Here is a 275103-nt window from a genome sequence, read left to right on the forward strand (position 1 = left end):
GCTCTTCCAGGACACCTGGGTGGCTCGGTCAGTTCTGTGTTTGACTCTCGATTTTGGGTCAGGTCATGATCTCAGGGTTGCAAGGTGGAGCCCTACATCAGGCTCCGCACTCAGTGGGGAGTCTGATTGAGATTCTCCTCTCTCTCTCTCCCAAATAAATAAATAAATAAATCTTTAAAAAAAATTTGTATTTTTTTTTCCTGCTAATCTTTGTCAGTATAATTCTCAGACTTGGCTAGGGATCCCCAAGACAGTTGAGGAAAACTTTTTCCTGTCCTACAGCCTCCCAGAAAAGAGGACAATTGAGGTTGGTCTGAAGGACAAGTTGATTAGGTAGGTTGAGTAGGGAAGGAAGGGAAAAGGTTGTTTCAGACAGTGAGAATGGTATGTGCACTTGGAAAAGCAGATGCCTTTAAGAAACTGCATATCCTACAGTTTGGCTGCAGCTAGGGTCAGAGGGTGGGTTGGAGTGGCAGGAAATAAGGCTGCCCGACAGGTGCAAGGGCTGAATTATTAAGTTTGTATTTCATCTAGAATCCAGATTTTTGCTTCAGGTCTGGACTTTTTGTTAAAGATCAGAGGTACATCCTCTTAAGTGTGTCCTAGCATGAAATGGTGAGGGTCACCTAGGTGGTTCAGTCCGTTAAGCATGGCACTCTTGATTTGGGTTCAGGTCATGATTTCAGGGTCCTGAAATCCAGCCCCGGGAGAGGGCTCTGCCCTGGGCCTGGAGCTGGCTGGGGATTCTCTCTCTCCCTCTCTTCCTCTCCCCCCAACCCCCCGCAAGCGTTTTCTCTCTCTCTAAAAAAATAATAACATGAAACGGTGAGACGCAGAAAAAAGAAAAATAACATAGGTACAATGATGCAATGATGGTTCCTCCAGCCCTCTCTGAGCCTCTGTAAGACAGTGGTGATACTATCCGCCTCAAGTGTTTGGTGAGGGTTAAAAGCAGCAACTTAGGGGAGGCCTGGGTAGCTCAGTCATTAAGGGTCTAGGGTTATGACTGAGCCCCGCATAGGACTCCCCGCTCGGCAAGAAACCTGCTTCTCCCTCTCCCACTCCCCCTGCTTGTGTTCCCTCTCTCTTGTCAAATAAACAAATAAAAATATTAAAAAAAAGAAAAAAGAAAAAGGGCACTCACTTAGGTTAAGTGCCCGATACGTGGCTTTACTCAATAAATGCTAGTTTTCCCTTCTCTTTTTCCTCTGGACCTCATCCGCAAACTGGGTGGAGGCCCAGGTGCTTTCCCGCGCCAACCCCGCGTCCAGGCTCACCCGGCCGGGAGTACCCAGCGGCGCCAGCGCAGCCCTCCGGTGCGTCGAGCTTCCGGTCAGCCGGGCGTGGGGGCACTCTAGGCTGCACCTGGAGCTCTATGGTCTTTTTAAATTCCCCCCCCCCCCCCTCCCTTCGCCCCGGAAGTGGTTCCGCGGCAGGGGTTGGTAAGGTCGGGCCATGGTGGGGCAGAGGTTGGGAAGATGGCGTGGCGAGGCTGGGCACAGAGAGGCTGGGGTTGTGGCCAGGTGTGGGCTCAGTCGGCGGCCGGCCGCAGCTGCGAGGAGCTCACTGCGGCCGTCGCTCCGCCGCGACTGCTCGGACGCAGGTAATGACCGCCGTTCCGGGCTTCTTTCCCCTCGGACCCTCAGCTTCGGCCGAGCATCCTCGGGGGCGCAGGCCACGCAGGCCTGTGGGGCTGCCTTGCCCTCACCCATCTCTTCCTCTCTGTCCCACTTTCCCCTCTCGCCTCGCCAGCCCCCGCTTCTCGCCGTGCCACCGTGCCACCATGCCCCCAGTCGGGGTGCCCAGTGACCGACCCCGGCGCAGCTTTCCGTGAGCCCGCGCTGTCTACCCCTTTCCCATCAGGAAGGACGTGAGGGGAAGGGGAAGTAGTCTCTGAGGGCTGCGTGCTACGCCTCATAATCCCGCGAAGAAGGTATTGGACCCATTTTTTAAGTGAAGCAGTTACACAGATGATACAATGGCAGAACCAGTTCTCTATCAGTCTTTATAAACCTGTGTTCTACTACAAGTTACTTTCTTCAGCGTTTAGAGAACTAAGGGAAGACGGAGTCAAAGGGCATTTGCCCTTCTCACAGTCATAAGAGAGGCTTTTCTGTTCCAGTGTGGAGAGCTTGGAATATTTAGTTTCAGATGATTCGGAAAGAAAACTGTAGTACTAGTTTTCCCAAGGAGAAGCTGTATGAAGAGTATGCTTCATCAGTATTTGCTGCTTCTAAGTCAGTTCTGAAGAGGAAGAAAGTCCCTCAGTTGTCCCAGAGTTTGATGTGTTTTTTTACTTGAAATTTGTTCCTATTCTTTAATCCAGAGTTGCAGCCTTCCCGGTTTTCTGAGTTGGTTCCAGATGCCTGAAATACCATCTGACTAATGGTAGCAAGTTAAGGTAGAGTGTTCAACAGAGGGGCTAGCCAGTGGCAAATAACTGAGGCTCCAATATGGTGGAGCTATTGCTTAATTTTAAGAATCACCCGGAGTGTTTGTAGACTATATTTCCCAGGTCCCAGCCTAGTTCTGTCAAGTCAGAAGTTGGGGGGGAAGGGTGCGGGAGTGGAAGAACCTGTAGTTCTTGCAAGCACTCCCAGGTGAATTGGATTAGGTATTTGTGAAAACTTGCATACATTGTAGCTTAACTTCATACACCTTAACTTGGAGCTTCAGGCGCTAATCTTAAACTCCTGGGGAGATGGAGAATGAGGAGGTCAGGTGGAAGTAGTGATAGAGTTCAGCTGTCCAGATTGCGGAATTTATTCCAAATCCCAGCCAAAATTGCATGGTTCGAGGGGGAGGAGGAATGAATATGGCTATCAGGAAGCAACAGGTGTGGTAATATTAAAACTATGTGTTAGGAGGGGAAAGCAAAGGAAATATAACTTGATTAATGAAGAGCCTCCAGTTTAAATTGGAGACCATTTGAAAAAAAAAACAAATGAAGGTGTGATGTTGACAATAAGCCCCCCCCTTTTTTTTACGTTTTCTGTTTATTTGTAAAGTTAGAAAATGACATTTTTGTGGTTGCATAGAAAAATATGCGTTTCAAGAGAATGTAGGTAAACCTGAAATAGAGTATGTACCTGCTCACCTTTGGAAATAAGCACTTAATAGGAAGGATGAGTTACCTTTATAAATGTAACTTTATTTGGTCTGCTTTGACTTCCTGTGGTTCTGAGATTAGTATACAGAAGAATGAAGTTAGAGATAAAAAGCAGAGTTAAAAAGCAGAGTTCTGGGCCCAGTCCTTGTGTTTCTGATGTCATAGGCCTAAAGCATGGCTGAGAATTTGCCATACGGGTAATGATATAAGAGTTCTGTAAACTGTGGCAGGGCCAGTGCAGCCCACCAGCTAAAAATGGTTTCTACGTTTTTAAAGGGGTGTAAAGCAAAACAGTATGTGACATATGTTTTCTTCATAAAAACTAAAATATTAACTATCTGTCCCTCTTCAGACAAAGGAAAAAATCTCAGGCTCTTCAGAAACTTTACCATTGTCAAATTTCTGGCAGCATTTCTTTTTTTTTTTTTTTTTTTTTTTTCAAAATTTTATTTATTTATTTATTTATTTGACAGAGATCACAAGCAGGCAGAGAGGCAGGCAGAGAGAGGGGTTGGGGGAAGCAAGCTCCCTGGCACACAGAGAGCCCGATGTGGGGCTCGATCCCAGGACACCGGGACCATGACCTGAGCCGAAGGCAGAGGCTCAACCCACTGAGCCACCCAGGCGCCCCTCTGGCAGCATTTCTAAGAAATGGTTTAAAAGGCTTGAAAGAAGCCTGCATAATTTCAGTTGTATGGAACTGAGAGTAGTTGGTGGTTCAGCTATTTTCCCTGTTTAATTTACCATTTATTGACTCCAGATGGGTTTTAAGAAAATTTTGTCATGCAAGTGTTTATGTAGAATTCCCCACTCCCCTAAATACATTTATTTTCTTTTAAAGTGGAATGAATCTATTGTGTGTATGCTTGGACATATGTTATCTCCATTTGAACAGTAGGCCATTTCTACTTTATAAAAATCTTTAGAAACATAGACATTAGTGCTGACTTGTTCATATATCTAAGTTTCACTGTTAAAAATCACAAAACTATGTTTTCACTCACCATTAAGCCTATTAATACATAGGTATGACTTTTTCTGTTTAAAAGTTAGGGGATCATGTTAAAAAACTGAACCATAGGGCGCCCGGGTGGCTCAGTAGGTTAAAGCCTCTGCCTTCGGCTCAGGTCATGGTCCTGGGATCAAGCCCCTCATCGGGCTCTCTGCTCAGTGGGGAGCCTGCTTCCTCCTCTCTCTCTACGTGCCTCTCTGCCTACTTGAGATCTCTGTCTGTCAAATAAATTAATAAAATCTTTAAAAAAAAACTGAACCATAACAATTATATGACTAGTAGTAAGTCAGGTATTGATGAGCTCTTCCCACTTAGAGCACATTAGATTGCTTTCACAAATGACTGGTTATTGGTGGAAGGACCAAAGCAGAGCTAAAAGGCAGGTCTGCCTTCATGAGTTGGTATATACCTCTAATGACCCTCTCCTCCCATTCCACTCTCTGTACCATCCATTTTATCATGTTGTTTCTCTTTGTTTTCTGAACTTATTTCAGGTAAGTGATTCATTACGTTTTGGTTTTTTTTTTTTTTAAAGATTTTTATGTATTTATTTGAGAGAAAGAGAGCGAGAGAGTGGGGTAAAGGGTAGAGGGAGAAGCAGACTGCTTGCTGAGCAGGGGCCTTACACGGGGCTTGATCCCAGGACTCCAGAATCGTGACCTGAGCTAAAAGCAGATACTTAACAGACCGAGCCATCCAAGTGCCCCTAAGTCATTTATTTTCCATCTTTTGTACCAATATGAATGAGTAGAGCTAAAGAGCCTAAGCTTGTAAGTATGGTCTCAAACATTTGGAATTAGAAACATTTATCATGCTTTTCCATTTTAAGAAATGTAAAACAAAAGCTCCATAAGGTCAGAATGTACCTTGTCATATAAGGTGTGATGAAGTACTTCATCTAAAAGCATTTTTGTAGTAACTGAAAACCCACCTCCAACCAAATTCCTAAGTAAATTAGGAAAATTTATTGGTTTATGCAGTTAAAAAGTCCAGAAGTCAGGGCACCTGGGTGGCTCAGTGGGTTAAAGCTTCTGCCTTCGGCTCAGGTCATGATCTCAGGGTCCTGGGATCAAGCCCCGCGTCGGGCTCTCTGCTCGGCGGGGAGCCTGCTTCCCCCTCTTTCTCTGCCTGCCTTTCTGCCTGCTTGTGATCTCTCTCTCTCTGTCAAATTAAAAAAAAAAAAAAAAAAAAAGTCCAGAAGTAGGACTGGCTTCTAATGAGTCAAGATTTGGTGTTTCAGATTGTCACCAGGATTCCATTTTTCTCTAGGGCTTGGCTCTGCTTCCTAAACGTTGGCTTTATTCTCTCAACATGCTCTCCTTGTTGTAAGATGGCTGTCAGAAGTTCTTGGGGCTCTATACTTCTGGGTTCACATCCAGCAGAAAACGTTTTCCAGTATTACAGACAAAATCTTGAAATTCACTGGACCTGATTGGGATACATGTCCATCCTTGAATCCTTTGAAACTGTCAGAGAGTGGAGGCTGTAGATTGGCTAAAGCCAGTCAGGAGCTTTGTGTGCCTCTCCCAACAAATGGCTGGAAATTCCAGTGTACTATTAGGAGAGGGGGAAAAGGACCTGGATGCTGGGAGTCGGTGAGAAACTCTCACTATTGTCCTCTATGATGAAACTTTTGTGTTCAAATTCTTTGTTACAGATCTGAATTCTTGTTAGTCCTGGTCAGATAGGATTACCCTGTAAATAACCATTTGAATTTAAGTAGAAATTTTGTTAGGGATTAGGTTCTTGCTCCTTGCTATTGAAAGTGGTTTGTGAACTAGCAGTTTAGGCATTACCTAGGACGGGAGTGGCAAACTTATTTTGTGAAAGGCCAGATAGAAAATGACAGGGCCACATATGGTCTCTGTCACATACTCTTTTACTTTATGTAACTCTTTAAAAATTCAAAAACCATTCGTAGCTGGCAGGCCCAAACCACCCTGCAGGCAGAAGTTTGTCAGTTTGTGAGTTTGTTTAGAAATGCAGAATCTCATATTTTCCCCACCCCAGACTTAGTGATTTAGAATCTGATATCAACAAGATCTGCAGGTGATTTGTATGTATACTAAAGTTTTCCCTAAACCTGAGGTAGATCAACCCTGGGTGATAGAGTCTGGGCCTCGAGAGGCCTTGCAGCTTCTACTTTTTTCCCTCTTGGAATACTACTCCCACTGCCATGATAGAAGCCCCTCCTAGCCTGTTGATCACTGAGAGGCCATTCTGGCTGACGACCAGTCCAAGCTCCCAGTATGGGAGTGAAGTCAGCTTCGACTGCCCATCTCCAGTTGAGCACCCAAATGACAGATTGCATGAGTGACTCTAGGGGAGATAGAAAGGACTGCCCATTTGAGGGTGGCTAACTTATAAAGTCTTGAGAAATAATTTTGGTCTCAGGACAGTTAAGTTTTGGGTGGTTTGCAATAATACATGAGACAGTTGGGGAGCTTCTGTCAAATCAGGATCTGCTGACCGGAGTAAGTACTATGCTGCCTTCACCATTATTTTCACTTGCAAATCAAATCGATGCATTATGTCTTGCCTTCTTACTAAACTCAATTCTGACTTCAAGTATTGAACCAGTGTAACAATGACCAAAAGGATACCTGGGAAATGAAGTTTTTAGCTTTCTGGCCCCTGTGGCATATGAATGTGTGCTAGTTAATAGAAATAGGTGTTTGGTGAACCAATACATTGTCCTTAGTTCTATCAAACAAGTTCTGTGTGTCCAGCCGTAATTCCCCAATACATGTATATATTCTTTTTTTATGTGTATATATTCTTAATATATGTATTCTGTGTCTGACCTTAACTCCAGGCTAATTTGTGTAATATATTCTCAGTGTCCTTGGCCCCACACGTATTTCTAAGGTAAATACTATTCTAGGCAAAAGGTCTGGCTTTGCTTCAAGTTTAGATTCCCAGATTGCTGGTGTGTTTATATAAGTTCCTTTTCAAACAATGCACTTCAGAATTTTAAATGAGGTGATGAACTGTAGAAGAAGTAATCTTTATTCAAGCCGAGTGAATACTTGTCTTCTATTATTACACTATTGGCAACATAAAATAGTCTCATCCTTCACATTTCTCGGTCTAATAAGAAAAGGAAAGCCAGAAAAGAACACTTAGTTACAAATTGTGATCTTTAAAGGGAACATATTCAGGATACCTGGGTGCTCAGTCCGTTCAACATCTGTCTTCAGCTTCGGTCATGGTCCCAGGGTCCACTTGTGTGGAGTCTGCTTTTCCCTCTCCCTCTGCCTGCTGCTCCCCCTGCTTGTGCGCTTGTACCCTCTCTCTGTCTCTGACAAATGAATAAAATCTTTAAAAAAATAAAGGGAACATATTCCTGTTACTTTGTGTCACACCTTTGTTTTTTGGCCCCAAAGTGGTGGTAGTACTTTATTTACTAACCCAGGTCTATGTTATCTTGAATTGTTTAATAAAAATTAAATCCCCCCAAAATAAATAAAAATTAAATCCAATTGTAAAGGATTAACATTTGCCACTTTAAAGGTGTTATCAGTGATGCATTTGGCTGTAAGTAAATTTACTGTTTAAGTAAGTGAGGGGGGATAGTTAGCATAATATTAGCATAATATGGTGGAGGTAAGTGGCTACTGTCTTTGCTCAGCTGAAAAATATCAAGATTAGTATTTGAATCCCTTAACCTTCCTCTTGGCATTCTGGGTAACTGCCTGAAGAAATCTAGGCATTACATTCCTTATTCAAGGCAAAAAGAAGGGGCAGAGGTATGACATTGCTGAGATGTCCATTTTTATAGATAAATCTTTCCCAGAGGTACATAAAAATTCTTAAGTCTCTCATTTTGTCAGAACTCTGTAATATGGCCACCCTATACCTTAAAGGAGGCTGGAAAAGTGAAGATACTTTCTAGCCTCTGCAGAAAAAGGCAAGAGAAAAAGAAATACAGATTTGGGATTAGCTGTTTAACTGTATTTGGCAAAGGATATTCATAATACTAGTAAGAGAGCCATGAAGGGAGTTCAGAGTTATTCAAAGCAACATTGGCTTTTTTGAATAAGTGCATCACTTTTCAAAATAGATTTACTTGAAAGGAATAGCACTTATTTGGAAGTATAAATTATGGATTATTAAAATTTCAAGGCAAATTACTTTATCGCCATAACCCATCCTCACCATGTGACTTCTGAGAAGTGGAACTGTGGAGTGGACTCAGTGTTGAAGAAAGAGCATACTAGGCAAGTAATAGTAATAATAGTCACTATGCCATTTTTCTGAGTTTCAGTTTTTTCCAGATGTCTACTAGACACCACCGGGTATCCTACAAATGCTAGCAATACTTTATTTTGTGTAAGTATTAAGTGCATAGCCACGGATTCTGATAAATGTATACACCTGTGGAACCACCACCTTAAGAGAAACATTGTTTTGCTCAACAGTTTTTTTGAGTTTCCTCCATGATGTGTGATCAGTAGTTTCTTTGCTGAGTAGTACTCCATTGTATGAATATACCACAGTTTGTCCTTTCCCCTTTTGACAGGAATTACAGTTCTGGTTTTTAGCTACTAGAAATAAGAGCTGCCATGACCACAAGCATTTGAATACTGCACAAGATGGAATTCTTCATGTCTTGTCTTAGAGTTTCCTGTTTCGGTGTTTCTGAGCTCCCTTGTCCTGGCGAATAGTACCACCTTCCTTTCAGTTACTCAAAATAGAACTAGCAGTCATTCTTGACCCCCTTCTTTTTTCTAACAGACAATTATTGATCTTTTCTTTATTAGGGGCTGGGCTTGGTGATAGAGATACAGTGAATACGAAAGTAATTTTCCAGTTGTGGTACAGGCAATAATAGACATAAGTCGAAAAGTCTATGCAGGATGCTTTGGAACTCTGCGAGTATAAAGGAGACACCCACCCTGGTTGATGAAGGCTTCCTGGGAGGAGAGAAATGAATTCTCAGGGGCACAAGAGTGTTAACAAAGGAATGTACCAAAACAAGGGAGTAGCATTGCTGAGTTGGTGGGAGGATGAAGAATCATTGTGGGGTTTAAAGCAAGGGAGTGATACTTCATTTGTGTCCAGTAGAATGTGGAGGATGAGTTGGAGTCGGGCAATATTGGAAGCAATGAAGATTGAGTTTAGGACTAAAGAAATTGACCATACTTCAAACAAAATAACAAAACCATTTTGTGCAGATTCAAACTGACAACTTGGAGTTCTCCAGCTTTTTACCAGAGTGCATACTGTGTATAGAGGAGTCATTCAAATGATTTTTCTGGTTGATACACAGTTAACAGCCCTAACAGGTTACCTTTAAAGTTCCCATAGTTTGTGTTTCTCCATCTCCTTTTCCAGAAGGGCACAGGTCTGTGTTTTGACTTAGAATCCTAGCTCAGAGTAGGCATGTTGGCTTCTTTGGGGCTACAGGGTGAGAATAAACTGAAATGTTGATGATGCAGGCCAAAAAGTGAGGCTTACAGAAGTTGATGTTCGCAAAATGCAGCTGTTGCTAATCTCTTATTTTCCCCTTAAAGGTTTAACTTTTTTATTCAGCAAAAATGTGGATTCAGAAAAGCACCCAGGAAGGTGGAACCTCGAAGATCAGACACAGGAACAAGTGGTGAAGCATACAAGAGAAGTGCTTTGATTCCTCCCGTAGAAGAAACAGTCTTTTATCCTTCTCCCTATCCTATAAGGACCCTTGTAAAGCCCTTGTTTTTTACTGTTGGGGTAAGTGCTTATATAACTAGGAGTTACCTACCTTGCTGCTGCTGTAGTAGTGAAATACTGTTTGTCTTATTTGGGCTCCGTCAAAGACAAGTAGAGGGGGACTTAAAGGATCCAGGTGGTGTCTGGGGTCATAAATGATGGGAGAACATGAATTTAATAATTGCTATTATTACTGTTGTTAGTTTTTGGAGAGAGTGCAAATGCGCTTGTTCGAGTTGGGGGTGTGTGGAGGGAGAGACTCTTAAGCAGCCTTCACACCGAGCATGGACCCAGTCACAGAGCTTGTGCTCACCATCCTGAGATCATGACTTGAGCGGAAATCAAGAATCAGAAGCTTAACCTATTGAGCCACCCAGGTGCCTCTAATAATTGCTGTTAGAATCTGGTTCACTTATGTATGCCCTGGAGAAGAAACTTATGGGCCTCTTATTTGAGATAACATTTCATGCAATATTTTGAATTTTATTTGAAATTTCTAGCTGTAAACAGGCCCCAGGGTATAGTAAAGTTAATAAACAGTTAAGTATTCTTTTCACCTAATAAGGTTTCACTGTGCCCGATGTTCCTGTTCCTTCTCTTGGTTTTGTAAGAAGAAATGAAAATGAAATACTGTCCTTGGAACTATGTGTTGATCTTTCTCTCTTGAATTTATTTTGTGATATATTAATTTTATATAGTTTACAGGCTGTGCATTTGGATCAGCTGCTATTTGGCAGTATGAATCACTGAAATCCAGGGTCCAGAGTTACTTTGATGGTATAAAAGCTGATTGGCTGGATAGCATAAGACCACAAAAGGAAGGAGACTTCAGAAAGGAGGTAAAGATAAACATGGCTTTCTTTGTTCTAGTTGAGCGCAAGTTTTGAAGTCTGGTTATTTGTGAAGTGTAAGTGATTGATAACATTTAGATCAGTAGATGTAAAGTTACTGAGCTTAATCTTCAGAGTCATTTCACTGAAGTGTGTATCCACGCTTTGTATGTCTGGCAGTATTGTACTTGACGGTGTTCTAGGAAGTTTGTCCCTCTACCCACATTTATCAAAAATCACTGTGGATAGTTGCTAAAAATGAATGTATTAGGGGTCTCAGCCATACTAAAGTTTAAGGGCTACTGTTCTGCATTACCTTGCTGGAATATTTTAGAGTATGTAGTAGAATCACAGGCAGTTTTTCAAAGCATCTGTGCCTTAGGTGTAGAGATATTATGTGGATTTTAAAAAGCCTCTCTGTGACATGTTTACATACCTCTGATGAATACCCACTGTGGAGTGTTTCTAACTGCCCAGGGAATGAGGATGCAAGAAAAAGGTACAAATACAGATTTTTCCATAATTTTACATGCAAGTTGGTGACCCTCTTTCAATTTCTTAACTGATTTTTTTTTTTTTTTTTACCAGCACTGCCTTTAAGATAAAACATATTTATTTCACTTGACAATACTTACTGAGCACTGAGGCCCTAAGTTAATATGTGGTTCATTTGGTTTTCATGCACTTTTGTTTTGGGTTTGTTTTTGTTTGTTTTGTTGCTCTTGTTTTTTGATGACACATAACCTCTGCACTTGAGAGAAAGTTGACCTCTTAATTTTCTCCTAATGATAATTCAAGTTTCTTCGAAGTATAAAGAAGTATTCATTCTTCGTTTCCCCCATAGACGTATGCAGAAAGCCTGAACCTTACCTGTTTTGGAGAGGCTTTGTGTCAGAAGGACAATGGGTATAATTATTTGCAGGTGAAAGCGACAATAGCTAACAGTGATTTATTCAGCATAGCGTGTTTGAGAAGATAGTAACACTGACCTGTTCCATAATCCTGGATTCCTTAGAAAGCTACTTTTTTGGGAAGATTTTATTTTGGAGAGCTTGAACGAGAGAGAGAGAGCGCGTGCATGTACAAGTGCAAGTACATACATGTGCTTGAGCAGGGGAGGGCAGGTGGAGAGGCAGAGAATCTCAAGCAGATTCCACCCTGAGTGTGGAGCTCAATCTCATCACCTTGAGACCATGACCTGAGCTGAAACCAAGAGTTGGATGTGTAACTAACGGAGGCACCCAGGTGCCCTATGTTATAGTTTTGATGGTCACATGGTTCCCTAGAACGGTGAAAAGTGATACAAGCAAAAGACATAATCTTTATTCCAAGATGGATTGGTTTATAGTGAAATAGTTTATAAAATATAAAATCCATGCCCGTTAAAGAAAATTAAAAACAATATCTAAATATAACATGAGAAGTGAAAGCCCTGAGAACCCCTGCCATACTGCTACATGTGTGGGGAGTAAGGTCTGAAAGCTCATACACAAACTATAAATATAAAAATGGCATGATTATATATGGGTCTATAACTTTTTTTTTAACTTGGATTTCTGTATTAGTATCCAAAGTGTGGTTTAATATCATAATTAGAATATATTTTTTATTTTAAAATTTTAATCATGGAGAAATTTCAAACAAATAAAAAACTAAAGAGAAAAAGTATAATGAATGCCTGTCATCCACCTTCAGTGATTATTGACACGGGGCCAACTTTGTTTCATTTAGTCCCCTTTGTTTCCTTTTCCGCCCTGCCACTGATTACTGTAAAGCAAATCCTAGGCATATTTCAGTGTGCATCTCTGAAAGATTAGGCTTCTCTCTTTTTCTGAACCTCAAGTTATTATTATACCTTAAAAGGTCATTTTAGAAAATATTTTTGGTTAGAATTTTAAAACTGGATTGGACCTGGTGAATAAATCATGTAAGCTTGATACCTGTATATCTCTGATAGTGTGCTGGGTGCTTTGTTATTAATATTCCTCACAACAATATTGCTCCGTATCTACTGTCTCCATTTTATAGATCAGAAAACTGAAGTTTAGAAGTAATTTGTCTGAGGTCACAGAGGTAAACAGTGACTCTGTGGAGAATATAGACTAACTATAAAGCCCATGTGTGTCCATTTTACCACATAGCTGTTAAGTCTGTGTACTGGTAATTTTTGCACATGAGAAATCTTTCTATGCACAAAGCATTTTCTCTCTGTCTTTTCATTTTCCTAGCCTGAAAGTGTTTTCCAATGGTGATAGGCAATTTTCCTTCTGTTTTAGATTAACAAGTGGTGGAATAACCTAAGTGATGGCCAGCGGACTGTGACAGGTTTGTGTTAGCTTACACGTTTTAGCCATTCAAGGGAAGAGAAATCAAACCAAAAGGTACAGTATGTCACAGTCAACGGCTTTTGTACCCTGCTCACCAGTGGTTTAGACGACAGTCTCTGTACCTTCAGGCTAATGTAGTATAAAAAGTATTGTGGCTTAAAGGTGTACATGATGCCGTGGGTCACTTATTTTCTGATTTCGTTCTAGTATGTTACTGATCAAATAATCTATCTTTGTTGTAGAATCCTAGCTTGTGAAACAGGTTGAGTAATTACTTATCCTATTAAAGAAATTAAAGGGGACATTGATTAAGTACCTTCTTTATGCAGAATGCTTTATACACATTCTCTCCCTACCTCACAGGGTTGCTTACCGGGTAGTTATCTCCCTTTTTACCAATAAGGAAACTGGCTTTCAGAGAAGGAACTTTTCAAAGGTCACACTGCTAGTAAGTAGTAGAGCTAAGTTTTGAAACCCAGGTCTGTCTCATTCTAAAGCTAATTTTCTCTTTACTGCACCATGCTGTTTTTAAAGTCTTCATTTATTAAATCAATGTAAGCATGCCATGCATGTCACCATGATAATTTAATTTTTGTTCTTTGTAAATTTTTTCAGAAAGATAAATCTGGCTCTTCAAGGTAACAGTTGTACGATATTTTATGGACTTAGTTATTTGAGAAATTTGGGGAAATGGATTTGAAAGTCTAACAGTTATGCAGATAGGAAAAAAATCTTCTAGAGAAATAATAGCAAAATACTGCTTTTTCTTAAATATGGTTAGACTTAATGGTACTCTTAATTTTCTTTACCTACCTAAGAGGAGAAAAGGTGCTTATCTTTTCTCCTTTGGGCTCTTTCCTTTGTCTGGAAGGTTTACTTTTTCTGTCTCCGTGTTGGAACCTGAACTGGTCTTCAAGCTTATGGTTTGGACATTGCTTCCTGCAGGAAGTGTAACCAGGCCAAAGTGAGCTTGTTCCTATGTGAGCAATAGGTAGAGACTACACCAGGTGGAGTTGCCTCACAGTTATCTTTATTTATACAAATAAGGATACCATGCGGAATAATTTCCAAATCCATGACTCCCTAAACAGGGGTAAACAGGCTCCTTTTATCAGGGCTTGGGATGAATATCCAGAAGGATAAAAGATTTTAATATTATAATGAAGCAGAGATAACAGGTGCTTGCTGATTCTTCTGCATGGTATTCCTCCTCAAATGTTTCTTTTTCTGTTAGAGCAGTTCATTAGTTTTTAAAAGATGAAAGTGACAGGCAGAAGCTTCTGGGAGTTTCCTGAGTTCAGTGGGTCAGGGGGTCTTGCCAGTAATAGAAGTGCTTTGATTTTTCTGAACTCATTGTACTTTGTGATCACTTATTTTTTATTTTTTAAGATATTTATTTTAGGGGCACCTGGATGTCTCTGTTGACTAAAAATCGTTCTTCATCTCAGGTCAGGGTCCTGGGATCCTGGGATCGGCCCACATTGGCTCTCTGCTCATTGGGGAGCCTGCTTCTCCCTTTGCCACTCTCCCTGCTTGTGCTCTCTCATTCTCTCACTCTCTCTCAAATAAAGAAATAAATAAAATCTTAAAGATTCTATTTGTTTTAGAGAGCACTGATGTGTGAGTTGAGGGAGGAGCAGAGGGAAAGGGAGAAAATCCTTAAAGCAGACTCTGGCTGAGTGCAGACACCCACCCCCACCCCCCAACCTCTGACCTGGGGCTTGATCCCAGGACCCCAAGATCATGACCTGAGCTGAAATCAAGAGTCAGACACTTAACCAACCAAACCCTCCAGGTGGCCCACACTTTTTAATCATTTATAATGCAATCTGCCTTATGTAATTATACATGCAGTGTCCTTGAGGACAATGAGAGTTTTCATTTTGTTATAGCAACTAGCACGTGTCTTGCTCACACTAAAGGCACTTGATTAAAATCTGTTAAGTAAATGATTATTGAATGGGCTCTTGAATCAAAGCATTGAGGTTTTTCAAACATATATTGCCATACTGTAGAATTTATTATCAGTAAGGTCTTAATAAATATGATGCCTTCAAAGATAGCTAGCACATCTGTTTTCACTGGGATTAACAGGGAGGTTTTGGTTTATTCGCTTGTTTTCTGAACATAACCAAAATTAACCTTAGGGTAGCCAATTTTTGATATTTTCAAAGTATCTCATAATTAGTTGATACCTAGTGTTCTTTGAAGATGGTGAAGATTTTATGGCATTAAATATTTGAAGAAACCTGGGATCAGAATTTAAAACATTTCTCATCCCAGTAAATAGCTTATTCAAAGAAGCTGGTATTTGGAGACCACTGAAAATCCGATTTCTTTCCCCTATCCTTTTGCTTTTCTCTTAGTCAAATCAGTTATTTGGCACAAAGGACATATCAGTAGGGAGAGACAGACATTTTGATCTAACTAGCAACTTGAGTGTAAAGTGCTTTGAACCACAGAAACATGAACAGTTATGCTAAATCCTTATTGTAAGATTATCTAAGTAATTTCTAAAGGCTGAGGAGTTGCTGCCCCTGGGAATCACTTTTTCACAGGTTCTAGAGAACTGGCCTTGATCTCCCCCAGCCCCCTTTGGTTGGTTTGGGATTTTTTTTTCCCCCTGGTATTAATCTTCATTATTACACAGAAATATCTCCCTAAGCTTAACATTGCTTTGAAAAAAATTTTTTATATATTCACTTGGTATTTGTGGGAGCATCCAGAAGCATTCTTCAAGTTAAAACTTACTTCTGGTGCTTTTACACTTCAGCTAGACTCCTGTTCTGTTGCCTTAGTCTGCAAGACTTTTAAGCCTACACGGAGGTCCCTGGGCAAGCCCTAAGGAGAGTATTTCCCTTACCTTTCAAGCTTTCAGATATGCCTGTGATATACCTGCAGGGTTTTCCTATTAGCTCAGCAGAATGCTGACTTTACTATTTTGGGATTCAGGTAAAACTGAAAGAGAAGAACCTGCCAAAATATTGTATCTGATGAAGGAGGGGATGGGAAGAGAAATTTAAGAAAACATTGCCCTGTTTTTCTCTACTAGTCCATATCTATTATCAGCTCCAAAGTTAGTCACCACTGCACCCTAGGGCCTTGCCCGTTCTCCCCCAACCTCTAAAGTTTATTTTTTATTTATTATTTCTTAAGATCTTATTTTTAAGTAGCCTCTACACTCCATGCAGGGCTTAAACTCACAACCCTGACATCAAGAGTTTCATAGTCTACCAACTGAACCTGCCCGGTGCCCCTAGTTTCAATTTTCTTTACCCTTCACCTTTCAAAGTTTTTGAGCTGTACCTACTGGATTAAGGTCTGCTTTCCTGTTTCTGGTAAGGCAGTGCTCACTGGATCTAGCTAACCTTAACCTTTTAATTTGCCACTGTTCTTGAAATTCTTGAGTTCTCAGGTCTCAGGATTTATTTCTGGGTAAAGAAAAACAAAACTAATGTTTGAGTGCCAGTTAAGGTTCAAGTACTAGGGTAGGTACTTTACATACATGTTATTATTCTTATTATTAATCTTAATTGTAAGAGCTCTGTTAGTGGTATTCTGATCAGATGGGGAAACTGAGGCTCAAAGAGGTTGAATAACTTGTTTGAGCTAACACAGCTAGAAAGAGTAGTGATGGGGAATAAACTTTTTCCCCAAACGCCATTCTTTTTTTTTTTTTTAATTTTTTTTTTTTTAAGATTTTATTTATTTATTTGACAGAGGGAGAGAGATCACAAGTAGGCAGAGCAGCAGGCAGAGAGAGGGGAAGTAGGCTGCCTGATGAGCAGAGAGCCTGACGCGGGGCTCGATCCCAGGACCCTGAGATCATGACCTGAGCTGAAGGCAGAGGCTTAACCCACTGAGCCATGCAGGCGCCCCCCAAACTCCATTCTTAATATACTTTTTGTTATATCTTTTCACTTTCTACTATAGCATATCACCATTAAATTACCTTTCTGGTGACCCACACTGCCTGCTCCCAGCCCACAGTATCTGGGTGTTTATATTGAAAGCCCAAATTGTAGTGACTTGTCCCAAGACAGCAGGCTGGCACTCAGGGATGAAAAGGAGCCCTTTTCGTCTACTTAGGTTAGTCTTTGTCATTGTAAAATGAATAAATGTGCATTGTAACAGGTTAAAATCGTGTTAAAGAATATAAACAGTGAAAAATCTCTGTAACTGGAGACTTCCAGTTCTGCAGTTCTTGTCCCTACTGCCTTTTTAGTTACACTTGTGTTCTTCCAAAGTGTTTGTATATAGCATTGATGCTTCTTTGCACCTGAATTTTTTTTGATTCTCTTAATATTTTAGAGGACATTATATCGATACAAGTAGATCTGTTCTGTTTTATTGAAGTATATTGCACATGTCAGATGTACAGTTTTCACAAACTGAACACATCCATGTAATTAGCACCAGAGCAAGCAATGGAAATTACCAGCACCCTGGGCTCAGAATATTCTTTTTGATAGCATTGTAGTAGTTCATGCCAATGAATACTATGTAGCAAATCTTCTCTTAATGGGTATTTAGGTTGGTTGTAGTCTTCTATAAATAATACTGGGGTGAATATGGTTATAGAGAGATATTTGCACCTTTTGCAAGAATATTTTTTAGGATGAGTTACTGGAAATAGACTTGTTGGGTCAAGGTATATACATTTAAAATTTTATGTGTTGTGAAGTCTTAAAATAAGTTCTATACCAATTTAAATATCCTTTAAGTATCAGTCATTTAAGTCATTTATTTCTAAAAGTTGCTTACACAGGAGGTTACATATTCTCTTCTACAGGGAAGATGCAGAGAAATAACCCCTTCTGTGGTTAGTTTGTAAAGGTCTTCATCTCCTTTATTGTGAATCCCCATTCTTTCCATCGGCCCTTATCATTTTCTAACTATCTGCATCCCAGTTGGAGGATTTAAAGTGGATGGTCTTTCTGGATTTCTTCTTGATTCCAGGAAGCTGTGGGACCAGTGCTTCACTAGTTTTGTTGATACTGCCCAGGAAAAGAAATTGTAGTCACTGTCTGAGGCCAGCCCTGTATGAGGGTGATCCTGTGCCTATAGTCCTGGTTCTCAGGGAACCTGAGGTAGGGGTCCACTTGAGCTCATTTCTTTGGTTTTCAGGTATGTATATACTGGTAAGTGTCTGGACTGGCCAGGTCTAGTTTCCTTCAGGTAGAAAAGCTGTGGGAGGGAGTGAGCTGGCCTACCGCATGAGCAGAGGGTATTCTGTACTTAGCTACTGGACTCCAGGTGGGATAGTGGGTCCTTTTTCAGAAAAAGAGAAAAAGAGGTGGTCTTACCTTCTTGGGCTAAGGAAAATAGACCGAGATTACTGAACCAAGCAGTGATTTCTAAATTGTGGTATATTTCTTTCAATCAAGATATTATTTACATATCTTAAAATTTGCCTTTTAAAAGTATGCAGTTCAGTGGTTTTTACTGAATCCATAGGGTTGTACAACTGTCATCATCTAATCCCAGAACATTTTCTTTATCGCAAAAGGAAACTCCATGCCTATTAACAGTCACTCCCCATTCCCGTCCTCACTTCAGCCCTAAGCAGCCTATTATCTGTTTTCTTTCTTTATGGATTTGCCTATTCTGGACATTTCATATAAATGAATCACCTATGTGGCCTTTTGTGTCCACTTCATTTACTTAGTGTCATGTTTTCAGGGTTGATCTATGTTGGGGCATGTGTCAGTACTTCATTTCTTTTTATGGTCAAATAATATTCCATTATGTGGATATATCCTGTTTTGTTTACTCATCTCTTGATGGACGTTTGAGTTATTTCCATTTTTTGGCTGTTAGGATAATGCAGTGGGCTTTTTAATGTACATTTTCATGTAGACATGTTTTCATTTCTTTTACTAATACATACCTCAGGTGGAATGATTGGGTCATGTGGTCTCATGTTTAACTTTTTAAAATTAAAATTTTAATTTTAAAAATGTAAAAGGTACCATGTTAGCCCTTTTTAAGTTTACAGTTTAGTAGTGTTAAGTATGTTTACATTGTTATGAAACATAGAAGTTTTTTGTCTTGTAAAACTGAAAGTCTTTTTTTACTTTTCCTCCTCCCCCTCAGCCTCTAGTAACCACCATGTGACTTTGTTTCTGTAAACTTGACTGTAAACCTGATATAAGTGGAATCAAACAGTACTTACCTTCTTTGACTGGCTTGTTTCACTTAGCATAATGTCCTCAAGGTTCATCCATGTTGTAGCTTGTGATAAGAGTTCCTTCCTTTTTGAGGCTAAATAATTTATTTCATTGTGTGTATATCCATATTTGTTCATGCATTCATTCATCGACAGACACATTTGAGTTGCTTCTATGTCTTGGCTGTTGTGAATAGTGCTGCTATGAACATGGATATGCAAATAGCTCTGAGGTCCTGCTTTCAGTTCTTTTGGATATACACCCAAAAGTGGGATTGCTGGATTATGTGGTAGTTCTATTTTTAATTTTGTGAGGAATTTCCAATACTGTTTTCCATAGCAGTTGTACCATTTTATTTTATTTTTAAAGAGTTTACTTTTAAGTAATCTCTATATCCGACATGGGGCTCGAACTTACAACCCCGACATCAAGAATCACATGCTCTGCTGACTGAGCCAGGCAGGCGGTTGCACATTTTATAGTCCCACCCCCAGCGCACAAGAACAAGAGTTCTAATTTCTCCACATCCTTGGCAGCAGCTGTTACTTGCTTGTCTGTTTTTTTGATAGTAGCCATCCTAATGGGTGTGTGGTGACACATTGTGGTTCTGATTTGCATTTCTCTGATGGTTAGTGATGTTGCACATCTCTTTATATGCTTGTTGGCCATTGACTGTTTTTAGATAAATGTTCCAGTCTTTTGCCTATTTTAATCACGTTATTTGACTTTTTTGTTGATTGTAGGAGTTTTTTTTTTTTTAATCTAGATATTAACCCTTTATCAGGTAAATGATTTGCACATATTTTCTCTCTGTAGATTGCCTTTTCACTGTGTTGATTGTGTACTTGGGACAAAAATTTGTTGTGGGTTTGGTTTTTCTTTTTGGTTTTTGATTTTTGATTAATTTTTTTTTTCCAGAGAAAGTGGGGCAGGGTGGGGGGAGTCGAGGGACAGAGGGAGGGGGAGAGAGAGAATCCCAAGCAGGCTGCATGTTCAGCGAGGAGCCCCACATGACCTGAGCCAAAATCAAGAGTTGGACACTCAATCAGCTGAGCCACTAAGGCGTCCCTGGACAAAAGTTTTTAGGTTTGATGTCCCATTTATCTATTTTTGCTTGTGTTGCCTATGCTTTTGATGTCATAGCAAAGAAATTGTTACCAAGTTCAGTGTTATGAGGCTTTTCCCCTATGTTTTCTTCTAGAAGTTTTAGAGCTTTTGCGTTCACATTTAGGTCTTTAATCCATTTTTAGTTAGTTTTTGTATATGGTGTAAGAGTCCCAAGTTCACTCTTTTGCACGTGGATATCTACTTTCCCCCATGTTTTCTTTTTGAAGAATTGCCAGATTGTTTTCTAAATTCACTACACTGTTTTACATTCCCCCAAGAACTACAGGAGGATTCCATTTATTGCCTGCCCCCTTTTTTTTTCTAATATTATCAGTGACTACATATTTTTTTGTATTTTATTGTGTTAAAATATACAAAACATGAAATTTATCATTTTAGCTGTTAAATGTACAATTTAGTGGCATGAAGTACATTCACAATGTTGTGCAGCCATTACCACCATCCATTTCCAAAATTTATTTCATCCCAAATAGAAACACTATACCCATTAAATAATTTCCTATTTCCCTTTCCCCTTAACCCCTGGTGACACTATTCTGTTTCTGTTTTTGAATTTGCCTATACCTCATATAAGTGGAATTATAAAATACATTTTTTGTGTTTGGCTTCTTTTGCTTAGCATACTGTTTTTAAGGTATTGTACATATTTTAGCATGTATTGGAATTTATTTTTTTAAGGCTTAATCATTTTGCATTATGTATGTACACATTTTGTTCATCTATCTGTCAGTGGGTATTTGGGTTGTTTCAATCTTTGGCTATTATAAATTATGCTCCTATGCACATTCATATACAAGTCTCTATTTTGAGTTCCTTCTTTCAGATCTTTGGGTATATAGTTAGAGGTGGAATTGTTGGATCAAACAATAATCTATGTTTAATTTTTGAGGAACTGCGAAACTGTTTTTTAGAGTGGCTGTACCATTTTACATTCTTACCAGCAAGGCACAAGAGTTTCAGTTTCTCCATCATATTCTTGCCAGTTCTGATTTCCTTTTTTTTTAAAGCTATCCTAATGTGTGTCAAGTAGTATATCATGGTTTTGACCTGCATTTCCTTAGTGACTAGAAATGCTAAGCATCTTTTTGTGTGCAATTGTCCATTCATTTATTTTTCAGAGAGCAGGAGGGGAGGTTGGAGGGAGGGAGAGAATCTTAAGCAGGCTCCATGGAGTCTGATGCGAGGCTCAGTTTCACAACCCTGAGATCATGACCTGAGCCAAAATCAAGAGTCTGGATGCTTAACTGACTGAGCTACCCAGGGATCCCTGTCCATTCATTCTTATTTTGGAGAAATACCTGTTTACATACTTTGCCTGTTTTTTGAGTTGTCTTTTTATTGAGTTGTAAGAGTTCTTTATATATTCTGGATCCTAGATCCTTATTAAATATATGATTTGCAATATTTTTTCTTATTCTCTGAGTTGTCTTATCACTTTGTTAATAGTGTTTTTTGAAGCACAATGTTTTTAAGTTTTATTTTTCTTTTTTTTTTTTAAAGATTTTATTTATTTATTTGACAGAGAGAGATCACAAGCAGGCAGAGAGGCAGGCAGAGAGAGAGGAGGAAGCAGGCTCCCTGCAGAGCAGAGAGCCCGATGCGGGGCTCGATCCCAGGACCCTGAGATCATGACCCAAGCCGAAGGCAGTGGCCTAATCCACTGAGCCACCCAGGCGCCCCAAGTTTTATTTATTTTTAATCAAAATATAGTTTGACACAGTATTACATTAGTTTTAGGTATACAACAGGCATTTGACAGCTTTATACTTTGTGCTATGACAAATGTTTTTAATGTTGATGACATCCATTTCATGTATTTTTTTATTTTGTGCTTTAACAATCATGTCAAAAAAATAGTGGTCTAATTCAGCATCACAAGAATTTTTACCTGAGTTTTCTTCAGAGCGTATTGTAGTTTTAGCTCTTAGGTTTAGGCCTTTGGTTCATTTTGAGTTAATGTTTGTAATTGGTTTGAGATAGGGATCCAAATTCATTCTTTTGTGGATGGGTATCCACTTGTCCCAGCACCATTTGTTGCGAAGACCATTCTTTCCCTAATTATTTGTCTTGGGACCACAGTAAAAAAACAGTTGACCATAAATGCATGGATGTACTCTGGATTCTCAGTTCTGTTCCATTGATCTGTATGTCTATTGTTATGCTAGACTGTCTTGATTTCCATAGCTTTGTGTTGTAAGTTTTCAGATTGGGAATAGTGAGTCTTCCAGTATGGAATATTACATTGGTTATATGTTGAACTGATTTTGCATTCTTGAGATAAGTTCCACTTGTTTATGATTTATAATCCTTTTTATGTGCTGGTAGGTTTGGTTTGTTAGTATTTCCTGAGGGCTTTCGATCTGTGTTCATAAGGGACTATTACAGTGACTGTCATGTGTTGAATCAGTTTTGCATTCTTGGGATAAATTGTACTTGGTCATGGTTTGTAGTCCTCTTTATATGCTGCTAGATTTGGTTTGCTGGTATTTTCTTTTCTTTTTTTTTAAAAGATTTTATTTTTATTTATTTGACAGACAGAGATCACAAGTAGGCAGAGAAGCAGGCAGAGAGAGAGGAGGAAGCAGGCTCCCCGCTGAGCAGAGAGCCTGATGCGGGGCTCGATCCCAGGACCCTGGGATCATGACCCGAGCCGAAGGCAGAGGCTTTAACCCACTGAGCCACCCAGGTGCCCCGGTTTGCTGGTATTTTCTTAGGAATTTTTCTATCCATGTTCATAAAAGGTATTGGTAGTTTTCTTGTGATGTCTTTGGTTTCAATATTAAGGTAATACTGACTGCATAGAATGAGTTGAGAAATGTTTTTTTCCTCTTCTCTTTTTTGGAAGCATTTGAAAAGGTTTGGTGTTCCCATTTATCTTTGCTAGAATTTGCCAGTTGTAATAAATTTAATAGTGTCCTCACAAAAATTCATGTCCACCCAGAAATTCAGTGTTACTTTATTTGAAATAGGATCTTTGCAGATTAACTAAGTTACATTGAGATCATAACATTGAGTTATAGTGAGATCATACTAAATTTAAGATGGACCCTAAATCCAATTATTTGTGTCCTTACAACAAGAGAAGACAAAAAAGACCTACAGAAAAGAAGGTCATGGGAAGAGATTGAGGCAGAGATTGGAGTGATGCAGCAATAAGCTTACATAATGGCCAAGAATAGCCAAGAGCCACCAGAAGCTAGGAAGAAGGAAGGAAGGAGTCTTCCTTAGAGTCTTTAGAAAGAAGCATGACCTAGCAACAACTTGATTTCAGACCTCAAGCCTCCAGAACTTTAAGAGAATACATTTCTGTGGTTTTAAGTCACCAAGTGTGGTAATTTATTATAGCAGCCCTAGGAAAGTAATAAACCAGTAAAACTGTCTAGTCCTGGGCTTTTCTTTGTGAGAAGGTTTTTGTTTTTTTTCATTATTATTACAAATTCAATCTCTATATCTTATAGGCCTATTCAGACTTTCTGTTTCTTGAGTCAGTTTCAGTAGTTTGTGTCTTTCTAGGAATTTGTCAATTTCATCTAAGTTCTCCTTTGTTGGTAGACATTTGTTCATAGTATTCCCTTATAATCCTTTTTGTTTCTGTAAAGGTCAGTAGTAACATTTCTGCTTTCATTCCTAGTTTTAGTAACTTGAGGAGTTTTTCTGGTCACTCCCTCTAAAGGTTTGTCAATTTTTTTTTTTAATTTTTTTTTTTCAGCATAACAGTATTCATTGTTTTTGCACAACACCCAGTGCTCCATGCAGTATGTGCCCTCCCTATTACCCACCACCTGTTTCCCCCAACCTCCCACCCCCGCCCCTTCAAAACCCTCAGGTTGTTTTTCAGAGTCCATAGTCTCTCATGATTCGCCTCCCCCTCCAATTTCCCTCAACTTCCTTCTCCTCTCCATCTCCCAATGTCCTCCATGTCATTTGTTATGCTCCACAAATAAGTGAAACCATATGATACTTGACTCTCTCTGCTTGACTTATTTCACTCAGCATAATCACTTCCAGTCCTGTCCATGTTGCTACAATAGTTGGGTATTCATCCTTTCTTTTTTTTTTTTTTTTAATAAACATATAATGTATTTTTATCCCCAGGGGTACAGGTCTGTGAATCACCAGGTTTACACACTTCACAGCACTCACCATAGCACATACCCTCCCCAATGTCCATAACCCCCTCCCCCCTCCCAACCCCACCTCCCCTCAGCAACCCCCAGTTTGTTTTGTGAGATTAAGAGTCATTTATGGTTTGTCTCCCTCCCAATCCCATCTTGTTTTATTTATTCTTCTCCTATCCCCCTAACCCCCCATGTTGCATCTCCACGTCCTCATATCAGGGAGATCATATGATAGTTGTCAATTTTGTTGGTCATTTCAAATAACCAACTTTTGGTTTCACTGATTTTTTTTTTCTATACATTTTTTTTTCCTATACCTTCACTCATCCAAACTTTCTGCTTGCTTTGCATTTGCCTTTTTTTTTTTTTTTTTAAGATTTGTATCTTTTAGAGTCTAAGTTTTCTCATCTATAATTGACCTTCAAAATAGGATATGCGTGGAGGAAAATAACTGCATTTTACTTTTGTAATTTCTTTTTAATTTGTGAGCATATTACAATGATTTGTGTGTGTAGTTTGGATATGTATATTTAGTTGTTCACTGATGGGATTCTTTTTTTTTTTTTTTTTTTTTTTTTTTTTTTTTTTTTTTAAGATTTTATTTATTTATTTGACAGACAGATCAGAAGTAGGCAGAGGCAGGCAGAGAGCGGAGGGGGAGAAGCAGGCTCTCCGCCAAGCAGAGAGCCCGATGCGGGACTCGATCCCAGGACCCTGGGATCATGACCTGAGCCGAAGGCAGTGGCCTAACCAACTGAGCCACCCAGCCACCCCACTGATGGGATTCTTAATCGTAGACCACAGGTTTATGAAGTGAGGGGTTTAACTACAATGTGTTCCAGTGCCAATATCCTGTATGTTTTACCAAAAAAGGCCTCTTACATTTGGGTTGAATGCAAGAGGTTGAATGCTTGGCTATGGTAACCCTTTGGTTACTGTTAACCTTGATATCTTTGGTTATCTTACCCTTTTGTAAGTCTTTTCCCTAGTTGTAATCTCTTCAGCCAAAGATACACTCTACTTCTGTGCAGTGCTGTGGTGCTTGCAGTTTCCAGAAGTGTGTACTGTCACTGGTTTCAGAAAGTAGCCTGCGGAACACATAGGGTAGTTGTTGCCATTTTCCAGGCTAGCAGGCAGGATCGGGAACCCCATCTTGCTTTCTTTGCATTGTACCACAATTGGAGCTAACTGTTTAGCCCTGATTATCTTTGTGATCATGGAAGCCTGGGGCCAGGCTTCTTTATGCCAAGATACCTGTCACTATGTATAGCAGCCTAGACCTCAGAGAATTCCCTGGGTAATAAAGATATGTAACTCTTCAGGCGCCTGGGTGGCTCAGTGGATTGAGCCGCTGCCTTCGGCTCAGGTCATGATCTCAGGGTCCTGGGATCGAGCCCCACATCGGGCTCTCTACTCCACAGGGAGCCTGCTTCCTCCTCTCTCTCTGCCTGCCTCTCTGCCTACTTGTGATCTCTCTCTGTCAAATAAATAAATAAAATCTTTAAAAAAAAAAAAAAAAAGATATGTAACTCTTCCACAAGAAACTAAGAAAACCCAGCAGCACTAATCACTGCTCACTTCCTTAGGATAAACCTTCTGAGGTCTGTTGCTCCATTTGAGGAGGCTCCACCCTTCCTTTGCCCACCCTGCCCAGGGTTTCAGGCTCCTCACTGGGAGGTATACATAGTCCTCTTACTTGCCTTGCTTGTGACCTCTTTTCTGCATCCTTTCATGAGTACTGTCCTCACAGTCTTTGAAAGTGTTGTGACGCACCACCAGTTGTAAGATGCATCCTGATTATAGATATTAAAATGGAAAGAATCTGTGAATCTGTGAAAAAAAGGTAGCTTCCTTTCCTACCTAATGGTCAAATGGGAGAGCAAAACCTCGAGAGACTAGTAATGCCGAGGTACAGCTGAGAGCCTTACAAAGTGAGCAAACACAGAAAGCCAAAGGTAACTCCAAGACGTAGCAGCCAGTGGGGATCATACAATGAATATCTTCTAAAATAAATCCTCTTACCAGGCTGTTACTGGAATCAGTGCTTACCATCACTGAAGAAGGGGAAAGAGCTAGCTGCCTTTTGCTGAAAGAAACTGGAGGAATGAGTAAATGTTTAAATTCCTTTAATTCAAGTAGATGAGTGCCTAGTACATGGGCAAGGAGTTGTGGTACCTTAAAATTCATGTCTTTTTTAAAGTTTGTAGTTTTTAAGAAAAACTTGATTTTTCACAAAAATGTAACTGAATAGTTAATCCTATCATTAAATAATAAACCTACTCAATTTAGTGGTAGTTCTAGCAACATTAGTTCTTGCAGAAAAACGAAATGGTCACCCAACTCCCACATGTAAACAGTTACAGTAGCAGTTGGAAAATTCTTCCAGATTATTCCTGAATTCTTATCTGACAGGTATTTTTCTCAGACAAGTGGATCTTCATTTACCCAGATGATACATAAATATTTCCATAAGTTTAAGAAGTATATTATTCCCTGTAGAAAAAGAAGCTTGTTATATAACATAGCTTTTCTGGTCCTGGCCGAAGAACCTAATTCTGTACATTACTTGTCTCTGGCTTGGCCATTTTCAAACAATAATTATAGATCTGATTGTTGTTTATTGAGAAGAGTAAACTGTTCTGTAGAAGTAAAAATGTAGATCTAAGTAAAGGAAGTCAGCTTCTAGGGCATTTGCAGTTTTCCTAGGAATTTTCCGACTGTACCAGTGCATATAGTTTGATACTTGAAAACATTGATTTCACTTACTTTCCTTAACTTGCCCTCCCTTAACCCCCACCAAGTATATAATATTCTTAAATAATTGTGGTAGAAAATCTTATTCAGGTGGACTTTCAGGCTTTCTTTGTTCCTATTTTTTTAAAGTCCCTAAATTATGTATCTTTATTTTGTAGGTATCATAGCAGCAAATGTTTTTGTATTCTGTTTATGGAGAGTACCTTGTCTTCAGCGGACAATGATCAGATATTTCACATCCAACCCAGCCTCAAGTAAGTCTCTCATGACTTTATTTTGAGGTAGAGGTAATATGAAAGAAATAGGTTTTATGTTAATTGAAATGCTGTAAAAAGGATGAGTTACTTGTCAACAATTATAAGCAAAACCCAGAAGATGGACTGTAAGCTCCTTGAGGAAAGGGACCTCATCTCTCTTAGTCTTATGTCCCAGGTACTTAAAATGAATCTTGTACCTAGTAGATATGTATTTTTTAATCACACAAGATCTGTGATTACTACAAGTTTCATCTTGGGAGGATATTACTATAAAACTTCATATCTGTAGTAGAAATAGCTTACTAATTCTTTTTCTAGGTAATTTTTGCCATAAGGAAAAGTTGCTTTCATTGAACTGAGAATTTTTATTGGGTACTTATTAAATAGAAGAAATTTAAGATAAGTTTTTACCACCTTGAAAAATAAGGTAAACCATCATATTTAAACTTTCTAATTGGCTCTATTTTTGTTTCCGATTTTGAGTTTTTCATAATAGTAATGAAAAAAAATCTAAAGCAGATCATTTTTAGATCATGGCTGTGTATCCTGTGATTACCAGACTTTTTTTTCCCTCTTATAGAGATCCTTTGTTCTCCAATGTTGCTGTCAACATTCAGTCATTTCTCCTTGTTTCACATGGCTGCAAATATGTATGTTTTGTGGAGCTTCTCCTCCAGCATAGTGAACATTCTGGGTCAAGAGCAGTTCATGGCAGTTTACTTATCTGCAGGTAAGAAGCTTTAATCTGGGGATCTTTCAGCGTATAAGCACTTTACCTACCTGGAGTAGGAAGGAAGGGAATGATTATAGCCATATTCTACACATGAAGGTTGTGTATAGAGAATTGTACAAACTATATAGAGAAGGATATCACAGACCAGCGGGGTTATCTTTTCTGCTTCTCATTTTGCTGTTTTCTTGATTATTTAGGTATGTTTAGTTTTAAGTCAGGATAAACAGGAGTTAAGGTTTAGTGTAGAATTTAAGAATATTATTTTATCTCATTAGGCCTTGGTTTCTTTCGCTCAGGTCCACTGATTTATAAATAGGTGCTTCCCAGACTCCCTCACTGTCTCAATCATCTGGATCTTTGTTAAATAACTTTAAGCTCATTTACCACAGTGTGTTCACTTTCCAGAAAGCTTTAGATCAGAACTTTGTAATAATTAAACTGTCAAAAATGAGTTTATTCTGTCTTTGCATCTTAGTTTGGAACCACTCCAGTCAGTCCTGGAGATAACATCATTTCCTTATTTCAATTAGGAAATGGTAGTACTGGATTCTAGGTTCCTAGATGCTACTAAACTGACAAGTGGTCAGTTGAATTTTATCTGTTTGCAAAATAACCTTAATTAAAAAACACACAGCATAAAAATTCATTTCTGAAATACCTTCATTTATTTTTTTAATTAAAAATAATTTAAGGTTTTTTTGGTTTGGTTTGGTTTTGTTTTTTTAATAATCTCTGTACCCAACATGGGGCTTGAACTCACAGCCCTGAGATCAAGAGTGATATGTTCTTCTGGCTGAGCCAACCAGGTACCCCTGAAGTCCATTCATTTAAAAACAGTATATTGGGGCATCTGGGTGGCTCAGTCTGTTAAGTGTCTGCCTTCAGCTTAGGTCATGATTCTGGAGTCTGCTTCCCTTGCCCGCTCTGCGCCTCTCCTCACCCCCATGCTGTCTCTCTCTCTCTCACAGAAAAATAAAATATTTTAAAAAATAAAAAGTTTAGGGGCGCCTGGGTGGCTCAGTGGGTTAAAGCCTCTGCCTTCGGCTCAGGTCATGATCTCAAGGTCCTGGGATCGAGCCCCGAATTGGGCTCTCTGCTCAGCAGGGAGCCTGCTCCCCGCCCTCCGCCTGCCTCTCTGCCTACTTATGATCTCTGTCAAATAAATAAAATATTTTAAATAAATAAATAAGTTTATCTGGGAATCATACTGTAGTGTGAAAAAAGCACTTGAGAGCTTGAGGTCAGAAGACCTAGTTTTATTAGATCCTATTTCTGCTACTTGCCATCTGATATTGCAGAAAAGACTATACACTCTCTGAGGATATTGATACTCTCATGACACGGGGTTGTGGAAAGGATTAAATAGAAGCATCTACCACAAGGCCCAGGATGGGTGGTTAATCAGTTTATTCAAATATCCATGCATCTGGTCCCTCAGTACTAGAAACTGAGCAACATCTTTGGCCTGTACTGAAGTGTATAGTTCTTTCCCCATGTACTAGTTGTATTGTTGTAGGTACAAACAGGTCTGTTTCAGGTGCTGCTAATTCCTGCTCTCTAGGAAGTTTTAAAAAATGAGCCACATTCATCTTACATGACATTGGAGCCAAAAGGACTTGTAAAAGATCATCTAGTCTAGATCTGCAGCGGAGTCATTTGGCAAGCCGAGTAAAATATAGATTCCCTGGTCCCACTCCAGAGAATCTGATTTAGTGTTTGGAGTGCAGCCCAGAGGATTCCCAGACAGTTGGTGGGTTTGGAACTAGTCTCTTTCATGTTATAGATGAGAAAAGTGAGAACTGAGAAGTAAAGTGAATGACCCTATGTCATTGAGTAAGTTGTGCAGTTGGTCAGACTTTTTTTTATAAATATCTGAAGTGATAGTGTAGGTATTTATGCTTGCACCTTGTACTGACCTAGGTAGAGATCCGTCACTTAGTCTCTGTGAGGTGGGCATTACAAATGGAAACTACTTTTCTACTTCACTAAAATTATCAAAATATGACTTATTTCCCAGGTGTTATTTCCAATTTTGTCAGTTATGTGTGTAAAGTTGCCACAGGAAGATATGGACCATCACTTGGTGCAGTAAGTATTTCTAATGTAAATTTTCTTAATTTAGTTTTTAACTTTATTTTGACATAATATTAGACTTACAGAAAAGTCGCATAATTATCACAATGACTTCTGTGTACCCTTTACCCTACTGTTAAGTACAGAACCACAGTACAATTATCAAAGCCAGGAAATTAACATTTGAAACAATACTTCTAACTAATCTGTATCTAATTTAGAATTCATACATTTGTAGAGCCTTGTAAACTTGAGGATATAGCTTTTGACTGTTGGTCATTTATATATACTTACTGGAAGAGTACAAATCAAGTAATCAGAACAGTGGGTGTCCAATCTCCAGAAACCAAAGAGCCTAATCTAGCACTGGAAAATTGAAAATAATTACAGATTTGATTCTGGTATTCTGTCCTTCTGTTTAGTCCCTATTTGAGTGTCTGCTACACAGATTAGATGTAGGCACTGTACTAGAGACTGGGGATACAGCCGGTGAGCAAGATGTTCGCAGTTCCTGTCTTTAGGAGTTATGTTCTGGATGCTTAAAAACAAAAATGCAAAAAATGCACAAATGTGTTTCCTTTTGAGTTTAATGGCAGATTTCTAGGCACATGGAAATCTTTGCATAACATTTCTCTAAAGACTACACATTCATTTTGTACATATTTAAATGCAAATCACTTAAATACATTCAAATAGGGGATTTCATATTTGAAGAAACTTCTTGAAGGTTCATTTTTAGAAAATTCTAATGTAATCATCCCATAATGTGTGTGTCCCTCAGATTTGTGTGTACTTAATTTCCTGAGGCCTATATCTTGTCCTATCACCTACTTGATTTCTTAAGCACCTCTTTTTGCCTTCATGGAATGTTTTATATATAAAATATGCCAGTACAGTTTATATATTTCATACCGTATCCTTTACCTCATTAACCAACTAAGCACCTGTTATATAAAGGCAATGAAGACCACTGGGATGAAACAGAAAAGGACTTTGACTTTAGTTGGAGAAAAAAACATTGTATACATACATAATACACACTAAAAAGGCCAAGTGTTCTTTTTTGTTGTTGTTGTTGTTGTTGTTCTTTAAAGATTTTGTTTATTTATTTGACAGAGATCACAAGTAGGGAGAGAGGTAAGCAGAGAGAGAGGAGAAAGCAGGCTCCCCGCTGAGCAGAGAGCCTGACTCGGGACTTGATTCCGGGACCCTGAGAAGCTTTAACCCACTGAGCCACCCAGGCACCCCCTGAGTGTTCTCTAGAGGACTTTGGGTGTCCTGGGAGTGCAGGGACATTTCTCATTAACTGAGGGGACTGGGAGGGCTTTTTGTTGTTGTTGTTTTTGTTTTTTAATATTATTTACTTTGGAAAGAGAGAAAGAGCAAGAGTGGGGGAGGGGAAGAGGGAAAGATAGAATCCTCAAGCAAACTTTGTATGAGTGCAGAGCCAGACTGGGGCTTGATCCCATGACCCCAAGACCATGACCTGAGCTGAAATCAAGAGTTGTGTGCCCAACTAACTCAGTCACCCAGGTGTCCCTGGGAGGGCATTTTGATGTGCCTTCAGACAGTGTTACTCTCATTTTACAGATAAACTGAAGTTCAAGATGAAAAGAGTTAGGCACATGCTATGGAATTAGACTGGGTTTGAATTCCAGCTCTGTCACTTACAAGTACCAGTCATTTCTTTTCTTTTTTGTTAAGATTTTTTCTTTATTTGTTTGACAGAGAGATAGCACAAGTAGGAAGAGCAGTAGGCAGAGACAGGGAGAAGTAGACTCTCTGTTACCGAGGGAGCCCAATGTGGGGCTTGATCCCAGGACCCTGGGATCATGACCTGAGCCAAAGGCAGCTGCTTAACCGACTGAGCCACCCAGGAGCCCCTTAGCTGTGATTTCTAGATCATATTACTGAACCTCTCTGAACTTCAGTTTCTGTATATAAAATGGGGATAACACCTCTTTTAGATCTGCAGTGCACGTGTGCTTAGAAAGCTTAGCATAATAAGGAGCATGTACTAGGAAATGTAGTGGGAGTTCCTGTTTAGTCATCAAAATTCTGTAGAGCCATGCCAGGATAAAATTATTGTCACCCATAATTAAAGAAAACAAAATCACCAGGAATAAAATACTATTGACAAAGTTGTGTTAGAAAGTAAGAAGTATTGGTGTTACTGGCTTCACCATAATCCTTTGTTAAAGGGTGAGGGGGACTATTGAAGAATACTTGTCAGTTAACAGTGGCACTAGGGAGCAAGAATATTGACTGGATTTTGGTAAGGGTTTTGTTTAGCTAGAGCTCTGTGTATTCTGAATCTCACTTAAAAATTGTTTTTTAATAGTTATTGGTAGGGAGCTTTTCTCTAGTCTGCTTTTCAGAAGTTTATTGTCTGTGAATGTAACCCTTAACCTTGAGATGGCAGAGATCAATACAATGTTTGTTGTAGGATGAGGCTGGTGGTGGGTATTAAGGAGGGCCTGTATTGCATGGAGCACTGCGTGTTGTACATAAACAATGATTCTTGGAACACTGCAAAAAAAAATAGTTAATTATAACAGGAAAAAAGTGTTTGTTGTAGGAAACAGCATTTGTTAAAATGTTAGAGAAATTTTTTTCACTTGATGTTGTAGTTTATTAATAGGCCAGATTTGCTCACCAACATTATAACTTACTATAGCTTCATTGATTTTAGTATCACTGATTTAGTCTGTACATAAAGTAAATTAGCTGCTAAATTAAGAAAGTATCTTTAGTCTCTTCCTACAGGATTGCAGGTAAAATGGTCACTAGAACTGATTCATTTGGAATTCATTTGGATTCATCTATAGTGTTTGGAGTGTATCTCTTTGTATGACTTTCTTAGTGGCTGCTTTGGGTATTGCAATATGTATATACATCACTTACCACAGTCCGTTGTGTGGTGGTTGAATGAAGTGAACCTTATCTCCATTTTCATTCCTGTATCTTCCTCAAATTATAATTATCTTAAATATTTCCTCTGCATACATTTAGAATATTGGCCACTATTATTATTATTATATGTGCTTCAGCCACTACGCATCATTTAGAAAATTCTAGCAAAGGAGAAAACTATTGTATTTATGCATAATTTTTACTTTTTCCATTGTTCTTCTGCCCTGATGTTTTAAGATTTCTTCCAGCTATTATTTTCTTTTTATTGAAGGAATTTTCTTTAGCCATTCTTTCAGTAGGTCTGCTAGTGATAAATTCTCTTAGGTTATTCTTTGAGAATGTCTGGCCCTTCCTTTCTGAAGGATATTTTCACTGGATAAAAAATTCCAGGCTGACATTTCTTTTGGCACCTGAAAAATGTTGTGCCACTTCTTTTTGGCCTCCATAGTCTCTGAAGAAAAATCCTGTGTTGTTCAAATAGCTTTTTGCCTATAGGGAAGGTGTGGTCTCTGAAGATTTTTTTCTTTTTCTTGAGTTTTCAGAAGTTTGACCCTGTCTTGTCATGGATATCTTTGTGTTGATCTTGTTTGAGGTTTGCTTAGCTTCTTGAATCTAGAGTTTATGGCTTTTGGGAAATTTTCAGCCATTACTACTTGAAATACTTTTTCAGCCTCACCCTTTCTCCCTCCTCTGGAACTCTGATAACCTGACATTAGATCACTTACGATCTCATGGGTCCCTGAAATTTTTTTTTTTTTTTTCTCAGTCTTGTCTTTCTGTTGTCCAGACTAGGTAACTGCTGTTCTATTTCAGATTTACTGATTATTTTCTTTGTCCTTTCCTTTCTGCCTTGGCCTATTTATTGAGTGTTTTAATTAGGGCACTGTATTTTTCAGTTCTAAAGTTTACATTGTTCATTGTGTCTTCTGTTTCTTTGAGCTTTTCTATTTCTGTGCTATTTTTCACTCGTTTCAAGCATGTTTATAATTGCTCATTAAAGCATTTTTATAATTGCTGTTTTAAAATGCCTGTCAGACAGGGCCCCAGTTGGCTCAGTCAGTTGGGCATCTGACTCTTCATTTTGGCTCAGGTCATGATCTCATGGGCCATGGGATGAAGCCTTGGGTGGACTCTGCGCTCAGTGGGGAGTCTTGCGATCCTCTCCCCCGTCCCTCCCTGCTGCTTGCATGCTCCCACGCTCTTCTCTCTCAAGTAAATAAAATCTTAAAAAAAAAAAAAAAGATAAATTGTTTGTCGGCCAATTTTAATATCCATCTTGTTGGGGTCTATTGTCCTTTCTCATTCAAGTTGAGATTTTTGTGGTTCTTGGTATGGTGAGTGATTTTTTTAAATGAAACCTGAATATTTTGGATATTATGAGACTTTGAATTTTATTTAAATCTACTGTTTATCAGGTTGCCCCCTGACACTGCTCTGATGAGGGGAAGGGGTATATTGACCATTATTGTCTGATCAACTGTGGAGGTCCAGGTTTCCTACTCAGCCTCCTTTGACACCTAGGAGACGAGGGCTCTTGTTATTAAAGGGCAGGCCTGGGAATTCAGCCTCCTTTGTACACCTCTCCCAGCTTGGAGGAACAGGGCTCCTTGTTACTGCCACGGGCTTGCAGTCTGCAGGGGTAGAAGTCTAGGATCTCTGCCCAGCCTTTGTTGATAGGGATTGGGCCATAGCTTGTTCTTTTGTATTTGGCTGGAGTAGAGTGGTTGTTATCTAAAAGTTGATTGTCTTGCTAGGCAACCTTTTTTTGATCCTTTGGCCACAGCATTTTAGGGTGTGGGGATGGATCCCTTTTGTCTGAGTTCTTTGGTGTTTCCAGGTGAAGAGCTTCTCGAGAGCCAAGTCTGAGTTACATGAGGCCAAAAGAAAACCCAGGGGACTCACCACTGTGTCATTCCTTAGGGTTCCAGCCAGGGTTCCTTTCCTCTCTCAGCCTTTCAGAGTCTTCTTACATTTGTTTCATATGTAATGCCAGGGTTTTTAGCTGTACTCATTAGCTTGTGGAAACACAAAGCCCCTTAGAGCAAATTCATTTAAAATTTATAGTGCGAAAAAATCACACATGTGAACAGTTATATGAAGATTATGTAAAGAATTATGAGGGGTGCCTGGGTGACTCAGTCGTTAAGTGTCTGCCTTTGGCTCAGGTCGGTCATGATACCAGCATCCTAGGATCAAGCCCTGCAGTGGGCTCCCTGCTCAGCAGGAAGCCTGCTTCTCCCTCTCCCACTCCCCCTGCTTTTGTTCCCTCTCTCGCTGTCTCTCTCTCTCTGTCAGATAAATAAAATCTTAAAGAATTATGAAAATTTACTTATGAAGCGAAAAATTATATGTACATATTGATTGCAAGTACATAACCAGTGTACATAAATTATTGGTGGAGAATAAGAGATCTTCATCTCTAACCGTGGATGTTTAGAGTCTACACGAATTGGATTTGACTCCCTGAAATTGCATCTAAGATATATATGAATGTGAAATTTTTCTGAGGAGAAAGGGTCCATTTTCATTATATTCTTAAAAGCCTCTGACTAGAAAAGGTAAAAATAAAGAATCTTTGCTTGGGGGTAGTCCCAAGCGTTTGTCAAAAAAGCAAGTTGAGATTTAGACACATAAATGTTTGTGTAGGTAAAGGTCACTTTGAGAAAGTTCTAGAAGGACAATGGAACTGCTCTCCATCTTTAAAATAACTTATAATAAGTACAATAAGATACAGTCAGAAACTGGCTTTACGTAGAAATGCCCAGTAATGAGAATTTTCTTTCATATTAAAATGTCTATAATGAGGACTTTAGATGGAGAACATAATCATCTGTGGAGAAGTAATCTAGAGCCACCTAACAATTTTAATGTTCTTTTATATCAGGTTATCAAATTCTCTTGGCCTCATTTGAAGAAATGTGTAATTTTATTGTTTTGTTTTTTTCCTCTGGGAAAATAAGGTTTCAATGATTTTGGGTTTTGTTGAGTTGATTTTTTTTTAAGTTTGTTTAAAAATAAACCTAACATACTAGAGTTGCTCATAGGTTGTAAAGCCTGGAAGGTGATGAGCCACTGTTTGCCCTAACTTTCCAGTACTTAGTGATATTAACATCTAGTCTGCTTAATACAGTATGTGCTTATAGATTTTGGAGGCAGATGTTGAAGTTCCAGGCAGAACGAATCTTTCAGAATAAATATAAATATGTCCAGCATAACATGTTACACCATGACCCAGCAAGTGTTGTGGGGAAATATGCCAACAGTCTTCTGCGGTGGTTCTGATATCCTTGGAATTTGCTGTGACCCATTTAGATCCTGGAGTAGAGAACCAGGGAAAAGCGAACAAATGATGGAGGCCAGTGTGTATGCATGTGTATATTTCTACACAACCAGTGATCTCCCTGTTAAGGGAAGTCAGGATTTTAGAAAAACCTTGTATGTTAGACTTGCGCAGAAGCCAGTTTGGTCAGTATTCAAGAGCAGAAAGTTGATCTTATATATGGAAGATAGAATTCGGACTCTTAACCTCTGCTGTGTAATTGCAGGCTCCACCAACACTCACCGGTGCCTTTAATAGGCGGTGGAGGTTTGTTTCCTTGTTGTTCGCATTTTTTCAGCCTAAGCACTGGGGATTTTTTTGCCCACTTAACTTCCACTTAGGTCTTTGGATCTCTTTCCAAGGGATATTCGTACTGTTCTTCCATCCTGCAGTTACTCCAGCCCATTCCTGGGAAGGCAGCTTGAGCTAGTTTCCCTGTTTGGGTCAGCTGGCAACTATGTATTAGAGAGTCGGGATTTCTGGGATACTGGGACTCCTAACACTTTAAAGTATTAATAATTACTGGAACGTCAAATAGTCTTATGTTTTGAAGTAGCCATTTTTAGAAGTGGTGGTTGAGAGAAGTAGATGCTATTTTTCAGAAATAGTGTTTTTAGTTTGAAAATGTAGGACCTGGAACACCTGGGTGGCTCAGTTGATTATGCATCTGCCTTTGGCTCAGGTCTTGATCCTAAATTCCCAGGATCAAGCCCGGAGTTGGGCTCCCAGCTCAGCGGGGAGTGTGCTTCTCCTTCTGACCCTCCCCACTCTTACACTCTTAAGTTTGCTTACTCACTCTCTCAAATAGTCTTTTTTTTTTTTTTTTTTTTTTTAGAAAATGTCCTTTTATTTATAGGGGTAATCAATTATAGTCAACTATAGAAGCATCTTTTATAAAAATCACTGTTAGTTGTCTTTTTTAAATATCTTATTTAGAAATTAAATCTTACAGAAAAGTGGCAGTACAAAGGACTCCTAAGTCTTTTAAAAAAAGAAAAAAAAGCAGCTTGGGTTTAATGAGATATAATTGATGTACAAAAGTCTGCACGTGTTTAAAGTTTATATATTGGTAAGCTCAGGCACATGGACACCCATGGAGCCAATGCCAGAATCAGGATAATGTACATATTCACCATCCCTGAAAGTTTCCTGGTGTTCCTTGGTAGCCCCTTCTTCTTCTCCCCCCATTGTTGGGCAATAATTCCTCTCCTGTCATGATAGTTCCATTTGTACTTATTTTCTACAGTTTAATATTCACAGAATCATCCAGCATGTACTCCTTTTTGTTACTGTTCTGGCTGCCATTACTCTGTGGTTATTTTGAAATTTATCCATGAAGTTCTGTGTATCAGTTTCTTCTTTGAATGGGTGGCAAATGTTCCGTTGTATGAATATGCCAGAATATGTATATCCATTCACATGGTGGACATTTGGGTTGTTCCTAGTTTTAGCTGTTGCAGAAATGCTGCTGTGAACCTTTGTGTGTAACTTCGTGTGGATGTGTGCTTTCATTTCCCTTGGGCTAATACCTAGGAGTGGAATGGCCAGATCACATGGCAAATAAGTATTTAACTTTTGAGGAACTTCCAAATAGTCTTCCAGAGTGGTTATAGTATTTTACTTTCCCACCAGCAGTCCAGCAGTGAGATATTTTCAGTTTCTTCATATCTTCACCAACCCTTGGTATGCTCAGTCTTTTTAATTTGTAATCAGTATATAGTGATATCTGTGTGGTTTTAATTTTTATTTCTTTAATGATTAATGATGTTGATCAGTTTTTCATGTGCTTATTTGCTATCCATATATCTTCTCTGAAGTGTTCAAATATTTTGCCTGATCTTTATATGTTTTGAATTCTGTATACAAGTCCTATATCAGATTTGAGATATACCAGTATTCTTTTAGCCTATATCTTGCCTTTTCTCCACAGTGTCATTTGAAGACTGTTATTTTTTAGTTTATGTGTAGTCTGATTTACTAATTTTTTTTTCTTAAGGATCATGCTTTTTGGTTTCCTAATAACTATGAAATGTTGGCTTAGCTTACAGTCACAGAGGTTTTCTCCTATGTTTTTTTTAAAGGTTTTTATCTTACATTTTACATTTAAGTTGTGTTTCACTTTGAAAGAACTACAAAAGACTCTTGAACCACAGTCACCAGCTTTTAATATTTTGCCACATTTCACTTACCATTTTCTCTATATATACATATTTTTTCTGAACTATTTGCAGGTAGGTTGCATATATCATGTCCTTTTACCCCTAAATACTTCAGTGTATATTTCTTTTTTTTTTTTAAGGTTTTATTTATTTATTTGACAGACAGAGATCACAAGCAGGCAAAGAAGCAGGGAGAGAGAGAGAGCAAGGGAAGCAGACTCCCTGTTGAGCAGAGAGCCCAATTAAGAGCTTCATCCCAGGACCCTGGGATCATGACCTGAGCTGAAAGCAGAAGCTTTAACCCACTGAGCTACCCAGGCGCCTCTTCAGTGTATATTTCTAAGAATATGAATATTCTTATATCTTTCCATAGTTTGATTATCAAATTCAGGAAATTTAATGTTGATACAATATACCTTCATTTATAGAACATATTCCAGTTTGTCCCAATAATGTCTTTTGTAGCTATTTTTCCCCCATGAGATCATGTACTACATTTAGTGGTTATGTCTCTATGGTCTCCTAAAAGTTGGAACATCTTCTGCAACTTTTTTTAACTGAGCTTTGGTTTCCATAACATACTAGATTTGGTGTACAGCATAATGATTTGACATTTGTATATGTATATATAAATATATATATATATATATATATTTTTTAAGGTTTTATTTATTTATTTGAAAGAGATCACAGGCAGGCAGAGAGAGAGGGGAAGCAGGCTCCCCGCTGAGCAGAGAGCCCAATGTGGGGCTCGATCCTAGGACCCTGAGATCATGACCTGAGCTGAAGGCAGAGGCTTAACCCACTGAACCACCCAGGCGCCCCTGACATTTGTATATATTGCCAAATGATCACCACAATAAGTCTAGTTAACATAGTTAAGCCTGTAACCAATTATTGTTGCACTTCTTTTTTTTTTCCTTATGATAAGAACTTTTAAGATCTATTCTCTGAGCAACTTTCAAATATGCTACACAGTATTAGTAACTGTGGTTGCTGTGTTGTACATTACATCCCCGTGACTTACCTATTTTATAATTGAAAGCTTATACCTTTTTTTTTTACCATGCAATAAAACTTTTATTAACATTTTGAACAGCTATTGAGAAAACCAGTAACTCAGTTATTACTGAAACTGGTATTTCTAAACTCAAATTGGGGCAAAATGGCTATAGTGCAGAGCAATGCCATCATTGGGCACTATGAATTCAAAACTGAAGAAGTAACAGCCACCCCTCAGATGGAGAACCAGGTGGAGAGTGGACTCTTTCTGGATGTTGCAATCAGAGAGACTGCGGCCATCTTCCAGCTGCTTGCCGGCAAAGATAAGCCTCTGCTGGTCAGGAAGGATGCCCTCCTTATCTTGGATCTTGGCCTTCACATTTTCGATGGTGTCACTAGGCTCCACCTCCAGAGTGATGGTCTTGCTGGTCAGGGTCTTCACAAAGATCTGCATGCCACCTCTCAGGCGCAGGACCAGGTGCAGAGTGGACTCTTTCTGGATGTTGTAGTCAGAAAGAGTGCGGCCATCTTCCAGCTGCTTGCCAGCAAAGATAAAAGCCTCTGCTGGTCCGGGGGGATGCCCTCCTTATCTTGGATCTTGGCCTTCACATTTTCGATGGTGTCACTGGGTTCCACCTCCAAGGTGATGATCTTGCCGGTCAGGGTCTTCACGAAGATCTGCATTTTGACCTGTTAGCGAGTGGAAGGCCACTGAATGCAATCACGTCGAGTCACTCAGACGCCAAGACACCCACACCCAACAATGCCAGCCGCTCCTGAACCGAAAGCTTATACCTTTTGACCTCCTTCACCCATTTTGGCCATCCCCATTCCTGACTCTGGCAGCCACCATTCTGTTCTCTCCATACATGGGCTTGTTTCTTATTTGTTTTTGTTATTGTTGTTTTTTAAAATTCTGTACATAAGTGAAATCATCCAGTATTTGCCTTTCTCTGGCTTATTTCACTTGGCATGCCCTTAAGGTCAATCCATGTTGTCACAAATGAAAAGATATCCTTCCTTCATTCATTCACTCATTCATTTAAGATTTTATTTATTATCTTAGAGTGTGCACAAGCTGGGGGGGGGAGGGGTGTGGGGTAGAGCAGAGGGAGAGGGAGAGAATCCCAGGCAGATTCCCTGCTGAGCCCAGAGCCCAGCATGGGGCTCAATCTTATAACCCTGAGATCATGACCCAAGCCAAAGTCATGAGTTAGATGCCCAACTGACTGAGCCACCCAGGCACCCCAATATTTCCTTCTAATTTTAATAGCTGAATAATACTTGTGTGTTTGTACACCACATTTTATCTGATCATCTATCAATAGACACAGGTTATTTCCCTATCTTAGCTGTTGTAGATAACTCTAGTATGAACATGGGGGTGCATATACCTTTTTGAGTTAGTGTCTTTGGATAAATACACAGAAGTGAAATTACTGGGTCATATGATAATTCTGTTTTTAATTTAAATTTTTTTTAAAGATTTAATTGAGAGAAAGAGTGCACAAGTGAGGGGAGGGGCAAAAGGAGAGGGAGAGAGAGAGCATCTTAGAGCAGACTGTGCTTAAGCAGGGAGCTTGATCTCCCAACCTGGAGATCATGCCCTGAGCAGAAATCAAGAGTCCAGTGCCCAACTGACTGAGCTACCCAGGTGCCCCTTTGGTTTTAATTTTTTTAGGAACTTCCATGCTGTTTTCCATAGTGGTTGTACCAGTTTACAGTCCCATCAGTGGTACATGAGGGTTCCTTCTTCTCCACATCCTTGCCAACACTTGTTTTCTTTTTTGATAATAGCCATTCTGACAGGTGTGATGTGATATCTCACTGATTTTGATTAGCATTTCCCTGATTAGTGATGTTGAGCACCTCTTCATGTGTCGACTGGCCATCTGAATGTCTCTTTTGGGAAAATGTCTGCAGATCTTCTGCCCGTTTTAAATTGGTTCATGTTTTTTTGCTATTGAGTTATATGAGTTCTTTATATATTTCAGAAATTAATCCCTTATCAGATACAGTTTGCACATATTTTCTCTACTCGGAAGGTTGTCTTTTTATTGATGGTTTCCTTTTGCTGTGCAGAAGCTTTTGGGTTTGATGTAGTTCTGCTTGTTGCTTTTGGGCAGCCCTTTTCCCATGTCATTAAGTTTTGAACAATGATGAGATGCTGATTGTGTGTTTTGGTTGGAATGCTACACAGGTGGTGTTATGTCCTCAGATAACCCCAAATGGAAGCACCTAATGCCCATTTGCCCCTTAATGTCCATTTGTTGACTGGTTGTTATCCTGCTTCTCTACTGTGAAGTTACTATTTTCCTTTACCTTTTAAAATCAATGTGTAATTTGTGAGAAGACGCTTTGGGATTTATGTAAGTATCAGGGTCTCGTTTGTCAACCTCCTCACCTCCCTGAAATATGAAGCATCCATTTATTATTCTGGCTTGAATCGGTTTTTGCCATGATGGTTGTAAAGGTGTATGTCTCAGTAGCTTTCCCTATGTTAGCATCTTCTATAACCATAACTTGCCAAACTAAAAAATTAATATTGGTAGAACATTGTTTAACTGCAGACCATAGTGGTGCCTGGATGGCCTCAGTCATTAAGCATCTGCCTTCAGCTCAGGTCATGATCCCAGAGTCCTGGGATCGAGTCCCACTTTGGTGGAGGCCCTGCTTGTTGGGAAGCCCAGAGTCCTGGGATCGAGCCCCACTTTGGTGGAGCCCCTGCTAGTTGGGAAGCCTGCTTCTCCCTCTCCCACTCCCCTTGCTTGTTGTTCCCTCTCTCGCTGTGTCTCTCTCTCTCAACTAAATAAATCTAAAACAAAAACCAAAAAAATCCCCTGCAGACTATATTTGGATTTCCAATTTTCCTATGATGTTCTTTTTTTTTTTTTCCAGGATACTACCTTGCATTTAATTATGGTGCCTTTTTAGTATCGTACCATCTGATGGTTTCTCAGTCTTTCCTTGTCTTTCATAACCTTGATACTTGGGAAGAATAGTGGGAATATGTTTTTGTAGAATGTCCCTCATGGAGGTTTTATTACATATATATATATATATATATATATATATATATACACATATATATATACACACACACACAAATAGATAACATAAATATATTTTTATTATATATATTATATATTATATTATATATTATATATATTATATATATTATATTTATAAAAATATATATATTTTATGTATATATACATAAAAATATATATATATATATATTTTTAGGATTTTTAAGTAATCTCTACATCCACTGTGGGGCTTGAACTCAACCCTAAGATTGAGTCACATGCTCTATCAACTGAGCCTGATAGATGCCTCAGACTTTTATTATTTTAATAAGTGACTAGAACTGAGAACTTTGGCAGAAGACAAATGAAGTTAAAGTTCTGGCTTCCCGTTGCCCTCCCCCTATGCTCCAGCTGTACTCAGCTTCTTTGCATTTCTCCCTCTCACCATACTTTCTGATCTCCAGCCTTGGTGCAAGCTGGTTTTCTGCCTGGAACACTCTTTTCATCTCCTCCCCTTCTAAAAGATGGGCCAGTGCCTGGTGATCCTTCCATGCAAAACTTGATGCCACTTACGACCCCTGAGCTTACATCAGCTGTCCCTTCCATGTGCTGCCGTAGTATGCCCTGCTTCCCCAGAATAGCTGATCATGTTTTGTTGTTTTTACTTCTGCCCTGCTGTAAGCTCCATTAAGGAAGGGACTGCTGGTTTTGTTCCCCTCTGTACTCCCACCATCTAGCATCGTGCCTGGCATAAAGTAGGCCTCAAGTATTTAGATGAATGATGATTATTGTGAGATTTAATGTGAACTAAGGATTATGATCTAATTTCTCAAGTATTCTACCAGTTAGAGGAAGTGGGAACATATCTAACATAGTTTAATTAGCATTATTTATCCAGGAGATACTTCACAGCCATTGTACATTTAAATTACAAAGGTTATGTGGCAACCTGGGAAAACACATGATTTTTAAAAATACAGCCATTATAATTTCAGATACAATAAGAATTTCAGCTATAACAAGAATTGGTTGACTTATGGATCATAAGGTTGTAACATTGAGAGTTTTGTTTTTTATTTTTTGTTGTTGTTTTCCAGTAAACTTTAGGCCCAACATGGGGTTTGAACTCACAACTCTGAGATCAAGAGTTGTGTGCTTTACCGACTGGGCCAGCCAGGCGCCCTGACATTTAGATTTTTATTCTCTAATATGAGGTCATTGGGAGAAGTGCTTCTTAGGCAGGCAGATAGGTGTGTGTCCCTGGGAGGAACTGTGATAGGTGGGTCATGCAGAACCATCGGACAGACATGGCACGCTTTCCTGAGGCAGAACATTTGTGCAGAGGTTTTAAAGAAAATGTTTAGTTTTATTATGAAGTAGGGTGCAAATTTCACGTGGTGTGTATTTGTTTTTTAGAAAAAGCATTATGGTGCCTCAGCGCAGTAGGCAGCGCATCAGTCTCCTAGAAAAAGCATTATATTTGGAAGAAATTCATGCATGTGGGTTTCTTTGGGCAAATTCATGTCACACTCTGGGTGAATTGGCTTTGTGGAAATTTGAGAATTTCTTTTTAGTCATTCAGTGAAATCCCTGAAGTTCATTAAGTGCTCACATGCTGGTTGTTACACATCTCATTCTTTCTAGGCAGTTACCGTGCAGTGGACTTGCAGCCCCTTTGCCTGATATTTTCTGTGTTAATAACTAAAAGCTTTTAAACTTTGTGCTCACCCTAGAAATGTGTGGCTTATAAATATAAATATAAATAATATATTTATATATAATATATATAATTTATATATAATTTTATATTTATATATTTGTATATATTATATATGAAACATAATTTATATACATATAAATTATATATTATATAAATATATTTATAAATATATTAAAATATATAAATATAAAATATAATTATAAATAATTATATATTATATATTTATAAATAATATAAATAATATAAAAATAAATTTAAAACAGTATTGCTACTTTAGATAATTATAGTCACTAAACAGTTGCACATTGAGATTCTCACATGTTCATGTGTGTTCATTTGCAGTCAGGTGCAATCATGACCGTCCTTGCTGCTGTCTGCACAAAGATCCCAGAAGGGAGGCTCGCCATTATCTTCCTTCCAATGTTCACATTCACAGCAGGGAATGTGAGTATTTTTATGAAGTGAAATGCTGGGGACAGTGGTGATATTTTTACATTGACTGAATTCTTGCCCTTAAATTAGAAATGTCAATGCTGGAGGAATCAAAGTTGTACTAGTTCTATTCTCTTTTGCTGGCTTTCAGGCCCTAAAAGCCATTATTGCCATGGATACAGCAGGAATGATCTTGGGATGGAAATTTTTTGATCATGCAGCACATCTTGGGGGAGCTCTCTTTGGAATGTAAGTATGGGTATAACTGATTGCTACACTGCCTTCGTGGGTCCTCTCCCCCCGCCCACCTTAGGAAGGCAGAGCAAGGCAGTTAACTCTGGGATGGAAGCAGGGGCAGGTGGGGGTGGGAGGGTGAGAAAACTTGCACACAGTTTGCTTTAGCCTTGCCTGACTTCACCACATGAGGTAGAAGGAGAAGAATTACAGTCTTGGCCCAGCCTCAGTTGTTGGTGGAGCTGTTGTGCCTTTGACCTACCCTTGATCTCCATTCACCCCAACTCGGAAGCTGTCAAGATTCCTAGCCCCTCTTGGGATTCTGTTCCCCACCCCGCAGTGTGCGCTGTTTTCTCCTTTCCTCACTCTTAGGCCTTCTCTCCTGCCACCGTGACTCACCTCCCTGTCACCAGTGCTGGGCAGACACAAAGTGGACACTGCCTGGGACAGATGTCCAGGTGTGTGGTGCTGTCTGAACAAGTAGAGGCTGGGGATCCTAAACCTGTGTTTACTGGGCATCTGTTAGGTGGCAGACTCTGAGCTAGTGGTTTCCATTCTACTCTTACTACTTTCATTTTACTGATGGGAAACAGACTCAAAAGTGATCTTCCCCAGGTCAGATAGCTAGGAGCAGAGCAAAGATTTAAACCCAGATCCAAAGTCCCTCCCACCTCCATCACACCATATCGAGTACAATAGCAGTGTTCACAAGATCTTCCATTTGGGTGTCACACGATGGAATTTTGCCTAAAACATAGTGGCGCTGGAGCGACTATCACAGAACTCAGGACTCCTGGACCCATCTGACCAGGAGAGTCCCTTCAGCAGAGTCATTGTCTATTGGATGTACTAGATCCCCTGATGGACTGTTTTTTTCCTGCATAAATATTGCTTTTTGTGGCATTTACTTGGTTTTTAATTTTTTTTTCATGACAATGGAAAACTTAAGCTTTTTAATTAAAAAAAAAGAAAGAAAGAAAAAATCTATTCTAAGTGGAGCAGTTTTGCCCAGTAGGCGGTGAAACTAAATGCCATTATGCCATTTATAATTTTCAGTGATGATTAAAGAATCGCATATGTGAGTTCTGGCTTTAACAGCAGCACATTATAAATAGTAGAAACTGACCTGATATTACAATGTGAGAAACATAAAGACTTAGGAAAAACGGTTCTGTTTTATGAACTCTAAATTTATCTCTCTGGATCCTCCCATTTATACTTAAAGGATCTTCTCCCCAGCAGGTTTTTATTCTTCTGAACTATAATTAGATGACCTTTTCCATTCTGAAAATAATTGGGTCAAATGTATTTTAAAGTACAGGATCTGAAAGGCAGAGGAGTCCCTTCTCTTTGCGGTTTCTAATTTCAGCTCCTTTCATTTACTAGATCTCAGTCATATCCAGAATTCATCTTTTCCAACATCTTTAATTCAGCTAGTAAAGCTAAATATTTAGAAATTCGTACTGATGGTAAAGATTCCTTTAGTATCCTCCTGCATATTTCCTTGACTCTGTGTCCCTCCCCTTGTACTTTCGCAATAATAAGCGCTAACATGTATTGAATATTTGCTGTGTGCCCAAGCTAAGGGCTGATTTAATACTCTTAAACCCTGTAGGGTATTCATTTTATGGGAAGGAACTGCTTTATTTTATTTAATTTTTTCAAAGATTTTATTTTTTTGAGAGAGTGTGAATGGGAAGGCAGGTCAGAGGAAGAAGAAACAGACTCCCCGCTGAGCAGGGAGCCCAACTTGGGGTTCGATCCCAGGACTCCGAGATCATGACCTGAGCTGAGAGCAGATGCTTAACTGCCTGAGCCAGCCACACAGGCATCCCAGAAACTGCTTTAAAGAAGGCAGCCGGTTCGAAGTCACACAGCTAGTCCTTGCAGAGCTGAGTTTCAGAGTGAGCACTGGGCTGTGCGGCTGTTGCTGAACAAACCCAAAACACCAAATCAAAACAGAGATTGATCATTTTAAAGTGTTTTCCTACTTTTAATTTAGCCAAATGACCAATTATATTTTAACTTCCAAGTATAATCAGAACAGTTTACCTGTAATATTCAAGTATTTGACTCTCCGCTTGAAATGAGAGGGTTACAGAGTGTCTTAGGAGGACCTTTATTAATGGAGAGCTCCTGACAAGTGATTCATTTCTTGCAGGAGTTTTACAATTGCATTTAATCTTAAGTGATCCTTTTTCTCTTGTTCTGAGTTCAGCATAAAATTTGACTAAGCCCAAAAGAATTTTGAGCATGGCTTTTAATTTGCATGTTTTTAAAAATGTCTTTCTCTAAATTTACTAATTACTTTATTTTTCAACATTTTATTTTTTATTTATTTTATTATTTTTTTTTAAATATTTATTTGACAGAGAGAAATCACAACTAGGCAGAGAGGCAGGCAGAGAGGAGGAAGCAGGCTCCCTGCGGAGCAGATAGCCCGATGCGGGGCTGGATCCCAGGACTCTGGGATCATGAACTGAGCCGAAGGCAGAGGCTTTAACCCACTGAGCCACCCAGGTGCCCCTCAACATTTTAATTATGACTATTTTTTAACTATATTTAGTGAATATTAAAATCAAGTACTTTAAAGAGATTTCAGTACTTTATAACAAACATTCAGAACATTAAAAAATTGAAACATTAAACTGATATTTTGATACAAACCTGAGCCATTTAAATAGAGAATTTTTTAAGTCAGGTGTCTGGGGAGATGCAGAGTAACAGTCTGGTCTCTGCCTCAGGGAACATGAAATCTGTTTGGGCAAACCAGAGCAAAAATAAAGGTGTCAGTCATGCAGCTTTCAGTAACAGCCATTCCAAATGAATCCCACCTCCTCCAGGAAGCCCTCACAGCCTTCTCCTAGCTCAGGAGAAGAGGAGGTAGGTGCCCCTGAGTTATGCTACAGCTGTGCCCCTCTCAGGTGGAGCTTCTGGTCTTGTAGTATATAAGACCTTTGGGCTTCTAAAGGCAGGCCCTGCTCACTGGCACTCAACTGTGTGTTCCTCAACTTCTAGTAGGTGCTCTCTAGATGCTGCAGTAGTGGTGGGGGCATAGCTTTCAGAGTCAGATGAGGTTCTAGTGTCCTTTCTGGTGATCCCTATTTGCGCAGCCCAGGCAGGGTAAATTACTAAACCTCTTGGTGCTTCAGCTTCCTCAGCTCATTGCTTCAGGCTGCTTTCAGGCAGTTTTAAATGGCAGAATGGGGATTGGAATTGTACTTTAAAAGATGGGGAGTTGGGGCGCCTGGGTGGTTCAGTGGGTTAAGCCTCTTCCTTCGGCTCAGGTCATGGTCTCAGGGTCCTGGGATCAAGGCCTGCATCAGGCTCTCTGCTCAGCGGGGAGCCTGCTTCCCCCTCTCTCTTTCTGCCTCTCTGCCTACTTGTGATCTCTCTCTCTGTCAAATAAATAAAATCTTAAAAAAAAAAAGATGGGGAGAATTTGGATCAACAGATGACCCTTTGTGTAGCCAGGTAGGAGGGGATGAGAAGCATTTAAACTGTTGCATCTGGCTAGCTCAGTCGGTTAAGGTCTGCCTTTGGCACAGATCCTGGGTCCTGAGTCCTGGGATGGAGCCCACCGCCCCCACCCCCACCCCTCCCAACCTGGCATGCTTAGCAGGGAGCCTGCTTCTCCCTCTGCCCACCCCCTACCTGCGCTCTTGAACTCTCTCAAGTAAATAAAATCTTAAAAAGCTATTGAAGCCATCATTAGTGACTTCGAATGCTGACATTTCTTATATTTAATGTAGTGACAGGAGACCAGGCTTAAAATCTGTCTGACCTTCAGGTGAGTTCTTGACCAACTGCTCAGAAGCTCTTAGCCCCTGAGCAAATTGCTTTCTCTGAGACTTGGTTTCCTCATGTCTTCATGGGGATTGATGCTTAATTGCAGTGGTGAATCAACAGTAGTATGTGTCATATGTGCCCGCTTTGGCCTTTCACATACTCCATATTAAAGGTGAGTCATTGCTCTACAGCAAATAAATTAATCAGCTATTTAATAAGCAAGATAGTAAATGACCATGGCATTCAGTTTTTTAAAATGTCAACTTGATATCATCATGGTACTTAACATTAGTATGTCATACTGTTTGAATGTTGAACTTGGTTTGTTTTTCTTTTCCCCAGATGGTATATCACTTACGGTCATGAACTCATTTGGAAGAACAGGGAGCCTTTAGTGAAAATTTGGCATGAAATGAGGACTAACAGCCCCAAGAAAGGAGGCGGCTCGAAGTAAAACTGGGATTGGATGAGACTGGTGTGTGTGTCCTGTGCTGCCCCAAGAGTCCCAGGACACATCGGCCCTGGAGTGACCACGTCTTTGCTCCTGCCTGGAAGATACCCAGCACTGAGCTTTCCCAGTATTTTAAACTCTATCCCCAGTACCTGTCTTATTAGAAAGTGAATTATGACGAAGTTGTGAAATAAAGGTTTCTATCTCTAGTTTGTAAACAGAGGGTGTGTGTCCCTTTTGAAGAGCACTGATACTGCCCTGGAATCGTGCTGTTAGTTGTTACATTTGATGTAGCGGGAGCCGTGAACTTGGTGGAACTGTACAGGGAAGTTCTGACAGAGACTCAGATGCTTGTTTTTGTACTTTGGCCTTCTTGCATCTCTGCTTACTCACCTACCCCTTTCCTTGGTTGGTTGGCAGGTTAAAAACAAACAAAAAAATCTTCTGTCTGTCATGACTGAAATAACAGAGGTAGTATTTTCTAAGTTTTCCTAAGGTAATGTTTTCTGGCAGTGAGTGCCATATACAAAAAGCTATTTAGGCTTCGTTTTCTAGATTAAAATTGTAGCTAATTTAAGCCTTAGAAGGAAATATCTTGGATAAGTTCAGACTTGAATCTGAGCCTAATTGCATCTTATATTTTAAAATGTACATTTGAATTGAGGCATCATACTAAAATAGCAGAGTGGCCATCAGAACAGCTTCCCTGTGGTTGAATTCGTGTTTGCCCTCATGATTGAAAATTATTTCTAGGAAATGCATTTTGAGAATTTAATAGTATTTGTTGAGCTGATTTATAGGAGAGTTTTCTGTCTTTGGTGGCCTCAGGAGGTAATACCAGTTCTTGCACCTGGAGGGAGTGCAGCCAGCTGTCATGGAGGGGGTCAGGCTTTATGGAAAGGAGTGAGTTGTGCCCACCTCACAGTGCTGAGCTGAAAGGTAGCGTATCCCCACACAGAGGCCTTGTGTAGGATTTGACAGTTCATATTCTTTTTTCCCCCCAGATTTTTCTCTAGAGAAATACCAGTTATTCTTACCAGGCAGAAAGGATTCTATCCTAATGTCACTTCCAGGAGAGAGAGAGGGAGAGTGAGTGAGTGAGTGAGTGTGTGTGTGTGTTTGTGTTTCTTTTGACCTAGCTCTCATTTTGCCAGTAAGGAACAGGGTAGTTGTGTGTGGGAACTGCTTGGGGTCACACTGCTGTGCTTTGACATTATGAACATACTACGCTAATACAGACGAGGCAAGAAGCATTTCCCAGAGATGGGATGGGAGGCTGAGATCACATGGACGTTTCGTACGGAGTCAAAAATGAAATTTATGTCTTGCTGTGGGTAGACTAGGGACGCGGACTGTGAAGACATGTTTTCCTGCTTTGTGATGGTTAGGGAGGGAGCGTTTAGAAGGTCAAGTCCCTAAATCACTTCTCTGTGCAGAACATCCCTCAGTGCTGGTGCCTTTTAAAAGGCAAATGCCGTTCTGTGAGAGGCCTTGTGAAAGGTGAGAGCCCAGCCCTGGAAGCATGAGTCTTACAGTCGAGAGCTTTGGCAGTTGTCCCTACTCTTTGCCTACTAGGGTGTTTTCTCACTGTAGCTTCTCTGCTGACACCTGAGCACCCAAAGGCCATGTTCTGCCTGGCTCATGTGCCTCTTGGGCTGTGCCTCCTGTACTGGCTTGTTAAGTGTGGTGTCCCCAGGAAAGCAGCTGTCTCGTCTCACTCGACCTCCCCTGGCTTCAGTTATCTTCATGAGGATGTCTTCTGAGCTCTGGGCCTGTGAACTATTTCCGTCCTTAGTACCTGCATCTACTTAGTACTGCATCATACCAGGTATGGTTTCAGGTGCTGGGATCCCACTGCATAGACACCTCAAGTACCACTCCTGGCTTAAGGAGTGATCTCACCAATTGGAAGCCAGAAACTTGGGAGCCATTCTAGATTTCTTCCCCTCCCATGTCTAGAATCCAGTGCCCCTCCCACTCCCAGTGCCTGTGCCTTAGTTCAGTCCCTTATCTCTAACCTGGACTGTTGAGAGTATTCTCCAGCTGGTCTCTAAAATTTCCTTGTCTGTCTTCATATGGCCACAGAGTGCTGAAAACACTTCAGTCATTCCCTATTGTCTTCCATGAAAAACTTGTGGCTCCCGAGGTTCTCTGATCCAGCCTCTGATGCCTTTGGCTAAACCTCCCAATCCCCTACCCTGCATTTCCAGCCTGAACAACTATCCTCCCTCATTACAGGTGGCGGGGCCAGCCGCCCTCCGCCACTTGCTTTATCCAGTTCTCTTGTCACCTACTACACTGAACCTCCTAGAGTCCCCCAGCATTATTCCAGGCACACAGTAAGTGCTCTTTGTTGCTTAATAAATGATGAAGAAATAAAAGGAAGAGCTATCACTTTTTTTTTTCTTTCTTCCTGCAGGATGGAGTATTGTATTCTCCAAAGTCCCAAGTGACTATCCCAGGGCCCTGGAGTACAGCGGTCACAGAAAGCTTGTCCAGCCCAGGGAGAGCAGGTGTGTAACTTTCCAGTGACATCCCAGTGTGCTCCTCTCCTGCTGCCTCCTGGGTCATGGCCTGGCCACCGCAGCTGTCACTTTACTGTGACTGGAAGCTGAGAGGGGGTGGTTTGGGGAAGAATCTGTGTCCTGACTGGTCAGGGCTCCACTGCAGTTTTCTGCTCTAAGATGCAGACTGGAGACTGTCCAAGTATGTGCTGGAGATGGAGCTCTGGCTAATTAATGCTGTTTCAGTCGTGTGATTAGTCAGTGGTCTGCAGTACACATTGAGGGCATGTGTCAGATACTCAGGAAGTCTTTTGAGTGTGGCCAGGGAGATGTTTCTGATGCCCTGTCCTGCATTAAACAGACTGACCTCTAGCCTAGAAGATTACCCAAACTTTGCAATAAAAAAAGTGCATGCACAGGAGGGAAGGGAATGTTTACAGCACAATGGGCAGAGATGGCAGCTTTATAACGCCAAGTCTTCTGTTGCCATGCTTTAAAATGAGGGATTTTAGAACTCAGGGAAAGGTCAGTTGAGGGCTAATACCAGTTCTCAATGAAAACTGGATTGGCTGTTACAAATTTAGCGTGGTAAAGTCAAATAGTGACTCACTGGCTGATTCAAGCACGTGTCCTCTGGAAGCATGCCCGCCCCACCCCCTCCCCCGTCTGCCCTGTGATCCCCAGCATCGGGGCACCTCTGCTCTGTGCACACCCTCCCACGAGTCCCCGCGGAGCAGCCTGGCACAAATGCGGCAGCCTTGGCTGCTCCGCAAGCCCCAACAGCCTGGCAGCAGCGGACTGCGCCCATGCCGGCCCAGGACCCTGCGACCGCGTTGTCGCCACCGGGCTCTCGGCTCTTGGCGAAACAGGTCCGATTTAGAAAATAGTATTAAAGGAACTTTGGATTAAAAGTTGAAACCTTCCAGCTAGACGCTAGTGAATGCCTGCAGGCATTTTTGGGTGCCCCCCCCCGCCCCCCGCCTTCCCATCCCCACCTCCCCGCCTCTGCTCCCACCGGTCAGTGCTCCTTGGCGGCGCGCACCCAGGCCCCACCGGGCTCTCCTCCCTCCACTGCCGGCCTCCCCCAGGCCAGGGGGCGGCGCTGCGGCGGCGCGGGGAGGGCCGCGGGGGCGGGGACGCTGGGCGGGGGCGGTGCGGCCAGGAGCGCCGGGAGCCGAGCGGAGGGCACCCGGGCCAGCATGGCGTGGCCCTGCATCAGCCGCTTATGCTGCCTGGCGCGGCGCTGGAACCAGCTGGACCGCTCCGACGTGGCAGTTCCGCTCACCCTGCACAGCTACTCGGACCTCGAGAGCGAGGAGCCCGGTGCAGGCGGCGCCGCTTCCCGCAGGGGCCCGTCTCCTGCAGGCACCCGGGACCCCGGCCGGGACGTGCCGCTCACTCAGTACCAGCGGGACTTTGGCGTGTGGACGGCCCCCACGGGGCCCAGGGATGCTCCACAGGGGCGTGGGTCGGGTGTGGGCAGCCGCAGGAACAAGCCCACCACGGCTCCTGGCCGGGGTGTCTACGTGCTCCCCATCGGCGACGCGGACTCGGCTGTGGTGACCACGTCGTACAGGTATTGGGGCTTGGGGCGGGGGTGGGGGGGGGTGGGGGGGAGCGCATTGAGTCTGGACCCCATGGTAGGAGGAAACGGAGGCTGTGAACCATGAGGACCACCTTGGTGGGGAGGGAGGAGGTACCTGGAGCCCCCATCCCACACCACTTGGAGAGCTGTAGGCGACCTCGGAGGTCATCCCCTTTGGTCCCAGATCCCAGTGCACTTCGAGGTATCATACCTCCGCTGCTCCCTAACAGTCCCCCACGCCAGTGAATGAGCGAGCACCTCTGCTGACAGGGAGCTCACTAACTTGCTCACACCTCACGTCTTTCCCTCCTCTCCCGCAGCCCTATCAGAGTTAAAATCTGCTTTAACTTCCACCAAGTGGGCCTCGCCATAGGCAGGGTATGTGCGGGTCAGCTGCCTGAGCTCCCTCTGCCCGGTGCCCTCTGTGGATGCGTTGCTGGTGAGGACCAGACAGGGCTCCCAGTAGGTGGCCCCCTAGGGAATCTCGCTGAGTGACTGAGATCTATGGGGCCACCCCGCCTCCACCTTAGCTCTGCCCCTGGACAACTCAGGGCATTCTTTGTCTTATTACAAAACTTGTAGTAGAAAACCAGGAAATTACAACAAATTCCTTTAACCCCACCCAAACTGGTAGTTCTTTCTAATCCTTATTTGAGTTCATACCCATTTGTAATTCTTCTGTGTTTAGGTACTGTACACATTTTCCCATCAATTTTGGATTTCTTCATGTTACTAGATTTTTTTTTTTTACAACAGGAATTTTAATAGACATGCAATGTTTTACCCAAAGGATTTACATTTGTCCATATATTGATATATGTTCCAATTATTAATCTGTCATCATTGAATATTTAGAATGTTTCTAATTTGAGACCATTAAAAACACTTCTTTTGATCCAGTACTTCATTTCCAGTTTTCCTTGCAAGTATCCTTGAATGTGGGGTGGGAACTAAGGAATCTAAGGTATGTTGCAACACTGTACTGCAGAAGATGGAAACAGTCCCCTGTGCTCCTGATGCAGCTGGCTAATTATGACTCCGCCATAGGATGGGCTACTGGGAGGCCCAGCATGTAGTGATAGTGGAAGGTCTGGAAGATCTTGGATGGGTGTATGTCAAAAAACCAAAATGCAGAACAGTGTGTCTGCTGTTTGTGTTTTTAAAAGGGGTATGATATACGTGTATCTGCTCAAATAAGTTATCTCTGGGTGGATGTGTGGAAACACAGGAACCTTTGGGGAGAGGAGGGGGAGCCGGGGAGGAAGGGATGCTGCCAGGGGCAGAAGAGCACTGACTGACTTCTCACCCTTTCAAGAACTGTTTTTTGTTTTGTTTTGTTTTTAAGCATGTACATGTGTTACCTTTAAAGAAACACATTTTTTAGAGAAAAAAATTGCTGTGATGAGCATCCTTAAAGCTAAATGTCTTTGCTCCTTTCAGTTTCTTTAGAAATTCTGACCTGTGGAATTAAAGGAGCAAAAGGGTATGAACTTTCCCCCTTGGTTTTATTATTTAAAAAATCAACCGTATTAAGGTGGGATTTCCACAGAGTAATTATTAAGACATGTAGAAGGTTCCATCTCCCCAGGGTTTCCTTCATGGGCATGCAGTTTTTCAGGAACCTAATGGGGAAAGGTAGTTGTGGGATGGGTCTTGTGCTCACTGACGCCTACTCACGCTGACTGCTGAAATGCACAGGGGAACGTCAGGGCAGGGCCAACACTGAGCCCAGATCAGGCCCTTGCCAGGCTGCAGAGGGTTCAGACTGCTGTGTGCTTGCAGTGAGCCAGCTGGACGGGCCTGAATGGTGAGAGGCCCGAGGGCCTGGGTGTGCAGCACCTTCAGATGACTGATGTTCCAGGCCAGGAGCAGGAGAAGGGGCAGAGCCTGTGGGGAGCCAGCTTCAGCTCAGGGAAGGAAGAGCTTTCTAATAATTCCAATAGACTGATGATGGAGTGACTGGCCTCCGGGGTGCTGAGCTCCTCCTCACTGGTAATGTTCGAGCGAAGGCGGGGCTTTTAGAAGTGGCCCCTCACTTGTGTTGAGCAGATGGTGAGTTTGAACATCTTGCTGGGTCCTCCCAGCTCCAGTGATACTAAAGGTACAAGTTGTTCCTCTCTGCTTACCAAGTACCAGAAACCAGGCTCAGGACTTGTCTCCCTAAGATCTCACCCCTGAGATGCTGCCATTTCTGCATCCCTTCGTTTCTTGAGCTGGGTCCTACAGTGGTGGAAAGCTACTGCCCGGAGTTGGGACTCACCAGAGCTCTTGTTTTCTGGGGTATAACTTGGTGGGTCACGTGGCCTCTCTGACACTTTTCTCTTCTGTAAAGAGGAAAGAGCTTGACTCCCGGGGTCCCCATACCCGCAAATCAGGCCTAGATCCAGGACCACTGCTGAACTTGGCTCCCCCAACAGCGTGCAGGCTGACCTCTGGAACCCCTCACCTCCCAGCTCTAGGACTTGATGTGGGAAACCATTCTGACTCCTTGTAAGACCCACATAATCTGAGTGGACTGTTTAAAGAAATTCACAAAGAAAATGAACAGATCAGGGAACCTGAGGGTACCGGAGTCCTCGTGGTCACTCACCAGCCCCTGCTCCTCTTGAGAAAACTGACCGGCCTCACTTGTTTGGCCAGATGGGCGCTGTGGATTTTACTCTTGCAGCCAGCCCTGGTCTCTCCCCTCTGGGATTTCCTAGGTGCCATTCAGCGCCTTTGGCCCAGGATCTAGTTCGACTCACTCTGGAAGACCTCCTTCCTCAGTCCTCTACCTCTTTCCTGGATAGGGCACAGGGCAGACCACTGAAGTGCCTGGCACCAAGGTTCATTATAGCCTCCTGCACGGAGATCAGTAGCCCTTTTCACGAGGAAGCTGAGGCTCAGAGAAAAGACATTTGAAACCTTGAGAACCTAAGGTGCTCGGCATTGCGACTGGTGGCCCCTGGCTCTTAGTGGGACTGCAGCCTTCAGGGTCCAGCTGAGGCCCAGAGCAGGTGGATGCTTGGTCAGGAGAGGCACCTGGTGTATGTGGTTTGTCTTGTTTTTATTATCCTCTTCACCAGGGCCATAAATCTGCTCTCCTCTCCCTGGCCGTCAACAGGTCCTGCTGCTTCTAGGCCTGAGGTTCCATCTCCATCCCCTCTGAGGTCTTCCCTCACTGGTCTCCGGCACCAGCCCCGCCCAGGAGCAGCCAGGGGGCATTGCTCTAGCTCTGGCTCTGATTCATTTCTGTGTTGGGACCTTTGCAGCCACCCTGGGGTGACAGGCTTGGGCTGCCAGGCCCAAGGCTCAGCTCAGTTTGGGGACAGAAGGGCGCATCTAGGGGAGGACCTGCTTCCTCAGGAGAAACAGAATGGCAGATGGCTCGGGCAGCTGGTCTTTGGAACCTTGCAGCTTCAGAAGCAAAAGTGATCTGATAGGGCCCAGGCCCAGCTCGCCTCCTGGCACCCCTGAGCGCTGACCACGGACAGACACAGCTGCTCCCTACCCCAGTGGCCGGCCTAGTGGTGCCCAGCTCTGCTGCTGCCAAGGACAAAGGCAGCATTGTTGACTTCTGGGCCTGAAACCCAGCCAGGGCTATGGGTGGGAGGAGATAAGACTGGATCCAGCCCGCATGTGGGTGCTGCCCCTGGCCAGCTGGACACTTTTCTACAGAACACTGTCTTGGCCTGGTGCTCCTAAGGACACAGCAGGTCTCTGCCTTCCAAGCTCCCTGTCTAGCACAGGAGTTGAGAGAATTTAAAATAGGTCTTAGTGCAAAGGAACCGAGGAATTAAATCTTTGTCAAAAAATATACTCTGAGGGGCGGCTGGGTGGCTCAGTCAGTTAAGTGTCCGACTCTTGATTTCAGTTCAGGTCATGATCTGGGGGTCATGAGATTGAGCCCTGCCCAGCAGGGAGTTTAGCTGGGAGTCTCCTTTACATTCTCTCTCCCTCTGCCCCCTCCCCCTCTAAAAAAGAAAATACGTGAACTAAAAAAAAAAAAAAATGTACTCCGAGAACATGAAGCTGGTTTGTGCCAGCCTTGTCACTTCTATCTATGGAGTCAGCCACCCCCAGGTCCTCCCCTTCTGCATCCAGGCAGAAGCGCCTGTGTACACGGTGTCCTGCAGCAGCCAGACCAGCTTGTGGTTGTTCGAGATAGTCACTACAATCTGTTCTGTTTTGTAGGAGTTAATAAGACCAGTTATTAAAAAGTAAACCTAATACTGAACTTATTTTTCCTTCTGTTGTAATCAGGTACAGAAGAACTTTGCTGTGCTGGGCACTGTCTGGGCCAGCACCTCCCTCCTGTGGATATAAGGGCCACCAGTGGCCTGGGTTGGAGGTGACCGACCTGCGCTGGTTCTGGGTGTCTCAGGCCTCTTAGAGTTGCCTGGAGACTAAAGAGGGAGCACTGAAGGAAGGGCTGGGACTTGGTTTCCGATGCCCAGCACATCCCAGGTGCTCACATCTGGATCCAATTTAGTAGTGGAGATTGGCCAGGACATTCCAAGCAGCACAGGAAAATGGCAGCGGCCCCCAAAGAGTCGGGAGGGCTGACTAATCCTGAGCCAGGTGGTAACCGTGTCCTCTATTCCAGACAGGAGTTCCAGGCCTGGACCGGAGTGAAGCCGCCAAGATCCACAAAGGCAAGACCCGCCACAGTCATCACAACCCACAGCTCCGGATGGGACAGCAGCCCCGGGGGTGGCTTCCAGGTCAGCCTGAAATGGGTGTGGCAGGGCAAAGGGCTGGGCTCCTGGCTGCAGATGGTGTGGGAACAGAGGCCCACTTTACAGGTTAGGGACTAGGAGTCGGATTTTGATGATGCAAAATGGCATTAGGGCCAAGGACAGTGTCTGAGCATCCAGTCATCCCTCAGCAGAGAGCCACAGTGGTCCTTTGTTGCTGGCCAAGGGGGGCATCTCCCTAGAGCAATTTCCTGGTGAGCAGGGTGTCCCTTTCCCTCCTAAATCCCAATCTTACCCTTGACCGCTGAGCAGTAACAATGAGCCTTCCACGTCCTTGGCATTTGTGTTAGAAGATGGGAGGTTGGGACTGTTCAGCTTCCTGATTCCACCCAAAGGAGGCTTCAGGGAGCAGAACAAAAGGTCCAGGTGCCATATTTGACCTAATGCAGTGACCTGCCCCGTGCATGTTTCCCACACAGACCCTTTAGGTCAGCAGTCTCAACTCTTGGGATGACAAGAGGCAGAAATTTTCTTCCTGGAGCTGGGATGGGACGTGGTGGGGAAGGGAAGTGGAGGGAAAGGCACACTGATATGGGGCCACATTTCATTTTTCAGGCTCCTGAGGGGAAGAAGAAGTTCACCCCTAACCCATCAGCCATCTTTCAGGCTTCAGCCCCCCGGATCCTCAATGTGTGACTGGCCACACTGGCACCAAGATGGGGCTGTCCTCGGCCACTCAGGGACTGGGTGAGATCCTGGGATGGCCCCTCTGCTGTGTGAGGGGAAGGCCCATATTTCTTTCTGTGGGCACCACTCCCTGGCTGCCACCAGGCTGTGGGCCTGGCACGGATGGACACGGCAGCACCCAGCTCAGCTTTGGGCCTCAGTCATCCTCTTTTTCCTTGAGAAGTATACAAAGGCTTCAGATCTTTCAATTGCCTCTTTTGGCCTCCCTTCAGTTTTTAAATCTGAAGAACTTAAGGATCAATTCTGTTTACAACAGAATTGGTCTGTGCAGGCTGAAGAACACAGTCATAACAGGTGCTTAAAATAATCAGTCCCCTTAGTTGTTTTCCCAGGCTGCATGAGAACTTTGGGACCTACGGTAACCCAAGGGGACTGTCCTTGGAGATGCCTACAAATGGCCACACATTCAGGTTGAAGAGATCTTGGGTTATTACCTGCATGTGACTCACCATGATGCTGAGTAACTAGGATGTCATTTCCCAAAGGAACAGAGTATCAATCACAGGGTTTCAATTTCAAAGACGTAATTTAGGGCCCAGATGACCCTTATGTTTTAACAAAAGGCTTCTTATGAGGAGTGCTTGAAGTGCTGAATGAATGTCCTTGACCTTGTAGGTTTCTGAGCCCCACATTTTATTACTAATTCCAGTTTTTTCCCTTACAGTTGACGACTAGAAGGGAACACCATATGTACTGGCAAAGAACTGAGAGGGTTTTTTTGGGACGAAGTGGCATTAGCCTCATTCTCTGAAAGACTTTAACATGTTATCTACACCTAGATGACTCCCACCCTGCTCTCTCACTTACAGTTGGGGGAGCTCACTGTGAGGAGGCAGCTGTCGGCTTTGGAAAGCTGCCTCCTTTGCCGGTAAGTCCCAGCCCACGTGGCCACACGGAGGGAGCCTGGCCTAGTTTGCACAGCCGGCGGTCAAACATTCAAAGGCATTTCTGTCCCCTCTTGGAAATTAGAGGCACAGGCTAAGGACAGTTCTTGGTAAGAAAACTCCAGGATTTCCCTGTGGCTCTTCCTCCCTCTCCAGCCCCCACGCGCTGCGTTTGGTGAGCATTTAGTTAAACCGCAGGCGCAGACCTCCCGTTTCCCAGCCCCTCGGACGACTTGGAGCAGGGCTGGTCCCTCAGAGGGAGGCCTGGCTCTGGCTGGCACAGCCTTCCTCTTACTGCAGCAAAGGAAATGCTCTGAATCATTTTAAAGGCAGAACCAAACCATATGCTTACACAAAGGATTCTATTATTTCCGACTTCATTGGTTTGCATGTTAGACGTTTCTAAAAGAGAGACTGCCTGCTGCTGTGCATTCTGTGGGAAATGAACAGATTAACCGTACAATCTCAGATTTTACTAAAATGCAAAAATGTACTGTTACAATTTCTTGTTAGCTTATTTAATTATAAACCTGGAGCGCCTTCTCATACGTCTTTATCTCCCTCTCGGACTTTGGCAGATTGTGGCTATTACTGGTTGCCCCTTGAAGGCTGACAAATCCCAAGTTCTCTCCCTTTGGACTGCCATCCACAGTGGTGTCTTACGCGGTATTCACAGGACACACCAACCTCCCCTCTTTCATGTGCACCACCCTCCGCACCCCCGAGGTTAGGGTGAAAAGACCCTCTTTGAAGCTGGTCTTGGGCTAACTCCTGACTTCTCTACTCACTGTGAGCAGCTTCAGCTTCCATTTCCTTATCTGCAGAGTAAGGAGAACACCCCTACCTTGCTAGTAGGAGTTTGTTTACGGGCAGCATGCTTATTAGTACAGCGAATGGCCAGCAAAGCACAAACATGACAATTGTGCAGACATGACAATTGTCCTTTCCTGCCCAGGCCCCCCTCCTTCTCAGGGAGCTGGCTCTATTCTCCCTTGCAGGTTTGGCCCATCTGAAGCCACTAACACAGTCCTTCTCCCTAGACCCTGCTTGTGTCCCCCTTCTCTCCCTGAGAGCCTGCAGATCAGACCGAAAGGCTATACCTCAGCCGGAGCCCACAGGCCTGCCTTTCCTGGCAGCCTTGGCACCACAGCAGCGGGAGCACCCCTGCCTCACGTGGCCTGCCTCTGAAGGCAGACTGCACGCCCAGGAACCTTTTTGGAATGCGCCAGGAGAGACAGCTTTTCACCAAATCCCCAACTCGATCATCCTCTTTACTAGGCATCATTATTAGAAGACTCGGGTTCTGAAGAAGGAACTTCCACCCATTCTAGGTCTTAGTAAGGCCTAACATCCCATTAGGCTTTCCAAAACAACTGAGACAGTAGTCTCGGGCATGTGGTACTGACCACATACTTCATACACATATATAAAACAGAGGAAAATGCAGTGAATACTAATGGTGGTTATCTTTGGGAAGGGGAATTATGGGTAACTAAATTTTTTACACCTTACTATATTTGCTAAAGTTCCTATATAATAATTTTGTATTAATTCTGTAAAGAGTAATGTTTTTAAAAATAAAAAGTTGAATCTGTCAGCTAATTTCAGCCAGAAGCAAGCGTTCAGTATCAGTGATTCCATAACCAGTGTTAGCACTGCCAGCAGCTGCCAGAACTTGCCCTGAGGATGCACCGTGACACCCACGCGGAGTGGTGCCCCTGAAGTCCTCCCCCACAGCCGCTGAGACCAAGGTCCTGCCTCTGTGCTCCATGGTGCTTCAAAACTCAGAAAAACCCAGTACGAGTGAGAATACTTTCATACCTGTACTTACACCAGGATTTTCAGCCAAACTCCTCAAAAGCAGCTTTTGAAAAACCTTGACCCTACAGCCCACCTAGGCAGATGGGGGAACGTCCCCTTTAGTGGGGTCAGGTCTGCCAGCGCTGTTCACACAGGCTTCTGTCAGTAAGAGGGAGTCCCCAGCTGACGAACTGCCTGGGACATGAATCTCCGTCCTGGGGCTCCAGTCAAAACCGTGGCTGAGATCAACATTCAGGAAAGGAGCCTACGCAACATCCCTATTCTCCTTCCTCTGGACACTTCGATTCCCTAAAGGCTGAGGCAAAGTCTGGTCCCAGGAAAGCTACAGATCTGGAATCCCAATGCTTCTGCCCTGTAGAACTTCCTGCCTTCGAAGAACCAAAGCTTTCAAAGCCCTTAGTCTTGTTAAGGGTGGATGTAAAAAGTGGTCATTTCTGAAATGTTTCTGCATTTTTGGTTTTGTTTTTTTTTTAGCCATTCTGCTAGCAGATGGTCACAGCCGGGCTGTGTCCCCAGAGTAACTTCTTCCAGACCTCAACAGAGACCAGTTCCAGCTTTCCAGACAGAGCAGTGTGCTTCTTCCTTAGACAACAGGAACGGTTTCCCTCCTTGCCTTGGCTTTGAGGAGGCGCCGAGGTCCATTAGGTAGTTTTCCTTTGCCCCAAGCTGTCAGAAATCCTTATTTCTGAGTCAGTGTGCATCTTCTAATTTTTTTTTTCAGACTTTTATGTAACTGTAATTATTTATCTTGTATAGCTGCAAATTCTTGGAAAGAAGTGGCAGGATTAATGTAAACACAAATACCTATACCTCTGCCCGATCGCAGCTCCTTCGGACCTCATGGAAGAACCACCTACCAAAGCGTAGTGCTTCGAACTCAGAAAAACCCAACACAAATACTGAAAGATTTATTGTAGATTTTGTTACACAATTATGTTACATGTTATGATACAAATACATCTGAAACATTAACACATATGGGAACTGTTAAATGATTTAATATTTCTTTTGCAAAAAGATAATTACTTTAGGCTTTCATACCTGTAATAAATCGATCTGTTCTCATTGGGATCAAATCCTCCATCCTGTAGAACTGTCACAGTCCGCTGCTGAATAAATTTATGCACCTGTCCACTGGCCTCGCTTGCAGTGGTTAATGTGTAGAGTATCTGAGCCTTGATGCACTAAACTTTTTTACTGAGCCCGGGCATGCCTGATGCCTTACTGGATAGGTTTCCTTGTGTACCTGCAATCCTCGGATGCTGAATAGAGAAGGGCAGATCTCTTGGTCACCTCCCTGCCTTCTGTTCCCGACCCAAACGTCTACACAACTCATGGAAACTTCAGTTATGTTGACTGGGTAAGTTTGATTCACAAACTTCAAATTTCCTTTGAGCAGATTCCTCAGAATAAATTCTCGCCTTTCCTTCGACACAGACTATGTTAGGACAAAGTATCTGTAATGGAACGGAGTATCACGCAGGCCCTGTGGACCCTCCTCCTCCTCCTGTTCACTTCTCCTGCCAAGAGGGCTCCGCATCTGGACACAATCTATTCTCACTGCTTCTGAGCACTGACATTCCTGTCTCATGGCTTTGGCAGTCATTTCTCTCTAAGGCACTCACAGTGTTTCCTTGAAACGCTTTTCTTTGGAAAAGCCGAGTGGAAAAGAACAGGGCACTAAGTCCACTGACAGGACTCACCATCCCAGCAGGCCTGGCCCAGGGGCTTCTCCCCACTGGTCCCTCAACATGGGGTGACCCACATACCCCGTGAACACTGTGGAACCAGCTCTGCCTGACACACAAAGCTGGTCCAGGTCAGCCAGGTGCCTGGGATTTGCAGGTGTTCTCTACTACTGACCTATGGAGAGCTGCTTGGTTACAGCCAGACCTTTCCCGAACACTTGCTGGGATCTGCCTACCCCTTGACGGTGCTGACCTTGGCTGCAGTAATGTCCCTGCGCTCCATGGAAACACTTCTGCACAGCGTGTGGGCTCCCAGGCTCTGCTGACTTCTGCAAGGTGTTATTGCCCCCTAAGGCTGATGGGGTCCCCCACGCCACAGCCACTGGATGAGGGCAGAAGCCCCACCTGGCTCCAGAGGTTACCAGCGTTAACTGCGGGAGCTGCCTGTAGCCCCAGAATAGGTGAACCACCAGCGTGGCCCAAGGTGCCCCTTGACACCCAGAGAAGGACCTGCTGCACATGGCCTGGCCCAGCTCGGAGACTCTGTCCCAAAGCTTTCCAGAGAGCAAGCAAATGCAAGCTGACAGAGCACACATCCCCTCAGAGCTTCATTCTAGACTCAGAAACTTCTGTCCTAAAGGATCTGATCTGGGACCGAATACTCCGGTGTTACAGTGATTTAGGTGGAGGCAATGGTTTGGTAGCCATAATATTTCGAGGCAAACACAATCACCTCCTTCCCCAAAGAGAAAAGTTGTCGCAGTTCGAAGCTTCGGATACATCTGCAAATCCTGCTTTTCTAAGGGCATTTTCATTCCATTCACTGGTCTTCATTCAATATCCCCATGTGTTTATTTGTGAGAAAGTCCAGAAAAGGAATGTTGCAAATGGCCTGGTGAATGTTACTCACTGTAATTTCTTTGGGAATCCTGTCAAAAAACAAAGCATATTAGGTGCAATTTTCTTAAGTATTTAATAATTTAATCAATCAATTTATCAAAAGGGCCTCCCCACCCTCCCAGAAGGGGGACAGAACTGAGGCACGATTTAGGGCCTCCTGGCACGGGGGAGGCCAGGTGCATGTTCTTGCTCGCTTTCCTTTCTCATTAATTTCTTTAGTTTTAGTAAAGACTGGCCTGCCCTCTTCACAGCCAGCCCAATCTAGGGCTCAAATCAGACTTCCCAGTCCCAGGCACTGGTTGAACAATGAAGAAAAAAGCCTCTGAGGATTGGGAAAAGAGGAAGGAAGTAAAGTGGACAACAAAACAGAATGATGTTTTCATCGTTCTGTCTGAGCTGAGCTGAGTTAAAGGGCTGCAGAACTGCGGGACCACGGTTCTGTCTGTGGGGGGCATGGGATACAGAGCCGAGCCAGGCCAGGGGGATAAATGTTTTTATCAAGAGCGTCCCAGCCACCCTAGCTCCACAGCTGGGATGACAGAGGGAGCAGAGCCAGAGAAAGCACTCAGCCCACACTCTTGGGCTTCACACACGACAAGGAACATTCCCAGAACTCCTGTTTCTCCTTCCTTCTTCCTTAAAGAGGTCTTCTGCACTGACCAATGTATTCTAATCCTGTGAAGTCTGAACTAATAGTCCTCTGATATAGGCCTTTTTATGTCCTCAGATGCTTTTGATACAGTTTTATAAATTTAGGACAGACTTGAAGGATACTGGGATAAAATACTTGTTTCCCTGGAAAGGAATGCCAGGATGTGGAACAACAAAAGGGCTGTCTGCCATGCTCTGGGGCCTAGGAAAAAGGCAAAACTCCGTGTCCCGACCAGTGATAATAAGGGGGCAGCAAAGCAGTGGTGAGCGGGTGAGCTTTAGAGCCAATAAAGCCCACCACGTAACTGCTGGGAAAGCCGGGGAACGGGAACATTCAGAGCCTGGTTTCCTGACTTCTAAAAAGGGGGTAGAATTCTCCCATGAAAAATCAGGTAGTGTATATGATGTCTGACCCCCACATCTAACACATCACAGTCAATATTATCTTTTCTTTACAAAGAACTGGCATTTGTTCCACCCAGTAGTGGAACAGAGTCCTAATGAACAGCCTGTCTGAAGGAGTGACTAGGAGGATACGTCCTCTGGGTAAAGCTGAGCTTTCACAATCACAAGAGTCTCGAAATGACCAAGCAGACCCCTGAGCCTGTCTGGTTCTGAGAGCGTCCTAAACACTGACACCTCCATTTCCAACTGGATGAAGTAGAAAACCTCTTCATGGGCAATTAAACTGTCAGGAAGTATCTGTAACCCTAGTACCACTGACGAAAGAGATCTTGGTACCTGTTGTGAGATGCTGTCCGGTATCCAACCGCCAAAGCCTGTCTCAGGATGTCGTTTACCAGCTGCTCCGTGGCCTATGACAGAAGATAGGATTACTCTTGAAAATGGCCATGTGCCTGCTGGTGAGGAGGGGCACATCTGACCTCATCCCATATAAAAAACTTTGCAAACAAACGTATCTAAGGATCAGAACTCCTTAAGGAAAAACTAAAGGTCCAAATAATAGACCAAAAATATTAGGTTATAAAAATAAAGCCCAAGCTTTTGAGAAATTATGAATGGGGGGAAACGTTCATTAATCAGACACTGTTTTTAAGGACAACAGGTTGAGGGGGGCACCAAGGTGGCTCAGTCAGCTGAGCATCTGCCTTCGGCTCAGGTCATGAGCCCAGGAACCTAGGCTCAAGCTGCTCTTGGGCTCCCTGCTCAGCACCCAGTTGCTTGTCCCTCTGCCCCTCCCCCAGCCTGCTTGTGCTCTCCCTTAAATACATAAAAGCTTAAAAAAAATCTGGGTTATTTCTATCTAAAAAAAAAAAAAGAAAGAAAGAAAAGAAAACCAGTGAGGGTTATTTGTGAGTTATCCCTGCTAGGAGAGGGGTCTGACCAGAAAAGTAGCTGTGGGGCTACATCAGGATGGGTAAGGAAGCTAGTCTGTCATCCTCTTCTTGCCCAGGGTTGGGACAATTGTGGCTGTTTCTGTGTTGTGACATGTGGAGAAAACCCAAGGCTTTGCTTCTGTCACGTCCTAAAGCAGCGAGAGCACTCATCTCAGACTGCTTCAGAAGGCACTAAAAAGTATCATTCGAGTGATGTCAGCACAGAAACTTGTAGATGCTTTCACACTCAGAAGACCCATTATTTAGTTCTTTTAAAAATCAGAAAACATGGGGGCACCTGGGTGGCTCAGTGTTAAGCCTCTGCCTTCTGCTCAGTTCATGGTCTCAGGGTCCTGGGATCAAGCCCCGCATCAGGCTCTCTGCTTGGCGGAGAGACTGCTTCTCCCTCTCTCTCTGCCTGCCTCTCTGCCTACTTGTGATCTCTGTCAAATAAATAAATAAAATCTTAAAAAAAAAATTAGGAAACATGAAGCCTGATTAAGATGAAAAATCCTACAACTTATGATCTCTGTTCCATTTCTGCCCCATCCCTTACTCAGAACAGCCCGGGACCCAGGCTATCCTGCCCACTGGCACCTTGGTGCCCCAGCCCCGGGCGGCAGCTGTTCATGGGCCTGCTGCAGCCGGCACCCACCTTTAAAATCATGTCCTCCACCACTGATGCGTACACATTCTTGTGAAGCGCCACGGGCTGCAGGGTGATCCCGATCTGGAAAAGCGGAAAAGCCGAAAAGCCGTTTGTTGCTATCTCTACACTGAAAACCACCTATCTCCAAACAAGCACACTTCTCAGATATCCAAAGAGCTGGCCGGCTGAAAGAGTAACTCTATGAGCACTCTGGACAAAACTCGGGGGAGTAACACAAAATTTAACACCTGGGAGAATACACGGTCCTCTCTGTTTCTGAGTGGTTATTAAACATGCTATTAGAGTCCTGCTTTTACCCCCAAATGGAGAACATAACCAGGATTTGCCAGGAATCCTGATAGTGGAATCAACCCACTGGGAAGCCCAGAATCAGACTTCAGGGGCTGTTTGCAAAAGGTGATGAAGACACAGGGGCACCTATGCTCACCTGATCTTGCATTTTCTTGTCTAAATGAAACAAACACCGCCTCCACTTGGGGTCTCAAGCAGCTGTACCGGGTACAGGTGGGCAGAGGCCACAGCACTGCTGAGCTCTGCTAGAGGCCAAGAGAGGATTCTCTCCTGCGCCACAGGGTAGAGTGTGTGCACACCCATACCACAGGCAGGGCCCCTGGGAGCTAGAAAAATGTCAGGGAAGGCTCGGCCTCTCAAGTATTAGGACATGTGCCTCAGGAAGGAGCGGTGCTTCCACGGAGGCAAATACCAAAGACAAAAGTAAAAAACTATCTATCCTGGGGCACCTGGGTGGCTCAGTGGGTTAAAGCCTCTGCCTTCGGCTCAGGTCCTAATCCCAGGGTCCTGGGATCAAGCCCCACATCGGGCTCTCTGCTCAGCAGGGAGCCTGCTTCCTCCTCTCTCTCTGCCTGCCTCTCTGCCTACTTGTGATCTCTGTCAAATAAATGAATAAAATCTTAAAAAAGCAAAACAAAACTATTTATCTCTAGCTGCCTCTGCTTCAATTCCATGGCCAGCAAGCAACCTCTTCACGTGGAGTTCGTGTTCTTGCTCTGATGTGGGGGGGGGGGGGGAGGGGGAGATGCCCAGAGAGCACACCCCAAGTTCACCAGGCAGAAGAAACTCACACCTTTACTTCACCAGGCATGTCTGGCGTCCGCGTGCAAGGCTGAAGGTCTGGCTCGTGACCAAGAAACAGCGGAGGCCACAACCCCTACCTTCTGGGTGATGTCACCAATAAATTCCGACCCCAGTGTTGGTGGTAGGTAGAACTTCATTTCTTCCTGCTTCTCTTCCTGTTCTTTTTTGATGCTGATCTTGAACGGCTCCGGGAGGCTGAGGATGTCCACCTCCTCTTCATTCTCTGGCTCTCTTTTCTGAAACTGCTGCAGGTCCTCCAGTTTCCGGCAGAGGTTGTCGGCAGAGGAGAATGACGACGGGCACTCTAAATGAGGGGGGATCAGTCTTAGGACAGCTCTGCTGGCCACAGGGAAGGACCTACCATCTCCGTAAGACCAACAGTCTGAGATCCAGAGAGGAAGGGTCACTATCAAGGGAGCTGACCTTCTTTCCAGTTCTTGAATGCTGTAGATCTGTAACCATGAGAACTAGGAATTTATGAGACAGACAGGCACAGAGACAGGTGACTCGTGTTACCTATATATGTGATGCGACTGCGATCTAAGACAAAACAGTACGTAACTTGGACTCAAACCACCAAAATCTAGGCCATGCCCTGAAGCCCCAGATACTAATGACTAACCCATTTTCATACTGTTTAAGTCTGGAAAATCTTCAAGTGCACAGTGAGGAAAGTAAGTATCACCCAGCTGAGCCCCTCTCACTGCTCAGAGGCTAGTACGTTAACACATAGTACACACTGAGCGTCGTCTTTAAGACGTTGATGTACACAACGTCTAACAGAGAGTACAAAGCCGGAGGGGACCTCAGAACCTTCCAGAGCATCCTTTCACCTTACGGATGAGGAAGTGAGGTCCACACCAGGTACAAGATGGGCTTAGGATACCCAGGCAGGCTGGTGGTGGGGCATCCAGCTCCTGGCTTCTTCTGTTTCACTGACTGGCCCTTACAAATTCACCAGTCACTGTGACAGAACGCCTGGTGTGTGTGACGTGCTGTGCTTCCCATATGCTGCGAGTGAAGTATGAAGATGACCAACATGCTTTCTGTCCTCCAAGAACTTAGATATTTATTTCTGACAAACCAGTAAGGTTCTGGAATTAGTGTTGCTGGATTTCAGAGAAAGGAGAGGTCATCCTGCATTAGGGCTCTCAGGAAAGCTTCATGGAGGAAATGGAACTTGTGCTAAGTCTTAAGAACCCCCCCTCCTTCACACACACACTCCCTGTGCTCCAGGCTCTCTCGAACTGGGAGGGAGAGCTCCTGCTTTTCTAGAAAAGTAGGGCTGGGAGGAGAAAACAACCCTTCTTATTCTTTAAGGTGGAACTCAAAAATATTCTCCCCACGTATCCTTTATGCCCTGCTCCCACCCCCCCATAGAGCACAACTGTTTGTTTGTTTACCATTAAACAATTCATCTCATCTGCAGTACTAATTAGTGGTTTCCATCTGTCTCCAGCACTGGGTATGTCCTAGCGAGGTCTGGAGATAAAGTAACACACAAGACAGCACCTACATCTTCGAGGAGATTGGGTAGACCTGTCTATGAGGGGTCAAAAGGTCACAAAGGAGGGAGAAGTCAGTTCCATCTGGAGGAAAGGAGGGGGATTAGCAAAGTCTTCAAAGAAGAAATAATGCTAAGGAGGGGGACCCTGGAACAAATAGTATGTGTCTGTCGTATGCCACAGGCTGGAATATTCCTGGCTGAGGCCCAATGCTGGGGACACTTGGGCACAAATAGTTCTGTAGGGGCTATACTGGGACGGGAGGGAGACAGAACACTCAGCTACAGGTGAGCCAAGGCCCCTGTTCCTCAAGTCCTCCAGGGCTGAAGCGGCCCAGCCCAAGAACCTTGGAAGCTGGAGATGAGTGCCTGTTCCATGAAAACACCTCTCGGGCTACTGACAGGTCCAGGGAGCCCCACTGAAGGCGTACCTGGCTCGCTGTCGATCTGGGTCAGCACGTCCTCAATAGAGTCACCGTCGCTCCTCAAGGTCTCGGGATCGGGCGGGGTGTAGCCGTGGCAGCGACACCAGTGAGCGATGTGCTTGGTTTTAAGGGGAGTCAGGTGGTGAAATCTTGGATTCTTCTCCAGGATTTCTTGCAAGACTTTTCGCATGGTCATTGCTCTTTGCCACTTAAAAACAAATTTTTTCTGAATCATAATCAATTTCAAACTTCACAGTGTGTTCAAATAAATCACCCACATGTAAATGACCATGGTAACTTAACTTGTTAGAATTGTTTTTTTTTTTAAATCTGATTGTGTTTTTTATTAAAAAGTTTTAAAAAGAAGCAAAGGAACTTCTACCTGATGTTCATGAAATAACACTGAAACTCCTGGGTGTGGCCTAAAAGGTTTTCCACCTGGTCTCCACCTTTGGTCTCCAGCTTCCCTCTCCCCACTGAACTTCTCCAAACCCATCACACTAACCTTCTCACAGCTTCCTAAGCATAAGTCTTCGGCTGTGCCACTTTCTCCTAGAGCCCCACCACCGGCCACAGTAGCAGCCATGCTGTAAGTACTCAACAAATACCTGGTTTCATTTTCATATAGTGAAAGAAAATCATAAAAGACGTTTAGAGATTTTTATCAATGCAGAAACAAGTAGACCTATCAAAGGCTAGCAGCTACAAGGGCTTGAAGACTGAGATTTTAAATGGAGGAAAAAATTCTACCATTAAATATTTAATGAAACGCGCTGTAAATGTTATCACTCTTCTGTCAGATGAGGTTTATGGAAGCAGCCAGAATGCACGTATGTTCTGGTTACCGTCTCCCCAGGCTGTGGGAAGCCCGCAGAGCAACTGGGATTACCTCAGCAGCTCTCCTTTTCCCAATGTTCCAGCCATAATACTGCTCCACAGACTTCGCAGAAAAACAGCTGGCGTCTTCACCTAGAACGCACATATCCAGCACACTCTGAATAAACTTACGGCTGCAGTCAAATCGTTTTCGCTAGAGGTATGTCCTGAAGTTTCTCTAGACCTGTTTATGGGACCTGTGTTCCTTACCGGCCAAGGTCTCCTGCAGCCGAACACAGAGGCCTTCTGCCTAAAAGGGAAGGCATCTTATTTATCCGTGTGTATGCAAACAACGGGGCCTCTGGGGAACCGGCTTCATGGCAGAAGCCTGCCTACCCCTCGGGCGCGGTGCACACGGCGTGCGCCAGCAGGAGATGTGAGATCCAGCCCTAACTCACTGAGTAGTGTCGGGCAACCCACGACACCTCTCTGGGCCTCAGTTTTCCAACCTGTAAAATGACTGTGGGGAAAGAAGGTTTCTGACCTTCCAGCTCTAATATTCTCTCTGTATCTAAAATTTTAAAACACAGATTTAAAAAATGTTTCCTGTGGGGCTAGGAAAATGTCCCTGAATATGTACTTTGAACTACATCAGAATCACCCCCAGGCTTCAAGAACCAAGGGAAAAGAGGTAATTTCTTTGCTGTTAGAAAAAAAATAAGCAGGGCAGTCTGTACTTGGCCTATTGGTTTCATAATCCCATGAATGTCATATTACATGAATGTCATATGATAATCTGCTTCCTCCCTTGCCTGTAAACGTCTGCAGTCATCTTGCTCGAGCGCACACACCTAAGTATCAACAGGCGACCTGCCCCCTACAGGAAGCTGGTTCTGTCAGGACAACTGGGGCTGAGAAGCAAGTGTTTCAGTCTTGCTGACAAGGGGCAGTGGCGGCAGACTTCACTGCTAGAAGTCTGCTTAACCGTGACTTCAACAAAGTAAGGGACAGTGGCTGACAGAAGATGAACGGCTCTGGAGTCCAACAGACCGAGGTTAGTATTCTTCCTCACCACCCACAGCTAGTGATCTTCAGCAAGTTACTTAACCTCACTTGTCCTCAGTTTTCTCATCTGTAAAAATGGGAGGTGATACCGCCTATCCCACGAGAGACAGTAAAAGTACGGAGCCTGCAGAGTCGGGCATCTTGGAGGCCAATGCTTATTTCTTTCCTTATTCATAAACATTAAAAACTAATGCAGTTTTAATTATATACACAACAGACTTATAATTTACATACAAGAAAAGACCAACTGGTTGACCAAGATATTGTGAATTCTAAGATCCTGCAAATGAACTATAGTTAGAACCCAAACCACCTAAGTAACTGCCACATCCGTATTACTTTATAATGTAAGATGATTCAAGGTGACTCAATATCCCAGTAGTTCACAGCTTTAAAAATGCATCCATATATTCAGATAATGGTCTTACTTTTTGCAGTGACTAAAGGGATCTTCTTTACTACTGCTGTTAAGAGTTGCTGGATAGTCTCTAAATGGTCTATCCTGAGAGGGATTAAAAAAAAAAAAAAAGAATAGTAAGGTAGAAAATACAACAGTTTCTAGACACACACACACATACACACACACACACACACACACACGAAGTCATGTATATATTCCCTTCTTTCCAAGGGAATTACAATTAACCAGTTATACTGGAGATGTCTTTCCTTCCACAGATAACATTCTAAACATAAACGAGATGAGACCCCAGAAATGCAAATTATACAAATATCATTTTATCTGTATTTTAAAATTAATTAGCCACATACCTTTTTGCAGCTGACTGCCACTAGGGCAGGACATTACTATATACAAATGCCTATTCTTAGGATTATTCCAGCTCATGCTGTCACCAATCATGTGAAAGTGGCTAAGTTTCCACCATCCCCAATAATCTGACTTACTTCAAAATACATGACCAGAGGTGGGTTCCCAATTTGGAAATTAGAAAACCTCATGAAGTATTTTTAGAAGAGTATGTGCAGCCCATGAAGAGGCAGCTGTTTATGATCAGGCGGGGGTGTGGATACTCAGGTGTAAAATGTACACACACCCAAGAATTACACCACGAGAAATTTCATGCCCAAGGATTCAGCAAAGAAAACACATGCTGTCAAGCTCCGCTGGAGGAGATCTGTCCCACCTGAGGCTTTGGAGGCAACACGTCCACAGCTGCCCCAAGGTGATAGGAGAGTTAAGTGAAGACTCCCCGGCCGTGCATCAAGAGCGAACACCTGCTCACTGCACGTGGGCAGGGGGCTTCCACCCTCTAAAGCGCTGACTTCTATACAGACACAACTCTACACCAACTCAGCTCTCGCAGGCATGGGTTTCAAAGAGTACCCGGTAAAACATCAAATGCACAACTCCATCAGAAAGGAATGAAATAATTACTTGATGACATAGTTTCCCAGCTCAGAACTTTCTTCTGTTTTCACAGCTGTCTGACCCTCCTGGGAGAGGCAGCCTGGCCCAGGCACTTCTGGTTCGGTCTTTACTACAAAGGAAGAGCAACAAAAAAGAGCTGTCAGCCTTCAGTGACGGAAAGACACGTGCAGGCAGAAACAAAAGCTCTTCCAAGGAGACTCAGTGAGGAAACTGCCACAGCAGCTGCTGTAGGGACACAGCCGGGGGACTGAGATGGCACCCAGCGTCACAGGATCAGCAGACAAGGGAAGAACTGTTACCGCGGGTCTCAGGGGGAGCGACTCCAGGCTCGTGACAAGGCAGGGCAATAAAGTGGCTTTTTATATATTTCTTCAAGGGCCAAGCACACGGCTACGCGACAGTCCCCTCACTAAGCCGCACACACACACTGCCACGTTAAAATACAATGCTGGCCCGTTCTAAGTTCTAGTATCCTTTTGGATATCATCTCTCCAGCTAAGTTCGTCAACTTTCAGCATTATCTTAGTGTTCTGACACATAAGACAGAAAGCAAAAATCAGATCTACTGTGCTTGGAAACAGCCAAGCCAAACACAGCAGGCTTGAATCTTACCAAATCTACTGATGGAAGATAGCAGTGTCTCAGGTGCACGTGCCTCCCTGTATTCCACAGTCTTCTGGGATCAAAAGAACATGACCACACACCTTCTACGTCTGCATCAGCTTCCCTGCCTTCGGTCTCTTCCCCTTAAAACTCACCTTGCACGTCAGCACATGACCTTTGTCATGTCCTTTCTGTACTCAACATTCTCAGTACTTTCCTACATAACAAGAGTCTACAAATGAGATACGCTCCATCTCGCCCCCTTTTTACTGATGCATAAACTTGCATAAATGCACAAATACCAAGTGTATGGCTCAACTGCCTAGGTACACGCCCATGGACACCATTCCAATCAAGATATAAAGTATTTTGGGGCACCTGGTTGGCTCAGTCAGAAGAGCATGGGACTCTGGATCTCGGGGTCATGCCACAAGGGTACAGAGCTTACTTAAACCTCAAAAAAAAAAAAAAAAAAAGATGGCGTATTCCTAGTCCTCAAGCAGGCTCCCTACACTGCTGGCGGTTCCTGCCTGCCAAAGACAACCACCTTTCATCCACTTTGAACTTCACATAACTGGAATCATACTGTACATAATCCTGTCCATCAGCATTTTTTAGCTATTAAAAATAACAATGCAATGGCCATTCTTGCGTATGTCTTTTGGTGGGTGGACGTACATGCGCACTTCCTGGAAGTGTACTTGCTGCAACCGAAGGCAGATGTACGTTTCGCTTTACTAGGCAATGCCAAACTGCTTTCCTAAGTGACTGTATCAATTTACAGGGCCACCAGCAGTGCAGGCGAGTTCCAGCTGCTTTGCATCCTTGCCAAAACTCGATATGGCCAGTGTTTCCAATTTTGGTGCTCTAACAGCATCATCTCACTATGCCTTTGATTTGCATTTCCTTGATAACTAACAAGTTTGTACAACTTTTCACATCTTTTTTTTTTTTTTTTAAAGATTTTATTTATTTATTTGACACAGAGAGATCACAAGTAGGCAGAGAGGCAGGCAGAGAGAGAGAGGAGGAAGCAGGGTCCCTGCGGAGCAGAGAGCCTGATGCGGGGCTCGATCCCAGGACCCTGAGATCATGACCTGAGCCGAAGGCAGCGGCTTAATCCACTGAGCCACCCAGGCGCCCCCAACTTTTCACATCTTTTTTTTTTTTTTTTTTTAAAAGATTTTATTTATTTGACAGAGATCACACGTAGGGAGAGAGGCAGGCACAGAGAGAGAGAGAGAGGAGGAAGCAGGCTCCCTGCCAAGCAGAGAGCCCGATGCGGGGCTCGATCCCAGGACCCCGGGACCATGACCTGAGCCGAAGGCAGAGGCTTTAACCCACTGAGCCACCCAGGCGCCCCAACTTTTCACATCTTTACGAGCTATCTGGATACCCTCTTCTGTGCAGGGTCTGTTCACATTTTTTGCTCTTTAAACATCTGTGCCCAAAGTCATGAAGACACTCTTATCTTCTCTTCTAGAAAGCTTTACTGTTTAACCTTTCACCTAAGTTCATAAACCAACTCAAATTAAATTTTTAAAAAATATTTTATTTATTCATTTGACAGAGACCACAAGCAGGCAGAGAGGCAGGCGAGAGAGAGAGGAGGAAGCAGGCTCCCCACTGAGCAGAGAGCCCGATGCAGGGCTCGATCCCAGGACCCTGAGATCATGACCTGAGCCAAAGGCAGAGGCTTAACCCACTGAGCCACCCAGGCGCCCCAACTCAAATTAATTTTTGCTTATGGTGTAAGGTTCATTGTTTTCCTAAATGGATATATCTAATTAACCCAGCACTACTTATGGAAATGGACACCGTTTCCCTACTGAACGTCACAAATCAAGTGACCATAAATGTGTGAGTCTATTTTGGGGCTTTCTTTTCTATTCCATTATTCTGTCTACTCTTGAATACAACACTATCTCAATACTCTAACATTATACTATGTGTATCTGGTGGTCTAAGTCCCCCATCTTTTTGTTCTTCAAAACTGCCTCAGCTATTCTGGGCCTTTGCATTTCCACATACATATTAGACTTAGCCTATTTCTACACACACACACACGCGCACACACACACACACACACACATCCCCAACACTGCAGGCATTTTGGCTGGGACTATATTGATTCTGCATGTCATTTTTGGGGGGAGAACTGATAATACATCAGGTCTTTCTGTAAATTAATATAATTTATCATATTTATAATAAATTACAGTTGAGCCTTAAACAACTTGGAGGGTTAGGGGTACCAAATCTCTGTAGTCGAAAACCCATCCATAACTTTTGACTCCCCAAAAACTTAACTATTAATAGTGTACTACTGATTGGAAGCCTTTATGATAACATAAATGGTTGATTAACACATATTTTGTATGTTATATGTAATATATACTATATTCTTACAATAAAGTTAGAGAAAAGAAAATATTAAGAAAATCATAAAGAAGAGAAAATATATTTTCTCTTAAGTACTGTACTGTATTGAAACAAATCTGTGTTAAGTGGACCTGCACAGTTCAAATCTGTGTTGTTTAAAGGGTCAACTGTATTTATAACAATAAGGAATATCCTGCCATTTATTTAGGTATTTTCACTTTCAGAACTGTTTAGTAGGTTGTTAGCATTTCATTTCTATATAAAAAATTAACTTTTTACATGTATCTATTGACCCTGCTAATTTCACTGTTAGCACTATATATTCCCTCAATCCCTAGTGATTCCAAGACTTCAAGAATCCGAAGGAAGTCCTTAGAAAAAGCTCACATACTCCAGTTCTATAGGTACAAGTACACTCACATTAATCTCGCCCTCAAACAACTACAGAATTATATAATTAGCATCTTCTGGTTGCCAGAGCTACTCGACTAGAGAATATGCTCCCACAGAATTGTACACACAGCCCCCAATTGGAAACAACCCTAAAGTCCACCAACAGGAAAAATGATAAACAAATTCTAGTGTATTCCCTGCAATGTGGAATACTATTCAGGTACAATAAGTATGAGTCTCCAAAACATTACAGTGAATAAATACAACCAGACATGCATGTGCTTCCACTCGTATAAAGTTAAAAAAACAGATGCAACTGCTCTGTTGTAAGGGAAATCAGAACAGCGGCTGCCTCTGGGGGTTGGGAACTGAAGGGGCACAAGGTAATGAAAATTTCTGTATCTTGAAATCGAAAATGGGTTACATGGGTTTATAACGAAGTTCATCAAATGGTATACTTAGTACCTCTGCATTTCAATACACAAGATTTTACCACAATCAAAATAAAAACAGAGATGCTCTGACCCCGGCCCAAAATCAACTGAATCCCAATCTGTATGAGGAAGGCCTACGAAACCTAACTGCTATTGAGGAGAAATGCTGGTCCAAGCTGATACCAGTTCTTTCGTCAGTATCTTCTGATCAGAGGTTGGCAAACTTTTCTTATAAAGGACCAATCAGTAAATATTTTAGGTTCTGTGGGTCCTATGGCCTTGACTGGAACTTATCAACTCAGCCATGAAAGAGCACCCACAGATCATATGTAAATAAACGGGAATGGCTGGGTGCCAACTAATTTTATTTTAAAAAAAGGCAGGAGACTGTAATCGGCAAATCCATTTTAGTTGCTCATGCCGTAAGTTACAAATCCACCTTTTCTCAAGACTACTGTGGAAGATCTAGCATGCCTGAAAAGCAGATGTACTTCAAAGTCTGACTGCACTGCTTTTTAACTTTCAAGGTTTGGGAAGTAGATATTTAATATCTCCAAACTTCAGCTTCCTCATCTGCAAAATGGGCCTACTAGCTATCTGGAAGTCCTGTGAGAATTAGTGATCTGTATAAAGCAGCTAGCGTGGTGCCTGGTACACCTGAGGCTCTTAGCACGTGGTAGCTCTTGGTATTCTAGATGTTACAGACCTAACCCACTGCACTAGCTCAGTCTCCTTAGTACTCAAAATGTCCCCCTGGCCAGCCTGCCAACACCTGCCCCTCTGAAGTTCCTTTACCACAACTATACCTCCCAGATGAGTCCCCCTAATTGGTTTACTTCCCCGAACAAGCCTTCTGAGTCTTTGTCTCTACTGCCTCTCCATATGGCATTCACTCTCCTGCTCCCTCACAGTGTTTCCCTCTTCTCAAATCCAGGCTGTCATCCATAGTCCATACTGCATATGAAGTCCTCCACCCTGCACCCCTCCCCCCCGCCCAGACGTCCTAGACTGAAATACCACAGCATTCACTTTCCAGATCACTTATCCTGCATTTATCAATCACTGCTTGCTGTCTACTACTACTCTCTTCAACCTGATTAGAAGTTCTTAAAGGGGAGATGATGCTCTGTCCGTCCCTGTTTCCCTTGGTGTCCAATCTACTATATAAACTAGAAATACTCGGTAAGTATTTCTGACGTGACTGATTCACAGGGGCTGAAATTCAAGGGACCCAGATTATAAAAATGTCTTAAACAAAACTTCCAGGTAAAAATACCGTGAGAAACTACCTACCTTTTGTAACAGCTGCTGAAGCAGAGCTGGGGATAATCGGAGTTGGGGCAGCTACAGGCAGAATGGCAGGGGATTTGTTGGCAGAAAATGACTGAACCACTAACAAGTTAAAAAAAAAAAGAGAGCGGCTGTAAGAAATATAAAAATCATTACTCCCAGGTGATGGCCTCATTTTAGACGAATGGCACAGAAACAGTTTCAGTATAATGTTAAAAAGGTCCTTACTGAATACAGTGATTTGACAAGGTCAGCTGTTTATTGACAACACAAGGGTAAGTGAGCTAGGATCTTCAACTGTGGAAATGGGGGCTTGTCACTAAGAAAATAAAAATCCAATTAGCCTGGAACGCTCATAAATCCTTAAAATATACCCCCCTCTACTGAACTTTAGAAATGGGGAGCTACTTAGAAACCAATGCATCATCTGGGGTTCACATTCAAGGCGAGAGTCGGTGCTCCAGAGTTCAAAATGCCAAGGAGAACAGATGGTCAAAGGGCAGGCTGCACGGGGAGGGGCCGCCGGCAGAATATGGTCCTCTGTCCCCCAGCCATGGAGACCAGCACACACTCAGGTGACGGACTTACCTTTATTCACAGGCATCAGGATAGTCTGTACCCCTCCGGATGTATTTACACTGAGTGGCTTGAGCTGGCTGGGGATCGTCAGGACAGCCTGCTGGGGATTGGATTGACTGGAGTGAATCTTTAGCAATCCTAAAACAAGTTGGAAGATAAGCCAAGCTGAAGATCAGATGCTTTCTTGAAATCCTGCCCTCTTGAGCATTCACATGTTCTCACAGGAGGAAGGTCTTAGGGCATTTACCCCTTCAACGAACAGAGAGCTGGGAGGATGAAGCATGGGCATGGCAGATTTCACAATGAAAAAAATGACGTGACAGTGAGGACTGAGTTTTGCCCCACAATCTCACTTATAGTCCCGCTGTGGAGACAGCAGCATTAACATTTTAAGATAGTTCTCTCCCATGTTTGTTTGTTTTCTGTAACAATTTCTTTGTTCTGTATACAGCTGTGACAGGTACAAAATGGATGTAAAATTTTATATACTGATTTGAAGAACTGTCATTTCCTACTTAAAAATCTTCTCTGGGGGTGCCTGGGTGGCTCAGTCAGTTGAGTGTCTGTCTTCTGCTCAGGTCATGATCCCAGGGTCCTGGGATTGAGCCCCACATCGGGTTCTCTGCTCGGCAGGGAGCCTGCTTCTCCCTCTCCCTCTGCCTGCTGCTCCCCTTGCCTGTCTCTCATTCTCTGTCTCTGTCAAATAAATAAATAAAATCTTTAAAAAACAAAAAACCTGGGGCACCTGGGTGGCTCAGTGGGTTAAGCCGCTGCCTTCGGCTCAGGTCATGATCTCAGGGTCCTGGGATCGAGTCCCGCGTCAGGCTCTCTGCTCAGCAGGGAGCCTGCTTCCCTCTCTCCCTCTCTGCCTGCCTCTCTGCCTACTTGTGGTCTCTCTCTGTCAAATAAATAAATAAAATCTTAAAAAAAAAAACAAAAACAAAACCTTTTCTGGCTCCTGGCTGCCTAGAGAATGTTTCCAAAATTAGGTCCAAAGTATTGAGAGTCCACTGTGCCCAGTTATCTGTGCCCAGTTATCTGTGTCCCCTTCACACCAGCTCTATAGATCGAATGCTCTGAAAATCTGTGTACTCACCATGTCCTCTAACTTCTACCTCTTTGCAGCTCTTACCTTCCAAACATCAGACATTCTTAATTTATCATTTTTTTAAAGCAAACTCTACCTACAATGTGGGGCTCAAACTCAAGACCCCAAGATCAAGAGTGGAATGCTCCACTGATCAAGTCAGCCAGGTGCTCCCCCACTTACCATTCTAGCAAGGGTCATCCTCTCCCACTTCCTTTAGGGGTAACTTCCATATTCTCATTTCCCTTACACAACTACTAGAGGCATTCAGAGGGCCAGTAAAAAATGACAAAGTGCTTTTATTATGAGACAGCACACAGAACAATACAGAGATGAATGCCGTCACATAAAACTTAAAAACAACATTCGAGGGGCACCTGGGTGGCTCAGTTGTTAAGTATCTGTCTTTGGGTTGGGTCATGATCCCAGGGTCCTGGGATCGAGCCCCACATCGGGCTCCCTGATCGGTGGGTAGCCTGCTTCTCCCTCTCCCACTCCCCCTGCTTGTATTATCTCTCTCGATGTGTTTCTCTTTGTCAAATAAATAAAATCTTTAAAAAAAAAAACAGCATTCAAGGGGCACCTGTGTGGCTCAGTCGGTTAAGTATTGGACTCTTGATTTTGGCTCGGTCATGATCTCAGGGTGGTGAGATCCAGCCCTGCGCCAGGCTCTGTGCTCAGTGGGGAGTCTGCTTAGGAACTGCCCCACGGCCCCCTCCCCAATCGCTCACATGTTCGCTTTCCCTTAAAAAGAAAAAAAAGAAAAACTACAGGATTCGAGGCTCAAGATACTTTAAGGCACTGGAAAGCAGTGGGTATGAGCAAAAGGAAAGGAAACTTAAATACTTTCTGAAACAAAGTCTTAAATAAAAAAGAGAATCTTTCTTTGGAATAGATGAATGTCAAATTGGTCTGGTGATAAGTTCTTACTGAGACGTGCCCTCAGAGAAGACAACTATGACCCGGTTTTTCATATTTTTAAAATCCTAATTTTTATAAAAATATTACAGGCTTATCAGTTGAAAATAAAGTGCTAAAAAGGCTTTGAATTAAATACAGTCATCCTTTCCTCCACCTCTCCCCGTCTTCATGTAGTTACTCAGCAGCATCCACTTTCAACCCTGTTGGCTCCTTCTTTCAATATTTATCTCAGTAACTTTAAAAGACTGTCTACTGTAGGCCTTCATTTTGATGGCACACACAGACTTGCTATCTGGGTAGACGCAGGCATCTTAAGGCACTTCCACCCCTCACCACCAGCAGTGTTCTCTACTGATCCAAAGAACACCACTACACCGAGATTCCATTTTGTTCTCTGGAGATAATATTTGCTCTTTTTTTAGTTCTTAGTTCTCCTTCAACTTCTTACCAAGTCTTCCCACTTTCTTCAAAACTGCTATAAACCACCTCCTCCCCCTTATATAATTCTCCGTATGGTCAGCTTTCCTAGGTAACTTCTAGTTCCACTCTTTCTAAGAGAGAACTTTCCCTAGCTCTCTGATCTGCTCCACTGGGTCTTCCCAGTGGCCATCCTGGGACATCCTTCACCATTACCCTGGGAATTCCTTTTGCCTTCCTTCTATACTGGATCTGATTTCTTCCTCTTTCTTGCTCTACACCTCTTCACTCTGGTAAAAAATACACATTTTAGTAAAGTCTTGAGACAGGGAGCATAGCAGAGAGTTAGAAAATACTTCTAACTTCATTCTCAGGAATGACCTGGCTGGCAACAGAATTCTCGGCTACAAGTCATTTTCCCCTAGAATTTTGAAGAGCAGGCTCACGGCTTCCAGCACTGCTGAGAAGCCCAATGATAATGTAATTTCTGAACTTTCCTGTCTCTTCTTGTGACGGCTTGTCAGATCCTCTCCTTGTCCCTGGTGTCTTGATTTCATGAACAAACGGTGCCTCCATGTGAGGCATCTTTCATTCACTGTGCCAGACACTGTGCCTTTTGGGCTTGGAAGTTTGTCCCTTCAATTCTGAGATAAACTGTTTCCTTTCTTGGATCATTTCCTTCCCACTATCTTCTGTTTTCTTTCTGATACTTCTTTTAGTTTGATATTGCCAGGACTCCCTGATACACCACCAAATTTTCTTGTTTAGTGTCCACTTCTTGGTTTGCTCTCTGCTTCTACCTCGTGCCCTTTAGAGTTCAGTCCAAACGCTACAGCCAGTGATTCTGTGGAAAGGTAAGGCAGATCATGTTATGCCTCTGTTTTAAATCTTCCAATGGCTTCCCTTGGAGTAAAAGTCAAAGTTCTTAACAGGACCTCCAAAGGCCCTATGTGATTTGGCCTCTATCACTCTGACTTTATGTCCCAGTACTCTTTCCCTTGCTCACTCTGCTCCAGTCACAACAGTGACCTTGTTCAAAATACTCCATAATGCACACACAAAAAATTAAATTTATTGCAGTAAAAACAGAGCTGACATATACACAAAAAAATTAATGGGCAGCAGAAAATAGTTTGGCTCTTCTGTGAAAACATTATATACAGAAAGTTTCATCAGCAGCATCTCAGGAAATGAGAACTTAAAGCCAGGAGACTTCATTTACTTCATGTTAAAAACTTAATTAGAAAAGGGAAAGGCGGGAGTGTCTGTGTGGTGCAGTTGGTTAAGCACCTGGATCTTGATTTTGGATCAGGTCATGATCTCAGGGTGGTGGGATTAAGCCTGCACCAGGCTCCATGCTCAGTCTGCAGGAGAATCTCTCTCTCCCTCTGCTTCTCGCCCTAACCCCCATTCGAGCTCTCTAAAAAAAGAAAAGGAGAGGGCATTTATTTCTCATAAAGTGATCCTCTATTTCTACAGTTTCTACTCCAGTCCCAACACAGTGCCTGCAAACATTCCGTTAGCAGAGAACAGCACTCCCCATACTAGAACTTGCTCAATGGTAACTAGGAGGTGGAAGTCATGGGAAAAACTACCAGCCTTTATCTCTGGTCTGGGGGCTTGGGGACACGTATGAAATGTAGTAATAATAGTAATAAGAATAACAATACTCACAACCTTTGATCCAAGGCACTAAGGTACTGGCGTGTGTGTGTGTTAACGTATGTTTTTGTGTGTCCATCAGTGCCAGCGGGTAAGCTGTTATCGATATGTAACAAGGTCACACAGAAGCTAAGAGTGTTCAGAAACATTTCTAACAGTGTGACGCTGCTGTGACATTTTTATTGTATTTTACAGGAGTAGCTGCCCTCAAGCACATTAGTATTTTTGTGGCAAAACACGAATATTCATAGTCAGTCATATAAACAGCCTGTCCAACAGAGGTCAGATTTCACACTAAAATTAGTTATGCAAGCAAAGAAACAAAAAAACACCTTTTGTCTGCACAGCTTCTTTGGATTTTAGGGTTCAAGGAAATGCAGACAAGGATACTAAACTCTTTAATGGCGGCGACTATTTATATAATGGCTACTACATGTCGGACAGCAGTCTAAGCACTTACATATGGATTCATTTAATCCTCTCAACCGTATGTCAGTATTATTATCAACCTTACTTTACAGCCAAAGAAACCGAAGCAACTTTTTCAACTAAGGCAGTTTGGCTCCAGGATTTGTGCTGTATGTTAACCAACGAAGTGAAAGGCACACTCTTCTGGGGCCATTTGGGGTGGACCCAAAGAGAGCAGCCATCTTGCCAGACCGCACACATGTCACTCTAACACTACCCAACATAACAACTAATGTTAAAAATCACAACTTGGAGTCATCAAGGCTAACTTATATTTTATATACTGTTTATGAAAGTATGTTTTATAATGTCTTCCATTCAAAACTGATGATAATAAAAAAGAAAATGATAATGTAAGGAGAGTAAATTTTCAGTTCTCCACAAAGTTACATGATGAAAGCAGTTAAAATACTCCACAGAGCTCTGGATGGCTAAAACCTTATTATATCATTTAAAAATTATTATTCCATCCACAAACCATTTTGGACTGAAGGATTTATGTGTAGATTTTAAGAATAAATTATCAAAAAAGCAGCTATATGGAAAATATTGCTGAATTAATTATTTTTAACAACTTACTATACAAAATATCATTGAAGACCTTCCAAAAATGTTCTAGCCCAAAGAAGGCAGAGAGCAAGAATGTTCTTATGATACAACTGACCTGACACGGTGGCCTTCCCGGAGCTGGGGTTTGGCGTGGGCACCAGGGATGTGGCGCTGATGACGGAGGGAGCTGCAGCCTTGCAGGTTGGCAAAGGGGCCTGGCTCAGACACACTGCTTGCTGCCCAGAAGTTTTCACTACAGAACCGATAGCAGATGATGAACTGGGAGTTGTTCCTTCTGACTGCTCACACACAGGGCCAAAAATAGTACAAATTAAGAAGAAAGCAGTGTAACTTACTTAGAACAATGACTGCCATGTAGTATATTCAAAAATATTATCTATTAGCTATTATTTTTAACTACCCATTAAATGCCATGTCATTTAATTAAATACCATTGCCTCTCTTGTTCGGTGTTTCCAACACTTTCAGAGTTCATGGACCAGAAAAGGTTTTAAATTTTTAATGGCTACCATATTAAAAACAACAAAAACCAAAAAACCCTCACCACCTATTACATCACTTTATAAAAGGATATTTCAACACCAAAAAGAGGACATAAACTCAGAATATAAAAGTGGAATAAAATGAGTTTTATTAAAAACTCACTATAATGTCTTAACATTTGTCTCATTCATGACATCAACATCCACTACATGGCAGGCATAATATTAAATGCTAGGGCCCAGGGGCGCCTGGGTGGCTCAGTGGGTTAAGCCCCTGCCTTCGGCTCGGGTCATGATCTCGGGGTCCTGGGATCGAGTCCCGTGTCGGGCTCTCTGCTCGGCGGGGAGCCTGCTTCCCCCTCCCTCTCTCTGCCTGCCTCTCTGCCTACTTGTGATCTCTGTCAAATGAATAAAGTTTAAAAAAAAATTTAATAAATGCTAATGCCCAGAGATAAAAGCCCTCAAGGAGGACAGGTTTACCAAACTATGATGAGTGCTATAGCAGGCACTGGTACAAGGTACTATTACAATGGAGAGGAAAATTACTGTTTCTGTCTAGGGATGGGAAGTGGAGAGTACTGGGAAAACTTCATGTACAAACATAGCGCTTTAGGGGAATCCTCAAAATTCAAGACAAGGAAAGGGGGCAAAAAGGAATGTTTTTTGGCAGAAGTTGGCAGAAGATAGTAGGAAGAAAGATAAGCATGAAAGAACACGGTATGTTCAAGGAACTACAAAGTAAGAGTGATATGACTAGGCATATGAAAGGTCTAGTAGGAGGAGATAAAGCCTGGAAAAAGAACTCGAGGTGCCAAGACAATTCAATGGGTAAATAGACTTCAGCTGTTGCTGGGCCAACTGGAATCTATATACAAAAGAATGAAGTTTGGCCCCTACCTCACACCATGTAAAAATTAACTCGAAATGATCAAAGACCTACATATAAGAGCTAAAACTATAAAACTCTTCGAAGAAAATACTGGCTTAAATTTTGTGACTTTGGATTAGGCAATGGCTTCTTAGCTATATCAACAGCATAAGCAATAAAAGGAAAATAAACTGGACTTCATCAAAATTTAAAAATTTTGTGGTTTTCAAAGAGTACCATCAAGAAAGTGAAAAGATGTCCCACAGAGTGGGAGAAAATTTTTGCAAATCTAATAAGAGACTCATATCTAGAATATCTAAGAACACTTAAAACTCAGTAATAAAAAAGAATAAATAATCCAACTAACTAACGAGCAGAGGATCTGAAGAGAATTTCTCCCAAGAAGATACAGAAATGGACAATAAGTACATGCAAAGATGCTCGATATCATTAGCTATCATGGAAATGCAAATCAAAACCACAATGAGATACCATTTCATGCCCACCAGAATGGCTGTAACAACAAGAAAAAATGGACAAGAACAAGCATCAGCAAGGATGTGGAAAAACTGGAGCCCTCATACATTGCTGGTAGGTGTCTAAAATGGTGCAGCTATTTGGAAAAACTGGCAGTTCCTCAAAATGATAAACAGCTTATGATATGACCAGGAATCCCTATGTATATAGCAAAAACCCCCCAAAACATATGATTATACAAAAACTTGAACATAAATGTTCACAGTAGCATTACTCATCATAGTCAAAAGGTAGAAACCATCCATATGTCCATCAACTAATAAATATATAAACAAAGAATGTAATATGGCCATAAAATTGGATATTGACTATTCAGGTATAAAGTAGTACTAATACATGTTACAACATGGATGAACCCTGAAAATTTGAGAAAGAAGCCAGACACAAGAAAGATCAGTGGTTGTCTAGTATTGGGCGTGGGGGGGGGGGGGCAGGGAGTGACGGCTACTGGATATGGAGTTCGCTTGAGGAGTGATTAAACGTTCTAAAACGGATAGTGATGACGACTGCACAACCTTGAAAATACAGTAAGAAACACAGAACTGCACACTTGAAAATGGAGAATGTCATGGCATGTGAACTGTATTTCAAGTTTTTAAAAAAGATAAATATGACCCACTGGTGTACCTGCTAAGTATCTTATGTTTTTACTACTTTGATGTTGCATTACGGTTTTCTCCTGTCATGCTAATCCTCACCGGCTGGGCAGGACCGTTTGCTGAGAGGGCCACAGCTGGGGAAGTGGCCGTTGTGATCACCCCTCCTGCCACTCTGAGCATGGTGGTTCCAGGCTTTGAGAGTTGCGAGGTGGCTGGCACAGACTTCAGTGTGCTATCAGATATTTTCATTAGCGATGCTTGTCCCCCAGGGGCTGCCTGCAGAAACAAAATGGGTGGAAGTAATAAAGTTGCCCTGGTTCACAGGCACAGTTTATTCCTTACCTAGGCAGGGCTCATGAATCAGAGCATATCCAAGTAGGTCTTGCTAATCACATATGAGGTGTTTGGGCACCTTTCCAGTAAGTTCTCAAGTTTGACTTTTCACGTGCAGACATTCCTTTACCCCTAATGCAGAGTAAGTAAAGGAATGCATTTGCAAGTCACTATTTGGCAGCAGTGACTGCAAAGATACCAGGTCATGTGTTATCAGAATTTGCTCTTAAACGTACACGTAACCTTTAAATATGAAAATCTAAACAAGATGGGCCAGATTTAAATGGGTACATTAAGTGCTCTAGGCTGGTTCAGGCTCAGATTTTTACTACCACTCAATGAATGTAGTATCATTCAATAAACTACAGTTTTAGTGGGTTAAATCAAGGCTCAGCAAGTTCTTCCTGTAAATGGCATAAGCGTGTAGAGCACTGCAGGCCATATGGTCTTTGTTTCAACTCCTCAGCTCTACTGTTACAGCATGAAACGAGTGTGGCTGTGTGCCAATAAATTATTTATAAAAACAGGAAGCCTTGGGCAGAGTATGCAGACCCCCTGGCCCAAATGACTGTTTAATGCCCAAATTAATACTCCACAAGCAGAGACCATTCTTCAGTCCTTGAGGAGCTACGTTGTGTCAGGAACGGCAGAAAGCATTTTTATGTACCTTACGTCATTCAACCTTGTCCTAAACTTCAGAGGGTAGGTTCTAGTCTCATTTTACAGATGAAGAGATTAAGGTCAGTAGCTTTACCAGGACCACACATTTAGTAACGGGAGGACCCATGACGAGAATCTAGAAGCAGTAGCCATGGCATAACTTATTTGCATTGCAGTCTGATGCAAATTAAAACCACAATGAGGTATCACTTCATACTCACAAAAATGGCTAAAAATGTAAAGGAAGGTCCTCTGTGTTGTTGAGGATATAGGACAACTGGAACTCTCTGAGGTTACTTATGGGAGAGTCAAATGGTACAACCACTTTGCAAACCATTTGTCAGTTTCTTATAAACTCTCTCTTTTTTTTTTAAAGATTTTATTTATTTGAGAGACAGACAGTGAGAGAGAGCATGAGAGGGGAGAAAGTCAGAGGGAGAAGCAGACTCTCCAAGGAGCAGGGAGCCCGATGCGGGACTCGATCCCAGGACTCTGGGATCATGACCTGAGCTGAAGGCAGTCGCTTAACCAACTGAGCCACCCAGGCGCCCCTCTTATAAACTCTCTTATACACATACACTTACCCTAGGACCTAGCTATTCTACTGCACAAAAGCTATACAAGGATGTTCGTAGCGGTATGGTTCATAATAAAATACCGGAAATAATCCAAGTGTCTGTCAACAGCAGAATAAAAGTCGTACAAGAAAATACTACTTAAGAATAAGAAAGAATAGGGTCGCCTGGGTGGCTCAGTGGGTTAAGCCTCTGCCTTCAGCTCAGGTCATGATCTCAGGGTCCTGGGATGGAGTTCCACATCAGGCTCTCTGCTTGGCAGGGAGCCTGCTTCCTCCTCTCTCTCTCTCTGCTTGCCTCTCTGCCTACTTGTGATCTCTGTCTGTCAAATAAATAAATAAAATCTTAAAAAAAAAAAAAAAGAATAAGAAAGAATAGGGGCGCCTGGGTGGCTCAGCGGGTTAAGCCTCTGCCTTCAGCTCAGGTCATGATCTCAGGGTCCTGGGATTGAGTCCTGCATCGGGCTCTCTGCTCAGCAGGAAGCCTGCTTCCCCCCGCCCCATCTCTCTCTGCCTGCCTCTCTGCCTACTTGTGATCTCTCTGTCAAATAAATAAATAAAATCTTAAAACAGAGTAAGAAAGAATAAACTACTGATACACATATGGATAAATCTCAAAAACATGTTAGAACAACAGAAAATGGACATGAAAGACTATATACTATATAGTTTTACTTACACGAAGTTCAGGAACAGACAGAGATTAGCTCATCTATGGTGACAGAAACAGAAAAATGAGACTGAAAGGGAAATGAGGGTACATTTTAGAGTGATGGAAATGTTCTGTATCTTGACTGGGATAGTGCTTGCATGAGTTTACACGTTGGTCAACACTCACTGAACAGTACACTTACAATCTGTGCACTGTTCTATGTAAATAATACTTATGAAAAAGCAACGATAATTGTTCTGCTGTAGCCAAACAGGGAGAATGTCACTACACTGGCTGCAAGCATAAGCAGGTAAGAAGAAATAAGCTAAGATTTTAAAGAACTGCCTGAAGAATTCTGGGACCTCGTATCTGTTTAAATACTAAGCACATCTGACCAGACGGAAATTAGTACTCAAAGATACCAAACACTAGGAATATGAAAAGATCAGTGATCAAGAAAAAAAGGGGAAGATGCACAACTATCATAATCAAGAATGAAAGGGAGGGGGCGCCTGGGTGGCTCGGTTGGTTATGCATCTGACTCTTGATTTCAGCTCAGGTCATGATATCAGGGTTGTGAGATTGAGCCCCCCCGCCCCTGCAGTGGGCCGGCCTCATGCTGGGTGTGGAGTCTGCTTAAGATGCTCTCTCTCCTTCTGTCTCTCCCTGCAACCCCCAATCCCCACTCGGGCACTCTTTTTTTTTTTTTTTTTTTTAAAGATTTTATTTATTTATTTGACAGAGAGAGATCACAAGTAGACAGAGAGGCAGGCAGAGAGAGAGAGAGGGAAGCAGGCTCCCTGCTGAGCAGAGAGCCCCCCACTCGGGCACTCTTGCTCTAAAAAGAAAAAAAAAGAAAAGAAAAGGATATAAAAAGGGGCCATCCAAATATTTTATAGACATTAAAAGGATAATAAAGGAAAATTATGAACGATTTTATTTTTTATTTATTTATTTTTTAAAGGGTGCTGGCCTTTTTTTTTCTTTTTTAAAGAATTTATTTATTTATTTGACAGACAGAGACCACAAGCAGGCAGAGAGGCAGGCAGAGAGAGGAAGCAGACTCCGCACGAGCAGAGAGCCTGAAGCGGGGCTTGATCCCAGAACCCTGGGATCACGACCCGAGCCAAAGGTAGAGGCTTTAAGCCGCTGAGCCACCCAGGCACCCCATGAATGATTTTATTCTAGTAAATTCAACCACTTAGATGAAATGGACACATTTCCTTGAAGCTATAACTTATCAAACCTCCCTTAAGATGAAACAACCTGAATAGTCCTGTATCTAGTAAATAAATTGAAATTGTAGTTTAAAACCTTCCCAATTAACAAGACTCCAGGCCATTATGGCTTCACTGGTGTACTCAAGACAGTCAAGAAACAATACCAAATCTACATAAAATCTTCACAAAAAAGTGAATAGGAGAGAAAAGTTCCTAACTCATTTTAGGAGGTCAGCATCACTCTACTTTCAAAACCAGACAAGAATTATGAAGAAAACCATGGACCAATAACCCTTACAGAAATTCTAAACAAAATTTATGAAATGAAATCCAACAATACCTTTAAACGAGATAACATGTCAAAACCAAGTAGGTTTTCAAGGGCTACAGGGCTAGTTAAACACTTTTTTTTTTATAAATATATTTTTTTAATATTTTATTTATTTTATTTGACAGAGAGAGAGGACACAAGTAGGCAGAGAGGTAGGCAGAGAGAGAAGGAGAAACAGGCTCCCCATTGAGCAGAGAGCCCGACGTGGGGCTCGATCCCAGGATCCTGAGATCATGACCTGAGCCGAAGGCAGAGGCTTAAACCACTGAGCCACCCAAGTGCCCCGAGTTTAACACTTTTTTAAAACTTTCATATTTTTTAAGTAATCTCTATGCCCAATGTAGGGCTCAAACTCATGACCCTGAGATCAAGAGTCACATGCTCCATGAGCTGAGTCAGACAGGCACCCCTTGGTTCAACATCTTAAAAATTAATGTAATTCACCATGTTAACAAAAAAAGAAAAACCATATGATCTTTTCAACAAACACAGAAAAAACATTTGATAAAAATCCAATATCCACATTCCAAGCTTTGAGAGCTACTGATTTAGACAGAGAGGAAATGCACTGTTTTTTTTGATAAATGGTATCTTACTGCCTACATCCTTCCATACCTTGTTTGCTTCATTTGGTAAATTTCTGAGATTTAGCTATAGATTCTCCGGCAGGTAATTATGACATACCTCACCCAGCTAAAATTCCCAGTCATTATTCTTTGGCTTATACTAAAATACTCTATAGAAACAGGTACCAAAATCCCTAGAGCATTTACTTTTTTTTTTTTTTTTAAGATTTTATTTATTTATTTGACAGAGAGAAATCACAAGTAGGCAGAGAGGCAGGCAGAGAGAGAGGGGGAAGCAGGCTCCCTGCTGAGCAGAGAGCCCAACACGGGGCTTGATCCCAGGACCTGAGATCATGACCTGAGCCAAAGGCAGAGGCTTTAACCCACTGAGCCAACCAGGTGCCCCCAGCATTTACTTTTTTTTACTGCTAGCCCTTGAACAACAGGGCTTTGAGCTACACATGTCCACTTATATGTGGGGGTTTTTAATTGTTTATTTTAAAAGGCTCCCTGCCCAACGTGGGACTTGAACTCACAGCCCTGATATCAACAGTCAGATACTCTACTGACTAAGCATGTCAGGTAAGTGCCCCTGTGGGTTTGTTTGTTTTAAGAAATACAGTATAGTTCTGTAAATATCCCTTCTTCCTTAGGATTTTTTAAAAAAATTATATTTATTTACTTGACAGAGAAAATGACAGCAAGAAAGGGAACACAGGCAGGGGGAGTGGGAGAGGGAGATGCAGGCTTCCCAACGAGCAGGGAGCCCGATGAGGGGCTCATCCCAGGACCCTGGGATCATGACCTGAGCCAAAGGCAGACGTTTAAAGACTAAGCCACCCAGGTGCTCCTTAAAAAAAATGACTTTTTAGTAACATTTTCTTTTCTCTAGCTTATTTGATTGTCAGAATAGAGTATATAATACATACAATGTACAAAATGTATATAAATCGACCATGTTTTCGGTAAGGCTCCCAGTCAACGGTAGGCTAATAACAGTGGGGGAAGTCCAGTTATACGTGAATTTTCCACTGCATGACAGGTTGGCGCCCCAACGCCCGCACTGAGCAAGGGTCAAGTGTATAAGGATATTGCGGCTGTCTTCACCTATTACACATTTAGAATCTCCTATATATGAAGTTCCCCCAGAGAAATTTTAGAATAAGGTATTAAGAAAATTTTATTTATTTATTTATTTTTTTAAAGATTTTATTTATTTATTTGACAGAGAGAGATCACAAGTAGGCAGAGAGGCAGGCAGAGAGAGTGAGAGGGAAGCAGGCTGCCTGCTGAGCAGAGAGCCCGATGCGGGGCTCGATCCCAGGACCCCGAGATCATGACCCGAGCCGAAGGCAGGGGCTTAAACCACTGAGCCACCCAGGCGCCCCAAGAAAATTTTATTTCTTTTAAGGAAATATTATGTAGGGTTTTTTTTTGCCTCTCTAGTGTGGATTTTATAACTGATCATGCTTTTGATTTGCTTTGGCAAATATTATACAGGACATAACTGTTTGCATATCTAAGAATCTCTGGCCTTATCTTCTCATTCTACTTAAATTTTCCCAAATCTCAAGATTTTATCCTTATTTTTCTATTCCATTTTATTGTTCATTTTCTCATGCAACCTTAATTTCTTTGTGGAAAGAGATAAGCTGTAAACATTTAAATAAATGCCATCACCAGCCTCCATTTGGGGTATACGAATATTTACCTGGGTAAACAAAGTGGTTTTTTGTCCAGAGATGACTTTTAATGTTTGTTGTCCTTGTGCAGAAGATGTGCTGACTCCCAGTGTTCCTTGGACCACTGACCCAGTAGTCAGCTGTTTTCCAGATGTCTGGGGTGACGGCTGACCAACTAAAAATGTACCCTAAGTTAGAAACAAATAAAGAACTACTCAGTAATTTATGAAGTTCAAGTGCCTTGCCCTCCTTAAATCACAAGGTCCCATGATACAAGCGACAATGCCCCCCTTCAATTCTGCAACTCAGCCAAAATAACTGAAAAGAACAGCTCTGTTCTCGATGTCACCAGCAATAGCTATCCCCACTTCTGAAACTTGGCACAGGAGCTACGGAGGAGGCTGTTGGAAACGCAAACTCTACAACCTAGTCCTTAAATCTGAATTATTCAGGCTGATAACTACCCATCCTTCTCAATACGAACACCTAGACCAAAACTCCACGACCTTCCTTAGAAAGGAGTCAAGACTAAAAGGAGCAAGTGGGAAAAAGGTAGAAATTTGTTCCTAATCATGAATCCAGCCTAACTCCAAATGCCAAAACTTGATAGTATCTTTTTGGTTACTCTTTTCCAACAGAAAATTTTCAACTGCCTATAACACTATTAATTACCTCACAGATTTAGGAGGCAACAATCCTTGAGTCAGAAAGCTCTAGGTTTAAGTCCAAATTCAAGGACTGGCTTAGCAGAGAGATCTTGTTACTTGTTACCTAAGTCTTTCTGAATCTCCATGTCCCCTTCTCTCAAAACGAAACAAGTCCCAAATAATACAGATCTATAATGTGACTAAAATATTAGTACTGACTCCTGATTCCAGAGATGTAAAGAAAAATCCACTATAATTAAAGCCCATTGTTAAACAACGAAATGATTTGAAAGATACAAGTCACAAATGTTCCGACCTGAGGAGTCTGCTTCAGGATGTAAGATGTGTAAGTCAGGTGCTGGGAGATCCCTCCTGGGCCAGCGGGGCTCTGGGTCCCTCCTGTTCCACCGCCACTGCCGCCGCCTCCCCCTCCACCGCCGCTACCCGCAGCCGAGCCAGACTGGAGGTCTGAAAATACAACAAAATGACAGCAACATCATAAGAAATAATAAGAGGCTTACCAGAAAAAACAGATGAGCGCAGAGAGACATTTCCTGTACAGCAAGATTCCTTCCCGTTCCTATTTTCTCCCAGCTTTTTGTGGTAATATACCTATTCTGTGAGAAGGGTAAGGAGGATGCCCTAGAATTAAGGACTGAAATGGATTTCCTTTCGACTGAAGGACAGCTGACTAGTTCAGCAATCCGTACAGTGAAGAACTTAGCTTTTAACAAGACTTCTGACTTTGTTGTGGGAGACAAGGAGAGTCTGATACTGACACTATCTAACCAAGTATAGACTATACATTCAGAAAAGTGCCTCTCAACATTCTGGCCTCTCATTCAATTTCAGTGACCCTGCTGGAATTTGTTGTAATTTCACAGTGCTCTCTTTTCTGCCTCTCTCTGTTCTAAAAAAACGTGTTTTCCTCATATTGGTAATGACTCCAGAGCCTCATCCCCACCTCCCTTTAAATTCCATTTTAAAGCCTTTGGATCCTCTTTATTTCCCTTTTGGTGACATAATGTATATTAACTAAAACCTAGGTGCCTCTCTGGGTGAACTACGGAATCCTCACATTGTCCTTTTCTTACACATCCCACTTTTATATACCACTGCTTAGGGAGGACGGAACAATTCCAGGGTGAGAGAAGAGAAATCACCCATTACAGTCAGTAAACAACATGGTGACTCGCTCACAGGCTACATTTGGCAATGGCAGCTCATTGCTAGTGAACCTAACTGCTAGTGAACCTAATTGCTATACCAATTATACTCTGATTCAGAGGGAACTAATTCCCTCTACTCTTTCCTTTCCAACACTATCCAAATTGTTTTTCTGTACAGGTCAAAGCAAGTTTGTTAAGTCTAGATGAACCACCTAATTTCCTTGGGGTTTTGAGGCTTATACACTAAGGCTGACCCTGCATTTCTCTTTCCATCTCCAAACCTGGCAAACTTAAGGTGCACATCTGAGTAACAGCAGGCAGAGACACTTATTTCCACTCCTACTCCTATCCCCTCCAAAATAAATGACATAGGCTTCGAGCTACCGTCTTCCTGGGTATCCCAGGTTTTTAGATACCACTGAAAAGAACTCTCTCGTTTACAGTTCACATGGACAGCTTTCTCCTAGCGCAGGCTCAGGAGCCATCCCACTCTCGTGCGATTTGTTCTGACCCCAGACTCTGAACCTAATTGCTATAATGGAAAATATAACAGTGTTGCCTCCTAGGACTATGATTACTTAGACCCACTTCTAGTTAAGTTATGTGTAAGTTCTAAATCCACGTGGGCAAATACTACCATCATACCACCACAGAGAGCTAGGGAAACACGTCCTGAAACAGGTAAGAGGTGCCCTCGGGTGGAAGAGATGAACATACCCAGAGACCCAAGAACCAAATGATTTAATGACGGACTGACTAGCATTGTTGGTAGCTCGCAGGATGGCTCCTTGAGGGATCAGCAGCAGTTTCCCTTTTCCTGAAGGGTTCTTGCTGTTCGTTGTAAGGTAGAGTTTAGTGCCAGGAGGCAAATTTGCCAAGTTGGCCAAATTAGTGGCTGGTAGCTGCAATGTTGCCATTACTAAAATGGTAAAGGGAAAAAAGAAAAAAAAAAAATTAAGAGGAAAAAACAGTAAGACAAATTAGAACTGAGGACTATGCTACTACTAAAATTAAAAATACAGAATAATAAAATACTTATTTAAAAAGCACAAATAGTAAACTGCACAGTTTTCCTAGATACATACTACTTAAAAGATATTCTTAAATATCTTGCTAATTAAAAAATAACTTATATAAGAAGAGCTTGCTATAAACTACAAAGGAATTTGAATTTGTACATAAATAGCACGACCATATGTCCCAGTTTGCCCAGAACAGTTCCAGTTTACACCTGTGTCCCATTTCCACACCTATGTCCTCATCATTATGAACAGTGACTCTTTTTACTCTCAAAAGTACTATGGCTTAGACAATCAAAGAAATAATAACCTCATTTGTGGATGAATACATATTTCCTCCTGAAATCTGTTTAATGCCCCTCTAATTAATTTTTAATAATGAATGAATCTACAGATTTGAAACAAGACTTCTAACCTCTCTCACTTTCTAAGAACTAAAAAAAACACCACAGTCAACAACTGGCACGTATACTATGAAATGATCATTCACCTTTTTAAAATCTCACTTACGTTGTTTATCTCTTAGAATTTACTTTTCATGCACACGGCTGTAAACCTCTAAATGTGACTCTTCAGTGAAAACGTACACATCCAAATTTCTGCAGCGACTCTGAATTCAAATCTCCATGAAACGAAGCCTACAGACTGACGTGAGTCACCGCAGGCAAAGAACTCTCAGAGCCCCCCCAGTCTGTGGCCCGAGTCCTCTTTCTCATGACCACTTTACAGCGTAAGCCTGTGGAAACAAGTGCCCTGGAAGCTGCCCCAGAACAGTAGGGAGTGACTAAAATCTGAGAGCCGGCCCTCTCCACTACTGCCACAACTCATCCCACCTCACACCACACTGTACAGTTGTACACTGTCCAGCAAACCTCTCTGGTCAGTCACCAGCACCCGGAGTCCAGCCCACACTGCTCTGCATTTAAGATCTGAACCCACCTCCTCAGCGCCTCTTCCTCCCCCACCCAGCTCTTTCACCGCGCCCCCAGGAATTCCTGCTCTGGTCACGACACCCTCTAGATCCTCGACCTCTTTGAACATTATTGCTTTTTGTGGTAATTAAACACTGAGTCCTCTGAAGACACAGGACTTCCCCAGCAGCCCCCTTAGCTTAACGCTGTTTTTTGAATCTCACCTCAGTGTCTGAGGGCCACGACTAGGGGAGGTGCCTTTGTGCTCTCCAGTGTGGCTTTCAGACCATCACCACCCCTCATTCCGGAAGAAAACCTGCTGGTTCCTGTGAGGCTCATGCCTGGCTCTACCACCTTACCTCACCCTTCTCTGTTCTCATTTACTGAACTCCCAGCAACTTCCCCTCACTTGCTGAGGACTGACTCCTGGCTCAGTCTTGCTCGAATGCCAACGATGGTCATCCTCAGTGAGAGCACGGTAAGCGACTTGTTTAATTCTCCCGCTTCTCGGGCACTTCATTTTCTAAACTCCAGAGATCACTTCTTCCAACCTATCTGAAGCACTCATTTTTAATGCCACGAGTGGACTCTGTCATCACCAATTCATCACCTCTGAAATCTTTTATTCTGGACATCCATTACCTTCGTTTTCTTTTTTCTTCTGAATCTATTTTTTTTATATATATATAAAGTTGATTCTCGTTATTCTTTCCATTTATTACTTGGTTTCTACATTTTCTTTTTAAACTTTTTTCAAGAATCATTAACAAATAGCATGAGTAGCAGGTGTACAAGATAATGACTCAGACATCCACTGCCTTCTGTCCTTCTGACTCACTGCAACAACTCTTTAGCTTCATCATGACCTTCAAAAATTGGTAACTGTACCTACTGTCTTAGGTATATTTTTTCATGCCCTCAGAGAAACAACACATCAAGGCTTCAAACACGTGCAAGGTGTTTAAACCTATTTAGTAGAGAATACATTAGTCAAGTATCTCAAAATGCTGCTGACAAATGATCACCCCAAGATTTTAAGTCTGAATACAATCCAAAGCAGAGATACAGTCAAATGAAAATTATCCTTCAGGCCTGAAATCAGTTAACAAGAAATACCCTCTATTTTCATTTCTCTTGCTAACACACACACACACACACACACACCCCTTAAAATAAACCACTTACAGACCTTTTTGTAAAATGTTACCTGAAAGAGGTTAACATGTTTCTATAGACTGGTTGTAGCATCAACCTAACAGGTTTTCTTAGAACTAAATAAACCACTAGCAAAGAACAGTCTAGAAACAGCTCCAGCTGAAAGGACCCCCGAAGAGCATCAGTTACCTGAACCCTGGGATCCAGTCTTCTGAGGGCCGGCAGCAGTGACCTGAGCCTTGGTTAAGGCCTGCACTGGCTGAGCAACAATGGTTCCTCCACCTCCGCTCACAATTGCTTTGGCAACTCCTTGTGTCACAACTTGCTTTGGACCAACTGCTTTGGCAACAGAAGAGCTGGCCTTGGCTACAAGGATTTGGCCACCACTGATTGCCACAGCCTGTTTCACTGTTGAAGGTAAAGAAGACCCAACTGGCACCCCAACAACCTGTTGAAGATAGAGAAGAATACACCAGTGCTTCTTCTCAGTTCTTTCAAGAGCTCTTAGACCAGAACACTCTGTTCTAGCAAAGATCAAAGCAAAGCCCTAGGTATAACATACAGAGTCTAATTTAATCGTCTAGGAATGCCAAGATAGATGTGAACAACGATATTTCTTACATTTTAGATACTATTACAGTAGACGGCTATAGTTTTTGTCTTAGCCCCAGCTACTATCTAGAACTTATTTTATATGTTTTTTTAAGTAAAAAACTTAGGAAGTGCAGAAATACAAAGATAAAAATTCTACTTATCCAGAAATAACCCCTTATTCTTTCATTTTATTTATTTATTTAAGTAAACTCTATCCCCAAGGTGGGGGCTTGAACTCATGACCCCAAGATCACGAGTCACATGCTCTACCCAACTGAGCTAACCAGGCACCTCCAGAAATAACTTCTTAATATTTTTAATATGTTTGCTTCCAATTTTTAATGTAGCTTTTAAAACACAGATTAGGATTACATGTACAGTTTTATAATTTTTAAATTTAACATCATATTACAAGCATTTTCCAAAGTTACTATTTTTCAGAAACATTTTTAGATGGCCAAATATATTAGAACGGATGTACCATAATCTATGCAAACATTCACTACTGTGTGGATATCCAGGTAATTTTAAACTTCACATTAAGAAAAACTACAATAGGGGTGCCTGGGTGGCTCAGTGGGTTAAGCCTCTGTCTTCGGCTCAGGTCATGATCTCAGGGTCCTGGGATCGAGCCCATGTAGGGTTCCCACTCAGCAGGGAGTTTGCTTCTCCCTCTCCCTCTGCCCCTCTCTGTTTATGCATGTTCTCTCCCAAATAGATAAATAAAATCTTAAAAAAAAAAAAAAAAGGGAAACTGTGCAATAAACATTTCCATATATGAACCAGAAACTCCCCTACTCACCATTCTTTTAAAGATCACCTCTTTCAGTAACCACTCCTGTATTACCCCATCTGAAACGCCTATTTCTTCATCTCTGGAAGTTCTAACGAATCACATCATTTATTAAATAGTATAATATGTGACACTTCTTCCAACCAATTTTTAAGAAAAATTATCTTTTTCTATATAATTCTAATATTTCCTTCCTTAAAAGTAAATATTTGGTTAAAAAAAGAAGTCTAGGAGTGCCTGGGTGGCTCAGTCAGTTAAGTGGCCAACTCCTGATTTTGGATGAGGTCATGATCTCAGGGTCATGGGTGCAGGCCACATGGGCTCTGTGCTTAGCTGGAAGTCTGCTTCTCTTCCTCTCCTTCTGCTCCTCCCCCACTAGGTGCATGTGCACGTGTGCTCTAAAATAATTCAATAAATCTTTTTAAAAAGGGGGGTAGGGGCACGCCTGGGTGGCTCAGTCGATTAAGTGTCTGCCTTTAGTTTGGGTCATGGTCCCGAGGTCCTGGGATCCAGCTCCACGTCAGGCTCCCTGCTCAGCAGGATGTCTGCTTCTCCCTCTGACCCTCTCATGCTCTCTCTATTAAATAAAATTTTTAAAAAGGAATCTTAAAAAAAAAAAAGATTCCAATACCCAAATTATGCAAGCTGGAAATATCTGGTTCTGAAGGTATTATAAAGAGAACACTTTCAAGTAAGAAAATACTATAGAACTCTTTTAAATGTCAATAGTAGGATGTTAAATTACAAGAAACAATTTGATTAATGGCAAACTGGGAAAGTGTTTCCCAATGCACTCAGTTTTATTTCATAAAAAGAACTTCTCATCAGAAACTAGATGAAAAGACTTTTATAAGATTACCAAAACTTTTATAAGACTTTTATAAGAATACCAAAAGATCTACCTTCTAAAAGTGAAAATGATAATGACTTTTCACCCATCAGATTAGAGAAAAAATTTAGAAGGCTGGTAACACCAAGAAATGGCTGGATGGTATGGGGAAACAGGAACATTTGTTTACTGCTAAAGAAAAGTAATCTGGGGGCACCTAGGTGGCTCAGTGGGTTAAAGCCTCTGCTTTCGGCTCAGGTCATGATCCCAGCATGCCCCGCATTGGGTTCTCTGCTCAGCAGGGAACCTACCTCACCCTCTCTCTCTCTGCCTGCCTCTCTGTCTACTTGTGATCTCTGTCTGTCAAATAAATAAATAAATAAAATCTTAAAAAAAAAAAAAAAAAGAAAAGAAAACTAATCTGTACAGCCACTCCAGAGAGGTACCACATATCTACTAACACTGAAAATTCACATATCCCATGTTGTAACAATTCCTCTTTTAGAAATGTGTTCTAGAGAAACCTGAGACATGTGCTCAAGGGAACATGTACAGAAGGCCCAAGGTAGCATTATTTATAATTACAGAAAACTGTCAGCAAACTTAATGCCTACAACATGGAACAACATGCTTAATGCCTACAGGTAGAGGAATGCATACACTGGTATAAGACCGTGGAGTAGCACACATTAGTAAAAATGAATGAACTAGAATTACATATATCAGCATCAACAAACTCTGACAGTACAAATACTGAAAGGGGAGCTGCAGGAAAATATGAGTATAAATATCTTTCATGTAAATCTTCAAAACACACAACATTACATGTTATTTATGGCTGTGGATTTATGCAATCAAAGTATGAATTGGAAAGCTACACATCCAAATTCATGATAGTGTTGCTTTTGTGAAGAACAAAGTGGACTTCAATTTTGTCGTGTTTTATTTGGGGAAAATATGAAATGAAATAAATACAGACATGTTAATTTTGGGTGGAAGATATATGGGCATTGATTACATTATTCTCTGTATTTTACTTTATAATATTTCTAAATTAAAAATAACAGGATTGGGGCACCTAGGTGGCTCAGTGGGTTAAGCCTCTGTCTTTGGCTCAGGTCATGATCTCAGGGTCCTGGGATCGAGCCATGCATTGGGCTCTCTGCTCAGCGGGGAGCCTGCTTCCCCCACTCTCTCTGCCTGCCTCTCTGCCTACTTGTGATTTCTCTCTGTCAAATAAATAAATAAAATCTTTAAAAAAATAACAGGATTAGCAATGATAATAATTATAATATGATTACCTAAGAAATAGAACAAAATGACAAAGCATATGCAACTGATGAATGGAACTTTTCAGTTAAATAACCACTAAATCATACATGACTTCTTTGCAAAGATGTAAATACAGTAAAACACATTTGCATGTACTTGGATGCTACAACTGATGTAAAAGAAATGGTCTCCTAATCAATTTTATAAACCACAGTGTAACAAAGAAGAAAGAGCACAGGATTTTGTAAGCAGTCAGACTTGATTTCCCAGTTTTGTTCCACTAGTTGGTAGCTGGATAAGTTATTTAATGTTTCTGAGCTTTAGCCTAAAACACCTCATCTATCAAATATGGATAATATTTATCTCATAAGATATGATGTACACAGTAAATGACAGCTGCTGCAGCCCAAGACACTTGTTATTATTAACCGAACAACAGTAATCCATGAGGTTACATGGAGACACAAAGGATAGAGAGCGCCAAATGGATCCACAGTTGGCTAGGGCAGAGGACCTTCATTCCTAGATTCATTTAGTCAAATAGAAATTAAAGTATGTAACATCCAGTATCTGCTTTAAAATATCCTAGGAAGAGAAGTAAGATTAGCAAAATGCTGATAATTACTGAAACCATGTAATGAGCATATAGGGTTCATTATATAGCCTCTTACTTTTACATAAGTTTAAGGAAGGAGAGAAAGAAAGAAAAAGACTCAAAGAAAAAATTGGGGGGAAAAAGAAAGTTAACTTAGAGTGGAAAAGAAATCCTCCCACTCTCTGGCTTGGTTAAAACAATCCTTTCGGATGATCCAAATCTATTTTGACTGTATGAGCCTTACTCCACAGGCAACACGGAGTGTTGCTGTGGCCACAAAGTGGCAGAGAAACTCTTACTAATCAAGAACTTTGCCCTGCATCAGGCTCTCTCCTGGGTGTGGAGCCTACTGAAGATTCTCTCTCTCCGTCTCCCCCTCCCCACCTCTCTGCTCTCTCTCTCTCTCTGTCAAAACAAACACTTTTCTATGTACTTATGGAAAAAACGTTTCTTAATGTAGAAAAACATTTTTGGGTAATGACAGAAAGTGCCAGTTGAACCCTGATACCCATTTGTTTTCTCTCTCACAGTAAGAGAGCCCCCAGTTTTCAAATAGGGACATGGCCACATAGAACTCTCTCAGCCTAGTGCTGGTCATCTCATTTCTGGCTAGAAGGATAGGAAGAGAAGTGATGAGTGCAACTTTTGGGTTATAACTCCCCACACCCCATTTTTCTCTTCCTGCTGGCCAGAAATGTGAACACGGTGGCATGAAATGAAATAGCTATCGTAGCCCATAAGCTAAGAACCAAATTTCGAGAATGGCAGAACAAGATGGAGTCTAGATTCTTTTTTTTAAAGATTTTATTTTTTATTTGTCAGAGAGGGAGAGAGAGAGAGAGGGAGAGAGGGATCACAGGCAGAGAGAGTGGCAGGTAGAGTCAGAGGGAGAAGCAGGCTCCCCGCTAAGCAAGGAGCCCGATGTGGGACTCGATCCCAGGACGCTGGGATCATGACCTGAGCCGAAGGCAGCTGCTTAACCAACTGAGCCACCCAGGCGTCCCTGGAGTCTAGATTCTTGATGACTGTGAAGCCAACATACTAGAACAGCCTACTGGTCTTTTATGTGTGAGAAGAAAAAAAAAAAACAAACTTAAGTTTTATGGGCTTTGGATTTCTCTTATAGTAGTCAAACTTTTTTCTGAGATAAGAGTCTTCACGTTTTCTAAATATATCAAACTTAATAATTCATTGCATAAGCTATATTATACAATTTATTTTCATGTTCCTAAGCCAACAAAGAAAGCAAAAAAATTCTTAAAGGAAAATACATATGGATTGGACCTATTTTCTTTTCTGAAATTCCATTCATCTTTTTTTTTTTTTTAAAGATTTTATTTATTTATTTGACACAGAGAGAGATCACAAGTAGGCAGAGAGGCAGGCAGAGAGGCAGGCAAAGAGAGAGAGGGGAAAGCAGGCTCCCTGCTGAGCAGAGAGCCTGATGTGGGGCTCGATCCCAGGACCCTGAAATTATGACCTGAGCCGAAGGCAGCTGCTTAACCAACTGAGCCACCCAGGCGTCCCTGGAGTCTAGATTCTTGATGACTGTGAAGCCAACATACTAGAACAGCCTACTGGTCTTTTATGTGTGAGAAGAAAAAAAAAAAACAAACTTAAGTTTTATGGGCTTTGGATTTCTCTTATAGTAGTCAAACTTTTTTCTGAGATAAGAGTCTTCACGTTTTCTAAATATATCAAACTTAATAATTCATTGCATAAGCTATATTATACAATTTATTTTCATGTTCCTAAGCCAACGAAGAAGCAAAAAAATTCTTAAAGGAAAATACATATGGATTGGACCTATTTTCTTTTCCGAAATTCCATTCATCTTAACTTGCTTTTCCTACCTTGTACCAAGCTCTATCCTCACTCACCTGCTTCAAAATTTCCAGAATATGACATATTTAATCTCTCCACAAGTTAAATAAAATATGGTATCCCAAACTGGCCACAGGAGGGCAGTTTTCATTAGCAGAGCTTATCCAGCACAGCATACCACTCACAAGAGTAACCCCACCCCGTCTGAAGAAAGGGAGGAGGAAGTCTGGCATCTACTGGGGAAAATCCTACGCACAGCTGTCCATGGACAGCATAAGGAAGGCTCTTAAGTAGGACACTACAATCCTAAATTAGTTTTTTTTTTTTTTTAATATTTTATTTATTTGACAGAAATCACAACTAGACAGAGAGGCAGGCAGAGAGAGAGGAGGAAGCAGGCTCCCTGCAGAGCAGAGAGCCCGATGTGGGGCCCGATCCCAGGACCCTGGGATCATGACCTGAGCCGAAGGCAGAGGCTTTAACCCACTGAGCCACCCAGGCGCCCCTAGTTTTTTTTTTCTTAACAAGACAATATTTTAGCCTAGAACCTGAACTCTTCCCATTCCACACCACCTCTCTCTGCATTCCTAATTTTCTTCTAGTTTCACAAAACAGACACCCTCTGTTCTCTATTGTTTTAAATACTTCCCTTTGACTCACGCTTTGATTCAGTGTTTTTGTTTGTGCCCTGTCCAGAATTTTGCAAGTCAAATTTACTTTAACAACCAGAAAGGGAGGAGTCTATGTGTGTAATTTTTCCTCCAGACACTGAAAAATTTAGCCAATTACAAATTAGTACTCAATGAGAACGATCATGGTACTCCTGTACACTTACACAGGACGTCCTTAGTCACATTTAGCTGCTATCACTTAGTGAGTGGCTCTATGCTAAGTCTTTCCCATACAATGATTTTTTTTTTTAAAGATTTTATTTACTCATTTAACAGAGAGAGAGAGAATGCGCACGCACAAGTAGGGGGAGGGGCAGAGGGAGAACCAGACTTCCTGCTAGGCAGGGAGCCTGATGTAAGACCATGTAGGATGCAGGACTCTTATCTCTGGAGGCTGGGATCACGACCTGAGCCGAAGGCAGGCTTACCCGACTGAGCCACCCAGGCGCCCCATACACAATGATTACTAATTCTACTGGTCTGAAAGACATAGGGTATTATTCCCTTTTACTAGATGGAAAAACACAAGGCTCAGAAATACAAACCCGCCCAGGTCGCACAAGTAATGAGTGGTTGAGATCTGTAACAAGCTCTCATTCCAAAGCTTGCACTCTTTTTACTATGCCACACTGCTTCCTTCCCATGAACCCACTAAATGCTCAGATATCCCGTTTTATGGCAAAAGCAGCAACCCTTTTTACTTTCAGGAAAAAAGGTAAGCCAAAGTTGAATGGAAGGTAAAACAGTATCGTTTTGTTCACCCTTCTTTTTCTGGCATAGTTTCTAGGAATGCACTTCGGCAATAACCAGGGACAGTCTGTACTTGCAGACAGCTCCTTATCTGGAGTCCAGAGTTTGTACTAAATTTCCTGGATAAACAGGGTATGTCTTTTCTCATGCTCTTCTGCTTCTGTACATTTCTTTCCCTCTCTTCTGTGGCTTTTCTTTTCAGGTGCCCTTAAGCTTTATTCAGACCCTTCCAGCACAAAATTATCCACTTTTTCTTAGTCCAATAATGCCATGAGGTAGGTAGCAATGTGACAAGAAAGCCAATACAGTTGTTCAGCATTACAGAGGGGTGGATTTGCAAAATGCAAAGTGTAAAAAAGTGAAACTAACTTATCCAGAGCTTCTGGGCATAAACAGCAATGTTATTTTGGCTCAAAAACATAAATGAGGGGCGCCTGGGTGGCTCAGTGGGTTAAGCCTCCTCTGCCTTCGGCTCAGGTCATGATCCCAGGGTCCTGGGATGGAGCCCCGCATCGGGCTCTCTGCTCAGCCAGGAGCCTGCTCCCTCCCCCCTTCTGCCTGCCTCTCTGCCTACTTGTGATCTCTGTCTCTCAAATAAATAAACAAAATCTTAAAAACACACACACACAAAAAAAAACCCTAAATGAGTGAGTCCATGTATCTTTGGTGAAGCAAAACAGATTCTGAAGAATCATGATGTGTCTGAGTAGGAAGTCTAGATAACAGTAACTGATTCATGAAAAAATTTGACAATGGCTTATTCCTAAGGCCCAAACAATACTGAGTGCATTAGGAAGCAGTTGGGGGTACCTGTTCTAGTGATTTGGGCTAGGGAAGCCCCAAAGTCAAATTTGATGCTATACCTTAGTGGTTCTTAAATTTGCCAAATCATACAAGTGAGTGAGAGAGCTTGATAAAAATCCAGATTCCCAAGGCCCCCAAGAAGATTCTGATTCAGAAAGTATGAGATGGGGTCTTAGTATCTATGTATTTTTAATCATCAGATGAGTCATGACCAGGTTAAGTCTGGGAAAGTGGTTAATGGATTCTTACAGATTTTAGAACCATTCAGACTTTAGAACTGTAACATACGCATTTTTGTTACAATCTATGTGTAGCTATCTAGCCTAAACCAAAATACCTAAAACCATTTTTCTATTTTAAAGTATTCCTCTGGGGGCGGGGGGACACCTGGGTGGCTCAGTGGGTTAAGCCTCTGCCTTCCACTTAGGTCATGATCCCAGGGTCCCGGGATCAAGCCCTGCATCAGGCTCTCTGCTCAGCGGGGAGCCTGCTTCCTCCTCTCTCTCTCTGCCTGCCCCTCTGTTTACTTGTGCTCTCTCTCTCTCTCTCTCCCTGATAAAGAAAGAAAGAAAGAAAGAAAGTAAGTAAGTCTTTAAAAAATAAAATAAATAAATAGAGTACTCCTCTCTAAGCAATTCATCTATCCCTAGACAGGCTGCCTTTCAAGTTGAAAAACAAATATTTTCCATAATATTCTTGATAGCTTTAGAATATACTTGCCCCTTAAAATGAGATAATTTAACTCTATATATTCTAAAAGCATGCTTAGGTTCCAGAAAACGGCTCACAAATTTTAATTAGCTCTACGATGGGAGATTTTGGAGTCAGAAGACCTGGGTTCAAATCCTGCGTCACTTATTAGTTCAAATGCTCTCAAGAAGTTGCCTGACCCCTCACAGGACAGTTTCCTCATTTGTAAAATGGGGTTGAGCGTATCATGAGGATTAGATAGCATGTAAATGAGAATGGGACACAGACAGGCACTCATAAGCACAACCAATGCAGGAAAACATGGGCCTATATGCCATTTTACAATTGTCTTGATACAGTAGTTCCCCACACTTTCAAATTATAAAGCAAATAAATTCTCTGAAGAGTCAAGAATCAGTAAACAGAGGCCACAGCCTGGACATCAGAGGTATAAACTAAGGCACTCACCTACCAGAAACAAGTAGAACAGCTGACCCCAGTCCTGTCAGCTACCCATTTTACACCTGCATCAACTGGAAGTTGTGTCCGTGAAGTCTACCATCTTCACTGCCAGAGAGATAACAGCGCATCCCTATGCCTCTTTGACTATTCGTGGGCCCTCCATAACACAGCTCCTGCTCTTGTCAATGCTTACTGCAAGAGCAGACGGGATTGACACTGACAACTTGCTTTTCCAACACAGCTTCCATCTACGGGATTTTCTGGGATCAGCAACCCTGTCATCTGAATTCTGTCAGCACCTGCCTGTTACTCAGGCAAATAACATTCACTGACATGTTATTAACCTCCGCAACCCTACCCAACACAAACCTTGGAGGGCTGAATCTTTGGTGACTGGGAAGTCCCTTCTCCAGCAGTAAGGACCTGTTTTTGAGGGGACACAGCAATCATGTGACCTCCTTTCACTGTCACATACTGAGGGAGTGGTGACTGGCTGGCAGCTCCTGTAGCAGGCACGTGAGAGGCTTCACCAGGTTCCTGTTTGATGATTACCTGGCAACAAACATGAAAATGATGCTGAATAACCATCCCATGAGAAAAGCCACTATTATCTGAAGCTATTTTGCTTGCAGGAATTAATGAATTAATGAAGCCTGGTCTATTAAAAAAAATGACTCCACCAGAAGGGTAGAAATACTGCTTAAATACAGCCCATAATAGCTATCAAAGGGACCAAAAGTAGGATCTGGATTTGATCTTGTGTTTCTGCAAACTTGACCTAGTCCATTTGTTCTAGATTTTGATGGCAAATGGCAGCAGAAAGACACACACACACAGTTTGTACTCTCAGGAGTTACCACCTTGCTGGAAACCAAGAGCTGCCCTGTGGACACGACTAAATAAATGGCAGCATGTGGCAGAAGTCTTAGAATCTGGTCTAAGGAAGAAGCTCAGTCGGTTAAGCACCTGCCTTCAGCTCAGGTCATGATCCCAGGGTCCCAGGATCAAGCCCCAAATCAGGCTCCCTGCTCAGTGGGAAGCCTGCTCCCTCTCCCACTCCCCATGCTTGAGTTCCCTCTCTCACTGTTTCTCTTTCTGTCAAATAAATAAAATCTTAAAAAAAAGAAAAAAAGAATCTGGTCTTAGAATTAGGACATACTAAAAAGTTACATGTTGTAGGGTAGCGTCAATCAACTCCAACATGTCACAAAAACAATTACGTAACAAAATCATACTGACTTGTGGGATAATGCCCTAATAAATACTCACTTTTGTGAAAGCTCCAAGTCCTCCAGTTAGAGGTTTAGGACTCTGAACCTTAGGGTGACTCCCAATAGGGCAAAGAGGTGGCATAGATGCAAACAAAGAATCCTCCTGCTGTGTATGGAAAAATACACATTGTATAATTAGGATAAAATAACTGACTTCAAATATTCTAGACCCTTGTGTTTAATATAAACCTGTGACATTCTCTAGAAACACACCTGAAAAATAAAACAAAACAAAAACTCCAAAAGCTCAAAACTCTTTGTGGACTTTTCCAAGCCCCGACCCTTGCATTTTAATTTTTGTTTTTAGAAACCAAATGCAAGGAAAGGCTATAACCTGACAAGAACCTACTCATCTGGGCCCCAGTGTATGCTGGAAAAACTATGATATACCTCTAGCATTTGGCTGGTTCATTGGTTTGCGTGTCCAGTCCCCTGCCTGATGGTAAGCCACTAAAGGCTTATTTTATTTATTTTCTATCCCGAGAGCCTAGGCACTAAATAAATAAATGAAAGAGCTACAGTGTTTCAGTATATACACCCTTTTTTCAGTAGTATTCACACAACTTGATTTGTTGTCTTTACTCCAAATAAATACCCAACACAGAGGGAAATTTTTCAATCGGGATTTAAAAAACAAAACAACAGAAAGAACTTAAACAATAAAGGCAAAACCAACAAAACAAAGGTAAACACTCAAAATTACTGATATTTGTCTCTAGTTCTCAAATACAAAATGTAAATCTCAGATGCAATTTACCATAAATTAGGGACAAGCAACAAAGTTAATACCGCTTAACCATGTAATGAAAAGATCAACGAACATTAAAAACTGACTGGCAGGGGCACCTGGGTGGCTCAGTGGGTTAAAGCCTCTGCCTTTGGCTCAGGTCATGATCCCAGGGTCCTGGGATCGAGTCCCGCACCGGGCTCTCTGCTCTGCAGAGAGCCTGCTTCCTCCTCTCTCTCTGCCTGCCTCCCTGCCTACTTGTGATCTCTGTCTGTCAAATAAATAAATAAAATCTTAAAAAAAAAAACACAAAAAACTGACTGGCAGAGAATGAAGACCTTCAAGGCAATTATTACAATTTAGGCATTCATATAACACAGTGCTCCCAGGCAGCATTGAACTCGGGAGAAAAACCTCACCGTAGAACAGAAAACTATTCAATATCATCACTGTTAAGTATCTATAAGTAAGAACGTGTTAACACTTGTCACGTAGGAGATGACCTCTGAATGCTCAGTTCTCACACACCAGTTTACACCTCAAAGGCTCTAGGGAGCCATGACAATGACAAGTAACTAACTAACCAAAATAGCAGGGACTGTCTCTGCCAAACAGTGAGCAGATACCTAGCACTCTTAGCTGAACAAGTCAGATCATATCTGAAGTTCTAATTTTACAGGTTTCCTTATCCTGAAGGGGGGGTGGAGAAAGAAAGAAAAAGAAGAGAGAAGTAATTATTTTCAAGTAACTACATGGCTGACAAATAGAAAAAAATGTGTATTTACTCCTTATTGGCACAAATTTAGGAAGCAAAGAATGCTGCTCAATGAATATTTTTATAAGGAAAGTCTTTAACAAAGCTGACCTCCCCCCTCATCATAGTAAATTTTCAAATAGATACTGACTGTCCAACTGATGGAAGTGTTCAGAAACATTTTCCACGCTAGGAAAAAATCAACAGTAAGATAGGGGAGTTTGGAGTAGATGATCTTCAAGATGCTTAGTAGCTTGAAGATTCTACTTAATGAAACGTGCATTATCAACTGACCAATTCTTGCTGGGCTTGAACTTAACTGTCTTTACAAACTAGAAAAGGGCAATAATGCAATGAGAGTGTTACCTTGACAGTAGATGTTACAAAACTACTTCCATGAATTTTAGGAATAGGGGAACCTGTTCCTTGGGAGGCCTGGGAGGCAGTAGAGAGCTTGTTTGTAGGACTTCCTGATAAGCAAAGCAGATATCAAAATAAAATACAAAGTAAAATTTACAAAATGGAATTCAAAAGCATTTTCCACCACCTTACCCCTATACCCCACTATTTTTCATTTTTAAGTGTTGAAAACTCAAAACCCTGAAATAATTGAAAACATACTTAAGGATTCCTCCTATGAAGCTGACCACCTCACTAACCTAAAAACAGACAAGAAGCTAGGAGGGACATGCAGAAGAATAAGTACACAGACATTACACACTACCTGTATACAGAGACAGACACCAGAACATAAGGGTATTGGTTACATAATGATGTACCACATGAATGAATCTAACTGAATGCTAGCTCCTTCGAAAGATTCTCACCAGGAGGTTGTACCTATTCCAAAGTGCTAGTGACATTAAGCAATTTCTACTCCACATGTATACCTGCCTTTAGGGTCTGGTAAAAACAAGTCCCACTATCTATAGTAAAAAATAAGTCAAGACCAAAAACGGTATTTGATCACCTGCTCCATTTATCAAACTTGCCTGCAAAGACGGGCTAATTCCTATAACTAACCATCCTCAAAGGATACCTATTTGACATCCCTGAATTTATTCAAAAGGCTATTAAGTAATTTCTGAAAGCAGTTTTTTTTTAAAGGAGTTCCACAATTATAATCACTTTTCCAAAAAAGTGATTATAGGACCTAACTTTTTCAAAGGACCTAACTTTTCCAAAAAAACTACTTAGAAAGATCCAGCATATATTCATGTGCTAAGATCAATTATGTTAAAAAAATATATATGTCTTATGACCTTATAGTCACTTCTCTTTTCTCTCACTATTTCTCTTAATTAGAAGTGAGAGCTATAGAAAAGTTTACATTTAGAAGCATAATTCACATAGTTTAAATGAAACAAATACATAAAATGTTAGTGCAAATACTTGGAAAAAACCTGAAAAGCACTCTGTAGCTATAGGGAATTATGGTGACACATACAATAAATCCAGTTCTTATTCTTCCTATCAGAGGTCCCTTTTTTAAACTGCAGAGTTCAACTTCTCTCCCACACACACAATTTATCTTATTCACAGAAAAGTGAAGATCACTTTTTAGTTTGACTGGTGAGAAACATACGTGGGCCACAAAGGTATTCTTTTTCTGAAGCTTAATTTGGAAAATAACCACATTTGCTTGCAGGCCCAAAAAGAATGTCTTCTAAATGAAAACAAAATCAACTTTTTAATTTTTTTAAAGAACATTAATTCTAGTTCTCTTTTAATCTTTAGAAATTCAAAAGAAAATTTAAGTAAATTCCTAAAAAATAGAACTTTTACATAGAGTACATCTTCTCCCAGAGAAACAGCACTGGATTTACTATTCTAGAGTTCCTTCTCTTCTTCACAAACAAAGACTTCATTCTCCCATTAGATGGCTACTACGTCACGCTAGGATTTCGACTTTACGAAAGATCAAACCTTTCAGATCGCGCAAATATATCGATGAAATGCCTACCTGTAGTGGGAGTGGTGGCTCCAATAACCTGCCCCGGCTTATCCAGGATAACATAAGGGTTATTAATGACAGAGCTGGCAGCGCCTTGCTTCACATGGACTGGAGTAGAAGTCGGGGTTCGAGGCAGCGGTGATGGACTTGGAGTTGATATGGGGGAACCTTTATTAATAAAAAAGAGAAATGAAATAAACTAAAGACATATAATCAGGGGCGCCTGGGTGGCTCAGTGGGTTAAGCCTCTGCCTTCGGCTCAGGTCATGATCTCAGGGTCCTGGGATCGAGCCCCACATCCGGTTCTCTGCTCAGCGGGGAGCCTACTTCCCTTCCTCTCTCTCTGCCTGCTTGTGATTTCTCTGTCAAATAAATAAATAAAATCTTTAAAAAAAAAAAAAAGACATATAATCAACCCATCTAAGAAAACAATGAAGACAATGGAGGACAAAGGCGACAAATGGGGAAAAGAGACTGGGACTCTATGTTTTAGGTACTGAGTAACAACAGCAGCGTAGCTGAGGTAGGGACTCATCCCTCCACCAGCATCAGCAGGCAGCTTCTGAGAAACGGATTCTGAGGTGCTCCCCCAGACCTACTAAATATAAATCTGTACTTCACCAAGATTCCCCCACACACATACCCATCCCATGGGCACATTAAAGTTAAAAAAGCAGAGCTTTACATAATAGTGTGGAACTGCTGAATCCCTAGATAACCCAACTCTTCACAACTTGGGCCAATTGTTATAATAATGGTTATACTCCCAGACACTAAAATTACAGGAAATTAGTAAGTGAACAGCTAGACTTACAAACCAGGAGTCTTGATTTACAACTAATTTCCTATTAAAACATGGAATTCACCCACCCTAAACAGAAGTCTGTCAATACCAAATCAGCTAAAATCCAGAGATTCCTGTTCCCACAGAACACTCACAAAGATTACCCATGTACCATTCAACATCCTCAATGGTTTTTTTGGTCAATCAAATTTGTCATCCATGAATTTCTCTAAACTTGTAACCAATTTGTACATTCATCCTATTCTGCCTCTGAAACAGCAAGTTCCAAAATGCTTCTAACTGGGAGGTAAAATTACATGTTCCTCACCTTTCATCAATTTCAAAGACTGGGATCATATTTCTGCTTAGCTGTCTATTTTTAGCACTGAAGACTCCTTTTCTCCACCTTCATATATAGAGGCCTCCCACTGCCTAGATATTTCTACTGACTGTCTTGCAAGTCTTTTCTGAAGTGATGTAATCTACACCATAAAGTATATTCCTACCTGAAGTCTACCTAACATAAATGTGAAACCATCATGAGACAGTAGATAACTCAATCTCAGTGAAAATGAAGGCTCGGAACTACCTACTGATAATGGGAATGACTAATTTTCTATCTACTGTGCAGAGTATAAAAGACATTTCAATTCCAAACCGAGCCCCACCTTTCAAACTTTAACTCCACTCCAAAAGGCCAGCTCTAAGTTTTTTTTTATTACTAGTCACTCTGGTTTCCATAGATAATTCAAAAACTTAATTCCTACCATAGTTTCAACCATACATCCTAGTAAACATTTTACCTCCACCACTTTGTGGACATGAAAAGTTGACCTTTTTGAATTTCATTTCTTATTCAAAAACTGTTTGCATATGAAATGACTTTTGTTTTCCCTTTGTTGACAGCTTTGCTAATCAATAGTCATTACTTATCAAATAAACAAACACCTTACTTAAAAGAATTTTTAAAAAGCCATAATACTTTTGCCATTACAACAATTTTTATACACATCAACTTGACATACATCTTCTGTATACCTGAAACAATCTTGCAGCTCATGGTGATGGGTTGGAAGGATTTTCCAGGTGACTCAGGATTAGGAACCTGACTTTGTGGCACAATTTTGCAGCTTGATGCTATTGGCTGAAAAGCTGAATTGCCATGAGAACAAAAAGTAACTTTCTGGGATGTTGTCATTTTGGTGGGTGTTCGTTCCAATGAAGATGGCAAAGAATAAAAAGTAGTGTGTCTCTCAGCTTCGGTGTTGGTTGGGAAGCCTATTTGAAATGAAACAGGCAAATGGTAAGTCATGAATCACTTAGACATAATAAAACCTTTCCAATAAAACCTTTTTATTGTTTCCAAGAATGAAACAATAAAAATCCCTTCTCATTTCAACAACCATTTAAACCACCTCCCAGTAAAATACAATTAACAAGTATCTATAAACTCTTTTATACACATAATTGGATGAAATGTAAATTATCAGTTTAGAATCATTTTATTAAATGTTTCTTTCAAAAAATTAGAAAACAGGGGTGCCTGGTTGGCTCAGTGGGTTAAAGCCTCTGCCTTCGGCTCAGGTCATGATCCCAGGGACCTGGGATCGAGCCCCACATCTGGCTCTCTGCTCTGTGGAGAGCCTGCTTCCTCCTCTCTCTCTCTCTCTCTCTCTCTGCCTGCTTCTCTGACTACTTGTGATCTCTGTCAAATAAATAAATAAAATCTTTAAAAAAAAATTAGAAAACATATTAACTATAAAGCACATACAATATAAAAAGTATACAAGTGTATTATTATGTTCTGAATTAGACAGCTATTTAAATTGAAAAGAATACCCTGAAGCATTCACTTAATCTAATAATGTTCTATTTTATTAAATGCCCATGAAGATGCAACTGAAATTTAAAGAATAAAACTGAAATTTGTAAAAGGACTAAAGTATTAACATCACATTAAAATGTAGGCTTATGAGGGGCACCTGGTGACTCAATCAGTTAAGTGTCCGATTGCTGACTTCAGCTCAGGTCATGACCTCAGATTTGAGAGACTGAGTCCCACACTGGGCTCTATCTACACTGAATATGGAGCCTGCTTAAGATTCTCTCTCTCTTCCCCTCTGCCTGTCCCTCCTCTCTCTCTCAAAAAATAAATAAACAAATATAAATAAAAATGTAGGTTTGGAGAACAAACTGACACTATTTAGAACCGGTTTTATATCTTAGTCGTATAGGTCAGAGAAATGATTAAATTATACACTTAAATATTTACTAAATGAAAAAATGCCATAGTCAAAATACCTTTGATTAACCTTTTTAAATTAATTTAAAATTAAGTTAATTTTAAATTAATTTTGAGGGGGGAGGGGCAGGAGAGGGAGAGAGAGAAGCTTACACAGACTCCCTGTTAATGCAGGGCTCAATCCCAGGACTCTAAGATCATGACCGAAGTGGAACTCAAGACCGGGATGCTGAACTGACTGAGATACCCAGGCACTCTGACAATGAATCTTATACTGGTTTTTTGGTTTTGATGTTTTTCTTTTTCTTTTTCTTTTTTCAAAGTAGGCTGAACTGAGCGAGAAGCCTAACAAAGAGCTCAATCCCAGGACCGTGAGATCAAGACCTGGAACTGAGATCAAAAGTGGGATGTTAAATGGACTGAGCCACCCTGGCACCCCTTATGTTGCATTCTTAATTCCAGTACAGTTAACATATAGTATTATGTTAGTTCAGGTATTTGATACAGAGATTCAACAACTGTATACATTATTCAATGCTCATCACAAGTGTATTCATAATTTCCTTCACCTATTTCACTCATTCCCTCACCCACCTCTGCTTTGCCAACCATCAGTTTATTCTCTATAGTTAAGAGTCTGGTTTTTTTTTTTTTCTTTTACTTTTTTTTTTGTTCTCTTTTTTTTTTTTGTGAGTTTGTTTTGTAAACTCCACATATTAGTAAAATCATATGGTATTTGTCTTTCTCGGATTTATTTCACTTAGAATTATATTCTCTAGACCAATCCATGCTGCTGCAAATGGCAAGATTCATTCTTTTTATGGCTGAGTAATATTCCAGTTTACATAGGTACCACCTCTTTTCTAGTCATTCATCTGTCAATGGCCACTTGGACTGCTTCCATAACCTGTCTGTTGTAAATAATGCTGCAATAAACATAGGGGTGAGTGTATCTTTTCCAACTCATGTTTTTTGTATTCCTTGGGTAAATACCCAGCAGTGGAATTACTGTATCATATATATAATACTTCTATTTTTAGTTTTTTGAGGCATCTGTGTTCCACAGTGGCTGCACCACTTTGCATTCCCACCCACAGTCCACGAGGGTTCCCTTTTCTCCACACCCTCACCAACACTTGCTCTTTCTTGTGTTTCTGATTCTAGCCATTCTGACAGGTGTGAGGTGATCTCTCATTGGGGTTTTGATTTGCATTTCCCTGATGATGGGTGATGCTGAGGAACTTTTCATGTGTCTGTTGCCATCTGTATGTCTTCTTTGGAGAAATGTCTGTTCATGTCTTCTGCCTATTTTTTAATTGGATTATTTGTTTTTTTGGTGTTGAGTTATAAAAGTTCTTTGTGTATTTTGGACATGTTATTTGCAAATATCTTCCCCTATTCAGTAGGCTGTCTCTTAGTTTCATTTCTTTTGCTGTGCAGAAGCTTTTTATTTTGATATAGTCCCAACAGTTTATTTTTGCTTTTGTTTCCCTTGCCTTGGGAGACATACTTAGAGAAGTGTTGCTACTGTCGATGTCACAGAAATTATTGCCTGGAACCTCTTCTAGGATTTTTATGGTTCAGATTTCACATTTAGTTTCTTAACTCATTATGAGTTTATTTTTGTGTATGGTGTTAAGAAAGAGGCCCAGTTTCATACTTTTGCATGTTGCTGTTCTGTTTCCACAACACCATTTGTTGAACAGATGGTCTTTTTCCCATTGCATATTCTTGCCTCCCCTGTCAAAGATTGATTGACCATATAAGCATGGGTTTATTTTTGGGTTTTCTATTCTGTTCCATTGATCTATGTGTCTTTTTTTGTGCCAGTACCATACTGTTTTGATTACTCCAGCTTTGCAGAATATCTTGAAATCTGTGATTGTGATACTTCCAGTTTTATTCTTTAAGACTGGCTATTTAGGATTTTTTTTTTTTTTTAAAGATTTATCTTATTTATGGATGCCTGGATGGCTCAGTCACTTAAGTGTCTGACTCTTGATTTTGGCTCAGGTCATGACCTCAGCGTCATGGGATTGAGCTCCACGTCCTGCTCTGTGCTCAGCAAGGAGTCTGCTTGAGATTCTCTCTTTCCCTCTGCCCCTCCCCCAACTAGCATTCACACACGGTCTCTCTAAAATAAACAAATAGACAGATAGGTAAAGTTGTCTTAAAAAAAGGGTTTTATCTTATTTATTTTAGAGAGAGAATAGGAGGGACAGAAAGAGAGGAAGAAAGAATCCCAAGCAGACTGCTAAGCATGGTGCCCAACGCAGGGTTTGATCCCACAACCCTGAGACCATGATCTGACCTGAAACCAAGAACTGGATGCTCAAATGACTGCACCACCTGGTGCCCCTTAGGGTCTTTTGTAATTCCATACAAAGTTTAAGATTGTTTGTCCTAGTCTGTGAAAAATGCTGTTGTTATTTTGGTATGGACTACATTAAATCTATAGATTGCTTTGAGCGGCCTGGACATGTTAACAATATTTGTTCTTCCAACCCATGAGTATGGAGTATCTTTCCATTTGTTTGTCTCACCTTCAATTTCTTTCATAAGTGTTTTATAGTTTTCAGAGTATAAAAGTCTTTCACTTCCTTGATTAAGTTTATTCTAAGTATTTTATTCTTTTCGGTGCAACTGTAAATGTAATTATTTAATTTCTCTGCCTGCTGCTTCATTATTAGTGTATAGAAATGCGACAGATTTCTGTACATTGATTCTGTATCCTGTGACCTTACTAAATTGATTTATCAATTCTACTAGTTTTTTTAGTGGAGTCCTCAGAGTTTTCTATATATAGAATTGTGTCATCTGCAAATAGTGACAGTTTTACTTCTTCCTTACCAATCTGGATGCTTTTCATTTCTTTTTCTTGTCTAACTGCTAAGGCTGGGCCTTCCAGTACTACATTGACAAAGCGGTGAGAGTGGATATCCTTATCTTGTTCTTGACCTTAGGGGAACTGACTATGATGTTAGCTGTGAGTTTTTCATATATTATAGCCTTTATTATGTCAAGGTACATTCCTTTAAACCTACTTTGTTGAAGGTTTTTATCAGGAATGGTGTACTTTGTCAAATGCTTTTTCTGCATCTATTGAAATGATCATATGGCTTTTATACATTCTGTTATTGATGTACCTATCACGCTGATTGATTTTTGAATACTGAACCATCCTTGCATCCCAGGAATAAATCCCATTTGATCATGGTGAATGATTTTTTAAAATTTATTGTTGGATTCAGTTAGCTACTATTTTGTTGAGGATTTTCGCATCTATATTCATCAGAGATATTGCCGATAGCTCTCTTTTTTTTTGGTAGTATCTTTATCTGGTTTCAATATCAGGGTAACACTGGCCTCATAGAATGAATTAGGAAGCTTTTGTTCCTCTTCTATTTTTTTAGAGTAATTTGAGAAGAGGTACTAACTCTCCTTTAAATGTTTGGGAGAATTCCACCTGTGAAGCCATCTGGTCATGGACTTTTGTTTGCTGGGAGGTTTTTCTGTTTGGAGGTTTGTTTATTCGAGAGAGGGAGAGATAGAGAAAGACTGCGAGCATGCATGCATGCATGCAAGCAAGGGATGGGGGAGAGGGACAGAGAGAATCTCAAGCAGACTCCCTGCTGAGCACAGCCCCTATTGTGGGGTTTGATCCAACAATCCGGAAATCACAACTTAAGCTGAAACCAAGAGTCGGGTGCTCAACCAATTGAGCCACCCAAGCACCCAGGAGTTTTGTGTACTGATTCAATTTCATTGCTGGTAATTGGTCTGTTCAAATTTCTATTTCTTCCTGATTCAGTTTTGAAAGGGTATATGTTTTTAGGAATTTATCCATTTTGTCTAGGTCGCCCAATTTGTTGGTATATAATTTTTCATAGTAGTCTTATAATCCTTTGTATTTCTGTGTTGTCAGCTGTTACACTGTATTTTAAATAAGATTAGATACTTTACATTCAATTTCTTGTTCACACAACTAGGTACCAAAAGACCAAAAAGTCTTCCTGTAACATATCAGAAAAAACTGTTACAATCATCAAAAAAATAAACATTTAATGCCTTTTTGTAAGTTTAATATTCTATAAAATACCAGTAGAACTTCATGAAAAAATTTTTTCTGATAAGAATAAAGATTTGTCTATTTTCATAATTGGACTGTATAGTAGAGGCTGCTTGCCTACTTATGGAAAATTTATTTTCCATACACTCTTACAGCTCTATAAGCAGTTCAAAATCATATTATGCAAATAAGAGAAAGGAATGCCCCAGAGAGTGACTCCTCTGTACAAGGAAAAATTCATTTTTATACAAGGAAAATTATATTACCTTTCTCCACACATGTATCAGGTACTGGCTCATGTGACTGCTTTATCGGTGAGGAAGCTTTCACTGGGGCAGGAATGGTCAAAGGCAAAGATGGTGGGGCATCAGAGATGTCTGATTCGGAGGACTGAGGATAAATGGAGTCTTCTCCAAGAGAGTGTCGGTGGAGCTCAACATCCACTACCTATACAATCAGGCAACAATGGGGCTCATGAATCCATCAGCAATGTCACAGAAACCCCAAAACCTGTCCAAGAATGTGATACTCTAAGAGATGTGACAAATTATTTCTGATCAAACTGCAAAGGCAATTTCAATCTAAGAACTAAAGGATTTATCCCAGAATGTAATCTAGTTTGGTTTAACAGATAGATAACTCTGTGAAACCAATCATATAATCGGGGCCTTTCCATTTGCTGTTTCTATGCCTTAGAACACTATATTCCGCCCCCTCCCAATCTTTGCATAACTGTCTCTTTCTCATCATTAGGTCTCAATCAAATGTCACCTTCTCGGAGATGTCTTCTCTAACCAACCTAGCTAAAGCAACCCTCTTGTCCCCCAGCTACTCTCTTCTTTATAGCATGTATTTTAAGTGAAATTACTTCATTTGATTTTGTTTACTATATACCTTCTCCCCATTTTCAACACAACCAAGACGATAACTCCTTAAAAGCAGTAGCTATCTTATTTATCTCTATCTCCCCAATACCAGGACCAGTGTCTAGTGTATGGTATATGCGCAATTAATGTCTTTTGATACAACATAGCACACTTCTCTAAACAGAATAAGGTTTAATTCTCACTACAATGGCTACTGCTGGTTTATCAAGAATACAAAAGAAAAAAAGGTGGGAGGAGGAGTATGGGGAAGGAAAACAAAGTTGGAGGTCCCATTTCCTGACTTCAAAACTGATGATTACAAAACTATAGTAATCCAAACAGTGTGGTACTGGCATCAAGAAGACACAGAGACCACTGGAATAAAATGCCCCCTCATATACATGGTCAAATTATTTCTGACAAGGTTGCCAAGACCTCTGGGAAAGGCAATCTTTTCAACAAATGGTGCTGGAAAACTAGGTATCTACATGCATTAGAAAGAAGGTGGATCTTTACCCTCACTCCATTTATAAAAATTAACTCAAAATGGATCAAAGACCCAAACATAAGACCTAAAACAAAAAAACTCTTAGAAGGAAATATAGGGCAAAGCTTCGTAACAGTGAATTTGGCAATGATTTCTTGGATATGACACTAAAAGCATAGGCAACCAGAAGAAAAACTGATTAAGTGAACTACATAAAAATTAAAAACTTGTATGTATCAAAGGACACAATCAGCAAAGTGAAAAGGCAATCCACAAATGATCTGAAAAGAGATAATATCGAGAATGTAAAGAGAACTCCTAAAACTCAACCACAAAAACCCAAACACGTGATTCACAACGGGCAAAGGATCTGACCAGACATTTCTCCAAAGAAGATTCACAAATGCCCAATAAACACATGAAAGATACTCAACATCAATAATCATTAGGGAAGTGCAAACCAAAATCACAATGAAATACCACCTTACCCTCATCAGTTTAGCTACTATCAAAAAAATAGAAATTGGTAAGAGTTGACAAAGATGTGGAGAACTGAAACTCTTGTGCACTGTTTGTAGGAATGTAAAATGGTGCAACTGCTGTGGAAATAGTGTGGCAGTCCCTCAGAAATTAAAAATAGAGCTACCATGGGGCACCTGGCTGGCTTAGGTAGTGGAGCATGTGACTCTTGATCTTGGGGTTGTAGGTTCAAGCCCCAGGCTAGATGAAGAGATTACTTAAAAAAAAAAAGAAAAGAAAAAATAGAGGTACTATTATGATCCAGCAATTCCACTTTCTTGCATATATACCCCAAAGAACTGAAAACACAGACTCAAACAGATACCTGTACATCCATGTTCTTAGCAGGATTACTCACAATAGCCAAAAGATGTAAGCAACTCAAGTCCTCATTAACAGATAAATAAGCAAAACATGGTATATACACACAATGGACTATTATATAGCCTTTTTTAGGAAGTTCTCATGCATGCTACAACATGGATGAACCTTAAGAACATTATGTTAAGTAAAATAAACCAATCATAAGAAAAAAAACAAACCATACTGTATAATTCCACTTATGTGGTATTTAGAGTAGTCAAAAAAGCCACAGGACAGAAAGTAGAAGGGTGGCTGCCAGGGGCTGAAGGGAGAGGGGATTGGAAGTTACTGTAAACAGGTTCCATTTCAATTTTCCAAGATGAAAAATAGCGTGGGGGATGACAGCAATAGCTGCACAAAAATGTGAATATATTTAATACTTACTCTTACTGTACAATTAAAAATTGTTAAAAGGGTAAATTCTGTGTGCATTTTGTCATTTTTAAAACTTAAATAGGGGAAGATAAACTTTTTAAAAAATTAAGCACTCACTTTTTTTTCTAATTAAAAATGAAGATCAATTTCCATATTACTTTATTCTCATACAGTACTGTAGGAAAAAACCTACCGTCTCTGCTCCAAGAGTCTGCAAGCCAGTGTAAGTTCTATCCAGCTATTGAAAAGACAAAAGAAGAGTAAAGTTTCACTGAGCTTACTTATAAATCTTAGGATATAATCTTATCTAAAACCTCTTTCGTCACAAGTCTTCATAACATAGAATCGACTTTTCCATAATATAAACTATCATCAGTTCAATAAAAACACTTTTGGGCGTCTGGGTGGCTCAGTGGTTAAGCCTCTGCCTTCAGCTCAGGCATGATCTCAGGGTCCTGGGATTGAGTCCCGCATCGGGCTCTCTGCTTCACAGGGAGCCTGCTTCCTCCTCTCTCTCTCTCTCTCTCTCTCTCTCTCTCTCTCTCTGCTTGCCTCTCTGCCTACTTGTGATCTCTGTCTGTCAAATAAATAAATAAAATATTTTTTTTAAAAACCCTCTTAATTGGGATAGAATGAGTAAAATTAATAAAAACAACTGTAAACATACAGGTACTGTACTTTTAATATAAACCACACACTTCTAAAAACATTCCAAGGACAATCTAAAAATGGAGGAAGTTTTACACAAAAAGATATTAACTACAGCATTATCTATAACCATAAACTGAAAATGTGACCCTCCAGTAATAGAAAAATGTTTAAGTAAATCTTTTTTTTTTTTAAGATTTTATTTGTTTATTTGAGAGAGCAATAGAAAGGGAGAGCAAAGAGGGTTCTGAGAGACAGACTTCCCACTGAGCAGAGAGCCCCATGTGAGGCTCGATCCCAGGACCCTGAGATCATGACCTGCGTGATCTGTGCTGAAGGCAGACACTTAACCAACTAAGCCACATAGGCACCCCTTAAGTAAATCTTGAACCATCATTTGTAAAGTATTACAAGCCACTTGGATATTTACAAAGATGATGTAAAAAATATTTTTAAAAACAGGCTATGGGGGTGCCTGGCTGGCTCAGTCACTAAAACATGTGACTTTTGATCTTGGGTTTGTAGGTGTGAGCCCCATGTTGGGTGGAGAAATTACTTAAAAAACAAAATAATTTTTTAGGGGTACCTGGGTAGTTCAGTCAGTTAAACTCCTGACTCTTGATTTTGGCTCCGGTCATAATCTCAGCATTGTGAGATCAAGCCCCAAGCTGGGCTCTGAGCTGTGCATGTAGCCTGCTGAAGATTCTCTCTCTCCCACACAAAACAAAATAAAACAAAAATCAGTAAGTAAAAAATGTTTAAAAATCATTTCTTAAAAAAAAAAAAAAAAAAAAAAGGACAGTGGCTCAGTCAGTTGAGCCTCTGTTTTTGGCTCCAGTCATGATCTCAGGGTCTTGGAATCGAGTCCCACATTGGGCTCCCTGCCCAGTGGGGAGCCTGTTTCTCCCTCTCCCTGCTCTTGTTCTCTCTTTCTCAAGTAAATAAATAAAATCTTTTAAAAATAAATAAGTAAAGAGATTGGCTATAAAAAAAAATAAAAAGTATAGATGAAAAAATAATATATTTAAAGTATATTTACTAAACCCTTAAAAAAATAAATGAAAATTTAAGCAATATAGGCAATGCTAATAATCACTTCCAATGTATTAGCATCATGAGTGATTTATTTTAGAGGAAAGAAAGGAATGTTAATAATATAAACAAAATTTAGACTTACAAAGAGGCTAAGTTCTTATTGCTATATTTTATATATATTCCAGCACTTAAAAAAAAAGATCTATAAACAAATATAGAATATTACTCAGCCAAAAAAAGAATGAAATCTTGCCATTTGCAAGAACATGGATGGACCTAGAGGCTATTGTGCTAAGTGAATTCAGTTAGAAAGAGACAAATTCTCTTTTGTAGACTCTAAAAAAAAAAAAAAGAATAAACAAACAACACCCAGAAACTTATAAACACAAAGAAGTGGTAGTTGCCAAAGAGGACAGGGGTAGGGTGTTAGGCAAAATAAGTGAAGGTGATAAAGAGGTACAAACTTCCAGTTATATAATAAGTCACAGGGATGAAAAGTACAGCATAGTGAATACAGTTGATAACGTTGTAGTAACTTTGTACGGTGACTACACTTACAGAGCTGAGCACTGAGTAATGTACAGAATTGTTAAATCACTATGTTGTATACCTGTAGCTAATATAACACTATCCGTCAACTATATTTCAATGAAAATCAGAAAAAGTTTTTGTCTAACATGAACCATTTGTTATTTGACAGCATTTTTGCTTTGCTTGAAGCAACAAAGCATTCTTTAAAAAAAAAAAGGATCTGTGGACCTTATCCGTATAAACCTCGCACAGGTGCACCTGGGTGGCTCAGCTGGTTAAGCAATGGACTCTCTTGGTTTCAGCTCAGGTCACCATCTCAGGGTCTTGAGATCAAGCCTGAGCCCAGCTCCCTGCTCAGCAGGGCATCTGTTGAGATCCTCTCTCCCTCTCCCTTTTCCCCACCAGCTCATACTCCTTCCCCCTCTCCCTCTCTCTCAAAAATAAATAAGTCTTTTTCAAAAAAATAAACATCACACAGTAAGATCGACAGAGGAAAACTATTAAGTTGGATAAAAAGGAAAGATGATTTACTAATCAGTGAACAGAAAACTCTAAGACTCACAAAAAGTAGATTTCAAGTCTGGCTGAGTTCTTTAGCAGCCTACACAGATATGACAACTCGGTTATGTGATCTAGTTTCAAAACAGAAAGACAATGCAGGGTGGATTCATCCTAGTTCCATGGAAGAAATCTAGTTTTAATACTTAAATCTTAGCCAACAGTATGCCTATTAATTTTAGGCTACATCCATTTTCATGTTCTTCAGAGCATGGAAATAATAGTCTCGCCATAATGCGCACTGGCTTATGTTTCATTCTTGGGACCGCACTTTGAGACATTGATAAAATAGCACTGTTATCAAAATGGCAAGAGGAACTAGAAAGCACAACATACAAGGAATTTTACAAGAACAGGTCTGCCTGGAGATGATTTAAGGAGAGACATGAAGGCTGCCAAACATTTTTAGGGTTCTTATAAAACAAAACGAAGTCCTGTCCTGTGCTACTTCAGAAATCAATGAACACAAATAAGATCAAGGTTCAAAAAAAAAAAAAAAAAGCACAGTTTTAGTTACATTTATGAAAGAACCTTCCAAAAAGTTTATTTACCAAACAGATAAATGATTTGTTTGGGGAATTACTGTGCCCTAGGGTGAGGGCTGATCAGGAATGCAGGATGTGGGAATTTCATACATTCTGGAAACTTTAAATAGTACATACTTCTAACACTTGAGTATTTAGTATTTAATGTAATTACACAATATCAAATATAAAGTATTTCAGCATTTCAGTATACTGAGAGGTCACCATGGGCTTAAATAGTCAGGGAAAGTACATAGGAACTTGAACTTGAAGAATGGAAAGAATTCAAACAGGCATTCTAGAGAGGGCAAGAGCATTAAAACAAAACAAAACAAAAAAAGACACAAGAGAAGAAGGCCCGAGGCACTTCTGGGGCATGAATAACTGACCTAGCTGGAGTAGTATATCCATGCAGGAGATTAGTGTAAGATAATCTAGGGGACGTGTATTAAGTCAAAATGTGAAAAGCCCTGAACAGTAGGCAGGAAGTCTGAACTCGAGTAAAGGGAATTCGATGAAGGTTTCTCAGAGAGGAAGAGCATAATGGTTCTCCTATTTCAGGAATACTAATTGGATGGTGGTGTACAGAAAGCACTGAGGCTTTGTAAAGGAGACAGATTAGAATGAAAGAAGCTAATTAGGAGGCACCTGGGTGGCTCAGTGGTTTAAGCCTCTGCCTTCAGCTCAGGTCATGATCCCAGGGTCCTGGGATCGAGTCCCGCATCAGGCTCTCTGCTCAGCAGGGAGCCTGCTTCCTCCTCTCTCTCTCTCTCTCTGCCTGCCTCTCTGCCTACTTGTGATCTCTGTCAAATAAATAAATAAAATCTTTTAAAAAAATGTTTAAAAAAAAAAAAAAAAGAAAGAAGCTAATTAGGAGATAGTAGAATAATGGCCTAGGCAAGAGGGGAAGGACAAAGGGTAAAAAAGATGATGAAGAAAGAATAATAGTCAGCAACTGAACAAATATTTAGAACAAAGGGGCAAGAATCCAAGATGGCTGTGAGAATTAACACAGAAATAACAGGCCAAAGAATATTCCAGTACAAACAAAAATCACGTAAGTACAACACAGGCGTTTAAGACCTCAAAGCCAATCAATATATAACAAACAGTAAAATTAAGTTTTCCAGAAAAGCTGATAAGAAAATTTAAATACTGTCATTTTTAAAACAGTATTGAACAGGGGCGCCTGGAGGGCTCAGTCAGTAGAGCATGTGGTTCTTGATCTCAGGATCACGAGTTCAAGCCCCATATTGGGTGTAGAAATTGCTTAAATAAAATTTTTAAAATGTTTAAAATGTTCAAAAATGTTTAAAAACATTAAAAATTATGTCTCAATCTTCCACCAGCAACTCTAAGTGATACAGACAATATAACAGTATGAGAACTATGTAAAAAATTCCTTTTATTTTAGAAATTAGGGCTGGGTGTAGTGTGATACAAGATGGTATGTGCAGTGCTTAAAATAAGATAAAAGGAAAGCAAACTATTTTAGACCTTCCTCTAATTAAGTGGGACTATATCCTGCCCCTCTGAACAAAGTGGCTGCATATTCTTTATTTTGTTCCAGCTTTTTTCTGAGGTCATAAAGCAATCTAATCTTAGAGTAATCTCTAAAAAAATAACTTCAACACAAAGTTAAACAGTGCTGTCTATCACCAATGGAAGGCAAATTTCAGCCTTAAGGTTGAAAAGGTTGTATTGGCACAACAAAGTGAACAAAATGGGAATTCTGCAGATATATTGAGATTCATTTAGTTCAATTTTGTGAGCCACTAATGGGAACAATGTGGTAAACAACAAAGTAATGGTGTTTTGGGGATAAATTTAATATTAGAAATATAGCTTATACAGGGAAAATCTACATGAAACTATATAGAAAGGGACTAGGAAAACATTTTAAAAATGGTCTTTCAATTATAAAAGTTAAACATGTTTATTATACAAAATTAGAAGAAAAATTAAAAAAAGCAACAGACAATAAGGGCAGGAGAAATTGCCCACAATGTCATTACTTCGATTACTCCAACAAATCACAGTTAACTTCATACTATATGAAGTTTGGTACTCTGCACTTTTCATTTACTATGATTGGTACTTTTTCCCCATGTATAGAAAACACTTCATAAAATATAAATTATAAAGCCTGCATAATAAACCATGAGGTATATCAATGAAAAATTTCTTAAAATACAAATCAAAAGAACGACAACTTTGTACAGTACTTTCAATTTCCTAAAATATGTTCACTTTTGTCTTTATCCTTACAAGATAAACATACTCATGTCTTTATAAGATAAACAGATGAGGCTTATAATTTGCACCATTTTACAAAACACATTTTGTTTTTAAGAGTTCAGTCACTTAGTCCCAGGTAATACAGTAACAGTGAGCTCTGATCAGAGATTCAAGTCTTCTGATAATCTGGCCAGTTCATCTTTTTAAAGAATATACATTCTGCTATAATGCAACCCTTCCGCCAACCTTCAGAGAAAAAAGGGGTGTTGCAGTAGCCTGCATAACACAATCAAAAACATTAATCCTGCTTCCACTGTCCTTGGCCACTTCTCTCAGGAGTCCTAACCAACGGCTTTAAGTACCCAGGTAAAAAGAGGTACTTCATTTCAGGAGAGCAACATGTTGTTACCTTCAGATTATGTATGATGTCTATCCGCTTGTTCTGGCTGTCCTTAAAATGAACTTGAACTCTGACAGGAAACTCACCCCAGCCTCTTCTGGTCAGGTGAAAAGGAGGCTCTCTAGGGAAAAGCATACATTAACACATTAAGCCATAGTCACACTCTAGAGAGGAAATGTTTTCTCATACTGGGTAAGTTAGAGATTCACAGCCTCTGACAATAATTTGCATTTCTCATTTGAAGCTCAATCAATAAATGCTGAATTTTACTGAAATGCTGAAAAGAAAAATTCAACTCAAACCTACATTAAGCTTTCAGTTACTGAACACTTAGGGCTAAGAGACATGTAGTACATAATCCAATGTCCTCATTTTCACAGGCAGGGAACTAAGGTGATTTGATGGCTGTTACATATTAGAAGCCAGAATCCTTGACTACTTGACAGACACAGGCTGTGAGGTATATGTTCCCTGCCCAGACACCCATATTTACTCCCTCAACTCTGACAAAAACAGAATAAATCACAAATGCTCAATCTGAAAGTGACTATTTGGAACTATCTGCCAACAGGACTTAAAAAAACATATGTTCACCATATGTTCTTCCCCAAACAGTGATGATAATTTTAGTGGATAGAGGAGGAATGTGTGTGAATGCTAACTGGACTGGAAAATTTTCGGTCAAAACATAATTTGTGAAGGGAAAAAAAAGGAAAGTTGATGAAAAAAAGACTAGCAAATTGTTAATGATGTTCAGTATAGGAGGGTTCAAGATACTCTACTTCAGAGTATGTTTAGAATTTTCCATAATAAAAACATTTTAAATTTAACTGAGAGAACGTCATGTACTCAAAAATAATATGGTTTAAGTTAAAGGGGAGAGAGAATGCTTTAAAATGAAAATGTTCATTATGAATCAGTGGCTTGGAATCACTAAAATGAGAGAAGATGCCAAGATGACAGGGAGAAAGGAACATTCAGTGGGATGTGCTTCTGCAACACTAAGAAGAGAATTAAGTGAATTCAGTAAAGACGAAGTCCAAGAACACAACCTGAGAGAAATCTAACAACGGATCTGAATTACCAAGAACAGAGCAGGAAGCTACCAGAAGGGCTCAACACAGGAAAAATCCCTGAGTGTGAGAGTGACCTGGAAGGGAGAAAAAGCAATAGCTATGTTATCAACCAGAGAGAGAAGAAAGCAAAGCAAACTAGAGCACCCTGGGCGGGAGAAACCAGCTGAACACCGGCTGAGTTAGTAAGAGAAGTAACCATGATGCTGGGATAGTTTCAGACAGAAATTAAAGAACAGGCTCGGGGTCAAATGAGAAGGTCTACCTGAGACAGCAGTTTGAAATGGACGCAGTAGAGCCTAGAGGCATGGTGAACTTTAAAAGAAGAATTACAGCTCTACTGATGACATGTCTGGTCATTAAATTCCAGTGAAGTAGAGAGCCTAAATTCATTCTGCAATATGCATCAATTATACTATTTGTATGTTGGATTTCTCTTAAAATGGATATAGGAAATCAGCTGTGTTCCTCACTCTAGTGAATGAACAGGAAAGAATGCTGCCAGAGAAGACAGACAAACAGCATAAAAGCCAGGAAAAAGGAACAATGCTTTTAACAGGAAATTTCTCCCTAACTCTATTTTTGGAAGCAAAAAAGGAATCTAAGACTTACCAATAGACATCACCTACGGAAATGTTAAACTTCAAAAAGATACATGTATTTCACACAGAAATAGGACTGCCAGCCCCAAACAGACTTCTTTATTTCTGGATTCTTCACATAATGTGAAATGTGTCAATGACCAACAACGAAAAACCACAGAATACTGGGCTACAACGAAAAACCACAGAATACTGGGCTAAAGACATGGTTTTTTCAACACTCATGTTTGAGAGCCTAAAAATGAAATTACTCTTTTATCAATTAAACTCTACTATTAGAATAAAACAAAGTATCAAACAATTTTCTGAGGTTCCACCCAGTGAAATATGTCAAGACAATGAAGTAAGTTTTATGAACACTAAAAGGAAAAAAAAATCTGATTTGCATTGAAAACCACTATACTGATTCATTCTCTAGGGTAGACAGGAGATAGAAAGATTCAATATCATAAAATATGTGAAAGTCATTAATTCAATGTAATTTTAATCCATAACTTGACACTTGGATTCTAAAGTAATCTGGAACAACATGTATGCTCAAGAATGACTAAGAAAAGGGGCACCTGGGTGGCTCAGTGGGTTAAAGCCTCTGCCTTCAGCTCGGGTCATGATCTCAGGGTCCTGGGATCAAGCCCCACATCGGGCTCTCTGCTCAGCGGGGAGCCTGCTTCCCTTCCTCTCTCTGCCTGCCTCTCTGCCTACTTGTGATCTCTGTCTGTCAAATAAATAAATAAAATCTTAAAAAAAAAAAAAAAAAGAATGACTAAGAAAAGATTCTTAGAATAATAGTAATAATCACCAAGGGAACACACCCTACAAAAGAGAAAATGCTATAAAACAAACAATTTAAATAGTATAATACTGGTACATAAACAAATATTAAGAGAGCCCAGCATTTGATCCATACTTACATGGGACTTTAGCGTACACTGAATACAAGAAAAAGATGGATCAACTGATAAATTGATATTGGGACAACTGTCATCCACAAGAAGATAAAAAAAATCCTATTTCGCAGTATGTCACTTTCTGACCACCTATCAATTCCCATCTTTCCAGCTCCATCCCTAATCCAACTATCCTCTGACCCACTGGGAATTCCACTTATTACCCACACCAATTTTCATTACCTCTCACTTCTCTTTATATAATCTTCTCTCCTTAGTTTAGATTTCACGGTGTATCACTACCATAATAACCTCATTGTAAAAGTGAGGAAATCAGTGAACTGAGAAATTAGAGTTCTTGGTGAGTTGTCTACATCCACGTCAAAGTCCTTAAGGATGACATCAAGAGGAAACATTAGGACAATAGGTGCTAAAACTGTTTTTGAAAGAGGGAAGTAACTGGGAAATTAGTAGATGTCTGCAATAAGAAGGATCATACAATGCTCCAAAAGAACTGAAGGTTTTTAGACAGAAAAAGGAAAAAGAAGGTCTAGAAGCCACAAATATGTGCAAGGAAGACACACCCAGCCCCCACCCCCAACCCAATGGTACATGGTGTGAGAGGAAAAAACAACTGCCCTTGAAAGCTGTTCTCAGAAGCAGTGTTCTCAGAAGATAGCCATGTTTTATTTGAGTCAGGAGTAGAGGGAACATTCTGAAGAGAGCTGAGGATATAGGAAATTTCACTGATAATAAACCAAAACCACTTCTACAATACAATCACACAATGAATGTGTATGTGATATGTAAGCTCATATAAAGATAGAAAGAATACACATAAGGGGCACCTGGATGGCAAAGGTCATGACCTCATTGGTCATGAGATTGAGCCCTACATTGAGCTCCAAGTTTGGTGTGGAGTCTGCTTGAGATGCTCTCCTTCTGCCCCTCCCCTCACTCTCACACACACATGATCTTTCTTTCTCTCAAATAAATAAATAAAATAGGGGTCCCTGAGTGGCTCAGTTGGTTAAGCATCTGACTCTTGATTTTGGCTCAGGTTATGGTCTCAGGGTTTTGGAGTCAAACTCTGCTTTGGGTTCCATGCTCAGTGGGGAGTCTGCTTAGGGATTCTCTCTCTCCCTCTCCCTTTGCCCCCCACCCCAGTCACACATACTCCCACTCTCTCTTTAAAATAAATAATTTAAAAAAAATAAAGAATGCACTTAAATGAAACAAATTTCAGAATAGCATATATATATAATTATTCCATCTTTGTGAAATAATAATACTAACAACAACAAACAGCAACTATACTAGGTAAATATATGTAGGAAAAATATCACTGGGGTTACTTCTGAGAGGATGAGATCATGGGGAACTTCCAAAATTGAATATTTCTGTAATGTTAGAATCCTATGTTTAATTCTACTATATTCTGATATTTATAAAAAAATAGGAACACTTTTATATTTATCTGTATCTATATAAATTCAGTTCTTTTCAGGGGGAGCAAAATCCATTAATATAATTCTAAAAGGAGATACTGCCTTTTCAGGGAGACAATAATCTGCAAGAGGGAACCACAGTTAAAACTCTATTGTGATGCTGCAGGGGCGGGTAGAGGGTGGTGGGGTTATGGACATTGGGGAGGGTATGTGCTATGGTGAGTGCTGTAAAATGTGTAAACCTGGAGATTCACAGACCTGTACCCCTGGGGATAAAAATACATTATATGTTTATAAAAAAATTTAAAAATAAATTAAAAAAAACTCTGTTGTGACTAAAAGCCAAAGCTAAGTAACTTATTAATAATATAATTAAAGGGAATGTTCTCAAATTAAATCACTCTTCTTCCACTTCAGTAAAGCTGTACTTTTAAAATTAAATAACTCAACTGTTCTTACCTAACCTCCACAAGGTCATTTGGCTTATAGCTGGGATGAAGAAAGAACCAAACTTTCTTGACAAAATGATTAATGCTGGGTTCTCTACGAGACCCTCGGACATATACCATCCACTTGTGGGTTGACTGGTCATTTTCTTCTCTCTTATCTGGAGGTATGTACCTAAAGGAGAAAAAAGAAAGTAACTTGAATTCTTTTTTCCTTCAAACCCTAACAAAACAATTAACTCCTACTTAAAACAAGATTAAAAATCAGTTACAAGAAAACAATTGGGGATTCACAAATATATGAAGATCAAGCAACACACTACTAAACAACCAATGAGTCAAAGATGAAATCAAAGAGAAATTTAAAAAATCTTATGACAAGTGAAAATGGAAAAAAAAAAAAAAAGATAAGTGAAAATGGAAATACAACATATCAAAACTTAAGGGATGAAGCAAAAGGTTTTATGGAGGAAATTCATAGCAATGAATGCCTACATTAAGAAAAATTTCAATCTAACTTTACACCACAAGGAACTAGAAAAAGAACTAAGCCCAAAATTAGTAGAGAAAAGGAAATAACAAAGATGAAAGTGAAAGTAGAGACAAAAAGAGTAAAGATTAAAGACTAAAGAGCTGTTTTGTTAAAAAGATAAAACAGACAAACCTCTGCCTTGACTTGATAAGGAAAAAAAGAGAAGGACCCAAATAAAAAAAATTATTTTAAAAAGAGGACACATTACAACAAACATCACACAAATACAAAGGATCATAAAACTATGAACAATTATAGGGGCACGCGACTGACTGAAGTCAGTAGAGCATGTGACTCTATCTCAGGGTTGTGAGTTTTGAGTACCGCACTGAGTGCAGAGATTACTTAAAAATAAAATCTTAGGGGCACCTGGTTGACTCAGTGGGTTAAAGCCTCTGCCTTCGGGGCAGGTCATGATCCCAGGGTCCTGGGATTGAGCCCCACATCAGGCTCTCTGCTCAGCAGGGAGCCTGCCTCCTCCTCTCTCTGCCTGCCTCTCAGCCTACTTGTGATCTCTATCTGTCAAATAAATAAATAAAATCTTTTAAAAAAATTAAAATAAAATCTTAAAAATAGATAAGTAAAATGTTAAAGAAAAAAACTATGAAAAATTATATGCCAACAAAGTGAACAACCTAGAAGAAATGGATAAATTCCTAGAAACATATATACTATCATGACCGACTCATGAAGACAGAAAATGTGAACAGAACTACTAGTGAGAAGACTGAATCAGTAATCAAAGACCTCCCAACAAAGGAAATTCCAGGATCAGATGGCATAAAGGATGGTTTCTACTAAATATGTGAAGAATTGATACAAATCTTCCTCAAACTTTTCCAAAAAAATACGAGGGAACACTTACAAGTTCATTTTACAAAGCTAGCATTACCCTGACCCCAAAGCCAGACAATAACACTACAAGAAAATTACGAACCAATATCCCTAAAAAATATACATTTAAAAATCCCCAACAAAATATTAGCAAACAGAATTCAACAGTACATTAAAAAAGGATAACGCATGATGAACAAGTGGTAGTTACCAGAGATGCAAAGATGGTTCAGTATCTGCAAATTAATCAGTACGATATACACTAATAAAGTGAAAGATAAAAATCTTTTATGGTCATTTCAATAGATGCAGAAAAAATACTTGACACAATTCAATATCTATTTTTGATAACAACTCTCAACAATCCGGGTATAGAGGGGGTACACTTCAAAATAATAAAGGCCATATATGACAAGCCTACAGCTGACATAATGGTGAAAAACTGAAAGCTTTTCCTCTAAGATCAAGAACAAGACCAGGATACTCACTGTCTCCACTTTTATTCAACATAGTACTGGAAATACTAGCCAGAGCAATTAGGCAAAAAAAAAAAAAAAAAAGAGAGAGAGAGAGAGAGAGAGAGAGAGAGGTGTCCAAATTGCAAAGGAAGAAGAACAGCGTCTCTATTTGAATATAATGTGATATTATAGACAGAAAATCCTAAAGACTCCACCCCAAAACAGTTAAAACTAATAAGAGTGTTTGGGTGGCTGGGTTGGTTAAGTGTCTGACTCTCGATTTCGGCTCAGGTCATGATCTCACGGTCCTGAAATCAAGCTCTGCATCGGGCTCTGCACACAGCACAGAGTCTGCTTGTCCCTTGTCTCCCCCACCCTGAACCCCTCCCCCCACTTTATCTCAAACAAATAAAATCTTTAAAAAATAAATAAATGAAAATAAAATAAAACTAATAAACAAATTCAGTAAAGGTGCATGATATAAAGTCGACATAAAAAATCAATTGTGTTTTTAACACTAACAACTATCAGAAAGAAAATCAAGAAAATAATCCCATTTATAACTGCACCAAAAATAGTAACATATTTAGGAATAAATCTAACTAAGGAAGTGGAAGACCGGCACACTGAAAACTCTAAGATACTGATGAAAGAAACTGAAGAAGACACAAATAAATAAAAAGATATTCCAAGCTCACGGACTAGAAGAATTATTATTGTTAAAATGGTCATACTACCCAAATCAATCTATAGATTTCGTTTAATCCTTATCAAAATCCTAACAGCATTTTTCATAGAAGAAAAAACAATCATAAAATCTGTGTAGAGGGGCGCCCAAGTGGCTCAGAGGGTTAAGCCTCTGCCTTCGGCTCAGGTCATGGTCCCAGGGTCCTGAGATCAAGCTCCACATGGGGCTCTCCACTCAGTGGGGAGCCTGCTTCTCCCTCTCTCTCTGCCTGCTGCTCTGCCTACTTGTGATCTCTGTCAAATAAATAAATAAATAATCTTTAAAAAAAAATCTGTGTGGAATCATAAAAGACTTCCAAAGAACCTCTTTTTTTAGGGAAAACAAAACAAAACAGGAGGCATCATACTTCCTGATTTCAAACTATTTTACAAAGCTACGGTAATAAAACAGTATCATATTACCATAAAAACAGACACACAGATCAACAGAACAAAAGATAGCACAGAAATAAAACCATGCATACACGATCAATTAATTTATGACAAAGGAGCTAAGATATACAATAGGGAAAGGATGGTCTCCTAAACAGTGTTGGGAAAACTGGAGAGCTATGTGCAAAAGAATGAAAATAGACACTTATCCTACACCACACACAAAAATCAACTCAAAACACATGAATGACTTGAAACCATAAAACTCCTGGAAGAAAACATGAAGCTCCATGACACTGGTCTGGGAAATGATTTTTTGGATTTGACACCAAAAGCAAAGGCAACGAGAACATAAATATAAACAAGTGTGATTACATCAAACTAAAAAGTGCACAGGAAAGGAAACCATCAGCAAAATGAAATGGCAACCTAGGGAATGAGAAAAAATATTTACAAATCATATAACTGAAAAAAGGTTAATATTCAAAATATATAAAGAATTCACACACTTCAATAGCAAAAAAACAAAACAAAAAAAAGCAAAAAAAAAATCTGATTTAAAGATAGCAGAGGAATTAAATAAAATTTTTTCCAAACAAATTATAAAAATGGCCAACATTACTAATGAGAAAAATGCAAATCAAAACCACAATGAGATATCACCTTACACCTGTCAGAATGTTAACATCAAAAATATGAGAGATAACAAGTGCTGGCAAGAACATGAAGAAAAGGGAATCCTGGTGCACTATTGGTGAGCACATAAATTGGTGCAACTACTATGGAAAACAAGATGTTCCTAAAAAATTAAAACAGAACTACCCCATTGCTGTGTATATATGCAAAGAAAACGAAAATGGGTTATCGAAGTGCTATCTGCACTCCCATGCCACAGCAGCATTATTTATAATAGCCAAGATATGGAAACCCATACGTCCATAACAGATAAATGAATAAAGGCATGAACAGATCAAGATGTATATACATACATATACGGCTGACCCTTGCACATGATGGGACTGAACTGTGCAGATCCACTTGTGTGTAATTTTTATAATACTGTAAGCGTATTTTCTTCTCCTTATGATTTCTTTCTTTTTTCTGGTGTTTTGTTTGTTTGTTTGTTTTTAAAGATTTTATTTATTTATTTGACAGAGAGAGATCACAAGCAGGCAGAGGGGCAGGCAGAGAGAGTGAGAGGGAAGCAGGCTCCCCGCCGAGCAGAGAGCCCGACGCGGGACTCGATCCCAGGACCCCGAGATCATGACCCGAGCCGAAGGCAGCGGCCCAAACCACTTGACCTCACAACCCTGAGATCAAAAGTAGTATGTTCTACAGACTAAGCCAGCAAGAGCCCCCATTATGATTTTCTTAGTAATATTTTCTTTTCTCTAGCTTACTTTATTGTAAGAATACGTTATACAATACATGTGACATAAAAAATATGTATTAATCAACTGCTAAATGTTATTGGTAAGGCTTCCAGTCAATAGTAGGCTATTAGTAGTTAAGGTTCTAGGGAGTCAAAAGTTACACATGGATTTTTTTTTTTTTTTTTAATTTAAGAAAGAGAATGAGTGCACAAGTGAGTGGGGGATGAGGGGAGCCACAAAGGGAGAGGGAGAGAGAGAATCTTAAGCAGGTCCATGCTCAATGCTCAGGGGCTCAATCTAGCAACTTTGAGATCATGACCTGAGCCAAAATAACGAGTTGGATGCTGGGGTGCCTGGGTGGCTCAGTCAGTTAAGTGTTTTGTTTTTTGTTTTTTTAAGATTTTATTTATTTGATAGAGATCACAAGTAGGCAGAGAGGCAAGGAGCAGGGGGTGGGGGAAGCAGGCTCCCTGCTGAGCAGAGAGCCCAATGTGGGGCTTGATCCCAGGACCTCAGGATCATGACCTGAGATGAAAGCAGAGGCTGTCATCAGACCCACTGAGCCACCCAGGCACCCCAAGTGTCTGTCTTTTGATCTCAGCTCCGGTCATGATCTTGGGGTCCTGGGATTGAGCCCTGCATCGGGCTGGGCTCCATGCTCAGTGGGAAGGCTGCTTTAGTATTCTCTTTCTCCCTCTCCCTCTGCCCCTCCCCACCCCTCTCTATTTCTTAAATAAATAAATCTAAAAAAAAGGAGTTGGATGCTTAACCAACTGAGCCACCCAGGTGCCCTTATACATGGATTTTTAACTGTGCAGGAGGTTGGTGCCCCTACCCTCAAATTGCTCAAGATTGCTCAAAGGTCAATTGAGTGTGTGTGTGTGTGTGTGTGTGTGTGTGTGTGTGTGTGTGTCTGGATAATGGACTATTCTTCAGCCATAAGAAGGCAATTCTGGCTTTGGTGAAAACGTGGATGATCGTGAAGGGCATTATGCTAAGTGAAATAAGCCAGACAGAGAAAGACAAATACTACATGGTATCACTTATATATGAAATGTAAAAAAAAAAAGTCAAACTCATAGAAACACAGCAGAAAAAGTTACCAGAGGCTGGAGGTAGGGGAAACAGAGAGAAGTTGGTTAAAGGGTATAAACTTTCAGCTTTGAGATAAGGTCTGAGGATCTAACGTATAATTGGTGACTAATGTACGGAATAAAATTCGCTGAGAGATTAGAACTTAAATGTTCACACACACACACACACACACACACACACGAGAGGGTGCCTGGCTGGCTCGATTGATGGAGCTTAAGACTCTTGAATTCAGGGTTGTGAGTTCAAGCCCCACACTTGGTGTAGAGATTACTTAAAAATAAAATCAAAGAAAGTGAGTTGATGAGGGATGTGCTGTTAAATTAACTTGATGGCAGGAATCCCTTCAAAATGCATACATGCATCAAATCATAATACACACTTTAAATCTTTTGTCAATTATATGTCAATAAGGCTGAATATTTTTTTTTAACTGAAGTACAGTTGATACAATGTTACATTTGTTTCAGGTGTACAATACAATGATTCAACAATACATTATGCTATGCTCACCCTATCTGTTCCCATATGCTACTACAATACCAGTGACTATAATATTCCCTATACTGGACCTTTCATCCCCATGGCTTCATTCCATAACTGGAAGGTTATATCCCCACTCCCCTAAAAATCTTTTTCTTAAAAAATTGAATCCCACCAAGATTTAACAGCTCTAACACCTAACTAAGCAAAGTGAGTCTTTGCAGTTAATCTTTTTCTTTTAAACTTTTTTTTTTCCTGGTCTAAGGAACATTCCCTTAAAGTTTGTTTTATTTTCTGATTACCACCATGCAATTAAAAAAAAAAAAAAATCAACCTTGCTTTTCCAAGCTGATACATGAGATAGAAATAAAGTGGCATATTACTGGGTTAGGGATGCTCTAGCCTTTAAGTTGATTTCATTCAGCTTTCAAGGTGTTAGAACCCTGAACTCTTCTGGTTCTTACCCACTGCTGCCAGGAAGGTTACAACTGGTCTTTCACCTTTTAAAAGCAAAAACAAACCATTCCCTTCAGCCCTGACCATGGTAAAACTAGTATCTTTAGCTCTCCCTTTATTTCATGAGGCCTCCTTATCACACTCCGTTGGAAAATAAGGTCATGGCCCTCTATATGTTTACCTATGCCTATGCTTACCCTTACTAACGCAGTGGGCCAAATTATATTGATTTCTAATGTTAATCCAAACTTGCATGTCTTGATCATGAAGTATTATCATCTCTGTATTTAATGAATTCTGTTTCCTAATGGTTTTGTTCAGTATTTCTGCACCTATATTCATAACTGTGAATATCCTACAGTTTTCCTTTTCTTATAAACTGTTTGGTCTTATTAAAAAAGTTAGGCTGCTCTCACAACATAAACTGACAAGAGTTGTTTCTTTTTCCCCAGAAGATTTTGGGGGTTTTTGGTTACTTTTTTTTGTATTTTAAGTAATCTCTACACTCCCAATGTGGGGCTCAAACTCATGACCCCCAGATCAAGAATCTCTACTAACTAAGCCAGCCAGACATCCCTCCCAAGAAGATTTCGTATACAACTGAAATTATGTGCTCACTCAGCCTGTAAAGCAATCTAAGCCTAGTAGTTTGGTTTGCTTTTGTGATGGCAATGTTTTAAAAACCAGTAATTAAATTTAGTAGTTCTAAGACTCTTCAAGATTTTCCCTAAGTCCTAAGTTATATTTTTCTAGGAAATCTCCATTTCACCTAAATTTTCCATTGGCATAAAGGTATTCATTTTTTTTTTTTAGAGATTTTATTTATTTATTTGACAGAGATCACAAGTAGGCAGGGAGGCAGGCAGAGAGAGAGAGGGGGAAGCAGGCTCCCGCTGAGCAGAGAGCCCGATGTGGGGCTCAATCCTAGGACCCTGAGATCATGACCTGAGCCGAAGGCAGAGGCTTAACCCACTGAGCCACCCCAGTACCCCAGTGTTATTTATCTCTTTAATAGTACAGCATCTTGTAGCTATGCCCTTTTTCATTTCTAATATTTTTGTCTTCTTTCTCTTCTCCTTAGTTTCACTAGGTTTGTGTATACCTTTTCCCCTAATTTCTTTGCTTCTCCTACTGCATTATTTTGACTAAATGAGATGTTTAGTTCACTAATTTTAAACTTTTCTTCTACTCCATTTTCTTCTACTGTAAGCATTTCCTTTTAAATATCCCTTTAGTGTTATCCGACAAATTTCTATTTTATTATTTATTTTGGATATTTAAATGTGATTTTTCATTGACTTACGTGTTGTTCAGAAGTAGTTTGAATTTCTAGACATAAAGTTTTCTAGGGGCACGTGGGTAGTTCTTTGAGTTAAGTGTATGACTTTGGCTTTGGTCATGATCTCAGGATCCTGGAATTGAGCCCCACATTGTCTGCTTCTCCCTCTCCCTCTGCCCGACCCCCAACTTGTGCCCTCTCTGTCTCTCAAATAAATAAAATCTTTAAAAAAAAAAAAGAAGAAGTTTCCTAGTTTTCCTACTGTTACCAATTAACTGTACTGTAACAATAGTCAAAAAAGTAGTCTGGTTGGGGGGTGCTGGGTGGCACCATCAGTTGAGCTTCCAGCCTTGGTTTTGGGTCCTGGTCTCAAGGTCAGGCTCCGTGCTTAGGGCAAAGTTGGCTTGAGATTCTCTCTCCCTCTGCCCCTCCCTCACGCACTCAAGTGCACTCTGTCAAGTAAATAAATAAATCTTCAAAAAACAAAACAAACCAAAACGTGGTCTGAGAGCACCTGGCTTGCTCAATCAGTGGAGCATGTGACTCTTACCTCGGGGTTGTGGGTTCAAGCTCCAAGTTGGGTGCAGAGATGGCTTAACAATAAAATCTTAAAAAAAAAAAAAAAAAGGTAGTCTATAGTCCTTGAAGCTTACTTTATGGCCTATTGTGTAGTCCACTTTCATAAACGTTCCTTAAGTGCTTAAAAATGTTTAACTAGGGGCACCTGGGAGGATCAGTTAAGCGTCCAACTCAGGTCATGATCTGTGTCATGGGTCCCACGCTGGGCTCTGCACTCAGCGCAGAATCTGCTTCAGCCTCTCCTTCTGCTTCTCCCCCCACTTGCTCTTGCTCTCACTCTTTCAAATAAATAAATAATATCTTTTTAAAAAATGCTTCAACTATTACATGTACTAGTCTATATGTATATATTAGATCAACTTTATTAACTGATGTTCAGATCTTTTACATTCATACAAGTATTTTGAGCGGTAACACAAGCAGGGGGAGTGGGAGAGGGAGAAGCAGACTCCCCGCTGAGCAAGGAGCCTGATGCAGGACTCGATCCCAGGACATTGGGATCATGACCCAAGCAGAAGGCAGCCGCTTAACAACTGAGACACCCAGGCACCCAATTTCTATCTTTTAAATAGCTAACTAAATCTCTAGGCAATTTTTATGATTACTGATAAATTTAAATTTGTTACTAAGTTATTTTATATTATCTGTCTTGTTCTTTCTCTTTTTCACATCCCTTCCCCTGTCCCTGCTTGCCTTCTTTTGGAATCAGGGATCCTCCCCCTTTTTTTCATTCAATTTCCCTATCTTCCTCTTACTACCTTTTTTTTTTTTTTTAAGATTTTGTTTATTTATTTATTTGACAGAGAGAGAGATCATAAGTAGGCAGACAGGCAGGCAGAGAGAGAGAGAGGAGGAAGCAGGCTTCCCGCCAAGCAGAGAGACCGATGCAGGGCTCGATCCCAGGACCCTGAGATCATGACCTGAGCTGAAGGCAGAGGCCCAACCCACTGAGCCACCCAGGCGCCCCTCCTCTTAAACTACTTTTTAAGTTTAAATCTCTATGTCTAGGGTTGCCTAGGTGGATCAGTTGGTTCAGTATCTGCCTTCAGCTCAGGTCATGATCCCAAGGTCCTAGGATTGAGTCCTGCATCTGGCTCCCTGCTCAGTGGGAGCCTGCTTCTCCCTCTGCCTGCTGTCTGCCACTCCCCCCCACCGCCTGTGCTCTCTCTGACAAATAAATACATAAAAATCTTAAAAAAAAAAAAAAGAAAGGAACTTGTCTACTCTTTTAGTTATTATCTTAGACACTCTAATATTCTTAACAAGTCTAATGTACATCAGTAATTTTTCCCTCTTCCAGAACAAACAAGGACTTTATAACTCTAATGCTAATCATACCCTCTCTCCCTAAAATCCATGATGAACCATTATTTTAGTTGTAGCTGGTCTTGAAAGAACCCAAACACCTACAAATTAAGTGTAATTGTTCAAAAATGTCAATGATGATTTCTCCCCAGTCTTCTGGTGGGTCCATCTAGATTTCCAGTTTTGGACTTTCTGAGCTGACCGGTCTTGCATTGTTGTTAAGATGCCAACTCTTAATACTTCACATGGTCTCAGAGTCTAGCTACATGCATGCTAATTCTGTAATAATCTATAAATAGAAATCTAACTGCCTTAATCATATTTTACGCTTCCATTTTAAAACTATCACACAGACCATCAGAAATCTTTGCTTTTATTATCCCAAAGTTTTTAAATGTTCTTTTTTTTAAAGTTTTTAATGTTCTTGTTTGTTATTCGTGGTCCATTAACTGGGGATTGGAAGATTTCCCCCAACCTGATTTTCCCCCCGAAATAATTACTGTTTGCCTGAATCCTTTATCTTCAGTAACTGAATATAATTACAATTTTCATAAATCTATCAACTTATTCAACAATCAAATATTTAGTGAATACCAACTACTGTATGATATAAAACAAACAAGACATACTTTCTACCCTAAAGAAATTCCAGTGTGATTTGGGAAAAATACACAGAAATAGGAAATGACGATATAATATGAAAAAGATGACAAGAGAGCATAGAGAAAATACGTCTAATGAGGGAGGAGAAAGGTAAATAAAGACTTTGTGAGAAAATAACATTCTTATGCTATTTGAGGATTTATGTCTTTATCCATTTCTAGATAGCTGGCAAAACGATGCCACTCCCACAAGACACCATGAGATCATATTGTTAAAGAGCTAGTCCTTCAGCTTGGAGAAATTCTGTCTTCAAGACATGCTCTGTAACTTTGTTAAAAATTTAAAACATTTCAATTTGAACAACAAACATTTTTTAGCAATTAGCTAAGGCCCCCAAGGATAGACCTAGGTCAGAAAGTTAAAAGTTCTTATAACTTATCCACAATACTATGCTTGATAAACTACACCATTTGTAAATGGGGCACGTGGCTGGCTCAGCCTGTGGAGTGTGCAACTCTTGATTTTAGGGTTGTGAGTTCCAGCCCCACTTTGGATACAGGGTACTTAAAAATAAAATCTTAAAAAAAAAAAAAAATACCCCATTTGTATAAAAGCTCATGTCTCAGAAATGTTTACCAAGCACAATTTTACTCTATGTCAAAGATTAGCAGACATACTGAGGCAGTTTCAAATCTCTGGACCTCAAGTTTACTTTTAAAACAACTAAGAGTCTAAGGGAAAAAATCCTTAAGGCCTTGTCCTACAGTAATCCTACAATAATAAAAGTATGACAGAATATTAACATAAATGGATAACTGAAAGTGAAAGAATTCAACTGGATACTCACTTGGACACATTGCCCACTACTATTGTTTTCTTTACAAAAAGTCGTGAAGTCTCATCTCCTGTGAGATCAGCATTCCGCTGCTCTGTTTTATGAGAGGCAGTAATACTAGCGGTGTCCTGAAAGAAATCATAATCAATTTTCACTTTCAATTTGGACAATTTCCAATGGACAGAAACCACAAAATCATGGTATGATTGGAGCAACTCAGATTTTTTTTTTTATTCATTACAAAATTCTCTGGTTTTGTGGTACCTCTCAGAGCATAGAAGTAATTTTACTGTATCTTTTGCATTTGTTTGCAAAAAATACTTGTTCACTATAACTCCACGTGTATGTATGTGTTTTTAACAGACACCCTTGAGCTATATATGCAAATAGGATATGGAAGAATATAGAAGAAACTATTACAATGGTTACCTCTGGGAAATGGGAATGGGGAAAGAGGTCAATGGAATTTACTTTCTTTTCAACCTTCTGTATTTATTAAAAATTTTTCAGTGAGAAGTAACATAGACAAATGACTAAAGACTATGCAGATAGACTGCCAGGGTTTAAATCTTGGCTCTTCCACTGACTAGATGCAAAATTTTGTGTAATTACTTAACTTCTCTGTCTCAATTTCCTCGTCTATAAAATAAGGATAACAGGGGCACCTGGCTGACTGTTAGTGGAGCATATGATGGGTTGATCTCTGGACTGTGAGTTTGAGCCCCATCTTGGGTATAGAGGTTATTTAAAAATAAAAATTAGGGCGCCGGGGCGCCTGGGTGGCTCAGTGGGTTAAGCCGCTGCCTTCGGCTCAGGTCATGATCTCGGGGTCCTGGGATCGAGTCCCGCATCGGGCTCTCTGCTCAGCGGGGAGCCTGTTTCCCTCTCTCTCTTTCTCCCTGCCTCTCTGTCTACTTGTGATCTCTCTCTGTCAAATAAATAAATAAAATCTTTAAAAAAAAAATAAAATTAAAATTAAAATTAAAAAAAAAACTAGGGTGCCTGGGTGGATCAGTTGGTTAAGCATCTGACTCTTGATTTCAGCTCAGGTCATGATCTCAGGGTCTTGGGATTGAGCCCTGAGCTGGACTCCACACTGAGCATAGTCTCTCCCCCTCCCTCTGCAACCCTCCCACCACTTTCTCTAAAAAAATCTAAAAATAAGGATAATCTCACATATTTGTTTTGTACAGTTTCCAAAGAAGTGCTTAGTATACAGTAAGTACTGAACATGTTACATAAACATGAGCATGTATGTTACATACAAGATGGTAAGTTTCTAAGTCCTATAACCAGTATTGCCTAAATTCTTTTTAATTAAAAAAACAAAAAGAAAAACAAAAAACCAAAAACCCAAATGGGTGCCTGACTAGGTTATCTGGTAGAACATGTGACCTTTTGATCTTGGGGCTATAAATTTCAGCCCCATGTTTGGTGCAGATATTACTTAAAAATAAAATCTTGGGACACTTGGGTGGCTCAGTTAAGCAGCTGCCTTTGGCTCGGGTCATGATCCCAGGGTCCTGGAATCAAGCCCCACATTGGGTTGTCTGCTCAGCGGGGAGCCTGCTTCCCTTCCTCTCTCTCTGCCTGCCTCTCTGCCTACTTGTGATCTCTGTCTGTCAAATAAATAAATAAAATCTTTTAAAAAAAAAGTTTTCATTTTTGGGTGGTGGCATTATGAATAACTTTTTTTATTTTCTTGTAGTTTAAAATTTTCAACAATGAACACATGAATTTATAACCAGAAAATGTTTTAAATTTCATTTTTATCAAAAATAAATCAAATTCTTGGGGCATCTGAGTGGCTCAGTGATTTAAGCCTCTGCATTAGGCTCAGGTCATGTTCTCAGGGTCCTGGGATCGAGCCCCGCATCGGGCTCTGGGCTCAGCAGAGAGCCTGCTTCCCCCCCTCTCTCTGCCTGCCTCTCTGCCTACTTGTGATCTCTGTCTGTCAAATATATAAATAAACTTTTTTTTAAAGATTTTATTTATTTATATATTTATAAGAGATCACAAGTAGGCAGAGAGGCAGGCAGAGAAAGGGGGAAGCAGGCTCCCTGCTGAGCCGAGAGCCCGATGCGGGGCTCGATCCCAGGATCATGGGATCACGACCCACGCCGAAGGCAGAGGCTTTAACCCACTGAGCCACCCAGGTGCCCCTAAATAAACTCTTAAACAATAAATCAAATTCTTGATGTCTGAATATGCAAAAAGCAACCTGGATATCTCCTCTATCACAGAACACCTGGCTGAGAAAAATCATCCAATAAGGGCTCTATAGCCAAATATTATACACCAAGAAGTTCAGAGCAGCTTGAGATGGGAACTCAAATAAGGAATTGGCAGGATCAAAGAGGAATAAATGGTTTTCAATTCTATTTATTGGGTGCCTGGGTGGCTCAGTGGGTTAAGCCGCTGCCTTCGGCTCGGGTCATGATCTCAGGGTCCTGGGATCGAGTCCCTCATCGGGCTCTCTGCTCAGCGGAGAGCCTGCTTCCCTTCCTCTCTCTCTGCCTGCCTCTCTTGTGATTTCTCTCTGTCAAATAAATAAATAAAATCTTTAAAAAAAAAAAAAAAATTCTATTTATTATTTGTCAAGTTTCCCCCAGTTATAAATTACGTTATGAAAGCATGTAAGTTTCACAAAAATGATGGAGAGAGAACAAACATGACAGGCTGGAAAGACCCTGGACAAGGTCACAGAATTGCCAGTTCTTCAAGGTTTCTCTCTTTTTTTTTTTTTTTTTTTTTTCATTTTATTTATTTTTTCAGTGTAACAGTATTCATTCTTTTTGTAAGGTTTCTCTCTTATCAGTGTGGATGGCACCTAGGAATTGTGCAATGCCCAGTTCTGATTCAGTTTAATTCTCAGCTTAATTCAGTTTAATTCTCAGTTCTGATACTTTTGGATAAATATAACTGTGAACTCTTTGAGACTCAGTTTCCCCATCTCCAAAAGGGATATAATTAACCTATTTCCTAGAGATTCTATGAAGGTGAAATGGAATAACATGTACATACTTTAAAAATACTAGTTTCCTTCTCTTCTCCCTCCCACCCATCAAATTATACCCTTCCAGTATTTCGGCTTGGTCTCTGTTCCATGTTGTTTGAGAGTCTTTCTTCTATATCCATATTGCTGTTATTGTCTTTGTCAGATAAGAAGTCATTATGTTGAGATAAAGAATCACTTTCTGAATGATTGGCTGATGGTGTCTCTGATCTCTGATTGGCAGGAGAGGAAGACCTAGATGGTGACTCCAAAAATTTCTTGATAGCAGGATGATTAAAAACCATCGTATCACATGTCTTTGATCCCTGCAAAAATGAAAGCAAACAAAACAAACTTTTAATCAAATCTACCAAAAGTAGGTAATTTTTAATCTTCCCAAAATCCTCATCTATTTAGGGATCATGCTTAAAATCCTTCAAAATCTGCCCACACCCATAAAATGAAGTCCAAACTCCTTAATGTGGTCTGAGCCAACAAAAGCTAGAAAGTGATAATTATGTGAAGGTCCTAACACTAAAAGCTAAAGGTGCAAGTTCTCTGAAACTAAATGAAAAATAGAGGTAAATATATAGTAACATATGGGAAATAAGATTTGACTTTAGGGCGCCTGGGTGGCTCAGTGGGTTAAGCCTCTGCCTTAGGCTCAGGTCATGATCTAAGGGTCCTGTGATCGAGGCCCACATTGGGTTCCCCCTCTCTTCCTGCCTCTCTGACTACTTGTGATCTCTCTCTCTCTCTCTGTCAAATAAATAAATAAAATCTTTTAAAGAAAATAAGATTTGACTTAAAAAAAAAAAAAAAAAACAAGTCTTGGGGCACCTGGGTGGCTCAGTGGGTTAATACGCCTCTGCCTTCCGCTCAGGTCAGGATCTAGGGTCCTGGGATCAAGCCCCACATCAGGCTCCCTCTGCTCAGCAGGGAGCCTGCTTCCCCACCCACCTCTGCCTGCCTCTCTGCCTACTTGTGATCTCTGTCAAATAAATAAATAAAATCTTTAAAAAAAAAAAAAAAGCCTCACACTGCTTTAACACAAACACATCAACTGCTCTACATACGATGTTCCTATAAAATATATAAAGATATAAAAAAAGTATATGTAAAATGGCGCCCAAGTAGGAGTAAAATGTAGTACAGAATGCTTTAAAATGATTCATACTTACATATAAAGTTTGTCATAAGTCCAGTACTAAGGCTTGGAGTATTTCTTTGTTTCTTATTATTTGGATACAAAATACAGTGTATTCTGTTATAATGGGATACACTCTACGATTCCTAGGAAGCCCAGCTTTTAAAAACTGTGCAAGGAACATAATTTTAGCAATAATAAAGGAGCCAGAGGCTAGTATTTCAGAGCAACAAAATTACTGCATCTCAATAATAAAGGGTATTTTCGGGCGCCTGGGTGGCTCAGTGGGTTAAAGCCTCTGACTTTGGCTCAGGTCATGATCTCAGGGTCCTGGGATCAAGCCCTGCGTCGGACTCTGCTCAGCAGGGAGCCTGTTTCTCCCTCTCTCTCTGCCTGCCTTTCTGCATACTTGTGATCTCTATCTGTCAAATAAGTAAATAAAATCTTTAAAAAATAAATAAATAATCTTTAAAAAAATAATAAAGGGTATTTTTTAGAGGTGTGATGTATTTTGTTACAGCAAATGAAAAACAAATAGCAGATCAAAATAGACAAAAATACACTTAAATATCTTTCAATTAATTCTAATCAAAATATAACAGGAAAAAAAATCAGTGCACTTCTAGACTACCCGGTAACACAGAGCTGTTAATGGTTTAAAAAAAAAAAGGGAGGGGGGGGTTGCTGCCTGGGTGGCACAGCTGGTTAAGCAACAAACTGTTTCAGCTCAGGTTGTGATCTCAGGGTCATGAAATCAAGCCCCATGTCAGGCTCGCCACTCAGCAGGCAGTCTGCTGAAGTTTCTCTCTCCCTCTGCTCCCCATCCCCATCATGCCCTCACTCACACACTCTCTCTAATAATAAACAAATTTTAAAAACAACAACAACAAAACATTAAATAGACAACCACCTCTTCAAACAGAGTAGCTACAAGTCCCATGTCACACAGATACTAGCTTATAATGTCCATCTTGTTGGATTCAATAGCAAACCATGTAACAGATGACAGTAAAATCTGCCCTGTTTTGAAGAGTGTCTCCCAAAAATTCATGTCTACCCCAAATCTGTGAATGTGACTTTATTTAGAAACAGGGTCTTTGCAAATGTAATCAAGTTGATAACCTTATACAGGATTAGGGCTTACCTAGTAAGAGGGAAATGTGGAGAGAGAGAAATTGTGAAGACACGTAACAGGTAAAATATCCATGTGAAGACAGGGGCAGAAACTGGAGTGATGTAGCCACAAACTAAGGAATGCCAAGGTTTGCCAGCAACTGCCAGAAGGTAGGAGAAGGTGAGGAAGGATTCTTTCCTAGAGCCTTCAGAGAGAACATGGTCTAGCAACATCTTGATTTTGGACTGTTAGCCTCCAGAATCATGAGATAATAAATCCCTCTTGTTTTAAGCCATGAAGCTAGTGGCAATTTGTTGTGGTAGCTCTAAAAAATAGTTCAGACTCTAGTATGTATTAGGGAAACTCCTGCAGTAGAAGAAACAACTACCTAACATGTAAGATTAAATTCAAATAATGCTCCAGATTTCTCTAAGACAACATCAGGAGTATGGCCAATGCCAGGTACCCTCAAGCAACACAGGATGACATGAAAGCCAAAACATGGTACATTTCACCTGTAAAAACCATGGGGGACAATGCAAACCAGTATGGCATTGTGCCTTCCCCAGGCCTGCTACCACTCTCATTAAGCTGTATCATCCAAAAGAATTATCTAATTCTAATTGCGAAAACTTAGGAAATTTGAAAATGAAAAATGAATAAAAGTTATAGGAAATTATCAAAATATCAAATAAGAAGAAACACTTCTGTTTCAGTTTCAATCCTATCCCTATTCCTTAATAAATGGAGTAATCCAGTGGCAATCACATTACCAAAGTGATAAAAACTTAATATTCCAAACAGTTTGTGATATATGAGGTATCTAGTATCACTTATGAAGTATTATTGCCAAAAACTTCTAACTTTAATCAAATCTTTAGACCCAACTATCACTTTGCAGAAAAATGGAATGAAGGAATAACCCAAGGAAAAAACAAATAAAACACAAAATGTAGGATATTCTATAAAGATAAATGGACTGATCTCTTTAAATAAGTCAATATCATGGGGAGAAAAGGTGAACTATTTTAGATAAAATAAGTCTAGAGAAACCAAACAACCAAATGTAGCCCATGAACTCTGATTAGATCCTACATCAAAAAACAGCTTTAAAAGATATTTTGGGGATGACTGGGAAAATCTGAATATGGACTGATTATCAAATAATATCAGGAAGTCATATAAGAGTATCCTTTAGGAGATGCATGATTTAAGGGTGAGGTGTCATGACGCCTGGAACTTATTTTCAAATGTTTACAGAAAAGTTAGATAAAACAAAGATGACAAAATGTTAAGATGGTGAATATGATGCAAAAACCTGTGCTTATTTAATCTCTTCTGTGGATTTGAGATTTTTCATAGGAAGTGAGGGGAAAAAATTCGGGCTTCCTGAATAGGGTGTATCTACTGAAACTACAAATTGCTATTCATTAGGAAAATCAGTCTATCTAAAACTCACTTCAAACCTGATCACAACCAAAGGAAGAATAAGGTAAGTTAGAATACAGTCTCACTCAACTTTGTACTCTAACAAAGCCTAGGAACAGTGCTACAGATTAGCTGGAGAAGGATTTAATATAAAGTGAAAAATGTTAGGGTGCCTGGTGGCTAAGTCGTCGGTTAAGTATACGACTCCGGATTTCAGCTCAGGCCATGATCTCAGGGTCATGAGACTGACCCCTGTGTCGGGCTCTGTGCTGGGCATGCAGCCTGCTTGAGATTTTCTCTCTCCCCCTACCCCTCCTCTGCCCCACGCTCATGCTCTTTCTAAATAAAAAAAGTAAAAATAAATAAAGGGAAAACGATACTTAGGAGTATTGACAGTTTATGTAGTTTCCCAGGAAGGTAGACTAGGCTTCTTGAGTTCCAAAGGTCAATATAAGAAATGTTTCAAAGGCGGGAATTTCACATCACTAATTTCCCCTTCACACACCAAATATGGATAGCCAGAAACTACTGTAGATGAGGAAGACTTACCTCAGAAACTTTTAGAAGTCCTGCAGAAGCATAGTAGTTTGCAACAATGCAGGCACGAAGTTTATCCATCATCCTTCTTGCCTCAATCAGTCGCTAAAAACAAATGTCAACTTGTTACTTTAAAAAACAGAAATCATAGATGAGATACACTACAAAAAATTCATAAAATAAGAAATACAAATGATCAAAAGCTCAATTCTCTAAAACTTGAAGAAAGGCAAATAAAAATGACCATCTCTACCTGTCACACTGCAAAAGATTTTTTAAAGGAATGACAACGGCCAATTTTACAAGAGTATGCAGACATATTAGTATGTATATTTATGTGTATGTATGCGTACTCACTGAGAAATGTCTGCAAAAATAGGGGTACAAGAACAAAAAGGAATTATTTTTTTGGGATGGAATTTCAAGTAATTTTTTTCATTATGTATTTCTGCAATTTCATTTATAGGGGAAAAAATATATATATACACCTTTTTTTCCAAAATGAGAACACTCTTTTTAAAAGAACAGCAAGAGGGGGAGGGGCACCTGTATGGCTCAGAGCATGATCTCAGGGTCCGGGGACTGAGTCCTGCATGTGCATCAGGCTCCTGGCTCAGTGGGAAGTATGCTTCTCCCTCTTCCTCTGCCCCTCCCCACTGCTCATGCACTCTCTAATAAATAAATCTTTAAATAAACAAAAGAACAGCAAAGGGGGAAAAAATCATGATTCTATCAACAGATTTTTTTGCAACAGCTTTTTTCTTTTAAATTTATTTATCACCATTATACCTGGTCAATGACTTCAATTTCATGTTCCTTATTCTTCATTTCAAGTGCAAATTGTTCCTTGATAATAGTCTCAATCTTCTGCACAGCAGCATCTCGAGCTGCATAATGAACATAAAATAATCCAAGGTCTAATTACTCAGTGACTGTCATGATTTAAGTCAGTATGCAAAAGAAGAAACCCAGGAAACAGTAATTCCTACATGGAGAAACCTAGTGGCTGTCACCTTAACCAATGATGAAAAGTTAACATCATTAATATGGCGGCAAACTGACATAATGCACTGAGAAGTCTACATCACTCTAAGGCATTCTGGCCAAAAATGCTAAATCTAATTACAGGGAACATCAAACAAACCCAAACTGAAGGACATTCTACAAAATAACTGGCTTACATGATTCAAACATTAGAATCAAGGAAGGTAGAAAGGTTGAGGAGATTAAAAGAGATTAAAGAGGTACGACAACAAAATGCACTGTGTGATCCTGGACTGGAGCCTAGAGAGGGAAAGTTATAAAATACAATACTGTGAAACTGGTAACACCTGAATATGGACTGAACGCTACATAATGTAATGGATGAATGTTAAAATTTCCTGCTTCTGATAATAACGCCGAGATTACATAAGAGAAATCTCCTTAAGAAACACAACACAAGCCTGGGTGGCTCAGTGGGTTAAGCCTCTGCCTTCAGCTCAGGTCATGATCTCAGGGTCCTGGGATCAAGCCCCGCATCAGGCTCTCTGCTCAGCAGGGAGCCTGCTTCCTCCTCTCTCTCTGCCTGCCTCTCTGCCTACCTGTGATCTCTCTCTATCAAATAAATAAATAAAATCTTTAAAAAAGGATTTCTTAAAAAAAAAAAGAAAAGAAACACAACACTTGTGTTTACAGGTGTCCAATTTATTTTCCAGCAACTTAAAAAGAATGATGTGCATATACACCTGCATGCACAGATATATGTATTTGAGAGAGCGTGCACATGCGTGTGTGTATGTGTGTTTGGGGGTGGGGAAAAAGACTGCTAAATGAGGCAAAATATAAATAACTGGCAAATTAATCTGGATAAAAGACATAAAAGTATTCCTTGCAATTTTTCTGCTTGGAATTATACCAAAATAAAATTACTGAACAAGAAAAAGAAATCCATTAAGATTCTGACAGAAATATTTGGTGACCTGGGAAAAACCATAGTCCCAAAGACAAAGAAAATAAAGAGATAGCTAGAGGGGAGGTATAGTCTGTGACGTAAGAGCAGTTCATAAAGAAGGCAGGGAACTTCCTTCTGTAGAGAAGGATCTAGCAAGCAATTCAGCAGTTCCTGATCACAACTACCTAAAAGAATGAGCAAAGAAAGAATTCAAAAGTAAAAAAATGCCTCTGGGGTACCTGGGTGGCTCAGTTGGTTAAGTGTCCAACTCTTTTCTTTTTTTTTTTTTTTTAAGATTTTATTTATTTGACAGAGAGAGAGCTCACAAGTAGGCAGAGAGGCAGGCTGGGGCGGGGGTTGGGGGGACAGGCTCTCCGCTATGCAGAGAACTGGATGTGGGGCTAGATCCAAGGACCCTGAGATCATGACCTGAGCCAAAGGCAGAGGCTTAGCCCACTGAGCCACCCAGGCACCCCAAAGTGTCCAACTCTTGATTTCCACCCAAGTCATGATTTCAGGGTCATGAGATCAAGCCCCATGGCAGGCTCTGTCCTGAGTGTAGAGCCTGCTTGGGATTCTCTCACTCTCTCTGCACCCCACCCCTCAATCTCTCTCTCTCTCTCTCAAAAAAAAAAAAAAAAAAAAAGCCTCTCTCTCTCCTTTTTTAAGATTTTATTTATTATTTATTTGAGAAAGGGAAAGAAAATATAGTGAGAGAGAGCATAAGCAGGGAGGAGAGGAAGAGGCAAGCTCCCTGCTGAGCAGGGAACCCGATGCAGGGCTCGAGCCCAGGACCCTGGGCTCACAATCTGAGCCCGAAGGCAGACGCTTAACCAACTGAGCTACGGAGGCACCCCCAAAAGCCTCTACTCTTGAACGCAATAACATACTGCATGATAATTAGAATTTAAATAAAAACTCAAGGGGTCACCTGAGTGGCACAGTCAGGTGAGTGACTCTTAGTTTTAGCTCAGATCATGATCTTAGGGTCATGAGATAGAGCCTGAAGTCATGGTGCCTACTGGAGATTCTCCCCTCTCTCCCGGTCTCTCCCCCATGCACGCTCTCTCTCCCTATCAAACAAACAAATCTTTAAAAAAAAAAAACTTGAAATAAAAAAGAGGATAAAAGAAAATGCCTCTAGAGGTGACAGAATTCATATGACGACTACTCAAAGTAATATGCAACTCAGAGTTTAAAATATGAGATACAAGAGGAAAAAAGAGCCAAAGAACTGCTTGAAAACCCTGGAATTTTGGGGCATTTGGCTGGCTCAGTCAGTATAGCATGAGACTCTTGATGTTGGGGTTGTAAGTTCAAGCCCCACACTGGGTGTAGAGATTACTTAAAAATAAAATACTTAAAAAAGAAAAAAAAACCTGGGAATTATACAAAAGGAGCCTATGTCTATAATATGAAAAAAATGATGTTCACGCATGCTTTGGAGTGTATGAAAAATTGCAGAGAAAATTTGGACCCTCTGATGACCCATGTAATTTTCTCCCTGTAAAATATGCCATTAAATTGGCAACTTCAAACCAGTAATGGTATAAGTGAACATTCTTATGGACAGTCTGCATGGAGGAAAATGACTGCTTTTTGTCATTGTGAAAGACTATTTTCTAGTATCACTATATATCCATATATCCCTGTGTATACAAACCAGCAGATACTCTTAGGGAAAAGAGGCTGAAGTCAGAGACCTTGATCACTGAAGGCTGTTTTATCATAAGCTCCTTAGAGAGAAACTCTTCTAAATTACGTCTTTCATGGAATAAATAAAAACAAAACAATATAAGCAAAAGGAAGTATCCTACCAAATCTACTTCAAGCAAAATTCTGAAACATAAAAATATGGTTTGGGATTAGGCGCAGAATGGTCACCAAGAAGAATAGCAAATTACCCCTCAGTAGGAAAAACTGTCCCTGCTTAGGCTAAGTACCTGGGAACTTACACTATATTTAAAGTGAAATTATTATGTTCACTAAAACAATCAGTTTTCCTTCTTATTTTTATTAAAAAAAGTCAAGCCATCTGATGCATTTGAGTAATGGATCTAAGTGTCACAAGTTTTTGGCTTATTATTGAAAGGAAATAATTTCCTTATAAATAACATAACTGAATGAGGAGAAAGGTTGCAGTGAAATGTTTTCATTATTTGGAATTCAATTTGATAATTTTTGGTCCACAAAGACTTTTGGGAGGTACAGAGGACTTGACTGTAGTTGGAGACACAAATTTTCTTTCACTACTTCAACACTAGAGGCACTAATCTTTGTGGAGCTACAGCACTTTATGACTTGGATGCCTTCTGTACCCAGCCATGTCAATTTACATAGATTTATTATTTGAATAAACAGTAGTGAATTTCAGCAATAATTTGTTTTAAAAACCCAAATTCAGCACCTTCTCCTGAGATAGCTTAAAATATTCTGGGTAGCTACAAACACATAGTTGATAATTTGCTCTTCAACTAATCATATGATCTTGGGCAAGTAATTTCACGCCTCTGAGCCTAAACTACTAGCAGCTAAGTGCAAAAGGGTTAAACTAGATCAGAATCTTCCAAATTTAGGTCCTTCATATACCACCTTTAAGCTACCTACACTACATCTGAGAATCATATGAAACATTTAATTCACATAATTAAATAATATATTTAAATAATTTTAGCCTTATCCTAAACAATAGTAGTCATGAAACTACGAGTTTGATGAGACCATGTATTTCCAACAGACATTAAAATAATATGGCACTATTGCAATAAAAAAACCTTAATCCATGTACCACCCATTATCATCTACCCATACTGCATATTTTAAGACTTTATGGTTATGCCCGACATACCATGATAGCTAAAACTTTCAGCCAGTCTCACTATTGACACTTTCACTGTCTATGTGATTGTCTTCTGGTCTTCGTTGGCACACACGGTGTATTGCTGTTAACAGAGCATTTAACTAATCCCTCTTCAAATTATACAAAACAGTGGAAATGCATTTTGTCTTACTTCCTATAAATCTTATGAGGAAGCATATCTCAACAAAGAAATAATTTCTCAAAGCAGGTGCATTCGTACCTGAATTCTCAATTGCTTTATGACGCTTATTTGGAAGGGCCACAGACACGTCCTCATAATCTGGGTCGGTTTCTTTGATTGTTCGCTTGAGTCCAGACATGATGACATTCGTTCTTCACTGTGAAGTAGTACTAAATGAATAAATAAACAAACACTGCTTGATGTTAGTACTTATAACTGTATGTGTACACATAAATGAAGAGAATAAATACTACATAATACTGAACTCTTAAGTCTCTATCTAAACATGTATATATCCCTGTTGAAGTCAAAAGCATAACTACAAAAGTTTACTAAAAACAGGGGCGCCTGGGTGGCTCAGTTGGTTAAGTGTCCAATACCTGATGTTGACGCAGGTTATGATCTCAGGGTGGTGAGACTGAATCAAGCGTCGGGTTCCCCCCACAACAGAGTCGGTTAGAGATTTTCTCTCCCTCTCCATCTATCATTCATCCCCCACCCACTGCATGCACACTCTCTCTAATAAATACGTAATTTTTAAGTTAACTAAAAACAAAAAACAAACCATCATCATCTGGCAGAAAATGTAGGTTTCCCTTTCAAAAGAAAATCCTTTAACAAGATAGCAAGCACATCGCTCAGACTTTTCAAAAGGAGCCAGGCTTTCACAGAAGGGCATTCATAAGTTAAGAAACCAGACTTTGATGAAAACATGGTAAAGTCCAAATAGCACCTTGGAACTCATAATACAAAACAGGAGCAATACATATAGTTAAACTCTTAATAAATAATTTATCATACAAGTCCTCTTTCTGATACTTACACAGTGCCTGCTACATAACAGGTACTCAATAATTATTATTGTTACTGATCACTTTTCATTACTCATAATAAACCCAAATCACAGACATATTAAGCAAGTTTGCAAAATAGTAAGTCCTATGTGTACAGGTCTTCAAATAAAACAATCCCATAAATCTTCTAGATCAGTACAGTACCCATACATTAACAACTACTCATATGTGGTTATTTAAAGCTAGTTGAAAATTTAAAAAATTTAAAAATAAAGTTAATTCAAAATTCAGTTCCTTTCTTCCACATTTCAATTTTTCTTTTCTTTTTTTTTTTTAAACAAGAGAACAAGAGCAAGGGGGAGGGGCAGATGGAGAAGCAGACTCCCCACCAAGCACAAAGCCTGTTGTGGCACCTGATTCCAGGACCTTGACATCATGACCTGAGACAAAGGCAGAAGCTTAACCAACTGAGCCAATCAAGCATCCCAGATTTCAATTTTTTAATTTCAGAACTAAACACATTTCAAGTGCTCAACAGCTATCAGTGGCTAGCAGATACAGAACATTTATATCATTGCAAAAAGTTCTACTGGACACTGTTCCTCTTCCAAACTGTGTTACATTGAGCACTTAGTAATATTTCATGAGTTAGCTTAGGAAATACTGCCCAAACCAGTACTGTCCAAAAGTCACATAAAGTGAGCCATGTATGGAATTTATTTTTTTTTTTTTAAGATTTTATTTATTTGGGGCGCCTGGGTGGCTCAGTGAGTTCAGCCGCTGCCTTCGGCTCAGGTCATGATCTCAGGGTCCTGGGATCGAGTCCCGCATTGGGCTCTCTGCTCAGCAGCGAGCCTGCTTCCCTCTCTCTCTCTCTGCCTGCCTCTCTGTCTACTTGTGATCTCTGTCAAATAAAAAAAATAAAAAAAAATTGGGGCGCCTGGGTGGCTCAGTGGGTTAAGGCCTCTGCCTTCGGCTCAGGTCATGATCCCAGAGTCCTGGGATCGAGCCCCACATCGGGCTCTCTGCTCCGCAGGGAGCCTGCTTCCTCCTCTCTCTCTGCCTGCCTCTCTGCCTAGTTGTGATTTCTTGCTGTCAAATAAATAAAATATTTTAAAAAATAAAAAATAAAAAAATAAAAAACAAATTAAAAAAAAGGTTTTATTTATTTGACAGACAGAGATCACAAGTAGGCGGGGTGGGGGCGGGGGGAGCAGGAGCAAAGAACCCGATGCGGGGCTCGATCCCAGGACCCCAGGATCATGACCTGAGCCGAAGGCAGAGGCTTTAACCCACTGAGCCACCCAGGCGCCCCAGCCATGTATGGAATTTAAAATTCTCTAGCAGCCACATTAAAAAAAGGAATAAAAGGGGCACCTGGCTGGCTCAGTCGGTAGAGCATGAAACTCTTGATGTCAGGGTCATGAGACTGAGCTCCACACTGAGTGTAGAGATTACTTTAAAAAAAGGGGGGGGGGGAGGAAGACGGATGAAATTAATTTTAATTGTATTTTTACTTAACCAGTGTACCCAAAATATTATCATTCCAACAGTGTAGTCGATATAAACAAATTAGCAATAAAATATTTTACATTCTTATCTCTGTGCGAAGTCTTTAAAATCCAGTGTGTATTTTATAGTTAGAGCACATCTCAATTTGGACCAGCCACACTTCAAAGGCTCAATAACCACCTGTGGCTAGTGACTCCCTTACTGGGCATCAAGGGCCTACCGATACAGTATACAGATAAGAAGACAGCCTCAGGATAGTTATGAGTTGTCCCTTAGAGCATTAATCTACAGCACAGAAAAGACAAGAAGAGCTCCCTGATTTCCAAACCTCTGTTCTATCACTATGGTTATTTACTTAACCAAAAGGCAAAAATATATAATATGTATTTACTGAGGTGATTAAATTTTTAAAATAAAATTAATTAAAAAATGTTAACTCAAAAATATTTTTTATTGAAAGTTAAAAAAGAACTAACACTTTAAAAGTTTCTTGGCTTAGGGCGCCTGGGTGGCTCAGTGGGTTAAGCCGCTGCCTTCGGCTCAGGTCATGATCTCAGGGTCCTGGGATCGAGTCCCACATCGGGCTCTCTGCTCAGCAGGGAGCCTGCTTCCCTCTCTCCCTCTCTCTCTCTCTGCCTGCCTCTCTGCCAACTTGTAATCTCTCTCTGCCAAATAAATAAATAAAATCTTTAAAAAAAAAAAAAAAAAGTTTCTTGGCTTAGTCCAGTTCTATTACCCATCCCAGAGACAGGCTCACATGATTTAGCTGGGAGAGGAACCCATTATGTAATGATATATATTTAAGTCCTAGATCTAAGAGATCATTTTTTCCCGTTACTGCTACCTTGTGTAATAAGCTCAAAATGGTCTAAAAACTCCAGCACTTATAAACATCCAGAATCAAGCTATTTAATGTTTCTTCACCATCATACACACCTGCTATAATTTAGAATATAAATGAGTCTTTACTTCTGTAGAGGCCTTGATTTCAACTGTTATTTTCTGTTTCTAAAGCTTATAAAAAGTGAGCATAATGGGACACCTGGCTGGTTTAGTTGGTAGAGCACGCAACTCTTGACCTCGGGTCATGAGTTATGCCCCATGTTGGGTGCAGTGCTTACTAAAAATAAGATAAAAAATAATTTTTTTTTAAAAAGTGAGAGTAAGTTCTTGCCTTCTCTATTTAGCCTGCAACTAGTTTTAGACAACATGAAAAAATCTTGGCCATTAGATAAAGAATACATTCTTTAAAAAAAAATCAACAAACTTCATTCTACTCTAATGCAGATGGAAAAAACATATATCCTATTCTCTGATAAACCTAGAAACATACAGACACATCCTAGCTGGTCTTCAAATCTGTTTCTGTGCAACACCATTTCTTGGTGAATCCTGTCTCCTACCAGCTTTCCAGAGTCTTATGAGATTATCTGTAAAGATGAGTGAATTCAGCATCACCTTCACTCACCCATTCCATGGGCCTCATTATCTGAATCTTCTCCTCCTACCCCCTAGAGTAATAGTAGCTCCTCTCCAGGAAGGCTGGGGATCTTTGAAGAAAAGAGTATTTTATTTCACCCTCGTTTAAGGGATAAAGCAAAAACTCTCCTTTGCTCTTTTTGCTCTAAAACTAAGGAAACAGAAAGGGAAAATGAGAAGAGTTTGGTTGTGGAGTGTTGGAGTAGATAAGGAAAAAACCACCAATGAGTTAATTTGTACTGCCAAGGTCATTCATAATTCATGCAGCCCTTGTAATAAAGCTTTTCCTGTCTTCTTTGGGCATAGATTTGTGCTTCTGCTAAACATGTTTAGAAAGATTTAGTCCGGGGCGCCTGGGTGGCTCAATGGGTTAAAGCCTCTGCCTTCAGTTCAGGTCATGATCCCAGGGTCCTTGGATGGAGCCCTGCATCGGGCTCTCTGCTCAGCAGGGAGCCTGCTTCCCCCTTTCTCTCTCTGCCTGCCTCTCGGCCTCCTTGTGATCTCTCTCTGTCAAATAAATAAATAAAATCTTTTTTTGAAAAAAAAGAAAGATTTAGAACTATACTGTCACTTTTTAATAACTCAGGTCTGCTTCTGTCTAGCAAGAACAACACTAAAGTATACACATGCCACATTCAAGAATCCACCAGCTAAGGCTAGGAACAAGTGCTGGGGCGTGCTCTCATCACGATGGAATGAGTGAGAGAATGGAATGTGTAACAAATGACCTGTGGTCATGTTAAGTTTCAGATTCTTGTCTGACTTTGAGATTTATGAAAAGGAAATAGGAACAGTTGCTAGATATTGTCAGATTAAACTTTGAAACAAAATATCCTATTAATCCTCCTTAGGTTTTGATCAAATGAAACAAGAGTACAGAGATGGTAAATGTGAACTGCTTAAAAAAAAAAAAAGTCTATCACTGTTTATAATTAGTCGTGAGAAAGGATTTTCTCCATACCATGGGACCACATCCACATTAAAAAATGTATGTAATGCTGATTCCTCTAATTTAAAATACTTAGGTCATTGGGCACCTGGGTGGTTCAGCTGGTTAAGCTACTGCCGTCAGCTCAGGTCGTGATCCCAGAGTCCCAAGACAATCCCAGCTCAGCAGGGAGTCTGCTTCTCACTCTGACCTCCTCCCCTCTCATGCTCTCTCTCTCTCTCCTCCTCTCAAATAAATAAATAAAATCTTAAAACAATAATTTAAAAAAATAAAATATTTATGTCATTTAAACAGGCTCATTATAAAAAATTAACGGCTTGGGCACCTGGCTGGTTCAGTTAGTGGAGTGTGTGACTCTTGATCTTGGAGTTGTGAGTTCAAGCCCCACACTGGGCATGGAGGTTACTTAAAAATAAATAAATAAATATGTATGTATGTATTTATGTATACACACACACACACACACACACACACATATGTATGTATATATAAAAAGTAAACAGTTTTCCTATAGTGATGACCTCTCCATGTGTAAAAACATCCCCTCATGAAGGACCTCTTCCACTGGTCCCCGGAAGAGAAGAGGAAGCATGAGAAGCGCCTGCTGCAGAGCTCCAACTCCTACTTCACAACTGTGTGGCGTCCCCAGAATGCTACGAAATCACCAGTTCAGCCATGCACAAGCAGCAGTTTTGTATGTTAGCTGCTCCACTGTCCTTTGTCAGCCTACAGGAGAAAAACAAGGCTTACGGAAGGATGCTCCTTCAGACAGAAGCAGCACTAAAAGCATCCTGAATCAAGAAGAGGAGGAAACTATCCCAACAAACACATTTTGGATTAAGAAAAAGAAAGAAAGAAAGAAAGATTGATTGATAGATTGTTGGAGCACCTGGCTGGCTTAGTCTGTAAGGCATTTGACTCATGATCCTAGGGTTGTCAGTTCAAGCCCCATACTGGGTGTAGAGCTCACGTTAAAAGAAAAGAAAGAAGAAAGAAGAAAGAAAAAGTAAACATTGTCAATTTAAACTCAAAAAGTACATTTTACCATATATACGATGTAAGAAAGCAAAATTACCCTACCATACCCATTCAAGTAACATAAACAAGTCAGAGTTCTTGAAAAAAGTTGAAGTCCAAAAGCAAAACAAAACCTTGTAATGTTCTATACTTTGAAATAAACCTCAAGAAAAAAGTAATTTTAAAAGGAAATTGTGTAATTAAAAATACAATTAGAGGGGCACCTGGGTGGCTTAGCCAGTTAAGAGCCCCACTCTTGGTTTCAGCTCAGGTCGTGATCTTGGGGTCACGTTGAGCCCCACAACTGACCAGCTCTATGTTCAGCCTGGAGTCGGCTTGGCCCTCTCCCTGTACTCCTCTCCCAACTCGCGCACATGCAGCGCTCTCTTTTTCTCCCTCTCTCTCTCTAAAATAAATAAATCTTTAAAAAAAAAACAGTAACAAAAACCAAAACCTCATCCTGGTAAGCAAAGGAAGCCAGACACAAGAGTACACACATGAATGATTCCATTTATATGAAGTTCTAGAACAGACAAATTAATCTATAGTAAAAGAAAAAAGAATTGTAGTTCAGGTGCTGGTGATGAGAACAGACTGGGAAGAAGAATAAGGGAACTTTCTGGGGTGAGAGAAATTTTTTATCGTAAAGGTACATTTCACTTGGCTATTCGAAAACTTATCCAACTGTACACCTAAAACCTGTACATTTTACTGAATGTAAATTATACTTCAATTTGCGTAAGAACTACAAAGATATTTATCAAATCATGTTATCCCCTGCTCAAAATCTGCCCATGGCTTCCCATAACACTTAAGAATAAAATCACACTCCTTAACATGTCCTACAAGATCTTCCATGAATTGGGCCCTGCCTCCTTCAGCAACCTTAATTAAGATCCAGACACATCGGTTTTCTTTCTATTCCTCGGATACACCTCAATCTTTCCTTAGGGTTTTATTTGCTTAAGTAAGCTCTACACTGAACATAGGGCTTGAACTCACAAGATCAAGAGTCATATGCTCTATCAACTGAGCCAGCCAGGTGCCCTTGTTTAGGGTTTTTGGACTTAAGGTTCCCTCTACTTGGAATGTTCTTTCCCCAGATTAGCTTTACTAGATCCCAGCTCAAATATCTACCTTATCAAAGAAGGCCTTCCTTATTCATACTATCCGACATAGCATTCCCTATCTCCTCCTCCAAAGTTCTTGGAAGCTCTCAGTAAATTATTTGTTGAATAAATAAATGGGATAACTTAAAAGCATGCCAAAATATAAATAACCACAGGGAATACAACTACTAACTTATGTTAACTTTTATCACTCCTAATACTTATAAATCTATTTGCTATTACTATATTTTCAAAGGTATTATAGCTAAGTGTTTAAAATAAAGGGATGGTCAAAGTTTGTGGGTTTTTAATTTTTTTTTTTTTTTTTTAAGTAGATTCCACGGTGGAGTCCAACACGGGGCTTGAACTCATGACCCTGAGACCAAGACGAGAGCTAAAATCAAGAGCCAGACGCTTAAAGGGCTGAGCCAGCCAGGCGCCCCATGAGCAACCCGTGCTCTGGGATGTGTGAAGTTATTACATTCAGACACATGCAGATGAAAAGACAGCTGGCATGGCATAATTAATAACAAAGAGGATAATTTAATGAAAAAAATTTAATAAATGTTATGTTACTATTAAAGGATAGTCACAAAGATATGCCATAAACTATGGCATAGTTATCAAACATGTCAAAAACATACAAAATAAAACATACAAAACATACAAAATAAACCAGAAATACAAGGAAAATTTACAGAAATCACAATCATTACAGGAGAATCTGAACATATGTCTCTCAGAAATTTAAAAGATCAAGAAAACAACAGATAAAAATACAAATGGTATAGATAGTATAATTTACAAGCCAAGATTTAACAGCTACATACAGGGGCACCTGGCTGGCTCAGGCAGTACAGGGCCAACTCTTGAACTCAGGGTTATTAGTTATTAGTTATTAGCTGGGTGTAGAGCCTACTTAAAAAAAATAACAAATTTTAAAAAATACAGCTATATACAACTCTGAATGCAACAGAGAATACTGTTTAAAGTATCTACAAAAAGTCATTTAAATGAAATCAGGGCACCTGGGTGTCTCAGTTGGTTAGGCATCTGCCTTCAGCTCAGGTCATGATCCCAGTGTCCAAGGATCAATCAAGCCTGGCATCGGGCTTCCTGCTCAGTGGTAAGCCTGTTTTTCCCTCTCCCTCTGCTGCTTCCCCTGCTTGTGCTCTCTTGCTCTCTCTCTGTCAAATAAATAAAATCTTAAAAAAATTAAATCATAAGATGGAATATGAAGTCACAATTACTAAAAAAACCACAGAAATGTTATAGCCATATTCTCTGATCCTAATAAAATTAAATAAGAAATCATTAACAAGAACTCACTATAATATGAAAAACAAAATACTTTTCTAAATAACTCATGGCTCAAAGAGAAAATTAAAATAAGACTATTTTAAAATTATCAACAAAGAGAACAGTATTTCTAAACAGAGAAAAATGACAAACCGGTTTTCATTTGTGAATACAGATACAAATCCAATCCAGTAGGCTATTTTTTTCTAAGATTTTATTTATTTATTTGAGTGAGACAGAGAATGAGCAGGGGGAGGGACAGAGTGAGAAGGAAAGGGAGAAGCAGACACCCCTTTGAGTACAGAGCCCACACGGGGCTAGATCCCAAGATACTGAGATCATGATCTGAGCCAAGGTCAGACTTGTTCAACCAACTGAGCCACCCAGATGCCCCCAATCCAACAGGGTATTAGAAAAATAAAAAACTAACTAGAAGCTTTTATTCAGCAATGGGAGATCTAGAAGCAAGGTGACTTGCACTGCACTTGTCTAATGTTCAACCTTTAGGAATATATTAACACAACTGACTTTCAGTAATCTGAATATATACCATCCATTTCATAAACTACATATTGGAAATTTAAAATAGCAGCTTTTACCCCAACACCAGCCAAGGCTTCCCAAAGACTGCACAATATGTACTATAAGAAAAAATATCCATTTTAATATTACACTGAGAAAAATCATTTGGCATAAAGAAGTCTTTTCAAAAAAAAAAAAAATCAAAATATGGGGTGCCAGCTGGCTCAGCTGAAAGAGTCATGTGAATCTTGATCTCAGGGTTGTGAGTTTGAGCCCCAAATTGAGTGCAGAGGTTACTAAACAAATAAACTTCTTAAAAAATCAAAATATATTTCAATGTCAATTTAAATTTTTTCTTCTATTTGAAGATTAATCATAGAACTGTCATCTCCCATTGACCCAGGTAACTGAAAATATACACAGGTATTCTGTCCCCCAAATCATGCTTTTTTCCACAATACAAGCAATCTTAAGTATGGTATTATATGAAACATTCATATCAAGGGAAATCTAAAAGGGAAAAGATTCTGTTCTGATTTTAGGTTGGTACTGACAAAAACTCTGTATCCTAATTATTCTAAGCCAGATTTTATACATGAAACCACCTGAATATACTCTCATTTCTTGGTCAACATAATCACTACTTCTTCAACTCATCTGGTATAGAAAAAAAGATAAGTCTTTTAAGTTAAAATAGTCACAATTTTACACTGGACCAGAATGGTGGGTAGCTGACCAGAGGTCAATAGTCAGCGTCTGATATGGGCTATTCCCAGTATGGACATATAAAGAACTGAGCGCAACAGAAAAGCTAGATAGCTGAGCTCAAAAAGGTGCCTGGATGGCTTAGTCAGTTAAGGATCCAACTCTTGGTTTTGGCTCAGGTCAAAAATCAAGTCCCGCCTTGGGCTCTGTGCTCAGTGGGGAGTCTGCTTGAAGATTCTCTCCCTCTGCTCCTCCCCCTGCCATTTTCTCTTTCTCTTAAAAAAAAAAAAAAAAGATTGTGTTCTTATTTAAGTATTACATATTTCCAGGTCAAAAATACCTACTTTCCTATTACAAATGAAATTGCTTAAGACCATGCAGGTTGCTATATAAGGTCAGCCCCAGGATCCATTCAGGCCAGTACTTTGTCTCCAGTCTGCAGAGCAACATGTAGAAGAGTTTAGAATAAAACAGCTATTCTGAATTATTCATGCCACCGCTTCGATCTATTAGTGCAAAAACTGGAGAGAGCTTGGCCTTAGGTAGGTTTTACTCTTCCTTTACCACCCTCTCGCACCCCTCCACTTAATATATCTTCTCTCTGGACAGAGTGAGCTATCTGAAATGTTCAAGGCTTTTGAGATATTGAAGGCAAATTCTTAAGCTGACAGAAGGAAGAACATACACAGGCACCTGCCTGGCTCAGCTGGAGGAGCATGCAACTCTTGATCTCAGGGTCATGGGTTTAAGCCCCATGCTGGATATAGATCGCTTGAATAAATAAATAAATAAACTGCAAAAAAAGTAAAAAGAGAAAGAAGGGAGGTCATATAAGCTTCCAGTAATTTCCTTGGTGGCACTTTCAGACAAAGATCACTGACTGGAATTGTCTGAAATGACAGTTCTGATTCATATGACAATCCTGTTGTTTCAACTCTGAAGCCATATAAGTTTTTTTCCAAGAGAAGCAAAAGAAAACAAAGCTTGTCTACAAATCCAGGTTGAAAGGACAGGAAGAAACTGGACCAGATCAAGATTGCGTCAAATTCTTGGACATAGTCACTGAGAATATATGAATTGAACCAAATCTTGTACACTTCACTAAATAGGGATTTTTCACTGGAGTTTTCAAATGGACAACAAATTCTATGGGGATAAATCTCGTGCTTTTCAAGGTGAAGCTGAGATTCTAAAAAGGATATAAGTACCTTAAAACATGAGACCTTTTTCTTTTCTTTCTTTCAAGAGAGGGAGGGCCAGAAGAAGAGGAAGAGATTATCCCAAGCAGCCTCCACACCCAGCACGTGAGCCAGACCCAGACCTCAATCCCAACCCCCCGAGATCAGAACCTAAGCCAAAATGAAGAGCTGAAAGCCCAACCAACTGAGTCACCCAGGTGCCAAAACATGAAACATTTTTTAGAAAATTGGTTGTTCCTTAAATCAACACTCCCTGGTCTAAAAAACTACCTATTAATAAAAACTGTCTAGAATTAGATATAGTGATAGTTGCACAACTATCATATATTATCACATATATTATTTGCGAATCTACTAAAACAAAAACAAAACCACCAAGTTTTGTACTTTAAAAGAGTGATTTTTACAGTACGTGAATTAGACCTCAATTAGACCTAGCTGGCTTAGGCAGAGCAGCATGTGACTCCTGATCTCAGGGTCATGAATTTGAGCCCCACGCTGGATGCAGAGATTACTTAATATAAATTTTTCCCTTTTTAAATTTAAATTCAATTAATTAAACATATAGAGTATTATTAGTTTCAGAGGTAGAGTTCAGTGATTCATCAGTCTTATGTAACATCCAGTGCTCCTTACATCACGTGCCCTCCTTAATGTACATCACCCAGTTACCCCATCTCCCCAAAACCCCTCCCCTCCAGCAACCCTGTTTGTTTCCTACGATTAAGAATCTCTTATGGTTTGTCCCCTTCTCTGACTTGATCTTGTTTTATTTTTTCCTCCCTTCCCCTGTGCTCCTCTGTTTTATTTCTTAAATTCCATGTGTGAGTGACATCAAATGACAATTGTCTTCCTCTGACTGACTTATTTTGCTTAGCATAATACCTTCCCTTTCAATCCAATACATTTTTTTAAAGTCATTATAAAAAAATAACAATGATGGGGTGTCTGGCTGACTCAGTAGAGTGCACAGCTCTTTTTTTCCCCCCAAAGACTTATTTAGCAAGAGCGAGAGCATGCAGGGGTGGGGGTAGGTACCGGAGAGACCCTTAAGCAGATATCATGCTCAGCACAGAGCCCAACTCAAGGCTCAACCTCACAACCCTGAGATCATGACCTGAAATGAAACCAAGACTCAGAGGAGGGTGTAGGGCGCAACTCTTGATATTGGGGTTATAGGTTCAAGTCCCACAGTGGGTGTAAAATTACTTTAAAAAATTAACTCTTGGGGCGCCTGGGTGGCTCGGTGGTTTGGGCCGCTGCCTTCGGCTCAGGTCATGATCTCAGGGTCCTGGGATCGAGTCCCGCATCGGGCTCTCTGCTTGGCGGGGAGCCTGCTTCCCTCTCACTCTCTCTGCCTGCCTCTCTGCCTACTTGTGATCTCTCTGGCTACTTGTGATCTCTCTCTGTCAAATAAATAAATAAATAAATAATTAACTCTTTAGAAAAAATAATTATCCTTGGACCACCTAGATGGCTCAATCAGTTGAGCATCTGCCTTTGGCTCAGGTCATGATCTCAAGGTCCTGGGATCAAGCCCCACAACAGGCTCTCTGCTCAGCAAGGAGCCTGCTTCTCCAGCCCCAACCTCTCTGCCTGCCTCTTTGACTACTTGTGATCTGTCAAATGAATAAACAAAATCTTTAAAATTTTATTTATTTATTTGACAGAGAGAGAGAGAGAGAGAGTGAGAGAGGGAACACAAGCAGGGGGAGCGGGAGAGGGAGAAGCAGGCTTCCCACCAAGCAGGGAGCCCAGTGCAGGGTTCAGTCCCAGGACCCAGGGATCACGACCTGCGCCAAAGGCAGATGCTTAACAACTGAGCCACCCAGGTGCCCCAGATTGTAATACTTTTAAATTTGATTTTATCATAAAATATTTCAGATATTCAAAAAATATAAAATGATCAGTGAGGGGAGTACTTAAAGACATTTAAAAGTATAAACAATTTCCTATTTCTTAGACTAAGTGGTAGCTAAACAGGTTTTTTCTGTTTTATTATTATTATTCTTTTACTTTGTAGGGAGTCTAGGTGGCTCAGATCATGATCCCAGGATCCTAGGATCCTGTGATAGAGGCCCATGTCAGGCAGGTGGGGGGAGAAGGGTGGGATGTGGTGGGGGGGGGGTCTGCTTCTTCCTCTCCCTTCTGCCCCTCCCCCTCAACTGTGCTCTCTCCTCCATGCTCTCCCTCTCTCTCAAATAAATAAAACCTTAAAAAAAAAGACTTGCTTATATATGCTATTTAGTATATATGATGTCTTAAAAATAAAACTTAAATAAAGAGGGGCACCCAGTGGCTCAGTTGGTTAAGTGTCTGCCTTCAGCTCAGGTCATGACCTCCACGTCCTAGGATCCAGCCCCGCATCAGGCTAACTGCTCAGCAAGGAGTCTGCTTCACACACTCTCTCTCTCTCTCTGCCTCTCCTTAATGATTGTTTGTTCTTCCTCTCAAATAATAAAATCTTAAAAAAAAAAAAACAACTTAAAGAAATGATGTACATTCATACTATGGAATAAATCAGTTCCATTACAATATGACATACACATTCCTAAAAATCACCATAAAACTCTATAATAAAAATCACAAAGCAAGGGGAAAATGAAGATAAGGACACAACATTCAAAAATACCATGAGCGACATAAAAAAGGGAATCTAATAAAACCAGTACATCGGTTTACACATCAAATGGTTACAAAATACATAAACACTACAATAAATATGGTATTTCATCCTGAAAAAGGCCTCAAGTTTGCTTGTGGAAGTGGGCACTGAAAGGTTAGGGCTTGTGCACTACTGTGAAGTGGTAGAACGAGGTAATCTGAAAACAGAAAGTTGCAGCACCAGATGTGGCTCACAACTGAAGTAAGGTGAGGTCACAAGAAGATATCTGTGAGGTGTGTGCCTGCATACAGCTGTGGAATCCCTTCAGTACAGTTTTCTGAACTCATCTAGCATATCTTGCAGAAAAAAAATCACACAAGCAAATGTGAAATTCACATTATACTCAAATAGTTCCCAGATGTCTTAATTGCATTGGAGCAAATTCATGTTTTCTTAAAGCAACATTGACTACAGGACTGAAACGCAGCCCTGAGAAAGAATGTGCCTATACGGAAGAAACTCCAAAATAGACTGAAATGAAAAAAAGCAAGGTTCAGAATAATATGTATACTTTGATCCCTTCTGTGTAAACTAGGGAAGAAAAAAGATTTTTAAAAAATGCTGATACATGTCTATGTAAGTTTTCACAGCAGAAAATACTAAAAAATGATTAACAATAGTTGCCCCTGCCCAGGGTAGTGATTTTGCTTATGTTATTCCTGACTACAACATCTGAACTTTCCAAACCTGTTCATGCATTACTTTAGGGAGGAAAATGCCAAAAGGACTAATCTGGGAGATGGATTACAGTTTTACCCTGCTATGGAAGTGCAGCATTCCTATGAAACCTTTCCTAAACTGAAATGTGTATCCCCGCTTTATGAAAGTTCGCATTATACTACCTCACTTTTTCAAAAACCTACATCAGTACCGATTTTCCTCAACTGGAAGAAATCAGAAGAGGATTTCTGCTTTTGTGAAGAAAGCTATGACCATCTTTCTTTGTAAAACCAAAGCAGCATAACGTGAACTTTCAGAAAGCAGGGGATTCCTATATAGAGTTCTTTATGTCTGTTTTCTTCTTCACTAAATGTTCAAAAGAACACAGCCAGAGGGCGTGGACCAAGTGGAACATTCACACGATGCTGTTGGAAATGTGAAGTGCTACAACCACTTTGGGTACCACTTTGGAAAACAGTTTGGCAGTTTCTTGTAAAGGATACTCTATCACATGGCCCAGTCCTTCCACTCCTAGATACTTACCCAAGAGAAATAGAAGCCTATGTCCATACAAAAACTTGCAAGAACATGTTCACAGCTTTATTTTCAGGAGTCAAAAACTGGAAACAATCCAAATGTCCACTAACAGGTGAATGGATAAACAAATTGTGATATATCTGTACAACAGAGTATTATTCACCAATAAAAAGGAATGAACTGATACATGGAGCAACATGAGTTAATCTCAAAACGATGCTGAGTCAAAGAAGCCAGTTTAAGAAAAAGTACATACTAGAATCATTCCACTTATATAAAAAGCAAACTCATCTACAGTGACAGAAAGCTCATCACTGGTTGCCAGGGGAAGGGACAATGACAGGAAGAGGGGAAAGGGATCATTAAAGGGCATAAGAAAAATTTATGGGATGATACATATGTTTACTATCTTGATTGTGGTGATGGTTTCATAGGTGTATAAATCTGCTGAAACTTCCCAAATTGCACACTCTGTGCAGTTTGTGGATGCCAACTGTCCCTCAATGACATACGTAAAAACACACAGGGCGCCTGGGTGGCTCAGTCGTTAAGCATCTGCTCAGCTCAGGTCATGATCCCAGAGTCCTGAAATCAAGTCCCACCTCTGGCTCCCTGCTCAGCAGACAACCTGTTTCTCCCCCTCTCTCTGCCTGCTGCTTCCCCTGCTTCTGCTCTTTCTTTCTCTCAAACAAATAAAATCTTTTAAAAAAAAATTATAAAAACACACACAACTGGGGTGCCTGAGTGGCTCAACAGCTGAGCACCCAACTCTTGGTTTCAGCTCTGGGAGTGGTAGTGAGATCAAGGTCGTGTGATGCCCAGCACTGGCCCAGCACTGGCTCTGCGCTCACCATGGAGTTTGCTGGAGATTCTCTCGCTCCTTCTCTCTCTTTTCCCTCTCCCTCCCCTTATGCTATTCTCCTCCTTTTCCCAGCACACTGGGGCTCTCTAATAAATAACTAAAATCTTTAAAAACAACACACATACACACAGACACACACAAGTACTCAATATTCTGCCAAAAAAATTATGAAGACTACACAATGGGAAACCTCATACATTGTTCATGAAAGTGTAAAAATGGTGCAGTTGCTGTGGAAAAGTCTGGCAGCTCCTTAAAATGTAAAGCAGAATTGGGGTGCCTGCCTGGCTCAGCAGGAAGAGCTTGTGACTCTTGTTATCAGGGTTGTGAATTTGAGCAACCATGTTGGGGGCAGAGATTACTAAAAAAACCCCAAAAAACCAAACTTAAAAAAAAAAGTTAAACAGATTTACTCTATGACCTAGCGATTCCATTCCTAGGTATATATTCAAGAGAACCGAAAAGACATGTATGCATAAAAACTTACATGTAAATGTTCATAACAGCATTATTCACAACACTGAAAAAGTATGAACACCCCAAATATCTACCAACTGATGACAAGACAAAATGTAGTATGTTCATACAGAATATATATTTTTAAGATTTTAGTTATTCATTTGAGAGAGAGCATAAGCAGGGGGAGAGGCAAGAGGGAGAGGGAGAAGCAGCCAGGAGCCTAAAATGGGGGTCAATCCCAGGACCAGAGATCATGACCTGAGCTGAAGGCAGATGCCCAACTATCTGAGCCACCCAGGTGACCCCATACAGAATATTATTAAGCAATAAAAATAATTAGGTACTGTGGGGTGCCTGGATGGCTCAGTGGGTTAAAGCCTCTGCCTTCGGCTCGGGTCATGATTCCAGGGTCCTGGGATCAAGCCCCGCATCGGGCTCTCTGCTCAGCAGGGACCCTGCTTCCTCCTCTCTCGCTGCCTGCCTCTCTGCCTACTTGTGATCTCTGTCTGTCAAATAAATAAATAAAATCTTAAAAAAATAATAATTAGGTACTGATACATGCTACACCAGATGGACTGAATATAGCATGCTAAGTGAAAAAAGCCAGATACTAAAGGCCACATGTTACATGATCCTGTTTACATCAGATGTATAGAAACAGGCAAAACCATAAACACAAACAGTCGGTGCCAGGGGAGAAGGGGGAACCAGAACTGACCGCTGATAGGTATGGGGATTTCTTTCTCAGATGATGGAAATGTTTTGGAATTAGATGGTAGAAATGGTTGCATAATCTTGTAAATACACTAAAAAACACTGAATTGTACGTTTTAAAATGATGAATTTATATTACACGAATTATATCTCAATTATAAAAAGTATACACACTCTCCGAGTGCCTAGGTGGCAGAGGTGGTTGAGTGTCCAACTCTTGGTTTCAGGTGGGATGGTGATAGCAGGGTCATGAGATGAGGCCCCACCACAGGTCCACGCTTAACACAGAGTCTTGCTTGAGACTCTCTCTGTCCCTCTTCTTCTGCCTTGATCCTGAACTTGTGATCACATGCTCTCTCTTTAAAATAAATAATTTTTTTAAAAGATTTTATTTATTTGAGAGAAAGCACGAGCACAAGCAGGGTGAGGAGGAGCAGGGGTAGAAGCAGCTCTCCGCTAAGCAGGGAGCCCAACATGGGGCTAAATCCTGGGACTCCGGGGTCATGACTTGAGCTAAAGGCAGACACTTAAGCAACTGAGCCACCCAGGTGACCCAATAAATCTTTAAAAAAAAAAAAAAAAGCATAAAGCATACATACTCTAGGGGCACCTGGGTGATACAGTCAGTTGGGCGTCTGACTCTAGGTTTCTGCTGGGATCGTGATCTCCAGGTCTTGGGATGGAGCCTTCCATCAGGCTCCACACTCAGCACAGAGTCAGCTTGGGTTTCTCTCTCCCCCTCCATCTCCCCACTGCTCACACATGCACCCATGCTCTTGTACTCTAATAAATACATAAATCTTTTTTTAAAAAGGTATACATGCTCTCAAACTAATTTTTTAAAGATTTTATTTTATTTTAGGGAGAGAGAGAGAGACAGCACAAGTGGTAGGGGTAGAGGGAGAGGGATCTCAGTCTCCATGCTGAGCATGGAGCCTCATGCATGGCTGGATCCCAGGACCCTGAGATCATGACCTGAGCCAAAACCAAGAATCAGATGCTTAACCCACTGCACCACCCAAATTAATTTTTAAGAAACTAATTTTTAAGAACCAAAATAGATAACAATCACCAATGTATCCATTAACTAAACGAAAAAACATATAAATCAAGCTGAAGCCCCCTTTGGCATTCTCCTTACCCTCAGCCTTCACTACCAACACATAACAGGTCTCCCCACACACACCATTCTTATAGCTCATTCTTTAGGTAAACAGGATAAACAATCCTTGGCTGGACAACTAGTTCTACCTCTCTTTGCCTGCAGTCATCAAAGCTCACGTGCCTGAACACAATTATTTTCAATGGATTCATATTCCACCTCTATCTTCTCTCTTGCTTACTGAAATGCTATTCATCTTTTTTTTTCCCCAAAGATTTTATTTATTTTATTTAACAGACAGAGCAGAGAGGTAGGCAGAGAGGCAGGCAGAGAGGGAGAGGAGGAAGCAGGCTCCCCGCTGAGCAGAGAGCCCGGTGTGGGGCTCGATTCCAGGACCCTAGGATCATGACCTGAGCGAAGGCAGTGGCTTTAACCCACTGAGCCACCCAGGAGCCCCAATGCTATTCATCTTTTAAGAATCAAATCAAATTCCAACTCATCCATGAAGTACACTGCAGTCTTTAAAAACTTTTTTTCTAACTTACAAAACAGATGTTATAGAAATAATTTGCTTCCTAAGTCTTGTTTTCTATGAGGGAGAAAGCACTGACCCTTACCCTCTATTCAGCAGCAATATAGAAACAGGATAAAAGAGGGAGCAGGATTAAAGGCAGGAAGATGGGAGTGAATTCAAGGATTGGCAATAAAAATTCACACAAAAATGTCTGGTTAAATGAGAACCCTCTTTCTGAGACTCTATCCTAAGAAACTGCTCTTAATTTACTGTCATGTGTGGACTACACTCACAGATCTATAATTTAAATGTCAGTTCTCCTCTTCCTGTATACTTTCTAATACAAGACTGGAAGCAGTCTACAGCAAATTATAGTGTATCCAATGAATGAAATGAATTTATTTTAATATGGAGGGATATATTCTTTATGTGGAAAACCCTAAAAATTCCACAAAAAAAAATTTTAGAATGAATGAAGTCAGCCAAGTAGCAGGATACTTAGTTAACAAAATTCTGCTGCATTTCTAAACACAGTGAAAAATCTGAAAAGGAAATTATAAAACTAAGTCCATTTATAATAGCATCAAAATGAATAAAACATAGCTAACCTCTGAACAATGCAGGGATTGGGGGCACCAATGCCCATTCAGTCAAAAATCTATGTATAACTTGTGACTCCCCCAAAATTTAACTACTAATAGCCTACTATTGACCAGAAGCTTTATCAACAACATAAACAATTAACAAATATTTTGTATGCTATATGTATTATATACGTATTCTTACAATAAAATAAGCTAGAAAAATATTAAGAAAACCGTGAAGAGAAAAACACATTTATAGCACTGTATCAAAAAAACTCCACATATAAATGGATACACACAATTCAAATCCATGTGGTTCAAGGGTCAATTGTACTTAGGAATTAACTTAGCCTAGGAGGTAAAGACTTACATAGTGAAAACTACAAAACATTGCTGAAAGCAATTAAAACCAACATAACTAAATGGAAACACATCTTATGTTTACAGACTGGAAAATATCGTTTAAAAGTCAGTACCAGGAGCGCCTGGGTGGCTCAGTGAGTTAAGCCTCTACCTTCCGCTCAGGTCATGATCTCAGGGTCCTGGAATGGGCTGCATCCTGCTCTCTGCTCAGCAGGGAGCCTGCTTCCCCCTCTCTCTCTCTGCCTGCCTCTCTGCCTACTTGTGATCTCTCTCTGTCAAATAAATAAATAAAATCTTAAAAAAAAAAAGTTTAAAAAATAAAAAAATAAAAATAAATAAATAAATAGAAGTCAGTACTACTCAAAGCCATCCTTAAATCTGATACAATCCCTATCACGATCCCAATGACATTTTTTGATAGAAATAGAAAAACCCATTCCAAAATTCATATGGAGTATCAAGGGACCCTGACAAAAACAATCTTGAAAAAGTACAAAACTGGATTTTGTACTTTTTCTAGGACTCACAACATACTAGAAGGTATAGTAATCAAAAGAGTGTGGTACTGCCATAAGGAGAAATATACAGACCAATGGAACAGAACAGAGAGCCCAGAAATAAGGCTTTGCACCTATGGTCAAATGATTTTTTATAAGGGTGCCAAGGCCATTCAATTGAGAAAGGACAGTCTTTTCAACAAATGGTGCTAGAAAAATTGAATATCTATATGCAAAAGAATGAAGTCAGATGCTTACCTAACAACATATTCAAAAATTAACTCAAAACGATCAAAGAATTAAATGTAAACTTAACATAATAAAACTCTTCAAAGCTTCACAACTTTGGATTTGCAAAGATTTCTTAGATATGCCCCCAAAGTCACATGTCATAAAAAAATAAACTGGATTTCATGAAATTTTTCAATTTTGTGCATCAAAGGCACTATCAACAGAGTAAAAAGGCAAGTCGAAGGAGAAAATGTTTACAGATCATATATCCAATAAGGGATTTCTATCCAGAATATATAGAGAGAACTCCTGAAACAGAAAGCAATAAAAAAATGTGACTCAAGGGCGCCTGGGTGGCTCAGTGGGTTAAGCCGCTGCCTTCAGCTCAGGTCATGATCTCAGGGTCCTGGGATTGAGTCCCACATCGGGCTCTCTGCTCAGCAGAGAGCCTGCTTCTCTTCCTCTCTCTCTGCCTGCCTTTCTTGTGATTTCTCTCTGTCAAATAAATAAATAAAATCTTTAAAAAAAAAAAAAATGTGGGGCGCCTGGGTGGCTCAGTGGGTTAAGCCGCTGCCTTCGGCTCAGGTCGTGATCTCAGGGTCCTGGGATCGAGTCCCGCATCGGGCTCTCTGCTCAGCAGGGAGCCTGCTTCCCTCTCTCTCTCTCTCTCTCTCTGCCTGCCTCTCTGCCTAGTTGTGATTTCTCTCTGTCAAATAAATAAATAAAATCTTTAAAAAAAAAAAAAAAATGTGACTCAAAGTAGGCAAAAGATTTGGAATAAACATTTCTCCAATGATACAGAAATGACCAAATAAGCACTTGAAACTTGAAAAGATGTTCAACATCACTAATATTATGGAAGTACAAATCAAAACCACAGTGAGATTATCAACTCAACCCATTAGGATGACTATCAAAATAAAGAAAGAAAGAAAGAAAGAATCAGAAAACAAGTATTGGCGAGGATGTGAAGAAACTGGAACCCTTGTACAATGTTGGGAATATATGTGCAAGCCATTAAGGAAGACAGCGTGGCAGTTCCTCAAAAAACTAAAAACAGGGGCGCCTGGGTGGCTCAGTGGGTTAAGCTGCTGCCTTCGGCTCAGGTCATGATCTCAGGGTCCTGGGATCGAGTCCCGCATCGGGCTCTCTGCTCATCAGGGAGCCTGCTTCCCCCTCTCTCTCCCTGCCTCTCTGCCTGCTTGTGATCTCTTGTCTGTCAAATAAATAAATAAAATATTTAAAAAAAAAAACAAAACTAAAAACAGAATTACTGTATGATCTAAGAATTCTACTTCTGGGTACATACATACTGAAAGAACTAAAAGCAGAGACTTGAAGAGGTATCTGTACACCCATGTTCTTTTTTTTTTTTTTTAAGATTTTATTTATTTATTTGACAGAGAGAGAGATCACAAGTAGGCAGAGAGGCAGGCAGAGAGAGAGGGGGAAATAGGCTCCCTGCTCAGCAGGGCTGAGCATGCAGGGCTCAATCCCAGGACCCTGAGATCATGACCTGAGCCGAAGGCAGAGGTTTAACCTACTGAGCCACCTAGGCGCCCCTGTACACCCATGTTCTTGGCAGCATTATTCACAATAGCTAGAAAATGGAAACAACCCAAGTGTTCATCAACAGATGAATGGGTAAACAAATGTGATACATACATATACACGGGAATATTATTCAGACTTAGAAATGAAAGTTCTTTACTCAAAGAATATAGAAACACTAATTCAAAGGGATACATGTGCCCCTATGTTTACAGCAGCAATATTTATAACTGCCAAGATACAGAAGCAGCCCAAGTGTCCACTGATTAATGAATGGATAAAGATGTGGAATATATACACAATGGAATATTATTCAGCCATTTAAAAGAAAGAAATCTTGCCATTTGCAACCACATGGATGAAGCCAGAGAGTATAATGCTATAAGTGAAATAAGTCAGTCAGAGAAAGACAAATACCATATGATTTCACTCATACGTAGAATTTAAGAAACAAATGAGCAAAGAGGAAAAGAGACAAACCAAGAAACAGACTCTTAATTACAGAGAACAAACTGATACCTACCAGAGGGGAGGAGTGGGGGATGGGTGAAACAGGTGAGTGCACTTGTGATGTGCACAGGGTAATAATATACAGAAGTGTTGAATCACTATATCATTCCCCTGAAACTAAAAAAACACTGTATGTTAACTAACTGGGATTAAAATAAAAACCTAAAAAAATTTTTTTTAAAAAGAAAATTCTGACACATGCTACAAACATGGGTGAACCTTGAAAATATACTAAGTGAAGTAAGCCTGTTAGAAAAACACAAATACTGTATGATTCTCTTTATATGAGATACTTAATATAGTCAAAATCAGTCAAGAGACAGAATGGTGGCTGCCAAGGACTAGGAGAAAGGGGGAAAAGAAGTTACTGTTTAATGGGTACAGATTTTCAGTTTTATAAGATGAAAAGAGTGATGTAGATGGATGGTGCTATGGTTGCACACTGTTACAAATGTATCTAAGACCACTGAACTGCACACTTAAAAATGGTTAAGGTGGTAAATTTTATGTGTATCCTACTATAATTGGGGGGGGAAAAGCATATGTAGGAGCTAAATGTTAAATATGGCTTTTCCGTTATTAACCATGCATATGTAATAACCTAATTTATTCCCAGAACAGAAAAATACTTAAGGGGAGAAATTCTACAAGCTCTATGTCAAACTACATGTTTTTAATATCTAAAAGAACTCTTGACAATCAATTCCCAGAAGTGATAAACACAAAAAGATATACACAGGAGAGAAAGAGAAATTTACCAATGGCCAATATATGTGGAAAAAGTGTTCAAACACACGAGTAATCAAGGAATGAAAAATTAAACAAGACACCATTTTCTATCCTACCAAATTTAGTTTTAGAGCAAATGGAAATAAGGCATCTCAAAAAAAGGTCTAGGTTTTTCTAATCTGCACTCATTATCTTCACTTCCTCAAGCCCCAATCAATTATTCCAATCTGGTTTCCATCTCCCACTTCTAGAACTCTGGATACTACCAAAAACCGGGGTGCCTGGCTGGCTCAGGTGATGGTGGGTGTGACTCTTGATCCCTGGGTTGTGAGTTCAAGTCCCACGCTGGGAGTAGAGATTACTTAAAAATTTTTAAATCTTCAATAATAATAATAATAGTAATACAGTGACAAAACTAACAACCTCCAAATCCAACTGAGTATCTCACCAAACTTCTCAGAAGCATGGATGGGCCAATTCTCTATCCTCTGTGACACCAGTCTTCTGGTTTTTTTCCCCTACCTCAACTGGCTGTTTCTCCTGTCCTATGTTCAATCTTCTTCCAGTACTGATCTCAAAAGAACCAATTTTCACTTCTCTATCTATACTTTTCCCCTTGATGATCTCATACAGTCCCATAACTTTCAATATGTAATGAACTCCAAATTTTTATCTAACAGGTCTTGGTTATCTCTTCCATGAGTTTCAAACCTGTACATCCAACTGCCTCCTCAATATACCAATTTCATAACTGATAGGCATCTCACATTTAATATACCCAAAAAGAACTAATTTTTCCCACCTCAAATTCCTCTTCCATTCTTCTTCCTCTCAGTAAATGTCAAAATCTACTCACAGTAGCTCAAAACAAATACCAAAATGCAAAGAATTTGCATCTCAGGGCATCTGGCCAGATCAGTCAATAAAACATGCAACTTCTGATCGCAGGGTCGTGAGTTCAAGCCCCATGTTGGGCACAGAGCTTAATTTTTAAAAATATATTAAGGGGTGCCTGAGTGGCTGAGTTGGTTAAACATCCAACTCTTGATTTCAGCTCAGGTCATGATCTCAGGGCCATGAGATGGAGCCCCACTTCGGCTCTTCGCTCAGCAGGAGTCTGCTGGAGATTTTCTCTCTCTCTCTCTCTCCCTCCGCACCTCCCTCTGCTCACTCAGGCTCTTTCTCTAAAATAAATAAATCATTAAAAAATATATATATATTATATATACATAATATATATATATATTTTTTAAGGCAAAGAATCCTCCCATCCCCTCACTAACCCACTCCCAAGTCTTGTTCATTGTACCTCCAAAGTATTTTTAAATCTTTGTACTCCATCTCTGCTGCCATGGACCTAGCCACAGTACTGCAAAGAGCATCCTAACTGATCTCCCAGCTCCCACTCTTGCCCTCTTCCTCGACACAGCAGTCAGATTATGCTACCTGCCTTCTTAAAACCTCAAAGGATTCCTGTGAAAACTAAATTCCTAATCAGGGCATTAGCTGCTCCTATCTTTGAAAGAACATACACACCAAAAACACACAAATTCTCCAGGCAGTAAAACTATGAAAACTATGAATACTCCTCCTTATTTTGCTTGTCTATATTTTTTAATTTTTCTATGATGAATACATGCTACTTGCTTATTAAGAAGAAGGGATATTGCTGAATACTGTATATTACATCGCATTTTTACACCCTAAGGAGAAAAGAGAATGAAAATTGTAGGTAAACTCTGTAACTATTATAAGCGTTGATGAAAATACTAGCAAACACATATAAACAGTCTAAAAATGAGGTGTCAAGGGCTGTGAGATTATGTTATTTTCCTCTTCTACTTTCTATTTTTTTAACCTAATTACACTCATGATAGATAAAAAGGTTATGATATAAACCTCATTCACTGTCTTCTGCAATCTGGCCACAACCCACCAAACCAGCCTTTCTTCCAAGTATTCACTTTCCCAAGCTTTCTATTCTAACCCTGCACCGTGTCACACCTCTGGGGCTTTAACTCTGGCATATCCCTGAATATCCTCCAACCTTTCTAAATCCCACTCATCCTTCGCGAGGGAGGAGGACAGTAAGGATGGCGACAGGTTGGAGGAAGATTCCACGGTTCTAGTCGGTAAACCCACAACTTGCCAGTGTTGGAGCCAAATCTCATCTCCAATCCCATCCCAGGCCACCAAGCTTCACATCCTGACAGCTCCAGCCACTGGGGTTCAAGGGACCCCCCATCCCCTCAGGGAGTGCTGCGCCCCTTAGAAGGACCCTCCAACACACCCAGATTCCAGGCTCCCGCTTCGGAGACTCCCGCGACAGACACACTCACCCCGGAACCAGCCTCCCCCTCCCGGTCCTCTGCTCTCTGCATTCACCGGCTCCCTCCCTCCGCTCCGCCGGGGCCGCGCGGCCGGCAGGGTGGGGGAGGGGAGCGCACGTGCCCGCGCCGCCCCCGCCCAGACAATGCCCCGGAGAGCGGAGCGCGCGCCCGGCCCGTCCGATCCCGCTCCCGCCAACACTCACCCCTTCTTCGGTCTCCAGCCGAAGCGCAGGGCCCGCTGGGCGCGGCGAGAGATCACGAGGGAGGTGCGGGAGCGGGCAAAGCCCCGCGGAGCCGCCCCGCCACGAGGCCCCAGCGACCCCGGAGCCCGCGGAAGCACACGACTCGGCAGAGCCCGCCCGTCCCTTTCGGCCCTGCACGTCAGCAGCAGGGGCGGGGCGGGACGCGCGCGGAGGCGGCGGTGGCGCGCGCGGCCCCAGGGGCGGGACTTGCAGGGATGTGGGCGGGGCCAGGGCTCCAGCCGGTGCTGGGGCGCGCGCCAGGCTGGAACTGGGGTTGGCGGTGGCCCAGACTCTGATCCCGGCTGTGCTGCCGCACTGCTTGGGGAGTATGGATGTTCGTTCTGGCAAAGGCACCGTTCTTTATCATTTCCTCAGTAGAAATGGCGAGTTCCAGCCTCAAGTTTGACAGAATATTCATTCTGCCGGCGTATATGAAGCTTCTACAGTAATAACAACAGTAGTTACGATTTGTGTGTTTATCATCTTGAGCCAAGCTTTGTGTTAGGTGCTAGGGATATGTATAACAATAGTTATTACTAGCCTATTATACAGATGCAGAAATTGAGGCTCTGAAAGGTTGGGACTTAACTAGTTTATACAACTAGTGAATGACAATCCATCATATCCAATTTACCTCCTAAATATATATATTTTTTTAAGATTTTTCTTTATTTTTGAGAGAGAGAGAGATTGAGAATGAGCCAGGGAGGGACAGAGAGAGAAGCAGACTCCTGCTGAGCAGGGAGCCTGCCTGGGGACTCCAGCTGAAGACCCTGGGATCATGACCTGAGCGGAAGGCAGATGTTTAACCAACTGAGCCACCCAGGCGCCCTGCTCCTAAGTATCTTTTGAGCCCACCTTTTCCTTTCTTTCTTCCTACAATACAGCTACTGCTGTAGCTCTCCAGTGATCTGTTTCTGTCACCCTTCACTCTGTTCAACTCACTATGTAAAGATTTAGCAGAATGCCTGGATGGCTCAGCCAGCTGAGTATCTGCCTTTGGCTCAGCTGGTGATCCCAGAGTCTTATAATCAAGCCACACATGGAGCCCCACGTAGGACTCAGAGGGGAGTCTGAGCTTCCCTCTCTGCATGCTGCTTCTCCTGCTTGTGCATCCCATGCTCTCTCTCTCTCTGACAAATAAATAAAATCTTAAAAAAAAAAAAAAAGATTAACCACTGGAGCTGAGTAGTAGGTTTAGAGAGAGTTCACTTTATAACTTTGTATGCTTTACAAATGTTATCAAATTTTGTGATGTATTCAATGTCTAATAAAAATGTTTTAAAGAATTTACTCCTTTATCTCCAACAGCAAGCCCATTACACTGCACAGGGTGCGCTCAAAAAGCATTTGTTGGGGGCACCTGGGTGGCACAGTCGATTGAGCCGCCTACTCTTGGTTTCCACTCTGGTGCTGATCTCACAGTGGTGGGATGGAACCTGTCCTCAGGCTCTGCACAGCAAGGAATCTGCTTGAGATTCTCTCTCTCCCTCTCCCTATGCTCCCCCGCCCTAGACACACACCTGCATTCTCTCTCTCTCTCTCTCTCTCTCTCAATAATAAATAAATAATTTAAAAAAAAAGTTTTTGTTGAATGAATGAAGAGTAGGGCCAAGAACTGACTCCAAAGCTCTGCATGATAAGGGAATTATCAAGGGTTTGTAATACATCACCCCTGGCCCCCTGACCTTAAGGTATATTATAGGTAAAGACAGATAAATAATATTTATTCAGCAAATTTCTATTGCGTTTCTGTTCTTTGTTCTGGCACTGTGTGCCAAGCACTGTGTTACACACTAGGGATCAGAAAAGAACAAAACAGTTCCTGTCCTTGTGAAATTTATATACAATGTGATCTGAAAGGCCAGGAAAGTCCTCCCTGATCCTGAAGCTAAGACCCAAAGAGAGAATAGGAACTGGAGAGGTAAAAAATAAATTTCATGGAGAAAGAGGGAGGATAAGAGATCAGCATGAATGTATCAGTGTTCCCCTGCTTTTGACATCTAACCCTGAGGTAGAGATTGCTTTAAGGCAAACAGGCGTGAGCAATGGAATGAAGGGCCCATAGCAACCACCTGGCTGAGTACAGACAGGCCTATCAGGCAACCCAGCTCAAAATATCCATAGGCCCTAACTAACCAGTGGACTCCTTACAACCAGGCACAGTACCAAAAAAGGGAAAATTCCATACATGGCCATACCTCCTCACCATCCCCCTTTAAAAACAGCCCCTCCCAATTGCCTCATGGCAGAGAGCCTCTTCTTTGCTGTCCCACCTGCTGCTGCCTTGCAGTGTTTTCAATAAACTTCTCGTGCCTTTGTTCTGCCTCAGGTGAATCCTTTCACTGCCCTATACCACCTGATCATCAGCCCACATTTGGCGATCCCCAATCCAATTGGACACCACATGTAGATACCACATAGAAGTGTCTGGCTAACCGGGCATAGGGGTGGGGCTAGAAACCCACTTCCTCTAGCCCAGCTTAGTTGGCTTCCGAATTCTGGCAGAGAGGTCACATTAAGCAGGGCTCAGACACAGAGAGTGGCCTGGGGAGAGAAAGGCTGCTGCTGCTAGTTGTCCTCAACTTACAGATGGTGCGCCAGAAACACAGACCTTTCTGTATGCTCCCTGCCAGGCAAAGTAGCATGGCCGAGAGCCATGAATGGGACAATGGGTATTGTACCAGAGACCAGGTGATCCTAAACCAGGGGTAGTGGTGGACCGATTGGCAGGGAATGGCTGGAGAATGTGAGTAAGACCCCAAGGATGAAGAGAGCAGAAGCCCCCAGCAAGAGCTAAAGTGCTCCCAGGTCAGCTGGTGAGAGGAGCAGGGATGGAGGGATGGGAGTGAGTGAGGTTCAGACATCTGAATATCAAGGTGCTGAAGCAACAGATCATCAGTGTGCCAGCCAACAACCTTTGCAGCTGATGCCAGCAGGGCTGTGGTGACCAGAGTGACTAGGGAGCAGAAGCCAATGAGGACCCAGACTACATCTCACAGCTGTGCACACAGGTCTGGGACCCCTCTGACCACTGTCTCGAAGCTCCCCTTTGATCCCACAGGCCGTCTTGGGAAGTCAAGGTAGGGAAGGGAAAGTTCTGGCAGGACTGAAACTTGAAACTGACTGAATGTTTACCCCAAATGAGACCTTTTAAGACCAGATAACGTAATTGTCAAGCTTAAGTTTAGTCCAGCTCCTAATAGCAGTGAGAGCCTCTGAAAAAGTTTTCCCCATTTAATGAAATAGAACATGGCTTCAGACTTTTTACACACATGCACACAGTATGCACATTTCCATAGCAGAGATAAGCTCTATTAAGGAACTGGGCAGAGTAAAGACAGCCCAATACAGGGGGAGCACATTTAATATGCAGGTGGAAAAGACCTCCTAAGAAACACATTAAGTGAAACCTGAAGGCAGTAGAAACCATTGGGGCATGACAATACCTAAGGCAATGTGAGAAGGAAAGAGCAGAGCGGCTGGGCCTGAGGGTGGGAGCAAGATCACACAGGAGGTGGTGTTAAGACTTTGATCTTTGCCATAAGAACAACAGGAAGTCATGAAAGGTCTTTAAGCAGGGGTGCCATGTATTTTATTTGCCCTTCTAAAAAGATTGCTTACCTTGGTGAATGGGTGGGGAATGACTGGAGGGGTATGTGAACAAAGCAGCAGCAAGACAGTTGGAAAGCCATCTGAGTCTCCCGGATGAAAAATGAGGATAGCTTACCCTGAACAGTAGAGATGGAGTGAAGTAGACAGATTTAAGAATTCTGGAGAAAATACAAGAGACTTGGTAATGAGCTGAGGAGCCTGACCCTGCTAAGTCAAATGCATAGACAAAGCCCCCTTCCTTCCAGCAGACACAGCCCTGCACAGCTGGAGGTTGGATTTCAGGCCCCTCCTTACCCAGGCCTCCTCAGCCAGCTTTCACCCGCACAATGCACAACCAGGGGAGGCAGGCCTGGGAGGAGAAGATTGGGTGGGAGAAGAACTGAGGCCACCCCCCACCCCTGCAGTTTTCTGGCATTGGCGAATGGGGAAGAGTGATGCCATTTCCTAAGGTGGGAGGAGAGTCTGAAGAAAGAACAGATTTTGTGTGTTGGGACTTGGGTGAATCGAAAATTCCCTTTGGGACAATTTTAAGTATGAGGCATCCATCAGAAGAGCTGAAACAGGCATCTGTCCACACGACCCTGGGGAACCCGGTGGGTGGCATTGTCAACATGCTTTGATCAGGCAGTTGGTGGGTGGCGAGACAGCAGTGAATGACAGTACAGTTCAGAGAGGTTGCATAGCCACAACCTCTGACGTCACACCTTGCTTCAGACAAGCCAGCACTCCACCCAGGGGCACGTGGGTGGCTCAGTGGGCTAAGCATCCACTTTTGGTTTGGGCTTAGGTCAGGATCTCAGGGCCATGAGATGGAGCTTTGCATCAGGCTGCACGCTGGGCATGGCGTCTGCTTGAGATTCTCTCCCACTCCCTCTGCCCCTCCTCCTGCCTGTTTATGCATTCACTCTCTCAAATGAAATAAAATCTTTAAAAAAAAAAAAGCCAACACTCCAAACATTGAGAAATATCACATAATAATCTGGATTTCTCCTTCTATGAAAAATCAGAAGCTCTGGTAACCTGGACCCACCTTGCCATAATTAGATATTGGGTCACACCATGTACCTATCCAGCAATGTTCCAAACACTTCACAAATTTAATCTGAATAACAACTTTTTCCTTCTTCTCTACTTTGCGGAAGAGATAATGAAAGCACAGAAGGTTTGAGTCACTTGTCAAACCGCTAGTAAGTGGTGGAGGTGGCCACACAGCCAGGCCCTGTGGCACTAGGGTGTTAGCCACCACACCCCCCAGGCATACCATTAAGAGAAGCCCTATTGGCTGCAGTGGATGGCCCCGCCCTCTCCCCGTGTCTTGCGGGGGGGGGGGGGGGGGCATTCTATACAGAAGGCAGTTGCCATCTACTGTTTTACTCCAGATGCTGTTTTTCGACATTAGAGAATTATTACTCTATACCAAGTAGAAAATTAAAAATATTAAACTGAGGGGCGCCTGGGTGGCTAAGTTGGTTGAACATCCAACACTTGATTTCAGCTCAAGTCCTGATCTCAGGGTTGGGAGATTGAGCTCTGGGTGGGGCTGCATGTGGGGTCTATGGCTTGCTTAAGATTCTCAAGATTCTCTCTCTGTGCCGCACCCCACACCCCGCTCATGTGCACTGTCTCTAAAAAAAATTATTATATTGACACGTCTAACTTCCATGGGTAAGAATTTAAAAATTATTTGGGAAATTTCTGTTTGTACATTATCTGATCAGACAAAACTGTAAAAACAGGTTAATATTCAGGTTAAATATGTATGAGAAACAATTAACTATGCTTCCTATGTTTCCATACTTCTTTTTTTTTTAAGATTTTATTTATTTATTTGACAGATATCAAAAGTAGGCAGAGAGGCAGGCAAAGAGAGAGAGGAGGAAGCAGGCTCCCGCCAAGCAGAGATCCTGATGTGGGGGCTTGATCCCAGGACCCTGGGATCATGACCTGAGCTGAAGGCAGAGGCTTTAACCCGCTGAGCCACCCAGACACCCCATGTTTCCATGCTTCTGAGACAATCATACTTCCGAGGTGATCTCTTATTCCCAAGTATATAAGATTAAAATGATAGAGCTAAGGCAACTAAAATGTTAGGTAACTTTTAAATTCGGAACAGTTTTATTTAAATAACGTTGATCTCCATAGACTGAGGTCAGGGAGATTTTGACAATATGCTTAAACTTAGTGTCAGCTCTTGGGGAAAAAATATAGTTCACGTAATCACTTATAGACTCTCAAGTGCAAAAGGGGAATGAATGATTTTGAAGACTTATTTATTTATTTTCAAGACAAAGAGAGCATGGAGGGAGATTCAGGGAGGAGCAGAGAGAGATGGAGAGAGCAGACTCCCCACTGAGGGCAGAACCCAATGTGGGGCTTGATCCCACGACCCTGAGATCATGACCTGTGCCAAAATCAAGAGTCCGATGCTCAACCAACTGCACCACCCAAGCACGGCCCAGGATGGGGGGGGTCTAGATTCCTTGCCAGTGTCCTCCTTAGTAAATGTGTGGGAGGAAAGAGACTGATACGGAAGTTAAGTGTACAATATTAATGAAAGAAAAAAAATCAACTGTAATTAACATTAGTCAAGAAGGTTCCAGGAGTGGTGACACTGACCCAGGAAAAGCAGCCTATAGTTGGAGGGGCGTCAGTCGGGGAGTTGTGCCAAACAGCTCCTTGCAGGGCTCCTGTGGTGAGAGGCCCTGCCAGCAGACTGAAAGCAGCAATCAGGGAAACAAGGAAAGCCTGAGAAGGATGGCAAACTCAAAGTTCTGCCCGAGGCAGAAACTGGCTTAAATGGAAAATTGTTGCTAAACTCTGACTCAGAGATTCGGGTGTCCTGGCCTATTCCCTAAGAAGACTATCCACACTTCCTAAGATTAACATGAGTGGGACCCCAGAGCCCTTAAGGTAATGACATTGCCTTATCAGGTTGCAATACTAATCCAATTTCTTAAATGAGAATATCATGTATTTACAGCCCCAAGCAAACTGTAGTTAGTGCCTGGGAATTACACTCATGCAGTTAAAAATAAACAATAACTGGGGTGTCTGGCTGACTCAGTCGGTGGAGTGGGTTACTCTTGGTCTCGGGGTTGTGAGTTCAAGCCCCACACTGGGTATAGAGATTACTGCAAGAATAAAAAAAACCTTTAGGGGTGCCTGGGTGGCCCAGTCGGTTAAATATCTGCCTTTGGCATAGGTTGTGATCCTGGGGTCCTGGGATCGAGTCCTACATCGGGCTCTCAGCTCCAGGCTCCCTGCGAGCAGGAGCCTGCTTCTCCCTTTCCTCCCTACTTTTTCTTTCTTCTCTATCTGTCTCAAATAAATAAAATCTTTTAAAAAGAAATTTTAAAAACTTTAAAAAATAATTTAAAAAAATAAACGATTATTTCCAACCAGGTCCAAACAAGAAACCAAATGTCTGTTTGGCCTATTTGATTTTGGCAAAACTCCATCCACCTTTGTAGATCTTACTGGATCCTATCATAACCCCAAAGCAGCCAGCTATAGTGCTTTTTTTTTTTTTTTTTAATTTTACTTTTAAGTAACCTCTAGACCCAACATGGACCTCGAACTCACAAGCCCAGGATCAAGAGTCAGTTGTTCCACTGACTGAGCCAGCCAGGCACCTTCTACTAGTGTTTCTAGCCTGCGTGGATTGTGCAGTCACCACAGAATCCAAGCTCTGGGAATGGGGAAGATGATGCAAGACATGTTTTCATTCCTCCAAAAAAAAAAAAAGAATATTTATTTGCCCTGGAAGGAAACTTTCTGTGACTGGAACTGGTGGGGTCCTCTGTGTTTACTTCTTAGAAAACTAAAGCCTCTTGATGTGGAGAAATTGGAATTCTCATACATTGCTGATGGGAGTGTGAAAGGGCGTAGCCGCTTTGGCAAACAGCTTGGCAGTTCCTCAAAATGTTCAACACAGAGTTACCCTATGACCCAGCAGTTATACTCCTAGGCGAATCCTGAAAAAAAACGAAAGCATATGTCTGCACAAAATTTGTATGCAAATGTCCATTGCAAAAATTTGTATCTTAATGAAGTTGTAGTGTTTTGTTTTGTTTTGTTTTTTTAAGGTTATTTGATTTTTTAGCAATCTCTACGCCAGTGGGACACTTGAACTCACAACCCCCTGAGCTTAAGAGTTGTATCCTCTTTTCATGGAGCCAGCCAGGCACCCCTCAATGAAGCTGATTTTTAAGAAAAGAAGTCTCTGAAAACAAAGAGAGAGAGAGAGAAAGGGAAAGGAAGGAAGGCAGGAAGGGGGAAGGGAGGGAAGGAGGAAGAAAAAGGGAGAGGGGGAGGAAAAGGGGAAAGGAAAATGTAAAGGAAAGCAAAGGAATCTCTGAGCATAGGCTAAAAATGTCTGAAAATTACTTGTAAAAGTAAGGTAAAATAAGTATACAATTTCCAACCAACCAATATGAGTTGATTCTGGTGGAACCTAGGCAATGTAAAAAGGGGAATGTGCAAAGTAGTTCTACTTAAACTTCTGGGTCTAGTTTGTTGTTGTTTTTTTAAATATTTTATTTATTTATTTGACAGAGAGAGAGGTCACAAGTAAGCAGAGAGGCAGGCAGAGAGAGAGGGAGAAACAGGCTCCACACTGAGCAGAGAGCCCGATGCAGGGCTCGATCCCAGGACCCTGAGATCATGACCTGAGCCGAGGGCAGAGACTTAAACCACTGAGCCACCCAGGCGCCCCCTGGGTCAAGTTTTTAAAGCATGAATTTTTAAAGCCTGAAGACTTCTGGTTTTAATTTGGTTACATTTCTTTTATCTTTAATTAGCTTTAGGTGTCCAGTTAGTACAGTACTGAAATATTTTCATTACTTTTTGTTTTTGAATAAAGATAAGTGCTGAGCTCATTTGTTGACAGAATTTTTAATATCCTTTAATTTCCTTGATGGTATTGACTTGTATGGTCCTCTGATAGTTTTTATCATGATGTTTTCCTGGCTTCCTATTTTATGATCCATCTGTTCTAGAAATGCCCCCAAATGCCCTTAGTCAAGAGATATAATCCTGACTGTAAATAGCCCTCATTCCCAAATATAATAAGAGGCCTCCAGTGACCTCAACTGAGCCAAAGCAAAGAACATTGCATATATCAGGTTGCAAAAATCAATTGCTGGGGAGAGTGCTATCCTGTTGACCCTGATGTTGGAAGACTCAATCTGCCTTCACAGTGGCAGATTTGGGATGTTGCCCCTGCAATCAGATCTCAGTTCCTTCAGTGCAAGTGAGCAGGGGATTTTTTAGTTGGTAAGAGCAATCTTCTACAAATTGACCTTGGCACCGATTTGAACCACGTGGGTAATAATGTTTATTCTCCAAACATCTCTGAACTTTTATACTTTGTATGACCATTATGTTTCTCCCTTGCTTATAAAATACCTTGTTCGTATTGTGGAGGCGGAGAAAAATCAAGGCCATCCACCTCAGGTTTAGCCTTAGCATAAGTACAGCCATCTCAGACCCCTGTGCCCAAGGGCTGAACTTTCCCTTACTTTACTTTAGTTCCAGAGACCCCCACCCTACTTTAGTTCCAGGAAGCCCCACCCTGCTTTAGTAACAGGAACCCATAAATACCCCTGCCTTAACTAAACTTGGGTCCAAGTCCCTACTCCGCTGTGTTGGGTATATTTGTGCCCAAGCTTAAGCTTGTCGAATAAACCCTCATGGGATTGCATTGGTGCTTGGCTCCTTGGTAGTCTCTCAGATGAGAAAACTCGGGCACAACAGTATATTCAGAGTAAACTCATTCAGATTTGGTGTTCCCCAACTGAAAAACAGACAATGTCTGACAGTCATAAATGTGCCTAGAAAATAACTGTTCACATTATAAAGGAACAAAAGAAGAATCTGACAGGGAATTTTCCTTGCTGTTTTATATTGTATTCATTGTAGATAAGACCAAGTGGGGAATCTGAGCCGTCAGATATTCTGTACAGAATGAATTTGGGTTTTCATGGCTCCAAATGCAGGTTGTCTGTTTTTTTGTTTGTTTGTTTGTTTTTAAGATTTTATTAATTTGTGTGACAGGGAGAGACACAACGAGAGAGGGAACACAAGCAGGGAGTAGTGGGAGAGGGAGAGAAGCAGGCTTCCTGCTGAGCAGTTAGCCTGATGTGGGACTCGATCCTAGGGTCTTGGGATGATGACCTGAGGCCAAAGGCAGAAGCTTAATGACTGAGCCACCCAGGCACCCCCAGGTTGTCTGTTTTAAAGTAAAAAAACAAAGCAACAGAACAAAACCCCATAATATTGAGTACAATAGCTGGGAAAACTTTTCTGTTACCCGTAACTGTATACTGTATACTGTATGATGTACAATGTTGACTTTTTTTTTTTTAAGTATACTCCACACCCAGCATGGAGCCCAATGTGGGGCTTGGACTCACGACCCTGAGATTAAGACCTGAGCTGAGATCAAAAGTCAGGCACTTAATCAACTGGGCTACCCAGGCATCCCAGTGTTGACATTAATATTTTGCATAAAAGATTTATTTATGCAACAACAAAGGTGGAAAAAACTGTGCCTCTTCTCCTGGCGCACCTTGTCTCTCTCCTTCTTGAACGCTTTCCTTTTTTTTTTTTTTTTTAAGATTTTATTTATTTATTTGCTACAAAGAGAGAGAGAGCAGGAAAGCACAGAGGGAGAGTAGAAGGGAGAAGCCGTCTCCCTGCTGAGCAGAAAGCCCAATGCAGGGTTTCAATTCCAGGACCCTAAGATCACAACCTGAGCTGAAGGCAGACACCAAATTGACTGAGCCACCCAGGCACCATGAACTCTCCTTGTATACGTGACTTGCACAACAACTTGGTAGACTCCATATCCATCCTCGACCTGTTCTCCCATGCCTCCTTCTATAGAAGCTGGACAGTTGAACACTCAATTTCTTACCCTCCCCTGCAGCCAGGAGTAACCATGTGACTCAGTATCTGAGATGAAACCACAATTCAACAAATGAAAAGAACTCCCAAAGATGGAAGAGAGTTGCAGCTAGTCCTGCCTTTGCCCCACTCTCCCCTTGAATTTGGATGTGATTCCTGAAGCCATCTTTCAGCTGTAACGTTATAAGCCAACACCTTAAAAATGGCTCAGAAAGAAAGCAACAGTCTGGGTCCTTAATGATGGTATTGAGCCTCTGTACCAAGTCTAGACTGCCAACTTGCTATGTAAGAAAATTATCCTTTGTTTGAACAACTTGTAGCCAGGTTTTCTATTATTTCTAGCCAAGGACATTCCTGTATGACACATGAGATTTCTTCAATATGTTCCTTCCCTGATTTTCCTCAACTTCTCTGATAGTTCTTTCTCAGTCTCTGTTCCAGCCTCCTCTTTCTCTGCCAATGCCTAGATACTGAGGTTTCTATGTCTTCTGTCATTGTTCTGTTCTCATTTCTTGAATAATTTTCTCCATGTGTACAGCTTGAACTGCCCCTTACATACCAATGAGTTTCCAATCTAGACCATGACTTTAGCTTCTATCCTGAGCCTGGACCATTATTTTCAAGTACATTTTTTTTTTAAGATTTTAAAAATTTATTTATTTGACAGACAGAGATCACAAGTAGGCAGAGAGGCAGGCAGAGAGAGAAGGGAAGGGAAGAAGGCTCCCAGCTGAGCAGAGAGCCCAATGTGGGGCTCCATCCCAGGACCCTGGGATCATGACCTGAGCTGAAGGCAGAGGCTTTAACCCACTAAGCCACCCAGGCGCCCCTATTTTCAAGTATCTTTAAGACATTTTTCCTTGCATGGCCCTGAAGCACATTCAGCCTATCCACAGTTAAACTCATTTTTCTCCCATCCACAATTTACTTTTCTTCCTTTCTCACCTATTTTGGTTAGTAGTTTCACCATCCACTCAGTTATCTAAGATAGAAACTTTGGAATCTTCTACTCTGCATTTACCCTTGCAAGTGTCATCCAATTAATTGGTCTCCAGGTGTTACTGAGTCCACCTTCTTAATTCTTGGGTTAACTCTCTCTCCTCTCCTCCCTCAGCCATTACCGTGGGCCAGGTGCCCACTTTCTCACAGCTGGATTCTTGTACCTCCTAACTGGTTGTGTTGCCTTCCAGGTCTCCCGGTCTAATGCCTCTCAGCTGGCAGGCCAACTTCCTCCAACAGGAATTTGACCACCTCTGCCCTTTACTATGCCTCCCAGTGCCCTACCCCCCATTGCCTAGGGCCAGCAATTCTCAAATCTTAGCATCTGCATTACCTGATGGACTTGTTCAAACAGATTCCTGGGCCCTCCTCCCATGTTTTTGATTTAGTAGGTCCTAAAATGTGCATTTTTTTTTTTAAAGTAAGCTCCATGCGTGGGGCTTGAACTCACAACCTTGAAATCAAGAGTAGCATGTTCTAATGACTGAGCCAGGCAGGAGCCCCCTAAAATGTGTGTTTCTTTCGTTCTTTCTTTTTTTTTTTTTTTTAAGATATTTATTTATTTATTTATTTATTTGTTTGTTTGTTTATTTAACAGAGAGAGAGAGACAGGGAGAGAGGAAACAGCCAGGGGGAGTGGGAGAGAGAGAAACAGACTTCTCATTGTGCAGGGAGCCCAATGTTGTTTTGATCCCAGGACCCTCAGATCATGACCTGAGCTGAAGGCTGATACTTAAGGACTGAGCCACCCAGTCACTCCTAAAATGTGCATTTCTAACAAATTTGGGGGTGATGCTGATCAGGGACCATATTTTGAGAACCACCAGCCTAGGTTAAAATTAAAACTCATTAACATCAGGTTTAAGATCATTTACAGTCTAACTTCCCAGTTTCTCACTACTCCTCCCTACATTCCTAAAGTTATTGTCAAAGTCACCTTCCACTTCTATGGAAACTCAAGGTCTTGACTCATTCTCTTCCCTCTGCCTGGAATACATGTCATCCTTCTCATTCCTGGCAAACTCCCTTACCAATTTTTCAAGGAAAGTTCAGCTCCAAAGAATTAATTTGCTGCTTTCTCCTCTATATTCCTTGGCACTTCATACATAGGATACTTTGTAGTCTTGTTACTTAAACTGTGGTCCTCCACTAATACTAGAGACATCGGCTAGGAGCTTGTTAGAAATGCAGACTCTCAGGCTTCACCTCAGATCTCTTGGATCAGGATCTATATTTAACAGGATCCCCAAATGATTCCTGTGCAAAAAGAAGTGTGAGAAGCACCGCTGGGCATGGCCTTATCCTAGACATTGTGATGGATGGTTCGATGACAATTTTTCCTTTGATTCCTTCAGGAGTATCTTGGCTCATCACTATTGCCCACAATTTATAGAGGAAGTAGAGTTTGGTAGTAGTAGAACTAGGGTTCAAACCTAGGATTAAAACAACAACAACAACAACAACTGTGCTTGCTGTACTATACCTATTGTTTCTCTATGACGGGTCTTCACACATAGCATTGTAATGATCTCTCCATAGATCTGGCTCCCTGTCTGTGCTGAGCAAAGTCTCTAGTCTTCAAGGATAAAAACAAGGAAGATTCTTTGTTCTTTCTCACTGTCAACTCCAGTTCTGATAGCAACTTTGGGTAGGATGAGCTTCTTGAAGGAAAGCGTTTACTTGAATTTTAAAGTCTAACAGCTTTATTGAGATATAATGCAAACACCGTGTAATTAACCCATTAAAAGTGCATAATTCAGTGGTCTTTAATATGTCCATAGAACTGTGCAACCATCACCACCACCAGTTTTCAAGCATATCACCCAAAACAAACTGCATGGCCTTCAGCAGTCACTGTCCATTTTCCCCCAGCACCCCAACTCCAGGCAACAGCCAACCTACTTCTGTCTTTGTAGCTTTGTCCATTCCAGATGTTTCACATGAATGGAATCACACAATAGGTAGCCTTTTATGATTGGCTTCTTTCACTTAGTGTAATGTCTTAAAAATTCAGCCATGCTGTAGCATGGTGCTTCTTTTCTCTTTATTGCTGACTAAAATTCCATTGTATGGAAATGTTACTTTGTATTTGTCCATCCATCAGTTGATAGACACTTGAGTTGTTTCTAGCTTTTGGCTGTTATAAATAACACTGTTACCAACATTGGTGTTTAAGTTCTTGTGTGGACATACCTTTTCAGTTCTCTGGTTATATACCTAGGAGTGGAATTGCTGGGTCATATGGTAACTCTTTGTTTAAGTTTTTGAGGACCTGTATTTTTCTAAAGGAGCAAAATCATTTTAAATATTCAGCAGCCGCCATGTGAAGATTTCATTTTTCCCCATCCTCACCAACATTTGTCATTATTTGCCTTTTTTCCAAATTCAATTTATTTAAACTAAAAATTTTAGAGCTTATTTTTTTTAAGGTTTTTGAAAAAAAAAATTATTCATTTACTTGAGAGGGAGAGAATGAGAGAGAGAAAGAGCATAAGAGAGGGAAAGTCAGGAGGAGAAGCAGACTCCCTGCTGAGCAGGGAACCCCATGCAGGACTCGATCCCAGGACTCCAGGACCATGACCTGAGCCAAAGGCAGTTGCTTAACCAACTGAGCCACCCATGTGCCCTAGAACTTATCTTTTTGATTACGGTCATTCTAGTGAGCATGAAGTGCTATGTCATGGTGATTTTGATGTGCTTTTGATGTGATAATGAGTGATATTGAGCCATCTTTTCATGTGCTTGTTGGCCATTTGTATAACTTCCTTGGAGAAAGGTGTACTCAAATCTTTTGCCTATTTTTGAACTAGGTTATTTTATTTTACTTTATTTTTAATTTAATTTAATTTTGTATAACTAAGCTCCATGCCCAATGTGGGGTTCAAACTCATGACCACGAGATCAAGAGTTGCATGCTCTACTAACTGAGCCAGCCAGGTGCCCCTTCATTTTATTCTTTATTATTATTATTATTATTTTTAAAGATTTATTTTATTTTATTTTATTATTTATTTGATAGACAGAGATGACAAGCAGGCAGAGAGGCAGGCAGAGAGAGAGGGGGTAAGCAGGCTCCCTGCTGAGCAGAGAGCCCGATATGGGGCTCGATCCCAGGACCCTGGGATCATGACCTGAGCCGAAGGCAGAGGCTTTAACCCACTGAGCCACCCAGGCACCCCTATTATTATTATTATTATTATTAAAGATTGTATTTATTTATTTGACAGACAGAGATCACAATTAGGCAGAGAGAGGGGGGGAAGCAGGCTCCCCACTGAGCAGAGAGCCCCATGCGGGGCTCGATCCCAGGACCCCGAGATCATGACCTGAGCCGAAGGCAGAGGCTTTAACCCACTGAGCCACCCAGGCGCCCCTATTATTATTATTTTTTAAAAGGAAACTCTACTCCCAAAGTGGGACTTGAACTCATGACCCCAAGATCAAGAGTCACACATTGTACCAACTGAGCCAACCAGGTGCCCCTCCCCTACTTTATATTTAGTTTTAGCTCTAAGTGTTCTCTGTACATTATGAATTGAATTGTGTCCTCCTTACCCTCCAAAGATATGAAGTCTTAATCCCCAATGCCTCAGAATGTGACTTTATGGAGATAGGGTCTTTATAGATCTAACCAAGTTAACATGAAGTCTTCTGTGGGCCCTAATCCAATATGACTGGTATTCTATGAATGGGGGAAGCCTGGAGACAGATATGCACACAGGTAGATCATCATATGAAGATGAAGGCAGAGATCAGGATGATACAGCAGAAGTTAAGAAACACCAGAGATTGCCAGGAAACACTAGAAGCTAGATAAGAGGCACAGAACATATTCTCCCTCACGGCACCCAGAAGAAACCAATCCTGCTGACACTTTGATCTCAGACTTCTAGCCTCCAGAACTGGGACACGAAACAATTTTGTTGTTGTTGTTGTTGTGGAAACAAGCCAGTCCACTGTACTTGGTTATGGCAAACCCAGGAAATTAGCACACTCTATATTCTAGATGCAAGTCCCTTATCAGATAATATGGTTTGAAAATATATTCTCCAATTCTATGGATCGTCTTTTCAGTTTCTTGATGGAATCCTTTGGAGAACAGAAGTTTTTAATTTTCATGAAGTTCAATTTAATTTTTACTCCTTTGCAGGGTTAATTTTCTTTTCTAAGTTTTATTTATTTAGGTAATTGCTACACACCACATAGGTCTCAAACTCATGATCCCAAGATCAAGAATCACATGCTCTTCCCATTGAGCCACCCAGGTGCCCTTGCAGGGTTCATTTTTGAGGCTAGCCTTTGAGGTTTGTTCAGATCCTAGAAAGGGTCTTCTTAGCTGGTTTCTTTCCCTAGTTCTCACTGATAAACTAGCTTGCCTATGATGTTGTTCATTGATCTCTTGGATCTACCAGGATCTTCTTAGTGACCCACCACCATGATTTTCAAGACCTCCCTTAGGCTTGAACTTCCCCACACTGGTTTAAAATAAAGTCAGTCATCTTTACAAGCAGAGTGCTGTATTGGGGTGGTAGCCTCTGGTTGGCTTGGACTGTCTTTTTTTGGGTGGAACCTCTAACATACAAGAGGGAGGGGCTGGAAGAAGGGTGTCTTCACCTCTCAGTGATACTCACCTGGAAATTAGCCTAGGCAACATGGACATGTGGGGGATGAGGAATGTTAGTGGCCTGACCTTTCCTAGGAGATATCCTTAACTAGAAATGGGGATGAGCCTCACTTTCTTGGTGATGCTGTCTTGTGGAGTATAGCTTCTGCCTTTTGAGTTTGGTGGGAGGGTGAGGTTGGGAATGTGCAGTGGCCTGAGTGCTACAGACTCTGTTCTTGCTAAATTTTAGTAAATTTTCTTGAATAAATGTTTCTTCACTTAGTATATGCCCTTAGGGCAATTTATAGAGAATTTAAATGGTGTTGTTGTTGTTGTTGTTTTTTTTAATCATTTTTACCAGTTATGTTTGTTCTGCTGGGGTGTGTGTCCACAAAACTCTTCACATCACTATTCTGGGAGTAATTTATGACACTTTGATAAAAACAGGATCATTACAGCTATGGGGTTAGGGTTAATAGATAGGGGGTAGGGATAGCAGTAACAGAATAAGTCAGGAATAGGAGAGTGTGTAGCAATCAGTTAAGACTTCCAGTTAGCATAACAAGAGACAGGCAGTAGCTGTGAACCAAAGCAGGGACCACTAAAGAATTTTGAAGCGTTATAACTTCGCATTCCTTTGTTTCCTAGCATACCCTTTATGCTTCCCATAATGATTATCAGTCAAATAAATACTCATTACCTACTCTGTGCCAGGCGCTTTGTCAGGTCCTAGGAATAGAATTAGATTAACAAGATAGACTTGGTCCTTGTCCTCAAGGAGTGAAGAATAAATCTGTTTGGAAAATCAGTAAAGGCTTTATAGAAGAGGCAGCATTTGAGTTGGACCCAAAAGCAAGGAAAGGGTTGCTCCAAACCTAAATTTAGACAGAAACCCAAAATCTAATGTTAAGGTCAGGGTTAAGTCACTGTTATGTAAGATGCTAGGAAATCATTAGCAATATTATTTAACATATATTGATGAGCTTTTTCAGTTCTAGGCAAATTCAAAATAGGTCATTTGTCACTGGTACTCTGCCTTCTCTTCTCTCTCTTCACTTTTCAGTGACCTGGGGCTTTACTAATACTATCCACTAAGGCTTCTTACTCCATCTGGTCTTTTCCCTTGGACTGGATTCTTGGCTAGATCCTTGGATCTCACCAAGTAAGAAATGGTTGCTGATTTTAAAGAGTCCATAACTTGGGAGAGGGAGGTAAAGAGTCAAATAAACAGAAAAGTACCATGACAGATGTATATAAAGGGGGCAAAGTGGATGCACAAAGCTCATCTGACTCAGACTGGGGTGGTTAGAGAGTGGTCATGGGAGTTCCCCTGAGGAAATGAATTCTAAGCTCTTTCAGAGAATGGGAGAGATAGCTGGAGGCCACGCATTCCAAAAGAAGAAAGCCAGGGCACAGAGATGGGTAAGCCCATGAAGCATTCCTCCCCCTCACCCCAAGATCTGGGGAATTCCATATTGTATTTATTTTGGCAAGAAGCAAAGCCTTCCTCTCCCTAAAGAATTTCAATCTCTCTCCCTGGCCCTTGGCAGACAGCTAGGCATATGAACTAGTGTCAATCAGTTGTTGTTTCCACGAGGGATTTCAACCAAGGAGTAAATGAGGTAAAGATACATTCATTAGCAGTTATGGTGAATCGACAGGGATGCTCTCTCCAGATTATTTCTGCTTAAAGATCATGGTTGTGTGTCCTTCTTCATGGCTCTTTGGAGCTGCCGCAGTTTCTGCTTGTTTTCCAGGTCTGATACTTGGCTTTCTCATCAATTCTACGGGCCTTTGCTGCCTTCCAGTAAATTCCTTATTCAGCTATATTTGGTTTCAGTTGCATGCTAACTTTGATCTTAGGCAAACCATTCCGGAGCCTCTTCCACGTGAGAAATGATGAATGAAGGCCTGAACTAAGACATTGGGAGGGACAATGGAAAGATAGATAGACGGATGGACAAATAGACAGCTAGATAGACAGAGAGGTAGATTTAGATATCAAAGAGGAAGAGTTCTTGGCACAAGGTAGGTACTCAGTAAATATTTGAATGTGTGATTGAATAACAGAAAAAAAACTACTTCTAGATTTCTGTCTTTGATATGCAATTTTGCTATTTGTTGCAGAAGAGACACTGCAAGATAAGTGAGTATTCTAGGAGAAAGAGATTCTATTTCAGGTGCTAGTAGTCCAGTATTAAAGACTCAGGCAGAAATTTCTAATAGATATTTGGATACAAGCAGGGGTGCCTTTTAAGTGTAGTTGGTGGAGCATGCAACTCTTGATCTTGAAGTGGTAAATTCACGCCCCGTGGTAGGCATAGAGCTTACTTAAAAAAATATTAAATTTATGGGATGCCTGGGTGGCTCAGTGGGTTAAGTCTCTCTTCGGCTCTGGTCATGATCTCAGGGTCCTGAAATCGAGTCCCACATCGTACTCCCTTCTCAGCGGGGAGCCTGCTTCCCCTCTCTCTCTGCCTGTCTCTCCGCCTACTTGTGATCTCTCTCTCTCTATCAAATAAATAAAAAAAAATCCTTAAAAAATTAAATTAAAAAAAGACATTTGGATACAATATATTGACTGAATATTTATATTTAGGAGTTATTAAATGTAAATATAACTGGAGCCATATAAGTGGATAAAATTATCCAGGTTAATTATCTGCAAGTTAGGAAGAAAGCCTGCTGACTGGGGATTTAGGGCAGAGGTGGAGGAAGAGAACATGAAAGAGAAAAGGAAAAGTTTGACTATAGCCAAGATAGAAAAAAAATCTAATCAAGGGCATCAAATTTGTAGGGAGTTAAATAAAATAAGGGTTTTGGATTTAATGACAAAGGTGTAATCGGCACTCTAGGCAAGTGTGATTTCTGTAATGGTGTATGAGAGCCAGATGCAGTGTAGTAAGAAGTGAGGCAAAGAAGAGGTTTAAAATTTTTTTCTCTCTCTCTTTCTCTCTCTCTCTCTCTCTTTTTTTTTTTTTGGTGATCTCTGTGCCTAAGGTGGGGCTTGAACTCACACCCTGAGATCAAGAGTCCCATGCTCCACCAACCAAGCCAGTCAGGCACCCTGAAAGGAGAGATTTTTAATTTATTTTAATTTATTTTTAAATTATTTTTATTTTTACTAAGCATAGTTGTTTTATTTTCAGAATGTTATTTAAATTTTAGTTAGTTAACGTATAGTGCAATACTGTTTTCAGGAGAAGAATTTAGTGATTCATCACTAATATATAACATCCAGTGCTCATCATAACAAGTGCCCTCCTTAATACCATTACCCAAGGAGAGGTTTTAAAAAAAAAAGATTTGTTTATTTATTTTAGAGAAAGAAAGAGAGAGTGCTTGTGCACAAGTGGGGGGAGGGGCAGAAGGAGACAATCTTTGAGTTGACTCCATGCTGAGCTTGGAGCCTGCTGTGGGGCTCAGTCTCATGAGCCATGAGATCAGACCTGAGCCGAAATGAGGAGTCAGAGGCTTAACCAACAGAGCCACCCAGGCGCCCCAGGAGAGATTTTCTAAAAATAAGGTGGAGTTTGAAGGGAACTTAGAGCTGCAGAAAGGGTTTTAAAGATGAGAGGGGCTGGAGTATGTTTAAATACTGTGGGAAAGTACTCATGGAGAAGGAGGTTGACAATCAGAGATGGAGGTAGAGGGATGTCCCTAAAATGCTGCACAATTGGGATTCAGAGTTTAGAGGGAGGACGGAAACCTAAATCATGAAGGAGAGTGAACGGGAGGGCAAGATGCTGAGAGAGATTCTACTTAGATGTTTAAGTCTTCGGAGGAAAAGGCAGGATCAACTGCTGAGAACAGAAGAGAAGATAATAGAGTACTCCAGGAGAGCAGGGAATGAGCTGTCATAAAGGGAAGAGGAGAGAGGGTAGGTGCATTGAAGGTTTGCCAAGAGTATTTTGTCCAATTTGCAGCTAATTTATTTTCTCAATCAGTACTCAACAGCTTGGGAGTAGGAGTAGAGAAGGCCAGTAATTGGGTTGATTCTCATGTGGACAGAGGAGAGAAAGTGGGATGGGAGATCAAAAGGGTGAGCAGATTTTGAGTGCTGGTGACACTGGTTGGAACAACATTATAACTATGGAATGCAGGCTAGGAAGGGATAGTGGGCAGTCTAGGGGCTTGCATGAAGACATGTTGGCAGATTGGAGATCTGAACAAGATCACCAGGAAAGTCATGGAATGAGAGAGGAAGGAAGGGAAGGCTGTGGCAAAAGACAAAGTCTTTAGAGGTAAAGGCTTCATTGGAAGAGCTATTCTGGGTGATGGAATGATCTAAGGCAAGGCCTTGTGGGTTACTAGAGTGAGTAAGGGTGAAGGTCTCTTGACTGGAGGTCAAAATACTGTAAGGCTAGAACAAAGAGGTTCTATATGCTGAAATGACCTGGGATAATGGCAGAAATTAAGACCAAGACTGTGAGTAAGATGTCAATTTTGCTATAAACAACAGGGTGAATGGTAGGTATATGGAAGCTACAAGTTGAGAAGTGGAAAATGCAACAAACTAGGGCATGAGGGGGTACCTGGCTGACTCATTCAGGAGAGCATGCAACTCTTGATCTCAGGGTTATGAGTTCAAGCCCCATGTTGGGTGTGGAGCTTACTTAAAAACCAAAAAACCAACCAAACAAACAAAAAACAAAAAATACTACAAAAACCCACAACCAAAAAAACCTAGGGTATTAATGCAATGTTTCCCTGTCTCAGCAAACAGCCCCTCCCTGGCTGCTTTGCAGTTCCTCACTTGACAGAAAACTTATAGAGGGCAGGACCTATCTCATTTGATGTATTAATCCCATGGCACCTTACCCAGTAACTGGCACAGTTGGAAAGAAGGGACCGTAAAATCTCTTTACTTTGGAAATTGATGATTCTTTATTCCTATTTACACACTTTCTTGGTAACTGGAATGCCTGTAACTTTCTCTATCACATTATATAGAATTTATCTGTTCACATGTCCACTTCTTCTATCAGTCTATAAAGCTTAAGAACAGGGACTGTCACATTCATTAATGCAATGCCAGTAGGAAACGTTCTGCCTGATCCCCATCAAGGACTCCAGTGTTTGCCAAATAAATGAATAAATAAATGAATTATATCTCTAAGCTATTACTACCATTCCTGATTAAGCACCATTGCCATGTACTGTGTTGAGTGCTTTTACATTCTAATTTAATGCTCAAACCAAGTCTAAGTAGGAAGGGGGAAAACTGAAACTCAGAAAAGGTTATATATCTCATATTTACTGTATAGGTAGTAAATATTAAAGCCGGCATTTGTAAACAGTTGACTTTATTATTTTATTTATTTATTTTTTAAGATTTTATTTATTTATTTGACAGATAGAGATCACAAGTAGGGAGAGAGGCAGGCAGAGAGAGAGAGGAGGAAGCAGGCTCCCTGCCAAGCAGAGAGCCCGATGCGGGGCTCGATCCCAGGACCCTGGGAACATGACCTGAGCGAAAGGCAGAGGCTTTAACCCACTGAGCCACTCAGGTGCCCGACTTTATTATTTTTTAAAATATCTTTTATTTACTTCTTTTGAGAGAGAAAGAGAGAGAAAACACAAGATGGGGGAGGGGCAGAAGGAGAGGGAGGAGCAGGCTCCCTGCTGATCAGGGAGCCTGATGTGGGACTTGATCCCAGGACCATGGGATCATGACCTGAGCCAAAGGTAGATGCTTAATCAACGGAGCCACCCAGGCACTCCAACAGTCAACTTTCCCTATTTTCACATTATGTTGTCGCTGAGCCTAGTCTAAGTTTAATATCTAGGACTTTTCAGAAAACCAGGATTAGTGGATGGCTCCACAGTGCTAACGTTATCATTAGGGCAATGATTCCCAAGGGACTTTTTTCTACATATGCCAGTCCTATGCCCTCTGAGAAGATGACATCAAATATGCAAAGATTTTAATGAAAACATGCAGGGAAATGCCCTGTGAGGGAAAATGTGGGGAGAGAGTATTAGATGCTAAAATCAAGTGAAGGAAAGAGGGAAAGAAGGTTGGATAGAAACATCCTGCATTACCATGTAGTTTAATAAAGGTTGGACAAAGTAGAATGGGAGTCATGGAGCCAAAATCCACCATTAGGAGAGATCTGTCTTGGGATGCCTGGGTGGCTCAGTAGGTTAGGCCTCCAACTCTTGATTTCAGCTCAGGTCATGATCTCAGGGCTCTGAGATCAAGCCCTGTATTAGGCTCCATGCTGGGCAGGGAGCCTGCCTAAGCCTCTCTCTCTCTCTCTGACCATCACCACCCCCCATCCTTCTTTATTTATCTTCAGCGTAATAGTATTCATTGTTTTTGCACCACACTCAGTGCTCCATGCAATACGTGCCCTCCCTATTACCCACCATCTGGTTCCCCAACCTCCCATCCCCCACCCCTTCAAAACACTCAGGTTCTTTTTCAGAGTCCATAGTCTCTCATGGTTCATCTCCCCTTCCACTTTCCCTCAACTCCCTTCTCCTCTCCATCTCCCCATGTCCTCCATGTTCTTTGTTATGCTCCACAAATAAGTGAAACCATATGATACTTGACTCTCTCTGCTTGACTTATTTCACTCAGCATAATCTCTTCCAGTCCCATCCATGTTGCTACAAAAGTTGGGTATTCATCCTTTCTGATGGAGGCATAATACTCCATCGTGTATACGGACCACATCTTCCTTATCCATTTGTCCGTTGAAGGGCATCTTGGTTCTTTCCACAGTTTGGCGACCGTGGCCATTGCTGCTATAAACATTGGGGTACAGATGGCTCTTCTTTTCACTACATCTGTATCTCCCCACTCCCCATCCTTCTTAAAGAAGAAAGAAAAAAAAAAAAAGAAGAGAAAAGAAAAGAAAAGAAAAGGAGAAACCTGTCTTTCAGGAACACATGTGCCTTAAGTAGCCCTACCACAAGACATTGGCTGGGAGCAGCTGGTGTGAGGTGCGGCCTCAGTGCAAATGCAAGACGGATTTCAAAGCCACCAGCTGGGGCCTTATTTGGTCAGTTATGCTCCTTGTAGTTGGAGGCTGGCCAGGCCCATTTCCACGGCTGCCATACCATACAAGAAAGCTTTTTGAAGGGTTGCTTTTGCTTTCTCTTTGGTTTTACCTCTTTTGTTCACAGGGGACCCTGAATTCCTGTAAAGCCCTACCACCTTTGGTATCATCCACCAAATCCCAGTAGGATGGAGCGTGTGTGAACAAATACATTTGACCAACGAACACACCTTCCTTCCTTCCTCCCTCCTTCCTTTTCTTCCTTCCCTTCCTTCCTTCTTCCCTCCCTTCCTTTCTCCTCCCCCTCTTTTCCTCCCTTCCGGAGAGAGAGAGTGGGAGGAGGGGCAGAGGGAGCAATCTTCAGACTCCCTGCTGACAGCAGAGCCCACTCTGAGTCAGGTGTTGATTCCATGACCCAGCAGATCATGACCTGAGCCAAAACCAGTCAAGGCTTAACCAACTGTACCACCCAGACACCCCTAAATGTGAACTTTTAAAGTCTTTTCTTCTCCCATTTGGACAAGATGCCTCCCTTTATCACCCTGTCTCTTAATAAAAGGGTATCAGCACTCAAAGCCCAAACTCTGGACTGATTCCTCTTTAGATCTTTGGTTGCAGTACATATGTACTGATTATTATGTTTATCAAACTATGACTCAAAAATCCTGTTTTAAGGTCTACTATTCTGAACAGGCTCTTGTATTACCATAAAAAACAGAATTGGTGCTTTTACTCACTAATACATTAAGTCCCTCTGTGCTTTGTGAGTCTTAATTTATAAAGGTGACTGAGTGACAATACAAAGAGGTCAATGCTACTGAGATAAAAGTTTGTTACTCATAGTTTCTCTAGAAACAAGAGGCACAGCATGTCATGCAGAGCCACAGAGAAAGCACTCGTGTCAGAAGGCAGAAAGAAATGAGGGGAGAGCTTAGGCTGGAGGTTTTATTGGCGTTTCCATGAAAAAATCACGGCAGGGCAGGGTATACAGTTTAAGATTGGCTAGTTTAAATAATTTTTATTACATTAATTAATAAAATTTATAATAATTAATTAAATCAATAATTTAATTAATAATTAAATAATTCCGGCAGGCTTCAGGACAGAGGAGCTGTTCTTAGTTGTTTGGTACCTGACCCTAGAGTGACTCAGAGTAGGGGAAATATTGGCCTGGTGTGTGAAAGGTGGGGTGGAGGTGGTTGGGGGAATGGACGAGATTGTTTAGTTTATATATGGAAGGTAGGCTTGCTGACAAGTTGGTTACTATTTCCAGGAATTAGCTAGTTTTAGGAAGGGCAGTTTCTCTCAGCCAAGTCCCCTAAGATGTCAAAACATCATAAAAAAAAACATGAAGCAGGGGCGCCTGGGTGGCTCAGTGGGTTAAAGCCTCTGCCTTTGGCTTGGGTCATGATCCCAGGGTCCTGGGATGGAGCCCCACATCGGGCTCTCTGCTCCGCGGGGAGCCTGCTTCCTCCTCTCTCTCTGCCTAGTTGTGATTTCTGTCAAATAAATAAAATATTAAAAAAAAATGAAGCAAAAAATAAAGGCCTCAACAAAATTAGGAGGAAAACCATGCCTTTTGATTTTCTAAATCTCCATTAAAAGTTAGTATCAGAGAAGTAGAAGGCAGGTTTAGCCCATTTTTTTTCCTCATTCCATTGAGTGCAGGTGATTTTTTTCCTTAAAGCAAGCTCTACGTGGGGCGCCTGGGTTGCTCAGTCAGTGAAGCACCTCCCTTCAGCTCAGGTCATATCCCAGATGCTGGGATTGAGGCCCCATTGGGCTCCCTGCTCAGAGGGAGTCTGCTTCTCCCTCTCCCTCTGCCCCCACCCCTGCCCCCCTGCCTCATTCTGTCTCAAATAAATAAAATCTTAAAAAAAGAAAAAATAAAGTAAGCTCTATGTTCAATGTGGGGCTTGAACTCACAACTCTGAGATCAAGAGTCACAACATGCTCTAGCAACTGAGCCAGCCAGGCACCTCAAGAGTGCAGGTGATTTTTTAAGATAAAATTGAAATTACAAGAGGCTTCTATTCTTTACTCACTGCCCCAATATTTTTATTTTTTTCAACTCCTTCCCTGCTTTTACATATTGCATTTTTGTCCTGAACTAGCTACATGGACAAGGAACTGACATTTATGTTCTCTTGTGCCAGAACTACTCACCCTTTAACACATATCCCATTAGCTCATCTCCTTACAACAAGCCTATGAGGTAAGTATCATGGCCTTTCCTAAAATAAGGAAAGTATGGTTCAGAGGTTAAATGGCTTTATGGTAGAGCACTGGTTGGAATCAGGTCTGATGAAGCCATGTACTTTCCAGGGGTGACTACAAAGGAATTGAGTCAAAGGAAAAATTAACATGGATTGTTTAAGAAGCACTCTAACTTGCCATCTTATTTTGATGGCACAATTTAAAAACTAAGTCTAAAAAGCTAAGCATTACATATGCCCTGTAACATACTTACATCTTTTCAAAATTTTGTTACTGTAAAATCAGACATTACCTATACTGTAAAGAATATGTCCTTTCTTTGACATCTGAAAGAAAATTTCTTTACTCTTAATATTACTACAGGGATACTTTTTTTTTTTTTTTTAAAGATTTTTTTATTTATTTGACAGACAGAGATCACAGGTAGGCAGAGAGGCAGGCAGAGAGAGAGGAGGAAGCAGGCTCCCCGCTGAGCAGAGAGCCCGATGCGGGGCTCGATCCCAGGACCCTGAGATCATGACCTGAGCCGAAGGCAGCAGCTCAATCCACTGAGCCACCCAGGCGCCCTACAGGGATACTTTTGAGAGTCAAATCAAAGAACACTAGAGTACACGTTATGGGTAACTTTCTGGTAATTAAGAAAAAATTTTTTGAACATTTTCTCTTTTATTTGAGAGAGAGAACACAAGTGGGGTGATGGGCAGAGGGAGAAGTAGACTCCCCACTCAGCAGGGAGCCCAACTCAGGGCTTGATCCCAGGACTCTGAGATCATGACCTGAGCCAGAGGCAGATGCTTAATGGATGGCACCACCCAGGCATCCCTAAAATTTTTGTGTGGATAAGTAAAACTTCCATGTGGTTCAGACTAAAACATTGATTACATGCATTTTTATACATAATTATATACAATTATATATAAATATGCAGTGGCATTTCCTTTTTACCTGTTCCTCAGCCACCATTTTATTTCTTCATATACAATAGTGTTTTATTTATTCTTCTAATTTATGGACATACCAGTAAATATTCACATATACTAATATGAATCTCCCTCCATCCCTTTTTATGCATAACCTTTTGGATGTATTTAAAGTAAAACAAAATAACAAGGTTTTGGTAAACAAAATTTAATACAACTGTATAGTCAAATAATAATGGTTAAAGGACATTTTATTAGATACAACTTAAAAAACTGAACTATGCACAAAGTATATTAAACAAGACATGTAAGTATTAATGTGCTACAACCAAATTGAGAACAAAGTACAAAGCATTTTTTTTTTTTTTTTTCACTGTGAAGATTCTTGGAGCCTCTCACTGAAAGCAAATGACATTTGGCTACCATAGGTCTGTACAAGTGGTAAAGCATATTATGCTTTTCTTCAACTCTGTAATTGTTGTCTTAGCTCCAGAAATTCTCAAAAATTTAAATAAAGAAACTCGGAGTGGGGGGAAGGATGATGAGGAAAGCAAGAGTAAGAACAAAAATAGTGCATAAGGATGGAACAAAAGTAAGTACATTTACTTTTCTGACATTAGATGCAGATACTGCAAATGATGTTTTCAAAGGTTTAATCAATGTTAGATGTTTGTCTAAATATCTTAAAAAGCACCTTGGCAACCAAAACAAAACCCTCAAATATAATAAAACTCCAAGCACTCAACAACATTTCTTAACATTCTCATTCTGCCAAGCAACCACATGGTGCTTATTAAAACTTTTAAGAAGGGGAGTTTACATACTTTGTAGGAAACAAATATGAAACACATCTAAGGTAAGCTTTATTTAGAATGAAAAAAAAAAAAAAGCTGAAATAGCACTAGAGAACTGAAGGCACATAAACAAATTCCGATGCAGTTATTCTGAAAACATCAAAACAAATTTTTTCTCTTTGGAACAATATATAAAATAAGTTATGACTACTGCCGTTTTTTAAAAAAATTATGATGATCATCTTCAGCACTAAGTAAATTTAGTATCTAAGGCAACCACACAAACATAACACATTCATAAAAAACATTAAAAAATGTGAAGTCTGTTGAAAATGTCTCTGGAATTATCAGTTCACACTCTGGCTCAAGTGGTTTCTGATGTCTAGCATTAAATGTGACAATGAGTAGAGCTACCTAGTCAAACCTACTTAAAGGCCAACCAAATTGCCCCCATTCTGGTTACTTGATATGGTGAATTTATTAACTAAAAAGAATAATGGGGTGAGGTGATGTAAACCTGGCTTTCGATATAATGCACAAGAAATTCTAATAAGGCCAAAATTATGTTGAGGTTAACTTGTGTCTTGAGTTTAGTAAAATAAAGGCTTCCATAGGAAACCTTTAAGAGACATTATTTTATTACTTGGCACCACATATATAGCTATCTCTTCTCTTTGAAAATACAGTCTGGAGATGTCTTTTCCACACATAAATCTCAAGACACAAAAGGCACACACAACAATTCAAACCCTCTCTTTTCATGTATGGGTTCTCACAGCAATTCCTTTTTTTTTTTTTTTTAATCTATTGCCATATCCAGACAACAGGAAAACAAAACAAAACAAAACGAACAACACACACCTGGTTTGCATATTGACAAAAGTAGTATAACTGAACCTTTGTCTTTCCTGAGTTTCAAAAGGGTATATGACAGTAAAGATATACATAAACAATTCGTATTCACTAAGAGAAAATGTATCAGTCCACAAAACATTTTCATCTTTCTAAATATAAAAGAATGAATGTTCAACCACAGCCTGTGTGAAGCCCCTTTACCAAATTTACCAAATTAAATTACCAAACTAGGATCATGAACTGAAGGTTATATAGTTATGGCACTTTAAACACCCCAATAGGCCAAAATGACAAGTTAATACCCTCCCTGAGTATTTATATCACTTTTTTAACACCTGGTTTAAACGGAGGAAAACATCTATATTTCAGTCATCTAGGAAAACAGAAGGTTACTGACAACTCAATAACCTACTATTTCATACCTGTGCAGTAGTCAGTGGGGAGATTAAATTTGAAAACAAAGGTCTACTGTTTTAAAAATTAGACCACTTTATAGCTCACTCATAGACAGGAAAACACATGTTCATAAACAAAAAACAACTATACTTTCTTGTTAATCTACAAAACATACTTGAATTCCTTTTCCCACTGAGATATCAGAGCTGGGTTTAGCGAACTTGTCTCTACCTCCAATCTGTTTTCTAATCTTGTGAAAACTTATGTATTACATAGATTCTGACTGTATATAAGTCATTATACTAATACTCATCATGTACTTCAAAATTTTTTTAAGTAATCACTATACCCAATGTGGGGCTCAAACTCATGACCCCAAGATCAAGAGTTGCATGCTCCACTGACTGAGCCAGCCAAGTGGCCCTTATTGTGTACTTTCAAATGTAAAAAAGTATTATAGAAATGACCAAATAAAAACTTCTGGGATTGAAATGAATTAAGTCAAGTAATTCTTACTTTATGTGTTTTCTGATCATCACAAACTAATCAAATTCTTGGTGTTTGTATATATGCATGTACATGACTATGCTATCTATACATGTATATACATACATACTAATCCAAAGACTTATATGAGCATCTCCTATCAAAAGAAAATCTGTCAACTATGTGATGACAGTATGAATATAATCTGACACAATTTGGCTGACGAATCCCTTTTGATATACTAATTATACCCTAAAATTCTTTGATCAATGCTAACACTGTTATTTATCAACAATCAATAAAGGAAGATAACTAGAGTATATTAAAATATCAGCTGAGTAATTTCAAAAACTGTTAATTTCATAGAATTCAAGTGAAGTTCTTGGTGGCCTACTTAACTTACATAGTTTTAAATTATGTAGAAAAAAATGAAACAATATTGGCATGAGGTCTATGTTTAAACAAATTGTTTTATAGGATTTCATTTCAAATTTAGTACAACACACGGATATTAAAAATAAATGTATAAAGAAATACAACTAGTTAATATTTTTACAATAGACAAAAGTACTACAATACAAGTGATCTTGAGAGTTTTTTGTGTGTGTGCAGTGTCTATTTATGTATGGGCATGATCTTACGAATACACATGAAAATAACAAGTATCATTTGTATAATCCTCAGCATTTACGAAACACTTCTCATACATTATCCCATCTGCTGCAAAGAATCTCTGAACTAAATAGGTTCCATTATCTACAAAAGGTATAATGCAGAAGTAGATGTTTAATTCAGAATTAAAACAAGTACTCCAATTGTATTTACAACTGTCTTTTCAACGAAAACAATAGAAAACTGTTTCCTGAATTACTCTGATAATTATCAGAAAAAGGTACATGTCATTTCAAATTATGATTTGAAAAATTTAATTCCCTAAACAGTTATAAGATCTTTAGAGTTTTCCTCGGAATTCAGATTCCAGCTAAATTGATGCTGATGTCATACAGTTTATTAGAAATCTCTGTATCATCCTAAGATGAGAAAACAAAATGATTTATCTATGTTAGGTTTTTCATTACTAACTTAGTTTTAACAGAAATCTGGTGGTACTATAATCACATATTTGCATCATTTCTTCTGTGACAAAGAGTATATAATTATGATCTGAGACAACAATAGTGCCTGGGCAGTCGAAATCCAGCAGGCTACCCGGAACATCCCTGGAATATCCCTAAAATGTTGTAAATTATATCTGTTCACACAGGAATAACAGTAATCACTTATTCTACAGTTCCTGTCATTCCACTTGCCTTAGAAAACATTATTTACATTCCTCTCTGAAAACTAGTAAGCTTATCAACTAGAGTTGAAAAAACTAGACAAAGGCAATTTGAGAAGGTTGACCAGTATTTTCCACAATGGGTACCAACTGAAAGATTTATCTTCAAAGACTGCAAATACCACTGTTAGGTTTTTTTGGATGGCTAATTTTAAAAGAAAAATGGACCCACTGACAGGTGGTCCCACCTTTATCCTTTAAAGGTGACTCAAGAGTGGAGACTCCAAGATTTTTACCTGTTCACAGGAAAGGAGGATAACCAGGGAAGAGGTCCTCTCCCAAAGCACCATACTAATGAAGTCAAACCCTACTGCGCTAGGGAGAAAATTTTTCCCTGTTTTCCACAAAATAATATTGCAAAATGGATTTCAACTCTCTTGCCAAGTTCTAAAAAGGTGTTCCTTAGAGGACTGAAAGATGATACAGAGGTATTTTGAGAACCACAGTGGGTTGTTTTTACCTTCAAGGTCTTACATAATTTTTCTTAGGAATTAATCTACAATTTTATTCCCCATTTTAGGGGCACTTGCTTTTCTATCTCCTGCCCAATGTTCTTCCAAAAATATGTTTAATATAAGACAGCAATTCTAAGAAGTCATGATAATTCAGTATTTTATCATATTCAAATTGTTGTCATTACATTTTTATCAGTTATTGAAAAAAACCTTCAATAAAATTTACCAGTTTGGATGTATTTTTAGTGAAAAAAAATTTTTAACTGATTTCTCCCCTTTGTAAGCATTCTAAGCATTATGTGATTTAACCTAAATGAAGCCTGAGTCATGAAATTTTCTATACATATATGACAAAGTAAGAATATACAGGCTTACAGATAAACATATATAAATGGAGAAACCATTCAGAAATTCCTAAAGTTTACACAGGCAGACATTATTTCCTATTCCACATGAATTTCTTACAAGTACTTACAAAAGTACACTCTCAAAACCCAAGCAATAACCACTATTACCTTCAACAACAAAAATTTTTTTTCCAATTACAGGAAAAACTTTATTACAGTTTGAAAGATTGATATTTCAGGGGAAAAGGCACCACAGTTATTATCTTTACTTTTTTGTGTACATGGCACAAAAGGAGACATGTCAAGTTCCCACTTTGGAGTTCTTAAAACCTCTCGTCTTGGATCAGTGTGGCTTCTTGGGTGAGGTATCCTGGCTTTAGAGTTTAAAGCATTTTTCATTGTATCTATGTATAGTCACACAGCCATGATAGGACACTGGCCTGGGCATTGCAGCCACCCCTGTGATGATACTTGTTGCAGGATCATAACAGAGAATAGTGTCTGTAGCTTCTCCATTTTCCCGTCTTCCACCCAGGATATATATTTTACCATTACACACAGACATACCACAGTTTTCCTGTTGAACCAAATACATTAAAAAAAAAAATTAACTCTGGAAGGCAAGGGATTTGGTAGCAAGCTGAAAAGTAAAATTAAGACATGCTTTGGCAGACAAAAGTCATGAAATAAGCTCCCTTTTGTTGAACTCCTGCTCTATGTGTGAGTGCTAGATAATTCTGCATGAGTGGTTTAGGCCACTGCCTTCGGCTCAGGTCATGATCTCAGGGTCCTGGGATCGAGTCCCGCATCGGGCTCTCTGCTCAGCAGGGAGCCTGCTTCCCTCTCACTCTCTCTGCTTGCCTCTCTGCCTACTTGTGATCTCTCTCTGTCAAATAAATAAATAAAATCTTTAAAAAAAAATAAAATATATGTTATGATTGGGGCCAAGATGTGGGAGGTGAAGTGGGGGTAGTGGACTGAAAGAAGGGTTTTAACTTAACAGTAGTTGAACAAAAATGTTTTCGAAGAGTGTGGCTTGCTTCTCCTATTACAGGGAGGTCCTTTATTATAGCAAGTGGCTATTACATGACCAAGGAGTAGGAACATTATTCATTATGTGGGATTACCCACAAGCTGAATGAATGAATGAGAGAAAGACTTAAAAATAAATTAACAAAGCACTGTTATTAGGGGCCTTGGCTGGGTTATATAAACTCCCCAAATAATATTTTACCTTTGCACAAAATGGGATTCTTAGCTGAATTTTACTCTTCTCTGTCAATAACATAATTACTATAAGAAACAAGTATTCTTGCAAGGATGAGGGTGATTCTTCCAAGAAAGAAATTACACTAAAACTGTCTCCCTATTTCCTGGATCTGGTTATGCTGCAGGTCAAACATTCTATTTACATTAGTTTAATTATTCAATTACTTTAATTCAGAAAGTTATTGCAAATTACTATCATCCTGTTCCTATATAACTAACAATGAGATAGGTTCTACCAATCAGTACAATAAACATTTTTACTTGACTAGATTTGCTGTGTATATAAGTTTTGCTCTTTTTTTTTTTTTTAAGGTTTTATTTATTTATTTGAAAGAGTGAGCACGAGCAGGTAGGGAGGGAGTGGAGGGAGAGGGAGAAGCAGACTCTTGGGTGAGTGGGGAACCCGACATGGGGCTTGATCCCAGAACCCTGAGATCAGGACTAGAGCTGAAGGCAGATGCTTAACTGACTGAGCCACCCAGGAGTCCCTAAGTTTTGCTCTTAAAGAAGAAATTAAATCTCAGTAGACTTATATAACAGAAGGTAGTATCTTCAGGTCTAAAAGAATTCATGAGTACTTGAAAGTACCTACGAGAGTTTACACATACCCAGAATAACTTGGCCCATTATCATTAATGAATGACAAACTTTTATCTGGAATAACACCCATGAATTATACCAATTATGTGCCAAACTACATTTTTCATCTAAAGCACAGTGAGCTCTTTCTATAAACTCTAAAAAGTTCTGAATACAATAAAAAACTATATCATCGTCAGTTTTCAGATAGAACCTAGCTTACAGTATTGAACCTTACAGTCACTTTGATGATTCTTCAACTATGATTATAGGATCTTATTACAATGTCATTTAGATTACAATCTAATGCTCAGAAATAAATGAAGCAAGCGACCTTGAAATCAGTTATTCCTTCCTACCAGGAAATTACTTGTATTAGATATAGTAGCTTATTTCACTCTATTAGAATCTCAAAAGTTGTGACAGCTAGTAAGAAAAATAATTTATTGGGGCACGCCTGGGTGGCTCAGTCAGTAAGTGTCTGCCTTCAACTCCCAGGGTTCTGGGATCAAGCCCCATGTCGGGCTTGCTGCTCAGCAGAGAGCCTGCTTCTCTCTCTCTCTCTGCTGCTCCCCCTGCTTGTGTGCTCTCTCTCTCTCTGTGTGTCAAATAAAGTCTTTTTTTTTTTAAATGGAAAAATTGGGGCGCCTGGGTGGCTCAGTGGGTTAAACCTCTGCTTTCACCTCAGGTCATGATCTCAGGGTCCTGGGATTGAGCGCCACATCGGGCTCTCTGCTCAGCTGGGAGCCTGCTTCCCCTTCTCTCTCTACTTGCCTTTCTGCCTACTTGTGATCTCTCTGTCAAATAAATAAATAAAATCTTTTAAAAAAATGGAAAAATTATCAATACCTGAATTTTTTTTAAAGATTTTTATTTATTTATTTGACAGAGAGAGATCACAAGTAGGCAGAGAGGCAGGCAGAGAGAGAGAGAGAGAGGAGGAAGCAGGCTCTCTGCCAAGCAGGACTTGATGCGGGACTTGATCCCAAGACTTTGAGATCATGACCTGAGCCGAAGGCAGAGGCTTAACCCACCAGGTGCCCTTTTACATGAAATTTTTTTTTAAGATTTTATTTTTCTAAGTAATTTCTACACCCAACATGGGGGTCGAATTCACAACCCTGAGATCAGAAGTTGAACGCTCTCCTGACCGAGCCAGCCAGGTGCCCCAACACATGAAGTTTTAATGTTATTTTTCAAGACTGGAACGAAACATGATCCTAGTATTAAAAAAAAAGAGAAGCTGTCCCCTTAATTATTTTTTATAATGCTTAATGTTTAAATGTTAAAATTCCAACAATAAACAAAGTCAGATTTTTTCATTTATTATTCTAAACTTTAATGACAGTTTAAATACCTGGGCTACTGAAGAGGGACTGAACAAACTTTATCATGGACCTAAAAAAAAATTCCACAATTTTTCAAAGGATATTCCTGACAAAAGTTTAAAAAGCAAAATATGTTGAAAATATCAAGTTGTGGCTTTTGGGGATTATGAAGACTCAAGAGGCATGGACACGTAAGGGACAGAAACAGAAAAAGGCTGCATTGGGTCCACTAGATCTGCAACAAAGAGTTCATTTTTTTTTTCAGCTTTTTTCGCCACTTAATATTCTAAGCATTTGAAAAAAGTTTGACTTGGGGCACCTGGGTGGCTCAGTGGGTTAAAGCCTCTGCCTTCGGCTCAGGTCATGATCTCAGGGTGCTGGGATGGAGCCCCACATCGGGCTCTCTGCTCGGCAGAGAGCCTGCTTCCTCCTCCCTCTCTCTGCCTGCCTCTCTGCCTACTTGTGATCTCTGTCTGCCAAATAAATAAATAAAATCTTAAAAAAAAAAAAAAGAAAAAAGTTTGACTCAAAAAACTGTCTAATAGGAAATTACAGTTGATTTTCCCTTTTTCACCTATAGCATTAAACGGTAGGCAAACACTTAAAGATGGTTCAAAAATTACCTATCAATAATGCTTACAAAGATATTCTTCAAGATTCTTTTTTAAGAATTTTAAGATCTATTTTAAGATTTTTACTTACCTATTTGACAGAGAGAAAGAGAGAGAGAGAGAAAGAGTACAAGCAGGGGAAGCAGCAGAGGAAGAAAGAGCAGCAGGCTTACTGCTGAGCAAGGAGCCCCGATTCACGTCTTGATATAGGCCTTGGATCCCAGGACCCTCGGACCATGATCTAAGCAGAAGGCAGATGCTCAACTGACTAAGCCACCCAGGCGTCCCTACACAGATACACTTAGGGGTATTGGTAGTAAGAATGGACTGAGGAGAAAAGATAATCCCAGAAATCTCAGTATTTTTTGTTTTAAGAAATTTGACATAGAATATTTGATTTGGATTTCAATGATTTTTGTCATCATTGATTTAATATACTTCTGAGCTAAGTGTTTTTTCTTTGAAATTTTCAAAGTCACTGTTATTAATTAGAAAAAAATGTACCATTTGTCCTGTTGCTTTTTCATAGCTTTATCTCAACCATGTAGTTAGAAATATATTCATTATATGCCCAGCATTATGATAGATGCTGGAAATTATCTTCCTAAATTGTTATCATTTTCTATATTATAGCCAAGTTCTGAATGAACAGTACTTCTTGGTGAAAATGCACTGTACTTTAAAATATCCACTATGAGGGGCACCTGGGTGGCTCAGTCGTTAAGTGCTTGCCTTCGGCTCAGGTCACAATCCCAGGGTCCTGGGATTGAGCCCCACATCAGGCTCCTTGCTCAGTGGGAAGTCTGCTTCTCCCTTGCCCATTCCCCCTGCTTGTGTTCCCTCTCTCGCTGTCTCTCTGTCAAATAAATAAATAAAATCTTTTAAAAAAATACCCACTATAAGCCAATAAAGATTAGCTTTCATTAAAAAATTCAGAAATTGATGGGGCGCCTGGGTGGCTCAGTGGGCTAAAGCCTCTGCCTTTGGCTCAGGTCATGATCCCAGGGTCCTGGGATCGAGCCCCGCATCGGGCTCTCTGCTCAGCGGGGAGTCTGCTTCCTCCTCTCTCTCTGCCTGCTTCTCTGTGATCTCTGTCTGTCAAATAAGTAAATAAAATCTTAAAAAAAAAAAAACATGCTTTAAAAAAAAAATTCAGAAATTGGGGCATCTGGCTGGCTCAGTTAGCACAGCATGTGACTCTTGATCTCAAGGCTGGGAGTTCAAGCCCCATGTTGGGGGTACAGTTTACTTAAAAAAAATTTGTAAGTGTAAATACTTGTCACACAGGTGAATGTGACCATAATATGGGTTTCTATATGGTAGGGCACACCTCAGCTCTACGGAGCTGGAGACTGTCCTTTCCAGGAGAGGCCACTGATCTAGAGAAATGTGATTCATTTTTACTAACTGTGATATATGAGGGATAGAAGATTATATTCCCTCTGTACCATGAAGCTGAAGGTCTTATTATGTCCCTTTCATCAGCTGAAGCAATGTTACTTTGAATACATTACTAATTAGAGATTATATCTCAATGTCAAAACTTTAGAAAAATGGTGTTACATTCAAACCCTATTCATTTTCTTTACAGTCTATATCTCTTACACATCTTGCATATAAGACTCTTAAAATTAGGTCCCTTGTTACTGCACACTGTCTCATTTGTTTACTTATTCAATAAATATTTACTGAGCACCAATTAATGCAAGATACATAGAAAATGAGTTAGAAAAAACAGTATTCTTAAGAAGATGGAATTCTGGTATGGAAATAAACATTTATACCCATAACAGATTATGACTGCCATAATATAAATGCAAGTGCAGTGACAGATCAGAAAAGAAGGAGATCAATCCTGAACAGGGAAACTGTAGTTTGTTGTAACTATGAAGTGGTCCTTTGAAGAGGAGTAGAATTACAAGTAGAGAAGATAGAAAAGACATTAGAGTCTGAGAGGACATCATGAACCAAGGCAAGAACAGTAGGATCTATATAGCAAATGCAATTTAACAGACACTTAACATAATTGGGATGAAGTTGCAGAAAGTGAAGCTGAAGAAACAAGCAGAGGTCAGACGATAGAAGGCCTAGAATGAAGGGGGGAAACTTGGATTTTATTCAGTATGTTTCCAATCAGAGGAGAGACATAATAAGAATTATGGGAAAATAACCAGTGGCAAAATGGGAGAGAAAAGCAAGACATTAAAGAACACTAATTAGAATATTATTATTTTTGTTTAGGGAAGAACTGATAAGAACTTGAACAAAAGCAGGAACTACAGGAATGGAAAAGAATAGGAAACACTCTTGAGGACACAGAACTGATATACTGGATTCAATTTAGGAGAAAGTGAAGAAAGTCTAAGAAATTAAGTCTAGGTATGAAATAATAGAAAAATATATATTGGTCTTGCCCCTAGTTCCTGATACAGAGCTCCTAAATCCCTTGGAATTTCCCAAGTGATAAGTCTTTTGTTCTATAATGAGGCGATTGTCGGTAGGCTTCTGGATGGGAGGGCTAGTCACCAAAAAGATCAAGCCATAATTATTATCTTACAACTTTCATCCCCACTCCCCATTCTCTGAAGAGGGGAAAGGGGCTGGAAATTACATTAATAACTACATTATGAAGCCTCCATAAAAACTCCCCAAATACAGGATACAAACAGCTTCTGGGTTAGTGAACATATCCATGTGCTGGGAGGGTGGTGCACGTCAGCTCCAGGACAGAAGCTCCTGTGCTTGGGACTCTTTTGGACCTCACCCTACGTGCCACTTCATCTGTATCCTTTATTATATAATAAACCGATAAATACAAGTATTTCCCTAATTTCTGTGAGCTGTTCTAGCAAATTACTGAACCCAGGGAGGAGGTTGTGGGAATGTTAATTTAGAGCCAGTCAGTCAAAAGTACTGGGGGACAAGCTGGAACTAGCGGTTGGCGTCAGAAGCAGTGGCAGTCTTGAATGGAGCCCTCAACCTGTGGAATCTGGTGCTAACTCCAGGCAGATAGTGTTGGAACTGAACTGAACTGTAAGACATTCAGCAGGAGACAGAGAATTGGTTGGTGTGGGAATAAATCCACATGTCTGGTGCCAGAAGTGTTGTGTGAATAAGGAATATCAACCCTAAACAGGAAACTGCAGTTTGTTTTAACTATGAAGTGGTCCTTCAACGAAGAGTAGAATTACTCCTTTCTATTCACTAGGCTTTCCATTCACTAGGCTGTTTGGAAACAGAAAAAGCAGGCTTGGGGAAGAAGGTGAATTCTGTTTTAAGTTTGAACTCTTGGGACATCATAAAAAATATCAAATAAGCAGTTGGAAATTTGAGTCTGGAGCACGAGAGAGAGGCTTTAATGAAGATAAAGATTGAAATTAGTACTGGGCAATAAATGTGACAGCTCAAGAATGGAGTATAAACTAGGAAGCAGGTGGGGAAAAGAGACTCGAGGAATACCCATATTTAAGGGCTGGACAGAAAAAATAAGAGAATATGGATGAGACCGAGGAGATTATCAGTAATGACCTCTGAGAGAATAACTCTAGACTAGTACATTGGTAGATCCAGATATCCAGCATTAGAGCCATCAAGCATTTTGGTGGTTAGAAGGAGGGTAGGGCCATGAATCAAAGGCTGAGCAGAGGCTTTCTGGGAGGCAGGGGGTGGAGGTGGAGTAGGGGTATAGGTAGTGTGCAGGGATGAGACCTAAGTCCAGCCATTTCTTTCTTTCTTTCTTTCTTTTTTTAAGATTTTACTTATTTGACAGAGAGAGGCACAGTGGGAGAGGGAACACAAGCAGGGGGAGCAGGAGAGGGAGAAGCAGGCTTCCCGCTGAGCAGGACACCAGATCATGACCTGATCTGAATGCGACACTTAATGACTGAGCCCCCAGGTGCCCCCAGCCATTTCTTTCATAATAAAACCACAGAAGGAAAGAAACCAGTTTGGGAGCATTTCTTCTCTTTCAAAATACATAAGAGATAGGGATAAGGACTGGAGTAGATTCTGAAAGAGGTCAAGGGGAAAAAAAATCACCAGCCCAGGTGCAACGGCTGCTTCACCATGGGATGGTAGAAAATAAGGCATTTCAATAAAACAATTCCCTGAAACAAGTTTAAAACAGGAATACCATATGCTTTACGTGGTTTTAAAAATTATGAAATAATTCCAGCATGCATGAATGGTATTAACAGTGAAATTACAGTATATTTATAATGGTCATGTATTTGGTCCCTCCTAGATTGATTTCTCTTTTGGACTATTTTATATCATTACCTGTCGGCTGAATGTATTCTGTACATGCATCCAGTAATCTTCAACTGGATCATAGCAGTATATTGCCTTGGTCAGCCCACCAGCAACATATATCAAGTTGTTTAAGGATACAGCTGTTATACACCTCTTGGCAATTGGGATAGCTGCACGAAGGAGCCAAGAATTGGTTTCTGGATCATAAGATTGAACCTAGTAATATATAGAAATATTTTATTGAAATTTCTAAACCAAAATGCAAATTTACTTAATAAAAGTCTACCAATATATAGAAACACAATTAAAAATGAAATCCCATTAATTACATTAATTCACAGAATTAAGAGAGGTTAGTTTGACAGAGAAATTCCTGAATTATAAAATTCTCAAAAGAAATGCAAATTTATTACTATCAAGCAGAATAGAATAATAAACGCAAGTTGTTTCCAGGATGAATGGATACTACACTATCATGATAGGTTTTCTTTACTTATTTCCACTAAACAGTCTACATTTTTTTTTTAAGATTTATTTTAAAGATTTTATTTATTTATTTGACAGAGAGAGATCACAAGTAGGCAGAAAGGCAGGCAAAGAGAGTGAGAGGGAAGCAGGCTCACTGCTGAGCAGAAAGCCCGATGCGGGACTCGATCCCAGGACCCTGAGATCATGACCTGAGCCGAAGGCAGCGGCTTAAACCACTGAGCCACCCAGGCGCCCAAGATTTACTTTAGAGAGAGAAAGGAGGAGAGAACGCATGTGAGTTGGGGGGCAAGAGGCAAAAACAGAGGGAGAGGGAAAGAGAGAATCTCAAGCAAACTCTCTGCTGAACATGGAGCCCAATGTGGAGCTTGATTTCACACCCTGAGATCATGACCTGAGCTGAAATCAAGAGCTAGACATTTAATTGAGCTATCCAGGTGCCCCAACAGTCCAGATTTTTAAAAAATTGTGTCATATAGGATAACTATGCCTCAATCTGAATACAATTTCTTTATGCTTTTAGGAAGTCCTTTCTGCAAAAGAACAGGAAACTTCAGTATACTCTGAATGATTACAAATTCTGAATTCTAAAATTGTAACATCTGACCACATTATATTAAATTTAATTAAAAAGATAATTGACTGGGCACCTCGGTGGCTCAGTCAGTTAGGTGCCTGACTCCTAGTTTCAGCTCAGGTCATGATCTCAGGGTTGTGAGATGGAGCCCTGCATTGGGCTTTGTGCTCAGCACGGAGTCTGCTTGTCCTTCTCCCCATGCTCCTCCCTGTGTCCTCTCTCAAATAAATAAAATCTTTAAAAATATAAATAATTGTTTGACAAAATTTAGTTAACAATTGCTAAACAGGTTAGATATCAGACAGTAGTTTCCAGAATAACAGTATTTTCTAAGGTGTGAGGAAGGCAATATTCTTTTGTTCCAGGGATTCAATGAACTGTAGCAACTTTGAGCTGTCGTCTATTGACATTACAGATGTTTCTCTTCCTCTTTTTTGCTCTAGAAAATACTTATAAAGTATGCAGAAGATGACCCAGTGGAAGCAGTGTAGTTACTGTATTTTATCCTCTGCTAATTCACTTCCCAACTGTGTTTTTTGTGAATAATTTTTTGATTCTACAGACTGTAGCAGGAAAAGGTTTAAAACTATTTAGTAGACTATCCCAATGCTGAGATTAGTTTTGTTTCAAAAACATTAAATAATGCTTTTTACAAAAAATTTTAGATATATTAGGACTTCACTTCAGTAACTTTAAACTTAGTGTTTTCCCCCCAAAGTATAAAGTACTAGACAATTTTTAAAAGGCTCCTCATACTAAGGGACCTCGCTATTTATTTGACAAGCTTTCTGTATTTTTCTTCCCATATACATAATTGATAATTTCTGTAAGAGAACATGGCTTACCTTATCAGAACAAGTATTATCATCAGGTCCTCCACCAATCACAAACAATTTGCCTACACAGCTAGTCACAGCAGGAGAACTCACTGCTTCCTTAAGGGGAGCAACTTCAGTCCATCGATTTGAAAAGGAATCATAACATTCTACGCTGCTAAGTCTGTTTTGTCCATCATAGCCTCCAACAACATATACCTATATGTGAAATACATGGAAAAATCTTAATTGTCAAAAGTCTGAATTTTTAAACTAGTTGGCTAAGGAATTAAAGGATCTGTTCCCTTTAAAAAGCCCTTGATAACTACAATTGCAATAAATTTAGCTTAGTTTTTGAAACTTTCTCTAGCACCCTCTCACCACTGAGGAGACTTTTTAGACTTTTTTTTTCATAATAGCCCCCTCCGATGAAGTTTTAATACCACCATATATTGTATATCCTTTTATGTCCTATATGTATATCTGTGTTTTACATATGAAATAGTATAGTTTTTTTCACACCCCCCCAAATAAACTTCACCCCCTTAAAGGTGATACTGCTTGCACTGAGAATTACATGATTGCTTAAATGCTCACACTCATGGATGATGAAAATGTTTGATTATTATGAAGTAATAAAGCTACAAATCTAAAATATTAGATAAGGAATACTAGACTGTAAGACCACTGAAGGCAGTGCCTATCATGTTTTTCATTTTAGTATCAAGTGTGCTTAGCAAAGTACCTAATACACAATTCAACTCTATACTGTATATTTCAAAGGGCTTCCACAAATCTAAGGAAGGCAGACCTATTAATCTTTATGTGACAGCTGAAGTAATCAACAAGTCATTTATTAAATGACCTATATGTAGATAATCCATTAAGAATAATGAGATACATAAGAAACTTTTAACTTAAACGAGGTTCTTCAGTTTAACATCTACCATTCCTTTAATCGACAGTCATTATCAACTCTTCCCTCCATAAGAAGTAACTATTAAGTCCCACTGAGTCTTCTTTCACAGCATCCCACATCTGTCCCTTTTGTTTCCCACTGCCACTATCCTACTTCAGGATCCATACCATTTTATACTTCTCAATTAATCTCCTGGTCTCCATTCTTGTACTCCCTCAACCACAGATTAATCTTCCTAAAATACTTCATCAACTCCTTTTAATAGTTCAGCAACAGATGCCTAAGTGGTCAAGGCCAAACATTATACACCTACATTCAAGTCTGTCCACAATTTATCTTTCTGTATGTTTCCAAATTTCTAGAGCAGCCAATGCTATTTTGTATTTCAATGTTGCACTTCTCATATTACGTTAAAATGATCTCTTGGTGGGTTTGTTCTCCCAACACTAAGAAGTTCAGAGAGGTTAAGTAACAACTCAAGGTCACCCAGCTGCAAGTATATGGAAACTGTGGCACAATGTAGCAATTAAGGGCATGGCTTTGAAGTCAGAAGAAGCAGGGTTCAGTATCTAGCATTGCTATGAAATGTAACCCTTCAGCAGTTTACTTATCCTCTGAGAGTCAGTCTTCATTTCTTCAATAAAAATGCAGACAGAAATAGCACCTATCACATATTATAATTTTGAGGATTAATTTTTTTTAACCATTCTCTTGCATTCATAAATTAAAAAATATGTTGTGAGCACCAAGACGAAAGTACTCTAGATTAAGAAAATCTTGAACTTTGCTTTGCCCCTGCTTTATTACTTTCTGTGTAACCTTGGGCAAGTGACTTGATTTCTCTGAATTAGGTTTCTTTAAAAACTGAAAAAGTTATACAAAATTTTCCCTAAGATTCTTTCCTACTCTTAGATTCTCTATTCCAAATCATCTTACCTAGGTTTTCTTAATAGAGACCATTTATAAATTTAAATACTTTTATAGGTTTGAATTCAGTTTATATTGTAATTTTTTAGGATAACAGTTTCCATGATGTGAGTACTTGCTTTTTAGGGTATGAAAGATTCCTTTCATGTCTTGATTTATTGCTTCTAAGTTTTAGGTAACTCCAAGTCAAGTATACTAACATTTGTCAAATAAATCTGTGTTCACCAATCCATACATGATATTTGAAATGTCAATCATTTGCATTTGCCTTTGTACTTCCAGACTGAATAATTACAATTTTCTTTAGTCAGATTTCTTCTCTTTCCAACCACTTCAATATTTTAGCTGCCCCTTTCAGTAATATTTTATCATTCTTGAGGCATGGCTACCAAAACTATATATAATATAGTAATTACCGACAAACTAGTGATTTCAGAAAATAGCCAAATAGAATTAGTTTATTTCCATTACATCTATCTCAAGGTCCCCATTATTTCAGTGACCTTGTCAAGAGCAGCAGCACAGGGGCGCCTGGGTGGCTCAGTGGATTAAGCCACTGCCTTCGGCTCAGGTCATGATCTCAGGGTCCTGGGATCGAGCCCCGCATCGGGCTCTCTGCTCTGCAGGGAGCCTGCTTCCTCCTCTCTCTCTGCCTGCCTCTCTGCCTACTTGTGATCTCTCTCTGTCAAATAAATAAATAAAATCTTAAAAAAAAAAAAAAAAAGAGCAGCAGCACAATAGATCAATAGCCTTAGGAAGTAACAGAAGCTTTCCAGCTGTGCTTTGAGAAACTTTTAATATTCTGTAGTATAGAAATTTCAAACAGGCTCTATGGGGAAACAAGGGGAGGGGACCAGGCTGAGTGGGAAAGGTTCCTACACCATCTCTGTTTCTATTAGGGCAGTTCTGTTTTCTCATTGGGGGCTCTAAAATATCTCCACATTGAGGGCCCAAGAGGTAGCAATCTTTTTAGAAGGGGGTATCAGGGAACCAGTCAGAAATACATATACAAGCAAGTATACTGCTTTTATTCAGATTGTCCATTAATATAAGGTAGCTTTGAAGGAGCTAATAGAGATAGAGGCAAAGAAAAGCTAAAGGACACTTGGTATATACTGCTGTATTTTTATCTGTTCTACATAATGGCTTTTTATGTTAGATTTAACTTTTTAACTTTAAAAAGGATGTAGCTGCTTTTAAAAGCTTGGAAAAGTAGTCTACAAACATTTCTCAAGTTCCTAAGGACAGAGAATGGTTCAGAACCAACATATAATTATTTATTTGTTTTTTAAAGTAGCCTCCACAAGCAGCATGGAACCCAACACGGGGCTTGAACTGTGAGAGCAAGGCTGGAGCTGAGATCAAGAGTCAGATGCTTAACTGACTGAGCCACTCAGGCACCCCCCAAATTATATATTTTTAAAATATTTATTAGCCACAGTCAATAATCAGTTTTCTTTAAAATACACTGGTGAATTAATCTTTACACTACTTTAAATTTGTTCTGTCCCTAACTTGTATAAAGAAAAAAGATAAAATAACATCAGTCTAGATAAATATATCTCTGCCTGACTGCCAAAGTCAGTAAAGGGAAAAAGATTGCTTGGATTAGACATTGGCCTGTTTTTGTACTCGATGTAACTCCTTTATTTTCCAATGCTTCTTAAGCTTTCAGGCTCCAATGGAGCATGAAAAGAGAAATGTGCTGCACTGCCACAAATTCCAAATTGGGAGAACAAAATATCCATTCAAAAGTACAGTGTCAAATTGTTTATATCTTTAGTTTATCTATTGAGGTTAGAAATGGAAGGAAATACAATTGGAATCCAAAATACCCTGAGACTGAGTAAGATGAAGGATTTAACTGTGGTATTTATTTTAGAAATGTGCCAGCAATAGTAATAAAAAGTGGTTTCTCTTACTTTACCAAGGAGGACAGCCATTTTGTGACGCCATCTGCCTTTATTTAGAGAAGCAACTCTGATCCAAATATTTAACTGTGAGTTATAAATCCACACATCACGGCCATTGATTCTTCCACCTTTAAATGCAAAACAATGTACACACAGTATGTATGTCACCAAGGGATTTATGCTCAAGGCACAGATAATTATAATATAGGTTTTATTTACCAGTCTAAGAATTTGTGAATTTAGTTCAATGAATGAAAGAACGACCCTCTTAAAGCTTAATGAAAACAGTCTACAGAGCAAATTTAAACCTTGCCGATTATTATCTTGAGAATCACAGGCCCTAAATAATAAAATGCAAAATACAAATTTTACAAATGTATAAGGCTATTAATCTGAATCAGATATCAGAAGCACCCAAACAACAGAATTATTTTTAAAAGATTTTTAAAAAATCACTCATTTATTCAAAAGCATACCACTGTACAAAATGAATTATGTCTTATGTTAAATTGTGTAACATGTAGTAATAGAGTAACTCCAAAGCTGGTAAAATTATTAACCAAATAATAGACTCAGGACAATGATAATGTAGTTATACTCTGTATAAGTGTGTCATTTTATTGTCTCAGATTTTAGATATAACATCAACATAAAAGAATTTCAAGTTAAGAATTTTAAGGAAAAACCTATTTTATAAACTTTGGTGAGAATTTCAGAAAACTTGGGTGGATCAGAAATGCTTAATTAATTCTTTTTTTTTTTTTGCCTTTTTTGCTTGCTTTTTTTTTTCTTAATTAATTCTATGAGTAAGTTTCACTTTGCATACTTCACAGTGTTCCTTAAAACAAAGTTAACATGTTCAAGTTTTTAAAGTTATGCCATATCCCATATGCATTTGAGAGCACTTAAAATATGACGATTAAAGGCAGTTTTCTGGTGGATCATTTATAAATCATTCTGGATCATCCTGAGACTGCTTTTAAGAGAAAAAGTCATTCTCAGTTTTCTTTGTTGTATAAACTGATCTGCTGAAAGCAGGCCTATTCACTTTCATGGTTTTCTTCTGAGACACTACTGTTTAAAATAGCCAAGTTGTGTTCAAATTAAAAGTAGCTACAGTACGAAATAAGTCAATCGGAGAAAGACAACTATCATATGATCTCCCTGATATGAGGAAGTGGAGATGCAACGTGTGGGGTTGGAGGGGTAGGAAAAGAATAAATGGAACAAGATGGGATCAGGAGGGAGACAAACCATAAGAGACTCTTAATGTCACAAAACAAACTGGGGTTGGGGCGGGGGTGGAGGGAGAGGGTGGCAGGGTTATGGACATTGGGAAGGGTATGTGCTATGAATTGTGTAAACCTGGCGATTCACAGACCTGTACCCCTGGGGCTAATAATACATTATATGTTTATAAAAAATTTTTTTTAAAAAGTAGCTATAGTAATAATAATTCTTTATTTACCTGAAACAAGAATGTCATTCCTTAGAGCACAGACTGCATACTCTGATTTGGTAAATTCTGGAAGCTTAGCCAAAGACTTCCATTCTCCTGTTACAGGATCATAGCACTCAGTGTATGGGAGATTAAATCCTCCAACCCGTTCACAGCCTCCAACGACAACTATCACCTCAGAATAGCCAGTTGACCTAAAACAATTATTATAAGAATGTATAAATAATAAAATACACTCAAGATTGTTGAAAACTCTAAAAACATACCATGAACGTAAAGAAAGTAGAAAGTAATATTTGTTTATTCCCTGAGCAAGTGTCAAATAACACAGGCTGCCAAAGACTTTGAGAAGGATTTTGAGAGATATTTTGAGAGACTTTGAGAGACATTTGCAAGGGATTTAGTGATGTTGTTTTCCACAGAAAATTTCTATGGGTATTTTTTTTCTATCAGTTTTGCCTTAAAAATATAAAGCATTCCAAAGATCCTACCTAACTCAACTGGAATCCTGGTAATAGTAAGGATGACTTCCAAAGGTAATGTTGTAGTAATTCAGATGTGTGCAGCCATACTAAGGTAAGATAATGAAGAAAAATGGTGATTTTTCATAAGCTTGCTAGTTCTTTTTTTTTTTTTTTTGAAGATTTTATTTATTTATTTAAGAGAAAGAACAAGAACAGGAGGAGGCATAGAGGAAAAGGGACAAGCAGACTCCCTGCTTATCTGGGAGCCCAATGCAGAGGCTTGGCTTGATTTAAGGCCCCGAGATCATGATCTGAGCTGAAGTCAGATGCTTAACATACTGAGTCACCCAAGCACCCCAGATTGCTAGTTCTAAAAAAACTAATTCATAGTATAATCTAAGTACCCTTTAAAGGAGTGTATGTATTTGTTTGGAAACTATTTCTTAAAATAGTTTTTTAAAGTTAAGTACATTAAAGCAATCCAAATCAAAACACTGAGCAATCACTTAAAGTGTTAACAGAGTTTATAACAAAGAATTTTAAAGGAAAAAAAGCAAGACCAAAAACTGTACAGAAGGTCTGATCAATACTATGTAAAAAATGTGTATGGAAAGAATATACCTATACCACCAAAGGCTAATGATGGTTATCTCTGGATAGTGTGGTTTCTTCTTTCTATCAACACAAATTTCCACAATGATAATGAGCATGAACTATTTTCAGAGTGGAAAAAACAACATTTACAGCATTAAGAGAATCCTAAGGTTTATGTTAATCATGGACTTCTTTTATTTCATAGTTGAAATTTAAGATAGATACAGGGCACCTGGGTGGCTTAGTTGGTTATGCCTTCAGCTCAGGTCACGATCCCAGGGTCCTAGGATTGAGCTCCATATTGGGTTCCCCGCTCTGTGGACCCTCTGCCTGTCCCTCCCCCTGCTTGTGCTTTCTTTCTCTCTCTGTCAAATAAATAAATAAATAAATAAACCTTTAGGGGCACCTGGGTGGCTCAGAGGGTTAAGCCTCTGCCTTCAGCTCAGGTCATGGTCTCAGGGTCCTGGGATCGAGCCCCACATCTGGCTCTCTGCTTAGCAGGGAGCCTGCTTCCCCCTCTCTGCCTACTTGTGATCTCTCCCTGTGTCAAATAAATAAATAGAATCTTAAAAAAACAAAAAACAAAAAAAACCTTAAAAAAATATGTTGTTGGGGTGCCTGGGTGTCTCAGTTGTTAACTGTCTGCCTTCGGCTCATGTCATAATCCCAGGGTCCTGGGATCGAGCCCTGCATTAGGCTCCCTGCTTGGGGGTGGAGGGGAAGACTGCTTCTCCCTCTCCCACTCCCCTTGCTTGTATTTCCTCTATTGCTGTCTCTCTCTCTCTGTCAAATAAGTAAGTTAAATCTTTAAAAAAAATTTTTTTTGTTAGGACAGATACAGGAAAAGCTAAAACCTTATTCAAGATTTTGTTATTATTCATAAGGCTCAATGGAAAGCTTGTAATTGTAAAATTATTTGACTTTTATATTTTTTCACAAATACAACTGAAATGAAAAAGGTCCTATAACTACATTTTATGGTTGCTACAATTTTAATCTCATGATGCAAAATGCTAACAATCCCTCTTCTCTTAACTTAAATGTAGAAGGAAAAAAGACCACATCGGAACACTAATTTGTAGTTTTAGTCAGTATGATGTTTCACAATTACACTAGAAAAAAAAATTAAGCACTACTGGTATGTCACTTTAACAAAGATACTATATTCCAGCTACATTTACTCATAGCTTTTTCAACTAATAATCATTTACCTGTTCCAGGGCAGGTATACTTTTCCTTTATAAAATCAGAACAATATACTGTAGAAAAAAACCGTATTCACAGATGTAATAAAAATTACTTTTAAGGAACCTAGCAAATCATATAACCCTAATCTAGTATATAGTAAGACATCATCAGAAGAACTGAAATATTATCAATACTATTTTCCACATTAATTCCATAAAGAAACTATTAAAGTAAATTGAGAGTAACACCAAATACTTGGTATAACTAACTTATCCTTCTTTCCATAAAAGTATCACTTCCTAAAATTACCATTTCCTAAAATTATACTTAAAATACGTCTAAAACAAATCCATGTGATTTTCCTCAAAGCCTTACTTATTGACTAATCAAAAGTTACTAAATACTGTCACTAGGGTTCAACGACTCCCAATTATTTTAATATGAAATCAAGGTAACTATTATATATTATAAGAATTATGTTTTATACACTTTCCTTATAACATTTTATTTTTACTTATTTTTTTCTGAAGAGACAGAGAGAGAGCAAAGGGCATCACAGTTTGGGGGCAGGCAAGTCAGAGGGAGAGAGAATCTTAAGCAGGCTCCACACCCAGCATCAGGCTCAACATGGGGCTCAATCTCAAAACTCTAAGATCACAACCTAAGCCAAAACCAAGAGTCAGACACTTAACCAACTGAGCCACTCAGCTGTCCCACATTTGATTTATTTTATAGCTTCTCTTGGCTTAAACTTGCTTGCTTTTTTCAAGACTTCTTAGCCTAATAAACGTATGTTGTCTGTTTTTCTACCTTTGAATAAGAAGAGAGAATAGCACCAAAAACTAATGGCTAAAACAAGTAGCCCCACTAAATAAAGGATCTTTTCAGTGTCTACTGGAAATGTGTTTTTATCTGAAAAGATCAATAAACTGGTAGTTTTGCCTGTACTAAAGGTCTTATTTGCAACCAAATGGCTTTTAACTTAATTAGAGACAGGCCTGGTGTTCTCATTAAAGACTGTGAATCCACCAAAAGTTATTTTTAGGGATGCCTGGGTGGCTCAGTTGGTTAAATGACTGACTCCTCGTCTTGGCTCAGGTCATGATCTCAGGGTTGTGGGATCAAGCCCTGCACTGCGCTCCCAGATCACTGGGGAGTCTGCTTGAGTTTCTCTCCCTCTGCCCCTCTTCATGCTTGCATGAGGGCTCTCTAAAGTAAATAAATCTTTCTTAGAAGTTATTCTTTATTTCTTGAGGTTGGAAAAACTTTTATCTAAGGCAGGGAGATGACCGCCTGAAAGGAAATGTTATTCTAGCTAATAATGGCAACTGGAACAAAAAGACAGTCAAGATGATAATATAGGATGAATAAAAGTCTGGATACCCTAGTTCAATCTATTTTTGAGTGAACATTATTTTATTAATGCTTTAAAGTGAAAATCCTGATTCTGCTGTGATAAAATAAAAAATATTTGCTGTTTTAGTATTAAATCTTACCATTTGTTCCTGGGAAAGTATTAAAACTAAATTATCCTTTTTTTTTTCACTATGGCAAATATTGTTTTTAAAAAAAATCACCATCCTCTTTTATCATGAATTAAAGAAAAGATCAAATTAAAAGATTACATTCTTTAATTTATGTGAAAGATTTAAAATAATTCTCTCCCTCTAGTCCTCCCCCTGTGTGCTCTCTAATAAATATATTTTAACAATCTAAAAAAACCAAACAAACTCAAAAGGCAAAATACAGGACTTGTTGGCTGAAATAACAGAGTTATTATTAATGCCAAATATGCCAGAGATAGGCCAGACTCATTCTCATCAATAAAAAGGGTCACGGGAATGGTTAATGGCTAATGGAAGAATAACTGAATGTATTTAAAAAGCACAATAGGAAAGCCATTGTTTCCATATAGCAGGAAACTGGAAGAAAAAAGGAATGATATTAGTAATATAATCTATTCACCATTCCAAGACTTAAAAATATCTGAAAACTGAGCCATCAAACAAAATAATTAACTAGAATAGAGATATGAGACTTGAAGCCCTAAGAGAGAGAGCCTCTCTCTAGTCTGTAAGGTATGACAGACTAGGCTCTCTAGTCTGTAAGGTATGACAGTTACTAAACTTAATGTATTAATATATCTAAAGAAAGAACTAGGGGCACCTGAGTGGCTCAGTGGGTTAAGCTGCTGCCTTCGGTTCAGGTCATGATCCCAGAGTCCTGGGATCGTGCCCCAGGTTGGGCTCTCTGCTCAGAGGGAAGCCTGCTTCCCCCGCACCCCTCCACCCTGCCTGCCTCTCTGCCTACTTGTGATCTCTCTCGGTCAAATAAATATATAAAAATTAAAAATAAATAAAAATAAAAAAGAACTATATATCAAAAGAGGGACTGGTTAATCACAAAAGCAGTAAGTAAATGAATGAAAAAGTAATCACAGAAGGTCTTACAAGAACAAACATCTCCTGTGCCCATTCAAGTTCTTGTCTAAGGGAAAGAGAATCTTAGCTAACCTGAACATTACTGGTTCTTTGATAAGAGTATTTTTATGGTGGGTGAGACTTCCTTAAGCTGTATTAGCTGAGAGGACTCTAGTTCTAAAGATCTACTAATTCCCTTTGTTTGGATTCCATGCTTACAAAACAACCTTTGAAAACTTTGACTTCCCACTTGGTGATTTGTCCATAGTAAAAGAATATGGTGAATAGACTGGCTTAAATATCTGTATGTGTCGATGTGGAATAATCTCCAAGATACTTATAAATGATAAAACAAGGCACAGAACTGAATGTATCAAGAGAAGCAGGGAGGTATGTGTGCGTATACACACACACCTAGATTATATACACACAAAGAATATTTTCAAGGAGTTCAAGAAACTGGTTAACAGTGGTATCCTTTGGGAAGAACTGATATATCAGGGATCAGGTAGAGGGAAACTTACATGTATACGTTCATGGAAAATGTCTGAGTTAAGAATAAAAGTGAATGACACCTGGATAGTTCAGTTGGTTATGCATCTGCCTTTGGGTTAGGTCTTGAGACCTCAGGCTCTCTGTTCAGCAGGAGCCTGCTTTTCCCTCTTCCTGCCACTCCCCGATTGTGCTCTCTTTCTCTCGTCAAATAAATAAATAAATCTTTAAAAAAAAATCTTTTTTTTTTTTTTGAAGATTTATTTATTTATTTGGGAGAGAGACAGTGAGTGAGAGCATGAAAGGGGAGAAGGTCAGAGGGAGAAGCAGACTCCCAGTGGAGCTGGGAGCCCTATGTGGGACTTGATCCCGGGACTCCAGGATCATCAACTGAGCATAAGACAGTTGCTCAACCAACTGAGCCACCGAGGTGCCCCTTAAAAAAAAAATCTTAATTATAATCTTCATGTTCTTACTGGTTTTCAATAGGAGCTTGAACTTTGTCTTCATTACAGACATAATTTTCATTATATAGTAACTGATTGTTAGACAAGAGGTAGTAGAAAGTATTAGAAAAGTACTTAATTCCAACCTCAAAATGACAAGCTTATTAAATCTTAGCTATCTCTGTTGCTCAATGGAATGTGGCAAAGAGCATCATTTTTTCCCACAGAACTGAATAAATTATTCTTAAAATAAACCATTTGATATCAAGCATATCTCTCTTTCAAACCAAATTTCCTATTCTGTAAAAGTAGAGCAAAAATTTACAATGTATTTTGATTATTTTCTTTATGAAACCAGCAAAAATGTTTATTGTGCATTTTTGTGTGTAATACTAGGTTATATACTTTTCATATCGTATTTCCAATCCTCACAAACTTACAAGGTGGTATTATGCTTAATTTTGCAGGTAAGAAAATTGATACAGAAGTTAAAATGTTTTGTCTAAGGTCATGGTATTAACTATTTGTATGGAGCCACATCCCAATCCAGACCTGATTCTGAAGCTAGGACTCTGAACACATCATGATACTTACACTCGTCATTTATTTAAAAATAGTTATTATTTAGTAGTACAGAGATTTAAAGTTGCATAATATATATTAATCAAAAGACAACTATTCGTAAGATTTGCTCCTATGATTGATTTCTACTGTTTTTTCTCCCAAGAGTTTACAACTGAGAGTGCAGATTACCAAAGCTTTTGTGCTCTTAGATGAGCCCATATCCTCTTTCTAGGTAATCGCTACCACATCCTGTTTTTTTCTTTTTCTTTTTTTAAAAGATTTTATCTATTTATTTGACAGAGACATATCGAGACAGGGAACACAAGCAGGGGGAGAGGGAGAAGCAGGCTTCCTGCCAAGCAGGGAGCCTGATGCAGGGCTCACTCCCAGGACCCTGGGGATCGTGACCTGAGCCGAAGGCAGACCCTTAACAACTGAGCCACCCAGGCACCACTCATACTCTGTTTTTAACATGTTGAGGTTTTCTCTCTTATTTAAGAGACATGTGGGTATGTATAGGTAGAATATTCAGTATGGATTGAACTGTGGAGAACTTGGCACAGGATAAACACTGAAGAAATATTGGTTGATGTGAGGACTATAACCTAATTAACAGTGATAGTAACAGGCTGTTATCACCCTAATCCAGAGTTAATCTTTGTATCACTAATGGTGGGAACACCAGATATGGTATGTCTCCTAATGTAATGCAATACAATATACACATTACCTAGGATGAATTCTAGCCAAAAACATTTAACTTATCTCCATTAAGTGGAAGCTTATAGAGCTAACTTCCAGTTTTCAGAAAACACAGCTAAATTCCGCTAAGTGACAGCATAAGGCAGCAACCTAATACAGAAGGTGGACTATTTTTCTGGACAACTTGCCCATCAACAAGTTAAAATCATGAAAAAGAAACTGTTCTGGATTTAGAGACTTCATGGGAATAACCAGATGCAATGAGTGGTACTGAATTGGATCAAGGTTCATTAAAGAAAGACTGGGGAAATATGAATAGATTGGGTATTAGTTAATACAAAAGAAATATTATTAACTTGAAGTGAGATGTTATTTAGCCTATGTTATTGCTTTAAATAACCCGACACTATGTTACTGTGTCCTGAGGTAAAAATAAACAAAAATAAACAAACAATAAACACTATGTTATTGTGTCCTGAGATAAAAATAAATAAAATAAGCAAACAAATTAATTTTTAAAAGCTGGCTGAATGAATGGATGAATAAATGAAAGAGAAAGTCTGGGCTAGAGTTCTAGGTCTGATAGCCAATAACATGTATGGTAATTAAAATCAAGAGAACAGATGAGATCACCTAGGAAGATGGGATACAGGGCAAGACAGAGAGGTGTGAACCAAGGGGACTATCAACATTTCAAAGGCCAGATACAGAATGATCAAATGGAAAAAGAGCAGTTGAAGAGGACCATGAGGAAATGGTGTTCCAGAAGCTAAGGGAGGACTTTCAAGAAAAAGAAAAGCAACTGATAAAGTCAAATCCTAAAGAGAGATCAAGGTGAATAAAGACTGAAAAGAGGCTAACAAATAACAAATAGAAGGTCAGTGGTGGCCTGATTGAGAGGAGTTTCAGCTAAGTGACTGGAGGGGAAGCAGAGGAGTGAACTGTAGTTGAAGTGGAGACGTCACTCCTCTTTCAAAGAAGTTTGGAATTTCTCAGAAAGATGAGAACCTGACAAACAATACACATTGTTCAGATAATGAAATTCCTAGTGACTGGCACTAATATGCAGTAACAGGTAAGTGAAGGAATATAAGGAACAGGAGGTGATGATAAGAGTCGTAAAACAAAGGATTTATCTTTATATTCCTTATGCAATGCCTACATAAAATAAGTACCTTCTATTATATTCACAACAGTCTGCAAGCTCAATATAACTGTAGTTTGTTTTTTTCCTACTTGCCTCCTAAAGAAAGATAACATCGAAATCTTACATACAGATGTGTTTCACTGTATGAAATGGATTGACTCTCTTACAAATTGGATGTAAAATACATTTTTACAAATCAAATACTTAAGCAAAGTAGAAAATTATCTATGTATTGTCTAAGCCTAATTAATTACCTTTAGAGGGCAATCTGATCTCATTTAGGTCATATTTTTATAAATAATGTTAATAACTTACTTGATTTTACAACATACATCCTTTGGTTCCTAATTCTAATCCTGTGTGTCTATAGGAGATACATGCTGGAAAGTTATTATTAGCCCTATTTGACCCAAAGCCATTCTGTCTGCTAAAAGGGGACGAGTCTGTTTGAATAAAACACACACTTTTCCCCTTAGAGGGATACTGTGTTTCCAGAAAAGTTCTGGAACAGCCCCAAAACTGTTCAACATCCTTTTTTTTTTTTTTTTAAAGATTTTATTTATTTGAGAAAGAGCGAGAGAGCAAAGTGAGCAGGAGGAAGGGGCAGAGGGAAAAGCAGACTCCCTGCTGAACAGGAAGCCCCATGAGGGACTTGATACCAGGTACCTGAGATCATGACCTGAGCTAAAGGCAGAGCTTAACTGACCGACTGAGCCATCCAGGCACCCTCTGTTCAGCATTCTTAATCAATACACTTAAGAATCCTGGTCTTGGGACACCTGGGTGGCTCAGTCCTTACGAGGCTGCCTCTGGCTCAGGTCATGATCCCAGGGTCCAAGGATCGAGCCCCGCATGGGGCTCCCTGCTCAGTGGGAAGCCTGCTTCTCCCTCTCCTACTCTCCCTCCTTCTGTTGCCCCTCTCACTGTGTCTCTGTCAAATAAACAAACAGAATCTTAAAAAAAAAAACCAAAAACAAAACCCGTATTTTTAAGCTCAGCTCATGTTTCTTAACAGCCCTTAAAAAAAAAAAAGCAACCGGGGCTCCTGGGTGGCCCAGTGTGTTACGCCTCTGCTTTCGGCTCCGGTCATGATCTCAGGGTCCTGGGATCAAGCCCTGCGTCGGGCTCTCTGCACAGTGGGGAGCCTGCTTCCCCCTCTCTCTGCCTGCCTCTCTGCCTACTTGTGATCTCTGTCTGTCAAATAAATAGATAAAAATCTTTATTAAAAAAAAATACTTAGGGGTGCCTGGGTGGCTCAGTGGGTTAAGGCCTCTGCCTTTGGCTCAGGTCATGGTCCCGGGGTCCTGGGATCGAGCCTTGCATCGGGCTCTCTGCTCAGCGGCAAGCCTGCTTCCCCCCATCACTCTGCTTGCCTTTCTGCCTACTTGTGATGTCTCTCAGTCAAATAAATAAAATCTTAAAAAAAAAAAAACTTTATTAAAAAAAATTTTTTAAAAACTTAAAAAAAATTAGTGTATTTATGTAATAAAATTCTGTTCTTTTTGTCCTTTGTTAAAAAAGAGTCAAATACATTTCTTTCTTACAAAGCAATTATTTTTCACTAAAGTCAGCTGACTTTGAAGAAAAAAATGTGCTCTATCTTAATACAAAGAAGTATTAATTTTTTATGATAATAATTACACAATATTGTATCTAATATATAAAAGTTCAGATTGGGGGGAGCCTGGGTGGCTCAGTGGGTTAAGCCTCTGCCTTCGGCTCAGGTCATGATCTCAGGGTCTTGGAATCAAGGCCTGCATTCGGCTCTCTGCTCAGCAGGGAGCCTGCTTCCCCTCCCTCTCTGCCTCCTTCTCTGCCTACTTGTGACCTCTCTGTGCCAAATAAATAAATAAATAAATAAATAAATAAATAAATAAATCTATCTTTAAAAAAAAGTTCAGACTGTCAAGTACTGATAGTTTTCTTTACAGATTTATTTATTTATTTGAGAGCGAGTGCACATGTGAGGTGGGGGAGTAGAGGGAGAGGGAAAGAGAGTCTTAAGCAGACTCTGAGCTAAGAGAGGAGCCCCACTCAGGGCTTGATCTCAAGACCCTGAGATAGGACCTGAACTGAAACGAAGAGTTGGATGCTTAACCAGCCATGCCAACCAGGCACCCCTGGGAGTTTCCTTAAGTGGGTCAGACCTACACTACACTATATAAATAATAAAAGCTATTAATTTTTAATAACTTCTATGCACCACTTTCGATGAGAAGTACCTTAAGAATTACTGCATTTAATAGTTTCAATGGCAGGGGAGCCTGGGTGGCTCAGTGGGTTAAGCCTCTGCCTTCAGCTTGGGTCATGATCTCAGGGTCCTGGGATGGAGCCCCACATCGGGCTCTGCTCAGCAGGAAGCAGGCTTCTCCCTCTCTTTCTGCCTGCCTCTCTGCTTACTTGTGATCTCTCTGTCAAATAAATAAATAAAATCTTTAAAAAAAAAAAAGTTTCAATGGCAGAACCTGTGAGGTAAGTACTATTTATTATCATTCTCACTTTACATATGAGGAAACAGATTAAATCTTTCTATATTCAAACTAGTGAAGATTTTAAAGACATACTATCTCATCATATGCTGAATTTTAATCACATCCCAAAACAATAATAATCAAAAGCAAAGCTAAAATTTTGGTTTGAGAGCTACGCTCTAATAAATTTATAGGAAAAGTGGAGATGATATGAGAAAATAAAAATACCAGTTTTGCAACAATGTGAATATATTTAACACTACTGAGTGGTACAATTATTAAAATTAAGATAACAAATTTATGCCATATGTTTTTTACCCCAATTTAAACAAATTAGCTTTGTTAGAAAAATATTAGGTTCCCTTTTTCTTTTTTTTAAAAGATTTTATTTGTGAGAGAGAGAGAGAGAGCATGAGAGAAACAGCACAGCAAGGGAAGCAGCAAACAGAGGGAGAAGCAGGCTCCCTCATGAGCAACGAGCCCAATGTGAGAATCGATCCCAGGACCCTGAAATCATGACCTGAGCAGAAGGCAGATGCTTAACCAACTGAGCCACCCAGGCATCCTGAAAGATTCTTTACTATATTTCTCACAATAGCCATTTCTCGCTTAGTCACAGTATAGTACATTTAATATTATTCCTTCAAGTATTAACATAATTATTTTTCTATAGCTTATAAATTAAAATCTGTTTTACTGAAATAATGCACTATAAAAAGATACAAGTCTAATATTGAATTGAATTCCTACCTCTAAATATATTTTCCAAATTCTCCCTAATGGTGATATGATTTTTATAATCAGAAAAAAATTTAAAAATTAAGATTGACATTAAGTAACTGTGGCAATAAGAAGAGATCTGAAGGGCGCCTGGGTGGCTCAGTGGGTTAAAGCCTCTGCCTTCAGCTCAGGTCATGATCTCAGGGTCTTAGGATCGAGTCCCGCATTGGGCTCTCTGCTCAGCAGGGAGCCTGCGTCCCCCCCACCCCCTCTCTCTGCCTGCCTCTCTGCCTACTTCTGATCTCTGTCAAATAAATGAATAAAATCTTTAAAAAAAAAAAAAAGAAGAGATCTGAAACCTGGGTTTTACATCAAGAATCCACTCAATATATACTAGTTTACTTACTTCACCTTTATATTTCAAGTTGCCTGTTAGGAAAAAAGGAAGTCTGTGAATTTGCCGTGTGTGTGTGTGTGTGTGTGGTTTTGTTGTTGTTATTATTTTTTTAAGATTTTATTTATTTGACAGAAATCACAAGTAGGCAGAGAGGCAGGCAGAGAGCGAGTGAACAGGAAGAAGGCTCCTCGCTGAGCAGAGAGCCTGATGCAGGGCTCAATGTGGGGCTTGATCCCAAGACCCCGAGTTTTTTGTTTTTTTATTTAAAGATTACTTACTTATTTGGGGGAGAGAGAGAATCTCAAGCAGACTCCCCACTGAGTGCAGAGCCCAATGCAGCGCTTGATCTCATGACTCTGAGATCACGTCCTAAGCTGAAATCAAGTCAACTGGGCACCCCTGCCAATTGTTTTTTATATGCAGAAGCAGTACAAGAGAGTCTGAGTCTACCACAGTCTTTAGTCTACTTTATATACAAAGACCCTTTAGAAAGAAAAGTGGGATTATTTGGGATCCTACAAAGATTAAGAGAAATAAGCAGAAATATGCTGAGATGTTCACAGTTGGGAAGACACTTTGCAATAACCTTTCACAGCTCAGAATAACAAAGAATGATAGTGTTGAATCTGATCTTCGCTGAGAAAGACTTTTAAAAAAAAATTTTTTTTTGAGGGGGAGAGAAATTTTAATGATTTATGTAATCCAAAACAAATCTTAAATTATGGAAAGCCATATGTAGACAATGCATATAAATGACTACACTGAGATTTCACTCAGGAGGTTTAAAAATATTTAAAAAATAAAAACTTTTGTTAATTATGTTGTATTCATTTATAAATAGTTCTCTCACCTGCGTGGCCTAGTCCTTGGAGACATCATTTCATTCCCAAGTATGTGGTACCGTCTTGCCTCATGCAACAGCTGATAACACTCAGGAGAATTCTGGATCAATTGGTCCACCTCAACTGTTTGGACAAAGTAGTTTGGATGCAACAGAGGGAGTCTCACATGTGTCAGGAGCTCATGTAACAGTGGTCTTCTCAGATCAACAGCACGATAGACCCAACGCATGACGGCTTCAAAAACCATTTCCTCTTTACCAATAACAAGTTCATCACTACAAATATAATCAATAAGCTCATCTTTGTCAAGCTCAAGAAATTCTTCATGCTGCGACACATCCTCAAAAGTCTGTAATGCAAAATTCTTGCATTTTGTGAAGAGTGTTTTGAGAGAATGGGTATCAGCAAAGCGCTGGATTCCTAAGCAGTTACAAGGATCAAGTTGCTCCTCTAAGAACTTGGCACAAGCATCACGGAGAACACTAATCTGAAAGAGGCTTGACGTTTCAAAGAGATATTGTACATTCTCTGTAGTGATCTTTACCTTTCCAGTATAAACATACTGCAAAAAACATTCCATAGCTTCAGCTAAAATACCATTGATCTCAACCAACATTTCTCGGCTTTCTCTGTGGTCATTACAAAACATAGCTCTGAAGTAGCTACTACAGGCTGAGAGGACAGCTCTATGGCAAGGAAATTCTTTGCCTTCCACACAAATGATGACATCTGTGAATAAGCGGCTGTCTCGGAATTCATTGAATATCTGGAGTATGTTTTCAGCATGGGATGATCCTGAAGAGAAGTCAAAAAACTCATGGCCTGTCAGAGATTTAGGGTCCATTTCAAAAACTTTACGCTTAGTTGCTGGGGAATCACGAACCCCAAGATCCTCTCTGTTTAGTCTTCGTCCCAATATTAGTACCATTGTTACATCAGTTGACTATATAATTGTTGAGAAATGTTAAGGCTCTTCTTTATGTGACTAAAAATAGGGGGGAAAAAAAAGAAAACATTTCAATGTATAAAAAATTCAGCACTGAAACGACATAGTCTCATTTTGATGTAAACATTACAATAAAATCACATACTTAATGTATCTTATAAGGAGTACAGAGTACTATCTCTTTTTAATAAGAATTGACAAACAAAAATTCACATTATGGGTATAATTTGCAATAGTACTTCTTAAGCCCACCCCCCAAAAGTACTATATACTTTTTGAATTACTAACAACTTCTTTCTCCCCTTTTATACAACAGGGTTGTATCTACTGACTGCAGAGTTAAGTTTGAGTGCTATAAGACAAAGAATTTGACCACATTCAGAATCTTTTTTTTTTTTTTTTAAAGATTTTATTTATTTATTTGACAGACAGAGATCACAAGTAGGCGGAGAGGCAGGCAGAGAGAGAGAGGAGGAAGCAGGCTCTCCGCTGAGCGATGCGGGGCTCAATCCCAGGACCCCCTGGGATCATGACCCGAGCCAAAGGCAGAGGCTTTAATCCACTGAGCCACCCAGGAGCCCCCACGTTCAGAATCTTAATATAAATGTTTATTTATATTATATTATCTTAATATAGTATTGTGAGAGAAGAATTCAGTTATATCTATCAGTAGACTTTAAAAATATGTGTACTGGCGGGGGCGCCTGGGTGGCTCAGTGGGTTATACCTCTGCCTTCGGTTCAGGTCATGATCTCAGGGTCCTGGGATGGAGCCCCGCATTGGGCTCTCTGCTCGGCGGGGAGCCTGCTTCTCCTTCTCACTCTGCCGCCTCTCTGCCTACTTGTGATCTCTCTCTCTGTCAAATAAATAAATGAAATCTTATAAAAAAAAAAATGGGTACTGGGGCTCCTGGCTGGCTCAGTCAGTACAGGATGTGACTCTTGATCTTGTAGTTGTAAATTGGAGCCTTATGTTGGGTACAGAGATTTTTTTTTTTTTTTAAATGTGGACTGTTTGACCAGCAAGTCCCTTTCTAGCAATCTATCCCAAGGAAATGGGGATATGTGGAAAGATTTATCTACAGTGATGTTCAATGCTCTATTAATGGAAAATACTTATAACAATCTAAATGCCCTACAATAGGAGATGAGTTAAACCACACTACATCTTAATGACTGAAGACAGTCTATACAGCCATTTAAAATTATGTAGACTATTTAATGACAGGGGGACTTATTAATCAGATAATAAGTGAAAAGCAGATCATAAAACATATGCTCAAAATAGAAAAAATTATGTTATCAGTGTATCTTAGGGACAGAAAAAAGGAGGCACATGTGCCAAAATGTTAAGTGATTTATCTACCTTCTGGTTTCCTCTATTTCACCCAGTTTCCACTATAAATATGCAGTATCTTGTTTTGAGATCTTTAAAACACATGTATCTATGCCCTTCTCCCTTTCACTAATAAGAAACATTCCCAAACTTCTCTCAGGAATGAAGATGAATAGGTAAACTGACTGAGCCAACGGACTGAGGCAATGGGCTATAGCTATCAATTCTCTTTAAGTTTTGATTTTTAATGTGGTTCTTCCGCTGCCACTCTCTTTTCACATCTCCATAAATTAATATGTGGTCCAAAATGTATCTGTAACTGGCTTACGAGCACTCAGAGTAACTCTCAACTATTCCCATGCTCTAATAATCTCACACACACAATTGCTTCTAAAGGTCCCAGCTTCCTTCTGAAATATTTCAACAGATATCCAGGCTTAACTAAGCCTAATGAAGGTTTAAGAAGATCAAAGATAACCCCCAAATGAAATGACATCCTACATTCACAAGCCACAAATAAAATGGAGACTCGAGAGTTAACAAACTAAATTTAGAACTGTGTTTTGTGGGGCTCCTGGGTAGCCCAATTGGTTAAGCCACTGACTCTTGGTTTCAGTTCAGGTCATGATCTCATGGGTCTTGAGACTGAGCCAGGGCAAGCTGAGCAGGGAGTCTGCTTGACCGATTCTCTCTTCCTGCCCATCCCCGTACTCATGAATGTGCATACATGCACTCTCTCTCTAAAAATAAATTAAAAAAAAAAACCAAAACAGCCTGTTTTCTGTATAACCCTCACATATTATATTGTACCCCATTTTAAAAATCCTTACGTGAAATAAGAAAATATGAAATACCAAAACCAAGGAACTCATGCTATTATATTCTCTTTCATATTGATTTATTCTTTTTTTCAAGATTTTATTTATTTGAGAGAGAGTGCATGCACACAAGTTGGGGAGGCAGAGGGACAAGCAGACTTCCCACTGAGCAGGAAGCCCGATTTGGGGCTCATTCCTAGGACCCTGGGATCATGACCAGAGTTGAAGGCAGACACTTAACCGACTGAGCCTCCCTGACGCCCCCTAATTTGTTCTTACATTTGCCTTCTTTTCTCATCACTCTAATGACCCAGATACCCTAGTTACAATATTCACTAGATACTTCCAACTTTCATCAATTCCTTCACTGAGTGTATTTAACCTTGTCACTTCCATTTTCTAACATTATCAATAAATGTTTATTGTGTGTCTACCATTGCTAGAATACTGTGCTTAGCCTATGGTTTTCAGAGATGTAGGATATTACTAGATATTGCTGCTGAGTTGCTTTTTTTTTAATATCAGTTGAGACAAAGCATATTCACAAAAAGATTAATAAGGTAGCACAGGCAATATGATACCACACTGGTATAGACAGTTCCCATTTAAGGTTCTATTAAATATTTTTTACCTTTTCATATAAATCAGCACTTAATCTTTCTGAAGTCCCAGTGATAGGATTTTCCCTGGGCAGATGTACACCAGGCTATTCTAATTAGTAGGGAAAAGTACCTGGTTGTAATAACATTTGAAGGACACCTAAATGTTTGCATGTACAAAATCCTTTCTCTTCCATCCCTCTCTTCATCTCCTAATTTTGCAGATAAAGTCAGAAAAAAATTCAATGTTATCAGTCAAATGGAATAAAGATGCAAGTAAAATAAACACTATTTTTATTTGAGATCGAGCACCAGGTGGGGATTCAGAGGCAGTATGCTAATAGGGACATTCCTATTGTGTTCATGTGGATTTAAAAAGTCCTAAAATGACCAAAGGAGGGTCATTTTGGTTCCAAGAATTCTGGCTAAAACTAAGGAAGTTCTTGGAAATCTACCAAGTAAGGCTATAGGAACTATTAAGAGCCAAATCTGTGTACTAATTGCGTATTAACTGGTTTGATGATGCCATGGGAGCTATATTTCCCTAAATACATTAAAAAAAAGAACACTAATCTTTTTTAAAAACTGCCTGCTATGTGCCTGGCACTTTCTAAATTATCTCTTCTTTATTTTTTTTAAAGATTATTTATTTGAAAGAGAGAGAGAGAGAACATGAGAAGGGGAGGGTCAGGAGAAGCAGACTCCGTGCTGAACAGAGAGCCTGATGTGGGACTCCATCCAGGGACTCCAGGATCACCACCTGAGCCAAAGGCAGTCACTTAACCAACTGAGCCACCCAGCCTTCCCTCTCTCTCTTTTTTAAAGATTAATTTATTGGGGTGCCTGGATGTCTCAGTTGGTTAAATAACGGATTCTTGATTTTGGCTCAGGTCATGATCTCAGGGTCACAGAGCCCCACAAGGGGTTCTCAGTAGACAGTCTGCTTGAGATTCTGTCCCTCTCTCTCTGCCCCTCCTCTGTTCTCCCTTAAATAAATAAATAAATCTTTTTTAAAAAGTAAGATTGATTTATTTATTTGAAGAGGGAGGGGCAGAGGGAGAGAATTCTCAGGTAGATTCCCCTCTCAGTGTGGAGTCCAACACAGGGCTTGATTCAACCACCCATGAAATTACAACCCCAGCCAAAACTAAGAGTTGGATGCCTAACCAATGAACCACCCAGGTGCCCCAACTTTCTAAATTCTTCATACAGATTTAATTTAAAACTCTCAACAATCTTATGAGGTTGTTATGACAATTAACAAGAAAAGTTGTTTATAGCCTTAGGACTTTATACACAGGATTAAGACAGATTTTTCTAAATAGGCAGGAACTATTTGTAAAGGAGGCGAAAGACTGACCGGGATAATTTTTTTTTTTTTTAAAGATTTTATTTATTTATTTGACAGACAGAGATCACAAGTAGGCAGAGAAGCAGGCAGAGAGAGAGAGAGGAGGAAGCAGGCTCCCTGCTGAGCAGAGAGCCCGATGCGGGGCTCGATCCCAGGACTCTGGGATCATGACCTGAGCTGAAGGCAGAGGCTTAACCCCTGAGCCACCCAGGCGCCCCATGACCGGGATAATTTTTAACCTCACTTCTAAGTTTAAGAAAACAAACAGAAAGTTTTAAGTATTCAAATATTATATATTATTTTCTAAATGTATAACAAAGTTTATAATATAATGAAACTGTTAGATAGCAGTGGAAACTCATGTAGAAGGCCTATTTAAATAAACACACAAGTAAAAATAAACCTAAGAGAGAAAAAAAAAATAAACCTAAGAGAATGTTTATGAATAACTGGTTTTTGGAGCAATGTCAATTACTGGATACTTAGTAAAATTAGTCTTTCTTAAATTTGAGGAAATATTTGTCTACACATACGTTATGGTCCTAGAAAGCCAGATTTTGAACTGTAATCTAATTATGTTTTGGAGGTTTTAGGTAACAGATTTACCTAAGAATAAAAATCTTCTTTTGTTCGTTTTAGGCACACCTGGTGGGTCAGTCAGTTAAGCGTCTGCCTTTGGCTTGGGCCCTGGTCCCAGGGTCTTGGGATCAAGTCCCTCATTGGGCTCCTTGCTCAGCAGGGAGACTGCTTCTCCCTCTGCCTGCAGCTCTCCCTGCTTGTGCTCGTTTTCTCTCTCTCTCTGCCAGATATATAAAATTTTAAAAGAAAAGCTTTTTAAAAAAATCTTTTTTTGTTCATTTTAATACCTAAATGAATAAAATTACATGAGTTTAAAATATTTTAAAATGTATTAAAGAACATAAATGTATTAAATGTATTATCAAGAACTAAAAAAAAGGGAGATGTTTCCTCCCATCTCTCTGGAGATATTCCTGACTAGAGAGTTCAAGTTTGCCTTATTGTAGGTCATTCAACTTCTTGGGTTATGGTTGCAAGTGTGTGCTATCCACATATACATGCACATATACATGGGTTAAAACGTAAAAATTCACTTATAGGGCACTTGAGTGGCTCAGTCATTAAGTGTCTGCCTTCGGCTCAGGTCATGATCCTAGTGTCCTGGGATCAAGCCCCACATCAGGCTCCCTGCTCAGCGGGGAGCCTGCATCTCCTTCTCCCTCTGCTGTAGCTCCCCTTGCTCGTGCCCTCTCGCTGTCAAAAAAATTCACTTCTAAATTGCAAGCTCCCAGACATGTGCACATATCTCTAATACACTTTTTAAAAAAAAGATTTTATTTATTTATTTATTTATTTGAGAGAGAGCAGAGAGATACAGAGAGAGCACGAGCCGGGGAGGGGCAGTGGGAGAGGAAGAAGCAGACTCTCTACAAAGCAGGGAGCCTGATGCGGGGCTTGATCCCAGGACCCTGAGATCATGACCTGAGCTGAAGGCAGACGCTTAACTGACTGAGCCACCCAGTGCCCCTCAAATACACTTTTAACATGAAGTTATCTCAGTAATGGTTCAATACACAGAAACATATCTCCCATAGATGAGAGATCACTACTGTGCCTGAATGCCAATTGTTGCTGAAACTGAAAAAAGTTCAAAGCACGTAATATCACAAGTGATAACCATTCGATTATAATGAATATAAATAAATATGATATGGAATAGAGCTTATTTTAACCTTAATGCTTTACCAAGTTAAATTCAAATTATGGTTGAATCAGTCACAAAACAGCTTCCCAAATAAAGAATTTATCTTCAAATCAGCTTACTTAAATTCTTACTGCGTTTTAGATTAAAAAAAAAATCACAAATTATTGTTTTTGACTAGTGATATTATTATTGGCATTACTGTCAACAAAAATCTTCAACTTTATGCCTTCTCTGTTCTACATTTTTGTTCTCTCAGTATTTGAAGTTTTTTAAAAAAATTTATTCACTTATTTTGTGGGGGCAGGAGCTCATGAGCCAAGGGAGGGGTAGAGGGAAAGGAAGAGACAGAATCCTAAGCAGAACTGCGCTGAGCTCAGAGCCAGAAGCAGGGTGCAATCCCACAAAGACAAGATATCACGACCCAGGTCAAAATCAAGAGTCAGATGCCCAACTAACTTAGCCACCCAGACATCCCTTCTCAGTGCTTAAATGAAGCAAAACAATGCAACAGAATACAAACAAAATGCAAAACAAAATAACATATTGTAAGGACTAAGAATTTCCCTTTTGGCTAAAAGGGACAAGAAAGAAAACAAGTGAAAAGATACTCTGCTTTCTATATCCAATAATCTTACTGTGTCTGGTATTTGTTATCTAGTATCTCTATCTGATAAATTTGGAGATAATAGATTGAGCAAGTTATGTATTAATATAAGGCTGATTAGACCTTTATAGGAGTTAAGGGTTTGTCTTTTCATGCTATTTTCTGCCTCTTATTCTCCTAGCTGGTTCCTTGACTATTGACAAGAGGTCTTCCACTGCTTTCGCCCAGTGGAAAACTGAAAATCCTGGATTATAACAGCTATAAAATCACCTGCTGCTATTACAAAGTATTCAACAGCAACAAGATACTTGTTTACTGCTTTGTACGTGGGAAGGCTATCTAAACAGATCTGGGCTGTTTCCTTCCAAGCAGCTTTGGCCTCGCTTTTTGTATATCCTCACTTTTGCTAGACTTTCTGACAACTCTCCCATTAACCAGTGTTCACAACACGAAATGTAAGCTCTTCCTGTTGATGACAGGGTAAATAATTCATGCAAGAAGATCTTAGAAATAGGAGAAGTATTTCAAAGTGTACCTTTTGGGCTTCCAGATTTAATTTACCAGCTTTTGTTTTCCCATTTTACACAAAGTATTTTATTTTAACTAGTAATGGTTGAAAATGTAAAGACTAGTTTAATGACATCTCAGGGTACAGTATCTAATATAGGTTCAAGATTTATAATAAATGAATTTATATACAATCAAGCAAACAAAACATAAATTACAGGTAGAATTCTTCTAAAAATTTAACAAATATCAAAGCATCATCATTCCTTTCAGGAAAAAGTAAGCAACTAAATAAGCATCTCTAAACAAAGTAAGAGGGAAAATGTTTGTTCCAAAGAAATACAATGACAAAGTTTTATCTGGATAAAGGTAGCAAATGCAAGGGTGATCAGACTGTCATGTCAGCGTCTGACTGCCAGTTGCATGATTTTTCTAGAAAAGCTAGTATCTTTCTTTCCCTCCCTTATTTCTTCAGGAGCTTTATTCCTGAAGCAATACTCACTTGAAAGGAAGATTTTTAACAGAAGGATTTTTCTGGTTAAAGGTACTTTAGGGTTTATTTCCAACTGCAGAACTTGTGCATGTTGTAGACCTAGTTCCTGACTGCTAGATAGATTTAAAGTTATTTTTGGCCCATGTCTCAGAAAAATGAGGAGAACTTACTTAATATCTCTAAGGCTATAGAAAAATGTAGAAGAGGGACTGTTTTCTTTTATGATCTTGAGGATAGAATTGTTACCCAATACTCTGACTGGCTGAAGTAATCCCTGGTTAAAGAAAGGAAAATGGTTTCGATTCTCCAGTAACAATATTTAGTTGTGTTTTTCTTTTTTTAAGATTTATTTGAGAGAGGGGCGCCTGGGTGGCTCAGTGGGTTAAAGCCTCTGCCTTTCGCTCAGGTCATGATCCCAGGGTCCTGGGATCGAGCCCCGCGTCGGGCTCTCTGCTTGGTAGGGAGCCTGCTTCCTCCTCTTCTCTCTCTCTCTGCCTGCCTCTCTGCCTACTTGTAATCTCTGTCTGTCAAATGTATAAATAAAATCTTAAAAAAAAAAAAAAGATTTATTTGAGAGAGAGTGAGAGAGCACACAAGTGGGAGGGGTAGAGGGATGGGAGAAAGAGAATCCCAAGTAGACCCCTCACTGAACGCACAGCCTGACACAGGGCTCAATCTCAAGGACCCTGAGATCACAACCTGAACCAAAATCAAAAGTCAGACACTCAACCAAACTGTGCCACCCAGGCACCCCTTAGGTATTTTATAAATATTATAAATGTAAATATAATATAAATAATACCTTTTTAGCATTTGTTTGACCAAATCCCCAGTCAAAATATTTGTGTTGCTTTAATTTCCACACCTAAAATAAATGGAGAACAGCAATATATTATCGGATACTAATCACTTAAAGCACAGTTGGCCTTATTTGCTAATATGTTAAAGAAGTTTTTAGCCTTCAGTTCCTGACTTCTACATAGTTTAAAAGTTTACTTTTGCATAGGAAATCATTACTGAATAACAATTCCTTAAAGCAAATTAATAATTTTATGCTCTTTTACACACAAATTAGTTTCCTTAATGGTCAACTTCCTTACTTGACAATATTATCTTGGAGTAAAGTTTCTTGAAAGATGAGTAAACAAAGATTTGTGTCAATAGCAAGCTAACTGGTGGCACTGAGATGACAAAACATATATCCTGTGACTATTCCACAATGGCTACTTGAAGAGTGGCTGGTAGTTGAGGTCTCATCTGAGTTTGGGGCCATTAAATAATTCCGAGTTTGTCTATCAATACTACAAAAATTGACAGTTTAGTCATTATGTATTATAAAACTATGGAATCAGTTTAAGAAAACCAGAAAATTTCTTGGTAGTTCAAGAAAAAATTAGTTTTTAATCCTTAGTTATCTAGATTATCCATATAGACTCTCAAATAATTATTTTAGAATATATAAATGCATTATTATACATGTATTTTAATACATTAATATATATTATTTCTTCTGCTTTGTTAAACCTTATAAACTTAGTACCTGTGGAAACCAACTAATTCAGCACAGTTATTTTTTTTTTTCTTTTGGTGGATGGAAAGGAGAGGAATGCTTAAGAGAAAGTACTAGAATGCTGAACTGTGCAGAGAACAGCAATAGTAATTAAACACAAGTGGTTCTGGTGTCTGGCCCAGATATCTACAAACAGAACTCATAAAGTATTAAAAAGGAAAATAAAAAAAAGTTGATCATAAAAACCAAGATATGAACAACTCATTTTTCCCTACATATGTACACAAACACATCTCTATGCCCTGATAATGCTACAACTGTAAACTAAAAGTATTTTGAATTTTTCCTTACTCCCAGAAGTAAGTATAACTTGTGTGTACCCCTGGTAAAGAATATTTCAACTTAGGAGATTGTTAATCCTAGCTAAGTAAGTGGCGTTTTTCCCAATGGACAATAAAATCCTGAGCCAATGTAGGCATCCAAGTCAACTGAAGAAATGTTTTTCTGTCTGGCACTGGGATCATAAATACTGGATTCAGATCCAGTTCAAGACTCTATAGGGCTGGGGTGCCTAGCTGTCTAGGCAGAGCATGTGACTCGATCTCTGGGCTGTGAGTTTGAGCCCCACACTGGGTATACAGTTTATTTAAACAAACAAACAAAAAAAGGAGAAGAACAACTACTCCAGAACTGATACTAAAATAGATTCAAATTTTTAGTGTTTTGCTAGTAGAAAACACAGATTGGAATAGATTTTTCTCATGATTGACTTGGTCTAGAATTATTACCTTAAGGAGTAGAAGGGCAAGGCAATTCACTAGGGCATTTTGAGTGGAGTTTTAAGGAAATACTTACCAACCTAATAGGTAAAGACAAAGGACAGAGAAGGTCAGTGTACAAAGCCCAAAGGAGTTATAATATCAGAATTAATCTAGAATGTAGCTGTACTGCAACCAAGCTTAATTTTTCTTTAGAATGCAGGACTCCTATACAAAATAAAGAAATTACCATCAGTCTTAAAGATTGTGTGGATTAAGGAGGAGCTTTTAAGACAATACATACCATATAGCAAAGGAAACCAACATTTTCACTAATGTGGTCCCTACAACTAGTGATAGTGAACTGTCACATACTATGCTCTACACTACATTTTCGCAAATTTAACTTTGAGTGCAGAAAACAGCAACGAGAAGACTAACCAAGAAGAGGTTTATTTTTAATATAAAGCTATATAGATATAAAGCAAAAGAAAGCCAGAAAAGTACAACATAGTAAGTCCATTATTTAAAAATGACTAGAAAATTATACTTAACATGGTACTACATAAAATCACGCAGTTTTTATATATTTTTATACATTTTATACATTTCAAATACTATCACCCGATTTTCTCAAAAGCTAATTTATCTATTTGAACCATTCTATTTAATGACTTTTTAAAAACTATAAATTTACACTCTTAAAATTTTAATTTAAAGTTTTACTTTGGGAGCATTTGTAAAACTGAACCAAGTTTTACAAATTCATTATTTAAAGTCCAGTCTTCAAGGTGTTCTTTTGAGGGGAGGAAGAAGAGTTTATTTTACATAGCTAAATAAATGCTTATTTTATTCAGCTAAATAAAAAATAATTTTAGAAACAGTAAATAAACAAGATGTTATTTTCAACATTTTAAATGTTGAACCAAGAACATATTTACCATCAGACACCAGAAACCAACTGACACATTGTCTACAGCCATACCACCTTGAACGCGCCCGATCTCGTCTGATCTCGAAGCTAAGCAGGGTCGGGCCTGGTTAGTACTTGGATGGGAGAAACCAACTGACACTTAAATTTCTTTCCCTAGAATTAGAGCAACAAGTGGTTATCCTTTGTTGCCTAGAATTCAAATGGTGAATACATTCTTATTAATGATAGAAAAAAAATAAGTGTCTAATGATGAAAAATTTAGCAGTGCTTAAACAATGTGTCAGGCTTAACAATATGTTCTGTAACTAAAAAAGAATATGATCTTAATTCACAGAACAAAAAAATCAAATATCTCCATTCAGTGTTTCTCTCCCTTGCCTTAAAACTTTTGAGTACTAATATTCCCCAACCCACAAAGGAGGAAAAACAATGTTAATTATCAAACATCACACCTACTATCAAGCTGCCTATTGAGCCTATTCATGCTTCTCACTAGACTTAACCTGTAGACTTAATGTCATTTGGTTTTACCCTACTAACATGTTTCTTTTAGAAACATGGTATTTAATATATTGTTCCATATTAAAATCAAATTAAATCTGCAAGGACACTACCTTCTGCTCTGCCACTCGACCAGACCAAGTTTAAGATCTAGTATTTTGGATGACTTCTCTATGTATAAAACTATCTTTGTTAGTGATTTTTATTTACCTTAGGGGTAACAGAAATTATTTACAGAAATAACTTTTAGAAACTACTGAGTAAAGAGTAAAACCTAATCACTCTTTTTAAAAGTAGGCTCCAAGCCCAGCATGGAGTCTAGTGTGGGGCTTGAACTCACAACCCCAAGATGGAAACCTGAGCTGAAATCAAGAGTCAGACACTTAACCAACTGAGCCACCCAGGTGCCCCAGGCCTAATCACTTTTAAACATCAATTTAGTAGACTTTAAGATGTGCCAAATGCTGAAAAATTATAAACCTCTGGGTGATGAATTTAGGCAGAATGACAAACTCATCAATTAAAAGTTTAGCTATTGTCTTTTTAATAGAAGAAAGAATAAAGGTTTTAAAATATCAAGTTGTCAGATGGCCACATTTTGTTTCAGTCACAAAATTAGGATCATATAAAACGTATTTTCATTTAGTTAGATGAATATACTTATAAGGCTATTTTGTTTACATTTGTCAGCATACAGTCCATACCTAAATATTTATTGAAAAAGGATGTCTCAAATTTCCAGGTAAAAGTATATACAGGGGCACCTGGGTGGCTCAGTCGTTAAGCATCTGGCTTCCGCTCAGGTCATGATCCCAGGGTCCTAGGATTGAGCCCAGCTGAGGCCTCCCACTCCCTGCTCAGCCGGAAGCCTGCTTCTCCCTCTCCCACTCCCCCTGCTTGTGTTCCTGCTCTCCCTGTCTTTCTCTCTGCCAAATAAAGAAGTTAAAAAAAAAAAAAAAAGTCCCAGTCATTAAAGAGGTGGAGTGTACAGATTTTTTTTTTTAAAGTATATACAAAAATAACGGCTGTCATTTATTTAATTGTATTTATTTTTCACAGGCTTGACTTTTGGGTTTTAATGAAATGGCAGAAAAACAAGGATTTTTTTTTTTTTTTAAGCATTAAGGTTTTAGCAACCTGAACAAAAGCTAGGAAAGTTTAAATTAAAGCTTAAGAGCCTTAACTCATTTCTTTTTCCTGTTCTGAGACAAAGTTACAGGCTTTGTCTAGATAAGCAGGCTTCTGACTGCTGATTTTAAAAAAAGGTTAGAGGTTTGCAGTTTGCACTTTAGATATGTTAAGTGCCCTCAATGCACAAGTGATGAGACAGTTTGGGATCACAGAAGCTCCCCTGCTGGTGTAGTCATCTCCACTTGAATATTAAAAATATATTAAGAATGCGTAACAAATGAGAGCTGTTCATATTCAGTTCCTGCTTCACCCAGGAAACTCCATCTACCTTCTGCAAATATACGTTAGGTCTTGGGTGAATTCCTACAAATTTACGGGGAAAAAAATCTGATAAAGCCCAACTACGCTGTTAACTTATGAAATTAAGCAAACTGCATATTTTCTTGGAGATTTTACTAATGTCCTCTTAATTTACAATTTTAAAAATACATTTGAAATCCACTCAAATGTTGAATTACCACGGGGTAAATACATGAGTGTGCCACAGTCCTCTGAAAAAAAAATTCATCTAAACTGCGGTATAGAAGACTTAACTTTTAGTAAAATATCCTAAACTTATATATATATATATATTTTAAATATATTTTTAAAGATTTTATTTATTTATTTGACAAACAGACATCACAAGTAGGCAGAGAGGCAGGCGAGGGGTGGGGTGGGGTGGGGAGCAAGCTCGCTGCTGAGCAGGAAGCCCGATGCGGGGCTCTATCCCAGGACTCTGGGATCATGACCCGAGCCAAAGGCAGAGGCTTTAACCCACTGAGTCACCCAGGAGCCCCTAAGCTATATATTTTTTAAAAGTAAAATTCTAATTTTAATCTTGGTCGACTCGAGGCAGATTTTAAATCTATTTTACACTCCTTATAAAAATCAAACTCTGGTGGGCCTAAAAGGCTATAGCTGCAAATACTAAGCGTAATTCTTAAAAACTTGCTTGGAAGCAAGTGATTAACCACTAAACTCAATTGCGAATAGTCATTGCCTCAGGGGTGAGGCATCCTAAAATACGGCGTTAAAGTCCTTATTTCGCTACTTAAACCTTGTTTACAGAACCAGCAAAGACAATTTCGCAAGAGAACTTCCCACCATCTCGGTAATAAAACGACACTAGTTAAAGGGGCTAATTTTCCGGTCTTCGAAGGGCGGGCCGCGGCTCCCGTCCGCGGCAGTCCCAGAACTGCCTAAGGCTCGGGCAGAAACGGCGGCGGTCACCGAGGGACAACAGGGTGGCTCGTCCTAAAACTCCAGTCCTTCCGCGCGGGAACGCGCGCCGCTAGCTACAGTTGGGCCGCAGCGACACCAGAGGCGAGAGCGCGCGTTGTCGCGCGTCCTCCAGATCACCTTCAAGGGGGCGGGGGAGAACAGCTAAAGGCACAGCGACTAGACACCCGCCAATAAACACTCGGAACTTGCCCCGTCGTCCCGCCCGCAGTCCGCCGCAGGCGCCCAATCCCAGCTGTGGTAACCTTCTGCGCCTCGAGTGTCCAGAACTTGGGGGCGGGAACATTAGGAACTAAATTAAGAATCCGCATCCGGGACTGGTAGGAAGGTGGGGAGGTTAGGCGGAGACTCTGCCGGCTGAAAGCCTGCGCCCCCGCCCGCCCCGACTCCCCGGGGACGGTCGCTCTAGGGCCGGGTTCCCGGCGCTGGCTCGGCCGCCATCCGTGGTAAACAAAGGCTCGCGGGGGGTGGGGGCGGGGGTAACGGTCAGGTGACGGTGCCTGGCACATTTCGCAACTGCTTTAATGGGGCTTCTCTGGCCCGATGCCCTGAGACCCACCTTGACCCCGTCAACCCTCCCGAACAGGACCAATGGTTGCCCCCACCAAACGAAACGGATTAGCTCGAGACCTTTGCATTCTTAGTGCTTCCTTCGATTAAAAAAGGGCAGCGCCTGGTTCAAAGCCCATTGGCAACATGCGGGGGCCGTCCGCCCAGCCCTGTGCACCAGCTGCCCCTGCCCCTGGGGCACTGGGTGACCCGCACCTGCTACCCCCAGCCCCGGCGGCCATGCTCCTCCCAACCCGCCCCCGGAGGGCCGCGCCAGCAACGCCGCGGTTCCGGGGCGGTAGTGCCAGGAGGCGGGGGTGACCTCCCTTCAGGACTGCCGTTACCGTGCCGGCACTGAAGAGCCCCCCACCCCACCCCAGAGTGCCCTGGAGACCCCGCGCCCCAGACAGAGACGCTGCAAGTCCCACCGCCAATCTCTCTTCAGACCCCACGTCTGGCTCCGAGACGCCGACCAACGCCGGCTTCCCTCCTGCAGACACCCCCATGGTAGCGACCTCAGCCGCCCCTCCGCCCCCGGTTCTACTCGGTTCCTCGCCTCTCGGATAGTTCCGGAGCTCTCATCCCCGGGTACCTCTCTGCGAAGGCTGGAAAGAGCCAGCAGCAGTGGCCAGCAGCGACAGCCCCTGCGTTCCCTCAGCGGCTGGCGGCGCAGCGCTCTTTTCAGCGCCGGCGTCTCCCTCCAACCACCAGTGTTTGCAGCAGCTCACAACAAAGGAAACATGTGACCGTCGGGGCCAAAACACTGAGCGTCACCGACCCCTGGCCAATCCGAGTGGGCGCCCCCCGTCCTGGGGCACTCTGGGATATGTAGTTCCCCCTCCGGGGGCGCCCGCCGGGGACACTTGAGTTTCCCGCTATAGCGCGGGTGTCTGTGCGGAGTGTGAGGAAACCCAGTCCAGGGGTTGCTGATTCGGAAACACTTTGTTTTAGTTAGAGACGGGTTAAGGAAATCCCTCCATGTTAGGAACCTTAGTGAGAAACCTGAGTCGTATGTTTATTGCCACGTCCCAAGGCAAAAGCACATTACCAAGAATTCTCAGAATTGGGCCGAGAACATAGAGATCTTTTTATTTGACCCCTTGATAAACAATCGGGAAATTTGAGGGCCTGAGGGGTGAAAGGGACCAGAATTCCGGTCGCTAGACAGCCCAGGGAAACCGCCTTTCCTTGCAAATCTCTTCATGTCGGTCATATAAAATCCTAGGTTACCTTTTAATTTTAAACGTACATGCAAGTGTAATAATGTTGTTGCAAATCCCTATTTTCCAAGGTAGATAATTCCTTAAAGCACATTTTGTTCCTTTGTTTCTGCAAATATATTTTTTTCAAGGATGAATATACCTCCTGATTTTTGAAACATTTAACTAGTTTTTGGCTTCTGATACTGGAATTATAACTTCTCTCTCTTCCATACTTTATGAATACAGCCATGCCCTTGTTAAATAATGGAATGTGTTCCAATGACCAGTGATGGGAATAATAAAGCATTTAAAATATGCTTTTTAGGCCTCTTTTCCATCTCTTATTATAAGCAAAAGTGCTCAGGGGTGCCTGGCTGGCTCAGTCAGAAGAGCACGCGACTCGATGTCAGAGTGGTGAGTTTGAGCTCCCACCTTGGGTGTAGAGATTACTTAAATAAATAAAACTTTAAAAAGGTGCCCGCTGTTTATTAAGTTTACATATTAAATAATATTTATAGAATATTAATATTATTTATTAAGCTCCAGACTCAGTGCTAAGCATTTTATATATATTATTTAGTCCTCTTAAGAACGCTACAAACTAGGTGTTATCCCATTTTACAGATGAAGAAACTCAGCTACAGGGAGGACAAAGAATTGTCCCCTGGTCATCAGTTATTGAATGGTGAAGCTGAGGTTCACACACTGTTACTTAAAAAATGTTTTTATTTATATTAATATAGGCACATGATTATCTTTTTAAAAGCTTATTTACAAAGTTACATATTACAAGGCTAGTGGTGAAAAGCAGTCCCATCTCCCATCTTTCCCCACTCCTGATTCTCTAGAAGCAAACCACAATTATTTGAGCGATTCTGATTATATCTATACTTTCACATAACATGGCTATTTCCTATTAAGAAAGCTCTTATCCCTGTCCCCCATCCTTCCAATATTATAATTTCTGGTTAAATCATTATTTAATGTTTATGTTATTAAGACTGTGTATTTATTATTCGGTGCTGAGTCAAATACTATACAATTTCCTTTCTTGTATATATTTTTTGTTTTTCCTAAAGTATGAGGCCATGGCCCTTACTGTCTTCATAAAGTCCCAACTCTCTGGGAATGCATACAAGTTCCTTTTTTTTTTTAAGAAAAAAATTTTTAAAGATTTTAAAATTTATTTATTTGAGAGACATAGATAGTGACAGAAATAGCCACAGAGAGCAGGAGCAAGGAGGAGAGGGAGAAGCAGGCTCCCTGCTCAACAGGAAGCCTGAGGCAGGACTCTATCCCAGAGCCCTGGGATCATGAGCTGAGCCAAAGCCAGATGCTTAACCTACTGAGCCACCCAACGGCCCCACAAGATCCTTCTGGATGCACCCTGGGGTCTACCTGTGCAGCCTGAATGAACACCAGCTTCAAGGAACTACCTACTGTTGTCCAAAGGACTTGCTCTTCAGGCCATCCCCATCCATACCTGTTCCCTATGCCTCTAATGCCACCTCCATTCCTTCATCCTAGTCACTGGCTAACTCCTATTTTTCCTTCCAAGAATCCTGGGAAACTCTTCTTTTCTCTTCACTACCCTCTGGATTAAGTATCTCCCCTCTGTCTTCCCACAGCAGCACTTCCTTACCTCCTTCTCAGCAGTTATCACGCTAATTGTCCATGTTATTTGCATGTCTCAACTGAGATCCCTGAGGTCAGGGACCATGTCCTTTGTTTTTCTTGTTTAAGATTATATTTTTATTTATTTATTTTTTAATTAACATGTATTATTTGCTTCAGGGGTACAGGTCTGTGAATCATCAGTCTTACACAGTTCACAGCACTCCCCATAGCACATACCCTCCCCAATGTCCATCACCCAGCCACCCTATCCCTCTCACCCCCACTCCCTCAGCAACCCTCAGTTTGTCCTGAGATTAAGAGTCTCTTATGGTTTGTCTCCCTCCTCATCCTATTTTGTTTTATTTTTCCCTCCCTACCCCCCTCAACCTCCCATGCTGCCTCTCAAATTCCTAATATCAGAGAGATCATGTAATTGTCTTTCTCTGATTGACTTATATAGCTCAGCCTAATACCCTCTAGTTCCATCCATGTCATTATAAATGGCAAGATTTCGGGGGTTTTTTGATGGCTGCATTGTATTCCGTTGTATGTATATATAATACATCTTCTTTATCCATTCATCTGTTGATGGACATCTAGGTTCTTTCCACAGTTTGGCTATTGTGGACATTGCTGCTATAAATATTTGGGTACACGTGCCCCCTTCAGATCACTACATGTGTATCTTTGTGATTGCTGGGTCATAGGGTAGCTCTATTTTCAACTTTTTGAGTAACCTCCATACTGTTTTCCAGGATGGCTGCACCAGCTTGCTTAAGATTTTATTTTTAAGTAATTGCTACACCCAATATGGGGTTTGAGCTCACAATCCCGAGATCAAGAGTTACATGCTCCACCAACTGAGTTAGCCAGGCCCCCCAAGAATCGTGTCTAATTAATTTTGTATCATAACATCCCTTGTAGTTGTTCAATATTTATCTTTTAGCTGATGGAATAATCTCTACTTCTTGAGGTTATGGGGACTGGAGTGGAAAAAAAGTTGCCACCAGATGCCCTAGGATCCACTTGGACTTATCTACATGGGGAGATCCTCAGACTCCTCTTGGGACAGGTGGGTGTGCAGGGTGATCAAGCACACTTTTGAAAGTGGAAGAGATTGAGGGGACGTGTAGAACAAGCAGCCCTGAAGACAGGCAGAGGCCTTCTGGTGAGTGTGGGAGCTGCTTAGGTAGTTTCAGCCAGAATATAGGTAGTTTCAGCATTGATGGAGGGTCCTGGGAGTTAGACCCACCCCACAAATCAGTGAGCATGGCCGGGTGGCAGCCTTTTCCTCAGCTAGGACTGGAATAGGAACAGAGCTGTCAAGACCAAGGGGAGCCTATTGAAGTTGAGCAAGAATAAGCTGTAAGGTGATTTATTTTCTGCAGTGTTTACAATCCAGGTTGGCTTAGTCATTTGAAGGAGGCAGCTACCTGGAGTGGGGAGATCAGAAAGTCTTCAGACCTATTTCCTCTCCTTTCAGGGATATAGCAAATTGTGCCATATTCTCTTCTTGCAAATACCCATGCCATTCCAGTCCGTGTTTTGCTCTCTAGCATATCAATGACAGCCTTTAAGGTTTGAAGGTGGCCCATCATCCGTAGTTCTTCCCGCCATTCTTTTCTTTTCTTTTCTTTTCTTTTTTTTTTTTCCTCTCCAGCCTGCTCCCCTTTTTCATGCAGACAACAATCAGGACAGAGTAAATCATCAGTGGAACACTTTGAGACCTTTCTGCCTCCCCTCTTGGCCTCTCATGTGTAGTCCCCTTACACTATTGTAGTAGAAATGTTGGTCATTGGGAAAAGGTCATCTCTTGTGCCACCTCTCCTGTGGGGCTTCCTCTGATTCTTTCCTCTCTCCCTGAACTGCTATGAGGTTGGGCATATCTCTCAGGTCTTTTATTTATTTTTTAAAGATTGTATTTATTTATTAGAGAAAGAGCGAGAGCACAAGTGGGGCAGAGGGAGAAGCAGACTCCCCACTGAGCAGGGAGCCCCACGAGGGGCTCAATCCCAGAACCCTGGGATCATGAACTGAGCTGAAGGCAGATGCTTAACCAGCTGAGCCCCCAGGGGCCCTTCTCAAGTCTTTTAGAATGTGACACTCACACTGTGTTTATACCCAGTCCCAGAATGCAGATGGGTCATTTGATTTCCCCTGCAACAAATCCCAGCTGCAAAACCCTGATGAATGGAGATTTTACTGAAGGTTTCACAATGAGAATCATATGGCATTTCACACTGCAAAACTACATAACAATTCCCTTCAAATATTTCTGCTCCTTCATCTCAGCTTCTCTGTTGGTACAAGCTACTCCTCTTTTCCCACCAGACACCCACTCTCTGGGCCTCTCTCCAGCCACAAACTTGGGCTTCTTCCCTTTCCATGATCTCTGCTACCTTCTTCCGGAATACCCTGATCTCTTTTTCTGAAATTTGCATAATCACCTTTATTTTCTTTTTATATTTTTAAAAAATATTTTATTTATTTATTTTAGAAATAGATAGAGAGAGCAAATAGGGGGAGGAGCAGAGGGAAGAGGGACAAGCAGACTGCCTGAGCACAGATCCCAACTTGGGGCTTGATCCCACAACCCTGAGATCATGACCTGGGCCAAAATCAAGAGTCGTACTATTAACCAACTGAGCCACCCAGGCACCCCACACACTCATTATCTGTCAAACAAGAGAGTTCCATTCTTCAGAAGACAGAGAATAGCAGGGCACCTGGCTGGCTCAGTTGGAGGAGTGTGCAAATCTTGATCTCGGTGTTGTGAGTTCAAGCCCCATGTTGTGTGTAAAGATTACTTAAGTAAATAAAACAAACATATAAAAAGAAGACAGAGAATAGTATAAATAACAAATGATTTCTGCCTACCCCACCCCCATCTCATTTTCCTCCACAGACAATTTAACATCTCAGCAAGTCTATTACACAATACCAACTCAGAGTGTTGAGTGAAGGGGAGCGTAAACACAGTACACTCTTTGCTCTTGGCACCCGAGTCTCTCCAGTCTTGAGGCCCACCCCTTTCCTCCCTTCTTCTCTGGTGAGGTTAGATGTGACTCATTTCTGAAGCCCTTTGAATGCAGAGGTTTGACTCTCCCTGGCTGTATAGTTACCGGGAAAAAATTGAATTAGCCTGGTGAGGTCCTACTCCCATCCCAACCCAGACAGTCTAGTCCCACTAGGTCAGTTAAGCTTAAGGTCAAATGGTAGCATTAAGATTCAACAAGGGAAGCTATAGCCTAGGAAAGTTTCCATTTTGGGATCTGGGAAAAGAGGTAAGTCTGTCATCTGGAAGGTGAGCTCCCTCTCCCCTTCCCTGAGCTCTTTCCTCATGAGCTTTTTCTTGCCTGCCACAAGATATCTTCCCTCACAATTGAAACAAACCCATCTCTTGCTGGTAGGGTGGGGTGGCAATCTTTGCTTTCTTCTTGGAACTATCTCAGGTTGAGGTCAATGAGATGCCAGTAGTCAGTGCCTTGATGGCTTCAGGATCCTGTTTGTTACCAAACTTGCTACACTTACATGCAGATAAGGGTGACTGGTCATCGCCATGAGTCCTGGGCTGTGACTTCAGATGGCTGAGACATACTTGCACCCTCCTGCTCTGTGATGCCAAACCCTACTCTGCTCTTCATTCTTCGGCCCCAAGGACATCTGATTTTGTCTCACTTTCTGTCTCCTTCATTAATTCCCCAGTAGTGAGAATTCAGGTGGTTTCTTTGGTCTCAGAAGAAACCTCGGGACCCCTGGGTGGTCCAGTCAGTTAAGTGTCCGACTCTTGATTTTTGGCTCAGGTCATGATCTCAAGTCATGAGATTGAGCCCTGTGTCAGGCTCTGCGCTGGGAGTGCAGCCTGCTTAAGACTCTCTCTCTGCCTCCCTCCCTCTCTCTCTCTTCCCCACCACCCCTGCCCCCCAAAATGAAGAAATCTGACATTCTGGAAAAGTTTTGTCCGAAGTTACTCCTGCCCTGACTGCCCTGATTCTCCATAGCACCCCATAGCACGTAGACCTGATTCTCCATAGCACCCCATAGCACTTTTTCACATGACCTGCTGCAAACCCTTCTCAGGTCTGAACACATGAAAAGGTGTCTTCTCTTGTTTATGGCATCTGGTCCCAGGCTTAGGCCAGTTAAAAAAAAAAAAAAAGACTCTTTCCCACTCTCAGCTCTGCTCAGCAATCTGTCTCACAGATGGCTGTGTGTCCACATAGAATTCCTGCTGCTGGCCCCAGTGGATTTTTACTCCATCTCCAGTTTCTTGCTGTCCTGTGACATTTAAGGGCATATATAATTCCAACTTGATCTTTCTCTGCTGTCCCTGGCACTGCTCTCCTTCCAAATGACTGCAGTTTCTGAGAGTGTCTTGCCCATCTGTGGTTTCCTTCTGCCTGATGGGCAGCCCTCCCAGGAATTCTTCAGTAGGTATGAAAGGTTGGGACCTGTCCAAGAATATCTGCAGCAGACCTCTCATGTTCTTGAAAGACCTCATCCAGTTTCTTAAGAAATTATGTTTGTTGAGACTGGCACACTAATCTCCAGCCTGAGAATTCTCAGTTAGCTTATTTGATGCTGTGATCATCAGATCCTCTGTCTGACACACTCTTTTTGTAACCTCCCCAAAGCTCTAATGCAGATCTCAGAGCACTTCCCATACGCTGATAGGACGGGGACCATCCTAATTTGTGCTAAGTCATTTTTCACTCCTTGGGTAAACTCAGCACTCTGCCAATCGTGTCCTCTGTCTCCCTACGAAGACTGAAAATCTGTTTCCAGTGGGTTTCAGGGTTGAAGAGTCTAGGTTCAAAATTTAGGGGCGCCTGGGTGGCTCAGTGGTTTAAGCCACTGCCTTCGGCTCAGGTCATGATCTCAGGGTCGTGGGATTGAGTCCCGCATCGGGCTCTCTGCTCGGCGGGGAGCCTGCTTCCCTCTCATTCTCTCTGCCTGCCTCTCTGCCTACTTGTGATCTCTCTCTGTCAAATAAATAAATAAAATCTTTAAAAAAAAATTTAGCTTTGTTTCTTAGTAGCTATATATCCTTGAGTAACTGGGACTTAATCTGTCCCAGTTTTCTTGTCTGTAAAAGTGAGGGTAGAAACACCCACCTCATAGAATTGTTATGAAGATGAAATGAGAAAAGCAAAAAATATATTATAGTGCCCGGAATATAGTAGGTGCTCTATCACAACCAAAGTTGTTACTGTTGTGTTTATTGTCCCCTCCCCCACCATTTCTAGCTATGTCCTCTATGCTTTGTCCTTTGCTCCAGAACAGGAGGGGTAAAGAGGGAAACAAAGGAAGAGTAATAGAACTTACAACCTCTGTTATCTATATTTGAAAAACAAGGCACAGCAGGCTTTCTGAATACTCACCAGGGTCCTGTCCTCTAACTTCTTTTGTCTTTGCCAGTGGGCATTTGTAAGATTAAAAGAGAGAGACTGACTACCGGATGTAGGAAAGCAGTTTTCCTCTGCTCTTAAAATATCCACACTCAAAGGCCACATAACTGAGCTTAAATTGAGATTGATTCTGAGTTGCAGATCAAGGGGCTGGTAGTAAGGGGTTGAGGGAGACCTATGTCTTCTTCAGTAAGCTTTTGACATTAAAACAAAACAAAAACAAAACCACTATGTGTGTATGTTTACTTTTCAAATTAAACAAAAATGTTTTAAAATACCCTTGCCTCACAAATGTACTCAGTATTGTGCAAGCTCCTTTGCTTCCAGCCTCAGATCTCTTTGTGACTGGCCTAGAAACAGCAGGACTCCTAGGTCACCGGTGCATAGGGAGAGACACTCTTGACCCTGCTTGTGACAGCATCGCAAGCACATGCCTGACATACTCTGGATAGCCAGTCTGGTTCTATTACTGGTACATGAAAGTTTTGCTCCGGCAGCAAATCTCTAAATTTAGATGCTTTTCAGGATGAACTCTGGATGATCTTTGTCCTGAAGACTAGTAAGGAATTGGAGGGCACCTTGCTTTTTATTTATTAAGTGCCAACGTAGATGTTTCATAATATAAAACTTATGAAGACTGCTGTAATGATGGAAAATAAAATAAAACACAGGGAGTATCTAAGATTTCTCCTTTACAGTTCTCACAAAAATTTTACCCTGAATTCTTTTTTTCTTTTTTTTTTAAATTAATTTTTTGAGAGAGAGAGCAAGAGCAAGCAAGTGTGGGCAGGTGGAAGGGCAGAGGGAGAGACAGAACCACGAGAAGGCTCCATGCCCACCACACAATCCGAACTCATGACCCTGAGATCATGACTTGAACTGAAATCAAGAATTGTACGCTTAACTGAATGAGCCACCCAGGTGCCCCTCCTTTTTTTTTCCACTTAAGTATCCAAAGCATTACCATATTATAGTAATGCATCATAGTAATACTTTGCACACTCAAATGAAATAAAAACAAGTCCAGAGTAAAGATTCTTATCCTGATTTAACTCTATGGAGGTCTTTAGAATTAATACAATTTAGGAATTCAGTTCTCATATAATGTCGAGATGCTTAAATGTTGCCATTTTCATTAAAGAAAATACAATTTCAGAAATGAGAGAACCTAAAGGGAATAATGAATTTTCTTTAATAAAGAACCAGCTCCTTGAAAGTTCAGCCACACCAGGGTTTTGTTTTGTTTTTCACAAAGTATACTTATTTATTTTAAATTTTTATTTTTTAATTAAATTATTTTTTAAAATTTATTTTAAAATTTCTAAAATTTAATTTGACAATTAACATTGTATGTATTTGAAGTATACAACTTGATGATTTGACATATATATGTGTATAGTGACATGATTACCACAATCAAGCAAATTAACACATCTATCATATCAGATAGTTACCATTTTTTTCAAAGATTTTATTTATTTGTCAGAGAAAGAGAGAGAGAGAGAGAAAGCACAAGTAGGGGGAGGGGCAGGCAGAGGGAGAAGCAGACTCCCCACTGAGCAAGGAGCCCAATGAGGGACTCTGTCCCAGGACACTGGGATCATGTCCTGAGCAGAAGGCAGACACTTAACTGACTGAGCAACCAGGTGTCCCTGAAGATTTTATTTTTATGAATCTCTATACCCAATGCGGGGTTTGAACTTACAACTTTGAGATCAAGAGTTGCCTGCTCTACCATCTAAGCCAGTCAGGCATCCCACTGTTTTCTTTTCTTTCTTTCTTTCTTTCTTTCTGAACTGATGAGAACACTTAAGAGCTCTCTTAGCAAATTTCAAGACTACAATAAAGTATTTTTCACTATAGTCACATTGTTGTACATTAGATCTCAGAACTTATTCATTTTCTATAACTGAAACTTTGTACTTTGGTCAAAATCTCCCTGTTTTTTTCTGTCCCCCAGCCCCTGACAATCACCATTCTGTTCTCTGCTTCTATAGCTTCAACTTTTTTTAGATTCCATATATAAGTGAGATCATCCAATAATTGTCTTTCTGTGTCTGGCTTATTTCACTTAGCATAATATTCTCCAGAAGGATCCATGGTGTTGCAAATGGCAAGATTTTCTTCTTTTTTGAAGCTGAATAATATTCCATTATATATATTTATATAACGTGTATATACACACACACATTCACACACCCACTAGGGTGTTTTTTTAAAAAAGATCTAATTGTTTACTTTAGGGAGAGAGTGAGCTGTGGGGAGAGGCAGAGGGAGAGGGAGAGAGAAAGAATCTCACATAGACATCCTGCTGAGTGCAGAGCCTGATACAGGGCTCAAACTCACGACCCTGAGATCATGACCTGAGTTGAAATCAAGAGTCAGGTGCTTAAGTGACTGGGCCACCTGGGTCCGCCATCAACCAGGGTGTTTTTTTTTTTTTTTTAAAGATTTTATTTATTTTTTTGACAGAGAGAGAGATCACAAGTAGGCAGAGAGGTAGGCAGAGAGAGAGGAGGAAGCAGGCTCCCTGCAGAGCAGAGAGCCTGATGTGGGGCTCGATCCCAGGACCCTGAGATCATGACCTGAGCCAAAGGCAGCGGCTTAATCCACTGAGCCACCCAGGCGCCCCAACCAGGGTGTTTTTAATGAAGAGTTAAGAAAGTAATTTTGGATTCAGATGGACTAGGTTCAGATCCTGGGTCTGCTACCACTAACAGGGTAATGGTGGATGGTTTATTTAAATGCTTTGATGCTTTGTCTGAAAATACATTCTAATAATACCTTTTTACTATGAGAATTAAATGACAGCTTATAAAAGGAACACATAGGGTTCAATAAATGGTAAGTGTTATTCAGTTAGGACATAATGGTAACTATTATTTGTCAAGATACAGTAAGTACCAATATGACAGGAGCTGAAGTTGTATTGATGTATCCCAGGAAAGGAAGATTCTTCCTGTTTAACAAGGAACAACAGGGAGTAATGGGAAAAAAAATAACAGAAAAAAGAGGGATCCTTGGGGGGGCTGCCATAGCTTATTCAGCTGCCCTGGACAAATCACCTAAACCCCTCAGGGCCTAATTTCCTCATTTCTAAAAGGAGCAAAGTAGCTTGAGTCCCTGAGGGCATTTGGCTAAAGTGTTTTCAAAGGCCTGTCTAGTTTTAGAAGTACAGAAGTCTGCATATTTCTTTATTGAAAAGACTTACTGGAAAAGTTCTTTTTTTTTTTTTTTAAGATTTTATTTATTTGTTTGACAGAGAAATAGATCACAAGTAGACAGAGTGGCAGGGAGAGGGAGGGGGAGAAGCAGGCTCTCCACTGAACAGAGAGCCTGATGTGGGGCTCGATCTCAGGACCCTGGGATCATGACCTGAGCCAAAGGCAGCCACTTAACCGACTGAGCCACCCAGGTAAAGTTCTTTTAGTCCATTTAGTTCAAGAAGCACCCATATCAGGACATACCTGGGGATATAAAAAATTCTTTGGGAAGCTATTGGATGGATATAAGACACATGACCAGACATATACATGTGACCAGGAATCAGGTTGCAGGTCTGGGAGTGGAAAACTTAGTTGACAGGCTAATGAGACTGGGGAGGATCACACTGAACTTGGCTCCTCCTTTGAACCTTTGAAACAACTCCCACTGGTGAAGGAGTGCACTCAACAAAGCCTCTCCAAGATGCATCCCTGACTGAGCACTTCCTCCCATACAGTCCCCACTCCTAATGGGGAGCCCTGAGTCAACCTGCCCTCTTCCAGTCACCCTGCTCCTGTGCTGAACCCTAGTTTGCCCTGCTCACAGCCTTTCGGGACTTGTTGCCTCTCCCAAATTCAGCCCCCAGCTCTTATTATTTTTAGCTCCCAACTTGGGGACTTTTTAGAGTAAACAATCACATGCACTAGGGAATTTATGACATTACTGGCTTGCATGTCCCTTCTTACGTTCTCATTAAGAGTCCCTTGCTATAAAAAGAAGAAACAAATAGTTTTTAAAGTTCCCTTTCCCCCAACCTAAAAGTATTAAATGCCAAGTAGACAACTTCAGAAAGGACAAAAAAGAAATTGGGTATTATTTGTGATCTTCCAGCCCAAAGATAACTACTCTTAGCCATATATTTCCAATCTTTTACTTCTTTATGTTTATATTAATATATCTGTAGCTATTTATACATTTTTTTGCATATTTGAATTAATACTATACATAAAAAAGAAACTCATATATTAACATTTAATATGTGGCTTTCTATTTTCTTCTTTCTGCTCTGTTTCAATCTACCTCTTGGCCGTCCCAATGACGCTGACCTATAGCTTGAATGTAGCTTTCATCAGTATGTTATTATGAAACACTGAATCAATTGGAGTTTTATGTGCAAAAAGAAAGGTGTCTCTCCCCAAGCTAAAGGTCATATAGGCTCATCAACTTTGCAGACATGAATCCCAGGAAAAATTTATTTTTGATTTTTTAAGAGAATTTTTAAAAGATTTTATTTATATATTTATTTATTCATTGAGACAGCTTTTGCATGTTCACACAGGCAAGCGAAGTGGTGGGGAAGGGGAGAGCGGGGAGAGGATCTGAAGTCAACTCTGTGCTGGGTGCTGAGCTTGCCACAGGGCTTATCTCACAAGCCGGAGATCATGACCTTATCAGAAATCAAGAGTCAAATGCTTAACTGACTGAGCCATCCACGGGCCCCATCATCACATTTAAAATTTTACTTTTAGGGCGCCTGGGTGGCTCAGTGGGTTAGGCCGCTGCCTTCGGCTCAGGTCATGATCTCGGGGTCCTGGGATCGAGTCCCGCATCGGGCTCTCTGCTCGGCAGGGAGCCTGCTTCCCCCCTCTCTCTCTGCCTGCCTCTCTGTCTATTATGACCTCTCTCTGTCAAATAAATAAATAAAATCTTTAAAAAAATAAAATAAAATAAAATAAAATTTTACTTTTATATTCCTCCCTTTCCCTTTCTAGTAAGAGAGAAATTTGCAATAATATTAAAGTAGATCCTTCATTAAAATACAATTCACAATGTCATGCTGACAATACAACTATTTCATATGCATTTTTCATAGGCTCAGAATTTGTTTACGTACTATTTTAATATTTTTTTCACTTAAAACTGTACTGGGAACATTTTCTATGCTTTATTAAGTACTCCCAATTAACTTCACATTAATAATGATAATAATAGCAACATTTTCTGAGCACTACGCTAGGTGTTTGTTAAGTGCTTTACCTGAAGTATCTTATTTAATCTCCACAACAGCACTGTAAGATAGCAACTATTAATAGCTAGCCCCATCTTTTGAATTTAGTTTTTAGAAAGAGAGAGTGCACATGAGCAGGAGGGAAGGGCAGAGGGAGAGGGAAAGAATCTCAAGCATACTCCTGCTGAACATGGATCCCAACATAGGGCTTGATCTCACGACCCTGAGATCATGACTGGAGCCAAAATCAAGAGTCAGAGGCTCGACTGACTGAGCCACCCAGATGCCCCATTTAGCTTTTTTAAATGGGAAATTAAAAAAAAAATTTAATGGGAAAGCTGAGACTCAGGTACACTAATTACCTTTCTAAAAAAATATTTATTTTAGGTAGGGGGCGGGACAGAGGGAGAGGGAGAGAGAATCTCAGGAAGACTCCCTGCTGAGCACGGAGTCCCATCTCATGACCCTGAGATCATGACCTACGCCTAAATCATGAGTCAGACGCTTAACTGACTGAGCCACCCAGGTGCCCCAGCTACTCAGGTACACTAAGTACTTTGCCCAAAGAACGAAGCTTAGAAAATCTGACTCCAGGGTTTGGGCTCCTTCTGAAGCATTATAGTTCTTTTGCTTCATGATGTGCATTGGTAGATGTTCTACATTTTGTTCAACTACTCCACTGGATTTGGATACTTTTACTGCATCTAGTTTTTTTTGTCCCTCCAATTTTGATAACTCTGCAATGGACATCTTTTTGCATATAGATTTTTGCTTCTATTGCATGATTTCCTTATGCTTAGTTCTCAGAAATGGAAAAGGAAAATAATTTTCCTCAAAAATATTGTTCCAGGGGCGCCTGTGTGGCTCAGCGGGTTAAAGCCTCTGCCTTCAGCTCAGGTCATGATCCCAGGGTCCTGGGATCGAGCCCCGCATGGGGCTCTCTGCTTGGCTGGGAGCCTGCTTCCTCCTCTCTCTCTCTCTGCCTGCCTCTCTGCCTACTTGTAATCTCTGTCAAATAAATAAATCTTTAAAAAAAAATATTGTTCCAAAAGACCTTATTGGAGGAGCTGTTGAGAGAAGACAAAGGGAATTTATTCAGTTCTTTCGCCACAGGCTCTGAGCCTGAGCCCCTCAACTTTATAGTGTGGGGGAGGGTGATGGCACTGAGGAATCTCATCCCATTCAGACTGTGTTTGGTGCCTCTCATGTTACGGAGCGCTGGACTTCTATTATCGTAGCATTTATCACAAGCATTTTAACATTCATTATGTTTCCCTCACTTAAAGAAAAGGACAGTTTTCCTCCTTTGAACCCAGAACTTAACATAATATCTAATGCATAGTAAGTACTTAATAGATGCTTGTTGAGTGAACAAATGAAGGATAGAGAGAGAAAGGATTTCTCTTAACTGTGAAGTCTGTTTCAATGAAATTAACTATGATAGTAAAGATCAATACCTCCTAGGGTATGTATTAAGTATTGAGGTGTGTATTAAATCTTTCTATTTTGATGCTTTGTGGGGTCTTGCCTACTAGAAGGTGCTGTCCCTCCCAGGCTTAGCAAATGCCTACAGATTCCTGCAGATAGCAAACGACTCCTCTGGGAGAGTATTTTTCTTTTGTAAACCTGCCAATCTAAGACCATATCCCCATCACCTGGCTTATCGGGTTCTCACAGGGCTCTCACCTTTGAGCCACTGCATTTTCAGACAGGGTACTAAAGTTGACAATGACAAAGATAATGGTGGCTGAAATATGTGACAACAGAGGGGAACGGCAGGGCTGTTGTAACCGACAGGAATAGTGTCATTAATTATAAGGTACAATGGGTAACAGCCAGGGAGAGGGCATGATAATTATGATAGTAGAAACAATAATTTAATAAACTTATAGAGCATTTTAATAATCTCAGTAAATAATAACAATGTCACTGCTTTACACTTGCATACATATTATCTAATGTGCTTTTCAATTAGCAATAATCGCGCCTCGGATAAACCTCATTGGCTACGATACTGCCACTGCGCAAAGCTGTCTAATGTGCTTTTTACAACACACACCTTTAGGTAATATTATCCTGTCTGATTACAGAATGGGCTAGGTCTTCTGATAAGACCAGCAATAAAACTGAAGATCACCATAACCAGTCTTCTCATTGTAAAATTGAGGAAACTGAAGCCCAATGAGGGTCTGATCATTAGTTTTCAGTGTGAGTTGGATTGGGCCATGGGGTGGACAGATATTTGGACAAACATTATTTCTGGGTATGTCAGTGAGGGTGTTACTGGATGAGATTAACATTTGAGTCTGTACACTGAGTGAAACAGAGTGCCCCCTTCAATGAGGGTAGGCTTCATTCAATTGGTTGGATGCCTAAATAGAACAAAAGATGAAGTAGAAGAAAATTCCCTGTCTGATTGTCTTTGAACTGGGATATTGGTCTTCTCCTGCCATTGGGTCAGACTCAGACTGGAACTGTACCATTGGGTTTCCTGGGTCTCCAGCTTGCCAAGTGCAAATATTGGGGCTTTTCAGCATCCATAATTGTGTGAGTTGATTTTTTATTATCTATCATCTATCTATCTATCTATCTATCATCTATCTATCTATCTATTATCTATCATCTCCCATTCGGTTTCTCTGGGAAACCAGACTATAACACAGGGGAAGAAAGTCTGGCTTTGGTTGATCCCATCTCTCCTGTCATCTTAGATGTCCTCTGCTGACTAATCCCAAGCTAATTTCGGAGCCATTTCAGAGTCTGACAGGAAAATGGGAGAGTGCCAGCAGCTGGTGGCTTGGGATCAACTTCTAAGGCTTCCTTCCCCCTGAGGTCTGGCTGACACCCCTTGGTTAGTACCCAAAGTCCATCCTTTTTGCCTTGAGCTGAGCCAAGAGCCCAGGTTGCGTCCTTTAACCTCTGCTCACAACATTTCACAACAGCACCCATCACTGCACCTGAGATTGTAGCTGAGGAGGACAATGCTCTCCTACAAGAGACCTGGCTTCATGTTCCTGGGATGCCAGGCTGGCTTTGCCTTGGAGACCCAAACAGGAGATCAAGGTCACCTGAGGTTTCAAGACAGGGACAAAGTTACAAGCTATTCCCATTCTTTGAGCAGGTTCAGAATGGAATCGGCCACCAGACTAGGAAACAGAGTGCTGAATTATTGGTCCAGGTGTCTCAAGTTGTCCAGGAATGAAATTTGCCCAGTAGCATAAGGTTAGGCTGAAGCCGTAGCCTAGAGAGGTAAAAATTTAAAGCACTGCAGAACAGGGAGCTGGGTAGTGCTGCTGGAGACATTTCCTTCCACTTGTTTCACGAGCACTGAAATTTTATTAAAAGAACCATTGGAAGCTTAGGCACTTAAGGTCTGGTTGATGGATCTAACTCTTCAGAATCAGAGAACTTTTTTTTTTTTTTTTTCAGAGAACTTCTTTTTGAAACAAATTTAATGGTAAGAGCAAAGCTTGGTGGGAAAAGAGGCAGCAGCAAGTACAGACAAAGAGAAATGGCAAAAATAGAGAGCACTCGCATTGTCTAAGCTAGTTTCTGTGTTGTTAACTACTGCCAGGAGCTACTCTAATGCCTGCTGATGTCAACACCAGAAATAAAATCTGACTTCTTCTCTGGATCGCTACCTTTGCTAACAAATGTTGTGTCTATAAAAGTGTAATGAAGACATGACCAAGAGCTGCTGCAAAGGTGCTGGCTGGATGGGTGGCCAGCAGGGACAGAGAGCAGAGAGTCAGGGGCATTGTGGAAGCCAAGGGCTGGGTCACCAACAGGTTCAGACAGGATCCGGGCAAGGTTGGGGCCTAAAGTGGTATCAGATAAGTAAACAATCAGAGGGAAGCCAGGTAGGTTCTCTGGCTTACAAAGAGATTCTGAACCAGGGGAGTGGGTAAGGCAGAAATGGAGACTGGGGAGCAGAGATGGCATCAGTAAATTTTCAGATTTCCCTGAAAGGAGGTCACAGCCTTAGATGGGGTTTTAAAAAAAATGAAATCAAGTTAATTTTAATTAATCAGGGATGGATCAGGTTTTTTAATTTTAAATTAAATTAAATTATATGCGCAACTGCATCCACAAGATGGCCTTTCTAGACCTTCTAGGGACTAGATGTCTCAGGGAAGCCAAATCTGCACCTCCATTCACTTCCCTAGAGGTTCATGACAGATGACAGGCTGTGTCATTGGGCAGAAGGGATTCATTTGAACCTTAGGGATCATCTTTGGATTTTTCCTTCAGACCCTTCCTCCTACCTCTTGGGTAGGAGGGTGGAATTAGAGGAAATGTCGAAAGAGGTGGTAAAGAAGTGGAATAAGTCAACCACAGGTCTATTCTTCAGAGGCAATCACTCTATTTCTGCATCTGTAGAGTGGACATGATTATAATAGGATTGTCACATTAGATGAGCAAGATGCTATTTTAACATTTTTTGGAAAGATTTTTTTTTTTTTAAAGATTTATTTTTTTGACATATAGAGATCACAAGTAGGCAGAGAGGCGGGCAGAGAGAGAGAGAGAGGAGGAAGCAGGCTCCCAGCCAAGCAGAGAGCCCGATGCGGGGCTTGATCCCAGGACCCTGGGATCATGACCCGAGCCGAATGCAGAGGCTTTAAACCGCTGAGCCACCCAGGCACCCCTTTTTGGAAAGATTTTGTTTATTTATTTGACAGAGAGAGCACCAGCAGGCAGGGCGGCAGGCAGAGGGAAAAGCAGGCTCCCCGCTGAGCAGAGAGCCCCATGGGATCATGACCCCTGGATCCCTGGGATCATGACCTGAGCCAAAGGCAGATTAACTGACTGAGCCACCCCTTAACATTAAGGCGCCCCTTAACATTTTGGTACATTTTTTTCTAGTCTTTTTTTGTTTTGTTTTTGTTTTTGTCTAAGATTTATTTATTTGAGAGAGCATGCATGCATGCATGAGTGCGGGGGAGGGAGACAGAGAGAGAATCTCAGGCAGACTCCTTGACATGGGGCTTCAGTCTCAGGACACTGAGATCACAACCTGAGCTGAAATCAAGAGTTGGATGCTTAACAGACTGAACCACCCAGGTGCCCCTCTTTCTAGTGTTTTTGTTAAGCATGTTAACATGATTGGAATTACACTGTATATATAACTTTTATACCACTTTTTTCCTTAATAATATATCATGATTATTCTTGTGGTCACAAAAATACTGTGTGTAAGGGATGCCTAACTGGCTCAGTCGGTGGGGTGTAAGACTCTTGATCTAAAGTTCATGACTCCAAGATCAAGAGTCGTACGCTCCTCTGAGTGAGACAGCTAGGCTCCTCTTGACCTCCTTGCTTTTGCCTACTGGTTATTTCCTTTCTGTGGAGTAGAGAGTCTGAAAGATGGGAACATAGGGAGAAACTGGAATTTCCTTTCTCCACCCTAGCTGGTACTGTTTGGTCAAGAGGCCAGCCTGTGTTCTGATCGTATCCTAATCTCTTAAACTTAAGTTCTTTTCCCTGGAAGTAGTGGGCTGTAGAAAAATCTTTGGGTTCTGGAGTCAGAGAGAACTGGATTCAAGTCCCAGTTCTGGTACTTAACTAGCTGAGTGATGTTGGATGAAAGTTCTTTGATGTGTTTGAACCTCAGGTTCCATATTTATGAAACGGTCACAATGATAGGGATGTAATGAGGATCATATAAAAGAAACAATATGAAGTGTAGGGCCTGGTGTACATGATGTATTTAACAAATAGTAGTCCTTCCCATTCTTTTTTCTGTTATGAAGGGATAGGTTGGGCCTGGAGTGGGACTAGGTTGGGCCTGGAGGTACCATTTCAGGTGAGGCCCTGGAATTACATTCTCACAACTGGAGTTTGACTTGTGCAACAAGAAGGACACATTTTTTCCAGGCTTTTGTACATTTTGTTCCTCAGCCTAGAACAGTGACTCTCAAACTTTACCAGGTACCAGAATCGCCTGGAGGATTTATTAAAACAAATATTGGTGGGCTCAGTATATGGAATTTATGAGTCTGTAGGTCTGCCGAAAGCAGAGGCCTTAACCCACTGAGCCACCCAGGCACCCCTCTATATCTCTTTTCTTTGGCTTATTTTTAAGTGGTTGCTATAAGAAATATAATATCCATCTTTGATTTAGAACAGTCTGTTTTCAAATAATATTGTACTGCTCCATGTATAATATAAGAAACTTATAAGAGTATACTTTAATTCCCCCTTTTGTCATTTGTGCTACTGTTGTCATGCACTGTACTTCTACATATATTATAAAGTCTACAATAACTTGTGGATTTTTTGCTTTAAATAGTTATTTATCTTTTATAAGAAAACATGAGAGAAAAAAGTCTTTTGTATTTACCCACATATTAACCATTATTGGCACTCTTCATTCTTTATGTCAATCTGAGTTTCCATATGATATAATTTCCTTTTGCCTAAAGAATATCTATTTTTTCATTCATTCATTCATTTATATAAGTGCTACACCTAATGTGGGGCTTGAATTCACAACCCTGAGATCAAGAGTCTCATACTCCACTGACTGAGCCAACCAGGTACCCCTCTCTGTCTAGTTTTAATATTCTCTTCTTCTCTTTTTTTCAGTAACTTGATTATGATATGCCTTGCTTTTTCATTTTTTTTAGATGTGTTTGGGGGGCATCTGTGTGTGTGCATTTATCCTGCATGGGGGTTTGTTGGGATTCTTGGATCTATGGGTTTAGAGTTTTCATTAAATTTGGAAAATTTCAGCAACTTTTCCATTTAATATTTTTTCTGTCACTCCCCCACTTTTTCCTCTTGTATACTATTATATGTATATTAGACTACTTGCTACTATAGGTCACTGAGGTTCTGTTCAGTTTTTTCTAGCCTTTTTCTCTCTGTGTGCTTTAGTTTAGATAGCTTTCATTATTATGTCTCTGAGGTCACTGATCTTTTTTTCCATACAGCCTAATCCTTTTTTAAAAAACATTTATTTATTTATTTTGGGGAGAGCAAGCAGGAGAAGGAGGGTAGAGAGAGAGGCAGAATCTCAAGCAGACTCCCTGCTGAGTGGGGAGACATACTCAAGGTTGGATCTCACAACCCTGAGATCATGACCTGAGCTGAAATAAAAAATTGGATGCTTAACAGATGGAGCCACCCAGGTGCCCCCTTTTGTTAATCCCTTTCAGATGTCTATTAAATTTTCTTTCAGACATGGTATTTTTTATCTCTAGAATTTCCATCTGGTTTTGTTTATATATTCCATTTCTCTCTGTATCATGTTCATTCTTCTTTTAAGTACTTTAACATAGCTATAATGGTCATTTAAAAATTATTTTATTTATTTATTTTTAAAAAAGATTTTACTTATTTATTTGACAGACAAGGATCACAAGTAGTCAGAGAGGCAGGCAGAGAGAGAAGGGGTGGGAAGCAGGGTCCCTGCTGAGCAGATTGCCTGATGTGGGTCTTGATCCCAGGACCCTGAGATCATGACCTGAGCCGAAGGCAGAGGCTTAATCCACTGAGCCACCCAGGTACCCCTATAATGGCCATTTTAGCATACATTTTTGGTTAATTCCATTACCGTTGCTATTTCTAAATTGTTTTTAACTGATTTTTCTTCTTGTCATGGTTAAATTTTGTTTTTAAAGATTTTATTTGTTTTAAGTAATCTCTCACCTAACGTGGGGCTTGAACCCACAACCATGAGATCAAAAGTCACCCATTCTACTGACTAAGCCAGCCAGATGGCCCATAGTTTAATTTTTTTTATTGGTTTCTTTGCCTATCTTGTAATATATGATTGGATGTTGGGTGTTTTGACTTTTGTTGAGCACAGGCGTTTCCTTTCTTCCTTTAAAGAATGTTGACCTTTGTTCAAGCAGGAGTTGAAGATTATTATTAGAAGATCAGTTTGATTTTTTTGAAGCTTATTTTATTATTATTATTATTATTATTATTTGAGAGAGAGAGAGCAAGCACTCATGCATGAGTGGAGGAAGAGAGAGCCAGAGGGAGAGGGAGAAACAGAATCTTAAGCAAGCTCTGTGCCCAGCATAGAGTCCGGTGGGGCCTGATTTCACTACCTTGCGATTATGAGCAGAGCTGAAATCAAACTGATTGCTTAACTGATGGAGCCACCCAGCCACCCCTTGAAGCTTATTTTAAAGTTTTGTTATTATAGGTCTAGAGTAGCTTTTATTCACAGGCTGATGTCCTGTTAGTGAGATGTGACTCTTTGGGGTTTTTCCTGAATGTCTCAGGTGCTCTATGTGGTTTCTGCACTCTGACTGATCAAAACTCAAATGTGTCCCAGATCTAGGTAAGCTCTGGGAGTTTTTCAGATGGCAGTCATTGATTATAATTTCCAAAGATTGTTATGAGGATTAAATTAAATAATGCATATGATCAGAATACTGCAGGAAGTTATGATCAGGAGGTCATGAGGGACTTCTGGAGCTTTGGCAAATATATTTTTTGATCTGGGTAATGGTTATATTTTTACTTTATAACTATTTGTTAAACTGAACATATTCTGGGTTTATGTT

At 40.4% G+C, this 275103-nt stretch overlaps 4 protein-coding genes, 1 non-coding gene and 1 pseudogene across 9 annotated transcripts; 2 read left to right on the forward strand and 4 right to left on the reverse strand.

The window, feature by feature from the left end:
* Positions 1-1444: 1444 nt before the first annotated feature.
* On the forward strand, positions 1445-49472 carry PARL (presenilin associated rhomboid like). The gene is made up of 10 exons (XM_046003658.1): positions 1445-1603; positions 9638-9833; positions 10511-10651; positions 12919-12967; positions 27298-27393; positions 27977-28126; positions 30147-30217; positions 44687-44788; positions 44928-45025; positions 49142-49472. Exons 1-10 carry the CDS (start codon positions 1479-1481, stop codon positions 49251-49253), a joined length of 1140 nt encoding a protein of 379 aa, XP_045859614.1. The 5' UTR covers positions 1445-1478; the 3' UTR covers positions 49254-49472.
* LOC123940699 lies at positions 39742-40389 on the reverse strand (annotated as a pseudogene).
* A 2196-nt stretch (positions 49473-51668) lies between the features above and the next one.
* On the forward strand, positions 51669-61260 carry MAP6D1 (MAP6 domain containing 1). 3 transcript variants are annotated; one of them, XR_006818093.1, is made up of 4 exons: positions 51669-53330; positions 57925-58042; positions 58631-58762; positions 59427-61260. XR_006818093.1 is itself a non-coding variant. In XM_046003659.1 (3 exons), the coding sequence occupies exons 1-3, from the start codon at positions 52954-52956 to the stop codon at positions 58709-58711; spliced, it is 576 nt and encodes a 191-aa protein (XP_045859615.1). In that variant the 5' UTR covers positions 51670-52953; the 3' UTR covers positions 58712-61260. The 3 variants fall into 3 exon arrangements, 1 of the variants encoding a protein (XP_045859615.1); XR_006818092.1 differs by having other exon boundaries at positions 51670-53330; positions 58631-59056; XM_046003659.1 differs by having other exon boundaries at positions 51670-53330; positions 58631-61260.
* Positions 61261-62712: 1452 nt separating this feature from the next.
* On the reverse strand, positions 62713-179705 carry YEATS2 (YEATS domain containing 2). The gene is made up of 31 exons (XM_046003657.1): positions 179544-179705; positions 154487-154604; positions 150263-150360; positions 149486-149578; positions 145328-145573; positions 142265-142380; positions 131318-131479; positions 126858-126969; positions 121108-121152; positions 118571-118751; positions 113032-113271; positions 111219-111377; positions 109622-109725; positions 107773-107880; positions 106873-107055; positions 97409-97667; positions 94892-95053; positions 93282-93433; positions 92348-92506; positions 86400-86576; positions 83909-84092; positions 78699-78827; positions 78114-78212; positions 73015-73117; positions 72047-72120; positions 70627-70706; positions 69744-69945; positions 67886-68112; positions 66699-66773; positions 65448-65521; positions 62713-64084 (listed from the first exon to the last, which is right to left on the reverse strand). Exons 2-31 carry the CDS (start codon positions 154584-154586, stop codon positions 63976-63978), a joined length of 4212 nt encoding a protein of 1403 aa, XP_045859613.1. The 5' UTR covers positions 154587-154604; positions 179544-179705; the 3' UTR covers positions 62713-63975.
* Positions 179706-206041: 26336 nt separating this feature from the next.
* On the reverse strand, positions 206042-253872 carry KLHL24 (kelch like family member 24). Of its 3 annotated transcripts, XM_046002114.1 has the most exons (9): positions 253735-253869; positions 248844-248974; positions 247281-247343; positions 238111-239087; positions 225665-225849; positions 224206-224324; positions 220468-220656; positions 218587-218775; positions 206042-211098 (listed from the first exon to the last, which is right to left on the reverse strand). In XM_046002114.1, exons 4-9 carry the CDS (start codon positions 239028-239030, stop codon positions 210898-210900), a joined length of 1803 nt encoding a protein of 600 aa, XP_045858070.1. In that variant the 5' UTR covers positions 239031-239087; positions 247281-247343; positions 248844-248974; positions 253735-253869; the 3' UTR covers positions 206042-210897. The 3 variants fall into 3 exon arrangements, with proteins under 3 accessions (XP_045858070.1, XP_045858071.1, XP_045858072.1); XM_046002115.1 differs by lacking the exon at positions 248844-248974 and having other exon boundaries at positions 253735-253872; XM_046002116.1 differs by lacking the exons at positions 247281-247343; positions 248844-248974 and having other exon boundaries at positions 253735-253872.
* Positions 253873-268475: 14603 nt separating this feature from the next.
* On the reverse strand, positions 268476-268613 carry LOC123940991. Its single transcript, XR_006818129.1, has one exon. It is a non-coding gene; the product is annotated as a U4 spliceosomal RNA (small nuclear RNA).
* Between the last annotated feature and the right edge of the window lie 6490 nt (positions 268614-275103).

This window comes from Meles meles, chromosome 4 (assembly GCF_922984935.1).
Source record: "Meles meles chromosome 4, mMelMel3.1 paternal haplotype, whole genome shotgun sequence".
Lineage (NCBI taxonomy): Eukaryota > Metazoa > Chordata > Mammalia > Carnivora > Mustelidae > Meles > Meles meles.

Bases quoted from the DNA above. Each gene is read 5' to 3' on its own strand.
- PARL (XM_046003658.1), top strand. From the start codon at position 1,479: ATGGCGTGGCGAGGCTGGGCACAGAGAGGCTGGGGTTGTGGCCAGGTG. The intron at 12,968-27,297 runs GTTTGTGTTAGC...TTTATTTTGTAG, and splicing joins TGGCCAGCGGACTGTGACAG to GTATCATAGCAGCAAATGTT. The intron at 27,394-27,976 runs GTAAGTCTCTCA...TCCCTCTTATAG, and splicing joins CACATCCAACCCAGCCTCAA to AGATCCTTTGTTCTCCAATG.
- YEATS2 (XM_046003657.1), bottom strand. From the start codon at position 154,586: ATGTCTGGACTCAAGCGAACAATCAAAGAAACCGACCCAGATTATGAG. The intron at 149,579-150,262 runs GTATAATGGTGA...ATTTGTTTTTAG, and splicing joins AAATTGAAGTCATTGACCAG to CGACTGATTGAGGCAAGAAG. The intron at 93,434-94,891 runs GTCAGTCCGTCA...TTGTATTTTCAG, and splicing joins GCGAGCTACCAACAATGCTA to ACCTCCAGTCTGGCTCGGCT.
- MAP6D1 (XM_046003659.1), top strand. From the start codon at position 52,954: ATGGCGTGGCCCTGCATCAGCCGCTTATGCTGCCTGGCGCGGCGCTGG. The intron at 53,331-57,924 runs GTATTGGGGCTT...CCTCTATTCCAG, and splicing joins GTGGTGACCACGTCGTACAG to ACAGGAGTTCCAGGCCTGGA. The intron at 58,043-58,630 runs GTCAGCCTGAAA...TTCATTTTTCAG, and splicing joins GCCCCGGGGGTGGCTTCCAG to GCTCCTGAGGGGAAGAAGAA.
- KLHL24 (XM_046002116.1), bottom strand. From the start codon at position 239,030: ATGGTACTAATATTGGGACGAAGACTAAACAGAGAGGATCTTGGGGTT. The intron at 218,776-220,467 runs GTAAGCCATGTT...ATATATTACTAG, and splicing joins ATAATACTTGTTCTGATAAG to GTTCAATCTTATGATCCAGA. The intron at 211,099-218,586 runs GTAATGATATAA...TTGGTTCAACAG, and splicing joins AGAATACATTCAGCCGACAG to GAAAACTGTGGTATGTCTGT.